We start from the raw sequence: 242,775 nt of genomic DNA, 5'->3' as shown, positions 1-242,775 counted from the left end.
TCGAAGTATTTTGTATGTTGCCTTTCTGAGGCTGCTGGTCGCTATTCTAGTTCTGAGATAAAACTTAATTCATTGTTCTTTTTCCTATTATTTAGCAAGAGGTCGAGGCTATTGCAACATGAAAACTTGTGCAAGAGTAATGTACTGTACAGTATATAGTTTTCTCACCTTGTGTACATGTGAGATCCAACTCTAATTGTACTTAAGGAATGACAGTACAGTACTACTGCTAACTAGTTGAAGGTTTGATTTTGGGTGCTTGCAGAAGGCCTGTTTATTGAGTATCCTGTTTTGATTAGACAGCATTGGCTGCTTAATAAGCATTTGTTTTGATTCGTTTGCAGGATGAGGACAGATAACATTGCATCAAAGCAAGGGTTGGCCCACACTTTCCAAAGCAACTGCTTCCTCTTTGCTGTAAAAAAAATCTGATCTTTTGGGGAAGCGAGCTGGTTGCTCATGTCAGTGTTGTAAAAAAGCAAAGGTCCTGACTTCCTTTGTCTCCTCAGCCTGGTCCTCGGACCCTTGTCGGCATAGAAGAGTCCATGAGAAGAGTGTCCTTGCAGAGTATTTTCTGCTTTTATTCTTAAAAGTCTTTATCTACAAAAACGACCCCCCCAATCAACACTAACATTGACTACTCTATATAAAAAGGTAAAGGGACCCCTGACCATTAGGTCCAGTCGTGACCGACTCTGGGGTTGTGCGCTCATCTCGCATTATTGGCCGAGGGAGCCGGCGTATAGCTTCCAGGTCATGTGGCCAGCATGACAAAGCCGCTTCTGGCAAACCAGAGCAGCACATGGAAACGCCGTTTACCTTCCCGCTGTAGCAGTTCCTATTTATCTACTTGCATTTTGACGTGCTTTCGAACTGCTAGGTTGGCAGGAGCTGGGACCAAGCAACGGGAGCTCACCCCGTCACAGGGATTCGAACCACCGACCTTCTGATCGGCAAGCCCTAGGCTCAGTGGTTTAAGCACAGCGCCACCTTTATCTGCAAAAAACGACCCCCCAACCAACACTAACATTGACCACTCTATATATACAGGTACAATTAGGTGAAAGGTTGCATGAGTCATTGTAGGCCGCTGACTCATGCTGACTTAGTTCTTTTAGCATTAAAGAAACAGCGGCCAATTTTTAGCCATGACAGCTCAACCCTAATTTGCACAGCCTGAGTTTGTAGGAATGTGATGGAATTCCTTCCCCCCCAAATAGCAACAGCCTAGAAGTGACAGTTGGCAAGTAGTGGTTCCCACTGATGTCCTCTGAGACAAGGGTGTGAGACTGAGCAACTGGAGGTTACTCAACCTATGCTGGAGGTAAATTTACTCTCACTAGGTAGAACATGCCAGGCAACAGCTCCTGCTATCTTTGGGACAAGGGAGTCGGGTTGAGCAGCTAAATACTACTTGGTTGTCTTATCTACAACAATACAATTAAAAAACAAACCCAATAAAAATGTGGAAAATAAGATGTATTTATCCCTTGGTGCAATAAAAATAACAAAAACGTTACTTCATTGTTCAGTTATTGTGAAACCAAGGAGTAAGTGGCAGGGGCGTACCCAGGATCAAAACTAGGGGGGGGGCAAGACATGGTCGTTCAGGGGCGGGGCCAAGGCACGGGAGGAGAGGGGCCACAAAGTGGGAATGTGGGCGGGGCTACAGGGCCAGCGGGCCCGACGACTCCGCGGCGGCTGCAGGCGCTAAATGAACCCCCGGGAAACGGGGCGGGGTGGGGGCGCCAGAGGGATCCATCACACCACGGTGCCAGGGTGCCAGGTATGCTTAACACGGCCCTGCTCTGAAAACACCGCTCCCATCCATTTACGGCTAGCCACCCCCCTGAAAAACCCCTTTGGGCCCTGCTTTCCCTCCTCCAGGTCCCCCCGAAGCCTTGCCAGTTCCCACCCTATATATCTGGGATGGGGAAGGAGCTCAGAGGTCTGCTAGTCCTGGGGGGCCATCCCCCCGTGGCCTGGGAGGATACTGGGGACCCCCCCGCCAAGCTGAGACCCTCAAAGAAGAAGAAGAAGGTGGGGTGGCGCAGGCGAGCGAGCCCCCCCCAGCTGCGACCCTACGGTGGCGACGGCAGCTCCCCCACCCTCAACGCCCCTCTCTCGGCAGGGGCAGCAAGGGAGAGTGACTGGGGGGGGTGCATTGCAAAAAAGGAAACAGCAGCCAATGCCCAGAGAGGGCAATGCATGCAGGGGGAGCGGAGAGCTGTGCCGTCCCCCAAGGCAGCTCCTTTCCTATTGTCGGGGGTGGGGGGCGGCGAGGAAGGGTCACTGCCGCTGGGCTACTCCTGCCGCCGGCAATCCGGCGCAAACACCCCCATGCAGCTTCCTTGCAGCAGCCACGACCACCGCCTTCGGGCGCCACCCCCCACTCCTCCTTTGCGGGCTTCTGCCCGCCAAGGCTGAACTGGCTCCTGTTGGTGCACTTCCTCTCCCGGCCCAGTAGGAGTCTCAGTAGCAACTCCTAACTCAGGGGGGCAGGGGGGTGTGGAGGGGGGAAGGAGGCGATTCCCAGCCCGCGGTGCCGACGATCGCAGTGCAGCCTACCGGGAGGCAGAGCGCGGCAGCGGCTGCAACCAATGCAAGGAACCGCGTCTCCTTCGCTTGCCAGCCCAGCAGAACTCTTAGGTAGGAGAGGTTGCCGCCCGGCAGGGCTTTCCATTGGGAGGCGCAAAGGCTTTAGTGGGTGGGAATTGGTGCAAATGTAGGCAGGGCGGGCTGAGAGGAGCCGCCGCCGAGGAGCCACGGCACCAGCAGCGTTTCCTCCCCCCTCCCCTCCCGTGTCAACAAGCGGGGCGCCTGCACAGGGTATTTGCTTCCCTAGTCGGGCCCACAGTTTGGCCTTCTGGGGGGCAGCTGCACCCCCCTGCCCCATGCTGGGTACACCCATGGTAAGTGGGTCTTTATGACTGCAGTCCCATACACATTTAGCTGAGAATGGGAATGAAAACTACCTATGGAGCTCAGTGGGACTTTAGTCGATGTATAGGATTGCACTGGAAGTCAGTGAAATTTGCACATTTCAGTTTTGCTAATTGCACCTCTGAATATATTTCTTAAATTTCATTTTAACTCTAATCTGTCAAACAGCAAGACTTCAGAACAACTCCAGTACGCAGCAGCAAAAAGATTGCAGGCAGAAGCTAAACTGTCACGTGAACGACAAAATCCTTTAATTTATGGTAAAGGACTAGAAGAGATGAGGAAAAAGAGTTCCAGGAAGCTGTACCATAGTAACATCACACAGTTTCTAAGTAGCCCAGTTCCAGAAACCTTTAGACAAGCAAATGCACACCAAAGGAGCATAAAATACTGCTGTTCCAATAATATGAGGTAACAAAGTTTGCTGCAATCGCTGGGGCAAATCACTGTTTTCCATTTTTGTGGCAAGGAAAGCTGTAACATGGCAAAAACATGGAGGAGAGCTGGCATAGCTGGGAACTCCCAAGCTTCCAATAGATTTTTTGGCTATGGTAAGTCAGCAGACTGTTCTGGATGAGATGTCAAATTTCCAGTAACTTTGAAGACATCGGCTGTTCTGCCTTTTCTAAAAATAAGAAGGTAAGAAATGCTGATTTTAGGGGAAATTGAAATACATATGCAATACATATTTTCATATCAAAATGAAGCTTTAAGTCCATTGATTTCACTGAGTGTATATATGACTATTGCAATTGCAGGGGGTTGGACTAGATGACCCTTGGGTTCCTTCCAACTCTTAAGATTCTATGACGAATGTTGAGCACCATCCTTGAATATGAAATATTGGTATTGTTTTATCATGTCAGCTCTGAATTTCCTACCATAATACCTCTGTTCCCCGTCCTGCAAATGCAAGGATGTGTAAAAGGAAAATGATAAATTATTAGGGAGGCAGAGAAGATTTATCCTGCTCTTAATGTTTAATGCACAGGCTCTGAGAGTTAAGATTTGTTCTGAAAGCATGAGAATTTAAATATGAAGCATTAAAACTGTTCCAGAAGCATAGTTCCTTCTCGACAGGTGAGGGCACGATACAGTTTTCCCCAACTTTATGAGGAATGCATGCTCATTATTTTAGAAACTGATGGAGCAAGCATGTTTAAGTGCACTTTTAATTCAGAAATACTTGTGTCTCAGTAAGAAATGTTTGGGCAAGAGACCCTACCCAAGGACATCTGGAAATGTTTTATGTGTTCTTGAGAATAGCAATAGGATAGGCATGGCCTGAGATAAATATTGAGTGAATGTCAATATGAATTTTAAGTAGCCCTTACGTTAGTGCCCTGAGTAGAGGCATGGACTTGGTCTTTGTCAGAATTTCTCCACCTTTGATTCCCCTCCGCATATGAAATAATAATAGTGATGTTTTCCTTATTCCACATGTGAACACAATAATGATGGTAAAGCAGTGAAGAAGTGCATTGGGAATTATGAAATGTAATAATACAATGAAAGCAATTATTCTTAAACTGTTCCGTGCCACCCTGAGCCCAGAGAGCAGTGTATACTGAAATTGCTGCCCGCTATCTTTCCCCCCTCTTGGTATCCACCCAAAAACCTATGGTTGAAGTTTATATAAAAAATGATCAGCTCAAGGACAAAAGCATCAATCTTTGAAGCTGAGAGATTAAAAGGAAAAAAGCACCGGCTCACAATAAGCTGCCGACAAAGGCAATGAATGAAGGAAAGTCTGGTCTATTGAAATCCACAGCCTTGGTTTAGACAGAAAAGGTAACAGCCATGATGAAGTTCCATCGCTGCAGTTAGCATCAAAATGCCTGGGTCACAGCTGACTGCTTTCGAAAGGTTTGCTCCCAGTAAGCATGGTACAAAGTCAGACCAGAATTGGCAAGAGACAGTCGCTTTGCCATTCTCTGCAGGCTTTCGGCTCAAGTACCTTTTTAATAACTTGGGTTTCACAAGTTAAAAATTGTAGCTGGAAGGTATGAGGTTTTGTGGGGGGTAGAAAGGGGCAAAAGGAAAACTTGGAAGCCTGATCAATCCAGCTCCGTAGACCAATGTGATGTGCCTGGACGTCTCTGTATTACCTCCCTGCCCAAAGATGCTGGCTTTCGCCTGTCTTGGGAGACAATGGAAGAGTGCGCCATCGGAGGTAAAGTCAAACCGTTGGAGAGTTACAGCGCCTGCAGAGACCAGTAAGAGAGACATGTTTTATTGCAGGTGGGGCAGATGCACTGGCGGAGGAAAGGTGGGCGGGGGGGGGGCACACCACTGTTGTAAAATTTTTTGAGGTCCTATATAAAAATTAAATGTATTTATCAATTACAAAAGGACTGGCCAGATTCCCCTGTGATCCAATCAAGTGAACATTAACAGGTAGCTGACAAACATAGGAAAAACAACGGACTTGGATTTCTGTCTTAGACCGCCCCTTTTCTGTGATGTATGATGTACCGGGGAGGGGTGGTGGTCCTGGGTTACACCCCTTCTGTGACGTATTATGATGCTTCTGTGGGGGTGGCTCTGATTGGAGAGAGGGAAATTTCAAAATGTTTATATAAGGGCAGGTAGGCTTTTGTTCTGGGTTCTTTTCCTTTGTCCTGCCATGAGGGGAGACCCTGTTGCAACAGTCAATAAAGATCAAGCTTCCTAGCTGCTTTGCTTCTCAATATTCTCTAGTTGGCTCTGTTATTTCCTCCTACCGATGGAGAACTCTGCAAGGGCTCTTATGTACCCCATAAGGGAATAAGGCAAGATTTTATTTATAACACCACCATCAGGGAGGGGGGGTACCATCACGGCCGCCCCCCCGATGGCGCCATGCCCCCGCCTGCTCTCCACCCCCGGTGTTGGAGCCTGCAGTTTCGCCACTGGGCAGATGAAGGCGTCGCTGCTATCGATGCACAACCGGACTGTACTGCAAGTTTGGTTACATGGAGTGGCATAGTTACACCAGGAACTACAGCCTTTGCAAGATGGACAGCAAGGTGAAAGAAAGGGGGTGCTGAACAGGCGGGGAATGGGGTTAGGGATGTACATACTTGCTCTGACCACCGGGATGCCAATTAGCACAAACGTGCATTAGCAGTGACAATTTCACTCTTCTTATTCCAGACAGTCGCACAATAGGATCAGAAGAGACATACCCTGTTTGGCTTGCACAGGATGTGGCTGGGATACCCTTGACAAGTCACCTCGTGCGCCAATTCAGAACTGCGTTGTTTTAGGATTGGGCTGGAATCCAGCAATATATATATATATATATATATATATATATATATATATGTAAAAATGTGGGTGGCTGTCCACGGGTCTGGACAGGGTGGGGGCAGTCACAGGGATGAGCCGGGGGGGGAGGAGGAGGGGGAAGAATACGTCATGGGTCGGAAAAGGATGGGGGCAGTCACAGGGATGAGCCACAGCAACGCGTGGCAGGGCCAGCTAGTTACCAAATAAAAGGTTGAAAGCAGGGCTATCCCTAGGCGAGGTGCAGGGCCTGGGTTAAATCACATCATCTCCCACCTGGCTCTCGACCCTCCTCTACATAATGCTGGCAATGCCCCCTCCCTCTGATCCCCCCTCCCAGCCCCAACTTTTTGTTGCTGCCTCTTGCTGCTGTTTTAGCAGGGGCAATGACCTCGAAGCCCTCCGCCTCTGCCTTGGAAGGGAGTCGTAGGAAGTTGCCTTCTACTGAGCAAGACCATTGGTCCAGCTAGCTCTGTATCGGCCATGCGGATCCAGCATTTCAAACAGGAGATGCTGAGGATTGAACCCAAAACCTCCAGTCTGTCAGGCAGATGCTCCTCCACTGAACCCTGCTGTGTGGGCAGGAGGAGCCAGGCAGCACGGTTGCCAGCTGTGGGCACCAGGTATAGGGTTGCCAAAGTTCAGGCTCCGGAGTGGTCACCCCTAGTCTGATAGAAAGTAAGGGCACAGTACTGGTCTTTGAATCAGAACCGAAAAATTCAAAATGGTCCCTCCTGCTGTCTTTTTGTTGTTGTTTAGTCGTGTCCGACTCTTCGTGACCCCATGGACCAGAGCACGCCAGGCACTCCTGTTCTTGCACTGCCTCCCACAGTTTGGTCAAACTCATGTTCGTAGCTTCGAGAACACTGTCCAACCATCTCGTCCTCTGTCGTCCCCTTCTCCTAGTGCCCTCAGTCTTTCCCAGCATCAGGGTCTTTTCCAGGGAGTCTTCTCTTCTCATGAGGTGGCCAAAGTATTGGAGCCTCAGCTTCAGGATGTGTCCTTCCAGGGAGCACTCAGGGCTGATTTCCTTCAGAATGGATAGGTTTGATCTTCTTGCAGTCCATGGGACTCTCAAGAGTCTCCTCCAGCACCATAATTCAAAAGCATCAATTCTTCGGCGACCAGCCTTCTTTATGGTCCAGCTCTCACTTCCATACATCACTACTGGGAAAACCATAGCTTTAACTATACGGACCTTTGTCGGCAAGGTGATGTCTCTGCTTTTTAAGATGCTGTCTAGGTTTGTCATTGCTTTTCTCCCAAGAAGCAGGCGTCTTTTAATTTCGTGACTGCTGTCACCATCTGCAGTGATCAAGGAGCCCAAGAAAGTAAAATCTCTCACTGCCAAGATGGACAGGTCATAGTGGAGAGTTTTGACTAAACGTGATCCACCTGGAGAAGGAACTGGCAAGCCACTCCAGTATCCCTGCCAAGAAAACTCCATGGACAAAGACAACCGGCTGTCTTATTAGTTACCCCTTTTCATGATACACCAAGATGAACACTGGAGACAGGAAAATGGTGCCTCATCTGAAACATAGCTGCCAAGTTATCCATTTTTTTAAGGGAAATTCCCTTATGCTGAATAGGCTTCCTCGTGAGAAAAGGGAAAACTTGGCAGCTATGATCTGAAATCTGTCATCCAAAGCAGCTTCATATTGTTATAGGATATAACTGTGGGCAGTGCTATTTTTCTAGAAAATGAGGTGTCGTGTCGGCCCAGAGCTCACCACAAACTTCTCTTAAAATGACAATTGTGCCCACCTGAGAGGTGCTGGGACTGAGCTCTGGCTGAAAGAAAGGCCCTGCCTGTGGGTCTCTTCCTATGATCCTGTATCTGTGAAGGTAGAATGTATAAGAGGGAACCTCTTTAAAACATTTTTAAAAGGCTGGCTCAGACATTGTGCTTTACAAGATTTACACTTAAAAGAATACTTGCATAGTGTTTATATAGGATAGTCATGTGCTGTATACTTTACGGGGCAGGTTATTTCTGATTTTCCTACCTTAGCTACCAACTCGCCTCAGCTGAAATTAAAATTAGTCTTTGTGTTGACATAGTGCTGAGAACAGTCCTTCATAAGGAGGTAAGGGCTTAAAATTCAATAACATCATGACTTACTGTAAATGTTTTTTAAGTGAACCCTACTGCCTGTGTTCTTCTTCATTTGTTAGAATGTTTGAAGAAAAAAATGTGTGTCGTTATAAGTGCTAGGAAGCTTGGAAGCTGGCAAAGAGATATTAAAAGCAATAACTGAACTCTGGTTGATGTCGAGTTCCCTTATGACAAGATTATTGAGTGACAGAAAAGCTGAACACTGGCAGATTTCCTCCTCTGTATTTTCTTTATCAATTTTTTGTGTGTTCCCTTACAGCACACCTCAATTAATGTTTACTCTGGAGTTAGTTCTACTATCTTCACTGGGCCAACTTTACGTAGGACTATGCACATGCATTTGGGAATAAGCCCCATAGAATTCAGTGACAATTACTTCTGAGTGAACATGCATAGGATTGTGCTGCAAGTCTTATAAAGCTCTGGCAATTCTTTTATCTTCATTTCTAAGTGTAATCTGTTTGAGCTGCTGCACTTCGTTTTCTTAGCAATGCCACTTGCTTTTCTTCTTATCCCTTATACACCTCCAAAGGTTTTCCACATAAGCTGAGGTTTGCATTATAAAATACAGGCATAGAATGGAATGATGCAATGCTTTCTCTGCTATGTTTATTTTTTTGTTTGACTATATTTTGTCTTATTACCTTGCTCCATGATCATCTGAGTGTGGGTGTTTTAAAATAAATTAAGGAAGATAAACGTCTTCCTCATGAAGTCAGGACCATTTGTCATAAGGTCTATGAGGGAGATAACATTTTGTTTGACAGGTTTTAAAATGTCGAAATTTACATTACAAGTTTGATATCCGTTTCAGAACAGCAGTTACAAAAAGGGCCACTTGGTGGAGCTAGATTGTTTTCCAAACTGAGTGTATTTTCACAGCAGCCGGCTTAAGAAATCAATGGCAAAACCAACAGACTTGCTGTAAAGACTTTCACAGAAGATCTCAAAGGCACTGTTCAGAAGTAAACCGGTGGCAGGAGTGCCAGGCTGTTCTTTCCCTTGCCGTGTGACGTTCTTCCTGAGAGCCAAGGTGCAATCTTCTAGTGGTCAATACCCCGATCACACTCTGATTGCATCCATGAGCTGCTGGGATTTGTGTGTTGCGTTTGGAGTTGTGTGTGTTTTGTTTTTATGCATTTGCAGCGTGCCTTAAGTCATCTTGAGGATCTTTTAATGGAAAAGTCATGTATAAATAAAATAAATAATGTACACCCCCCCAAAAAAAAATTACTTAGAAAGGAGAATTTAAATAGATGTTTTGGGGAAAAAATGGGAGTTTAACGCATTTCTAATTGCCTTTCTTCACTTCCCACCACTAGCTAGGCAGAACTCCTTCTCCAGTCCACTGGTAGGAAAGCTACAGAGAGTGCTTCTGTGTCAGTATGATGGATGGTGAGCGTTTTCTGCCTGGACCTCCTACCTGGCACATTATCACCTGCTTTGCTATAGTCTCATGTAGGTTGCAGCAGGGAGCTGAGATTGCTACTCATCATCTACACATGCCCTTAGCCACTCTATGACACCTGCTTAACCCTAATGCCAAGCATAATTATAGTAAGCAATAACAATTACCCTACCTAACACCCAATTTTGAAGTCTGTGGTCTGAAGGTGTAGGATACAGCAGCTCAGCAGGTCTGAATCTGGTTAGTGTCTGGATGGCGTACACTTGAGAAACCACCGAAGAAAGCAAGGGTATAAATAAATAACTTATTTTTGCAACAGCTTCTCTTTCATTAGGAGCCAGATCCACCATACGAGGGCTACTTACTTAATAAGGTTTCAGAGCAGGTATCCACATATAGGGCTTACTGGGGAGGACCATCCAGACATGATATGGAGTGGTTCGGATGTTATGGCAGGGTGAAGACCCCTTTAAATCCTCGTTTTTTCCTTTTTATTTCTCAATTTAAAACTCTTCAAGCGATAACATTTCTGTAACAAAAACTCAGGATCGTATTATCCAGTGTTATTTTTCTGGAAAAAGAGGTGCTGGAAGTCACTGTGAACACCTCCCTTGTTCTCTTACAATGGCATTGGCGCCCACCGGAAAGGTGCCGGAACTGAGTCCTGGTAAGTTTCAGCTGAAAAAAAGCCCTGGTCGTATCCAACACAGCCCATGAACTTTCACCTGCACAACAGGACTTCTCCTGTGCTCCCCCAAATCTGCTTTGGAGATTTGGGGCAAGCAACCCCAAAAACAGACCGGGCGGGCGGGACATGTGAGGAGAGACAGAGGTAGTGTGAAGGTGGAAGCCCTTCTGCTAACTGGACCACTCATGATCTAGCTTTTCATATTTAAAATACACCAACTCAGCTCCTACGGTTCTTTTGCATGTTTTTGCCATTCATATTCTTTAGATTTCGGTTTAGCATTTTTGCTATATCTTTCCCCTCCCTGCTTCATGCCAGCTGAGCAGTTCTGACCACCTGGGTGACAGTAAGATTTGATTCTTGTCGGCTGGAAGGCTTTAAAATTGGGTTTCATTTATTCTGCTTCTACAGCGAAATGTTGCACGGCCACTGGAATATTAATACGTGTTTGTTCTATCTCTTTTATTTGGCACAAATTGAATCTTTTTTTAAAAAAACACAGCAGCACTTTGCTTTGATAATAGTACTCTAAGAGGAGTATTTGCAGGTCCTTATTTTATGTGACATTTTAATTGACTTCTGAGCCCAAGACATTGAGTTTTTGCTCTTCCTCTTCTCTTTTCTGCTGCCCTCCACAAGTTTTTCTCATATACAGATGTCATCTGTTTGTGGTTGCCTCTTTGTCCAGGTTAAAAGGCAGAGACAGTTAATCAGTCAGAAAATCCCTAGCCTATGTCTATTCGGTCAGCTCCAGATGTAGCTCAATTAAATTTGGCACCCGAGTGGTTCACAAGAGAACATCCATGCACACACTAATTAATAAAAAAACAAACCTATTTGGAAGAGTTTTAGGCTGCAGTCCTACGTATATTTACTTTGAACACACTTGGTCTTACTTCTGAGTAAACATACATAGGCTTGTACTGTTTTTAAAAAGTGTATCATCAAAAATTAATACTTTAGGTATCTTGCAGTTTTTGATAGGAGCATGTGAGCTTTGTGTAATAATTATTATGCATGACTGCAACAAAATGCTGCCGTATGAAGTGCTGCTCGTTGTGCCAGTCAGCTGTATATTTCCCCCATTTTCTGTTTTTTCTTCCAACATACTATCGACATTTTATGACCACTGAGCATATTCAGTCCTCCCCTGTTTTTTCCCTATAAGGTTTTTGTTTTCTGAAACACTCAGGGCTCCCTTGATGCTGAGATCTCTTTGAGGGGTTCTGTTCTGGCTACAAATCTGTCAGCACTCACCAGTTGGGTTTGTAATTAGACGGAAAGAAGATGCATGAATTTGGGTACATAAGTTCAGATTTGGCCGTCAAATAGAAGCTAGTGGATGACTTCTGAAACTTTTGTTGGGATGGGGGGGGGGTCGTAAGTGAAGATTTGGGCATCTTAACTGAACTAAGCATGCTGATGGTTTCACAATTATATCTCTTCCTTTTTTAAAAAATACACACCCAATTTATGTTTTAGCACATAATCAGGAGGGCAGGAAGCAATGCCAGCAAAAAGTAAAATATTGTAATGAAAAATTACAAATGTGGTCATGCACGCACTGCCAGAATTTCTCAAGAACATAAGACGAGCTTGCTGGATCAGGCCAGTGATCCATCTAGCACAGCATTTTGTTGTCCCAATGGCCAAGCAGCTGCTTATGGGAAGTGTCAGGGGCTGGCAGGATGCCGATGGGTGTGCACCAGGGGAAGCTGGTCTGGAGTCTGACTTGGGAGAGGGGAGCAGTGGTTTGTAAAGGTAAAGGACCCCTGGACGGTTAAGTCCAGTCAAAGGCAACTATGGGGTTGCGGCGCTCATCTCGCTTTCAGGTCGAGGGAGCTGGCGTTTGTCCACAGACAGCTTTCTGCTGCAACGGAACACCGTGACGGAAACCAGAGCGCATGGAAACACTGTTTACCTTCCCACCGCAGCGGTACCTATTTATCTACTTGCACTGGCGTGCTTTCGAACTGCTAGATAGGCAGAAGCAGGGACAGAGCAACGGGAGCTCTCCCCGTTGTGCGGATCCGAACCACCAACCTTCTGATCAGCAAGCCCAAGAGGCTCATTTGTTTAGACCACAGCGCCACCCAGGAGGCAGGAATCAGAGGCAGGGGAAGCTTCAGAGCTGGAGGGTGGAACACAGGATGGGTTGGAAGAAGAGAAGGAGGAAGAGGCAGGTTAGGCAAGTGAAGGGCCGGGTGCTTCCCCACCCTCTCCTGCAACACTGTCTCCCAGAACCAGGAGGGGGTTGAAAGGGGAAGAGCAGAGGATGTTTCCATGCGCAGTCTCCGGCTGCATGTGCACAGCCTGTCAAGGGAAGGTACATAAACTGGTGGAGGGAGAGTAGTTTCCTGTTGCTGCTACTGGATCACAGAGCTGGTAATGTGAACAAAGCCTAAGTCAGGGGGCTTGCCCCCATAATTATCCTTCTGCCCATGCATGTTCTATGTATGTGTGATTTTCACCTGAAAAGTGCAACCACTTTGCAGGGTTGCTGTACACAAACTCTAGCCAATACATTTTCAGATTAAATTCCTGTTTCAATAGGAATGGCAGAGATGCAGAATCGTTTCTTCCTTAGCAAATAGGCATACAAACCTAATGTGGCTATGAAGATCCTGTTCTTTTTGAGCGGTCTGGCAACAGTAAGGTGTTTTCTGCAAGGAAAAAGTGCCGGTGATCATTTGCAGAATTATCCATGTTGCACACAGACTTAAGTCCAATCACTGTATTGACCGATTTCAAAAGTACTTGGAAGTCTAACTGCCTCAGACAAAGAGAGGAATGTAAAGATGAAAGTACATATCTGTGATGAACAAAGAAAATGTGAAATGAAAATGAGAGCAGCAGACATCACAGCAATGGATGTCCTTTTCTCCTATAGCACTTTTTAACAATTACCCTGTAGTTAATAGTTCTTGAGATTCTACCAGTCAAATAACTGCTTATCTATAAAAGCCTGAAGATGGAGATTTAACTGCCAAGATCATTAGCTTTCATATCGTTGCTTTCCAGATTAGATTTAGAGGCATTGACCATCAAGTCTCAGGAGGTCATGAGTAGATGAGAGTACTTTCAACTCGAAACACCGCTACAATTAATTTACTCCTGCAAATCTGTAAGCTAGCTCCAAAGGCCAATAAAGTGTTTCAAGCAACCGTAAGAACATTAGTTAGTCTTAATGAGAACATTATTGACTGCCAACACACCGAGGAATACGTTAAGGCTTTGATTTTGCAACAACCCTTTGCTTGCAAAGATATTGAAAATAGGGCAGGTAATGCAAGAGGCCAGTCCTAACAACCCATACTTGACTTGCTCGGAGACCTCAGAATCAAAGCCTGTACTAGAATTGCACCATCAGTCGGTGAATGAGCTTCGCGTCTAATGCTTTAACCCAAGCAGTTTGAAATTGTTCCAGTCGAGGTCAGTTAGCTCAGCCTGATAGGCAATTAAGACTGCGACTTGCATACTCTGATGGGGTCTGATTCCTAACCAGACTCAAATAGGTCTCAGCTTTCAGTGAGCAAAAGATGGTGAAACGTGACTTCTCAGTGGAATGAACTTTTGCTATATCTCTGCATGGTCCTGGCTCTTGGACCCAGCCATGATGGATATGAAATATTCTACAGCTGAAGAGCTAGTTCATAGAATCACAGAACTGTAGAGATGGAAGGTACCCCAAGGGTCATCTAGTCCAATTCCCTGCAATGCAGAAATCTCAGCTAAAGCATCCATTACAGATGACCATTCAACCTCTGCTTAAAAACCTCCAAGGAAGGAGAGCCCACCACCTCCTTGAGGTTCCACTGTTAAACAGCTCTTACCATCAGAAGGTTTTTCCTGATATTTAGTTGGAATCTCCTTCCTTGCAACTTGAAGTAGTTGTTGACCATAATCTTACCAGGGACAAGACCCAAAGGGACATATTAAGTTACGGCAAGCAGACACATGCAGGTAGAGGTAGAAGGACAAACAGAAAGCGTGTTTTTGAATTCTCTGGTGCTCCCAAGGATAGAGGGTCTCCATGCTTAGCATCTAACAAGCCATTAATGCTAGCTAAATGTCCTTAGTTACTACCAACTATGGCATACAGTATTGGAATGTTTCACCTATTTTTCCATTTTGGAAGTCGCTTTCTCCTGATCTTAATTTCCTTTAGAGGTGTGCAAGCATAGTGCTTGTTTCAAGATTCCATTCATCTTCATCCAAATTCGCTGAACCATCAGTGAAAAGTCCAAGTATAGTAATTCAAAGGGGAGTTATAATGAGCTATGGCCATCTAAAGCCTCCTTCTTACTCACGTGCATTCCCCACACTTTAACACCTAGCTTTTTTTTTGCTGAAGCAAAAGAAGGTCAATGTTTCATACCATTAACATTGTGCTTGTTTAGTCCAGGAGTGGAAAAGATAGATAGATGATAGATAGATAGATAGATAGATAGATAGATAGATAGATAGATAGACAGACAGATAGACAGATATAGTGTTGTGAGTTTTGAAGGATATGCTTATACGCCTGAGTTCGTTCCAATTTCTGGATCCAGCAAGGATTCAAATTGCTGGAATAGCCAGGCCAGCTTCTTGATATTGCCCCCCAAAGTATGGGTCATTAAGATCCCACAAAGGAAGTGGATCTGTGCCCTAGTTCAACTGTCAAAGACTTAATGAGTTGAGTTATGTGAGCTAGAAGCAAGATTTCAGGCTGGGCGGCTGGGAGACAGAACCACCCTCTTGGGGTGTCAATGCTGTGAACACCTCCATCGTAGACTCAGGCTATGTATGTGTAAATAAATCATATATCATAAAAACACCACTGCCTCTACTGTCCTTCATTCCAAAGGAATCACAAATCCTGGGTAAGACAATCTATCTGTGTGCAACAATATATCTCCAAATCTATATCAATATGCTATGTAAACCCCCTGTTTTTGCCTGGATGGAGGTTAGCCTACTGTACAAAGGTTCATTAGTATACTCACTTTTGTTTCTTGCTTTTACTGACATTTCAAAGTATCTCTCTGAAAGCTGCCTATGAGGAAATGCATTCTTTGAGCTGACAACTTCCCGACCCCAGTCTAGTCAGTGACTGGAAAGAAAGGTAAACCCAAAGAAAATAAATACTGAGATGAATGAAATGCTACGAAACAAAACGCTAACTACTAACCCTCTCCCCAATTTTATTTATTTCATTTCATTTCCTAGGATTTATTTCTATTAATCCTCAAAACCTCTAAGTAGTTTACTATTTACTTTATTGTTGGTTCCTGCTTGTGACAAAGGTAGCAGCAGAGTTTGTGTCGAGGGGCTGTTCCTGGTGACTGCCATTTGTTTTGTTTTCAGACCCAGATATTACATCATTACATGGCTTTGTGGGGGGCAAATGGTGCCTTCAACAGAAAATAAAGAACCATGCTCCCCACTGGTGTCTGTAATCTGCCCTGCCCCATAATAACCTGGAATGACAATGCTCAGGCCGCATTCCACAAAAAAGCAGCTACGAATGACAAAGTGTCAGACTTCAGGGAATTGTCTTCCTCACCCCCTTTGGCAGTAGATAAGCAGAACAAAGGAAGAGGAGTCTTCTTACCAGTTAGAAACTTTAATGATCACAGTGAGGGAATAAAGAATCCAATTCCTAGGAATGGTGGTGCTCCCAATTAAGGATTCCACCCACTTCCACCCTAGTCACCCACGTAACTACCACATCTTTTAACCTGAACTTGTAACCAGTGTGTTGTCTGTGCTGCCACCTTAGCCACTCTACTTGACCTTGGGCTGAGCGGGTGAATGCTTTCCAGAAACAGTGAATCTGTTAATTCTCTCTCTCCCAGTTCTTCTCCTAGCTGTTCCCCATCTAGTACCTCCCAGCTTCTGCCTTCTGAACTATGTTCTTCTGCAAACCACTGTTCCAAATCTATACTGTTCTCCTACTCCTGGGAAGATTCAGGATCTGGATCAGGAGCGGGGGGAGGCTTCCACCATTCCTCTCAGTGCAGACCTCCTCAGCACGGTCCCTGACACAAAGGCTTGCCTTATTGAATTTTAAATTCTGGATGTACATATTTTAATGTTTGGTTGTGTAGTTTAATTATGAATGATTCCATTTTAATATTTTGCAGTTGGTTGTTATACTTTGTAAACCACTTAGAAGCTCATGGTATTAAGTGGTATATAATTATGCTGGTACTACTACTACTACTACTACTACTAATGATAATGGCTGACCAACCTTAATTAAAAGTGTGTCCCTTTCAAACAACTGGCCATTTAGCAGGAGGGAATTGTGTGTATGAGAAAGCCACTTGGAACATAATGAATGCATGGTTTTCGGTTTACAAGCTTACAGAAGTGACTTTTATTCGTGGCTTTATGGCTACTGAGCATAGGCCTCGGGCAAAAGCAGAAATGTTCAGTCCAGCAGCATTTGCCAAAGAAAGTTCTCTATCGCTAAAATGGATCAGGTTGAATGGAATAAAAATTTCTCTCTCATGATGATGGCCAGTAGTGTTTGGATTCTAATGCAGCTTGAACTGCATACACAAATGAACAGTAATAGAGGATTCTAGTTGAAAATTAATAGACTGTCAAGTACTTTTTTATGCATGATGAACTGTAATTGCAAGGGAAGGCCCAAAGCTAACAGAAAAAATGTACCCTAAGAAGAAGATTTATACCGTTGTTATTTAGTTGGTCATTCAGCTGTCTTCTCAAAAGCTGAAGAAGCCGAGGTGAAAATGTGTTTGGTATGGCAATGCCACTAAACTCACCACAATTCTAGCAAACTGAAAATGGCAGGTATATTACATTTGAACAAGGCAAGTGAAACTTAAGAGGGCATGTTTTTTTCAACAGAATTCAGCCGTGTGGCAGTACATGACAACGGCGCAGGACTAAATCCACGCTCTCAGACACTTGTTTTCTTCCTACAATACATCCTTCAAGTGTACAGTCCTCTACAGAAGATAAAAAATTATATACCACTATTCATAAAAATGACACAGTAGTTTGCAACATGCATACATATATAGCATAAAGACGACATAAAATTTTGAATTCAGAGACTGCTAGGGCTGGGCGATAACTAGTTTTCAACATTGTGATATATCACAAGCTAAACATCACGACATACCAATATATCACGATGTCTGAAATAAGGATGGAACTATGTAGAGGCAAACAGAAGGGCTGAGCGGTATCCGGTTTTCAACGTTATGATATATCACCAACTAAAGATTGTGATATACTGATGTCTGAAATCAGGATGTACAGTGGTACCTCGGTTTATGAACACAATTGGTTCCAGAAGTCTGTTCATAAACTGAACCGAACTTTCCCATTGAAAGTAATGGAAAGTGCATTAATCCGTTCCAGACGGTCCATGGAGTACTTAACCTGAAGCGTACTTAACCTGAAGCGTACTTAACCTGAAGCGAACTTTCCCATTGAAAGTAATGTAAAGTGGATTAATCCGTTCCAGACGGGTCCGCGGAGTACTCAACCTGAAGCATGGGTGTAATTGGTTCCGGAAGTCTGTTCATAAACTGAAGCGTTCATAAACTGAAGCGAACTTTCCCATTGAAAGTAATGGAAAGTGCATTAATCCGTTCCAGACGGTCCATGGAGTACTTAACCTGAAGCGTACTTAACCTGAAGCGAACTTTCCCATTGAAAGTAATGTAAAGTGGATTAATCCATTCCAGACGGGTCCGCGGAGTACTCAACCTGAAGCATGGGTGTAATTGGTTCCGGAAGTCTGTTCATAAACTGAAGCGTTCATAAACTGAAGTGAACTTTCCCCTTGAAAGTAATGGAAAGTGAATTAATCCATTCCAGATGGGCCCGCGGCGTTCGTAAACCGAAAATTCATAAACCGAGGTGTTCATAAACCGAGGTTCCACTGTAGAGGCATTGGCTGGCTTTACAGTTTATCCCACATCGTGATTTTTGCATAGCACACACACACACATACACACACCAAATCATGATTCGCAATATTTAGCCAGGTCAAAAATGGTGAAACCGATATCGTGATATGGACTTCAAACTGATTTTGGCCGATATATCAATGTATCACCCAGCCCTAGACACCACCAATCATGGTATTTTCTTAATTGCTTGGCAACATAGGAAAGTTTGCAGCAAACATTTAAAGGTTACAGCAGAAGGTTCCCACTGAATCTCTGTTGGGAGAGGATTGGACCAATGACACTAAAGGTTTCATGTCCCTGTCAGATGAGCCTTACCAACTCAGGGAGATGACCAGTGATGCTGCTGCTGATTATTTCATTGATCAAGCTTGGGATGTAAAAGTTCAGGTGGTCCCTAACACACACCCTGGATCTAACTTGCTCAAAGCTTTGTAATCTCTCCAGGGCTTTCATTAAAAACCCTCCAAAAACTTTCAAGTTCCTAGACCTCATGGCTGTAGAAATGAATTTGAAAAGTGACTAAAGCTTTATGATGTTTCAAAATTGCATAAAGTAGGTGACACATTAGTAGTCTGGGCATCTCCCTCCCTCCCTCCCTCCTACCATTAATGTTCCATGCCTCAACAATCTGTCGCCTTGCCCATTTGACTCTAATTTTCCCATGCTCTTTTTCTTGTCATTCTCTTCTTGTTACTTTGTTCCTCGCAAAAGTAAAAAATCCTTATGCAAAACAAAGTGTATGCATAATAACTTGCTTCATTTCCATTATACTGATAGTATAATTTGAGCTGACACGACAAATTTAGAGGAGGAAAGATAATGCCTAACTAGAGCAAAGAACTCTACAAAGAGCCCTAGGAGTATGGCTAAGAAGCTTCCATGTGCAGGCAGGCAGCTTTGTTGAGCTTTCCTTCTGATTATAGGTCTTTAGACTACATCAGATGTTTCGGGAGTGATTTTCAGGGATGTGCAATGGGAAGAGCAGCCAGGAAAATCCATGTGCATCCTACCCCCTTTTTATACGCTTGAGAACTTCAGGTTCCAAAGTCTGAATTAACAAACCTTTCAGCTTGACGGCATTAAAAAAGAAAAGAAATGCAGGGATATTTAAGGAATAGTAAAATACCTTATCAAGCTCACATTATAAAATACATGAGTAACATAACAAATACAGTCGTACCTTGGATCCCAAACACCTTGTGAGTCGAAAGCCGCAAACCTGGAAGTGAGTGTTCCGGTTTGCAAACGTTCTTTGGAACATAGCTCCCAAGTCTCCCGTATTCCCTGGGAAATCCCTGTTTCCTCATTTTTTTTTGTTTTTCCTCAGTTTATTCTGGCGCAGCAGCCATTTTGGAACTGGGTGGAGCATGCTCAGAAGCAACTTTTGATGCTGCTCTGCCCAGTTCCAAAATGGCTGCAGTGCGACTTCTGGCGCAGCGGCCATTTTGGAACTGGGCAAAGCAGCATCAAAAGTTGCTTCTGAGCATGCTCCGCCCAGTTCCAAAATGGCGGCAGCGTTACTTCCGGTCTGCTACTTCCGCCCGGTCCCTTATTTCTCCGACAGCAACTTGGCAGGTATGTCTTTGGAACCTGGACGTCCGACATGGTTTCCGCAGCTTCTGATTGCCTGTAGGAGCTTCCTGCAGCCAATCAGAAGCCATGCCTTGGTTTCTAAACATTTTGGAAGTCGAACGGACTTCTGGAACAGATTCCGTTCGACTTCCAAGGTAGCACTGTAGTCAAAACGAGTACTGGATTAAATTACTGATTTTTTTGTGATGTGCGTCATTGCTCATTTTAAAACAATTTTTTGTTCCAAGAATCTACAAAGGGAAATGCTTCTAGAAGTCATTCCTTTTTGGACCTGGAAGTCAACTTACTTTGAACTCCTTGTCGAAAGAGAACTGTTTGGAAATGGCAATGCAATGGCATTTAACGCCTCTGGAATTAGACAAGGACTATAAAGTTGGTAACTTGCTGCTGCTACTCTGCCCAAAGCAGAGCTGGTGTCTTCCACAATGTGGCGGACATATTACAGAGCTCAAGCATTTTGGAAAATGATTGTCCAACCAATATAATCATTAACTTAGGTTTCTTTTTAAAAATAATAATAAATTTATTGAATGAAAAATAGATAGCACAAGCCATACCACAGCTCCATAGAAAACAAGATATAAGCAGAGTGGGGAGGGGGACCCAGGTGAGCAAGGTAACTCAGATCTCTACTATCACAAATGTCCAGCACACCCATGGTCCCAAAGGGTAAATAATCACCACCTTTTTTTCTTGTTTAACCAAAAAGGTCCCTCCAGAAATGTCTGTGGATAATTCAGTGTATGTTCTCTGCTCCTTAAACGTTGAATAAACCAGTACTAGCTTGCAATATTATTATTATTATTATTATTATTATTATTATTTATTAGTCGTCATCATCTGAGTGTTCCTTTAATATTTTCAACTGTTTAGCTAACCTTTTGCTAATGTCAATGTATCAATGGATCATCTTGTTTGTCTTAACTTTATACAAGATTTAGTTCCCCCAAAGAACTACAACGTAGCATTAAATGCACTGGTTGTTAGACAGCTGTTAGGTTGTCCAACACATTTCCTACTTCTTAGGTCCTGCATCAGGGAGTTTTAAATAAAGAAGTTCAGGGTTGTTGTTGTTGTTTTTTGTCATACTGTTTCTACTTTCCTTCTACTGACAGTTTCCTTTCTAGTTTGCTTAGAGTTTCCCCTTTTTGCTAATGTTATCACCTAACCTGAATTCAACCAGTTTGTTAACCAAAAATAAATGTGGAATAGTTTGCTGAAATTGAGATAATTCCTGCAATCCATGAACTAGTAACAAGAAAGAAAGAAAGAAAGAAAGAAAGAAAGAAAGAAAGAAAGAAAGAAAGAAGATTAGTTTTATTCATGCTCTGACTTCTACTAATCACTGCATAGTTATCAATATGCTTACAAATTGGCTGTGTTTATAATCTATTCTCGTATCTTCCCTGGTATTGAACTCAGATGGATTGTTTGCACATTTCCTGGATCTTCTTCTCCAACCACCCTCATCATACACACAAGCACTTTCCTCCCTGAAGACTGGAACAACATTTGTCTGCCCCAAGCAGCTGTAGTACCCCCCAAAGCCTGCCTCACAATGTTGTGAGCACATGTAGACTTTTTAAAAATATACAAATACCTAGGTACATATAGTTAATTGCTTCGAAGAAAGTAGGTCTAGGATGCCATATTATATGACATCTCATAGCTGTTAAAAGTTTGTATGGTGGAAATAATATTTTACTATGCCTGAACCCAGGTAATTCTAAAGTAGAGTTGATTTAGAGGAGTCTGAATGATTTATTGATGAGCACCAAATCTTTTTCCTGCCCATATCCCTCTAAATTTATTCCATTGTATTTCTGTATTCTCCACTATGGTTATAAACCATGTTTGTGGTGTTATGACTATGGAAACTAGCTATGTAAGTTTTTTTTTTCTCCTGGCACCCCAACTTGCAAGTTGTTGTCGTTGTTTGTTCTAGGTAAAAACAAAAACAAAGCAACATTGCAATTAATAGCCTTTTCAAGTTAAAATGTCAAAATGTCCTAATGTTTTGTGGGTATAATGTAATGCATCTCTATTTATAAAATGTTAGTAATGTTTCCATCTAATAAATTCACTGCAGATCCACGGATGGAAATTATTATTTTGTTTCAGAATGTCATGGTTATTATTCTTTTACAGCCCAAGGCTACTTGAGGGGGGGAAACTGCACAGGGCTTTAATATGTCTTTGCAGTTATCTGTTTATTCACTTACATTGAATATTGCTAGACATGTGAATAAAACGATTCATACCAAAGTTAAAGATATTAGGGCTCAAATCCTATACAGTTGTACCTTGGTTGTCAAATGCCTTGGTACTTGGACGTTTTGCCACAAACCCAGAAGTGAGTGAGTCCCGAATGCCGCAAACCCAGAAGTGAGTGTTCCAGTTTGTGACAAACGTCCCACACGGCTTCCGCTTGAGTGCAGGAAGCTCCTGCAGCCAATCGGAAGCCGCGCCTTGGTTTTTGAACCGTTCCGGGAGTCAAATGGACTCCTGGAACAGATTAAGTTTGACAACCAAGGTACCACTGTGCACACTTACCTGGGTAAAAGGTAAAGGGGCCCCTGACCATCAGGTCCAGTCGTGTCCGACTGGGGTTGCGTGCTCATCTCACTGTATAGGCCGAGGGAGCCGGTGTTTGTCCACAGACAGCTTTCCGGGTCATGTGGCCAGCATGACTAAACCACTTCTGGCGAACCAGAGCAGCGCACGGAAATGCCATTTACCTTCCCACCGGAGTGGTACCTATTTATCTACTTGCACTTTGATGTGCTTTCGAACTGCTAGGTGAGCCGGAGCTGGGACTGAACAACGGGAGCTCACCCCGTCGTGGGGATTCAAACCGCCGACCTTCTGATCAGCAAGCCCTAGGCTCTGTGGTTTAGACCATAGCACCACCCGTGCCCGAAATACAGGCCTGGGGAATGTGTATGGGGGTCCTGAGCTGCTCAGATGACACCCCCTCTCGGCCTCCCTTATGTGGTTCAAACAAAAGCAGAGTAATACATTTGGCACCAGCTTGGCTGCAAGAGTTGCCGGAAGGAGGTGTACAAGGAACCATCCCAGGAGCTCCACTCCCTGAACCTTTTCTTCTCCCAAAGATACCCGGCAAGGCAGCAGAGGTTTAGGATCAAAGTTTTCCTTCTAGATGGGCTACCTTCTCAGGTTGACAAGTCCCACCTGCCCCTCACTTGCCTCTACAGCAAGTGTAGAAACCGCCTTCTTGTCTGTTGGAACCAGTGCTTTTTTGGGGGGAGGAATGCAGGAGTACGCATACCCCTAAACATTTTGTGAATCTAACAGGAAAAGAAAAGAAAATTAGTTTGTTTTTTAGTATGGTGAATCGTCAGTTCTGTTGCTATACCTGATGGCAGCCTCATTTCCTGTCACGGTGTTTCCTGAGTTTCAGACGGAATAAGAGTACCCCTAAACATTTTTTTAAAGAAAAAAAGCACCGCTTGGACCCACTATTGGTCTTGCCCACTTAATCTGCTGGAGCCTGTCTTCTCATGCAGGGGGAGTCCCTAACTCAGAAATTCACGCTAAAATGCTGGTGAAGTTTTCATTATGGTTTTTTTTTATTTTATTTTTTTAAAAAAACGTGGAAATGGCGAGAACTGAATCTATTATCGAAGAAAGTGAGACTGAGAGAAACTGAAATGGTCAGATTCACTCATTCCTATTTCAAATTGTATTTGTGTTTGTGTGTGTGTGTGTGTGTGTGTGTGTGTGTCCAATTGCAGCAACACCAGCAGGAGGAGCAAGGATTTGACTGGGGTTGGACTGGGTTTTGTTTAATTTATTTAACAAAACCTATATACCACTTTACTCTAAATAAACCTCTAAGCAGCTTGCAGAGAATACACAATACATATTGAACTTGTCTATAAAAACCAGTGTTAGAACAAGTTTATGAAAAAGAGCAAGATGGCTAAAAGTAAACCAACAGTTTTAAAAGTGTGCAGATTAATTGCAGGTTAAAATGTTGTTTAGTCGTTTAGTCGTGTCTGACTCTTCGTGACCCCATGGACCATAGCACGCCAGGCACTCCTGTCTTGCACTGCCTCCCACAGTTTGGTCAAACTCATGTTCGTAGCTTCAAGAACACTGTCCAACCATCTCGTCCTCTGTCGTCCCCTTCTCCTAGTGCCCTCAATCTTTCCCAACATCAGGGTTTTTTCCAGGGGTTTTCCAGGGGTTTTCCAACATCAGGGTCTTTTCCAGGGGTTTTCCAGGTTAAAATATACATCAACTTTACATGTCCTGGCAGACAAAAATAATCATAGAATCGTAGAGTTGGAAGGGACCCAAGGGTCATCTAGTCCAACCCCCTGCAATGCAGGAATGTCAGCTAAAGCATCTTACTGCCAGAAAGTTCTTCCTGACGTTTAGTCGGAATCTCCTTCCTTGTAACTTGAAGCCATTAGTTTGAGTCCTACCTTCCAGAGCCGGAGGAAAGCAAGCTTGCTCCATCTTTCATGTGGCAGCGGTTAAGATATTTGAAGGTGGCTATCATACCAGTCTCCTCTTTTCCAGGCTAAACATACCCAATTCCCCCAACCATTCCTCACAAGGCTTGGTTTCCAGATACAGGGGAAGCACCTGCCTAATGTCAATGGGCAAATAGCTCCAGTGTAGAAGCTGCTGCCTTTTAGTCTGCTTCCTTCCATGTGCAAAATGAGCATTGTGTTCCATTTGTCTTAGCCGCTTTGCTACGCTGCTTGCAGTTGAAAGCTTGGGATCTTTACATGTAGAGTATGTGGGGGGGGGGGGGGAGATTGTATAGAAGCAGTTCTGCGGGCAATATGAGCACCTACTGCTTTGCCTAACTCCTTCTTCAGTAGTTTCCTCTTTGATAGAACCTGGCTGTTCTTGGATCAAGCTGCTGTGAGAGACAGTTTTTGTAGATAAGAGCACCGATGAACTGGCAGGCATTCTTGACTGCTTCACAGAGGAAATGTGAAGCAATAGCTGCTGAACTGAAAGGCAATGTGGAAATAAGGTTAAAACTTCACAGTGGGTTTGAAAAGCCTAATCAGATTTCTCCTACCAGCCTGAGTGAGAAAAACTGCAAAGACACACACGTTCAGCACAGTGATTATTGATGGTGCTGCATGGAGATGATTATGTGAGTTCCTTACTGAAGCAAACAGACAAATTTGTTTTGATTTTTCCACTCCTTTTACTTTCCAGGAAAGGAACTGAAGTATGAACCAGACTCCTAATTAGGCAAAGGAGATTGTTTCACATTTTTATATACATTCGCACCTTGGATCCCAAACGCCTTGCGAGTTGAACATTTTGACTCCCAAACGCCGCAAACCTGGAAGTGAGTGTTCCGGTTTGCAAACGCTCTTTGGAACCCGAACATCTGACGCAGCTTCTGTGGCTTCCGATTGGCTGCAGGAGCTTCCTGCAGCCAATTGGAAGCCGCGCCTTGGTTCCCAAATGTTTTGGGAAGGCGAACGGACTTCCGGAACAGATTCTGTTCGACTTCTGAGGTGCCACTGTGTTTGGACTTGAACGAATGATAAGAAAAAAGGGGTGAACCTTCTACCCTTGTTCAAAATAATCCAACAGTGTGATCCTGTATATGTAAACTAAGAAGCAAGTCCCACCAAATTCAACGTGTCCCACCTGAATGTTAACGCATGAAAAAAAGAGAGGAAAGGATACGATGTATCATCCGTTAGGAAGCTATTTATAAAGAATGTCCTGGTGTGCTTCAAGACAAGCAAACAAAGGTAAGATTTTCGGATAGGCAGGAACCTGGAGCTTGAGTAAAATTGATGAGGTGTGCATGCAGGTCAGGGGTAAAAATGATATTTCTTCATGCAAGGCACAAACTTACCTAAATCATCACCACATGTTATACTGGTGGCCATGCATATAATATATCTATATCTATATCTATATCTCTATCTCTATCTCTATCTCTATCTCTATCTATCTATCTATCTATCTATCTATCTATCTACACATACATACAGTGGTGACTTGACTTACAAATTTAATCCGTTCCTAAGGCACTTTCGCCGGTTGAAAAATTCGTAAGCCGAACCTTTGGATGGAGGAAAGTGTTGCAGAAGCTATAGAAGTAATGGAGAAATTTGGTCAATTGGCAGGATTCAAATTAAATAGACAAAAAACCAAGGTTATGGCAATGAATATGACGAAAGAAGAAAAACAGGAATTACAGTTAAAACATGGACTCGACGTGGCTAAAAAGGTAAAATATTTGGGAATATGGATGACAGCAAAGAATATTAATCTTTACAGTGATAATTACGAACAAGTATGGAAGGAAATAAAGAAAGACCTGGAAAGATGGACTAATATGAAAATGTCATTCTTAGGAAGAATTGCAACAATAAAGATGAATGTATTACCTAAGATGTTATTCCTATTTCAAACTATACCTGTGGTTAAAGGTACGAGGCAATTCCAAGAGTGGCAAAAGATTTTATCAAGATTTGTCTGGCAGGGGAGAAAACCTAGAATAAAACATAAGATTTTGGTAGATAAGAAAGAAAGAGGTGGATTCGCCCTGCCAGACTTGAGACTTTATTATGAAGCGTCCTGTATCTGTTGGATAAAAGAATGGATAACTCTAGAGAATACGGACTTGTTAGATTTGGAAGGTTTTAACAATAGATTTGGATGGCATGCATATTTATGTTATGACAAAAAGAAATCACATACCGGGTTTACGAATCATGTGATAAGAAGATCTCTGTACGAGGTGTGGGAAAGAAATAAAAGGCTGTTAGAGACTAAAACACCCTGGTGGGTCTCACCAGCAGAGGTATTAACAGTTAAGAAAGTAAATATGGAAAAGAGGCGGGCCACGTATGAGGAAATCTTGACGAAAACTGAAAAAGGATGGAGTTTAAAACCTTTTGAGGACATTAAAGGAGTGTTAACAGGATGGATAGAATACCATCAAATAAATGATGTGCTTAAAGAAGATAGAAAAATAGGTTTTGAGGATAAAAGATCCAAATTTCAAATAGAAGTGCTAGAAGGCAAAACAAAGCTTTTGGCAAAGATGTATGATCTGTTGTTGGAGTGGTATACAAAAGATGAGTTGACAAAAGAAGTGATGATTAAATGGGCAAAAGATTTGGGGCATAATATTGAATATGATGCGTGGTTGAAATTATGGAATCAAACTTTAAGATTTACAGCATGTACTGCCTTGAAAGAAAATGTATATAAGATGATGTACAGATGGTATTTAACTCCAGTTAAGTTAGCTAAAATGTATAGAATGGGTGATAAAAGTTGCTGGAAATGTAAAGAGAAAGATGGTGAATTTTATCATATGTGGTGGACATGCGAAAAAGTTAAAAGATTTTGGGAAAGTTTATATAATGAATTGAAAAAGATGTTTAGATATACCTTTCCAAAAAAACCAGAAGCATTTTTGTTAGGAATAATAGGAGGAGAGATTAGAAAAGAAGATCAAACACTGTTTATGTATGCAACAACCGCGGCTAGGACTTTGTTAGCCCAAAAATGGAAATTACAGGAATTACCTACAATTGTGGAGTGGCAGATAAAAATGATGGACTATGCTGAACATGCTAGATTGACATGCAAGATTCGTGACCAGGGGGAGACAAGGTTTCAAAAGGACTGGAGTAAATATGTGGACTATATGGAGAAAAACTGTAGATCATTAAAAACTCTCGCAGGACTAAAATAAACCTTACGAATTGACCAATATGTTAAAAAAGGAACTGCAAAAAAAAGGAATTAACAAGAAACCCGCATGAAGGGAGGGGGGGAAGTCATAGCTCGGCGGAGCAAGGTAAAAGATGTGAATATAAGATTTTGTATAAAAGATTGGTTTTGTTAATTTGTTGAATTTGGAAAATTGGAATAAAATGTATTTTAAAAAAAAAAAGAAAAATTCGTAAGCCGAAAAGCGCCATTGGTAACGCGATTTCCCATAGGAATGCATTGGAAATGGAAAAATTCGTAAGTCGAAAAAATCCTATCTAAAACTGCCGCGGTTTCCGTTCGGATGTCGAGAAATTTGTAAGCGTGTGGCCATTTGCCCCATTTGTAAGTAAAAAAATTCAGTTGTCAAGTTGTTCGTAAGTCGAGGTACCACTGTATAAAGACCAAACAAAGTCGCTGTCAGGATAGAGCCAAGACAGTTATCAAGTGTGAACCAATAGCTGGGAGCCTAGAGGCGGATGAAGTGGGGAGAACATCCATTGAAATCAATGGGCCACATATTGGCTGATCTCATTGAATTCATTGAAGTCCTGATTCCAACTCAGTGTCTGGTACCACAATCTCATTTTCTATGCCGTCTGGAAATATGATCTGATGTCATATTCTAAATCATTGAAGAGTTTTGTGATGTTGGGGCCAGGGGTGCGAACTTGAATAAAATATTGTGGGCCCCCAAGTAAGCCCTGTCCTGCATAACTGATCAGAAGAAGAAGAAGAAGAAGAAGAAGAAGAAGAAGAAGAAGAAGAAGAAGAAGAAGAAGAAGAAGAAGAGTAGTTTGGATTTGATATCCCGCTTTATCACTACCCAAAGGAGTCTCAAAGCGGCTAACATTCTCCTTTCCCTTCGTCCCCCACAACAGACACTCTGTAAGGTGAGTGGGGCTGAGAGACTTCAGAGAAGTGTGACTAGCCCAAGGTCACCCAGCAGCTGCATGTGGAGGAGCGGAGACGTGAACCCGGTTCCCCAGATTACGAGTCTACCGCTCTGAACCACTACACACACACTGCAGAGCATGCAATGTCCATCAGCTTTTGGGGGGTGCCCCCCTCAGATATTTTATTGTGGGGGCTGAAGGGACCTTGGCCCCTAGGAGTTCATTCCTATGGTTGGGGCACAGAACAGCCCATCTATCTTGGACTAAAACAAATATTAAGAAGGATTTAATTTGCTGTCAGCTGCACCGTAAAATATGATTTGTAAGGCAGAGTTAAATGTCAACCACTACCATCTTTTATTCAAATCAGTGAGCCAAGCAAAGGATGGATTAATAGAACAAAGATTAAGAGTGATCGTAATTCCACCGGTTATGAACGCCTAATCCGTTAAGATACGTACAAGAGGAAACCTGCAGTTAGGAAGCATATATTTGTTCTGCTGAGCTGTTACAATGCAAATAATTAATCAACACATACTTAATGTTTACACTCCATTAAGTGTAGCAAAAGTCAGTGCTTTTGTTTCATGGCGACCCTGACATATCACTTGGTTGAAGTGTAAACGTCCCTCTCTATAGAGCTCTTTCGTTTTTCCCCTTTTCTAATTCTGAGCTGAATTTCAAGTGAATAAATTAGTAAATTTATCATTTTCCCTCTAATGGTGTCATATGGACAGTTTGATGAAATAGCTCATTATGGTCAATGAAGTGAATTATGAGTTCCATCAGCACATTTTCATTAAAGAGGGCTACTGGAATTAGTTTGCTGTTATCAAGGACCATGGGATACAAAAATAAAATTAAGCACACTATTAGCAGATAAATTTAAAGAATGTCCCAACAGGGTTAGAGTGCCATCCACTAAACTGTACAGCTATTCTAGTCTCTGTTAAATGAATGGAGGCAGCAGAGGAAGAGTTCCTGGCAGAAAACAACTGCCACAAAGAAACACAAAAGAGCTATTGTGTGATGAAATGAATTGGGGGGCCTCGCTATTAATAGATTAGCGAAAAGCGATTGGATCTAGTTCAGATATCCAAGACATGTGAGTATGCTTACATGCTACACACTTCTCTTGCAACCCAATCGGACTATCAAAAGCAGTTGCTTCTTCACAGTGATCCTCAGACTTTGGAAATCAGAAACGAATCATGCACATAGTGGTGCCTCGCTTAACGAATGCCCTGCTTAACGAAATTTCCGCTTAACGAAAGGATTTTTCGAGCGGAGGTTGCCTCGCTAGACGAATTTGTTTTATGAAAAATTCGTCTAGCGAATCGCGGTTTCCCATAGGAATGCATTGAAATTCAATTAATGCGTTCCTATGGGCAAAAAAAAAAATTCAAAAAAAATTCAATGCATTTCTATGGGATACGCTAGACGAATTTTTCGTTATAAGAAAAGACCCGTGGAACGAATTACATTTGTCTAGCGAGGCACCACTGTATATCTATTTCAACACCTTCGTTGCTAAGACTCCAGTGCTATCATTAAATCCTGCACAGTGTATATTATTTTTGTTACACCATCTAGGTCCATGGGCATTAAAAGAGAACAGGTATGGTAGATCCCTACTTCAAGGTGCTTACAACCTGGAGGAAATAGAGGGAAACAGCAGAGTAAGGAGAAAATGGAGGTTTAAAATACAGTGGTGCCTCGACGTACGAATTTAATCTGTTCTGAAGGCACCTTCGTAGGTCGAAAAATTCGTAAGTTGAAAAGCGCCATTGGAAACGCGATTTCCCATAGGAATGCATTGGAAACGGAAAAAATCTGTAAGTCGAAGCAACCCCATCTAAAAATTCGTAAGTCAAAAAATCCCTATCTATAACCGCCGCGGTTTCCGTTCAGATGTCGAGAAATTCGTAAGCATGCGGCCATTTGCCCCATTCGTAAGTCGAAAAATTCGGTTGTCGAGTTGTTCGTAAGTCGAGGTACCACTGTAATAGAAATATAGAGCTGGAAGGGACCACAAGTGTCATCTAGTCCACCCCCTGCAATGCAGGAATCTTTTGCCTTGGGACTCGAACTCATGGCCCTGAGATTAAGAGTCTCATGCCCTACCGGCTGAGCCATCCCACCTTGGGGATTGATAGCCAGGGGAAAAATATGTGACTCTTTCAATTGTATGCATATTAGCTTAGATATAATAAGATATAGGAATGAGTCAGATGAGGAAGACAGATGCAAATCACAGTTGCCTGTTGGATATAGTGGGCAAGAGTGTTCACCTTGGGCTAGGAATACTAGGTTTTGAATGCTGGCTCACCCACACACCACACTCTCAGCTTCACCCTACTGTTGTGAAGTAGCTCTGAGAGGTAGGATAAGGCTGAGAGGAATTCCTCGTCCAAGGTGCATACTCTGACCACCATATCCTGCAGATAATTGTAGTTTGCATCTATCTTAGTATTTATTTTTTCAGAATACTGATATCCCACTTCAGAGCCACGAGAGGCTGCCAAAGAGGCTAACGAAACAAACAAACAGCTTCAAGTAAAAATTACATTCAAGCCTGAGGAACAGAAATAAGGTGTCCCTTTGGTGGTGTCTCCTATCTTTATCCTAGTCGCCTCCTAGCACCACACCAGGCAAGAAAATGGAGGCCAGTCTTGCCTTGCTAGTAGTTGCTAGGCAACAGCTCCAACTGAGGACCTCCAAGGCCGGGAAGTGAGGCTGAACAACTAGGATTTTCTCAGCTCGTGGTGAAGACGTGCCTTTCTTTGCTAGTAGTTGCCAGGTTGCAGCTCCAACAGAGGACCTCTGAGGCAAGGGAGTGGGGCTGAGCCGCTAGAACTTGCTCCTTCCGTGATGGAGGCAAGTCTTCCCTTGCGGGTGGTTGCTAGGCAACAGCTCCCACTGATGTCCTCTGTACATCTTGGCTCCTTAGAGGGAGGGCGGGGTACCAGCAAGATAATATCTGGCAGCTCTATGATCCCACATTGGAGTGAGGGATATTTTTCAGATTGAGGGCCACATTCAGTTCCAGGTTTCCCGTATGGCCTCCACTTGCCAGCGGTGTCTGGAGACTGGGGTAAAACAGGCAGAAGAACAAATGCAAAATATTCCATTTCACAGTATGCTAGTTTTCCGCTTGTTGTCTTTGTCCATGGAGTTTTCTTGGCAGGGATACTGGAGGGCACTAGGAGAAGGGGACGACAGAGGACGAGATGGTTGGACAGTGTTCTCGAAGCTACGAACATGAGTTTGACCAAACTGTGGGAGGCAGTGCAAGACAGGAGTGCCTGGCGTGCTATGGTCCATGGGGTCACGAAGAGTCGGACACGACTAAACGACTAAACAACAACAACAACAAAGTTTTCCGCTTGGCCCGCACTTTCTAGGCAGGGCCGGATTAAGACCTTTAGAGGCCCTAAGCACTTAAAAGAGTCTTGTGCCCCAGTGGAATCAAAATATAGACAATGATAAACCGTAAAATAAAATGTTATTTTTTTGAAATGAAACGAAAGATGGAAAACAATGTTCCTTTTTCTGCATTTGCATAAATGATGTTTCTTTTTGATCGGTTGCACCATATCGCCCATGGTAAATCCGGCAATGGGGAATTTCTGTGGTGCCCCCCCTTTCCCTTGATGCCCCAAGCGCGTGCTTGTTATGCTTAATGGTTAACCCACCCCTGTTTCTAGGCAGGCGTCTGAGTGGTTTCCCCCTTGCCCCACTCCTTCCCCAGGGAAAACACGCTCCTTAGCTCTCTAAATCCATGCAAATGTTAATCCGGAGAAGCTCCGATTGAGCGCCAAAGAGTGTTTTTTTTCCAAGGGGAAGGCAGCAGGAGGAGAGGAAGTGCGGCTCAGCCCTTTGCTGAAGGAAACGTTCTCCCACCAGGGCTATTCCCTCCCTTCTTGTAACACAACTTCCTTTAATCGCTTTCCAGTGCAGAGCCAGCTACTAATTAATCGCTGTTAATTATCGCTGTGATGCTGGATCAGTAAATATGTTATGTGTGCAATGGGTAAAGCAGTCACATTTATCACCAGGGTTACTGAGGGTTACTGACCAACGACTCTGTGGGGGTTTCTTTGTTGCGGGGATTTATTATTATTTTTTTCCAGTGCCCCCCCCCAAAAAAATTGTTTAGGGGTACTCTCACTTTCTTACTCATATTAAAATACTCCCCCTCAATGAGGCCAAACTTAGATTCACAAAATATTTATCATGCACTCCTTTCTTCCCGCCCCCCTCAGGAAGAGTTACCAGCCACAAGTGTTTACTGCTGTGTGGAAATGCTGCTGTATATGAAATAGTCAAGACAGAAATGAAAAGCACAGGTTCTGTTTTATTTTGGATCCGGCCATGGTAGATTTTACAGTCATGAGCTGTTTGTGGTAAACTTGTTAATGGTCATTCCCCACAGTTTTTTTATTTTTATTATTCTCTTTCTTCCTTTTATTGGGACGAAGGGGGCTCCTGAACACTAGTTCTCATTAGAGCTGTCGTAATGTGGAAGCCGGGTTACCAGGAGCTCGATGGAACTAAATTCACTGCAGCCTAATAACTGTGCTTCAGTTTTAACGCGGATAGAATTTCAGCCGGAGGTAAAACAGCCTTATGTTCAATTTCCGTGTGCCATTCCGCCTGCCTCTTTTATCGCGTGCATGTCCGTGGCGCAGAACTATCAAGGAATGTCACAGGATTTTGCATTGCTGACAGCGTCGTTATTAGATTATTCCTATTCCATTATAGAACTGTCTTCGTAGGAAATTCAAAGCTTTTCTAAATCTGTAATCTAAAATAAAGTTAGGCAGCCTTATCTTCAGGGTGTTCTGCTTTTGCCAGCTCTTTTCGAAGTCAATGAAGCTTCTGAGAGAGAAAATGCCTGGATTTTTTTTAAAAAAAACTTTTTATTTCTTTAAAAAATAAATAAATCTGAAGGTTGATTGGGTATTTGGAAGGTAATCTTGGTTTGCTCAGATCATCCATAAGATATTACTGCTGATGGCCAAATCTCACTGAACAAATCACATGCCGGAGTAATTAACCACAATCTATTCTTGCTTTCTATTCCATGTGGGTTTCTTGCAAAACAAAAACCCAACAGCACTGCGATTCTCTAAGCAAATTATGTGGAAGTATGTTCTGTTGAAATTAATTGTGCGCATCTTTGCAGGACCAGGGATTTTGTTACTTGAGGTCAGTGCCGGATTACCAAATTGGCCAAGTAGCCACTGACCTATGGGCCCCATGCTTTTCAAGGGCCCCGTGACAACAGATTGAAATTAATATTGATTTGATCTTGAAAGAAAAGTACAATCAAGTTTTCTTAGTTTTAGGAGATCATTTGTGAGGGCATCCCAGATATTTTGACTGCCAAGGAGGCTCCACAGTGTTTAATTCAGCACTGCCTGAGGTGGAGAATAACAACAACAACAACATCATATTATTATTATTATTATTATTATTATTATTATTATTATTATTATTATTACCCCACCCATCTGGCCAGATCCCCCCAGCCACTCTGGACAGCTCCCAACAGAATATTAAAAACACAACAAAACATCAAACATTAAAAACTTCCCTACAAACAGGGCTGTCTTCAGATGTCTTCTAAAAGTCAAATAGTTGTTTATTTCCTTGACATCTGATGGGAGGGCGTTCCACAAGGCGGGTGCCACTACCAAGAAGGCCCTCTGCCTGGTTCCCTGTAGCCTCACTTCTCACAGGGAGGCCCTCGGAGCAGGGGCGTATGAAGGCTAACTGACACCCGGGATGGGGCAAACCGCCGGCTGCGCATGTGTGGTGCCGCTACATACGAAGCATGCACCATATGTAGCGACGCCGCGCATGTGCCGTGCATAGCAATTTGCCACCAGTGCCACTCAAGCACTGTATGGACAGTGGCGGGATCCTCTGCTTGCGGCTGCAGCCGTGAACGGAGGATCCTTCACATGTGGCTGCGACGGTGCGATGGCTGCTCGTGCCACCGCGCCCAGGGACAGAGGGACGAGCACCCCACAGGGTGACTTCTTGTCACACACACCCCCCGCAGACAGGGCACCTGGGGCACACCGCCCTCTCGGCCCCCCTTGCGACGCCACTGCTCGGAGCTGGACCTCAGTGTCCGGGCTGAACAATGGGGGTGGGATGGGAGAAGCAAATGCCTACCCGCCCTGTCCCCCAAGCCAAGGTGCACAGTAAGCAAGGTCACTCAAGTTATTTGGGCACCTAGTACAGAATATCCCACGAGCACCTGTAACCATTCACCTGTAACCTGCAGTAACTGTTCAACAAATAATAAATTAAATGACTAATAGTTTGCTGCCCTTCTATGATAGCACAGATCAATTGCCTGTGGTGACTGCCTCACCCCATCAAATCCTTGCAAACTGAGGAGTCACCTATGGCAAGTAGAGATTGCTTCTAGGCACCCATCTGCGGAAACACGACAATATTATGACAGTTGCACTTTCTCTTGGGAGAATAGAGAGGAAGGAAGGCAGAGAATAAATCATGGAGAGCAAAGCATAGGTGCCAACTCTATAGGGCTGAGGCATTTTCAGCCCCCCCCCATGTCTGTTGGGATGGGGTTGAGCCCACTCCCCAATATTGAGGGGGTGGAGGTTATTGAGCCCTTCCTTGCCCGCCCATCCGCCTGCGCCTTCCCTCCCCACTCCCTCCTACCTTTGTCTGCAGTCCTTGTGAGATGCCATGCGGCTTGGTGCGCGGCCTGGCACAGCCTGGCGGGAGGTCGACCTGGGCTGTGGAGCATTGGAAGACACCACACAGCCATTTGGGAGGTCTGCGGCAGTCACGTGACCTTGCAATGCATGTGACGTCACGTGTGCGCATCACACTTGCGACACCATACACACGTGACACACACACACACACACACACACTCCTTAATGTTGGGCGCAACTCAGTGGCTCTGCAGCAAGGCAATGTCCTGCTGTGTTTTTCTGGCCCAGAAGATGCAACAGGATTCCTTGGTGCCAGAAATATGTTCTTGCTGCCTTCTGGCAGAGAATAGACTTCCAAACTAGACTGGTTTGGTCTTATGTTGTCTGCTCCTGGATTGAGTATTGCACTGTACTCGATGAATGACTATGACGCAATGAGGCAACCCAGATGCAGGCGTCATTTTGGTTTGTACTGGAACATCTGTGTGTGCAAGTTTCACATACCCCAAACATGTATATGAGAATTCAATACCCGAATTTTAGCAGCTATAGTATCGTTCAGCCTGGACACTGAGATCCAGCACTGAGGGCCTTCTGGAGGTTCCCTCACTGCGAGAAACAAAGCTACAGGGAACTAGGCAGAGGGCCTTCTCGGTAGTGGCCCCTGCCCTGTGGAACGCCCTCCCATCAGAGGTCAGAGAGATAAACAACTACCTGACATTTAGAAAATACCTAAGGGCAGCCCTGTTTAGGGAAGTTTTTAGTCTGTGATATTTTAATGTATTTTGATGTGTGTTGGAAGCCACCCAAAGTGGCGGGGGAGACCCAGCCAGATAGGTGGGGTATAAATAATAAATTATTATTATTATTATTATTATTATTATTATTATTATTATGTATTAAGGATGCACAAAATCTATTGATAGAAGCCACTTTCAGCATGACCGTACATATAAACAGAGACCCAATAAAAGAGAAATATTTCCCTTAACCTTAGTGTTGCAGAAGATTTGGGCATATCAGGAAGTATACTTGCTCTAGAATACAGAGAGAGTGTCATGTGAGGAATCAATATTAATAAGATTGTTGTGTGTAGATAATTACAGTGATTGAACGTGGTGTGGAGAAGCATTATTCAATTTAGCTGTCAGTAGCCTCCTCAGAGAGGGACGCAGGTGGTGCTGTGGTTTAAACCACAGAGCCTAGGGCTCACCGATCAGAAGGTCGGCAGTTCGAATCCCCACGATGGGGTGAGCTCCTGTTGCTCGGTCCCTGCTCCTGCTAACCTAGCAGTTCGAAAGCATGTGAAAGTGCAAGTAGATAAATAGATACCGCTCCGGTGGGAAGGTAAACGGCGTTTCTGTGCGCTGCTCTGGTTCGCCAGAAGTGGCTTAGTCATGCTGGCCACATGACCTGGAAGCTGTACGGCGGCTCCCTCGGCCAGTAAAGCGAGATGAGCACCGCAACCCCAGAGTTGTCCGCGACTAGACCTAACGGCCAGGGGTCCCTTTACCTTTAGCCTCCTCAGAAGTTTATTTTTTATACTCTGCAAAAGTTTGATACAGGGATATAAGAGACATCCCCATAAACTTTCCATAGAGGCATCATTGCTTTAACCTCTATTTAAGAGAACTCCAGTTGTTAGACAGATCTTCCTGCTAGCACATCACAAGTGTGACAAGTGACTTTGGCCTCCTGCCACTCACGTCAATTCATATTAGGCAACTTGGGCGACAGACGTGAGCGATATAAAATGTCAAACAAAATACTTGATGGAATGTAACATTTTCTGTTGAAATTCAGTTACAGAAGCTGCAGTTTAAGGACAACATGGAGGATTTTTCTCAAGGTGACCAGGAAAGATTTCTTTCTCAGTAGTTAGCGAGCAAGAATTTTACCACAGATTACATAGGAGCTGGTAATTTGCTCAGGGTTTTTTGATTCCATAAAACAAGTGGTGATTAAGTATATTCACCACCAACCAGGACTTTGTTATAAAGGTCTGAAGCAGTGTTCTGTGATCCCAAAGAATTACTGTGGCAAGGTCTGGAACTCCAATGGTCATATACATTTATATACATATGTACATATGTACCTGTCCACCTTGCTGTTGGGCACATTTTTCCAGCCCAGATTGTAAAATATTTGTGGTCCATGGCTTGTCTGAGTTATTCACCACAAGCCTCTCTCTCTCTCTCTCTTTCCTACACCTGTCCCTGTGATGCTCAACTGGAGATGCTGAGTGTGGTACCTTCTACCTGTCTCCAGATGTTGGGTCATAACCTCTTCTGAATAATGTTGTCATGTTTAGTCATAGATGGGGGACCTGTGGCCCTCGAGATGACCTTGGACTACAATTCAAATCGACAACAGCATTAAAATACCTATTTATGAAAGAAGTTATAAATGTTTATACGTAGATCAATTCAAAATTGATGCAGTCCAGTCTCCTCTCCTCCTGTTTCCTATTAACTACCAATACCTTGGGGACAAGGCAACATTGCTTTTGCCTTACTTTTATTGGTTGAATGTATTCTGAAGCCAGGTCTTCTGTGACCTCATAAACCATTACAGACCCTCCAAGTTTCCTTATTTTCTAGGGACAGTCCTGGATTTACAATAGTCATCTTGGTTTCAGATTTGAACCCGGAATGTCCCGCTTTTCCTTAGGACGTCCCTACTTCCATTGGGAGAAATGTTGGAGGGTATGGTAGGACGTCTTTCTTTTCACCGGAGGGTATGGTGTTATGTGGTCCCCGAGCCAAGGAGATAAGTAACTATACAACCTTTAGGAGACATCTGAAGGCAGCCCTGTATAGGGAAGTTTTAAAATGTTTAATGCTTCATTAAGCTTTTTATATATGTTGGAAGCTGCCCAGAGTGGCTGGGGCAACCCAGTCAGATGGGCGGGATATAAATAATAAAATTACTATCATTATTATTATGGAATTGGACACCCCTATTTTCATTGGAGGAAGGTTGGTGGGTATGTGTCTTTGAGCTGTGGTGTAAGGAAAGGTACTATGGACATTATGTTGCAGATTATTAATCATAACAACAGTAAAATAAAAAAGGATTCCTTCCCCTGTAGTAGAAGATTTATTTGTTCCTGGGCACTGCTAGTAAAGATGAAAATAGCTTCTTTTCCTACTCCAATAATATCCCACTTTATAAGCCTTTCTGCAGGTCAGGATTTGTAGATCCTAGCCTGCTGTTCATACAGGATTTATACATTGCTGACAAGAAGTATGAAAATATCATACATATTTCTCCCTTTTTTATTATTTCTTAAATGTAATCCTAGCCGTAACATGACGGCTGCAGCCATCAGGATATAAAGCAGTATATGAATGACACATTCCAACTCTGGGAAGATTGATTGCAGATTTTCAGTTGCGTGACCCGAGCGCTCGCCTTACATATTTTATTTAGGTTGTTACACTTGCCGGCTCAGCCGGGGTTGGCAAAGTACTGGAGCACACGATGCCATATTTGCTTTTAAAACCTTGCCTCTGCTAGCAGGGGAAGGAGAATGAAAAGGCAAAGTGGAAATAGTGACAGCCGGAATAGCACAAAAGAAAACAGAGCGAGACCGAGGAGCTGGCACTCCCCCATTCCCAAAGATATGACGGAATTATGGATACTTACCTAAAACGGAGTGATTTCCTGGAACTGTGCTTTTGTGTGTTTGTGTAGGTGTGTGTCCCATCTATTTACTTTTCTGCCCACCCCATTTTGCCTGAGGCACACTCCGTTCCTTCTGAGTTATTAGAGTGAAATAGGAAAAGAAATTCATGACGATATTTGTCACTGGTCTATGACCTGGATATTTGAAGCCAGAAATAATAGTGTCACAGTCAATGCCATCCTATAATCCCAGAGGCGAACAGGCATGAGGATGATTGTGTCCACTATGTTAAGTAGTTTTGATTCATGGCAAGCTCTTCTTTGCTGCATGTGCAATTATCTCATTAAGGGTGATTAGCATCCGCAGGGCGGTAAGGTTAGGCAACCCCAAAAGCAACAGAGGGAACTGTCCTATAGGGAGCCAGATCCTTCACCCATCTAGCTGACTGGCAGCAACACTTTGGGCTTTCTTTTTCTGTCCTACCTGGAGATTGAACCCAGGCTCTTTCTACATACATGCAAAGCAAATGCTGTACCACTTAGTGATTGGAATGTGGCAGCTCTGTCATTGATCTGGGACATCACTGAGTTCAAACATTCACCAGGGGTAGCTCTACGATAACTGGGTGGATGAATGCTGCAAACCATCTATCTATCACCTACCTACCTACCTACCTACCTATCACCTATCTATCTATCCTCATCTATCCAGTGTTTGTTTTCTGCAGGGACGCAGGGGTACACATACCCCTAAACATTTTGTGAATCTAATGCAGGCATCCCCAAACTTCGGCCCTCCAGAGGTTTTGGACTACAATTCCCATCTTCCCTGACCACTGGTTCTGTTAGCTAGGGATCATGGGAGTTGTAGGCCAAAACATCTGGAGGGCCGCAGTTTGGAGATGCCTGATCTAATGGGAGTAGAAACTTAAAATGTTAACATTTTTAGTTTCTTCTCTAGCACGGTGAATCAAGTACCTTTCAGAAAAGCAGATTCCACCATCTCTTGTGTCTCTTTTAAACACAATCAAGAACATCCCAATTTCAAAAAGTGAGTCTGAACGTGGCTTCTTTCAGATGAATTTAATACTGACTCCAACAAGAGCTTCGTGGCATTTAAACACTGTACAGTAGCCAACTTAATGTTTATAAAATTGGTAGGCCCTCCTTTGAGTTCGTTTAAGCCTTCAGTGTGTGTAAATTCGTGGTTTTTGAAAGGACGACATTTGGCGACGGACACCAACAGCGAGCAGAGGAATCGTGAAGATGTTAGTGCACACAACCTCATGCCAATGTGGAAGTTACTGTGAGCTGTCAGCTGTGTAATATGAGGTAATGCATCTTCTTTTTGTACTTTTGTCCATTTGCTGTATTTAATTTTCCTGATTTGAACTATAAAATGGTGGTTTTCTTGAGTCAAAATGAGAGTACAGTGGTACCTCTGTTTAAGAACAGCCCTGTTTACAAACTATTTGGTTTACGAACTCCACCAAACAGGAAATAGTGTTCCGGTTAGTGAACTTTACCTCAGTCTACGAATGGAAGTTGAACGGTGGAAGGACACCGGCGGCAGGAGACCTCATTAGGGAAAGCGCGCCTTGGTTTAAGAACGACTTTGGTTTAAGAACGGACTTCCGGAACCGATTAAGTTCATAAACCGAGGTACCACTGTACCCGTAAACATTTTTTAAAGAAAAAAAGCACAGTATCTATCTGTCTATCCACTCTTTCTTTCTTTCTTTCTTTCTTTCTTTCTTTCTCTCTTTCTCTCTTTCTCTCTTTCTCTCTTTCTCTCTTTCTCTCTCTATCTATCTATCTATCTATCTATCTATCTATCATCTATCTACACACACACACACACACACACACACACACACACACACACACACTGCACAATGTGCTCGCCCAAGCCCACATCCCCAGCGTGTTCGCACTCCTGTCTCAGTGACATCTACACTGGCTTGGTCACAGAATGGAAGATGGAAGAATCCCCAAGGACATGCTCTATGGGGAGCTGGCTTCAGGCTTCAGGCAGACCAACACTGCATTACAAAGATGTCTGCAAATGTGACATGAAGGCTGGAGGCATCAACCCCGCCATGTGGGAATCCCTTGCAGATGATTGCAGTACCTGGAGACAGTCAGGCTGTGCATCCATAGCAGTGAACAGTGGAAGAATGACCCCTGGGAGGAGCACAGGGAGAAGAAACGGCATGGTGCATCTGCAGCAGCACAACTGGATGCCTTCATCTGGCCCAGCTGCAACAAAACATGACTTTCCCATATTGGCCTGTATAGCCACAGCAGGCGCTGTAAGTCTCCAATGGTTTGACTTCACCCCCACCCATTGTCTCTCCGAGGCAGATGGATGCCAACCAACAATAAAACAGGGTTCAAATTTAACTGGGCCTACATTTTGTTGAGCTCTCTCATTCAGAGGACCCGGTCCATATTGGAGGTGATCTACTTTGTGGAGAGGAAGGACTTGTTTTGTTCCCCTATCATGCCATTACGGCACCATCAGTCTTGGAAGAACAGGGGCATGCACAAGCCCTACACGTATGTAAAAGGGGACAGTGGGGAAGAGCTGTAGCTCAGTGGTAGAAATCCTGCCTGAGATTCTGAAGAGCTGTTGTCAGTCTTATTGCACTAGCTGGACTAATGGTCCAGATCCGTGTGGTCCTAGCTATTTACTCCTTGTTTTTTTTTAAGTGGAAAATCTGTTCCAGAACGCAGGGTAGAAAACAATGTTTGCTAATGATAGCCAGCCCTATCATTAGGCAGAGTGTGGTAGTTGCTTCAGGCAGCAGATGCATACCTGCCAAGTCCTGGATTGCAAAATCCGGGACCGGCAGCCACGTGACACCGGAAGTTGCATAGACACAAAATCCGGTGTCGCTTTGCCCATCTATGGGCACCGAAAATGGCCGGCGCCCGCAACCGAAGTCACGTCTACGCATGTCCGGAAGTGCGTAGACGCAACTTCCGGTGTCGCTTTGCCCATCTATGGGCACCGAAAATGGCCGGTGCCGACACCGGAAGTCATGTCTATGCACTTCCGGACATGCGTAGACGCGACTTCCAGCGCCGGCCATTTTCAGTGCCCATAGATGGGCAAAGCAGAAAAAAATGGCTGCCGGCGGGAGCGGAATAAGGGAGAATAACGGGAGACGAACTGATACGGGGGACTGCCGGGAAACGGAAAAAAGGGGGTTTCCCGGGGAAAATGGGGTGCTTGGCAGCTATGAGCAGATGCTGATGTGCAGAGTGGATTGAGCTGTGTACCACCTGCAGCCACTAAGTTAGTCTGCTGCCTCTGGTGAAGTGGAGGACTCTGTCCCATTGCTAGTGTTGAAGTAGGATGAAGTAGTGTTGAAGTAGGATTCAACAGCTCACCTAGTCAGCTTTTGTACCTGGAATGGAGGAGAAGCACCGTCTTGGCCTTCAGCGAATGTGGCTAAATGTCTTGTCCTGTTGCTAACCTAGTATTAGCTTTCTTAATAAAGAAAGTGTCCTATTTATAGTCAAGAACAAGCCTCTCATTTGGGGGCTGCTGCTGTTTCCAGTAACAAATTCAGCTCCGCAGAATGCTAAGTTGGTATTCACCGTGCCAATCCTTTTCCATTCAGGCCAGCCTTGGCAGTGATTCATATCACAAATCAGTTAAGAAATATGACGAGGCAACCCAGAGGGAGGACAAATGAGCTCAGCATTGCAAATGAGCCCTTGCCCAGTGCCATATTTCCCTTCCTTAGGGATGTTCAGCTTAAATGTAAACTGAATTCTTCCTGATCCTTAGCAGGGCTGGAGGCAAAGAGGATGGGGCTAAAGTGGGCAAGACAAAAATAAAATTCTTACCTTTGATACAAATAACAGAGCGTTTTCCTTTCTTTGGTCTTCCCCTTCCCTTTCACCCACCCTTATCTTCCACACACGACCTCTTTTTAGTGTAATAGCTGCAGCCTCTTTTTTCCTTTGTAAGCCTCGGCTGCCTCTACTGTTGTGGATACCAATTTCGGCTGCCTTTCTGAGTTGTCACCTGTCAATCTGGCATGAAGATGGTTAACTTTGGCCTGAGTGAACTTTGAAAATGGTGCTTCACAGCAGCAGGTTATCCCGAACACAGCCACTATTCTTAGTGCATACCTTCTGAGGGCAGGATATTTCTCTACAGACATGCACAGTTTATAGAATTCCAGTACGACGATTGTTATAGGTACTAGAATTTAGTTAAGGCTTGCGTGTTAAAGCTGTGTATCAGACCACCAAGTGTTTGAATGTCATCATAGAATCGTAGAGTTGGAAGGGACCCTGAAAGCCATCTAGTCCAACCCCTTGTGATGCAGGAATCCTTCCCACAGCCCTCTCTCGTGGGCTTGAACCACCACCACCTTTTGGGTTAACAGCCAGCTGCACCACCCAATTCTGCTACAGGCTCCCTGTGTATTAAGGTACGCTTTTAATCTTCTGGAATTAGCCTGTGTGAGAAGGTGATTAAGCTAGGCAAACTTCCTAGACTGTGTATTAGACACCTCACTTATCCCTTGGAATCAACATGTGTTAGAAGCTAATTAATTCGGATAATTTCCTTTTGAGGTGTTAGCCCTGGGGTTGAGCCATTTAGGCAACACAAAGGATCAAAGGCTAATCTCAATTGCAAATGAGTGGGTTTCCTTCCTCCCTCAATTGAAGAATTTAGTTTAAATACAATGCTAGTGTTTCGGGGGACAGCTTTTGGGATTTTATTACAAATAGAGGCCTTCTAACGACTCTCAGTGCCCTGAAAAAACTACGACTCCCAGAATTCTTTGGGGGAGAGCCATGACCGTTTAAAGTGGCATCATAGCTTTAAAGATATTGTGTGAATGTGACCTGTGTTTCCTGCTCCCCTCCCCTGTCGGCTCACTGTTTCCTTGTAGTTCTATCAGCTCAAGCTGAATTTATTGAGGCACATCTTCTACTTCAAAACTTAAAGATTTCTCAAAGAGGTCTGGTTGCTGTTCCTGTACTTTTAAGGCTACACACACAGTTAAGAGCACGGGAACTAGGGAAGTAAATCCCCCCCCTTGAGATGCTCCCTGGCTTAGTAATGAATTGATTTCTTACACCCTGCCTTTAATTTCGCCGTGGTATCAGTAAATGCCAAGAAGACAAAGTGGTTGCATCTAGGACAAGGGACAACAGATAAAGCACTGAAATGGAGCAGTCATGAAGTGGTGGAACAAATAAAAACCTTACATATATTTCAGACGTTTGATCAGTGGCAGTGGTCCCAAGAAAGGATGAATTTAAGAAGAGATGTGCCACATTCAGCTCTGCTGCATGGAGAATAGATTTAAATGGGTTGTCTGATAAAAACTTTGCCTGGTACTGAAGTGGAAATGGATCAAACTAATGCATTGCCATTAGTCTTATGAACATCATTTTTATCTAGGAACCACGACCCACTGCACTGAATGCAAACTACAACGATTGGATGGTTTGAGCATATCACACTATCCTAGCCCGACTGCATTGGCTGCCGATTAGCTCCGGGCCCAATTCAAAGTGCTGGTTTTGACCTATGAAGCCTTAAATGGCTCAGGTCCACAATATGTCAAGGACTGCCTCTCCTCATATAAACTGTCCTGGACTCTGTGTTCATCACCTGAGGCCATTCTTCGTGTGCCTCCGCCATGTGAAGTCCAGAGCATGGGCGTACCCAGCGCGGGGCAGGGGGGGAGCTGCCCCCCTAGAAGCAGGGCCGGTGCAGCCGTGGGCGAGAGCGGCGCTGCCGGCGGGGCTGGTGGACAGAGGCTGAGGCCACTGTGCCACGCCCTCCCTCCAGCTCCCCGTCACGCCCTCCGGCAAGGCCAAGTGCGGCGGGGAACCAGAGAGCATGGCGGGAAGCTGGAGGGCGCGGCGCGGCACAGCAGGCGGGAACGCCGAACTCACGCTCCACTGGGCTGTGCTCTGCCTCAGCCTCTGCCCAGCAGCCCCGCCGGCAGCGGCGCTCTCGCCCACGGCTGCGTGCTCCGCCGGGGTCCTGGCCATAGTGCACCAGGGGCAGCCCGGCGGGCCAGAGTGAGCGCCCTGGCTGCGTGCTGTCAGCGGAGCCCCGGCACCTCTGACTGCAAAAAGCTTGAGGCGTCTAGGTGAGACTGGAGTCAGTTTCATCTGGGCTCCGTAGCCCCGCCCACGTTCCCACTTTGTGGCCCCTCCCCTTCCGTGCCTTGGCCCCCCTTGCCCCCCCATTTTGATCCTAGGTACGCCCCCGGTCCAGAGGATAGCAACACAAGAATCATAAATAAATGAGAATAAAAATGTGCACCCCACCACCAAGACCATTCCATTGTAACTATCCAACCTCCCAAAATTTCAACACCTCTTGCAGTGCTTTGACCCCTTTCCGTTTTAACAGTACAAATTCTACAAACCCCTTCCATATCTCCTCAGGATCATTTCTCCTGCATATTCCCTGTCTTACCTCAATGGCAGGTGTTAATTTATCATTTATAGCTCTATCCCACACCTCTTTATACCAGTCTTCCATTTTATATTCTGCTCGCCCCTTCCACTTCCTTACATCACTCATTTTCAATAGATTGCAGCCAGAGCTATGGGTATATATGCTTTTGGATTTGTTTATTGGTTTTTTGCATGTGTGTGTGTGTGTGTGTGTGTGTGTGTGTGTGTGTGTATGCACATTTGAATTTCATGAAAGCTCTAAAGCAAGTCTGTAACTCTGATTAGTGCCTTAACAACACCCCAAATTTCTCATCTGTATATAGGCAAGTTTGGAAGTGCTCCTCTCAGTGTTCCAACTAATAAGTCAGGTTTACTTCTAGGGACATTCCATCCTAGGCCCTTGAAGCAGGCATAGTCCTCATTGGGAACTTTTGCCCCATTAGTTATTTCTCCCCAGATATGTTTCTGTACTTTTGGAAACTTTGAGTCCCTCTCTCCAAGCATTGGCCCACATAAGGATAGGCACTTGGGAAAAGGTTTCACTGTTTTATCTACACACACACACACACACACACACACACACACACACACACACTGCACAGTGCAGCAGCAAAATACTGCATAATTTCATGTTTGTTCAGGAGACGGAACCGTATAACTCAATACACCATGGCTGAGGTATATAGCACATAATGCCTAAGAACAATCAATATGAGGTATTCAAGGAAAGAAGCTCTTCTGAAATGCATCAAGCTCTCTGTTCCAGTGACCCCTTTGAGGCATCGCCTTTAAAAAAGATAGAGCTCTGCTTTTCTGACTCATTGGCCACTGTCTTATCCGCTAGATTAAGTAGATTTCTTTCCTTAGCAAATGCTCTCACCTTGCGTAAAACTATATTACCCTTTTGAGACTTTGGAGCGGAGTTTGTCTCCGTGTCCAAATAGTTTAGAGATTTTCTAATCTTAGTGGCTCTCATCAGCGGAAGGTCAGCAGGAGTGCCATTTTTCATAGTCAGGCGAGCTTAAAAGCTTGGCACTAGTTCATGCATAACAATGGTGACAATTTACATTTATATAGCACTTTTCATCCCCGAGGATCTGAACATGCTCTCTAAGCCATACCTTGAAATAACTTAATCTCTGAACAAAGCCAAATCACCACTCGGACAACTCATTTTGTAGGGCACAAAGGCGGCTTTATATTAACAAAGTAGAGAACACTTCCACAGAATGTAGAATAGCTTCACCTCCCCGGACCCTGTGTCATGATGTGTCAAGTTCCTGTTAAAGGCAAGGAGGCCAGTAAAAACAAGGCAACCTTGTGATTCGGTTGCTGGCCCATTCAGATCAACCATTCCTAGATATAGCCGTTAATCTAATTGTTAACCAGGTTTTTGACCTTTGATTGGGTCCTGGTATATATATATATAATAGGAAGATGTTTCTTTCTCTCATGCTGGACACAGAAGCTTGCTGCAGAACGACTTCCAGCTACTTCAAGATCATAGGCTAGGTAAAAGCCAGCCTCAGACTTTTCAGCTACTTCCTTACTTGACTGTTGAGCTGCTACAAGGCCATAGGTTGGGTGCTTCTTCTGTCTCTGCTCTGTCATCCATCACAACAACAACAACAACAACAACAACAACAACAACAACAACAAATTTATAACCTGCCCATCTGGCTGGGCCTCCTCAGCTACTCTGGGCGACTTCCAACAAAATATTAAAAATACAATAAAACACCAAACATTAAAAACCTCCCTAAACAGGGCTGCCTTCAGATGTCTCCTAAAAGTCAGATAGTTGTTTATTTCCTTGACATCTGATGGGAGGGCATTCCACAGGATGGACACCACTACCGAGAAGGCCCTGACCTGATTAGTAAATAGATCTGATTAGTAAATAGAGAGCTTAATCATCCATATTTATTTCCTTGAGAAAAACAGGATTCCTGTAGTTCAGCCTTTGCCATATGTTTTGGGCTACAATTCCCATTAGCCCCAGTTAGCAGAACTGGGGACAAGGTTGGTGAGGGTTGCTGTAGCCCATTCCTGAAAAACATCTGGACCAACCTAGGGCACAGATGGGGGACCTGTGGTTCTCTGGATGTTGTTGGACTCCCAGCTCCCATCAGCTTCAGATAGTGGTCAAGGATGATGGCAGTTGTAGTTCAACAACATATGGAGGGCCCCATATTGTCCATCTGACCTGGGAGTTGTCCTCATATAGTTAGGCCAAGAACCAACCTTGGGGGCGGGTCTTCAACATGTGGCTTTGCTTCAGTTGAATTTACACAAGAAATATTCCTGAACTGCCATGTGTTGATGGCAAAAAGATTTGTTGGTGCTAGCATATATCACTCTGTTTCAGTCCACCCATGGAAATCAGGGTGTGATTACTCAGTACGCGTATTCACAGTCTATCATCAATATGCCTTTTCATTACATCCCATGAAATTGTTAGATTGTCTTTTGATAAGAACAAATGTGGAAAGCAGTGTTGAGAAATGGGATCTAATTTTAAAGAGCATTCTGGCTGTACACGGAATTGCTAATACTCTTAAACCACAATATGAAGCATAAAGTTCGTCTAAAAACATAATTTGTTTCATGCCACAACTGAGATGATAGATGCCTCTGATAAAAGCCTATTACTTTTTACTCTTAACTGAGCAGTATAGTAATGACAGATCAAGAATACGTCGGTCGTTTTAACAGCTGGTTATTCTGCGGACCTTTCCCTCTTCTTATTTGTGAATTACTTATCGCATAGCAGAAGAGTCATTTATACTGGCGAATTGTTTAGCTCATTCTCCTTACAGATGCAAACACATTTTGTAACTTATTTGTTTCGTCTTGCATTCAAAACGGTTCCGCAAAGGTCTTCAGTGTCAGTATTTCACCGCTATGACCCGCTCAAAAGTGAAGATGGTTGTTTTGATCTCTAGGTGGCCCATCCATAAGTTGTACAGATTCTGCTCTCCGATTAAATGACTGAAAAAGATGGTTGGGAGGTTGTCAAAATAGATGTTACTAGAGCAAGCAGATTTGATTAGTACAGCCAATGCCCTTATGTTAGAGTCTACATATTCTCTATCCTTTCAGCGTTATAAACCTTAGAGCAGGGGTAAGGAACTTGTGTTCTTCCATATGTTGGTGGACTACAACTCCTATCGCCCCTGATACTTGGGAGCTGGAGTCCAACAACATATGAAGGAGGTAGGTACCGGTACCCCATAGCTGTCGTAGAGTGAGTACCAACAGTTCCTTGTACTGCTCTGGCTTCTCCAATATTGCTGTAGGTCTCCCTATCCCTGCCTAGCATCCTACAATGGACAGATAGGCACAGCCCTCCCAAGATAGCCGCTGTATGTAGTCCACCCATAATCAGTTCCAGAACCTCACAGTTCAGTTGGTTAGGATAGGCAGGGGTGGCCAACTCTCAAGAGACTGCAATCTACTTTCAGAATTAAAAAACTGGGCCATGATCTACCCCCATTTTTTGGGGGGTTCAGCTTTTTTTAGGTAGGAGGAAAGCCCCGTTTTGGGAGGGAAACTTTTTTTGGGGTACTGTAGTTCCATTTTTTGGGGGGGGGTTTAAAGGCAAGGGACAAAGGGATGAAGTCACTCACAAATAGATCACTATGGATCAAAACAGCAGCACAGAGAAAGCTCCGTCTTCCCTTCCAGAGATCATAGAACAATGGAGGGTGGGGCGAGGGGGCGGGGCAGGACTCAGTTTTAGCAGCGCTAAGGAAAGGGAGCTAGAGATCAACTGCAATCTACCAAAACCTAGCGGGGATCTACCAGTAGATCACGATTGACCTGTTGGACATCCCTGGACTAGAGCAGGCACCCCCAAACTTCGGCCCTCCAGATGTTTTGGACTACAATTCCCATCATCCCTGACCACTGGTCTTGTTAGATAGGGATCATGGGAGTTGTAGGCCAAAACATCTGGAGGGCCACAGTTTGGGGATGCCTGGACTAGAGCATGGTGCTGATGATGCCAAGGTTGAGGTTTGATCCCTGTATGGGACAGCTGCATATTCCTGCATTGCAGGGGGTTGGACTTGATGATTCTCAGGGTCCCTTCCAACTCCGCAATTCTATGATTCTAAGTCAGGCATCCCCAAACTGCGGCCCTCCAGATGTTTTGGGCTACAACTCCCATGATCCCTAGTTCAGGGAAGATGGGAATTGTAGTCTAAAACACCTGGAGGGCCGAAGTTTGGGGATGCCTGTTCTAAGTGTTTAGGGTAACCAGTCTGGTCATCTGGAGGTGATTCAAATTGAACAGCCAAAGGGCTGGTTGTCACTGGATCTATGGAGTGGGAAAGTAAAGTAAGGCAGGCACTGACCAGGCAACCAAGTATGCAACAATCAGGAAAAAGAAGACACCTTCTATCATATGTGGTGGACATATAAGGTAGTAAAGTGATTTTGGGGAAATGATATATAATGAACTGGAAAAAAATGCTTAAAATAACTTTCTAAAAAGACTGAAGCCTTTCTTTTAGGAATTTTAGGTGTCGAAATCCCAGTGGAGCAGAAAAGACTATTTATGTATGTGACCACAGCTGCCCGGATGTTATTGGCCCAGAGATGGAAAGAAGATAAAGTCCCGACCAGAGAAGAATGGCAGATGAAGTTGATGGATTATGCCATGGCAAAAATGACCGGAAGAATCAGAAATAAGGAAAAGCAAAACTTTAATAAAGAATGGGGAAAATTTACAATTTATCTTAAAAACCATTGCAAAGAGTTAAAATAGTAGGGTTAGAATAACACTTGTAGTTTAATTGTGAATTTTGGATATAATGGCGATGTAAAAAGATTTGGATTACTGTATTATAAAAGATGCAGGAGGAAATGATTAATAATAGGACTCACAAAGGGAGGAGAGAAGTCCAGGAGGTTCTTTGGAATCCTCTCTGTATGTTGTATGTGGGATATGGGGTTGTAAAAATGTAATTTGAAAAACCAAATAAATAAAATAAAATAAAGTACTCAACAATCAATCTGTGAACTGAGACAGGCAGCTTTATTACTGTTAGCAGCTTTACTGTTAGCAGCTTTATTATCATGAAAAAAGCAATTTATTAAATTTTCAAATAAACACATTAGACAATAACAAAACATTCAACAACAAACACAACAACACACAATAAACACAAATTTTCCTCCTTTTAACATCTATTCCACTATCTCAAATTCACTGTGCTCTGCTGAGCTTTGACTTCCCTCCCTCCCCTCATTCGGTTTTCTTATCCACTCCTGTCTCGCAGTTCCTTTACTCCCTCTACTTAAAATCATTTCGTAGGATTTATTTCAGTCCTGCAAGTGTCTTTAAACTTCTACAGTTCCTTTCCATATAGTCCACAAATTTACTCCAGTCTTTTTGGAACCTTGCCTCTCCCTTGTTTCGGATCCTGCTAGTCAGCCTTGCTAGTTCCGCATAGTCCGTCATTTTCGTCTACCACTCTTCAATCGTCGGTAACTCCTGAGTTTTCCATTTTTGGGCTTTATTATCAATGATAATTTCTTTAGTGCCATTTGTGTACATGGTGCTTCCCAGTGACCAGGTGCAATGGATCATTACCCAAAGGAGCTTAGAATGTAAAACCATCACAAGAGGAAATGGAGACACAAGGAAAGAATCGTGTGATAATTCTAATTATCTTTTCCTAAATTATAGGAATATACAGGGGTGGGGGTGGCGACCCAAAGTTTTTTTTTCTGGAAGGAGTGAGTTTTCTGGTGAGATTAATTGGTAATATGTGACATGGACTCATGGGTGTAGTCCAGGGGGCAGTTTCAGGCCTAAGGAGCAGCTTGGGGAAACGGATTGAGACAGTGGTAGAGCTTGATGGCTGATGGTTACAGCAAAGGACACTTTAGGAAATAATTGGAGAGAGATAAGAAGGCTGCCAGGTCATGGATGCTTTTCAAGGTGATGGCAAGAAGCTTGTGCAAGCATCCAGGAAATGGACCGGAAATCAATAAAGGGATTTAGGGCTGGAAGTGACATGGTCAGAGCAACAAGGGGAGTGAATAATTTTGGTACCGTAGCAGTGTTGGGTGGATATGAATGGGTGAAGCTGAGTTTACAGAGTACTGGAGAAAATAAGATTACAGTAGTCAAGGCATCATCTGACCAGAACCTTTTGCTGAAGGGACAGACTCCCACGTCAGGCATGCTGTCACAGTTGTGCAGAAACAAAGTTGCTAGACTAGAAGTCCGAGATCTGCTGGTGTTGGCAAAAGGATCTGAAAAGACAGATTATTTTTTTGGAAGGTACAGATTATCAGCAGGAAAGCCAGCTCCTGCTGAACAACTTCTTCTTCTTCTTCTTCTTCTTCTTCTTCTTCTTCTTCTTCTTCTTCTTCTTCTTCTTCTTCTTCTTCTTCTTCTTCTTCTTCTCCACTCTTAAAGGCATAGGAATCCCATGCCCCTTCGGTCATCACTAAACGGGGCTGATGAAATCCCAGTGCGCATCAGGCAGAGCCTTAGTAGGGTTACTTTGGAGATGTTACTTGAAGAAGTAAGGATTCTTTAAATCAAAGTGTGTGTGTGTGATTTGCTGCCTGCTTAAGTCATAATTTTGCTGTCTGAAGCAACGTTTCTAGATTCTGTCCCTTTCATTTCATGTAAGGAACCAATCTTTACTTCTTTTGTGCGAGAACTTCTTGTGGGCATAAGGCTAGGGGCAAATACATATTCATAACGAACACATGTCATAACTCTAGCGAAAGATCCTAAACCTCTTGGTAGTGATAAGATAAGATATCTTTATTGTCATTGTCCCCTTGCGGGAACAACGAAATTACTCGGTTGCTACATCCACTCAGATAAAGCATTCCGCATAATCCAAAATTACAAAACCTAATTAAAAACAGTAAATATAATACAAATAACAAGTAAAATAAGATGACTTCAAAGTCCAGGCTTTCCATTTAAGGCCAAAATCGCTCTAGAGAAGAAACTGTTCCTGAGACGGCTCGTTCTTGCCTGCATAGTTCTATATCTCCGTCCCGATGGCAGGAGCTGAAAGAAATGGTGACCAGGGTGCGTTGGATCTCTTGATATGTCTAGTGCTTTTCTATGGCACCTGGTGGTATAGATTTGTTCTAAGGTGGAGAGTGTGTATTAAGGTGGACCTGCACATGGGTTGCATTATAGCCCTAGGAACAATCTGAGCTTCTTGGTGGAATTCTCCACAGCAATAGTCTTTCACAGACCCTGCAATACAGATCTTCAAGCGTAATAATTGAGCCAGCACAGTTGGAGAACACTTCCTCAACCTTTGTTTCCATCACTGCATGTCCCAAAACATGCAATTTGGACATCCTGGATTAACAAGCATAGCTGCAAATAGGGAGACCTTTTCCCCCCTCTTCAATTGGCCTGCTTACATCCCTTAGACACCGCCATGCCTGCTCCATGAATTAAGCCAGTCCTTGAAGCCTTTCCTATTTTCTCCATTGCTTAATTCCCTTTCTTAGCAAAGCAGCTTAGTGAAATATATTTCAAGGTCAACCTTCTTCCCCCCTAAGGTTTGCTCAGTAGCAGCGCATGTCTCGTCTGGGGACTCTGCTCTGATTAATTTGACTGTTGCTTTTCTTTGCTGCTTGAGCTGATTCCAAATTTGTTCTATTCTCTGAAAATTATATCCAGGGCAATATTCACGGGGTGGGGGGGGGAGAGAAAGGGGAGGGGAGGCACAAGCTGATTAGCTGACTGGCTAGCAAGACAGTGTTTTTTCCCCCAGCTATTGAGACAAATTTTATATAACAAAATCTATAGCTGATTTGGTATGAAGTTGTGCAGGGTCACTTTGCCATTTATCACTTGGCATGCAATTTTCAAATAAGTAACTTTGGGCACAGATGAGGCAGTAGCAGCATCTCACCAGTAGGTGGCTGTAAGCTCACGAGAAGAGAATGCCTTGGGCAGGAAAATGCTACGCAGAGAGCATCCTAAGCATCAATCAGGTTGCAGCTGCTGAGTGAGTAGGTCAAAAAGCCTTGTGCTTGCTCAGCTGTACTGCAGTTCTTTGCCTCCTCATTGCCACCTTGTATTCCCAATCATTTGGTTGTGTGCATTCGCGTTCATTAACACACAAGGGCAAGGCGCTATTTTTAAAGCTCCTTCACAATGCACCGGTGGCTGTCTCATCTTCAGAGTTTTTCTGGAGGTTTGGGTACCAGCATTGTTAACGTTCTTGTTTCCATACCATACTGTCTTACCTCCTTTTGCCGTCCCTGTCCTCTTGCCGACATCCTCGGGCGACATCTGCGTTAGACAATTCGTTCTCTCCTTTTCAAACCAGCTAATGTACATTCCCATTAGTCCTTTCAGCAGTTTTGTGATAATAATTCCAGGCAAATGTGCAGTGTGCAATTCACAAAAGGACTGTTGGTGCAATTCATAAAAGGGCAGTTTAAGGGGCTTTAAGTTTGCATATTGATCAGAATTAAGGGGAGGGGGAAATAATAACCCCTAAAGTTGTATTTTGCTGCAAAGCAATTACAGGCTTCATTTGTTCCAGAATTTAAAAAAATACAAACTGAAGAAAAAGCAAAGACAGATAAAGTCCCAGGGTGTGTGTGTGTGTGTGTGTGTGTGTGTGTGTGTGTGTGTGTGTGATAAATCTGCTCACTTAGGTAAAATTGCCAATGCAATATCAGCTCTTGCATGAGTACATTTGTGAGAGGCAGCCCCCCAAATCAAACCTTCTTGAAGATCATGAAGGAAGCAGATAGCTGAAGAGAATAAAGCCAGTTAAATGCCAGGGGGATTTTTTTTGGGGAGAAATATTTGAGGGTTAACTGTGAGGAACCTTGCAGGCAAAGAGGAAATGTAAGACAGTAACACATTCCTCCCACAAGTAGGGAGTGAGGCAAATGTTGTTTTTCTTTTTACAAAGGTGGAATACAAATATTTTTATTAATAAAAAAAGTGTGGTGAACTGGATGTGCCTCAGGAGGGCGTTTCAGGTTTCAAGGGCATGGGGAGGTCTCATGTTGCTTGAGCAGAAAACTCACCACAAGCCTGGATATATTCAAGAGTAAATTAGGTACAGCAGGAACCACAGTATATCACGAGAAGAGCATTCGTTGTGACTTCTTATTTGTACCTCATAGTCCCTTAATGTCATGATTACATGCCAATCACCTTTTTGGCAAGCTCACCAAGCTCAAAGTTTAATTGCTCGCAAGCCAGCCACTCTGTAGAATCAGTGAGTTACGGGTGCTCCTGAGAGATACCCACCTGTGTTTTCATACACAAGGTATCAGAGGCGCCAACTTGTGAGGGGAGAGATTGGGGAGACCAATGTTGCAGGTTAGGACGTCAGAGGAGCCAGGAATGTGCTGGAAACAGGGGTGCCAGCTTGAATAAAATATTGGGGGGGCGGGCCCAGGTAAGCCCTGTCCCACATAATTGACCACATGACACAACACATACACACCATTTGAATGGCAATGGCCATCAACTTTGGGGGGCCCTCTGGTCTCCTCAAATATTTTATGGGGTGGGGCCTTAGGAGTTGTCTCCTATGGGTGGCAGTGTGACTTCAATGGCTGGCAGCTCCTCCTCTTCCTCCTCCTCCTGCTGCCACTGGCCGGGCGCAGCTTCACCAATCCTTCTCCTCTGTGGCAGGAGGAGGAGAAGGAGCCGGCCACTGAAGCCACACCATGCTCAGCTCTACGCTTGGCCTGGATTTTTGGGAACATTAGGGGGGCTGTCCCCTAAATATGGGGGGGTGAGTTAGGACCCCAGGAGCTGGCGCCCCTGCAAGATATGAAGGATGGCTACTGATCTATATGATACCTGACTATTGTCTTCTCGGTGGCTCATAGGGTGATCACTTATGCATCACACCTACCCCATAAAAAAAGCAAATGCATCACTAGAAAAGAAGACAAAAGATATTTGCATATAGAGGGACGCGGGTGGCGCTGTGGTCTAAACCACTGAGCCTCTTGGGCTTGCCAGTTAGAAGGTTGCCAGTTCGAATCCCCATGGTGGGGTGAGCTCCCATTGCTCTGTCCCAGCTCCTGCCAACCTAGCAGTTCGAAAGCACACCAGTGCTAGTAGATAAATAGGTACCTTTGCGTTGGGAAGGTAAACGGCGTTTCCGTGTGCTCTGGCTTCCATCACAGTGTTCTGTTGAGAAGTGGTTTAGGCATGCTGGCCACATGACCCGGAAAGCTGTCTGTGGACAAACGCCGGCTCCCTCGGCCTGAAAGCAAGATGAGTTCCGCAACCCCATAGTCGTCTTTGACTGGACTGAACCATCCAGGGGTCCTTTACCTTTTACGTGTAGAGGCAAAGTTAAAAATGCAAGACCTATACTGTAAGGATGTTCAAAACAACAGAGGTGAACTTCTTGGAAATTCTACCACCCTTAGAAGCTTTGGATGGCGGCAGCCCAGGAGAGGGCATTTTCTGTGGCTACTCCCAAGTTATGGGGAGTACATTTGGTATGCTTGTTATGCAGCTTCTGTTGTGTGCTAAAGACACACCTCTTTACCCTGACCTTAGCCTAATGCAGTACAGTTATGAAAAATACCCTCCTGAGAGATGGTTGTAGCTACGGGATTCTGATACCGAATCTGAAAAATTTGATGCCACTATGTTTGACGGATTACGAGTCGCTCAGACTATTGTGTGTAGGATGAACACTGTGAGTTGCTTGCAGCTCACTGCAGTTCTAATCTAGCACTCCATGTGCCAGGAATAAGATAGGAATCACTCTTTGCACCCCTGCTGCAGCTACAAGATTAACCTATAAACACAATCTGCAGCACTGTTAAGAAAATGTTGGCCTTTCATACTGTGCCACCAGAAAACGCTCCCCAACCATCCTGGGCTTTACTCAAATGAAGCCGTCATCCTGCCCCCATTTGTTTCTTTCACCAAGAGTTTTATAGAGTCAAAGAAATTGGTTGATAAACCAGCATAAGCATATGTCTTTAAAAATGCATGCCTCCCCTTTGTCAAATCGATTTGAGAATTCTGTTTGTAGTTAACTCTCAAGAGATGCTTATTACAAACTCCTGCAATCCTATAAATGCTTGTTGAAAACTGAAAACTCTCCAGCTAGTTTTCAGCTGTAGGACCGGATTGATGGAGTTGATGGACAATGCACAGGAATAACGATAATAAATGCGTGCGCACTTCTTTAATTTACTCTCAGAAGCACTTTTTGTGTGGGAGTAATCCCTCACCGCTGTGTTTCAGACCACAAACACTTATTCTTCAGATGCATCTTAGCCTTGATAACAATGAACTCTGAGCCAAATATATCCACCACCAGTTTCACCGGGCTATTCGTCCCCAACAAAAGTGGGAAGAATAATTAGGTAAGCTCACATTTAAACACTAAACCCAACCAAATTTCTCTTCCATCTCTACATTGATCCTGAGAGTGACATTCTGAAACCTGGACCACCCCCCCCTCCAGTCTCAGTTGCTTCTTAGCACAATTGCTTGATGATTAATGAAAGATACCACCCAGAGGTTTCATTGTATTCTCTTTCCTTGCTGTTGCACTTCTTCCAGATCGGAAGTATTGCACTGGAAAGATGTTTGGGGGGGGGGCATCAGGAAGAGCATAAAGGCAAATGTCCTGGAAAAACTGGGACATCCTCCCCCCCCCCCCGGTGAGAACATGACGGCTATTTGGGCCGCTGTGATCTCACACAATTCCATGCTGAGATTTCGTCCTCCCAAAAAATGGCCACAATCTCGCATGGCACCCCAAAACGTGTGTTTTTGGACACTGTGAGGGCCTGCCCTCCAAAAGCGTGTTTTTGGGGCTTTGGGATCCATGTGGGTCATGTGACTTGCACTGAAGCACGGTTGGGAAGACACACCTCCTGGTTTGGGGACTCAACAATATAAAAGCAAGAAAACAGACTTGGTTATGTCATAGAGTTCAGGTCTAAGAAATAGTATTTAAAAAAAAGACTTCTCCAGGTTATGTGAGGCTGACAACCACAAGATCATTTGCCAAAACTGTTTTCTCTGATGAACTAGCAGCTGTCCCTTCAAACTGTTTAGGTTTCAAACTTCCTGATTCTGCACTGCCTTCCTGTTATTGTTGGTTGACAGACGATTCGCTACTAAATGCTTTTTGCAATCCAGTTACTGTATGGTAAGGAAATGACAAACCTTCTCTGCAGACTGAAGCCTTTTTTTTAAAAAAAAACCATGGAAGCTTCTTATTGGCTATATCCCAGAATTCACCACCACCACATATACGTCTAAAAAACGCTATGCAATCCACACATAGTTGAAAATAAACAAACACATTTTAAAAGGGTCTTTGCTGTAGAATTTACACACCAAAGCTGGAGATGTTGCCTCAGGAATGAAACAATCAAGTGAAAACTACTTTCCTTTCAAGCTACTCTCTGTGTATCAAAAGGCTTGTCTTGTCCTCTTGCTGTTCGAGCTGTACATAAAGACATTTTACTGGCAGGATTTTCATTTTAACAGGTGTATAAAAGTTTATATAAATAAAGAGAAGAGAGCAAGAGCCATATTTTTTTTCTCTTTTTCTTATCATCTTGTAGATAGAAGCTTAGATATGGACAGGATGAGTGTCAGCCTATGAGTTTCACCCTATGGGCCAGGCTCAAACCAAAGAAGCAAATGAAATTGTACAACAAAGATCATTTGTCTAATGCTTGTTTGCAAGTTAAACATTTTTCTTCCTGTTCAGCGGGTGCTGCTCTGGTCTTTTGATGGTTGCTGTTGAAGAGCCGGGAAGGAATTTCTCTGCATTGGCAGGTTTGCCTTCCCCGGAGCAATTCGTCACAACTTTGGCGGTTTTAGGCCTTGGGCGGAATCCTTTAGTCCAGACATCCCCAAACTGCGGCCCTCCAGATGTTTTGGCCTACAACTCCCATGATCCCTAGCTAACAGGACCGGTGGTCGGGGAAGATTGGAATTGTAGTCCAAAACATCTGGAGGGCCGAAGTTTGGGGATGCTTGCTTTAGTCTATCTTCCCTAAATGAGGTGGCGGCGGGGTGGCGGCGATTCCAAGGTCCTCTCTTAAAGGGGTTTGTGAAAAGGGAGTCACTGGCCATACACTGCAGTTTGTCAGTGAACTCCCCTGTGTTGCATGAATATGGGGTGGGCTGCCTGCGTACACAAGCATCTTGCAGCACACCCTCCCATATCCCATTCGCCCTGAGGAGCCCCAGTTCCCCGGCTGGGGGCTGGGAGGGATACATACCCAATGCCCAAGCCAAGGTCTTTCTACATCTGAAAGATTTAATAAAGTTGTGGCCAATTTTAATTCCATAACATGTTGTCCCGAGTCATTATTCCTTCTGGTGGTCTCTCGGGGCTGGGGGGTCTCCGCCTGGGCACACAAAAGCCATCATTTCACTTCCTCCGCATCCTTCAAGAAGTGGTTGTGCTGAGTTAAGTAATGTATATTCCCTATGCATGAAGTACATTCTGGTTCTTTGTTTACATAAAGGGTATTTATTACTAAAGACAGAATAACTCGGATAATTGCCTCCTCAAAAATGCAGCTTTTCATGTTCTGAGTAGTGTCAAATCCATGAATTTTTATGGTGCCAGATGCAAACCACATTGACTCAGAAGTCATTGCAAACTCATTAAGTTTGCTGCAAAGAGCTCATATCCTTCTTGTATGAACACGCATTTGTATTTGGGAGTCATTTGTACCAAGGATAGATACATGTGCAAGCAAGCTGTATCAACTGTATTACCATTATGCGATGCATAATAGGCTATTAGAACATGGCCATTAAAGGATGCAGGAAATCTTTAATAGGACTGGAAGCATGCTAAGACACATCATTCTTAGAGGCAGCCATTAAAAAAAGAGCGTAAGTTATGCCATAGTGAAAGAAAGATACACACACAACTCTTCTCTCAAATATTAACTTTTCACTCACTGACATGCGCTTCCTCACCCTCAGTAAACAAACCTTCATTGACATGTCTGTGGGTTCACTTTTATCTCTCTGCACCACAGGTTATCCACCCGTGTCCTAGATCATGTCACCTTTTGTCTCTCTCATGATACTTCTGTCTGGTTTGGTGGCCACATTCACATGTTCATATCAACATGTGTGTGAGACAGACAGAAGACAGACAGACAGAGATGTCCCCACTCCTGATCTCTTAAGTTCAGTCCAAAGCATCTATGCAGATACAAGCTATATGTGGAAAGTTGTTCTCTGGGTGACTGGGAATCCTGCAAACAGACACATCCTTTTTTTTTGTAAACAATTTTTATTAAATTTTCCGCCCCCCCCCCAAAAAAATTACATTATAACAAATATCATAATTCATCAATCCCAAATTATCCCTTCCCTCCCATCCTCCCGAGACTTCCCTCAACCTACTTCTCTAGTTTATTTTTAACATAGTATCAATTCCTACATATTTTCTTTCCATTCATTTTTCTTTCCATTCATTTTTTATATTTAATCTTCTAATTTATATAAATTTTGTTACTTGTAAATGTTTATTCAAAACCTGCTAATGAGTCCAATTCTTTCCACTGTTTCTGTAGATAAGCCGAAAAAAGGTTTCCAGTCTTCTTTAAATGATTTCTTGTCCTTATTTCGTTGTCTATCAGTTAGTTTTGCCATTTCAGCATATTCTGTAAGTTTTTCTCGCCATTCTTCTTTAGTTGATATATAATCGCTTTTCCATCTTTATGCCAATAACATCCTTGCCGTCTTTGTAGCATACATAAAGAGTCTATGTTTTACCTTTGGCAAATCTTGACCTAAAATTCCTAACAAAAAGTCTTCTGGGGTTTTAACAAAGGTTATCTTAAACATTTTTTTCATTTCATTATATATCATTTCCCAATGATTTAAACTGTTTTACAATTCCACCATAAATGATAGAAAGTGCCTTCTTTCTCTTTACACTTCCAACGCTTATTGGAGCTGCAGACAGCCACATCCTTAATAACATGTATTGAACCGCAAGCTGAGTCCAAACCTGCCACTCAACATCTAGAGCAGTGTTTCTCAACCAGTGTGCCTCCAGATGTTTTGGGACCACAACTCCCATCATTCCTGACCACTGGTCTTGCTAGCTAGGGATGATGGGAGTCGTAGTCCCAAAACATCTGGAGGCACACTGGTTGAGAAACACTGATCTAGAGGATGAGGGTACATGAATAGAGTTAGAAATTTGCTTTTTTGGGGGGTGGGGAAGGTTCTGATGTACACATGCAATCCTTCCACCCGCAAGCTGTTCCTAAGTCACATCAATGGAGGAAACGGCCCCCTTTCCACATGTCCCCCCCCAACTGAAGTAAATGAAAGCTACTTTGCTCTGAATACCAGTTGCTGAGGAACATCAGCAGAAGATGGCCTTCATGTCCTCTTGGGGGCTTCCCCTAGGTATCTTGGTTGGCCACTGAGGATAATAGGATCCTTTACTGGCTGGATCTTTGGTCTCACTCTGCAGGGCTTTTCCTATGGTCACACACTGCTGCTCATTATCCAAGAACGACCAGCAAATTCTGGGCCTATGCAAACCAACATTTCTGCTAATGGCAATAGTAGGATAAGAAAAGTGATTGCAAAGAGGACCAAGTATAGGAACCAGCTGGGATTGGAAACAACCATGCATGGCCATGAGAAGGTAAAAGGGGAACCTGCAACAAAACGTTGCAACACCTAACGCCACTAAAACTGTCAAAAATCTACCCAGGGGTCAGTAATTTATGTTGGAGATGCAATAAGGAAATTGGCTCATTTATCCACATATGGTGGAACTGCAGCGTAATCAAGGGATTCTGGGAAATGTTATACAAAGAATTAAAAAAAATATTGAAATATTCCATCAAGAAAAGTCCGGAAATGTTCCTTTTGGGAATGTTATCAGAGGATGTCAAACCTAAGGATAGGTGCATAATAAGCCATGCAGTAGCAGCCGCTAGGCTGCTAGTTGCAAAAAACGGGAAAACCTCGGTAATTCCTAGCAGAGAAGACTGGCAAATCAAGGTATTACAATATTATAGATTAGCAACAAGATATGAAGAACTCAAAGGAACAGACTCAGAAATAATTATAAAAACATGGAAACCATTTATTAATTATATAAAAGATAAAGTGGAGAACCCAAACCTGATCTCAGATACTTAAAGGCTCTATCATAGGTATAAGTATAATTGTAAATGTCTCATATATATATATGTCATCGATAGTTTTGTGCAACATGATTGGTAGTGTGTAATATCTTACAAGGAATCTAGGGAGGAGCCTAGTACGGGATGGGAAGTCATGAGGGAGGAGGGGTAGGGAGGGGGGAAGATGGGAGGGCAGGGGAGGGGAAAAGAATAAATACACGACAATGTATTGTTGATGTATATTTTTATTTTAATTATTTGTATATTTTTGAAACCAATAAAGACTTGTTTTAATTTAAAAAAACAAAAACAAAACGTTGCAACATATTTCATACCTTCTAGTATGTGGCTAGCCAGTGTGGTGCTGTCCAGATTTTGCTGGACTTCTGCTTCCGTAAGACATGATGATTGGCCATGTGGGGAAGGGGTGATGGGAGTTTGAGTCCGATGAGGGCACCACGTTGACTTCTCCTGTTTTTGTAGAAGTTGGTCAGCCAGCCATGTCCTGCTCCAACATGACATTCCTCCACCACTCCATTTCCTTTTCCAATCAGCATTCCATGGGTACTGAACACACTTCGGCGAGTGACAGAACATCCATTGCTTTGCAAAAGCACCCTGTGCAATGAAGTTAGTTTCTTGCTGCTGCTCAATAATATCTGTATTGTCTATCTCTATCATCTCCTGAAAATCTTATCTGTCAGCATAGCTTTATTCTGAGTTCAGCTTCGGGGGACTGCTGTAAAAATTGATCTCTTCACTCCTGCAATGTCCATTCTAAGGAACTGTTGCCCTTCCCAAATGTGTGAGAAGAAAGGAAGCAAAACGTTTTGCAAATGTATGAGCCATGCGCCCAGCTTCGCTTGCATCGTTTATAAGATGAGATTTTTCCCCCAATAGATTCAGAACAGGTACCATAATTCTTAGCATGTGGGCAGTGTTCTTGTTCAAGGGGGCCATCCCAACTCCTCAAATACCAGCAAAAAGGCATGGCTGAGTCATGGAGCTCTGTGTTCCCCACCTCAAGCTTGCTTCTGGGATCTTTTATATCTTTTGTGTGTGGCCTTCACCCTGAGCCAGTTAGCTGATTCTATCACTTACGTCTCCCAAGAAGCACAAACTGAGATTTGTGTCCCTTTGAATCTTTCAACAGTGGTGGCTCTTGGCATCTCAAATGTGTGACACCAGAATCCACCAACTACCCCGCTTCTTGCCTTCCATTCAACACCATCGGCGCCCCCGAGGTTCTGCACCCGGTGTGACCAACATGGTCGTGCTCCCCTAAATCTGACTCTGCTTCCACTGGCCTTTCAAGCGCAACTTCTGAAGAAATGCATTAACCCTTGTTTCCTTTGGTGTTAGACTGTAGCTCTCATCCTCCTAGACCACTGGCCATGCTGGCTGGAGTTGGTGGGAGCTGGAGCCTGACAACATATGTAGAGGTGCAGGATCCCCATCCCTGTATTGCAACAATAGCTCCACAGGTGTGATGGTCACTGAAGGCCCTTTGCTGAATGCCCCTTGCCTTCACAGGTGAAGTTGGCTATGGCTGGGTTGGTGGCCTTTTCATAGTACAGCCCTACACTAGTGGCCAAAATTGTGGAAACCTTATGGAGAAAGTGTATTTCCGAGGTTTGATGGCTCATAACATCACTTTTCTTTTCTTTTTTTTAAGTGATACCACGAAATATCATTGTAAAGATAATTTAATGACTGCTGTTGTAATAAATAATCCTTCATAAAAGTTATTGCATTACATTCTTCATTATCTTTCAATTGATATATAATTTTATGGTATTACACCAAAAAAAGTGGTGCTATGAGCCATCATTTTGCCAAAACAAGATGACACCTGATTGGCTCTCTAAACACTCCTTTTTCTTGTTATTTGGCTATAACTTTTGATAGAATACAGATAATTGAACAAACTTTGTTGCATTGCATTCTTCATTAAATTTTCCTTCCATTGATATATAATTTTATGGTATTACTCAAAAAGAAAGTGATGTTATGAGCCATCAAACCTCAGAAATACACTTTTCCCAAAAGGTTCCCACAATTTTGGCCGCTAGTGTCCTTTGGAAACCTCCTCCAGAAAAGTTCCCTTGTCACCTTCATTACTAATTTTTCATCACCAGGTCGAGACTTAGTCCTTAGCCTGAGTGTTAAATGAACAGTGGTTGTAATTATAGCTTCCGAGAAGTTTTTTTAAAGAGTGTTTTATATGCTGTTTAATTGAGTGCTTTATTATTCTTACTGCCTGGTGCTGTTTATTTTTCGGTTATGCTGCAATTTGATTTTGCTTTATAGCCTTTTTTAATACCGTATTTCTGAAAACCACTAAGGTCTTGTAAAATAAATAATAAAAACAGCAAAAACATTGCAAGTAGCAACACTACTGATGCTAAAATAGTTTTTTAAAATAATAATAATAATAATAATAATGATAATGATAATAATAATAATAATAATAATAATAATGTATAGCTGCCTTTGTGCACATTTAAAAAGAAAGAGGGCTATAAATCCTCAAAACAATGAAAAAAGAGGCTTAAATATATAGGCTAAAAGCCAAGAAAACTGTGCCATAAATATTGAAATAGTTGAGAATGTTAAACGTAGTTTGCGTTCCTGTTCTCATTTGAAGATAAAGTTGGGGAGGTCAAAAGGCTGTTGTGCAAGGATGTCAAAAGGTGACATTCAATCTACATTTCCTACTTCAGTTTTGCAGATCTACCGTTACATCACGACAGGCTGTAAAAAAAGACAGATTACTTGTTTTCAGGCAGGAGATGCAACTCACACGAATATTTCCCCACTGGTAAAGGTCACCTTTAATGAAGAAATTCCATTAGGAAAAAAAATGTAAGTTTCAAGCTTGGCCAAATTCAAACTTCACACTTCCCACATACACTCTGCTATGCAATGAGGCATGTATTCCAAATCTACTTTCCTAGTTTTAAAACATTGTGCAGATAACAACTGGCAGCGCAATCCTAACCATGTCTACTCAGAGGCCCCCTTGAATTCAACCAGGCTCACTTCCAGGAAAGTAGGGTTAGGATTGCTGCTTTAGAAACTAAAACCCTGTTGAACAGCCTGTTTACTGTTTGGAGCACAGAGCAGCTGAACCCTATACAGTGGTACCTTGGTTCTCAAATGCCTTGGTACTCAAACAACTTGGAACCCAAATACTGCAAACCCGGAAATAAGTGTTCTGGTTTTCAAACCTTTTTTGGAAGCCAAACGTGCTCCGTTTTGAGTGTTACGCTTCCAGTTTGAGTGCCACACTTGCGTTTTGAGTGTTATAAGAGATAAGATAAGATCTTTATTGTCATTGTCCCCTTGCGGGAACAACGAAATTACTCGGTTGCTACATCCACTCAGATAAAGCATTCCGCATAATCCAAAATTACAAAACCTAATTAAAAACAGTAAATATAATACAAAATAACAAGTAAAATAAGATGACTTCAAAGTCCAGGCTTTCCATTTAAGGTCAAAATCGCTCTAGAGAAGAAACTGTTCCTGAGACGGCTCGTTCTTGCCTGCATAGTTCTATATCTCCGTCCCGATGGCAGGAGCTCAAAGAAATGGTGACCAGGGTGCGTTGGATCTCTTGATATGTCTAGTGCTTTTCTATGGCACCTGGTGGTATAGATTTGTTCTAAGGTGGAGAGTGAGCAGCCAATAATGCTCTCTGCTGTTTTAATAATTCTACACAGCCCTGCTCTGTCCTGAGAAGTACAGCTTCCATACCACACACATAAACCGTACGTGAGCACGCTCTGTATGGCACAGTGATAGAAAGCAAGCAGCAGCTTTTGTGGAAGATGGTTTTTCCTTAAAATTCTCAAAAAATACAGTCTCTGCTGCGCCTTCTTCACAAGCCCCCTTGTATTAACACTACAGGACAGATCCTCCTGTAACTCAATGCCTAGAAATCTAAACGTTGTTACCCTCTCCACACAAATTCTGTCAATCAAAAGTGGCTGGAGCTCGTTATGCTGAAGTTTGTCTGCTTTTGCTATTTATTTTGTGTTTTTGAGGCTCTTTTTGTTTTTTGTTTTGTGACTGTGTGGAACCCAGTTCAGCTACTGATTGATTGTGTGACTGCAGTACATTGTTTATTGCTATCATTTTATTGATCAATGGTCTCATTAGATAGTAAAAGTCATGTTAATTTGCTGTTTTAGGGGTTGTTTTTAAGAGTCTGGAACGGATCAATCCATTTTGCATTACTTTCTATGGGAAAGCATGCCTCGGTTTTGGAACGGACTTCCGGAATGGATTAAGTTTGAGAACCAAGGTACCACTCTATTTCAGATGCCATCTCTAAAACAATGAAGAAAAGAAGAAGAGTTTGGATTTGACACCCTGCTTTATCACTATCTGAAGGAGTCTCAAAGCGGCTAACATTCTCCTTTCCCTTCCTCCCCCACAACAGACACCCTGTGAGGTGGGTGGGGCTGAGAGACTTCAGAGAAGTGTGACTAGCCCAAGGTCACCCAGCAGCTGCATGTGGAGGAGCGGAGACGTGAACCCGGTTCCCCAGATTACGAGTCTACCGTTCTTAACCACTACACCACACTGGCTCTCCAGTGCAAAGTTTCATGATGAAACAGGATTGGGGGACCTTTTGCTATTTTACAATTGACTTCCGCTTCCTATTCAGGCTGAAGCTTTTTTTTAATACAGTTGAGATTGATTTATGGATTTTACATATATATATGAGACCATATGCAGTGCTCCAATTTAGAAAGTTTGGACATGTTTCTCTCCCCCTTCCTCTTTGTGGAATGACTAAACAAGAGTGCCTAAATCCTTCAAAAACGCTGAGGGAAACTATCACAATTTCCATATTTCTAATGGATATGAGATCTTTCAAATGCATGTAGAAAATAAATGTGTCAGGTTGAGGGCTAGGTTAGAACCCTTCTCCTGACAACTAGTTTTCAAGACAGAGTCTTTTTTTTGCTTATATTGGGAAACATTTAACCACACAAACCTTTGGCTGCTGGGTCATGGCCCAGTTCATTCAATCCAGCGATGTCCTCACAGCCAGCAACAGAATTCCTCTTAAAAATAGCTACATTCATGTATGCTGTTTTCAGTTCCTGATGATATCCCTGTGATAATTTCGTCGCTTTGACAGAGCCGCTGCAATTTGCCTAGTATTGACTTGGAGCCGAAGGCCCCGTGGTGCAAATGGAAGGCAATTCTGTTTTTTGTAAAGGATCTTTTAAAGCAAAAGCCTTGTTTCTCAAGGTGCGACAGCAAGGCCCATCATCACCTCCCTTCTAATAGCAAACTCAGGTGGTGCGCACTAATAGAAATGGAGACAAATCAATGGAGGTATCAGCATGCTTGAGGGAATCCTGAGGTTAGCAGAAGTGCTAGATAAATAGATAAACCAAGAGGGCAAAAGAAATCTCCCAGAACAAGCCAATGAGGGCTGAACATGGTCAGTAGCGATGGACTGTTGACTGTCAGCTGGAAAAGAAAATGGAAAAATGGTGGTTGAATGGGCTCTTGGAGCAGGATGTGGCTGAATGGCACCCTCCCACTAGACAGCGAGAGAGCACACTGCAGCATTTTGTTGCAGGTCCTGCACATTCCTTCTAGGAGCAAACTTGGGTGATTGAGTGTCTGTTGGTTTGGAGGCAAACCAATCTTCCTGGATGCACTCCCATGCAAGTCATGTGACCCGCACAATATCATATCATGGAGTCCAAAATTGAGTATTTGGGGCAAAACGCACGAGATCACGACCTCGCACGAGATCACAAAGCCCCAAAATGCTTTGAGCATGGCGCCCCAAAAGAGGATGCCCCTATTTAATTGAATTGAATTTTAATTGAATTTAATTGCTTGATAGCTTTTAGTAAGTATTACGCTTCAGGTGGAGGGGAGTCGGGTTTTGTGTTGCGGCGTGGTTGCTGTTGACGCTCTGCCTGCACTATGTAAGGATTTTTAGTGGACAAATGTGCCATTTTCACACACTCTATGTAGCTATAAAGGTTTGGAGCTGGCGACCACACCTGACCACCACCACCCCAAAAAAGGCCTGGAGAGTTGTGGCTTCTGTTGTGACCCTGATGCCCTGCAGCATTGTGTTGCTGCTGGATCTTCAATGCAGTTTGGTGAGCTGGGCATGGAACTGCTGCTGCTGCTGCTGAAGAACCTGTACAGTTCAGAGGGCAGTCACAGGGTCGGTTCCAACAGAAAGCCAGCAGCAAAGTATTCAGGTCACTATAATAACAATAATATAATAATTTATTTTTTATACCCTGCCCATCTGGCTGGGTTTCCCCAGCCACTCTGGCATAGCTGCCAAGTCTCCCGTATTCCCCGGGAAACCCCCGTTTTTCCAGCCGTTTCTCGCTGGCAAAAACCCCTGTAACCCCTGCAAATCCCCCAGATTCTTACCGGCCTGGGGAGGCTCCTTCTGCGCATATCTGGAGTCTCTGGACATGCGCAGAAGCGATTTCTGGCATGGTGGCCATTTTGGAAATGGGCAGAGCATGCGTAGAAGTGACTTCCGGTGCTGCTCTGCCCAGTTGCAAAATGGCCGCAGCGCGACTTCCGGTTCCGTGCAGCTGCCGATCCCAGATTTTTCAGTCCGGAAGTTGGCACCTATGCACTCTGGGCGGCTTCCAACAAACGATTGAAAATACATTAAAACACCAGCCATTAAAAGCTTCCCTAAACAGGGCCAACACAGCCCAAAGGCCCTGTTTTTGTGGTGGTGGTGGTGGCAATGGGAAATGGTCTCTTCAAGTTTCTTCAAGTGAAGTTAATAAGTATGGGCAAAGGAACTCAATCCCAAATGCTAAAATGGAATTTCATTAATTAACTTAAGCTATAATTAGTTTGATCTAATCTCTCCGAACGTTTTCAGTCGGCAAGAGTATACCGAGAGATTAGCATTGTAGAAACACCTGTGCCCGCAGAGAGGTCATCATCTCAATCAATACTAACTCTGCTCAAACAGATACCTAATCTAAAAGAAGGTCATCTGCCTCCAAGTACTTAAAAAGATCAGCTATTGATTGCCTAAAGGTTGGTCTTAGATTCTCTTCTTAACCATATACATTTAGCTAATTCACTTGCGCCTGGCTTTGGGCTAAGCTTCAGCAACCCTATGCAGTTGAGTTATTAAACAGCAATCACGTGGCAGAATTGTCACCAACGGCAGCACCAGGGAGGGGATGAGGGGGCAAGTGCTGTCCTCCCCAGTTGCTGGAGTTGATGGAAAAGAAAGACTTTTTTCCACATACAAATTATAACTGAATCACAAAGTGGAAATGAAAACAAGGCTTCAATCCTAAGCATGCTTACTTCGCGCCACTGAAATCAATGGCACTCCTGTTGCAGAAAATACGTTTAGGAAAGGGGTAGTAACATATTTGCTTCTCTTTTAGAAACCTAGCATGTGTCACACAATCCCCTCCCCAAAAGTACTTTACCCCTTCTGTACCCCCTTTTTATTTTTTTGTTTTTCCTGCCACTAACTGTCTTCCCAGGAGTACAGAATCTATGCAGCAGAGTCTCAAGTAATGATAAGAAGTCACACTTCTTGCAAGGGCATTGCTGGGCTTCCAGAAGGTCATATTCCTCTATGCCAGCCATCCCCAAACTTCGGCCCTCCAGATGTTTTGGACTATCCCATCTTCCCTGACCACTGGTCCTGTTAGCTAGGGATCCTGGGAGTTGTAGGCCAAAACATCTGGAGGGCTGCAGTTTGGGGATGCCTGCTCTATGCCAACCTTCCATGGTACGGTGGGAGGAAGGAACAGTTTAGTCTTGATTGCTACCTCTATATCTATTTAGAGCAGGTGTGAAGAACTTTTGGCCTTCCAGATGTTGCTGAACTACAATTTTAGACATTAACCATGTTTGCTGAGGCAGAAGGGAGTTGTAGTTCTGGAAGGCCAAAGGTCCCCCACATCTGGAGGGCACCAAGCTGAAGAAGGCTGTTCTGCACAAATTATTACCATTTTGGTTATTTGCTGATTAATTGCAAATGGTGACTTCTAAGTAGTTCACAAGTATAAAACTGATCTCAAAAAAATCTAAACACACATAATTCAACTACACAACAAAGCACTTCTATAAAATATTGAAATAAACATTCACAATGGAAATATAAGTCCATTAAAGCAGCAGAACCAAAACAGTTAAAACAGCAATTAAAACAATTAAAACAGGAGAATCAGGAGATCATACATTCCTTTTTCAGACGTATCCAGCCACTCTATACAGGCCCTAAGCTAAAGGCAAGATATTGCTCATTCCAGTGGGATGATATATAAGGCACTCATTACTAAATAAATTTGCCTTTTTAAGAAAAGAAAAGAAAATCCTTAATTAAGCTTACTTGAGTTTGGACAGGTAACTAGCATTTTTATGTGTACAAATGACTGCATTTTAAAGCCTCAACATTCTGCTTCTAGGATGATTGTTCATTCAATTTGGAATCATAGACTTTGTAACTGCCAGTTGTTAAAGGAGGAAGCTTTGCGGGTTTGGGATAAAGGACATAGGACCTGTAATTGTACCTAGGTTTGTAATCTTGTAACACGGGGTACCTGTAACACACAGGGTGGAGTCCTCTTGCATGGAAGGCCAGTCATAGTTTCTTCCAGATTATTCCATTCCACTCCTTCCAACAATTAGCCTGCATTCCCTGGCCACTTAGCATGCTTAGTCCTTATTGGCTTATCTGGGGTCTTCCCCCCAAATACCCGCCCCCCCCTACTTCTGCAAATATTGGGATTTTTCTGATCTGATACCTCCTCCTTTCTCAGTAGACCTGTTTCAGCTACGTAGCTGTTATAACTCAGCACCCCAGTTCATTATTGGTATATGATATGTGAAGTGTGACCATCACAGATGAACTATTATGGAATGGATTTTCTGTCAACTTTCAGAACAACAGTTTTAAGGAAAAACTACTCTGCTCTTAAGTGTTATTGAGTATGTGTCCCTGATTATAAAGCAAAGTCTGGGAAGGGTAACCAATACAGACTGCAGCAATCCTTTCCATATTACAAGTAAAAGAAAACAGGGGCGTGTTCCTTGGAGACTATACATATTGACAGGAGAATGTGCACAATGGCTGGAGAATGAACGGAATTCTGTTTTGAAGGCCTTTTGGGGATTTTGCATATTGAATGGGAAACCTGCCCAATTCCCTCTTCATTGATTCTCCATGAGGGCTGACTAATGTGAACAATGGCTAGTTATAATGTGTATTAACCACTCAAATTTTACACATCACTTGGAAAGACAGGCAAACTAATATCAGTGTACTGGAAGAAGCAAAGATCACCAGTGTTGAAACAATGATTCCTCAATATCAACTTTGTTGGACTGGTCATGTTGTGCGGATGCCTGATGATCGTCTTCCAAAGCAGCTACTCCATTCCGAAGTTTAAAATGGAAAGCGTAATGCTGGACGTCAACAAAAGAGGTTTAAAGACTGTCTCAAGGCAAATCTTTAAAAATGTAGTATAAACACTGACAACTGGGAAACGCTGGCCTGCGAGCGCTCCAGTTGGAGAAAGCCTTTACCAAAGGTGTCATGGGCTTTGAAGAAACTCGATCTCAGGACACGAGGGAGAAACGTGCTAAGAGGAAGGCACGCTTGGCAAATCCACACCGTGATCAACTCCCGCCTGGAAACCAATGTCCCCACTGTGGAAGGACATGTAGATCCAGAATTGGCCTCCACAGCCACTTACGGACCCATTGTTAAAATCATGTTTATGGAAGACAATCTTACTCAGCTACAAGTGATTGCCAAAGAAGAAGAGAAAAAGAAGATTATGCGTATTAACCACTCAATTTACAGTACCCAAAAGTGGTTGGTGCATCACTGTGATGTACTGGAAGGGAGAAGGGGAGGAGTGAGGTGGCAGCGACCTTGATACTATGCAAACGAACCAGTACAAATTATGGATTGGCTCCACCAGTGTGTTTGCGCTGCGCAGACTTTACAATTGCCTCACCTCTCACCCTCTCTTTCCTCGTATGCCACAGAGGCATGGGTGACAAGAGGTCAAATAGGTGCCATCACCTTGCCCTGCTGACCACTGCTGGCACCACACACACACACACACACTCGGCATATGTGTTCAATATATTGTGCTTTCATGGACTGATTCTGAGAGATACTGAGCACTCTCGAGTTCCCCAGACTCACCTGGATGTGAGAACAGTCATGAGAAGGTTGCTGCTCAAATGGAGGACCCATTACTATCAGTTTGCTAACTGTCTGCAACTTGATGACAGTAACATTCTTTAGTTGTTGAAGGAGAAATAAAGACAGAAATAACTCCTTGGCTGAATTGTTTTGTACGAGCTGTTGAATCACTGAGTGATATTCCTGTAGATCAGGCACCCCCAAACTTCGGCCCTCCAGATGTTTTGGACTACAATTCCCATCTTCCCCAACCACTGGTCCTGTTAGCTAGGGATCATGGGAGTTGTAGGATGCCTGCTGTAGATAGTAACGGAACAGCGTTTCAGCCTAGTACGCAAAAGATGAATAAATCCTCTGCATGTGGCAACATATGGATTCCCTCCAGCAATGGGGACCATACCTGAAAATAAAAGGGGTTCCGGACCTGACATCTGATTTGTTATGTTGACATCTGAGCTGCTTCCTGAGGAGACCAGCAAGTTTGATTGAGAATCAGCAAAAAAATAAAAAAGAGGGGGGATACTTTGATTTGTTAAGTGACTCAAAATATGTCTTAAAGAGATAACAACCAGAGCCTAGAGGATGGGATAAAATATTAGTTCTGGTTATGTACAAGTTGTAGTGGGGTTGCAAGAGCACTAGGCATTACACTTTGAAGAGAAGACCTCATTCTCTCTCTACTTAACTCTGCATTCTGGTGAAGAATAGACAAGATAAACAAGCTGTGACTCAGGGGTGAGGAACCTTCCCTCCTGAGCTAAAGTTTCCTTGTATCAAGAAATGATCTTGGTGAGCAGGAAGAGAATGGGTCCTTGATAAGTTCTGATGATCTCAGGTCATCTTCAGTTTTAAGGGAGCATGCTACGGTATATCTTGGAGAGCTGCTACTAGTCTACTAGGCTAGATGGACCAAGGTATAAATATGCCTTGGTATAAATATGCCTTAGTAATGGTCGGATTTCTCCCCTCTAGCTTGCAGAAACTGTGGCATTAAGAATAAAGAGTTCATTTCAGGGGTCCAGTGCTACTGGGAACTCTCTTACTGGTGTAGATCGGGCATTTTTATCCAGCAGGTAAGTTTGGGTTTTGTCTGGGTGTTTTGGAACTGCACTTTTTAAAAAATAGAATGCTTTAAGTTTGCAAATTAAACATTTCTGAAAAAGAGACGAAATTCTTGCTATTAGATTCAAGATATGCAACCAACTGGTTTCACTGAATTGCCAAGAAACTTTGAATTTCAAAAGTAGGTTTTTGATAGTTTTTTTTTAAAAGAAAGGAGTTTTATCACTGGATAGTCAGAAACATCTGTATGGCTTATGGCTACTTTAGATTGTATCTGCTAAAGTCAATATAATGCTTCTGAGTTGGCTGTTTCTGGGCTCAAGTCCCTTGAGAGATACTTGGGGCTTCTTTTCAGAGCTAATAATACAGACCTCACGATTACCTGGCACAGTCCCATATCTCACAGGTCAAGGTTTTGATTTGCCAGCTAAAGCTACAAACCTAAGAGCTCGAAATGCATTCAAAGGATTCACTTTCCCCCAAACCCCTTTGCTCTTCTCCTGCTGTGTCTCTTTGCAAAGCTTGCAAGCGTCTTCAGCTGGATTCAGCAGAACGATGCAGTGGCAATGAATGGACTGAGGCTGCAATCCTAGAGACACTCGCTTACATCTGGGTAAGCCGCTTCAAACTCAGTGGCCTTACTGCTGAGTAATATTGCACTGTAAATTGCATTGGAATTGCAGGAAAGCTTTTGTTATTTTTTTTAGATGTGCTTCTGACATGGGCACATATCATCAGTGGAACTGAAATGCTTCTAAAACCGAGACAACACGGGTTCTAAAACAATCCATACATTTATTTATTTAAAATGTTCCTACCCCACCTTTTCTCATACCGCTCAGAGTGGCTTATGAAAGTGGTGAAATAGTACGATGGAACAAACAAGGATAAAAGCCAGTAATAAAACACTTTCGAAGCAGCTGCAATAAGAAGCATCATGGAATCATGGAAGGAACCCTGAGGATCATTTAGTTCAAACCTCCAGCAATGCAGGCCCCCCTCTGCCCCCCCCTGCACCATTGACCTGTGCCCTCAGAAGGTTTCTCACCCCCTGGGTTACTGAGCCTGGATAGCTCAGTTGGTTGGGGCGTGGTGCTGATAATGCCAAGGGCTCAGGTTTGATCCCCGTAAGGGACAGCTGCATATCCCTGCATTGCAGGGGGTTGGACTAGATCAGGCTTCCTCAACCTCAGCCTTTCAGATGTTTTTTGGCCTACAACTCCCATGCTCCCTAGCTAGCAGGACCAGTGGACCAGGGATGATGGGAATTGTAGTCTCAAAACATCTGGAGGGCCGAGGTTGAAGAAGCCTGTACTAGATCGTCCTCAGGGTCCCTTCCAAGTCTACAATTCTATGACTACCTGAATGTGTGGACTCCTGGAGGAGCATTTACAGCTCTTTTGCTCCAAACTCAGCACTGTAAAAGGTTCTCCACCCCTTCTATAAACCAATGTAGGATCTTTGATGCCAGATCTTTCCGAACGCCAGACATATAGAATTCCTCAAATGATGCTTCCCCATTTGCTGTTAAATCTCCTTGTACCTATTTCCTTTCTGTCCCCATAAAACCCAGAAAATATGCTAGGCATTATTTCGTTTTCTTTTCTTAAAAAAAAAAAGACTTAGAAACCCCAGCCAGATAGTTTGCAAACCCAAATCACACACACACCCCGCATCATTTAAAAACCATTGTTCCCACTTTAAAGCGGCAGAGGTCTGGCAGTGCTCAGGCACATTGTATCACTTTGCACAATAATAGGGGGAGAAAGCCAAAGGAATTACCCATAATTTGTTTCTCCAGCCAGACAAGTCAAGCTAAGTTATGATGAGAATGATGTGGCACTCTTGATCACCTCCCATTTTACAGCAGATGTGATTGTTTTTATTGAGTCTATAACGCTTTTAACGGCGCTGTTGTGCTGATCATAGTTCTTGTCTCAGCAGAACAATATTGCCACAGTCAAGTCAATTCAGACTGCGGGAAGGATGGGAGGGAGGGGAGAACACAGGACAAAAAAACTGAGAAGCTTCACAAGTGACAAGATGAGAGAGAGCGAAATTTGCAAAGGAGATTCTGTTTACCATACCAAAATCATGAAACGGAGCAAGTGGGGGGGGTGAAGCTGGAAAAGCACTTGCTGGTCAGAACCTCTATGAATTATTCAGGGTATGTTTTTTGGTAAAAAAAGGAGAGCAACGACAGGAGAATACTCCGACATTTCAAGCAGACAGCAGCCTATCATTTAAGCTGATCTGTTTGTTATTCAAAATTGTGGCTAGATGAAAGACATGGAAACTCAGCTGGAGAAAGGAAGCTGGGCGGGAGAATGGAAGGATGGATAAATGTTCATTGAGCAGGATGTTTTGTTTTGTTTTTTTAAAAAAACCCAATGTCCCCCTTCAGCAAAAAACAACAACATGTGATGGCTCAATGGCTCAAACTGGTGAGGGGAAACAGGTGTTCGCATGTCATCCCCACCCACAGTGCAGTGGCGTAGCATGGGCTGCCCGTCCTGGGCAAGTGTTGTGCTCCTCTGGTGGACTGAGCAGTTGGGGTGGAGGTATGTACAAGCGGGCGAGTGTGCGGAGCCCACAAGGCACATGGGCGCTGGCACTGCTGCTATTGGTGACTGTGGTAGCATGCCTTCTCGGCTTGGCAACTCCGCTGTCTCCCGGCTCCGCCACCCCGGAGGTGTGTTCCCAGGCAACCACCCCTCTGCCCCGCCCACTATGCCACTGCCACAGTGGGCCCCCTGTGCTGTGACATCATCAATGTACCGTCATACCTCGGTTTAAGTACGCCTCGGTTTGAGTATTTTCAGTTTAAGTACTCCGTGGACCTGTCTGGAATGGATTAATCCACTTTCCATTACTTTCAATGGGAAAGTTCGCTTCAGGTTAAGTACGCTTCAGGTTAAGTACGGACTTCCGGAACCAATTACACTCATACTTCGGGTTAAGTATGCTTCAGGTTGAGAACTCTGCGGACCCGTCTGGAACGGATTAATCCACTTTCCATTACTTTCAATGGGAAAGTTCGCTTCAGGTTAAGTACGCTTCAGGTTGAGAACTCTGCGGACCCATCTGGAACGGATTAATCCACTTTCCATTACTTTCAATGGGAAAGTTCGCTTCAGGTTAAGCACGCTTCAGTTTAAGTGCTCCGTGGACCATCTGGAACGGATTAATCCACTTTCCATTACTTTCAATGGGAAAGTTCGCTTCAGGTTAAGTACGCTTCAGTTTAAGTACTTCATGGACCGTCTGGAACGGATTAATCCACATTCCATTACTTTCAATGGGAAAGTTCGCTTCAGGTTAAGTACGCTTCAGTTTAAGTACTCCACGGACCGTCTGGAACGGATTAATCCACATTCCATTACTTACAATGGGAAAGCTCGCTTCAGGTTAAGTACGCTTCAGGTTAAGTACAGCCTTCCGGAACCAACTGTGTTTGTAAACCGAGGTACCCCTGTATAAGTACACCAAAGAGCCCTGCCGGGTCAAGCCAAAGACTGATCAGAGGCTCACGTTTGGCTCTCAGAGAGGCCAACCAAATGCCTATGGGGACCCCGCAAGCAGGACATGACTGTAATAGTCCTCTCCTGTTGATGAGCCCCAACAACTGGTGTTCAAAGGCATTCTGCCTCTGACAGTGGAGGCAGAACAGGGTCACCATGGTTCATAGCCTTATCATCCATGAATTTGTCCAATCCTCAACTGCTGGCCTTCCCATGTTATCCAGTACATTCTGGAGGGAGTGTCTAAATGTCCTAAGCTGAACATGCTTATATCGAGCAGCCACAGGTGAATGATGTCTGTGCGGGGTAGACCTTAGAAATAAACATAGGAGATTGGTACTGGGTTGAATTAGGCCACAACTTTATTGATTACAGATATGGGCCAAGGCACTGGGCATGTATCCGGCATCAGGCAGCCCACATGCTGGCTGAGGGGAGCCCAGCTGAGTCTCCAGCTGGTTTTGGACCACAACTCCCATCCTCTCTAGCTAGCAGGGCCAGTGGTTGGGGATGATGGGAATTGTAGTCCAAAAACAGTTGGAAACCGAAACCCAAGTTTGGAGAACCCTGGTTTTAGGGGGGTTTGTTGCAGGGGTGATTGCTGTTTCCGCTGTTAATTTTTCGTATCTTTCTTTTATATCTTACGATTTTTGTGGAAATTGATCAGTTTTGTTGTGTACTTGTCGATGTCTTGTTTCATTGTCTGTGACTACTTTTGTGGTGCTTGTGTATTGTTTTTATATGTTGTAAGCCGCCTTGGGCAGTTTTAACTTTGGAAAGACGGCATATTAAAATATAATATACAATTGTAAGTCCTGTAGGTACTGTGTTTCTTTTGGTATTGGCAGATATGTCCTTTAAAATCTGTGTTTTAATTCACATTGAGACTGCTCCATTGAAATGTGCACAATGGCTGCACTAGATTTATTTGGTGTGCTTATAATAACTATATGTGGAATATAAAAAAAGAAGCCAAATTGAACTCTTCCCTTTGTCCTTGGTAGCTGTCAGGGTGGAAGATAAAGATATAGTGGAGCTCTCTAAAATAAATGGAAGATAACCAGTACTTTGGCCAGCATTTTCTTCCCTGACAAAAATAGGTTTGGATGTCCATCACTATATCTGTACGAACAGTAAGTGAAAAATGACCGCTGCGTAACGACAGTGCTGGTTTCTAAGCTAGAAAGTGCACTTGCCTTTTTTTGCAGACTTTTCTTCAAAACAAAGTTCTAAGTCATTGCATTTGGCATCATATTTCGTGGAACATCTTGAATTACGGTGGCATATGGTCTGATAGGGACCCAGGTGGCGCTGTGGTTAAACCACAGAGCCTAGGGCTTGCTGGTCGGCGGTTCGAATCCCTGTGACGGGGTGAGCTCCCGTTGCTTGGTCCCAGCTCCTGCCAACCTAGCAGTTCGAAAGCATGTCAAAATGCAAGTAGATAAATAGGAACCGCTACAGCGGGAAGGTAAACGGCGTTTCCATGTGCTGCTCTGGTTTGCCAGAAGCGGCTTTGTCATGCTGGCCACATGACCTGGAAGCTGTACGCCGGCTCCCTCGGCCAATAATGCGAGATGAGCGCGCAACCCCAGAGTCGGTCACGACTGGACCTAATGGTCAGGGGTCCCTTTACCTTTACCTTTATGGTCTGATAAAAGTTGTTGCAGAAGCAATGTGTTGAGGATTTTAGGTTCTTCCTGGCAAACTAGGGCCCTCATGCTGACATACTCTCATACAGCTGCAGTTGCATATTGGATATTGTCCTTCTCTCCTTCCAAATGATTGGTCATTTCAGTAAACTCTACCAGTACTGATCAGTTCTTACGTGTGCAGTGATACCTGGAATTTGTCTCTCTCTCTCAGTTGGTTAAATGGTCTATCTATGCTACCACTTCAGCCAGAATATTGTATGCACAGAAATGGAAAGAGGTTCTGAAATATACTCGGAGTCGAGAGTGAATTTCATGCTCTTTATTCGGCTTGTAGTAACAATAGAAGAAGAAGAGAAAAATGGCTCTTTCCCCCAAAACATCTACTTATATACATTATTTACGCAATGGGCCTTGCGCGATTGGCTACTTCAGGGCTGCACCTGTGGACCAATCAGGTTGCAGATTGACTTCTGCCAGCAGCCTGATTGGCTGTTCCTGCAGGCCAATCAGGTTGTTGATTGACTTCTGCCAGCAGCCTGATTGGCTGTTCCTGCAGGCCAATCAGGTTGCTGATTCACTTCCACCTGGAGCTGGATTGTATGGCTCCTGCGGATCAATCAGCAGTACATAACAGGTTCTGAAAAAGTGGGCTTTAAAAATATTGCACCATACGGAGATGACGAAATTGACGACAAAAATAAGAGACCAAAAGGACAAAATGTTTGTGGACGCATTATCTGTGACGCATTATCTGAGAAAATATCATAGTCAAATGAAATCGCAGGCAAAGGAATGGGAATGATAAAGGAATGTAATGTAGGATATATGTTATGGAAGCAAGTATTATATTTAAGCGTTGTTGATAAAAGGATTTGAACAGAAACATTGTGGAAGTCAAAATGCTAAAGGAATGTTGTATGAAAACTGAATTGAATTTGTTAAATTGTATGAAAATCAATAAAAATTCACGACAAAGGAAGTCTCTCCCTGAATTGGGTGGCAACACTGCTCAAACAGACTGTACTAAGCATATATTGTGGGCAGTGTGCACGCAGATCAAGATCACTACATGTACATCCCCTCCCAGCTTCACCTTGCAGCCCCATTTAATATGTGGCAGAACATAGATCCACAAGGACAACGATGCACTTTCCATGTGCAGACTTCCTTTGCTGATTTGGCTTAGTTGCAACTGAATAAGATCAACACAGCAAGCATCTCTCTTGGGTTGTGGAGAACACAATCCTCTGATGTGCTCTTCCAGTGTACCTGATCAGTGCTAAATAAACTGACATCAGGAGAGCCAACTTGCCCCCCCTCTGACCGCGGGTGCCCAGGGCCATGGGTGCCATGCAGCACTGTCTCACCAGAGCGGTGCATGCTCTGGTTATCTTGGACTACTGCAATGCGCTCTACATGGGGCTACCTTTGAAGGTGACCCGGAAACTGCAATTAATCCAGAATGCGGCCATTGCAAGCAGCTAGACTGGTGACTGGGAGTGGCCGCCAAGACCACATAACACCAGTCCTGAGAGATCTACATTAGTTCCCAGTATGTTTCCGAGCACAATTCAAAGTGTTGGTGTTGAAGCCCTAAATGGCCTCAGTCCTGTATACCTGAAGGAGCGTCTCCACCCCCATCATTCACAAAATTCACAAAACGTTTAGGGGTATGCGTCCCCCTGTGTCCCCACAGAAAAAAGCACCGGTATTACTCTAAAACAAAGTGGTGTTATGTGCCATCAAACCTTGGAAATACATTTTTTCCCAGAAGGTTCCACAATTTTGGCCACTGGTGTGTACACTGGAGGGCTGTACTAAGAGCCACCCTCTCCCAATTTTTAATATGAGATAATAATGATTTTCTGGGTGTGCACATACAAATAAATATGAATAAATAAATAAACCCAGCCAGATGGGCAGGGTAGAAATTTCTTCTTCTTCTTCTTCCTCTTCTTCTTCCTCTTCTTCTTCCTCTTCTTCTTCTTCTTCTGCCACTTCTTTGGCTGCCGTTTCATCGCAGCCGCCACAGAATGAATTTCTCTGTTGGCTTCCGCGGGAAAGCCCAGCAAACATGTAAACCCAGTGACCCCTTCTTAGGTTGCCGTCTTTATATACTTACTGACCTGGGAGTTAAGCCCTGTTGAACTCAAGGCAACTTACTGCCAAGTAGGAAAAACAGACTGGAGGGAGGCCCTGGCACATCAAAACTCAATGCCTGCTCAGCTGCTTGCTTGCTTGCTCGTCAGGCCCAGGTGCCGCAGGCTTTGGATGGTGCGTGCAAGCCCTCCTCTCCTCCTCCCCCCCCCCAGCACGGAAGCTACGGCCCTGCTGGGGCGACAGCGCGCATGCCCACAGAGAGGGCTCTGAATATGTGTCATAGGTTCACCACCACTGATCTAGAATGTGACCCATTTGAATGATCCTTTGAATGGTGAACACCTCAGTCTGCACCAGGGCGAAGCTAATTCTGGATATACATGATCTCTCCCCACTCTTTACTAAAACACCTATGGTTTCCCAATATGTTATAGTTTAGAAACAGAAAGCGTATAAAGCATAATTATTCTGTATTAAGTGGGTTTGAGTATGTGGTCCTGTTTAAGGGTTAGATCATTGTCCAGCCTAATTCAACACTAACTGCAAGAATCCTAGCATTTAATAGGTGGTCTTCTACAGATTGGACAGTGGTCCACCCATAGAGATCATAAACGTCCTTCTGCCTGTCCTTCATCTACTGGCCTTCGTGACTTCTTAGCATATTGTGTAAGCACATCTCCATTTTCTTTCTCATCATATCTAGTCCTAACAGTGCTGTCCTGGTACTAAACTTTCCCCAGGAGAACCAGCATGGCTTATGCAAATATGCCCTGACCTTTGCTAACACGATATTTAACAAAAAGAACCTTGTAGCTTATTTTTCTTATCTTCCACCTTCTTCTTTCTTCTTCTTTCTCTTCTTCTTCTTCTTCTTCTTCTTCTTCTTCTTCTTCTTCTTCTTCTTCTTCTTCTTCTTCTTCTTCTTCTTCTTCTTCTTCTTCTTCTTCTTCTTCTTCAGATTATTTGCAAATGGCATTTGTTTACTCCGTGTGTTAACAGAAGCATTTCAATGTAGCGCTGAAAAGACATTATCTGTTTCATCAATATACTTCCCGCTCTCTGAGGGATGAGGTTAATAAATGCTTTGGCTATTAATAAAATTCTTCTCTTACATCGCAGAGTGGTTTTCCAATGGCGATGTGAAGTCTATGGGCAGCCCAAAAGGCCACACATAAACCCAAGCAGAGCCAACAACTGGCAGGCTTCCACATACCTATCCTGCCCTTAAAGGGAAGGGAAAGGCCCCCTGGGTAAATATTAGATGTCTGGTTTCTGATGCTTGGGAATCATTTCCTTGCCGAGTAACTATAGGCAGCTGGTTGAAGCCTCATGCTCTTTTCTCAGTTCATCTGGAAAATTGGATGAAAAGCAAGACTTCACCAAATACCAGATGCTGCATCTGAATAACATTTTCCTTGATAAGATGAATTTTAAGAAAAATGCTCATCCGTAAAAACGAAGAAAGAAGAAAAAGAAGAAGCCTATATACGAATACCAGACCCACCACAAAAGAAAAGTGAATTTGAGGGCAGCAGACAGACTTCACTTATGTTCTTAATCAGTCACATTTATGAAAATGGCTCCTGCAATCTCCTTGCTGAGTTTCAGCTCCCGACTTGTGCTGTGACAGATCCCTTTTCAGTAAGATGTTTTAACATTTTGCACATCATGTTACGCCCTGCCCCCTGCTCAAATCAATGTTTGTGAAATGTTTTCAGCTTCTTCGATGGAAACATGCTTCATATGTGCAAGCAGTATTGATTTTTATTTTTCTTCTGCTTCTGATTAACCTTAACCATGGGTGTATGTGTGCAAATAGGATTGTAAAGATTTTCCTGAGTTTCTTTTGTTGAAATGATTACCCATACATTGGAACATCTAGTTAAAATTTTAACAAATTGAAAAATTAATACCAGCTTTTTTTCTTTTCGCAAATATAACAGAAGAGAAATTTAAAGAGCTATTTAAAAAAACACGGCCAGCTGACATTGGCAATAAGAATACCAAACCCTCCAAGTGTCCCTGTTTTTCAGGGACAGTCCTGGATTTACAGAAGCTGTCCTGGAATGTCCTGCTTTTCCTTAAGATGTCCCTATTTTCATTGGAGAAATGTTGGAGGGTATGGAGTTAAATGACCCCCCAAGCCAAGGAGATAAGTAACTGTACAACCTTTAGAAGACTTGTGAAGGCAGCCCTGTATAGGGAAGTTTTTTTAATGCCAGATGGGTGGAATAATAATAATAATAATAATACTAATAATAATTTATACCCCTCCCATCTGGCTGGGTTTCCCCAGCCACTCTGGGAGTCTTCCAACAAAATATTAAAATACAATAATTAATCAAATATTAAAAGCTTCCCTAAACAGGGCTGCCTTCCGATGTCTTCTAAAAGTCCGATAGTTGTTTATTTCTTTGACATCTGATGGGAGGGCGTTCCATTAATAATAATAATGGAATAGGGTGTCCCATTTTCATTGGAGAATTGTTGGAGGGTATGCAATGTTTCATCAATCCTAACATAAATATATAAATTAATATACACGGTCCATACTGGAATCTAAATGAGATGGATAATTCTAAGCCATGTGTTCAAATGTAAAAAGGACGGTGTTCTTAAAGCAGAAGTATCATAGGTATCATTCCTGTACTATACTGCATTGGGCTTCAACTGGAGAATTGCATGTCTGGCCAGTGGTGTAGCATGGATTGCCAGCGTCCAGGGTCACTTGGAGGGGTGTTTGCATCTGTGTCACCCAGGAGATTGCAGCCACAGAGTTAGGAAAAGAAGAGCCGTTCTGTTATCTGGAGAGAGCTCACTTCCTCGTTTGCATGGAGAAGCCATTTTCAATGGACCGAACAGAAGCATGCACTTGTATTGAGTCAGACACACTATGCCCCTTTGTCTGACTGCTCCCCTTGTAAATCCCATTCAAAATGCGCCCGGCATACAGAAAACGAGCACCTAGAACTCTCTTTCCGTTGAAAAGACAATTGAGAATCGCATATTGGAAATGCAAAAGGCAAGCCATATTTTGTTCACAGAGACTGACACAGACGGCTTTTTGAATAGGCGAGGGCAAACACTTGCGATAAGTAATCAAACATTCGCCATCATCAAAACCGTTATTTGGCAGCTTGCTCCCGGAGAACACCCACCTCCCTCTCTGCCATCTGTCATTGTGCTGCTCGCATTGTGTCATGCTTAAATCCCAGATCTGATGGCAAAACGAAGCAGTGACAGTATTGATAACACTCACTATATCCAGCACATTAGTGGAGAGCCTAGGATATCAACTGTGAAGTCACAGATGGGGACCTTAAGGCAGAAATGAACATCTAAGCTACAAATCTTTAAACAATTGTTAAAAGGGGGGCTAGTCTCATCACCTATCTTTTTTGCATTTTTTAAAAAAGAAGGAAAAAAGAAGGTGCAATGTAGCTGAAATGTAGACATTAACATATGTATAGTTTTTCTTTTCCAAGGTTGCAGGCAGGAGTTTTTCACATCCTTACATGGAGACACCAGGGATTGAAAGCCAACAACAGCAGGCAGGAAAGAGCCTTGCCATGTACCTGGCCTCCCCTTAATGGTGTTGCTGTGTGTGGTTGGAAGGGAGAGAGAGGGGAAGGCACTCCTGCCACTGCACCCACACCATACTGACCTCTTCACCACCTCGTTCCTCTCCCTCCTGATAAGTGCAGTGACACCACTGATGGGATATTGCAGATATTAGCATTAATACTGCTAATAATAATAACAACGCAGTTTGAAGTGACTGGATGCATGAAAACTGCCCCCTTTTTGGAAATGAAGCATTGTCCAGACCCCTTAGATCACGGGTGTCAAACACAAGGCCCGGGGGCCAAATCCGGCCCGCCAGACCTCGTCACGTGGCCCGCCGAGCGCCCCAGCCAACAGGACCCAACAGCGGGACCTTGCTGCTGAAGCGCCGCGCCGACAAACAGCTAGGGCTGGGGGGGGGGGTAGAAAGGTGGCCGGAGCAGCGCCGCACGGAGAGTCCCGAGCCTCTGCGACGCAGCAGTGCTCTGTAGCACTTTGAATCCTCCTCCTGCCATGGCTCAGCGCCTGGAAACGGCTGCTGCTGCTGCTGAAGCACAGACAAAGCACCCAGCAGCGCCGCGTGGAGGAGGAGGAGGATTCAAAGTGCTACAGAGCACTGCTGCGTCCCAGAGGCTCGGGACTCTCCGCACGGCGCTGCCGGGCACCGACCCGGCAAGCCGCCGCCGCCTCCTCCTCCTCTTGCCTCACCTCCTCCTCCTCCTGCCGCAGCTCAGCCTCACGAACGTGCAACTCTGAGGCTTTACGCACTTCTCCTAAAACGGACACCCGCTGCCTCACGCTGCACGGGAAATACTTTTTGCCCCTGGGTCCCTTCACACTCTTTTCTGGCACTCTTTCTTCCTCTCTCGTTCTTATTCTTTCTTTCCCTCTCCTTCCTTCCTTCTTTATCTCTGTCTTCTCTCCCTCTTTCTTTTTCTTTCCTTCTTTATTCCTTCTTTCCTACTCTTCTTTCTCTCACCTCTTTCCTTCCTCTCTCCCTCCTGCTCCCTCTTTTCTCTTCCTTCCTTCCTTCCTTCCTTCCTTCCTTCCTTCCTTCCTTCCTTCCTTTCTTCTATCCTTCCCATCTTTCTTCCTCTCCCTCATTCTTATTCTTTCTTTCCCTCTACTTCCTTCCTTCTTTCTCCCTTTCCGTCTTCGCTCCCTCTTTCTTTTTCTTTCCTTCTTTATTCCCTTCCTTATTTCCTACTCTTCTTTCTCTCCCCTCTTTCCTTCCTTCCTCTCTCCCTTCCACTCCCTCTTTTCTTCCTTCCTTCCTTCCTTCCTTCCTTCCTTCCTCCCTCCCTCCCTCCCTCCCCTCCCCTCCCCTCCCCTCCCCCTCCCTCTCCTCAGAAATATAGGATGCTGCTTTATACTTCTGGCCCTTAAACCCTGGAACCAGGAGAGCAGCTCCAGTGAGTCAACCTCAGCCAGTCCCTTTGGTGAAGGGTGGTGGCTCACTGGCAGAACATCTGTCCTGCATGCAGAAGGACCCCAGCATCTCCAGGTACTAGTAGCTCTGCAAAGGTCCTGCATGAAACCCTAGCGAACCTCCACCACCCAGTGCAGTTACCAAAAATCATTTTTCAATAAATTGTACATTAATTGTACATTTGAATATCTACTTGCCATTATTCTGACTATGTTTCTGCTTTCAGAGCTAGTTATTACTTACATTATTACAAAAACCAGTAATAATTGAATGCAGTGACAACAATTTGTGATAATAAAGAGTGGACACATAGTCCTACAGATACAACCGGCCCTTTGAGGGTGACCAAACTGCTGATGCGGCCCCCGATGAATTTGAGTTTGACACCCCTGCCTTAGATATTGTTCAAAAGGTTTACTCGCAGAACTTTCTTCAAAAGCATAACAAAATCATCAAAGATACACCCAAAATATCTAGACAACGTCTTCTGCTGTCCAGCACAGGGTCAGCGTCTTAGAAATAAAATAAGCTTAGAATAAGAGCTGAAAAACATAGCACGCTCTCCCCCCGGGCTCCATTTAGCCTGCATTCCATCCCCAAGGCTGTGTGCTCCTGGAGAGCCATTTACACGTGCTTACTCCACAGAGCCTGGGAACAAAGACTCAAAGGCAATCCTTTCAAAGTGGAGAATTTCAACCAAATACCTTTGCCACTTGATCTAAGGTTAAACACTCACGTGTTAGCTAGCAGAAAACAGCAATAGTTAATTATCAACTCAGAGCTCAGAGTCCTATTCTTGGCTTCAGTATAGTCCCATGGAAAATGCCTCATGAATACACATGTAGCCATTCACCATTTCAGTCTCAAGTAAATCAATTATACTCAACATGGGAAACCATATGTGCAGTGCCACCTCTTCTCACTAGTACTCCTTGTGCAAAGCTACCACAGAGCAATAGGGTTTCTTCTGATGTGACCTTTGTAGCAGAGTATCAACTGCAATGCAATTTCCTCTTTCCCCATGAAAGAAATGTCAGACGCTCCAGCTTGTATAGCACCATTTCTATGCAGTTAAGCTGCAGAACATGCATCCAGGAATTCAGAGACACAGTGCAGAGTTAGTTATGCTGCATCAATCTCCCCAACTAGGAAACTATATATTATAGAGTAAGGCAGAGGTTTTCAACCTTTTTGAGTCCACGGCTCCCTTAACTAACTACGTTCTTTCTGTGGCACCCCTGTGGGGCTCAGGAGCCCAGTTATGTCAGCCTTTGCCTGCAGAGCTGGCAGCCTCTCACCTTTTTTTGAACACCCTCCCTTGTGGAGTGTTGCCTCAGCCTCCTCTCCTCTCCCCTCTCCTTGGGAGTCCTCCGGGCAGCCACTCCTGCTGCCCCTGGTCTCTGGCTTTCCCCTCCCTGCCCCAAAGAGAGCTGCCTCCCAGAGGCACCATTCACCTGTGGATCTTAAAGCCAGGGATTCTGCAATAAACAGGTACGCAAGTCTTTGGGAGGCAGAGACACAATAGCGTATCAGAGGAGGGAGGGAAGGGAAGGGGGGACAGAGGCGAGTGTTGCCTGCGGCACCCCTGACCATCATTCAAGGCACCCCAGGGTGCCACTGAACACTGGTTGAAAACCACTGGCATACGGAGTTTCAGAATTTCTGGCAATTTGCCTTAGTGGATGGTGGCAGTGGTAGTGGATAATAAGTATAGTTGGTTTTGGATTTGGTTGGCCTTTTACTCTTTGTTTCCCTTTGATATTCTGTTTGTAATCATTTCATTTGAGTGACCCAGAGTGTATTTGGAATGTTTTCCCACTTGAACTCCCTTTTCCTTGTTTTTTGTAAAAGCCATAAACTTTGATACTCGTGAACCTTGGTCAAGGTTTGTCGAAAGGGTTACTGAACCCAGGAGACATCTGGGCGTAATTACAATCAGGTTCACCCAGTTCTTCTGAAAAAGGATTGGGGTGGTAATTGGCTTCTTGTCTCTGCAGACCTGAGCTAGCTGAAAAACCTATAAAGCCATGACTTTGAGATTGAAAGCTCTGGTGATTCTTATGAAAAAAACCCGAAAGCCCAACAGTTTAATTTGATGGTATAAAAATATAAATAAGAAGCCAGCTTCAGTATATACAGTAATTAAAGAAAAGCTCCCACATTCCTGAATTTCAGTATTGACCTATCCCTTCCTTGTTCATGTATTATGCTTAAACAGGAATCATAGAATATCAGAGTTGGAAGGGATCCCAAGGGTCATCTAGTCCAATGCCCTGCAATGCTGGAATCTCAGCTAAAGCGTCCATGACAGACGGTCATCCAACCTCTGCTTAAAAAACCTCCAAGGAAGGAGAGCCTACAACCTTCTGAGGGAGACTGTCCCACTTATGAACAGCTCTTACTGTCAGAAAGTTCTTCCTAATGTTCAGTCGTAATCTCCTTTCTTGTAACTTGAAGCCATTGATTTGAGTCCAACCCTCCAGAGCAGGTGAAAACAAACTTGTTCCCTCTTCCATGTGACAGCCCTTGATATAGTTGAAGATGGCTATCCTATCTCCTCTCAGTCTCCTCTTTTCCAGGCTAAACATACCCAGCTCCTGCAACCATTCTTCATAAGGCTTGGCTTCCAGACCCTTGATCTTCTTGGTTGCCCTCCTCTGCCTACGTTCCAGCTTGTCAGCATCCTTCAGAAACTGTGGTGCCAGAAATTGGACACAGTATTCCAGCTGTGGTCTGACCAAGACAGAATAGAGTACAGGGGTACCTAGGTTTAAGAACAGTCTGGTTTAAGAACGATTCAGTTTACAAACTCTGCAAAACCGGAAATAGTATCCCGGTTTGAGAACTTTGCCTCAGTCTAAGAACAGAATCCAAATGGTGGAAGGGCACTGGCGGCGGGAGGCCTCATTAGGGAAAGTTAGGGGAAGGTTTAAGAAGGGTTTTGGTTTAAGAACGGACTTCCGGAACAGATTAAGTTCATAAACCGAGGTACCACTGTACTATCATCATAACATGAGTAGGGATATATGGAAACTCTCGTCTTGTGGGTTGCTGAAGAACTGCTTTGGGTGATGAATCTGAAGTTAGGTGTATGATGATGATGTTGGGTTAGAAAGCTGATTAATATTAGCAACAGTGAAATGGTCAAATGGGTAAATGGGACTTATGGGAGATGGTAGCCCATAAGTTGTAGAAGTCTCAGTGCTAAAGATACATCACCTTACGCTGGCTTTTGACACTTGAGATGTATACTGTGTGTGTGTGTGTGTGTGTGTGTGTGTGTGTGTGTGTGTGTGTGTATGGATTCACCTTATTTTTGCAACTTTGTTTTAAACTTTTTAATATTGAGCTTTAATATGAAAGTTGTGTTTTAATTGTTGTAACCTGCCCCGAGACCTGACAGTAAAGGGCAGCAAATAAATTGTAATATAGTGATGATGATAGTAATTGGCCGTTTTATTTCTAATCCCTTCCCTAACGATCCCCAACACAGAATTCACATTTTTCGCAACTTCTTGCTCTTCAGCCAGTCAGTTGTCTATTTACTTTGGATTTTTTTTGTATGATCCAAAGGAGCAGAAGTATAGCTGGGAATGAAATTCGTGGGATCTCCACTGAAAACACTGTAGAGATTTTTTTTCTTCCCATTTCCCATTCAATGGCTGTCTGGTGTCATAATGGCGGAGCTTTCACTTTCCTGTAGGAAATTGGCCCTTGCTCTGTTTCTGTTTTCCTCCCCCAGGCAACCCATCCCCAACCACTATCCTCAGCTTTGCAAACATGAAAATCATGGTGCATCATGTCAACTAATGCACATCATACTGGCGTTTCCCTCATACTGAATAATCCATAAGTCACCATCGTTACTCAGCTTTGTGAATTGCATCATACTATGTCTTAGGAGAATAATCCTTCTTGAAGAGGATGTGGGCAAATCGGGTTTTTATGTCAAATAGAAACTTAAATGTCTCCCAGGGTCAGGGCTCATCTATCTCTCTTTTCATGCTCTCCACAGAGAGAAGTGGATTCTTTTTTTTAAAGGAACAGTCAGAAAGTATGTTTAGATTTCCAAAGCTATGGATCAGCACCCAGGGACCAGAAAAGTCGAGAGATAGACGCAGTCTTCCGGCAACGATCAGCTGTGTGGTTATCTTTAGTCTTTCTTATCCTAGTAGGAATTCCCACTTGTTTTTATCCTGTATATATTAAATTAACTGGTTATTTCCAGCGTGCTGTAGAGAATCTCTTTTTATGGTTGGTTTCCCTTTTCTTCTTTAAGGACTTACTGCAGAGAGTGCCCATGTATTTTTCTTTTGTGATTATAACGGTTCAAAATCTCGTTCCCTGTCTGTCAGTGAAGCTGAACAAGGAAAAGCTTGATTATCTTTTCTTTCTTCCTCAAGATATTCTGGCCTTCCTGATCCCAAAGTTGGTTAACAGCATTGCCCTGCTCTCTTTTGAGTCTGGAAACCTTAAAGAGAAACCAGCAGACCCTTTGCTTGGAAATTAAGTCCTGTCCTCTATTGAGTCTGGGAACCCTAGGTAGGCTAGCAGATGTTGTGCCAAAAAGCATCTGTAAGAAAATGCTTAAAAGATTTGCAGTATTATCAATAACCTATGCTTTTCCTAACAAGGACCAAAAGTAGATTTTAAATTCCAAACTAGATAAATCCATCTCGTCCCAGGTTGTACTGAGCCAGGGTTAATTAAACAATACCCTGGCTCTTCACCTGCAGACATTTAAAGTCCTGGCTGGGGTGGGGGGGAACTGTGCTGAGCTTGTTCTTTTTTTTTTTTTAAGAGATAAGACATTTTCATTAGCTTCCACTTGAAAACGACATTGAAGCTTTAAAGCTTTTAAGCGTTTAAAATATGCAACTCTGATTATAGTGGGTGTTTCTTTTTTAAAAAAAGTTGCTGGTAAAATTAAATAGGTCCTGTTTTTCTGATAAGGAAAAGAAAGCATTGATTGAACATGGAGTCAGCAATGGAGAATCACAAGAGTGCAGTTAAAACCCCAGAAAACATAAGCCAGGGTCTAGAGAACCTTGAATTGGGATCCTGACATGCAGACCTTGGTGAATGCTGGACAGTAGAACCTGGGTGTCCAAGCTGGGTTCACAAACTCAAGGCTCACTTAGCAAGGAGGGAAGGCTCACTTAGCAAGGAGGGAAGATTTTCTCCCAGTCTTTGGGTGGGGATCCACGAAATATAGCTGTTTACATGTCAGGGGGTGGAGTGGGGGTGGAGGGATGCTTCTCTTATAAATGTATTGGTTTTGAAATACTTTTAATGCATTGTTGATTGCTCATTGGGGTGCTTCCAGGCAAACTGTTTATTGAGCATTCATCCTGATCTCTCTCCCCCCCCCCCCCGGGAAGTTAGACAGTATTGACTATTTAATGGCCATTCACGCTGCCTTGTTTGTGGGGAGGCTGGATGTTGTAATGCCAAAGTTGGTGCTATTCCACACTCTCCCGCGCATTTCCCTGACAATTTCCTTATTGCAAAAAGATTTGGGAAGTGGGTTTGTTGCGCAGTACCTCCCAATCATCTCTAATTGTGCAACTTGAATTTGGCAGGATGTAACTGAATCACACCCCAAAATTGACAAAAGTCTGGAAGCTCATTTCATCCGCTAGTCTTTATCAATGTGTAGTTTAAAACATGCACAAAACTTTCTCATTTTTTTTTAAAATGAAGGGTGATATGAAAATGTTTTCAATGAATAAGTCTGGTTGGTCTTTGTAGGAAGGAAAGCGGTGGACTAGGCAGGTTTTGGGTCTGTTTCCTCCCTGACATTGTTAATCGATCCTTTGTCTAATCTTGCCAGCGTGGCAAAGGTGGGATTGCTGATGTATTTTCTTTGTGTGTGCATAAATTCACTGCAATGCTGGGAAAAATGTGCCCTGGGCTGGCTCCCTATAAACCGAGCATTGTCAAAACAACTTGCCTTTAAAATGTTTGTGTGTGTGTGTGTGTGGGGGGGGGTTATACAGGCATTATTTTATATCAGCTTTACTATTTTACCCAGACAGGGTCCTTGTTTGATGGCTGAAAAGTTCCATTTCAGAGCTTCTGACCTAAGCTGCACCTGCATTTGAAGCAGTTTTATACTACTTTAAACAGTCATGGCTTCTACCACAGAACCCTGGGAAGTGTCGTGAGAGTTGTTAGCACCATTAGCTGTCACCCTCACAGAGCTAAAATTCCCAGAATTCCCTAGGAAGAGCGATTCACTGTTAAACCACTCGGAGAATTGTTACTCTGTGAGGGGAAGATTTTAAAAATAAAATAAAAAAGAGATAATATGTCACTAGGGGATGCAGTTATTTTACAGTTGATACAAACCAAAATTTACAAAGTGCTTAATGAGTTTTTCGACTGAGATTGCTCCCACAGATTCCCTATGAGGTAGGCCACAAGCTGTACGCCGGCTCCCTCGGTCAATAATGCGAGATGAGCGCCGCAACCCCAGAGTCGGTCACGACTGGACCTAATGGTCAGGGGTCCCTTTACCTTTTTAACAGTGTTCAGAGACACTTGCTAAAGTCCACGTCGAATCAGCTGCTCTCATAGGTGTCTGTCTGGCATGCTCATGAAATAAGTTCATTGAGACTTTGGCAGTATATAGCTGTACAGAGAAGAATGCAGAAGGAAAATTTATGGAGCTAGGTACTGTATGAGGCAAAAAAGAAATATGTTGTACGATAGAATAAAGGAGAAGAAGGCTTTATTACTACCGTCACTGTGGATTATCAAGTATTTTGTTGACTGTACAATATGTTGTATATCAGGAAGAACATTGCACTGCAAAATTCTGGGCATTTCTTTCGCAGCCTGTCCATGTCACTGACCTCATAAATTCACTAAACCACTTTCTGACATCAATGCTTAGGATGGATAGATTGTGAATCTTTCAGCGTATGTGGAATGTTGACTAGAACTTTTTGTTTTTATTTGTTCCTATCTTATGCATTTTTTTGTGCTTTTATGTTCCGAACTGCCATGTGATCCTCAGATCTAGGGTGACATAGAAATTTAATAAATAAAAATATTTCTTTTCCAGGACTATATTTGCCTGCATGTTCGTGGAAATGAATGGTTTAAACCACAGTTAGAAGTTATATGTGAGCCAGGATGATTTTTCAGATCCAGTTCTCCCCATATTTTCTGCTTTGTGGGTGTAATGATGCTGAACTGAGGGGACAAAGTCACTTTGCCCCCCAATAAAGTATCTGAGGGGGCCTGGCCCCCCTAAAGTTGATTGGCATTGCCATTCAAATGGTGTGTGCACACTACATATTGTGATCAATTATGTGGGGTGGGGTTTATGTGCCCCCCCCAATATTTTATTCAAGTTGGCACCCCTGACGTTGACTTACTTTACAGGGTTACTCTAAGGATTATGACAACAACATAATGTGAAGTACTGTGTAAATTCTGTTGCTATTAAAATGCGTAGCAAATTGCCAGCAGAAGATATAGATTCACTCTGAGTCAATCACACATTATTTGAATTACCTGAAGAATCTACACAATTCTGATTAAGTGTGTAAACGCTTGTAATTGGTCTGTAGATTGTGTAAGACAATGCAATTTGACTTGACTCTGAAGTGCTCTGTAAAAGAGGATGATGTGTTCATTTTCGCTCATACACGGACAGATCACTGGTTCCAGACCAAGCTTTGATATAGTTATATTTGGGCTTTGCGTTAGCCAAATACAGGACGGTTTGAAACAAATTTATATTCCAAGTGAATCTCAGTGGTCCACTTGATGGGTATTTTTGTCGTCAAAGAGCTGGAGCTGGAGCAAATCGCAATCTTTATGCACTGACACTGAATGGAACAGTGTCAACTTACGGTAAGGCTTTTTCAACCTGAAGACCATATTATCTCATGTAAAACCTTTCAGGGTTTGTATGCCAACGATGGATAGAGACAGAGGCAGAAAAGTGTATGGAGCAACAGATATGATTCTTACCTTTGTAGGATGGGCTACATTCCAGCCAAGCCAAAAATGAGAGGTTTTTCTACACACACCATTCCAGCCAAGAAAAGCTACCTGAGAATGGCTGGTGAGGGGCACACATTGGAGAGAGTTTCAATGGCAAGACAGAAAGACCTGGAGGATCACATTTGGCTCTCGGGTCTGAGGTTCCCTATCTCTGGCTTAGGGTCATGTTGTGTTGGGGCAATGTTCATCAAGTCCAAGGTTTGCTATGACCCAAAGTTGCCATGAAAGAACAGGTCAAATCAGAGTACAGGAGTACGGCACATGCTTTCCATCCATTCTCTCTGCTGATAGGTAGTCAGACTCCCTAAAACCATAAAGTATTATCGTTTATCATTAGCATTATATGGAAGAAATACCTTGTGCATTAATCTAGGGAGTTTCTTTGACACTCTCCTGAAATTTGTTACTGTTAGTATTCCATCAATATTGCAGTATTCAATAAAGCAGCTAGAGGGAATAATGGAAACAGATTGCCATAATTATCTGAATGGCAATATTGCAAGCCAATTTCTAAACTTTAATGTTATATCAGTTTTTATTAGGGTATAAAAAAATCCTGAATGTCCTCCGGTGAATGGACTAGACCATTGAGCCCACACCGACTGCAGAAAAAACACACACTCTCAAACTGAATTGCATAACTGCTTCTGGGAGTACCCATTTCTTTTCTGTGACTGACGTGTGATCAGCGTTAATAAAATGACAATTATCTGTGTTCTTTCAGCATCCAAAATTATGAATCGGTTCTCAAAACCCGCTTTTGATGTGATTATCCTGACCTTTAGATCTTCATTTGCAATGGGGACAGAATAGTTGAATGGAATGGTCTTTCTCCCAAAGGGCAATTATCATCTGGAGCAGGCATCCCCAAACTGCGGCCCTCCAGATGTTTTGGCCTACAACTCCCATGATCCCTAGCTAACAGGACCAGTGGTCAGGGAAGATGGGAATTGTAGGCCAAAACATCTGGAGGGCCGAAGTTTGGGGATGTCTGATCTGGAGGAAAGGGGATGGTTGGAATCAGTCCCCCGGTTCTGATCATGTGGAGGTTACACACACAGGTATAAATGCTAGATTCTACCTCTCGGGGACCTGTGAGCACATTTGCAAACTGGAGGATATCTCCTGGGTACCATGCTCATACTGCAACCTATGACATTGACTACAGAATTGTTATGAACGGAGGTGAGACCCCCCCTAAACCCAATAAATTAATGAATATCAGAAACTAGCTGCTAATATTTGGGAAACCGAGGGGCTGCAACTGTTCTCCTGAAGTGGGCCAAAGGAAATTCCTGGGCTTAGCCAATTCCCAAGAGACTGTGATCTACTCACAGAGTTAAACTGGCAGTGATCTACCTCCCTTTTTGGGGTTCAGGTCAAGGTTGTTGAGCTTTTTTTTTTAGGGAAGAGGGGGGCATTTTGGGGGAGCCAAACTTAACTTTTTGAGCTTGTTTGGGGGGGGGGGGCGCAGCTGATCTACCAGTGATTTACCACAAACTTCCAGTGTTGGACGTGCCTGGCTATACAAACTAGCCAGGCTGGGCTGGTTGAATATGGGCCATCATTAAACAATGACCAGGCCATATTCAAGAAGGTGCTCAGGTCTGTGCAAAACAGAGGTGTGTGTGTGTGTGTGTGTGTGTGTGTGTGTAGAGAGAGAGAGAGAGAGAGAGAGAGAGAGAGAGAGAGAGAGAGAGAGAGAGAGAGAGAGAGAGAGGCGTGACAGGGAAACAAGTGTCATTTTTACAGGAGGCTTGGGTTTTTGGTGAAAGGTGTTCTGGGAAGGAGAAGGGGGACAAAGCATAACTCCCTGTGGTGCTGGGCTGGAGGCCGCTGGACTACAAGATCTGGAGCCATGGCAGGACTATTGCTTTGGAACAAAGTTTGCTGAAGCTAAGAGAGGGGCAATGAGAGATACTCTAGTCTTGGGGTATAATGTTCTGCAGCCCCTCCACTGCAGACTTCCAGGTGTTAATATGTGTTAATAAACCATATTTCTTAAAGACCCTAGCCTCCACTGTGCCTCGATTTCCCTGACGGAAACACAACCCTGGGTAAGTGTGTGTGTGTGTGTGTGTGTGTGTGTGTGTGTTTGTTTATGCTTTCTAGATTTATACATTTCACTAATTTTACAAATATTTTAACATTTTAAAACTTGACTTCCTCCCCCCCCTCTTTCTGTGGTTCCTTAAATTTATTTTTAATATATTCTGCTTATCCAAATGAACTTAATTTGCTCATTTATTCATCTACTTTAAATATATACTCTTATAAAACTGCAGGTTATTACAATAATCCTGCCAATGTTCTTATCTGTTTGTAATTTATCTGTAAACATTCAATAAACCATTTCCATTCTTTTATATAAAAAAGTTTGTTTTCTTGATTTCTTCTTCTTCCAATAAGTTTCGCCATTTCTGCATATTCCATAAGTTTTTGTATGTATTCTTCCTTTGCTGGGACTTCTGCTTCTTTCTATTTTGGGGCGAGTAACATTCTTGCTGCTGTAATAGCATACATGAATAAGTTTCTATACAGTTTAGGTAGTTCTGTCCCTATATTTCTTTTGAGCATGTAACGGTATAATGATTCTTTCAAGTGGGAGTGGCTGGTAGGAACTCCCTCTCTTTTTAGGAAGCCCTGGTCCAGAGTGTGAGCCTTATATAGACCACTCCCACTGGCTTCGAGTAACCAATCAGTAAGGGTATGTATTGGATTCAGCAATTTATGAAATAAACTCACAGTTATTGCACATATGTAGGAATCCACACCCAATGCGTGGTCATCTAGAGCCAGAGTTGTGCCGATGTTTTTTTTTTGGGGGGGGGAGGGCGCAGTGATCAGCACCTCTGTCTGTTTCCTAGGACTCAGCTATACAGCTGCAAATAAAACGTTTTAAGTGTGTTGTAAAGTGCAATATACAAGTGTGAGCTATGGCCGATTCAGTTATTTTTCAAAACGTTTTGCGTGTTCAGACCTTTAAACCTCCCCCTTAAATAAATTCACACAAGACTCATAATTTTGGTTTGGTTTAGGCCACAACTTTATTGATTACAGCAAGTGAATGGTTGCATAGGCTCTGATTCGACTAGCTCCCTGCCATGCAGGTAGTGCTGACCCAGGGTTCCAGCATAGGTCAGCAAGGGTGAACACCTGGATAGGCAGAAAACCGGGGACATGCTATGTCCGACCACCCAGGTGTCCCCCTGGACTCAGGCACGGGCACAACCCCCTCTCAGGGGTTGACCAAACCATTGAGTCCCTGGACTCCTTTAACGTAATACCCTTCACATAGGGATGGCGAGAGTGTTCTCCCATCACCAACACCTGAACCATAGCCTATCTGCAACTTTACAAGTTGTGACGATTTGCTATGTGACAGGCGAAACCCAAATGGCACCAGCCAATCCGCCAAGTGGGAAAAATTCCTGCCGTGCCCCTGTCCCAACAACAGACGACACACGACGGCATAGCAAGGTCAAGCGCAAAAGCCCTAAAAATAGGGAGAGGTGGGTGGGTGTTCCGATGCACGCACCAAAAGAAGCAGCTCTGAGTCACGTGCATGGGCATATATAGGTCCCTCGATCCGTTTAACTCACGTCCCATTGGCCTGATTGAACCCAGCATCAAGGGACCTACCAATAGGGTGTTGTGGCTGTCCAATCATACGCACTCACAACACAAGTGTTTGGTTTCCATGTCTCACCTCAACACATGCCCTCTTTAAGGGAGGACACGATTTTTTAAAAAAGCAATTTCACAGCGTTTTTTAATATGTGTGTAGATTCCACCCTAGTCATCACAGGGGACCTTCTCCATGCAAATAGCACATAAAGGTAAAGGGACCCCTGACCATTAGGTCCAGTCGTGACTGACTCTGGGGTTGCAGCGCTCATCTCGCGTTATTGGCCGAGGGAGCCGGCGTACAGCTTCCAGGTCATGTGGCCAGCATGACAAAGCCACTTCTGGTGAACCAGAGCAGTGCACAGAAATGCAATTTACCTTCCCGCTGGAGCGGTACCTATTTATCTACTTGCACTTTGACATGCTTTCGAACTGCTAGGTTGGTAGGAGCTGGGACCTTCTGATCAGTAAGCCCTAGGCTCTGTTTAACCCACAGCGCCACCCGCATAAAGGGAGCTTATTTTATACTATTAAGGCTTTTAATAAAAAAAGAAAGCTAGGAATCTAGCTCCCCCTATACTGTCCTTAGAAACCATTGCCCCTTCCTTTTGCCTCCTCTCTTGTGCTCATCAGAAACCAAAGGGGAAGTTTATAAGGAATTTCACCCCCTGTTTTATTAAAGTGATTGTCAGATATCGCTGAGTTTCAGAGGCCAAACCACTTCTGCTTGCTGACATTTACTTTTCTCTTTCAAAAGGACACATTGACAATTATAATAAGTTTGGATTCTATATACACACAAATAGACGCCTGCTTTCATAATCGCGCACAAATTAAAAACACATTGGTTGTGTGGATAGTGCGATCTAATGAATACTCGACAAGAAATGCTTGCCAGGGCCCTGCTCTAGCTTTCCACTGCACTCGTGTTGTTTCTGTCAGACTACAGTTCAAATATTTAAATGCAAAACAGGGAAAGAGAATGAAAACAGAGCAAACAAGAATTTCAATGAGCTCCCCATTTAACCTCCACTTGTCTCTCACTGTTTGCGCATCTGCTGCATCTGGATCTCTCCTGCCGAATACAGTCTAATTAAACATTACGTTTCAAATTTCACTTTCCCAGGTAGCATCTAGAGGGACTTTTCGTGGGATCACATAACAGTTGTGTTAACCCAGATAAATGCTATTAAAGTAACAAATGGATTTGGATTTAGGACAGGGTACAAAAATCTAATCATGTAATAGAAATCAGTGTAGCTGAGTAGGAATGAGGAACCTCTGGGGCTCCAGATCCTATCAGCCTCGGCTAGCATAGCCCAATGGTCAGTGTCAGGGACCAGGCTGAGGAGTACTGCTCTGATGAGGACTGGTGGGAGCCTCCCCCTCCCCCTGCTCCTGACCAGGATCCTGAAGCTGCCCAGGAACACTGGAGCAGTATAGATTTGGAACAGTGGTTTGCAGAGGGGCACAGTTCTGAAGACAAAAGTTGGGACAAACTGGGGAGTGAACAGCAAAGTGAAGAACTGGAAGAGGGAGAGCTAACAGACTCTCTCTCGCTGGAAATCCCTGTTTCCATGCGTCCTGCAACAGAACCCCAGTGTAAATGGTCCCCACAGAGGAGCTGCAGAAAGAATGTGGTTGCTTAAGGGAGCCATGGAACAGGAACAAGACTGTTGTGTACCACAAGCAGAGAACAGGTACACTGAGTAATGCTGCCACAAGTCCAATATTTGCAGATGACTCAACCTCAATTATAGGGGGAGAAGTGGGGGGAAATCTGCCTCATTGTGAGGTCCAACCATGGGATGATTTGGAGTAAAGAAGAGCCTCACTCGGGCAGAATCGAATGGCATCAGATTCCGTGCAGCTATGGTGGGAAGTGAAGTGGAAAAGCAAAAGGTCTAATGTATAATCTTATTTTTTGTGGGATTTTGTTTAAGATACAGCTTGCACGAGAAGGTTTTTTCTCCTCAAGTAGTTTTTACTATTGCAGTTACCATGTAGGAAGCTCGTGAGTTTTTCCTATGTAGAAATGTTTTGTGGGGGGAGATGTGGAAGGTGAAAATCCAGTCAACCACTGTTCATCTTGAAACCTAAAGATAAAAATAAAATAAATCTATAGGTATGTGCACAAAATGTATAATTTTATTGTCTGTATTGTTTTCTGCTGATAAAGTAAATGAAGGATAGTGGGGGAAATAAATAAGCTAAGAAGCGTCCATTTCTATTCAAGGACAAAAAGTTAACAAAGATAAAACTATGGTGATAAGTTTGAAACAGACCATCAATGGCATCTTAGTCAAGTTATATGTGGTACAGTTTGATAAGGATGTTGGATTTTGTTTAAAAGATGGTAATCTGTTCTGAATCAGAATTTGTACGGAAAGTGTCATTACGTATATACCGTCGTGTACTCATTAGTGACTCATCTCACTTCCTGACTGTCCTCTGAGCCTTCCATGATTGTCTAATTGGTAGAAAATACTGTCCCTCCCAACCCATGGAATGGGAGAAATTTCTGCAGGTGTCTTTAACTCAGATGATTCCTTCAGCATTTGTTGTTTGGTGATAAACAGCCAGGCTTTAGAAAGAGTATAACTGATGCTTCCCCATTGAAATCAGTGGGTTAAACATGCCAATCTCTTTCAAATTGTGGCACAAGTTTTACTAGCCGCCAATCTATGTGCCTCATAAAGGTGAACATATTGGGTTGCCTTGCACTGAAGCAAACCATTAGTTCATCAATTCTAACACTGAGAGGTAGCAACTGAGATCTGTTTAGCTAGAGATGTTAGGAAACAAACCTAGGGCCTTCTCCGTGTGAAGGAGATGCTTTGCTTTGAAGACCCTAAGGCAGGAACGGAAGCTTTTGGCCCTGAAATGTTGATAGACTGTGAGTCATGTTACCTATGACTGTTGGGCATCCTGGCTGGCGCTAGTGGAAACTGGAGTCCAACAATATGTGGATGACCCACACCTGCCATAAGGCACCTCTGCCAGTCCCATCTTTTCCACATGGCTCAATGCATGTTCATGACTTTGAATGAATGGTGTGGAGTTCTTGGAGGAGTTTGAATTTAAAGTCAGCTAATAGCTCAGATTTGCACATTTGCTGCATGGGTCAGTACATGTTCCGGCTGACACCTATGTCGTCACCTGCGATCCTGTGTGAATACCGTGAGCCGACCTGCTGCTGCTGGTGCTGTTGGTGCTGTTGTTCAGATGTCATGCAAAAAGTATTCGTTATCCTATATACTTTCCAGTGCATTTTCCCATCGCTCTCCTTACCACAAAAAGTCCACAGGGGGACGGGGGACGGACGGACACAGGTTTGTTGCACAAAAGTGCCAATCCACTTTAACTGTGCAACCTAAATTTGCCATGACTAAGTACCACCTGCAAAACAGTCTGGAAATGCTCAGTGATTGAGGCAGCAGCTTGAAATCAGGGGCACAGTAGTCGGCTGGTTTAATGAGACTGAAATTGGAACCAGAGCCGTCTTTCCCATAGGGCTTAGTGGTGCATTGCACCAGGGCGCTGGCCTCTCAGGGGTGTCCCAGCAAGTGGGGGAGCTGTGCAGCTTTGCCGGCAGCCTCCCCTTTCCCTGCACGCCCGCCAGCTGCGCCCCGCCAACCACAAGGCTGGTGGGCATGAAGCTTCCCTCCCAAGCCTTCCAAGCCTCTGCGGGGATCGCTCTCCCGCAGCGGCATGGGGGAGAGTTGCAACCCCCCCGCAGATGGCTGGCAGTGCGCAGCTACAGCCACCCCAACACCATCCGTAGTATTTGGGGGGCGCTGGGCGGTTATTTGCACCCCGGCGCCACATCTGCTAAAGACGGCCCTGATTGGAACATTGCATAGTAGGATACATTTCTCTCTCTGTCCTCTCCCAGGACATGTTTCTACAGGAATACCCAAGGTACAGCAGTTTGGGCCTTGACAATTAACTTGGCTTGTGCCGATTTGCTGCTCTGTAATTCAAGCCTGCAGAAGGCATTTTAAGGAACCCGCGCGACTTTTGGACCTTTCCACCTTGGATCCATGCCATGAACCTTTATTTACTGTGGAGCATGAGCTTTAGATTTATCAGCATCACTGAATCCAATCAGTTCCAGATGCTGCCTGATTAGGTGTTCTTCCTGCATATGATTTCATCATCTTTCATTTAGTCTCTCGGACGGTGTTATCTGAGCCAGCAAATGCTCAGTGTTCTGTGGACTTTGCAGCGATTACAGACCTAAGCTGAATTCCCCTGCCCTGGATCTGGGCATGGATGAGACCCACACAGCCACTTAGGGCATTGCCCATGGAGAAATGAGCCAGAACAGGCTGGGTGTATTATTATTATTATTATTATTATTATTATTATTATTATTATTATTATTATTTCATTTTTGTTAATGCCAAAAACTATCACACTTTTCCACAATAAACTTTGGACTGTCAACGTTTCTCCATATCTTGTCCAAGTTTATGTATGCAAAGGGTTCCAATTTCCCCCCCGGTTGCACAGTATATTTCCTGAGTTATTGTACTTGGTACTGCATGCAATCCCTGAGCTCCCCTGACCAATTTTCCCTATCAGGCAATGTCCCATGTGCCTTGTGTAATTATTAGATTCAAACCTTTTCCCATTCATGGGATCTAATAACCCTGACTTCCTAGCCTTCATAGGCAAAGATACCCAAAGGAAAATGCTATCTACAAAACTGTCCAATTGAAGAAGAGAGGTTTTCAGGGGAGGAATCTTAGAATTGTAAGTTGGAAGGGACCCCTAGGGCCATCTAGTCCAACCCCCCTGCAACACAGGAATCCTGCCCACAGCTGTCTCTGGGTGGGCTCGAACCACCAACCTTCTGGTTAACAGCCAGATGCACTGACCTGTGGCGCCACATGATGGGAAGAGCTGGTTGGAAATCACCCACCTGGGGAAAACACTATCCCACATGGCTCCAACCCTCTTGTGGGTACGGGAATGCAAATTTTAGCCTGGTAGCTTTCCACAGACTTATCCACTCGTTCCATGCCTAGAAAGCATGGGTCCAAGGGGTTTTCTGCTTGTTCCATGCTCTCTAGGCATGGGACAGAGTGGTTTTTCATTTGCTCACCACTTTCCACAGGAAAACATGCTCTTTGGTGCTGAATTGGAGCAATTGTGAATCCGTGGAACACCTGATGGACGTTTGCTCTGATTCAGAGGTAAAGATTGGGTTTGCCTGGGAGAAAGAGGTAAGAAATCAAGTTTCTAGTCCCCTATATTTTTGAAGGCAGGGCTCTTCTCGCATACCAACACTGGACTTCTGTCACTAGCTCCTTGATGGCAGAGAACGCTCTGAGAGCTTTGGCCCAGCTCCAGCCTGCTCCCTGTCTCGCTCTTATCAGCCGGCCGGCCAAGGTTGCCAGAGAGGGGAGAATGCTGCTGCTCTAATCGGGGAGAGGTGAGAGCAAAAGCTGGAGAAAAGGCTTGGCAGGAGGACGTTCTGTGGGTTTGTTTAAAGCCTGGATAAGACATTCCCTGTGCCTAACCCCAGCAAGATCCCCCTTCGTTACTACCTCATTTTATGGTGAGCTGGCGTGCCGAACAGAGTTGTTGGAGCTGCGAGACTGCGACCTGCCAGTAAGCAAGTCTATGCGGAGGTGAGGAGGAGAAGCTGCGGTGGTTGCAGCAAAGTTTGCTCCCTTTCTCTGAGCCCCCGTCACCCCCCTGGTTTTTTTTTTTAATGAACTTATTTTAAATTTAAATTTTAATAAACTCATTTTAAATTTGGGTCGATCATGGGCTGCAGCAAGCGTTTGAGGGAGAAGGAAGAGCCTTTGCCCCTCCCTAAGCCAAAGTTAAAGAGAACAGACCTGCAAAGGGGCAAAGGAGGGAGTGGCCAGGCAAATTCTCAGGCTGAAGTAGAAACCTACAACCGCTTTCTCCCTCTGGAAGACCTTGAAACATCCCATACCCTGAAGGCACAGTGCTCTTTCTCTCAATCAAGAGTCCAAATGAGTACACCAAAAATCAAGCAGACCCTTTTGGCCGAGGAAGCAATGCCAGACCCAGCGGAATGCCTCAGAAGTGAGCAGTTGCATTTGATTATCAGGACTCTTCATTGTATTTTTTAAAAAATGGATGCAATATCCTTACAAGTATCTAACCTCATGCAGAAAGTTGGGAACCCTGAACCCAATCCATTACAAAGTCTACCCTATGAAAGAAAGCCTCCAGTTGACCAACCCCCCAAAGTTGAAAACAGGAGGAAGCATAAATATTGTTCAAATAACCAATTAAATAAACAAGTGTTAGTCCTGCATCCAAAGAAAATCTGCCTTTCAATTTGGAATGGAACAAGAAAATGGCTAAATTTAGAAGGGGCAAAGGATTGTTTAAGCAAAATTTTAAAGATCAAGCACCAACAAATTGACCTACATGCGGTGCTTCCTCTCTTACAGCGAGATGGCCTCCTTAAAGTGATACTAGCCTTTCATTCCTCAGAGATTCCTTTTGAAATAGTGCGTCGGAAAAAGACTTTAGCTACAATTAACATCATCCCTACGAGGGTGTTTGTGGACAACACGATTAAACCTCTATTATGCAGAGTTGCCGGAAATACTCCTCCAAGAGCAGAATGCCCTATCATATCAAGAAATGAGATTGACACCCAATCTTCCCAGTCAAATCTACCCCCTCTCCGAACATCTGAGGGGCCTGATCCTGATAATCTGCAAACATCCCTGGATGAAAATGCGCTTATCATCTCCTTTGGTGACCTCCCGCTGAAAGAGCAAGCAGAAACAATACAGAGACTTGATATGCTCAAATCACAATTTCTGCAAGTACATAATAAAATTAAGAACCAAAATAATCTGGTTGCAACGTGTCTGTTGGAAACAGATGACCTCCTTCAATTTAGCCCAATACCTAAATCTATGGTTGCTCGGCAAGCTCCAGTGATGCAGGCGATGCCTGAAATGAACACTGTCCTGCGAGAGGCTTCTCCACCACCCTTACAAATAAATCTTGACCCACTTTCTCTGGAGATCCCAGTGATGGAGGATGTCCCTACCCACCGACATGATCCAAATTATCCTTATTCTTCTATGCCGGATCTTGAACCTTCTTCTACATCAGATAAAATAACATCTAACCTACAAATGAACATTCAAAGGAGCTCTCTTTCAATATCTGGCCCACCAAGGGGAACTCGGTCACCCCAACAAACACGGGATGATCCTACTACTATATTACAAGACTTTAGGGAGGATTTGATTGAAGATCCGATGGGCCATATAAATAAAATTATCCAACCTCCAAAGGAAATTCCAGTTAGTGGTACTACCTCTGCTGACCCTTTCTTCACTCCCCTGAGTAATGCCCCTTTACATCTATCAACTTTTTCTGAAAAGCTGATTATTCCAGGCCAAGGAGTTACCTCTAGTGGAACGAACGTACCAACCTCGCAGCTAAATCATCCCAACAAATCTATTCTGCTAGGATGTTCTGCTCGGTCGCTACCCTCCCAAAGAAAAATTACAGATTTTTGGGGGGCTGAAATTCCCCTCAACTCAGAGCCCCTTCCCCACCTGAATTGACTATCAAATAACCAACCTAAATACCCCCCTATGCTATTTTTATGTTGGAACATCGCAGGATGGAGAGGGAAGAAATTCGATCCTGACTTCTTGAAATTTATAAACTCATTTCAGATAATCCTCCTACAAGAAACCTGGGAAGAGGAGGCGATTGAGATAAATGGTTACGATCTTATTTCACTTCCAGCATGCCCCTCTCCCAAAGGTGGACGTTCTAGAGGGGGCCTGACGATAGCCATCTCCCTCAAACTACAGGCAAAACTCACGCTTGTAAAATCATTTCCTCCCTACGCTATCACAGGCTTGATTTCAGGAGGAAAATTTGAGTTACTGATTACAAATGTTTACTTCCCCCCTGGGGGCCAACTGTCAGATCTCCATCTTAAATGGGAAACCCTCGAGGATCATTTATCTTCCTGTTACACCAAGTACCCGAACGTCCCCTCAGTATTGGGTGGTGACTTTAATGCTCGTACAGGTGCAAATTGGGAGGCTCTAACCAAGGACAAGTGGTGGGTTCCCTCTGGCCACCAAAACCTGGACATATTTCCCCTTGCACAGAGACTATCGAAAGATGATAGAGTGAACAAAGCGGGTGTTCTTCTGTATCAACTAATAATCCGTCTAAACCTAATTATTTTAAATGGTAATTGTCCCCCTGATATTCCTGGCGAATTCACCCATTTGAGTACAATCTCAAACAGTGTTCTCGATTACTTAATAGTCTCTAGGGATTTATTCTCAAATTTTCTTTATTTTAAAATAGAAAATGTTCAGCTAAGCAACCACCTCCCCTTGGTTGCCAAACTCTCCTTGGATTGGCAGCCGGTTGAGACTATGCATCCCACACATTTGGGAATAAATGCTGTCGCCCAAGTGAGAGGAATAAAATGGTCCGTAGTCCAGGCCCAAAAATATATGGAATTCTTCCAAAAAGAAATAGTTCAAATTGATATCGTTCCCACGTTAGACTCATCTGAATATAACAATACTTTGAATTTATTTTCCTCATTCATGGAAGATTTTACGTCCTTTTTTACAGTACCAGCACATCGGGTAAATCGGATTCATTTTAAGGCTGGTGCTCCTTGGTTTAATCTACAATGTAAGCAGGCTAGATCTTACCTTTGTGCCATTTATAATGATTACAAGTCATCTGGTGCTTTAGTATTGCCTCCGAATTATCAGCAAGCAAAAACTGCATATAAGCAGGTACAGAAAATTGCCAAATATGAGTGGCAAAAAAATCGATGGCAGGCGCTAATTGCTGCCTCCCGATCTCAAAGTTCACGGGAATTCTGGCATCTGGTTAATAGAAGATCAAAGAAGTACCCTTTGACAGTTATCCCTGCCCCGGTTTGGGAATTATTTCTAAAGAAATATTTTTCGTTGACAGAACCTTCTACTCATTCTTCTGATGATTTAATCAAGCACCTACCCATCTGGCCAAATACTGAACCGGATGAAATTTTAGACTTAATCTCCAAACTAAAAACTGGTAAAGCCCCCGGGCCCGATCTGGTCCCAGCGGAGGCCATAAAACTTCACCCTGCCTGGTGGGCAAAAATTCTTGCTGTTATTTTCGATGCTATAAATGCCACTGGTCTCGTACCAAAAACGTGGAAGGATGCCATCATAGTCCCAATCTATAAAAAAGGTTCCCCAGACGATCCGGGGAACTACAGAAATATCAGTCTTTTGTCAATTATTGGGAAAATATATGCACGTTTTCTTTTAACCAGACTTGTTCAATGGTCCGATGAAAACCAGCTGATTGGCCCTGAACAAGCTGGATTTAGACCAAATCATTCAACTACGGACCATGCAATAGTTCTGTATCATTTAGCTCGGAAATATTCATTCCCAACGCGAGGCCAGCTTTGTGCGGCCTTCATAGATCTAAAGGCCGCGTTTGATAGTATACCTAGAAGGTTATTATGGGAAAAACTGGCACGCTGGGGCATAGATGGAAGGCTACTGTGGCTGATGATTCAACTCCATGAAGGGTCGGCTGCCAGGGTGAGGATCACTCCTGCTGGTGACCTTACAAATCCTGTATCTATCAATAGAGGAGTCAGACAGGGGTGTATTTTAGCCCCTTTCCTGTTTAATTTATTTATCAGTGACATGAGGGCACCCTTAGCCGAATCCCAACTAGTCATCCACGCCCCCCGCCTGGCAAATTATAGATGTCCATTGCTGTTATACGCGGATGATGCCGTGATTCTCTCTTTCTCGAGAGTCGGACTTAGGAGGGCCCTTAAAATTTTTGCTTCATATTGTAAATCAAATTTCCTTACTATAAATCAAGCCAAATCAAAGGTTTTAATTTTTTCAAGTAGTCGGAAAACCTATAAGTGGGAACTGGAGGGGAAACCCATTGAACAGGTTCACAAATTTCAATATCTGGGTGTCTACTTCCAGTACAACATGGGCTGGAAGGCACATATCGCATATACCCTAAATAAGGCCAAAGCTCTTTCGTTCGCACTGTTGCGCTTTTTCTTTTCTGACGGAGCTCTTCATGTCCCATCAGCCTTAAAGGTATATAATGCTAAAGTGATCGCAACAATGGCCTATGCTGCCCCGTTATGGGGGGCCTCTGTAAACCTGATGTCCTTGGAGATAGTCCAAAATCAATTTCTGAGACGTCTATTAAAACTGCCCCAGTGTGTGAGCAATTCAGCCATTCGCTTAGAATTAAAAATCCCTTCTCTAGAAAACGCCCTATGGAGGCGTATTTTTTGTTATTGGTTGTCCTTGCGACACAGACTTTCAAAACTCTATCTTATCCAATGTCTCTGGCGAGACAAATTCGCTAGCCCATGGGCAGAGAAGATACATACAAAAATCGTGTCCTATGGACTGTCTCCATCGGACCTATTGAAACTAGATCTCGCCTCGGCCAAAAGAACACTTACGCAAAAACTAGATGAGTTTGATCTCCAACAAAATGTCATAATGGGAAGTGGTACATGCTCACCGCTGAATCTTGGTATACGGCTTACACCGCAGATTCCATCTTATTTGTCATCTTTATCTGTTGCGGCCCACAGATTTGCTTTTACTAAAGCAAGATTTAACGTTTTTCCATCCAACGTTATGGGCAATAGGTTTACTAAAGGACAAATTTCAGCATTATGTGCATGTGATAACAAAACTATAGAATCTCTCCATCATATATTATTCTGTTGTCCCTTGCACACGGACTCCCGGACCAGATTTCTACTTCCCTTAATAACAGAAAGTTTGACTGAGAACTTGGAGTCTCAGTTAACATATCTGCTACAAGACAGCGACCCTAGCAGAACACTGCTAGTAGCAAGATATTTGGTTACAGTTCTCTCATACAAAAGGAAAAATGGTTTACTTCATGATTACTGAAAATCTGTTCTATTACCCGATTTATAGCGGAAACTTGTCGAAACAAACGTACTGTTCCATCTATTTTATCCAAGGAATTATTGCAAATTATATCTGTTTATATGTATTGAATTTTTAAGTCCTTTTTAAACTTTATTTACTCTTGCTTTATTTTATCCTGTCTTGCCCAGTGTTTTTGTACATTGTGTTGCATAAGATTATATTGTGGGCCTTTGGCCGTAATAAAGATTTCATTCATTCCTTGATGGCAGATGTTCGCATGTGGGAGCTGCAAAACGATATCAAGAAGTTGCCTTCTACTAAGTGAGAGGAAGTGGTCCATCTAGTACAGTATTGTCAACTCTCATTAGTGGCAGCTGCCCAGGAGCTCTCAGCTGAGGATGTTTAACAGGAGAAGTCAAGAGTTAAAACAGAGCCTGTGTTTTGTCTTTGATTCAGAGCTCCTTCCCTTCCCCCAGGTTGAATGATGCTATGGATGCCACATACCCAGACCTACTGCAACTTCTGCTTTCATGTCATGATAGAAAACAGCATCTTGTATATATTGCATATTCTATTTATGACTGGGCATATAACGATTTTTATTTTGGCACCCAGCTTTTCTTTTTCATGATACATTGGATTTTGCCCTTTTTTTCTTTTTCTTTTTAAAAAACCCTTGCATATAAACAAATAATACAAAAAAGACTATAACGAACTATATCTTTATAAAGGTTTGAAAAAAGGCTTATCAATAAATGATACTATTGCTGCGAAAAGCATGCAGAGCAAATGCATTTTCTGCTAGCTATACATTAAAATCTTGCAAGGGCAAGGGAAATTGAAACTGTCTTTCTAATGGATCATAAATCTTAGAAATGATGTGAATTCATGGATTAGAAAGCACTTGGTGATTTATCTCCAGTTTTAGAAGAATGAACATTCCCATTGCAAATGAAATTACAGCATTTTCATATTCAGCATTCATTGTGAGAATAATATTCTTCATAAGAATCATACGGTGTGATTTTATTTATTTATTTTTTACCCTTTAAACAGGCACCCCCAAACTTCAGCCCTCCAGATGTTTTGGACTACAATTCCCATCTTCCCCGACCACTGGTCCTGTTAGCTAGGGATCATGGGAGTTGTAGCCAAAACATCTGGAGGGCCGCAGTTTGGGGATGCCTGCTTTAAAAGATTCCCAGAACTTCTAAGCAAAAAGGAATTTCCATCTTCCCATAGCAATTCAGGGAGGGACCAGCTGCATAAACACACCTTTTTTTCATTGGCCCCACCTTCCCCAAAATGACCTGGTCATGCCTCAGACCCCCAGCAAGGGGCTGAGGGGGAAATACACGCCCAATGCCTATGCCAAGGTTTACCTCCTTCTGAATTCAATAACGTTGTGGTCATTTTAATCCCAAATATGTTGTTGTGTCATACTCATTTATCTGAGGCCTGGCTCCTGGGCACACAAAGGGAGAGGTTGTTTCTCAAGCTGCATCATTTTAGCCCCAAGCACCAGATGCAGACAGTCTCTTTGAACAAAAATGGGGGACCTGTGCTCCAAACTTACATTGGACTACAACTCATAATCTCTGACCCTGGCCATGCTCACTGAGACTGATAGGAGTTATAAGTCTAGAAGATTTGGAGGACCACACAAGTAGTATATGTTACTACAGAAAATTGTTGATGCAAAACAAGGCAATCCTACACCTCCAGAGACTGATGAAGTTAAGATGATCATACTTCAACCCTGTCATCTAATTGGCCTCAAGAAGAGATTGACTGGAGATCATGTGAGCATTGTAAGAGCAGAAAACATAGTAGCTGAAGTTTGTGGAATAAATGGCTAAATTATGCCTGGATGTGGCAAAAGGCTGCAGGGAAATTATTGTTCAGGTGAGTCAGATTTGAACTAATAGTATTTTCTTCATTCCATAATGCTTTCTCTCTCTCGTGTGCCCAGGTTTAGAGAGTTCAAACCACTTTCATCTTCATAATGACCAACTGGCATGAGAAAAAGTGTGATCAATCAAGAAATTGCAAAATGTACCTTTCAGACAAATTTCCCAGGGCTCCTAAGGACCCAAAAAGGACAGACTCTCTGGCAGGCTTTTCAGAGCTGCAGGATCTTTTTGTATCTATGTTGCCCACGTGTAGGTTGAGTCACCTTTGAAAATTGTTGGAGAAATTTCAGGGAGTAACTTTCACTTGACCTTTGTAGCTGCTAGGTAGGGATAAGAGCCCATGCTGCAAAGAGCCAGATAACAATCCTAACCGCTGGTCAAGATCTTCTGGGCTTGATGAATCAGCACCACCACAGTCCAAGCAGTCTAGGTGGAAATATGTATTATTTCACTCACTTCCAACTGTCCTAACCCAGCCCTTTGGTGTTGCAGGTGTGTGTGTGTCCTTCCTGCTCATTTTGCTGAGTGGTGCTTTGGAGTTTTGCGCCAAAGTTGTAACTTGATGGCACCACTGACCATAAATCATTTTCCCACTCATCCAGCTGGGCAGGCCGGGTCGTCCTCTTATATACCTGCTGGGATTGACAAGGCCTCTGACCCTCACCTGAATCTCATAGCTCTCCTGATGAGTGCTTTGGTCTGTAGCCACAGTGTGAAAATAAGGGATGAGATTGCCCACCAGATACCAGGCACTCTACTATTCAAATTAGGCTCCATTGTTTTTATTCCAATCCTCTTCTCAATTAAGTAATCAATTTTAATCTAGAATTTAAATTCTCAAAACTTTCTTATTTGCTAATTCGAGCAAGTATGGTAAACTACTGCTCTCACTTCATTACAAACAGTATTCCTACCTGCAACACACTTGAGCAAACCTGCTCCTCTTCCTTTCACAGATATTTTGTTGCCATTTGCAACTGTAGCTGCCTTTGATTAGTTATCATTTAACTCTTGGGGGAAATAATTAGCATCACATGCCATGTGCATGGAAGTTACCAAACCAATTAACCAACTAGACGGATTACTGTTAATAGCACCAGTTTTCCTATAACTTGATATTGTTGAATAGTTTGGTGAACTGAAAAAGCATTTTTAGTTTGCTTTCTGTTGCCACCCTAGAACTTTTCTTTATTACTGGTAGTACCACTTTGTTTTATATGATTCCTTGCAAATGAAGGAAAACAACTTTTTTGCTTGTATATGTTGATAATATAATTTTGGTTACTGAGGACAAACAAGATTGTACAAAAACAAGATTGGGCGCAGGCCTGGCCAGGACATAGGTGTCCTGACTGTGACAAAGGTGACCTGTGTGCTTGCTTGCTTGCTTAACAGCTGTTGGGAACTTCAAGGTCCCTGCTCTCCCTTCTTATGGTCTTTGTAGTGGACCTGGAGACTCCAATAGAGAACATTCCATGTCAAGAAGGAGGGCAAGTAGGCACTCTATCAAATGACAGGGCAGGAACTACACGGAGCAGGGCCTTTTCACTGGTGGTGATCATTGTATGCCTTGCTCTTCCCAGACCTACTCTCTTTTGGCCTGTATTTTGGAGCTTTATAATTTAGAAAGACTTTGGAAGACCTGATTGATAAGTCTTATCAGTCGCTGACGTATGAGCAGATTTTATTTGCTGCTATTCTGGGCTTCTGGTGCACCAGGGTTTACACCAGTGTAATAGAGTTGGCCAGGATGCCAGAAGGGATACAATTTATGAGCCTTCTCCATTATCTGCACAGCAGGGGGTGTTCAGTCAACAGTGCAAAGGCTGAGCTGAAGCATTCCCTGCTGGTTGCCTGCTTTCAGCAATAGGGGTCGCTGTTTGGTAGTACCCAATTGGTTAGCTGTCAGATTCTAGAGCTCCCTATTGGTGGCTCTTAGATAATTCGCAAAATACAGAGTCCATTCATAAAACACAGTGTTTATTCATAAAGCAGTAACATAAATCACCATAGCTACATATTGGGTGTATATTTCAGCGGTTGAGTGTACAGGTTTATACACCTGAATAAAAGGTGGCTGGGCTCATTGTCTCGGGGTTTGGGGGGGAAGGTGACAAAACTGATTCCCAATAAGTGCCCCCCTTATTTCCATAACAAGTCCTAGAGTCTGTACTCTGAATAGTGACACTAGAGACCTAGAAGTTGCAGGGCTTGTCAGTCCAACCCCTGCACAGTCTCATCAGGGCTGACCTTAAGGCAATTGGAGCAATTTGGCCAAATTGGGCCCCGCGTGCTGCTCCTAAGCCCCCCCCCCCCCGCATCAGGGCAATCTAGATGGATTTTATTTATATCTATAAGATTTTGCAGACTTTGGCTGTGAACTGGGGCCCTACAAAAAAAAAAGCAAGTTGTGCCCCACTGCTTCAAATTGGGCCCCACTGGCTAGCCCTGAGTCTCATAGTTGCTAGGCCTGAGTTGCCCTGCCCTTGCATGCCATGCCCTCTTGGGTTTACAATTTTGGGAGAGGGGAGACTGCAGAACTGGGGAGCGGGCAGGCTGGCGAGGCCCCCTAGATTTAGAGGCCCTAGGTTTCAGCCTACTTAGCCTATACATAAATCCGGCACTGGGTGGCGCTTTCTGTCATTGGCTAACTGCTGTTAGTCTCCTTACCTTCTGCCCCACCAGCCATCATTGCATGCAACTTCATTTAATCTTTGGAAAGTGAAAGAAAGGCTACTTCATTTGAACTCCCAGGCCATTGGTGGTCTCAGGAAATAACGACAATGTCCATATTTTACATCTTGTTAACTGAATTTAAAAAGTTGTGTTTGCACTGGGTCATCTAGAAGGCCAGATCTTCGAAACAGGCCTGACCCCATACTTGTGGCTCATCATCAATGAAATCCCCTTGGGCTCTAAATAAGTCAACAGTTTCCTCGCAACCTTTTAGGCATAATTCAGAGAAACAAGTCAATTTTCAATGGAAGAAAAAGGCAATTTGGATATCTGAGTAAAGTACTTTTTTTAAAAAAAAGAAATGGAAATGGCTCTCCAGTCATGAATATTTCCCCACCAAATATTATTGGATGAGGCTTTTATAGGAGAAAATGTAGTGTTATTAAATATTATTGAACTGCATGGATGCCTGGAAGAAGAAAGAAATCCATTTCATTCTAAGCAAAAAGACAAAACCTGGATTTAGCTGAATAGATTTGGAAAAGCTGTGCAGGTAAGGATACATATTTTTCAAATGCAAAGAAAATACCATTAAAGCAATATGAATGTTATTATATCCTAATTTCTTTCAATTCCCAAAGCACTTTATCTTATTGAAATAAGGAGCATGTAATTTGCATATTTCTTTTTGAAATGCCCCGGAGCTGCTGTTCTCCATTGAAAAGCTGCCAGTTTTACTTCTGTGTAAGCAGCATAGCTGCCAAGTTATCCCTTTTTTTAAAGGGATTTTCCCTTATGCTGAATAGGCTTCCTCGCGAGAAAAGGGAAAACTTGGCAGCTATGGTAAGCAGAGACAGAGCCATTTAATGTGGATAATCTTTGTCCTCTTGTATACGGAAGTGAAATGATGCTTTCGGGAACCAAGAGAAATGAGTTTGTGTTTGGGGCAGTTAGAAAGAGGTCAATATCAATAAATGCATAACTCTTGAAGTTTTACTAACGTGTCTGTTCCGAGGCCTTTGAAATTAAGAAACAGTTGAATATCTGTAGCAAGTAGCTTTTGCATATTTCTTTTTAGCAGATGCAATTCTTTTCACTGTATTATTTGCATGCTATTTGTGAAAATGTAGATAGGGGTGGAATAAGTTATTGCAAAGGCATTGCATTTGTCCTCTTTCAGGGACTGTAGGTATAAAGCTATTAAAAGTCCCTATCCTAGCAGTTCTACTAAGTTTGGCCTTCTGTTTACTTTGGTGTCACTTTTCCCTGGTGGCAACTCTCTGCTTCAGCCACTTAACTATCTGAGAGAGAAAAGTACAGAAATTAGTCTGGAGACAGGCCAATCAAAATTAGTGGTGTAACATTGGTGTGAGCTTTCTCCTCCAGCATTTCCCAGTGCAGCCCACTGATTCACCAGTAACCAACTTGCATCCACACACATTTCATTTCTGCAGTGTACTCAAAAGGGCTACAGCCAAGCTTTCAAATGAACCCCGCAGAAATTGGGAATGTTTCTTTTTTATAACATGGCAAAAGGTGTTGGAAGTGCAACAGTGAAGATCATCTGGTGTGCAGCTCACAGGTTAATTCTGTTAGTGTTAAAATCAACTAGCCAAGAGGGTGATGTTGTTGCTTCACAGTTTGGTAGAGTGACATGATCTCTACTGAGGTTGGTGTGTTCTGATTGGCTGCGTTGTTCTGAGGGAGTTTTTCCTGTGATTGAATTTCTCTCTGCTATGAACAAGGCCTGAACTGAGAAAGGCAAAACCTCTCTGTTCTTTTCTCCTCATAATATACACTCATTTTGTTCAGTTTTCCTCACTAAAGTGGTATCAGGAGCTCTCTGGACTGCGTGTTACATTATTTAAGTGACTTTGCTAACAAAAGGGCCATACCACTGTATTTCCTCCATTTTCCTTTATTAAAGAGACTTATGCTAATTATTATTATTATTTGTTTTGGTAAGCTTTTGATACAAAAACCATTTCAAATTAAAATGGTGGATGGCTGAATAAAATTGTGCCCAGTGTATACAAATTCATTTAATTGTCTTGGCTCCTTGTGGTAACCTGTTTGTGCTTCTATTGACTTCTGAAATAATAAAATACATTATTTTACAAACTCCAAAAGCCTTCAAGACACAATAATGAATGGATCATTGACTACACCACAAGTCAATAGGCTATTACAATTTCCCTTAATACAGCACTTTTGAGGAATTTTAGTTTGAAAGATTACGCTTATAAAACAACCATCATAAGTCTTCTAAAGTATAATCAACTGAATTTGCTTTCCTCCATAAGATCTTTCCCTGGACCTCTGACCTTCCTGGTCCTTCCATCTCTCCCAATGCATTTGGGTGATCAGCTCCGATTTACCATAGGATGGCTTTAAAAGGGGGCTTAGACAGATTCATGGAGGATAAGGTGATCAAAGGCTAGTAGCTGAGGAATGTGAGTGGGAGAATGCTATTGTGTCCATGTCCTGCTTGGAGGCTTCCCATAGGTATCTGGCTGCTTACTGTAAGAACAGGATGCTGGACTAGGTGGGCCTTTATCCTGATCCAGCAGGGTCCTTAAATTCTTTTGATTCTGATGTCACAGGCAACCTAAAAAAAACTAAGGTCATCACAGCCAATCCAGTGCTCATTGACCAGGTAGATGAGTTCCTTGAAGTACTGCCTCTGTCTCTCCCTACATTTGGGTCTCAAGAGAAGGCTGGATTGAAGCCAGTGTTAAAGTTATAAGTTTAATGTACTTACAGTGTGAGCTTGAATGCATTGTATTTGGAATGCTGTAAAGAGTAGCAAACAGTTTCACTCTGGCAAAAGCGTCAGGGAAGGCTCATAGGCTTCCATTGCAATGAGTTAAGCTACCTGATGACTCATCAGCAGAAAAATGAGCTGCAGAGCTCTCACAGCATAGAATCATAGAATCATAGAGTTGGAAGAGACCACAAGGGCCATCCAGTCCAACCCCCTGCCAAGCAGGAAACACCATCAAAGCATTCCTGACAGATGGCTGTCAAGCCTCTGCTTAAAGACCTCCAAAGAAGGAGACTCCACCACACTCCTTGGCAGCAAATTCCACTGCCGAACAGCTGTTTCAGCAGGAAGCTGAAACTTGAGAATCCAGTGTCTGTTTGTTGGAGATGGCAGGTGGTAGCAGCAGCGGTTGCAGAGAAGGTCTGCAATGATGAACAAGAGATGGGACCAGAGAGAGGAAAGTTTACTGAAATGCATAAAGGATTGGAACCCATTGCTTGTTTGCAATGAGTTACTTCGTTATTTTGCAACATTTATCTTACTGTAACTAGTATTTAAGGCTGTTCTGCAGTAAAGCTTTGAAATACATTCTTGTGGTAGAGAGCATAGGAGCCAATTTCCTTCAGCACCACTGACCCAAATCCAAATTAAGACTGCAGCCCTGGAAGAATGCCCCATTTACTTCAATAATACTTCTGACTAGACACACTTAGGATTGAGCTGTTAGATCCTTGCAGTTGCCTCTAACCAATGAAAAAGACATTGGGAAATTTGATCACAGATTTTGCTAAGAGGGGATTCGAACCCTGGTCTCCAAGGTCATAGACCAACACTCTAACTACTACTCCAGGATGGCTATAGTTGAATTTTCAGTGAATTTCCTTTGCCTTCTCTAGAAGTTGAACATTCTTTTTTTTTTAATGAAAAATATATATTGGAAAAACAGATTGAAGGTGACCAGGGCCCAGCTAACATAACCATTGATTCTCATTATATTCTTAAGGAAATTATTTGGGGGGGATTATAGTTGTTCCTCTGTGCCAGAGTCAATTTAGGCTGGAATTCTACAGCCACTTACCTAGGAGCAGGGATATCAGAGAATTCTCAGAAAATGGGAATAGAAATAGGCGACATTTCATGCCTGGAACAGAAATCTATTCAGTTTCAGTCTCCAAACAATATGTAATAGATAATTTTTTTCCCTTTCTGTTTGCTTTGTGTTTCCGTTGCACTGAAATGAATGAGATGGAATATCTTAATGACAACATAGTTTATGTAGTTTTTAGAGGTATGCAAACTGCAGCAGAATAGAAACAGTTCTGCATGTGACGAATAAATGGTGGAATAGAAAAGACAGGCTTCTTACATCTCTGCCTGGGATTAAGTCCCATTAATTCACTGAGATTTACATGTCTAGGATTGGATTGTGGCTTAGGTAATTTCAGTGTTCATGAGTCTTTTGCAAATACAGTGGTACCTCTACTTACGAATTTAATGCGTTCTGAATGCACATTCATAAGTCGAAAAAAAATTGTAAGTCGAATCCCATAGGAATGCATTGGGAGGAAAAATTCGTATGTCGAAGCAACCCTAACTAAAAATTCGTAAGTAGAAAAAATCCTATCAAAACCGCATCCAAGATGGCGGACGGAGCTCCATTCGTAAGTAGAAATGTTCGTAAGTAGAGTTATTTGTAAGTAGAGGTACCACTGTATAGGTTTTTGTGTGTGTTTTAAAATGGACTAGAGGTCTTGAATTGCAGCAAAAATATTTCATGTTGGTTAACGGCTCATAGGTATCACATAGCTGCTGTTACCAAAGGATCATACATGACAAAAAAAACTGTAGTAAAACAGTATTAACAATGCCAAGGTGTATGTCCAAAAGCAAGGCAGTGCTTGTAATAAATAGACTTTGAAGCCTTAACCTGATCCCTTTTGATCTAGGTCTTATGATAGTCTTTAGATACGTGATTGCAACTATTTCCTCCCACAAAAATCTCAGCCCTTTTTATAAGAGCAAAGGAAAACAGTCACCAGCTGTGCTGCCAATATTTTATTTTTAGCCATTTTGAAAATCACTGCAAAGCCTCATTTACGATACTGTGTTCAAATCTAATTAATCCCCGCCCAGCGTATTTCAACTGGGATTTTTGGATTTTGTTTTATGAATGAATTTACTCTCAGAAGAACACACACACACACACACACACACACACACACACACACACACACAGAGAGAGCGGACTTTACACGTACCATGTATGCCCACAATACCATTTAAGAAGCTGCTTCCAGAAAGACAAGCTTTGCAGAGAAAGTCAGAAATAGCCATCCATTCTCTATGTCGCACAACAGGTACCTGATTTTCCTTGTTACAAGAAATTGTTCCTGGAATTTTGGTCCAGCTTCAAAAACACATCATCACCAATTTATTCTGGTCCATTAGGGTGAATGAGCAATCTCAGCCTGCCCTCTGGCAGCCCCCCCCTTTCTTACAAGCAGTCAGGGTACATTTCTGCCCCTTTAAGACTTGTGTAAAAATGTAATTTCATCAGCTGTAGCTTGAGAAGAGAACCTTTTACACAGCCATTAATGTACAGGAGCCCTGCCTTTTATTTTGTACCTGACTACCCTAATATCAAAGGCCATTGGGTCCCAGTACGTTTCTGAGTACAATTCAAAGTGTTGATGCTGACCTTTAAAGCCCTAAAGCATCTACAATCCCATCATTTAGCCTGGACACTGAGGTCCAGCTCCGAGGGCCTTCTGGCAGTTCCCTCACTATGAGAAGTGAAGCTACAGGGAACCAGGCAGAGGGCCTTCTCGGTAGTGGCACCCACCCTGTGGAACACCCTCCCATAAGATGTCAAGGAGATGAGTAACATCTTAGAAGAAGACATCTTAAGGCAGCCCTGTATAGGGAAGCTTTTTAATGTGTAATGTTTTATTACGTTTTTATATACAGTATGTTGGAAGCCGCCCAGAGTGGCTGGGGCAACCCAGTCAGATGGGCGGGGTACAAATATAACAATGACAATAATTGCTAATACTTGCTATGAGTGGATGGGTGCATTTCCATTGGGACAGAAATGCAGGTTGTGGAAAAGTTTAGCAATTTCCCTCCCGGCAGTGATCCTGATAATTAGTTATAGAGACCTGCCTGCCCCCTGCATATGTCACCAATTGTGGCATAGGTGCAATAGTGTCAATTGGATTATACCATGGGTAGGCAAACTAAGGCCTGGGGGCTGGATCTGGCCCAATCGCCTTCTAAATCTGGCCCACGGATGGTCTGGGAATCAGCGTGTTTTTACATGATTAGAACGTGTCCTTTTATTTAAAATGCATCTCTGGGTTATTTCTGGGGCCTGCCTGGTGTTTTTACATGAGTAGAATTTGTGTTTTTATTTAAAGTGCATCTCTGGGTTATTTGTGGGGCATAGGAATTCGTTCATTCCCCCCCTTCAAAATATAGTCTGGCCCCCCACAAGGTCTGAGGGACAGTGGACCGGCCCCCTGCTGAAAAGGTTTGCTGACCCCTGGATTACACACACACACACACACACACACACACACACACATTACGCCATCACTAATTGCAGCATAGAGGACTTTCCATTGGGGTTGTGGCTGATAAGGGAAGGTTTAAAATGACCCTCCCTGAATGCGGTGCTGATCAAAAAATTCCACACTCAATATTGCTGTTGTTGTTGTTGTTGTTGTTGTTGTTGTTGTTGCTGCTGTTGTTGTTGTTGTTGTTACTATTATTTAAATCCCCTATTGTGGCTCTAAGCTGCACAATTGTCATCACCTGCAGCCCAGGCCTCAGTGCACTTAAAGGTAACAGCATCACCTCTAGGCGAGTATCTAGCCAACTAACTCCAAGCTGCTCCTATTTAACAAGTCATCTGGAAAGTTTATTACGCCTATGGAAATTACTCTCAAATTGCCTTCTGCCACACCGCGTACATGACAATGAAGGAAAGAGTTCATCAGCTGCCTTTGTCAAATGCGTTCTTTTTCCAAACCTGGGAGGCCTTGGGAGCTAATGCAGTTTTCCTTGATTTGCTGCCGGTGTCATTCTTACTCTATGTGATTGATATGTCTGCCTGCACCCATTAGCAGCCCGACACTGATACTAATAAACAGCTTAAAGACACCAAATGATTTCAGAAGGTCCTGGGCAAGCGGAAGGAGCATTGCAGGGAGCGGGTGCGAGGAAGGTCTGCGTCTAAAGCGGCAGTGTCCTGTTTTATAATCTCCTGGTGAAGGTGACACAGTCTTGGCATTTTCCTCCATTTTCATTTCTGGCACACTCCGAGGCAGGCTTTGCACTTGAGGTTATATTGTGGAAAGCCGAAGAAAGTAACCAATTAAGCAAATGGTGTAAAACTAAGTGTTCTCCCCATTAGGCGAATCTAATTACAACATCTGGAAGTCAATTAGGTGATTGCACAGCTCTGGACAGGTCCAGGCCGAAGGGTTGAGGGCAATCTCTCTGTCTCTAGGATGGCTTTCCTGGGAGTTGTGCTACAGAGGAACTGAAGAAGAGACTATTTCCTTCCCTCTGCTTTGCCCTCAGACTTGGTAAAGGAAAGGAATGAATCAACACCATTATCAAACGAAACAGGAGGAGGCAGGAAGTGGCAATCTATAATTCAACACTCGGGGCTCTGTGGTAGTGAAAGATTATAAAAAGTTCTCTATTCCAGCCTTACGTTTTAGATGGTTCGATGACACAGGCTTTTGAGGAAGGGAAGGAAATATGAGGTGAGATCATTGGTGGCTGGGAGTAGCTTTCATTGCCTGACTGTTTTACTGAAGCCTTTCGTTCTGCACATGTAGATTGCTAAGTCATTTCTCTAGTTCTCACTGCCTTTTCACTTATGTGGAAAAGGCATTTAAAACGTCCTGGGCTTGCATTGACCAGATTCATTATGTACTTAGACTATGGGCTGTGCACATATTTCTCCAGAGAATCCTATGAATATCCCCCCCCCTCCATTTAGCCGGTCAAGTCTGTTCATAATACAGTGCGCCTCTTAAGATCTGTAGCCTTCTTACTTACACTTGTTTATGAAACCTACGGAGAGGGAGGAAATGTCTTTTGGAACGGGTCTTTGCAATTTCAGGGCTTGGGTGGGTCGTGTAGTACCCTATGGGCTTGGGAAGGGTACTCACTTTAACAGATCCACCCTAATACCAGGAGGCATGAAAATTGCAATAGTTGTGTGTATTGGTGAACAACGGATCAACAACTTGGTATATAGCTGCTACGACATGCTGCATAAAGGTAAAGGGCCCCCTGACCATTAGGTCCAGTTGCGGACGACTCTGGGGTTGTGGCGCTCATCTCGCTTTACTGGCCGAGGGAGCCGGCATTTGTCCGCAGAAAGCTTCCTGGTCATGTGGACTAAGCCGCTTCTGGCAAACCAGAGCAGCGCACGGAGATGCCATTTACCTTCCCGCCGGAGTGGTACCTATTTATCTACTTGCACTTTGACGTGCTTTCGAACTGCTAGGTGGGCAGGAGCAGGGACCAAGCAACGGGAGCTTACCCCATCGTGGGGATTCAAACCGCCGACCTTATGATCGGCAAGCCCTAGGCTCAGTGGTTTAACCACAGCGCCACCTGCATCCCACTAGGACTTGCTGCATAACCCTCCAACATTTCTCTGATGAAATGAGGGGTGTCCTATATAATAATAATAATAATAATAATAATAATAATAATAATAATAATTTATACCCCACCCATCTGACTGGGTTGGCCCAGCCACTCTGAGCGGCTTCCGACACATATAAAAACCATAATAAAACATGAAACATTTAAAAACTTCCCATACAAGGCTGCCTTCAGATGTCTTCTAAAAGTTGTATAGTTACTTAACTCCGTGGCTTGGGGGGGGGGGGTCACATACCCTACAATGAACAAAAAGGGCATCCTAAGGAAAAGCAGGACATTCCGGGATCAAATCAGAAGCACTCAGCAGTAAATCCGGGACTATCTCTGGAAAATAGGGGCACTTGGAGGGTTTGAAAGGTTCTATCTCTTATTGAACTGTGGAGGAGAGTTTCTATTACAGACCAGGCATAGCTCTTAAAGAGACAGACCACAACCACTACTTCGGGTCCTCTGCTCATTGCCCTGCCCCCTTCCCTGCTTCTTATTTCCTTCCTCATTCAAGGGACTTCTGGAACTTCTGGCCTTAAGTTTAATTACACCACCATTGAAACAATTGCCTCCAATGTTCTAATACCAATTCTTTCTGGTACTTCTGATAGTAATGATGTGGTTTTGTGAACTTTTCTTTTTCAGCTTTAAAACATATGGGAAGGAATTTGTTTTGCTGGGATGATTTCCTTTCCTTTCCAGGAGACTTCCAAGGTGTAATTGTGAAACTGCTCATTTTTCCAGATGGGTGCTCAAATGTTTTCTGCTTCACCTTTATATAAAGATCATTTATGCTAAGCAGCCAATTATTGTTGGTTTGTTGGATGGCTTAATTTAGGTTTTATTTCATGATGCTACCTACCTCCTTTTGAAATCTTGGCATTAAAGTATTATAAGAAATTTGCGTAAGCATTTGGTGTGTCTACTCTGTCAATTATAAATGTACTAGTTATCTGATTTCATGGGCAATGAAAGGGATTCCATAAGTCAGCAAGGCATATAATTAAACTGCACAATTGCCTATACACATTTCTAGATATTGGTGCCAGCGTAACCAATTAGGCAGCGAATTATTCTCAGAATACCAAATTAAAATGTATGACTTTGATTTGACGAAGTACTGCTTATATATGTAAAAAATCAGCTTTCAAAACACAAACTTGTACCACTTATGATGCAAAACACTTCACACATTATAATTTGCCTACGGGGAGATCACACACAGATTTGAGTAGGAAAATATAAATTTGCTATAATGTGTGAAGTGCAGGGTATCTTTTTGCCCTGCAAATATATGAATCGAGCAGCCACCACCTGCTATAGCATGCAGACGTCCATAAAATACCTCTTTAAAGTGCTATATACATGTGAAGAATTACTGTTATTACTTCACACTTTATTGTAAACACGTCTTTTTCCTACATAGAAATGGTCTAGGTGTATGAAAATGGTAAGGCACAAGGCAGCCCCTAGATCAGCCTTTGCCAAATGATGCCCTCCTGATGGTTTCAACTTCCTATCAACTCCAGTTGGGGGGCATTAGGCTGGCAAAGGCGTCATTAGATTGATGAACCTATGCTTGTTTGCTCTGGCACTAACAAGACTAGAATTGTTGAGGAAATAATAATAATAATAATAATAATAATAATAATAATAATTTTATATTTATACCCCGCCCTCCCCAGTCAAAAACCGGGCTCAGGGCGGCTCACACCAACAGAATTACAATAAAACATAAAAACAATTAATTAAAATACAGATTAAAATACAGTATTAAAATTTAAAGTGCAGCCTCATTTCAAGTAGTCCATAAATCCAAGCCACGAGGGAGGAAAACACAGGGGTCAAGCTGAGTCTAACCCAAAGGCCAGGTGGAACAGCTCTGTCTTGCAGGCCCTGCGGAAAGATGACAAATCCCGCAGGGCCCTGGTCTCCTGGGAAAGAGCGTTCCACCAAGTTGGGGACAGTACTGAAAAGGCCCTGGCTCTAGTAGAGGCCAATCTAGCCATCTTATGGCTTGGGATCTCCAGAATATTGTTGTTTGTGGACCTTAAGGTCCTCCGCGGGGCATACCAGGAGAGGCGGTCCCGTAGGTACAAGGGTCCCAAGCCGCATAGGGCTTTAAAGGTCAAAACCAGCACCTGGTTGCACCATGCACCATGGGCGTAGCCAGGATTTTTTTGTGGGGGAGGGCAGCCAAAGTTGTTCATGTATGCCCATGAAATGCACACAAGAGTTCTCTCAAGGATGATTTGGGGCAAGAGGTAGGTAAATTCCCCATAATCATTAAGTTCATGTACAATTATTGTTCTTTTAGAAGAGACATTAACTTAATAATAAGCCACATGTTTTGCATGCAAAAAAGGTCTAGTTTGGTACCCAGAGCAAAAGAAAACTTGCTCCATCTTCAATGTGTTAGCCCTTGAGTTATTTAAAGATGGCTAACATGACTTCTCAGTCTTGTCTTCTTTAGGCTAAACATACCCAACTCCCTCAGCCATTCCTCATAAGGCTTGGTTTATTTAAAAGATAGTATTTGTAAAGGTAAAGGCCCCTTAGACACTCAAGTCTAGTCAAATTGGACTATGGGGTGCGGCGCTCATTTCGCTTTCAGGCCAAGGGAACCAGTGTTTGTCCACAGACAGCTTTCCAGGTCACGTGGTCAGCATGACTAAACTGCTTCTGATGCAACGGGATACTGTGACGGAAGCCAGAGTGCACGGAAACGCCGTTTACCCTCCCACTGCAGTGGTACCTAGCTGTCTACTTGCCTTGGTGTGCTTTCGAACTGCTAGGTTGGCAGAAGCTGGGACAGAGCAATGGGAGCTCATCCTGTCGTGGGGATTCGAACCACCGACCTTCTGATCAGCAAGCCCAAGAGGCTCAGTGGTTTAGACCACAGTGCCACCTGCTCCCTATACTAGTTTGTATCAAGCATTAAGCCACAATGTTAAAAGGTCAGTTTGTTAGAGTCTTATCCTACCCTCCTTCTGAGGAATTGGAGGCAATCTTCTTGAGATCGTCACATATTTATTTATTCCCCCAGCAATTCTGTGTGATAAACTAGCCTGAGGCACAATGACTTACTTGTCCAAGAACGTTCAAAGAACTTCATAGCTGAGCATAGATTTGAACCTGGGCTTCCAACATCTAAACCCCATACTATGCCCCCACTCTCCTTCTTGTGCAAATAAAAAAGTGCTTGCTTTTGTTACCTTTGGGTGTGTGTGTGTTTGTTTAAAGATGTTCAAGGGAGGAAATGACAGAGGATTAGAAATGATTCATGGCATGGAGAAAGTGTACGGAGAAACTTTCTCTTACAATACTAGAACTTGGCGCTGATCAATGAAATTGATTGGCAATACACTTCGACAAAAGAAAGTACTACTTGCACAACACATAATTAACTTAATGTATTTCGATAACACGAAAACATAGTGGTGGCCACCGGCTTGGGGATGTGCCCAAGTAGCGGTAGAGGAATACAGGTTTTGCATATGAGAGATGATTTGTGATTCAGTCCCGGGGAAGGGCTAGGAAACACTCCCGTCTGAAACCTGGGGAGCCAGTTCCAATCAATGTACACCAGTGGAAGCCAAGATGATGGCCTGCATATGTTGTGGGCTACAAATTCCATAAGCCCCAGCCACCATGCCCAATGATCATGAATGATGGGAGTTGTAGTTCACAATGTCTGTAGGGCACTATGTTAGCCATGCCTGATGCAAATAATAGTCATCTAGAGTGACCATCTGACAGCATGAGGGAGTTTCTTGATGGCTTAAATGTTGAGGAGATGAATGTTAATTGATTTAATTCGCACATAAATGAAAAATGCATGTGTATTAATGAAGGTTTAACATGGGAAATGGCTAAAAATGTATTCCTAACATTGGGGTTTTTCCACAATAGTTTTCTAAATGGACTGTGAGTGCTTGCTGAGTTGATAATTAACTAACTGATTGTTGTTCTCTGGTAGCTAACATGTGAGTGTTGTAACCTTAGATCGTGTGATGAAAGTATTGAGTTGCAAATTTGCCATCTTGAAAGGGTGGTGTCTGTTAATGTCTCTGAACCCTATAGGGAGAACCATGCATGTAAATGGCTCTCCAAAAGCTGCATAGCCTAAGGCCAATGGAGGCTGGAATGGGAGTTTGGATTTTTGGAATCTTTTATTTCTAAGAAGATGCTGAGCCTGTGCTGGACAGCACAAGACATTGTATGAATATTTTGGTTGTATCTTAGATGCTTATGTTCTGGGTTTTTTTTTTTTTTGAAAAGTTCTGCTAGTAAAACTTTGAATGATATTTTTATGGGCTTGGACAATGATTTCTTCCAAAAGAAATTAGTTCTAATGCTTCCAGTCACAACAATTAATTCATGGAGGAGGATATGGGACATCCATGCTTAGAGATGGTACACCACTCTAAGCTGGGTTGAGCTATTGCCTTCACACATGACTGGTAGGCTTCCTGGAGGCATCTAGGTGGGCTTTGGGGGAAACATGATGCTTGGCAAGATTAAATTTTGGATGGATCTAGAAGGGCTCTTATGTGCCTACCTATCTTTCCCCCTTACCACCATTGCTTTTTTTCAAGTAATGTTCCAAACTGATAAGGCTCAAAATTGCCTCACATGAAGCACCTCTTGTTGCTTTGACTCTGGAATGAATTCTTCTAGCAAGGGCTCAAGCTGGGGATCTGCTTAGGCTTTTCACATGCATAAAAACGAACCTTCTGGTGAACTTATTTCCACCTGCAGGTTTATCTGAAAAGCAGTTCATTCCTCACGAAACACAGCATCGATCCCTTCCATTGAGACTGCACGCCCTCTGAATGGCGTTTCATCTGAATGAATGTTTCAGCTGACTTTCTGTTCATTTAAAACCTTGTGTGAATCTAACACATTGTTTAACTCTCGAGAAATGGCCTTCGTTTGGCTTGCACAAAAAGCATATTAATTGTGGGACTGCAATCTGCTTACATATCAATTGCAAGGTGACCTTCCGCTGTTCCCATTCAGCATGCTATCAAAATAGTCAGCGGAGATCTTTAAAAGAAACTGGGAAGCTTTGCCTCAAGAAACGAAACAAAAAGCCTCCTCCTTGGTTATCCCTGTAGAGCTAAAAGCATCTCCTGCCAGCTTCATCAGTGCCTAGTGTGTAATGTTATAGGAGTCTTTAAGAACTGCACCATCATTTTAGCTCATACCTTTATTCCTCATAGACCAGTGTTAGAATGATGTTTATGCCGAACCTGTGCAAACCAGTGTTGGGATATAACAAATTCTAATAGCCTGCTCCACCTTTCTCACCAGAATTCATTTCCTCAGAAAAGGAAAGCCATAAATCCAGGGGGAATTTCAGAAAATTGGCCAAAGCTCAACAACTTTACTTTAAAAAGCTCAACAACTTTCTTTGGCTGATCTTCCAAAAAAAAAAGCTGAAAAAGTTTCCCAAAAAAAGTGTCCAGATTTTTACTTCTTGAAATATGGCAACACTATTGTTAAACCACTCTGAGAATTGGTAGCTCTGTGAGGGAAAATGGGCGTTGTGTCTTCTAATAACTCTCAGAACCGACAGTCCCCAGGATGTTTTGGGGGGGAGCCATGACTACTTAAAGTGGTATAAGGTAAAGGGACCCCTGACCATTAGATCCAGTCATGACCGACTCTGGGGTTGCGCGCTCATCTCGCATTATTGGCCGAGGGAGCCGGCGTATAGCTTCCAGGTCATGTGGCCAGCATGACAAAGCCACTTCTGGCAAGCCAGAGCAGCACATGGAAATGCCGTTTACCTTCCCGCTTTATCTACTTGCATTTTGACGTGCTTTCGAACTGCTAGGTTGGCAGGAGCTGGGACTGAGCAACGGGAGCTCACCCCGTCACAGGGATTCAAACCGCTGACCTTCTGATCAGCAAGCCCTAGGCTCTGTGGTTTAACCCACAGCGCCACCTGGGTCCCCTGATAAAGTGGTATAATACCTCTTTAAATGCACAGTGCAGATGAGGCCCATGGCGAACTCAGAATCCTACCAGAAGGAAGTCAGGAGGCAAAGTGCTTATAAATTATTATTAGATAATTATTAGACATCACTAGATAAACATTTGTGTATTACTTGTAAAGCGAAGTATGGGCTGCACTGAATTCTGGTGTCTGGTTGAATGGCAGGCCCTTTTAAATCCACCATATGGCTGCAACCAACTAACCCTGAGATGTGTGGTGCCACAAGTCAGTCGAGCACAATCTGTTACGATGCAAAACAGACAGCTGGAACTCTGCCAGCATAATAGCACAGAAACCTCTGCTCCATGTATGCTGGATAGACATTATGGTTTTTTTACCCCCTCAAGAGGATAATTATCTCATCACCTGCCAGTCCTTTCGGGGACTGCACATAGAGTACTTGTTCTATGATCTAAAACCTTATCTGGACTATACATTTAAAGCAGCATCCTCCTATTTTAAACAGTCGTTGCTTTCAACGCAGAATTCTGGGGGCTGTGTTTTGTTAAGGGTCCTGAGCAGGAGTGCCAGCTTGAATAAAATATGGGGGGGGGCAGGTAAGCCCTGCCCCACATAATCAATCACATGATGGGGTGCACTCACACCATTTGAATGGCAATGCCTATCAACTTGAGGGGCCTAGGAGTTGTCTCCTATGGTGCAGAGAGCTGTTAGGAGGTCCCAATTTTGCTCACAATGGCACAGTTCCTGGAGTGTTTAACAATCCCTCTTCCCAGGGAACTCTGGGAATTGTAGTTCTGTGAGGGGAATGGAGTCTCCTAACAACTCCCAGCACCCTTAACAAACTATATTTCCCAGGATTCTTTAGTAGAACCCATAACTATTTAAAGTGATATAATGCTGCTTTAAATGTATGGTACAGTAAAGGTAAAGGTAAAGGGACCCCTGACCATTAGGTCCAGTTGTGACCGACTCTGGGGTTGCGCGCTCATCTCGCGTTATTGGCCGAGGGAGCCGGCGTACAGCTTCCAGGTCATGTGGCCAGCATGACAAAGCCGCTTCTGGCAAACCAGAGCAGCACATGGAAACGCCATTTACCTTCCCGCTATAGCGGTTCCTATTTATCTACTTGCATTTTGATGTGCTTTCGAACTGCTAGGTTGGCAGGAGCTGGGACCAAGCAACGGGAGCTCACCCCGTCACAGGGATTCGAACCGCCGACCTTCTGATCAGCAAGCCCTAGGCTCAGTGGTTTAACCACAGCGCCACCTGGTACAGATACGGCCTTAAACTTGTTTGTGTTAAGCCACATCGAGCCCAAACTAGTAGCTAGTGATAACAACACTCAAGTTAAATGCGAAATTACATTTAAGAGCACCCTTGGTGCTGAAATAGCATAAAATTTTGTTTTAGGGCTCTAGAGTAGAAGGGTGGAGATATCTCTAAGGTCAGGCAAAAACAGGGCTTCCAGCCTTACAGTAGCCCAGCGATGTCAAAATCTGTATTCTCAGGGAGCACTGTATTATGCAGTCAATGTCGAGGTACCAGAAGGGTTATTTTGCCACACAATCATACTGCTAAGGCTAAAAAGTTGTTGCCCCAGACAGTTGTTGGTTTTACAGATAGGGTGGCCAGGGGAACAGGGCTCCTGTATTCAGAGTTACAGAGGTAACTTGTATATCAAATGGCACCTGATGAAATTTGCTTTTCTGCACTTGATACACAAGTCACCTCTGCTCAAAGTTGTGCTGACTGAACTTCTCTTTCAATGAGACTATTAAAAACCCTGTTCTGTTTTCCCTCTGGTCACCCTAATCCCTGTGAGTTGGCTCTTGTTGTTCTTTAGTTATTCCTTACCCTTTTTTCTTGCTGGGGCTCGAGGCAGCTTACAGATAAAAACAAGAATTGTTAAAAAGCAATTAAACATCGGTAGAATTAAAACTACATGCCTATATAAAATCTGTTTTAAACATACAAATAATTACAGCAGAAACAGCATGGCACCAACCCTTTCATTAAAATCAGTCAATTCCCCCAAGCCCATTGGATCAATAAGGTCTTCACCTGTCAGCTGAAGGACAACAAGGAGGGAGCCTGTCTAGTGTCCCCGAGGATGGAGTTCCAGAGTTGGCTGACACCCAACAGCAGTCGATATCTTTTAATGATGCACATAATAGGCACAGGTTTCCCAACAAATCCAGAATGCAAAGATCAGTTCTAGGATTTAAGACTTTAGGCAACAACCCTCAAACCATTTACTACAACACAGCCCCGTGTTGTTGTTTCAAAAGAGCAATGGGATGTCATTTATTGTGTACACTTTGGCCCTGATCTACAGAACAGTATGCTGTAATCCTAAATATGTCTACAGAGATTCAAGCCCCACTGAATTGTGCACAGGATTCCAGTCCCACTGAAATCACAAGGACAGGGCCGGCTCTACATAGCCCCCCGGTGGCGCAGTGCACCACGGCGGGGGGCTGTTAAGGAAACCAATTGCGCCCTGCTAGGGCGGGACGGGCGGCGGAGCGATCTCCGCCCCTCAGCACCAGGGCGCGCGATCTGCTCAAGACGGCCCTGCACAAGGATGTGTCAAAGAAAGTAATACCATAAAAGCAGAAAAGTGTTTTGGCATGTGATATTTGTGCTCAATACCTGTGCTCTATTCCTAGTCTTTCTTTTACATATATATTTGGGTGTGTGTGTGTGTGTGTGTGTGTGTGTGTGTGTGTGTGTGTGTAACTGGTATATAAACTGTTTCTAAAGTTTTTATTTTAAAGAAAAAAGTCGCTGGGAACAAAGTTAATCCTTACACACTTGCTCTATTGTGTTTAACGGCACTCTAGATGGGAGTCTTCCTTGGGTAAATCATGTTCCTGTTTTTGGCTACTCACCATGAAAACTATAATAGGAAATAATTGAGAAAATCCAGCAGCTGGCAAATTCATTTAGGGTCGACATTGGGTTTTCATAAACCACATAAACTGTTTACCAGAGACTTCAGCTACTGGCAAACTTCACATCAGGTTGGCATTGCTCTGTAGAAATAATATTTCTACCTAAGCAACTGGTGCTCCCTCAGCAGAACTCTGTTCCAGAAGTTCATTGTCTTTGATTGTGGCCAGAGTCTTCCTTTAAAGGATGGTAGGTCCAATACTGATAGTCTTCTCTGAGTGGCATAAATACAGAAAATAGTTAATAATCTAGTCACTAGCTGGTCTAGAATATCAGAGAAGTGATGAAAGTCTGTGTTGTGGATTCTTACAATGAACTAACAGCCTTTATCTGGCATGGCTGCAGAATTCTAAGAAACCAAAAACATCAGGGCAGTTTTGAAATCGGTGGTTAAAATGAGTGCAGCTTTGAAAGGTTGAGTCCACCATCTTGATTCAAAATGGAGTCCACCTGTATCTAAAGCCCACTCCTTGATCTTGGGTATAAGCGACCCTGAGGGGAAGCCTTAGTGTGAGTTTGGATAAACACAACTGCTCACCTTGTGTATGGTGGTCAGGAAAAGGGCAAAAGAGTGTTTATAGAAATAGCTGACTGCACTCTCAGTGTAGTTCATGCCATTGTTTGTTGGGCCTAATACAGGAATGGTTTCATTTCAATATCAGCCATGGAATTATGATTCATCAGGAGACTTTCAGGATTAACCAATACTGTGTGTGTCACAGTATCGTATGATTTAACACATGTGAAAAGGGGATACTATCGCTGCATGATTTTGAACGTACACCAAAATGAACAACTAAGCCATCTTCAGGAGAAGAAAAGGCTAAGGAATAAATCCTACACAAATCTTGAGTGGAGTCCCTAAGATGGGTAGATGGCGCCTTGTATTCCTCCTTCCAGCAACTCCTGCAGCCAAGCTGATGTCAATCGCAGTGTCCTTCTTTTCTTTGGTGGACATCAGTGAGGCTGAGAGGGCGGTCTTGTAGTCTAGGCCAGTGTTTCCCAACCTTGTGCCTCCAGCTGTTTTCGGACTACAATTCCCATCGTTCCTGACCACTGGTCTTGCTAGCTAGGGATGATGGGAGTTGTAGTCCAAAAACAGCTGGAGGCACAAGGTTGGGAAACACTGGTCTAGGCAGCCCAGGACCTGGGTCTTGGCTATCTAGCTGACATCCAGATGTGACATGTGTATCTTTGACCCGTGTTGCGTTTCTTTCAACTGCTTAACAGAACTAACCTTCTGGAACTTGCAGGATAAGTGTTGCCTAAGGAAATTCCCCTACCAAAAGTGCTAACTAACTTTTGACAGTATCTTGTGAACAAGAAGAATCACTTTTCAGCTGAAGAAATTCAGGTGTGAAGTGTCAATCGGATTCTCTCCAAAGAAACATTATGGTGGCAGGAATGGTTAATAACAATGGTTAAAATAGACTCATAAAGTGATCATTCCACTTACTCATGCTAGTTTTCTCCTCGTAGTGTATTTTCAGAGTGCTCATTTATTTCTCCCTTGATTGCATGCTTTGTTTTCGCCCAGATTGAATTTCCTTCTGCTGGGGTTCCTAAAATAGTATCATTGAGATTATACTCCAGACGGCATGAATCTGAGGCTAAAGCAAGATGTAATGATGCCAGCCCCAGTTGTTTAAATTAAATCTGGTTCTGAGATAATCAGATATAAAATTATTTTAAAAGCAAGAGAGATATGGGGAGGGTGCTGAACTCTGCCCCACCTCACTCTATGGCTTATTGCCCACAGTAGATATGTGCGCAACCTTTTTTTTAGTTTCATAAATCCATCCATTTTTTGTTTAAAATTAACATAATGTGCTTCACTGTTTATTTATTCATTGAAACATCAGCTTTATTATTGAATTGATAAATTCACATTCATTTCATCTTCCAGAGGTGTGGCTTTGTTAGGCTGTGCACACCCTAAACATTCAAAGCATGTGAGTTCCCCCAAAGAATCCTGGGATCTGTGAGCTGTGAGGGGTAAACAAAGAGCTACAGATTTAACACATTTATTACGAAAGCTTCTACCCCAACAAATTCATTAGGCTTTAAGGTACTACAGGACTCTTTGCTGCATCTATTTTATTACTCACATCCTGATTGTTTCCTTTAATTATTGCTGCTGCTGCAGCAGAGTTGATTTTTGCAGAATGCCAAGATGCAAATTGAGAAATAATGACTAGAATTGAAATTGAAATATTATACCTCTCACTGCAGAGGCGACGGCTGTGTCCAGGTGAACTGTGCACCTGTTCGGTCTGCTGTTTAAGTACATTACTAAATGCTTATAGCCAAGGCTCCTGCCCACACTCTTTATTTTAAAGGAGGATTTGGACCAGAGACCCGTTCAAATCTGCTCTCTGGAGCAGGCATAGGCAACCTTGGCTCTCCAGATGTTTTGGAACTACAACTCCCATGATCCCTGACCACTGGCCCTGTTAGCTAGGGATCATGGGAGTTGTAGTTCCAAAACATCTGGAGAGCCAAGGTTGCCTATGCCTGGTCTGGAGTCACAAGAGGAGGACCTTCATCTTCCATCCCTGGATGCTAGGCTTCAAGCCCACCCACTGCTGCTGCTTCTCCTCTTCTGCCTGGGGCTGCCAAACCATGCTAGGTTCTGACACAACAGGGACCCATGACAGAGGAGGAGGAAGTTGAGAGGTAGAGCCATCCCTGGAGTGGTTGTACATAAGAAGTGAGGCAGGTGGAGAACAGACTGAAGGTAGTGCAGGAGTGTCCCAAATATTATGCTAGCTGGGCTTTTCTTTAGATGCCGTTTCACCCATGAAATATGCTGTCTGGAGGACCTGTGGATGTCAATAGCTGGGGGGGACCTGATAAGGAAGTAGGATCAAAGGCCTCTGGGAAATGATATATAATGAATTGAAAAAAATGTTTAAAACAACTTTTGCAAAAAAAATAAATCAGAAGCTTTTCTATTAGGAACTGTAGGTACCGACATCCCAATGGAGCAGAAAAGACTTTTTATGTATGTGACAATAGCTGCACGGAGGCTACTAGCCCAGAGATGGAAAGAAAGAGAGGAATGGTGAACAAAGCTGTTGGACTATGAAGAAAATGGCAAAACTGACCGGACAGCTCAGGAACCAGGAAGACAAAAACTTTAAGGAAGAATGGGGAAAAATTTACAATCTATTTAGGTGACCACTGTAAGCAGAAAACATCAGCAGGATTCTAATAACACTTGTAGGTCACAAATACCATGGACAATATGGACAGATACAAAATATAGATTATGAAATAATATGCAGTTGAAAATGGAGGACAAGAAAAGTCTCTTTGTATGGCACATCTGAATTATGCAGATCCATGGTATGTGTCTATAGTACCTGCACAAGTAGAACAGGAGACTCTGTTTCCTTACATTGAAGTTGTAACCCTTTATCAATGTCCTGTGAGCTGCTGTTGGCAATGTCCCCCCCCCACCACCTTTCAGCAAAATTGTTGCTGATTTCCATCTCTCAGTAAAAATACGGCATGTTCCTATTTAGTGCTTAAAGGAGTCTGTCTCAAATGAGTTGCAGTGCGATTTTCCTGAAATATCTTTGGAACCACTCCCAAATTTGATGGCACCTAAAAATAAACTGCAGACCTTTCTAAAAGTAGTGACAGGGTTTTGCTCCCCCCCCCGCCCTCCCTTCAGCAGAAACTACTGCCACTGCATTCAAATTCCATGAAATATGATGATGTACATCAAGGAGAAACTTTGGCCCAGGACATTTAATGGTCTCAAGGCAGTGCTCCCAAGGAATGGCAATGAGTGGTCCTCGAGTCAGTCAGTTACACAGTATGGTTTAAACTGGCATAAATCAGAATTCTTTAGTCAACCTGTTCTTGGATTACGATGCATTGGTTTTTGTTATCTGAAAAGAGCAGACTCTGCTTTTTCACATTGTGTTTGATGTTTCCCATCTTTTAAAAAACGTGCATGTAATATGTTGGGTTCAGATACCTGCAGAGGCTATGTCTTTTAAAGGATTTAATTTGTATTCATTCCCTACAATTATTCTGCCGTAAGCTCCCCATGCAAGTCACTGTTCTCGATTGCATTCACCTTTAGTGGTTCACTGAGCAAGATGATAGGAAATCACACATCAGGCTAGTCATTCAAGGCACAACTGCCTGCCTACCATTTAATCAAGATTCAGCCCCTTTCTGGCTTCATAATTTAACATGGGGCGCTAAAGAATATTTTTAGTTTTGGATTGCTGAACCAGCAAATCTAGCTGTTTTCAAAGTGTGGGGAGGAGGAGAGCCTTGATCATTATCATAGACAATAACGCAATATGCTAGTATGGTTATTGGGCCCATATACCTCATGCTGAATCGACCACTGCAGCATTTAAGTTCATTATGAACTCTAGGAAGTGACATCTTCCCCACCGCTGTTACTTTTTAATAAGTAGCAAATATCTCTTACGTTTATTAGAAAGGCGAATGTTCCTTTTTTCCATTTTCCATTTTTTTATTTACTGCTGGTGGAAAGCAAATGATACAGATAATTTGGCATATATAAGATATGCATTGCTATTTGCTTGCTTTCTAATTACTGTGAAAGATTCTCTTGCCATGGCTGTGCCTAAAACGATACCTGATGGGAGTCAGGGGCTTTGACAAAGGAATATTTATATTTCTTAAGGACTTGTGCGAGTATCTTGAACGATCAGTTCACCTGTAGGGAGAGCACAAGGACCAGTAGGTGTATGTGTGAGAAATAGGAGTTTGCTATTGAACGGGCACAGAGGGATGGTCTGAGAGCTGTGAATTAGTGGAAAGTGAAGCAATTTTGCCTCTTTTTTTTCTAGGCCCTGCATGATACTTTGAAGTCCTGATGATTCCGAGGAGTGCCCCATCACCCCATCACTTGCCAAATTTGGGGTAGGGGGGATCCCTCTGGCCGGATGTGGTTCCCCAGAACATCTCCAGTGTTTTGAGATGAATCTCAAAATAGATTCTGCATGTAGCCTTTCACCTCCACTTGCTTTGTTTTGGGATTTCTATATAAAGCAAATATTACATAACTATGATCTCCCTTTAGAAATTTGTCGTCTGTGTGGAGGTAGGAAGGATGGAGTTTGAGGATGTAGAATCAGGTGGGCATGTCTGCAAAGGCATAATGCATTCTTCTTCTTCTTCTTCTTCTTCTTCTTCTTCTTCTTCTTCTTCTTCTTCTTCTTCTTCTTCTTCTTCTTCTTCTTCTTCTTCTTCTTCTTCTGCGATCACTCGTAGCCGAGTTAGATTGTCTTCCATAATCATGGTTTTAAAAGTGTGTCTGTAAGTGACTGTGGAGGCCAATTCATTGCCATGATCCTACACTTTGTCGAAGGGAAACTCCCCTCCGGAGTAGAAATCATATATCAAACAGATAGAAACCTCTTTAATCTGAGCAGGCTGAAAGCAAAGAGTAGTAACTTCCATCATAGAGCTTCAGTATGCTTATGACTATGTAGTGTGTGCACACTCAGAGGATGACCTCCAAACCATCTTAAATATATTCACAGAAAATATTCTCAAAAGCTTACGAAAAGCTTCGCCTATCGCTCAACATCCAAAAAAACCAAAGTGCTGCACCAACAAGCACCAAACAACCACTCTGCAGTGCCACAAACACAAATTAATGGTGTAATGTTTGAAAATGTCAGTCACTTCTACCTGGGCAGCTATCTTTCCACAAGGGCAGACATTGATGCCGAAATCCAGCATCGCCTGAGCTCTGTGAGTGCATCTTTGTCCCGACTGAAGTGCAGAGTGTTTGAGGACCGGGACATTCACAAACCAGGCATTAGGTTAGTAGGGTGTAGGACATAGAAGCCATGTTATCTCCATCCAGACAGGGCCACAGCTAGGCTAACCGCTGAAGCTGGTGCTAAATAACAATGTCAGACTCAAGCTGTGTCGCTGATCTTAAAGTGTGTGTGTGTGTGTGTGTGTGTGTGTGTGTGACACCATCCAGAGCAGGGTGCAGGCTAAAGAATTCAGTTATTTGCAGCTGTGCATGTTCTCCCTTTCTGGTGCTGGAGCGCATACCTCTCCTCTCCTCTCCTCTCCTCTCCTCTCCTCTCCTCTCCTCTCCTCTCCCCTTCTTTGTTTTTAAAAGATCAGATCTTCCATTTACACCTCCTTTCTCCCCACTTTTAGTATATAAAAGTTGGAAGATAGCTTAACGGGTACTGGGTTAGTTCTGGTGCATGCTAGCAGTAGGCAGAATTGATTACTTTTAAATAACACCGGAAAAGCTCATGGGTGACTTTGTAGCTCTGTTCTGATCTCGCCACTGCATATTCTTCCAACAGAAGTTGTTGCTTTCAGGGTGTTTTTTTTAAAACATAGGCAGGCAATCCAAAGATGTTTTAGTAGTCACACACATTTGCTCATAATCTCTTGTTACTCCCGGACCACTGTGCACTTGCACTGATACGGCAGATAATATTGACCTTAATGTAGTTTATCTCCGGGATTTGCAAATGTTTCCATAAGCTTTTTCCATCTCTTTCATCCAGCTTTGATCAATGCATTGACCGTATAAACACACAAAGCAGAAACGTGCTAAAAAGGATTGCCGCCTTTTGGCGCTTCCACATACAGATTTTTCTAAGTCTTGGATTTATTAATTTAGTTCAGACACACTAGCCAGAGGCCATCTATGCACAGTGTGCCTTGTATAAAAAGGACTGTATAAAAAGGAGTACGACTATTGGCTTGGGATGCATGCAAGATTCTTTGGGACATGGGCCACCAACCCTGTGGGCAATGAGCTGGAGAGCATGGGATCCTGGGATGACTGGTCATCCTGCTACCTTTAATCAATACTGTGCTGATGATACCCTGGGATCCTTTGCTCAGGATCCCATGCTCTCCAGCTCATTGCTCAGGTGGCCTTAATGGCCTGGAGTGCCTTCCATCACCTTCGGCTGGTGGCCCAGCTACGCCCCTATCTGGACAGTAATAGCCTAACTACTGTTGTCTATGCTCTGGTAACCTCAAGGTTAGATTACTGCAATGTGTTATACACAGGGCTGCCTCTGAAGACAGTTCGGAAGGTGCAGAATTCAGCGGCCAGGTTGCTCACTGGAGCAAGACGGTTTGAGCATATTACACCAATCCTGGTCCAACTGCACTGGCTACCAATTAGTTTCTGGGCCCAATTCAAAGGGCTGGTTTTGGCCTATAAAGCCTTAAATGGCTCAGGACCGCAATACCTCAAGGACTGCCTCTTTCCATATGAACCTACCCAGACCCTGAGATCATCTTCTGAGGCCCTTCCTCATGTGCCTCCTCCTCGAGAGGTCCGGAGGGTGGCAACATGAGAACAGACCTTCTCTGCAGTGGTTCCCTGTCTGTGGAATGCTCTCCCCAGGGAAGTTCGCCTGGCGCCTTCATTATACATCTTTAGGCGCCAGGTGAAACGTTCCTTTTTAACCAGGCCTTTGGTTGATTTGATTGACATCCTATGCCCTTTAAAAATTTGAAGGTTTTTTTGGGGTGGTGGTGGTGGCTATTGGGTTGTTTTTTTAAAAAAAAAATCAGGTATTTTGTGGTTTTATATCTTGATTTTATTTTGTGAACCGCCCTGAGTCCCCTGGGTATAGGGCGGTATATAAATCAAACAAACAAACAAACAAACAAACAAACAAAATTTTGGGTGGTGCAGGTGGTTCCCCCACAGAGGGCCAAAGGAGCACAAAATTGAGAAGATCCAACCATTTGTGGGCTCCAAATTTTGGGCTTGCACAGGGTGCCATATGATGAAAGATTAGCAAAATCTGTTTCTGAGAATGTCTCAGGTAAGTTCCACCCTCAATTGTGTGGGTAGGAAAGTCCCACCCCCTACCTGGCCAACTCCCCTGGCAATGCCTCCCCCACTGGGATTGGTTGACTGTCCAAGGTTGGGCGGGAACCTCCAGGTATCTAGCCTTGGGGAGGCAATGCCAGACAATACTGCTAGGAGTCGTGTAGGATCAGGGGTGTTGCACGCGACCACGCAAAATACGCTCCCCCCCATTTGATGTGGGGAGTGGTCATTCTTCTTGATATGTGTTTGTGAAACTGTGTCTGTGTGCTTGTTAAACCTCATTTGTTCTGATTAAATTGCAAGTCCAGCTAGTTGGCAAAACTTCCAAGGACCAGCTGAGAAGTGAGCGGGAAGTTTTGCAGGCACTTCCAGATCAAAGTTCTGGTACCTGATTTAAAAGTCTTAACATTTCTGCACAAATTCATAATAATAGATTTTTAAAACTAAAACATCCATCCTTGCACGGCAACTTTCAAGGAAATCGATGCAGTTAAAGCATAAAACAACTTACTCTTTTGCCCATGATTAATATAAACAATGTCTGTAGATCAGGCATGAAAGGTTATCTTTATTTTTCCTGTTTCTAATGTCTTTAAAGCTTTTAGGCGTATCAAGGAAAATGGGAAGCTGGAACAATAGTGGCTCCAATATTGTGGGGAATTATGCATATGGGGAAATGATTGTGGCAGCACTGAAAGATCTGAAGCTTGAACAGCTTGTGGGATATAGGATAGTCGAGAAAAAAGATAAGATTAAAAGGGGGAAGGGAAGGCAGGCTTCAAATGTTTAAAAAAAGGGAAGAAAATTTGTTTCCCTATTGCAGTTGAAAATAAGATTGATATTTAATACACTAAACAAAGATACATTAGATACAAAAATGCATTAGGTGCAAAAGTCAGTTGAGTAGTGGACCATCTGACATTCTGAGCTTGGAAGGCTTTTAAGGAGAATTGAAGAAGCTGAACGATGTTTTGTTTAGGTTTCCTGTTCAGGAACAAAGGGTCTGATGGCCTAGATCAGGCATCCCCAAACTTCGGCCCTCCAGATGTTTTGGACTACAATTCCCATCATCCCTGACCTCTGGTCCTGTTAGCTAGGGATCATGGGAGTTGTAGGCCAAAACACCCGGAGGGCTGCAGTTTGGGGATGCCTGGCCTAGATGGAACATCCAGTCAATATACTCCTCCATACTCAATTTAACACTTATCTGCTATACCAGAAATGGAGCAGGGGAACAATTTAGGCACCTAAAAACTGCATGGTCACCTTTGGTCTTGCAGCCACTGACAACAGTGCCATGGCTCATACTAAACACCAGATTTATGGATCTGCTGTTAAATGGATGAGCTTTTTATTTATTTTTTTGCAAATATTGCAAAAAGAAAGAAATTTAAAAAACAAAAATAACTCATCAATCCTGACTTCAACTTATTAATATATGCAGTTCGTATGGCCAAGTAGATGTCCAAACAGGATGGACAAATATAAGATATGTATGTTCAAGTGCATAAAAGGGCAGTAAGATCTTCAGACTACTGAACATAGCTGTCAAGTTATCCCTTTTTTAAGGGAAATTCCCTTATGCTGAATAGGCTTCCTCATGAGAAAAGGGAAAACTTGGCAGCTATGCTACTGAATAGTGGATGATGGAAGTATTGCTGCTTATCTTTCTGCTCCTGAAGTCTCTTTGAAACCATTAAGAGTCACAGGTTGCACTTTCACTGTCCATCTGTTAGTCTCCACATCTCAGGAAAAGTAGGAGAGGGGGAAATGTTCCAATTCTGTGGCTTAAGGCAGCATGCCTCTAAATACCAGTTGCTGGGAATCACAAGTGGGGACAATGCTGTTGGACACAAGTCCTGCTTGTGGGGTACCCAGAGGCATCTGCCTGGCCGCAGTGAGAACGGGATGTCAATCAAGATGGGCCTCTGGCTTGATCCAGCAGGCCTCTTCCTACATTCTTCAATGAAAGTTGACAGGAAACTCCTCGTAAAAGAAGAAGCAGAAGCACCAATTAAGCTTGTTTCCACAGCACGCAGGCTCATCTATGAAGAAATATAAAGAAATTAGCAGGCAAATAGCAATATATTTAGATCAGTAGCTGGTGCACAGCTCAGTTCCATGCCAAGCGTAGTCAGTATGGCCCTGTGCCAAATCTCGCTGGTATCAATGAAAACATTCTTGTTGATCTGCAAATTCAGTAGGCTTGCGATCTAACACATGGCCTAGCTGTGAAAATGATGAATATATCACCCACTGCAGACAAGGTGGTGTCTGCCTACATTTTGTTTAAATGATGGTCTGGATCCCCGAAAAAAGTGACAAGGCTATTTCTTTCTTTCTTTCTTTCTTTCTTTCTTTCTTTTCTTTTCTTTTCTTTTCTTTTCTTTTCTTTTCTTTTCTTTTTGCTTTGAATCATGGCAGTGCACCACATTAATATCTGGGCAGAATTTTTGAACACATTAATTCAGGAAACACTAGGGAAAGCAATAATTAGTGAGCAGGCTGATTTAGGAAGAAACGACCTCGTACAAGGGAAAGACAAGGAACCATACCTCTTGTTTCTTTTCTTTTTTTTTAACACAAATGTGGAAAGTAGGAGACATTTATTGGAGAGAATCAGTGAGGTGGAGGAAATTTTCAATCCTTCTACTAACCATTGAGTCTCTGTTTCCAATGTCATGCATGCAATATTTGAAACATACTTATTTTTCATACTTTAATATATTGGCTGCTTTTTATTAGTCCCTTTAATTTTTCTGTTTTCATTATGTGTATTTTATGTGCGGTATTATATACATATTTCTAAGACACTTTGGGAGAATAATAATAACAATTTATTATTTATACCCCGCCCATCTGGCCGGGTCTCCCCTACCACTCTGGGCGGCTTCCAACACACATTAAAATACATACAGAAGACTTTCTGAAAAGCCAAGTATAATAAATCCATAGAATAAAGCCTGCTATATTGTTATAGTTGGGGCGGCTAAGTCATATAAATTAATCAATGGTAGGGTTTTGGTTATCTGTAGTATTGAAGGGAAGATTGGAGGCCAGTGGGAAAATACAGGCTAAACTTGTGTATCGAGGCCCCATAACCACCCTGTTCTCTAATGTGCAAAGAGCGGACAGACTTCATTTCAAAGCCAGGGATAGAGACACAAAAGGTGTTGATGGTCCCAGTGGCGTAGCAAGGTCAGGTGGTAGCCGGTGCAGATAATTTCTTGTCACCCCCCCATACACTGTTGATTCCCCTCCCCCCCGCCCTGCAAAAATGGTTTGAGTTTATTTCACATTTTCTTACAAAGGAATGTGGATTCTGGGCCTCTGATAACAAGTAGGCGACTATGGAGAGATACTTAAATCTACAGGATGGATTGTGTTTTGGCTTGTGTTATTTTATTTATAGCATGCATGTCCAACTCCCAAGAGACTGCAATCTACTCCCACTATGGAAAAACTGGCAGTGATCTACCCATTGGATTGACCAAAGTTGTTGAGGTTTTTTTGGGGAGCCTAGAGTTGTTGAGATTTTTTTAGGGAGCTTTTTTGGGAGGGGAGGGGGAGATCGCGTGCCTTACAACAAGGAGTGGGGCCTCCGAGCAGGGCCGTCTTAAGCACCTCTGGCACCCTGGCGCTGTGGTGCGATGGCTCCCTCCGGCGCCCCCCTGCCCCGTTTCCCAGCGCGGCGGGCGGGCAGGCGCAGCGCAGTTGCCGGGGTTCTGCTGCGTGATGGGCGGGCTGGCTCAGCGCGCAGTGCTACTGCCGAGGGCGCTGCTGCGCGGAAGAGCGGGCAGCGGGCGGGCGCAGCTGCGATGCGCCCCCTGGCGGGCCAGTGCCATGGCACCCTGCACCAGCCAGCCTGGCCGTAGGGCTGGCCCTGCCTCCGAGGACTCTACCTGCCGCCCTGCAGTTGAGGGGGAGGTGGCGGGCGGACCATTTTGGCAGCGGGAAGCCTGTGCATGCCAAACCCACAGCGTCTCTTATACATGGTGAGTGCCATACAGAATTTTGTCACTCCCCTCAGAGGTGACACCCAGTGCGGACTGCCCCTACCGCCCACACCTTGCTCCGCCCCTGGATGGTCCGTCTAAGAGGAAACTTGGGCCTGAGCAGAAAGAAGGTTGTCAGGGTAAAAGGGTGTGAAGTGACAGGAAAAGAGAGTCTTTAGAGCAAGGTGTGCTGGGAAGAAGATGGGAGAACAAAGAGAGAGCCATCTTAGCCAGGCTGGCTGGGAGAGATGCCTTTGACTCCACTGCTGCACTGCTGTGGTGAGCGAGCCCTGCTTGAGATGACCATACTGTAATATCTAGACTACCTCCATGCAGACTGAAGGGGCTTACCTTCCAAGTCCCGGACTGCAGAATCCGGGCCCAGCAGCCGTGTGACACTGGAAGTTGCGTCGACGCAACTTCCGGTGTCGCTTTGCCCTTCTATGGGCACCAAAAATGGCCGCCGCTGGCTTCAAAAGTAGCTTCTACGCATGACCGGAAGTGCGTTGACGCAACTTCCGGTGTCGCCCTGCCCATCTATGGGCACAAAAAATGGCCACCGCCGACACCAGACCGCCGACACCAGAAGTCGCGTCTATGCACTTCCGGTCATGCGTAGATGCGACTTTTGAAGCCGGTGGCGGCCATTTTTGTGCCCATAGAAGGGCAAATCGGAAAGGAAAAAAATGGCCGCCGGCAGGAGACAATAACAGAGAAAAACAGGAGACGAAGTGATACGGGGGACCACCGAGAAAAAGTAAGTAACAACGGGGGTTTCCCGGGGAAAACGGGGTACTTGGCAGCTATGTGAAGGCATAAATCAGTGAATGAAGCATATTTATTAAAGCTACCACAGTCTCCACCACGTCTTCAATTCTCCAAAAGAGCACAAACCCAGGGCGAGTGCCTGGATCCCCCTGGAATCTTGCTACCGCTCGGCAGAGAGTGGGGGTGGCAGCCAACTTCTATAACACTACATTTTGGAAAACTCCATCCCCTGACTAAGAAGGTAAACCATAACGCTGCAGACTGAACAATGACCAGTCACAACAGGAGAGTTGGGGAAATGTATCTCTGCATGTATCTCTATACGGACAAAGGTCCGTATAGTTAAAGCTATGGTTTTCCCAGTAGTGATGTATGGAAGTGAGAGCTGGACCATAAAGAAGGCTGATCGCCGAAGAATTGATGCTTTTGAATTATGGTGCTGGAGGAGACTCTTGAGAGTCCCATGGACTGCAAGAAGATCAAACCTATCCATTCTGAACGAAATCAGCCCTGAGTGCTCACTGGAAGGACAGATCGTGAAGCTGAGGCTCCAATACTTTGGCCACCTCATGAGAAGAGAAGACTCCCTGGGAAAGACCCTGATGTTGGGAAAGATGGAGGGCACAAGGAGAAGGGGACGACAGAGAACGAGATGGTTGGACAGTGTTCTCGAAGCTACCAACATGAGTTTGACCAAACTGCGGGAGGCAGTGGAAGACAGGAGTGCCTGGCGTGCTCTGGTCCATGGGGTCACGAAGAGTCGGACACGACTAAATGACTAAACAACAACAACAACAACAATCTCTGCATTGACCTACTCCTGCACTGGGAAAGTACAAAATCATGAACACTGGTATTCACATGGTCACACATTTATGAGAGAAACATTTCCAGATACCAGTGAAAGGGAAGTTATGAGATACTGTTTACAAGGAAACAAAACACATTGATAGCCTACTTTTCCTAAGGAAAGCTGCAAAAGAATGATCTCCTTAGGGCTTTGTTAGCTAGTATCAAAAGCTGGGCTACGCCTCCATTGAATTCCCATCACCCTCCCAAAGGATCTCCAACTGACTGATCATGAGTTTCACTTCTTCTCTCAGTCTTAACTCTTTTAATGTATTCACCCAGGAGGTGTGTCGATTTCTGGGCCATTAAAAGCCCAAATGGCTCTTTTAGAGGTTTCTGTGTTCTATCATGGACTGTTAATGGGTCCCAATAGCTCATGCGGGTTTATACAAAAGGCAGGCTTTTTGTACATATATGACTGTCTTGGGTGCTGCTGGCCACGTTTCTAAGCTGCTAAAGAACCAGACCTGCAGAACTATTCCTGGCATCAAAGCATAATTACATATGTACTTATTTTCCAGACAAGTGATTCTTAAACTGCCTTGGGGCCACCGGCGATCCACGGCGCACTTCCAAGGAGTCCCCAAGGCTGCGCTGATAACAATAGATGAAAATGCTGAAATGCCAGTGTGTCTCTACCACATTCGAAAGAGACAGCCCACTTTTCAGCCTGAACGCCAACACTTTAAATGGACAGCAGCTGCCTCTTTGGCAATGCAAATGGCCATATTGCAAATCTTTAAAAGCATCCAGATGGAACTGTCATCATCCGGTTGCATTCCAGTGTTTTCCACATTGTTCTCCCATGTCTATTTCAGACCTGTTTTGTGCCGATTATTGGTAATAAAATGTAATTGGAACTCTAGCCTTTTTGACGTTTATAGGCAAAATGCCAGGGAAGCTTTAAAGATCTGCTGTGCCCTTAACTTGGTTCCTGGTGGTATGTCCCGCCTGTTTATTTCTTCCTGTTGGTTGCAGCTGTTGGAGTAGTGATGCATGCCCTATTTATGACTCTTCCAACAGCCTCTCTTAATTGTCCCAGTGTTGGTTTCTGTTGCTGCGGAAGACTTTTATTACTGATTCCCAATCATTTTCTCTCTCTTTTCATGCTTTTATAGAGAAATGAGTTGCTCTGAGTTTGCTGCCTGCACGCAGTGAAACCCACAGCACAGTTGTACATCGGAAGTAAAACAGAATCCGTTCCGGAAGTCCATTCGACTTCCAAAGCGCAGCTTCTGATTGGCTGCAGGAAGCTCCTGCAGCCAATCGGAAACCGTTGGACGTTTGGCTTCCGAAAGAATGTTCGGAAACTGGAACACTCACTTCCAGTTTTCAATCATTCAGGAGGCGAAGCATTCGACTCCCAAGGCATTTGGGAGCCAAGGTACGATTGTATAAATTACTGTAAGAGAAAACCAGTTGTTGAAGCCCTCCCCTGGAACAGAAACTGACATTGGGTCATGTAAGCAAAGCTATTCAAGGTCTTTGCATGTGGATCTGCTACCTGCGATCAACAGGAAGTAGTTTATTTATAAGTTTATTTTTTAAATGACCCCTCTCTTCAACTTCAACTCACTCCACCCTGCAAAAGGAACCCAGACCTTGGGGCTCGTAATCTAAAAAGACCCAACACAAATGAAAAAATGGTTTGGGAGGTAGGATTTTAATTTTGGGATTTATTTACTTGTTCTCATTGCATAAAGTTCCTCACCTCAGTAGGATTAGAAAAGCATTCTTCTTTTTTTGCCAAACTGCTATATATATATATATATATATATATATATATATATATATATATATATAATCTATCTATATATATCACAATGCATGATTCCTAAGCCCTTGTTCCCAAGATTTTTTCTTAAAAAAAGAAGAATACTCGATTTATACACTCCTTTGGTCCTTTGTAGTGCTAAGCGTATTGCAGCATAGGTAGGATGCCAGCTCCAGATATGGTTTCAATTCTGTGCTGTTGTTCTCTGCTGGGAACTTGTCCAATCAATACTCCTCTGAAAATAGCGCTGGCGTTTGGTGGACTGTCCATATGAGAACTCCCGTGGTTGTTAACATGCTTCCCTCCCAGGACGGGGAAACTGAACGCAATCCCATTAATTTCCTTGTGAGGCTGGACAAGGCTGAGGTGATCAGCCAGACATACAATGGAACATTCAATAGCCCCTTAAATAGATCTGCCTTTCCGCTTTCTTCCAATTAACTCTAGGTGCCTGGTGCTGGAGAAGAAACCAATATGTTCAGCAAATGCTCTCCTTTATCATCACTCAGGCTATTTTTAAGGTGCCTCAGGTTACTCGAACGACTGTCTTCGTTTTAAGAAGAGCAGGGTGAATGGACAGAGCAATCCTATGGAGGTTTGGGGTGGAGTTCCCTAGGAAAGAAGCATCACTGGTGTTTTATTTTTTAAATTTTTTTATTGGTTTTTGCAAATAATCACACTACGAAACATCATATCCTCTTATTTTATCTCTTTGGTTCAACTGAGCCTAACGACTTCCCTCCCTCCCGTCTAATGGTTTACAAAATTAAACTTTGCATCATTACATTTCACTTAGTTTCCTATCCTTGTTATATCATTTCCTAAAATATTAAATTACTTAACACGAATAGGTAGCAATTTCATCTTACAAGTCTTCAGATAAACCTGCTAGTGATGTTAATTGCTTACAGTTGTCTTTCAAATATAATATTAATTTATTCCAGTCTTTTTGCAATGCTTGGTTTCGCTGGTTCCGGATTCTTCCCGTCAGTTTTGCCAGTTCTGCAAAGTCCATCAATTTCATCTGCCACTCTTCATTTGTTGGTAGCTCATGTTGTTTCCATCCTTGGGCTAACAAAATTCTTGCCACGGTCGTTGCATATAAGAACAATTTTTTATCTTGTCTTGCTATCTCTTTACACACTATACCCAATAAAGAAGCTTCTGTTTTTTTTTAACAAAGGTGTTTTTAAACATTTTCTTTAACTCGTTATATGTCATTTCCCAGAAAGCTCTTACCTCTTTACATGTCCAGCACATATGGTAAAAAGTACCCTCTTTTTCCTTACATTTCCAACAGAAGCATCACTGTATTAAGCCCTGATAGACTTATGCCTGCCTGGGCTGGGGGTAGTTTTCTTGCTCCCTGTTTTTCCTACTTGGTCATTCTTGGTTTCAATGGAAGTGCCAATAGCTATTCCAGCTCTGTGGGTAGTGTAGTTTTCCTTCCTCTTGGGGCAGTGGAAATAAATCAAATGGGGCAGCACCCCACTCACCTCAGTCTTCCCTCAGCCAGCACCCACCTGCCTCCCTTCTTATTTACATCCAGTCCAGAGAATGGCACCACTCAGGAACTTCCCCCTCGGCCCAGTATACCTGAAGGAGCGTCTCCACCCCATCGTTCTGGTTACGGGTTGGTACTGACCTTTAAAGCCCTAAAAGGCCTCGGTCCTGTATACCTGAAGGAGCGTCTCCACCCCCATCGTTCTGCCCGGACACTGAGGTCCAGCTCTGAGGGCCTTCCGGTGGTTCCCTCCCTGCGAGAAGTGAAGTTGCAGGGAACCAAAGGCCTTCTTGGTAGTGGTGCCTGCCCTGTGGAACGCCCTCCCATCAGATGCCAAGGAAATAAAGAACTATCTGACTTTTAGAAGACATCTGAAGGCATCCCTGTTTAGGGAAGCTTTTAATGTTTGATGTTTTATCGTGTTTTCAATATTCTGTTGACTGAGATTCTGGGGACTGAACAGAACTTACAGTGGAACCTTGGGTTGTGGACATAATCCATGACGGAGGCATGTGTCCGCAACCCGCAGTGTTCGCATCCTGAAGCTCTGCGTCTGCGCTGGCACTGGTGCTATTTAGCGCTTCTGAGCATGCGCAAGCGGCGAAACCTGGAAGTAACCCATTCCGGTACTTCCGGGTTTCCTGCGGTCTGCTACCCGAAAACCCATAACCTGAAGTGTCTGTAACATGAGGTATGACTCTATTCCTAGGTAAATTGTGCTATGAATACTTAGAAATTCTAAATCGCAAACCTAGCTTATAGGATCATTTGAAGCAGTGCTCAAACCTAGGCTGGCCCAACACTATGTAGAATGAGGAACCCAGTTCTGAGTGTCATGACAGGGCAGCAAATACGGTAGTAATTTAGTGTTATTACAATTATATTCTTATTGTCGGGGCGGAGAGTGAGGCACATGTGGGCTTTTCTGCCTCAGGGGCCAACTTGGCTGGCCTTGAGTACTGGGGTGTGGGAGACATTTTCTGCTCTGTCTTTGGCAGCAAAACATTCTGGCTGGTCCTGATAACAGGAAGGCTGGTGGGCTTTTTGGTAGCCATCCTAGATACTGGTTTTTTGTTTGTTTTTCATAATCATGCTACAGGCAAGTTTTGACTAATATTGTGGGGAGTCAGGGGCTGGGCTTCTGTCTGTCCCTGAGGGCCCCTCTAGCTTCACCCCTATAATTTGAGCACTGGTGCAAAGACCTTTCGTGAAGCAAGAAATGAATCGTGTTTAGTTCATTAGCAGCAGGGAAATGGTTAATAATGATATTTTGGGAGCATAAGCGAGTGCCCTTAATGAAGCTTTGATGTAACAAAAATAGGGGATGTTGCATACGTAATGAGATCAGCACACCTCATTAAATTTAGAGTATATCTTATTAAGGAACTGAAGAAAGGAAAAGTTGTTTAAACATCCTGGAACATTGTTTAATGACTTGTATATTTTGCAAATGGTATAGGAAAAGCAAAAGATATAAAATAATTATACTGGGAGCAGAAATTTTCTAGGGTGTACATCACTTTGGTTTCCTTGGTAACGGGCATTCATTCAACCAGCATATTCCTATTAATTTTTGTAGTCGTGAACTGTAATGCATTTTCAAAAGCTTGTCATCATCTCCCTCCATCATCTCTTTTATCAGTATGATTCCTTATATACTTTTTGACGTTTTTGGCAGTTCTAACAGGGTTTGTGACACTTACATTCTAAATCCATATATCAAGATTTCTCAAAGAATGACTCAAGTTTTTCCACACATAATGGGTGGCTATTTCTGATTGTACAATAAGTGCTTGTGTCTTAACTGGGATTTTCTGACTGATGTTGTGGGTAATTAATATAGGCAAGATAAGCTTTGAAATAGTGAGTAACTAGTTCAAGGCAATAACGCTTATCGGGATTTAGAATCTAACCCTGCAGATCTTCCTTATCAGAATCAATGCACAAAAGATCACAATAAAAACAAGAACAGGAACAGAACAAACCAAACCAATAACATACTCTTGCAAACTGGCAGCTCACTGCCCCACACCAGGGGGAGAAATTATGGCTTGATTTATATTGGAATGTGTACCCATGTAATTCAGACTTCCCAAACCAATGTGAACCAAATCGTTTAGTCGTGTCTGACTCTTCGTGACTCCATGGACCAGAGCACGCCAGGCACTCCTGTCTTCCACTGCCTCCGGCAGTTTGGTCAGACTCATGTTGGTGGCTTCGAGAACACTGTCCAACCATCTTGTCCTCTGTCGTCCCCTTCTCCTTGTGCCCTCCATCTTTCCCAACATCAGGGTCTTTCCCAGGGAGTCTTCTCTTCTCATGAGGTGGCCAAAGTATTGGAGCATTAGCTTCAGGATCTGTCCTTCACAGCTATTCCTCTCAATCACAGCTATTCCTCTCAAATATGCACTTCTCTAGATTCTGTAATATAGTTCTCCCAACCAAACAATCTGTACAAAAATATGCATATTAGGGGAGGGTGTCCATTAAAATGCAAATATAAGTGAAAAGAATGCACAAAAATGCATTATCTTAAAGAGAAATTGCTTACAAAAATGTGTATATTAGACAAAATTGCAGACAAGTTTTTGTAATGACTTTTTAAAATTAAAAATTGGATACTGATGTGAAATCAGGAGTGCCAGCTTGGCTCTGCGACCGTGGGTGCCCGAGGCTGTGGGTGCCATGCAGTGTGCATGGCCCTGGCGCCGAAATTTGTGGGTGCCCAGCACCTGCATGGGGAATTTTGTGGGTGCTCGGGCACCCAGGGCCCCAGGGAGCCGGCACCTATGTGACAAATTCAGGGTAAGTCTAGGAAGAATGAGAGATTGAGAAAAAGTGAAGCTCAGTCTGACTTATTAAGTTTGTCTCTGTTCTGTTTAAGAGAGATAAAGAATTTCTTCATCAAATAGAGAGGCCTCAGCTGAGTGTGGGGAAAGATGAGTCATCTTCACCCAAATTATTCTTTATTCCAAGAGGTGTCTCCTGCTATTTCTTAGCCATTTTGGGCCACTAACCTGCAATTTCCCTGCCAATAAGTGTGGCTGGCTACTTGGCCACGTGGCCACTGTCTTTTACGTGACTTTAGAAAACGACAACATTCATTCTGGTCCCATTAACAGATAACCCTTTGGACCAAAAACTTCGTCTCCTTCATTCTAATTAGAGAATGACCTTATATAACAACGTCTCACCTTGAACAGAAGCCCAACCACGCTGCACTCCAACGCATTGTGAAAGTTGAGGAATTGTTCCTTTCACCTCCCCAGAGAGTTGACTCTTCGATGGAACTTGAAATGACTTTCGTTTGGTGGGGGCGTTTTTCTTTTCTTTTCATTGTGTGCCGCTTTCCTTGCAACTTTAATGCCGCCTCAGTTGCTGTCTTGCAGGAGGTTGTTGCTTTCCTGGAGATAAGGCTCAGGCATTTAGGCTGCCTCGCCAGATGTGCTGAGTTTAACTGTCATCTCTTCACTGCATTAGGCACTCACAGAAGCATAATTCTTCTTGTCACTAAGACAACAGTTGAGCTTCGGAACAGCTTGAACCGAACTAAATCTGCAAATAATGCACACTGAATGCTTAATTAAATAGAGCACATTTCGGAGGCAACTCGGCCAAAATGCTCAGCTAACAGCGATCAATTGGTTTGCAGCTTCCAAGGGAGAAAACAGCATTAACAGCAATTTGGTGGTCTAGATTATTTTATTTATTTATTCCCCCCCTCTCTTTCTTTTTTCTTTTTTAAAAACACAACAACCTTATTTCATCTGGCTCTAAAAAATGTAAAATTTACCCCCAGCAGATATACTGTACTGAGGAACGCCAAGCTGGCATTTTCTGTTACATTCATGCATTAAATGGATTTCTCAGATGTTACCATCTTTCAGATGCCAGTGGAAAGAGAAAAGGTTTTATTTTGCTTTTAAATAGCTGTATGAATTCAATCTAACTTGTTTGCAAATTGCTGCCAGTTTGGATGTGGTCGCACATTTTCAGTAATATGACATCATTGTGTTTTGGGTAGTGAAGCTCATCGAAGTAGATGTTTGAAAGAAAAGGTTTAATGCTTCAGACTCGAAGAAGATCCCTGTACAAAATGTGTGTAAAAGACTAGGAATTAGTTCCCACTTGCTTTTTCATTTCTTCCCTATCTAGTATCTGGTTTAAGAGTTTTATTTTGTTTATGCCTCCTAAGGGAAATATCCCATTCCTGCCCTTCTTAATCTCTCTCTTTCTCTCCTCTCCTCTTCCCCTCCCTTCCTCTCTTTCCATTATCCATGAGGCTGAATACAGTTCCAAGGTTATATTTTGTCCCAAGTCTGTGGAAGGTGAAAAAAGATTAAATTTTTGCTCAGTAATTTTGAAGAATATTGGATTTGATTTTTTTTTTTAAGTACCTTCGGCTAATGTAAGAGCTGAATATTTTTAGATTATTTTGCCTTCATTTATCTCATGCATGCTGTAATTAAATTTTTGGGCTTATGTGCTCACCATCGCTCATAACATACCGTAAAATAATATTATATCCATAGAGTAATCAGTTAAAAATACCATCAAATCGCCAACCAATAAACAGCTAATAAAAATAATGTATGTCTTGACTCAAGATGAGGCTAGTTTCTGGATAATTGCAGTACCACCCATTGGCTGTGACTCAGTGCGATATCAGTATCTGCATCCAGGCCTACAAGCCCAGAGCCAGCACCTGAAATGGTGGAGCAAATGTTGGGGCCCCGAGGTTCTAGAGGGTCCATCACAACTGAGACTCCCCACCTCCATTTTTTAAATAAAAAAACATGTCCAGCTGTATTTCAGGCCAGTGGCTTATCTAGTCCAGCTTCCCGTTCTCACTGTGGCCAGCGGTGGAGCATATGCCTGTGCTGCCCAAGGTGGCCGCACTCCTGAGGGGGCGGGGCACGAAAGGTGCCCTCCCAGGCGCAGGGTAGCCGCTCGGGTGCACAGCTGGGGGCAGAGCAGGCTGCCCATGGGGGTGAAGTGAGCCGCCAATAGTGGACATTTGGCGCGCCAAAACGAAGGGGGAAGGGGGAATGCCGCTGGCATATCATATCAGTTGTGAAAATTCCACTTGTAATGCCTCAATTTCTTTCTGCAATTGCAGACTTTTTGGATTTGCCCTCAATTTCTTCTCCTTTTCTTTTAGTTGATTTAATATGGCTTCTTTTCTGGCATTTTGTGCGAGAATGACAATATATTTGGATGGCATGCTTATTTATGGTATGATAAGGTCAAAGGTCATAAAGGTTTCAAAAATCATATAATCAGAAAGTCATTGTTCAATGTGTGGAATAGATATAAAGATTTATTATCAAGGAAAACACCCAAATGGATTTCACCTCTAGAGGCGAAGCTTCAAAAAAAGTTAAATATGGAAACCAGGTGGCCAAAATATAGAGATATTTTGATAGAAGAAGGAGGCCAGTTTAAGCTAAAAACATATGAGCAGTTAAAAAGCAATTTGGATGACTGGCTCCAATATCATCAGATAAATGAATTGTTTAAGATTGATAAGAAAAATGGTTTTTTATCAGAAAAATCCAAGTTGGAGACAGAATTATTAGAACCAAAGACAAAAAAATCTTTCCAGGATGTATAATTTGTTGTTAGAGTGGCATACGAAAGATGAACAAACAAAGAAAGTTATGATAGATTGGGCAAAAGATGTGGGACATAATATTATGATGGAGGACTGGGAAAGGTTATGGAAAAAGAATGTGAAATTTACTGCGTGTACTATTTTAAGAGAGAATATTATGAAAATGATGTACAGATGGTATTTGACACCAGTAAAGTTGGCTAAGATTTACCATAACCAAGATAACAAATGCTGGAAATGTAAGAAGGTGGAAGGGACATTTTATCATATGTGGTGGACCTGCCCATTAGTTAAGGAATTCTGGGGAAAGATTTATAATGAGTTGAAAAAAGTGTTGAAGAACACTTTTATTAAGAAACCAGAATCCTTTCTACTGGGCATAATAGGTCAAGAAATTCCTAAGAAAGATGTCAATCTATTTTTGTATGCCACAACTGCAGCTAGAATATTGATAGCAAAGAACTGGAAAACACAGAAGATACCAACGGTGGAAGAATGGCAAATGAAGATGTTGGACTATATGGAGCTTGCCAAGCTGACCGGGAGACTACATGACCAGGGAGAAGAGACGGTGGAAGAAGAATGGAAGAAGTTAGGATTTATTTTAAAAAGCATTGCAGAATTGAAGTAGGAACAGAATTATAAGTAATTGTGAAGTTGCAGGTTTGAAAAATAAGTGAAATTTATTTTGAATTAGGTGTGGAATGATATAATGAGATATAGATTAAGAAATAGAAGATGTAATTAGGTTAAGGAAATCAAGATTTAGAATTTGCCAAAAATGATTTGCAGTGAGCTGCTAGAAGAAGGACTCGAGGAAGTCCTATTTTAAAATGTGATAGATTATGGTTTAATGTTTGTCTTTATTTTTATTTTTAATATCTTTTTGTGTGTGTGTTGCTAAGAGAATTATGACGGGATAATTGTGGATAGATTTATGTATGCGAATTATTGTAAAATTTAATAAATATTTAAAAAACAAAGCAAAACATTTTTTTCAATTCATTATGAATTATTTCCCAATCCTTTTTTACCCTTTTACAAGTCCGCTACATATGATAAAAGGGGACTTTCCCTCTTCTATCCTAAACACATGAGGAGTCATAGATCAACCTTCTACTTACGAAGTTTTGGGTGTTATCACTGAAGTGTAGGTGGGTTCCCACAAGACAAGACACAATGATAACAGCAAGAACCTTCATTGAACTAACTGAACTGGACAACAGGGGCAAAGCAACTGCTTATATACATTTCTGAAGGCCTGGGCCACTCCCACTCCCGACGTGATTGGCTGTCTAAACTTCCAAGCTGCGAATCATGACTCAGAGTTTAAGGGCCAATGGCAGTGGTGAAAATCCTGAAATTTTCTGTGATTGGATATCATGCATTGAATCAGAACACAGGGGCTCAGAATCCTTAGTTCAGACTCAAGCTCAGGCAAACACAGACCACTGAATACATAAGAACCGCCTCTCATACCAAGTCACAGTTGTGGCTGCAAACCCTGTGCAGAGCCTTGTATGTATCTTTAGCTTTGCAGCAGAAGGACCTGTCATTGTCCTCGTGGTCTATGTAGAGGAGAGTAAGCTTCATATGCGGGAGGTTCATATAATGTGCTGAGCTTGGGTGGCGATGGGCTGGTGCGTAGCAGGATGCTAAGGGGCTCAGATTTGTGGCTGACATCTGAGACGATGGGAACTTTGCTTTCTGGCTGTGCTCTGGCTTCCTGTCCTGGATGCAGCCGCTGTTCTTCTTCCAGCAGCTGAGTCACAGCTGCACTGGTGGTATGCAGTTGTCGGCCATGGTGGTAGCAGTGCCTCAAGTCGAGGCGATGACCATGGTTTGCTCAAAATGGCCTTGACGGTTCCCAAGTTCCCAAATCCTGCTATAAACAACAGCAATGAAATCCAAGACATACTTCTTCATCTAAAAAAAAATCTGGGAAAATAATAATAATAGCCTAGTTCATGATAATTGGTCCATGGCTGAGGGACCACATGTTTAGTCGGCTGACTTAACTCAATGACAAAACTACCATTAACTTTCAGTGAAATTAATGGGGTCTGAAGTGAATAAGGAGTTCAACCTAAATTTATTAATTGTTGACTGGGAATAGTTTGTCCTAGCAAAAGTAATTACTCAATCTATAAATAGTTGCTGTTTCAGCCACCTGCATGACTCGCAGTCTATGGAAACTGAAATGCAAACTCTCACAGGTGTGGATTTGAGGAAAAATAAATAAATTTAAATAAATACAGTGTGGTTGACAATTCTGAACTGTCCTCAGAGGCAGCCCCACATAGAGAGAGTCGCAATTGCAACGTGACTTGTACTTGAACTATTTTTTTTTGTAGATGTACCCTATTTGTGCTTTTGTCCTGCAATGGGGCAACATTCCTATTTAAAGCAGTAAGTTAGATTAATTTAGGTTGGTATCAGGAGCCAGAGTCAAACATAGCTCAGTAAAAAACTGAAGAGGTAACAGAAGACCTATCAATTAAGGCAGGGGTGTCAAACTCAAATTCATCGGGGGCCGCATCAGCAGTTTGGTCACCCTCAAAGGGCTGGTTGTATCTGTAGGACTATGTGTCCACTCTTTATTATCATAAATTATTGTCACTGCATTAAATTGTTACTGTTTTTTGTAATAATGTAAGTAATAACTAGCTCTGAAAGCAGAAACATAGTCAGAATAATGGCAAGTAGATATTCAAATGTACAATTATTGTACAATTTATTGAAAAAATGATTTTTGGTAACTGCACTGGGTGGTGGAGGCTCGCTAGGGTTTCATGCAGGACCTTTGCAGAGCTACTAGTACCTGGAGATGCTGGGGTCCTTCTGCATGCAGGACAGATGTTCTGCCAGTGAGCCACCACCCTTCACCAAAGGGACTGGCTGAGGTTGACTCACTGGAGCTGCTCTCCTGGTTCCAGGGTTTAAGGGCCAGAAGTATAAAGCAGCTTCCTATGTTTCTGAGGAGAGGGAGGGGAGGGGAGGGGAGGGAGGAAGGAAGGAAGAAAAGAGGGAGTGGGAGGGAGAGAGGAAGGAAGGAAGGAAAGAGGGGAGAGAAAGAAGAGTAGGAAATAAGGAAGGGAATAAAGAAGGAAAGAAAAAGAAAGAGGGAGAGAAGACGGAAAGGGAGAAAGAAGGAAGGAAGTAGAGGGAAAGAAAGAATAAGAATGAGGGAGAGGAAGAAAGATGGGAAGGACGGAAGGAAGGAAGGAAGGAAGGAAGAAAGAAAAGAGGGAGCAGGAGGGAGAGAGGAAGGAAAGAGGTGAGAGAAAGAAGAGTAGGAAAGAAGGAATAAAGAAGGAAAGAAAAAGAAAGAAAGAGGGAGAGAAGACAGAGATAAAGAAGGAAGGAAGGAGAGGGAAAGAAAGAATAAGAATGAGAAGAAAGAAAGAAAGAAAGGGAAGGGGGGGTCACCGCCTTGATTCAGCGCCAGAAAAGAGCTGATTCAGCGCCAGAAAGGGACCCAGGAGCAAAAAGCATTTCCCCTGCAGCGTGAGGCAGCGGGTGTCTGTTTTAGGAGAAGTGCGTAAAGCCTCAGAGTTGCATGTTCGTGAGGCTGAGCCGCTGCTGAGCTCACATTCATGAGGCTGAGCTGCGGCAGGAGGAGGAGGTGAGGCAAGAGGAGGAGGAGGCGGCTTGCCGGGTCGGTGCCCGGCAGCGCCGTGCGGAGAGTCCCGAGCCTCTGGGACGCAGCAGTGCTCTGTAGCACTTTGAATCCTCCTCCTCCTCCACGCGGTGCTGCTGGGTGCTTTGTCTGTGCTTCAGCAGCAGCAGCAGCAGCAGCAGCAGCAGCAGCAACCATTTCCAGGCGCCGAGCCGTGGCAGGAGGAGGAGGATTCAAAGTGCTACAGAGCACTGCTGCGTCGCAGAGGCTCAGGACTCTCCGTGCGGCACTGCCGGGCGCTGACCCGGCAAGCTGCCTCCTCCTTCTCTTGCTGTGGCTTGGGGCGCTCCACGCAGCGCTGCTCCGGCCACCTTTCTACCCCCCCGCCGCCCCCAGCTGTTTGTCGGCGCTTTTTCGGCGCGGTGCTTCAGCAGCAAGGTCCCGCTGCTGGGTCCCGCTGGCTGGGGCGCTCGGCGGGCCACATGACGAGGTCTGGCGGGCCGGATTTGGCCCGCGGACCTTGTGTTTGACACCCGTGAATTAAGGTAACAGAGATAACAGAAGGCCTATTAATTCATGCTGTATACTAGGAATATTAGGTAAAGGTAAAGGGACCCCTGACCATTAGGTCCAGTTGTGACCGACTCTGGGGTTGCGCGTTCATCTCGCATTATTGGCCGAGGGAGCCGGCGTATAGCTTCCAGGTCATGTGGCCAGCATGACAAAGCCACTTCTGGCAAACCAGAGTAGCACATGGAAACGCCGTTTACCTTCCCGCTGTAGCGCCGTTTACCTTCCCGCTGTAGCGGTTCCTATTTATCTACTTGCATTTTGACGTGCCTTCGAACTGCTAGGTTGGCAGGAGCTGGGACCAAGCAACGGGAGCTCACCCCGTCACAGGGATTCGAACCACCAACCTTCTGATCAGCAAGCCCTAGACTCAGTGGTTTAACCACAGCACCACCTGGGTCCCTGAGAATATTAGGAACACACAAATATTTTCCCCAAATCAGAAAAAGTGAAAACCCTGGAGAAGACCCTGGTGCAGTTTTTTCAAAAATGTGCCACAACTTAAATTGTCAAAAGGAGAAATAGAAGATACATTTTGGGTGAATACCAAAATGTTAGGGAACATTCAAGGTGTGGGGAGGGTTACTGCTACTGTGTCCCAGGCATTTTTCATATGATGTTTCTGAAATTTGGCCAATTCTATATTGATAGGACAAATGCGTCTATCAATGTAAATTAGTTAATGTGTAGGGTATATTACCTCTTGCAGCCTTGTCAGATCTTTTCATGTGAATGCATGAGAAATAAAAAAGCATAGAAAAATACAGTTTTGCAATTACTAGTATGTAGTATGTGAATATCCAAAGTTAAAAGCAAACAAAACCTGAACTGCCAATAAAACAATTGTATAAAAGACGTGCCCCTAATTTTGATGACTATGTTATGGCTTGTTGTCCATAGATTCAGCATCTCTAAAGAAAAAGCGGTGTCAAATGCAGGAGTCTATCCTGCTTATCCTTAAAGAAGGGGTATCATTGTCCTTCTCTGTGCCAAAATCTAGTGGTATCCCATTAGCTGAAGGCTTCTGTGAGAAGAGCTTAGAGAGCTTCTGATTGCCTTATAGAACTTAACCAGCTTGATATAATAATAATACTGATATTTATCACCGTTGTCACAGGAAAGAGGAGAGGATAAAAGTGTGGAAGGAAAGGACAAGGTCTATAGCAGGGAAGGGATGGGCAACCTGTGGCCCTCCAGATATTATTGAACTACAATTCCCATCATCTCTTACCATGGGCCATGCCGGCTGAACCTGATGGGACGTATAGTGTAGGAACATCTGGAGGCTAGAGGGTTCCCACTTGCATTGTGTCGTTTATATGTGAAGCAAGCTATACTCCCCCACCCCCAAGTTTTGATCTTATCTATATTAGATTCCTTATTTACAGAAATTCAGTACAGCAGATGGGGAGAAGATGAAGGAATGCAGAAGACTGAATACCCTGGGGAAGAGTATTCTGGGTTTTTCTCTTTTTTTCCTTCTATTTTCTGCATTCCAGCAGCTATCTGAATCCACTACGAGGCAAAAAAAAAAGTGCCTTAGTATTGTTCTTGGACCTCCACAAGGGGATTGAGATACAAACCAATATTTTTAAACTTCTGGGAGACAAATGCAATTCATCCAGGTTCTCACCACTCCTTGTTAGCTGTGTTGGAAAATAAAGTTGGAAAAGGTTGTTGAATTATTGTCCAAGGGAACACATCCCAATGAACTTCAAGGAAGAACTCAAAAAGGGGAAAGCCAAACAAACGAACAAACACTTACCTGGCCATAGAGTTTCCACAAATGCATATTTTCCAACCAAAACAGGCGCTTGCTGTGGTAATCATCATTGAGAAGGTGGAACATGATGGAGGTTTGCTTGAATTACAGGGTTGTATGCATAGCTGCCAAGTTTTCCCTTTTCTCACGAGGAAGCCTATTCAGCATAAGGGAAAATCCCTGTAAAAAAGGGATAACTTGGCAGCTATGTGTATGTCCTGCATATTCCTGACTGATACAAGCCTGTGTAACGGATTAGCCCCAGGATGGAAGATTTATTACACCCTGGATTAGAAAGAGTTAATCCACCTCCAGTTTAACTGACAGCGCATCTTTAGGAGGCGGGACGGTGCCCAGTTTAAAAAGGAGGGAATAACCATTTTGGCAGTTGGAAGAGGGGGAGTGTGGTGACGAAGAGGGAAGAAGAAGGGTGTGGGGCCAGGATAGTGGTGGTTTGGGTTAGGTTTAGGATAACTTGAAGTTAAAGTCTGACAGAGTTAATGTATAACTGTAACTAAGCTTGTAAACTTATGCATCGTTAAGAAAAGAAAAACCTATGTTCTAAAGAAAATAAAATTCATCTTCTTTTTGTGCCAAAGAATATCGTCTTCGTTATTCCAGCAGCGTATTAAAACTCACAGAGGAGACTCAGAAAAGTGCAACACTTAGCTAAGGAAAAGGGGATAGTTTGTCTCCTAGAGTCACACAGGAAGGGCAGGATGGCGAAAACCTAGAGTGCCACAAGTTTGCCAGGGTGATACGGCAGACTGATACAGTGGGGATCTGAGTTGAGGGAGTCCCTTTTCTGTAGGCAAGAGGTTGTTCATTCAAATAGCCCTGAGTGTTTGTGAGATCAGGCCATGAAAGCTGGAATTAGACTCTCTTTACTGAGAAGCCCAGAAGTGAGGGGTTTATTTTAAGGCGTAAGGAATTGAGTGGGGATTGTTTTACCCCTGTACCCTTTCGTCTCATAATCTATCGGCAACGTCGGCGAGGGGGTTCGTCGCAGCCTGCATGTAGTAGCAGAGTGAAGGAGCCCTAAATGAATATATGGAAATTGAAAGATTCTTCTTTCTATACATACTCACATGCACAATTTTATTTGTATGTGATATTCCCACAGTTAAAATCATGCTCAAGACAGCTTACAACATGGGGGAAAACATAATCACAAATGGTTATCTTGTGGCTCTCCAGATGTTGTCAAACTACAACTCCCATCAGCCCCAGCCAGTATGGCCAGTCATAAGCCAGATGACTGGCCAATGGGAGCCATACTTCATAGTTGGAGGAGTTGGAGGAGACCCCATGGGTCATCTAGTCCAACCTCCTGCAATGGAGGATATAGGTGTCCCATACAGGGATCGAATCTAAAACCTTCACAGTATCAGAATCCCGCTCTAACCAGCTGAGCTATCCAGGCTCATTGGGAGGGCCATGGGTCCCCCACCCCTGCTCTAGATCATCAGAATTCTTCAGCAACCTTTCTTACCCATAGTGCTGCATTCCCTCATGGGTCACCAATGCTGTGAGATGGCAGGGCAAACCTTGAAGACGTTGTGATTCATTCACATCTGGACTTCATTCGAAACCTGGGCTTTGCCACTTGGGCAGGAATAATGAAACACAGCTGAAAATTCTGAAGTCTTAATAAAGATGGTTAGTCAAAGATTAAGAGGTTGAAATGTTTTTATATAATATTATTTCAATTGGCACAATAAACTATATTTTTTAAATTAAGTGGACGGGATGTGCGGCATTCTCTGCTTGGTTTGTTCTCCAGCAAATCCTTCAGTTTATTACACTTTATAGGCACAAATATTGCAGGAAACCAATGTTAACTTTGCCTTCAAAAGACAGGAATTGGGTGGCTAGGAAGACACAGGCCATCTGTCTTCAATGCTCTATTCTGCCAACATATTTTTGTGGCCTTGACTAAACTATTTAAGGCAGAACCCACAACCATTAGGGAAGTGTCCAGGCAGCTGTCTTCCATAGTGACAATATTGTTCAAAAGGAATTGAGTAAACTCCATTGCTGAAGAAATGCCAAGTCACTTGATGGTTTGCTTTTTTGTGTGCTGTGGTTGCTGTGATATCTCGGTTGATTCCACACCCATTAGTGTGTTTGGACCAGTGGCAACCAGCTACTAATCCTATTCATGTGTTGTTAGTGCAGAAGAAAGAGCAAAATGGGTGACCGTAACATACAAAAATGATGGGTGGGAAAATTTTGCCAAATTCCATTTCCCACCCTCTCCATGCATGTAAGAGTGTGCCTCCATCAGTTTGATTCCAGCAGCTCATGTTTCATCATAGACCTGATTTTTAGCCATTGATAATGGTTTTGGGAAACTTGGATAACTTGTGTGATGAACTGCTTCCTTAGAGTTTACTGTAATGTGCAATGTACCTAAGAGTTACATGACAGTTCTATCAGCCAATCACCCATTCCCACCACCCTTCTGAGTAATGCCCCTCCCCACCCTCTGACTATACATAAGGGTCTGGTGACTTCTGTTTCAGTGTATCTGAAGAAGTGTGCATGCACGCGAAAGCTCATACCAATGACAAACTTAGTTGGTCTCTAAGGTGCTGCTGGAAGGAATTTTTTTTATTTTTTTGTTTCGACTACGTCAGACCAACACGGCTACCTACCTGTAACTATGACAGTTCTAGATATGTTTTATTGTGTTAGTGGAGTTTTATTCAATATCACTCATATTTAAAGCATTAATTGACACAACAACAACAACAACAACAACAACAACAACAACAACAACATTTTATTTATACCATGCCCATCTGTCTGGGTTGCCCCAGCCACTCTGGGCAGCTTCCAACACATATAAAAGCATCATAGAACATCAGACATTAAAAGCAACAATCTGATCCAATATAAAAAGTCACAATAACTTTAAAATAAACAACTTATATCAAATAAAACAATATTCAACAATCCATTAGAATCCAATAGTAAACAGTAAAGTTAAACACCAGCAAATAATTATTCAACAGTTTACACTTATCAATTACAATAAAGAATTACTAATCCATAATCAATAAAAATAACAGCAAATCACAATGCACAAAATACCACAAAAACATACAAAAACCATATAAAAGGATCAAACTGAGAAACAAGGACACACAAATGATAATTTATTTATTGTTAAATATCCCTGAACTCCTCTCTTCCCAGCTGCTTCTGCTGCTTTCAAAGTGATGGTCTGGGAAAGGGTCCTAGGCAAGGCAGGTGTAAGAGCCATTGCTTGTTGAGCAACAGAGGACATGACTAACTTAAGTCCATTCAGCTCAATGAGTGTACTCTGAATAAAATTTAGTTGAATAACACCCTTTATATTTAGAATTTTAGCCTTGGAGGCTTATTTGATAGCTTAAGCCAGGCACCCCCAAATTGCGGCCCTCCAGATGTTTTGGCCTACAACTCCCATGATCCCTAGCTAACAGGACCAGTGGTCAGGGATGATGGGAATTGTAGTCCAAAACATCTGGAGGGCCGAAGTTTGGGGATGCTTAAGCCATGGGTAGGCAAACTAAGGCCCGGGGGCCAGATCCAGCCCAATCACCTTCTAAATCCAGCCCACAGATGGTCTGGGAATCAGCGTGTTTTTACATGAGTAGAATGTGTCCTTTTATTTAAAATGCACCTCTGAGTTATTTGTAGGGCCTGCCTGGTGTTTTTACATAAGTATAATGTGTGCCTTTATTATAAATGCATCTCTGGGTTATTTGTGGGGCATAGGAATTTTTTCATTCCCCCCCCCAAAAAAAATAGTCTGGGCCCCCACAAGGTCTGAGGGACCTGCTGAAAAAGTTTGCTGCCTTAAGCAAAGTAACTTTCATTCTGAATGATAAATTAACTTTAGGAATACTCAACCAGAGCATGTCTATTGTTCAAGCCAAGTCACATGTAACATGCCTATTCATTGGGAAATAATTGCTGGGATTTTTGTCATCACTTTGTTGCATTGTTATGCTGTAAAATGCTAATATTGTGCTGCCAATCAGTGCCCTCGACCTTGAAAAATTATAATATTGCATAAAACATGTTATGATTCCATGGAAGAAGTCCTCATAAGAGTGGTCTGTTGTTTTTTATATAAACTCTATAAAACTTCCCTCTTTATTTCTGTAAGCCATTTCCCATTCTCTTTATTTTGCTGGAAAGTTTTGAATTTATTTTAAAGTGCCACTAAAGTTCACAAGCAGTCACCCATTACAAAGTTGTCCTAAAAGCACTTCAAGCAACAACCATTCTCATAATTTCTCTTCTAAAGCGAGCGAGTCCTCAGCGTGGCATTATCCAATTAGACGAAGGTGGTTTTGTGAAGCAGAATAATCTTCATTAGAGACTAGCCTGAAATTAACCAGAGTCCTTTTACTTGCAGCCTACTTTAAATCTAGGTCTCCAAAAGTGAAAGAGAGGCAATTGCATTAACCTACATTTTATTAATCCCAATTAAGTCACCTTTCAAATGGTGCTGCACCCCCCCCCCCCGCTTTTATAGTGTTGGTCCATCTACAGTGACGTAAACTTTTTAAGGACTTCTGCATTCTAGCAAGGGCCTTAGCTTCAATTTGGGAAGCATTTCCAGATAAACCTTCCTTACTTTGTAGTGGCTCGCTTGTAAGATTGCCTTGAAAAAGGACGTTGTACCATGCAACAAGGGATAGCACAAACTTAAACTTACAAATTGTGGTATTGCTTGCTACTTCCCCACTTTTTGATTGCCTTGTGGAAAAAAATCTTGCAAGTGATCAGATTGATTCTTGATCACTTGCAATTGGCATGTTTTGATTCTTTAATAAATTTGTATACTGCCCTTCATCCAAAGATCACAGGGTGTTTGTTTCACAATCAGAACACAAAATGCATTTTTAAAAACCAAACCAGCTTCCTTATTTTATAGGTGGGGAAGTAACAGTGCAAGATCACAGGATGTGGTGCAGACCTTTTTCTTCTCCTCTACTTGCATAAATTGGAGCAGCAGCAGTTTACATTGGAGGAAGAACCTGCCAGCCTGGGCGCACCTTTAATTAACCATACGGGACCCTGATCAGCAATGCACAGTAGATTTCCTTCTTAATCCCTTTTGAAGATTGATGGCATTCAGCAGCTGACAAACCATGCTAAGCGCCTATTGTGTGAGGGTGCATGAAATTCTGTCATAATTTTAATTAGCCTTTGCATTTCTGAAATGGTTAGGGAACCACTTGAAATCCACAGATGCTTCAAAAGAGCTGTGGTTCGCTGAGCAGAGAGTACCTTGGCTGAACGACTGTGGAGCATGAGGCATGCAGGTGATCTCTGGAAGGTCACAATTGTTGAATGTGTTGGCGCTTCTTATTCACTGATCCCCCCCCTCTCTCTTTGCTGTCAAGCGCAGTCAAGGACAGGCTCATTGCCAAAGATGAAAGCAACAAGCCTGAGCTACAGGCTTCACGTTCTAGGAACATAATATCACATTTACATAGCACTGATATGGGTGATTCCCAGAGCTTCCTTATTGATTGGTTTCTCTCTCCTTCCACCCCATTTTAAAAATATAATTTTCCATATGTTGTGCATCTGTCCTCTGCGAGATCCAGCCAGGAGAATAACCATATGGAGACCTGGAAATCTCCTCTACAGTGATGCCAGGAGATATCTTTATGTTCATTCCAAATGGCATGAAGAACCATTTGTCAGTATTCCTCTCTCTAACCTCCCTCCCCAAGGTTTAAATATAGCGTATGATGTTGTGCAAAACACACACTCTCCTCGGCCAAACGCAAAAGATGTTTCCTATCACTAGAATTCAGATGAGCAGTGAATTCTCCTTTAAACTCCGAGACGCCTTTTGCTTGCTAACTTCCAGCATGGCTCCCCCTTAACCTCCCTTTTGAGTTAACAGCTAACATATTTCTTATGCACTCTCTTTCCTCCCTATGCTCAAGCTGTTTAGTTTTTACAACTGCTTAGGGCAATTTTTTTTTATCCATGAAAGGCCAATTCATATTACCAAGTGGTAATTACTTAGTCATAAATGTATCATTCTCGCACACTCCCACACACCATAGGTGATACTCTATTCACATAGTAAGTCTCTGTCTATCCAGGCCTGAGTTCCCTGTGATGGACTGCTTTTGTGATTTCCTTCATTACAGCACGAGGGGAGCTGCACTGGACACCCAGCCAATTCTTCTTCTCTTGGCTGGCTTAGGATCTGATCACACTACAGGAGCAGTGGTGTAAAGCCAGAACTTCATGTTATAGCAACTAGTGCTGTGCCAGAACCTGCCCTCCGGTTTCTTGTATCCTCACAAAAGAAGCTTCTGTTTTTCTGCCCCATTGACATACACTAGTGACCAAAATTGTGGAAACCTTTTGGGCAAAGTGTATTTCTGAGGTTTGATGACTCGTAACACCAGTTTTTTTGGAGTATTGCCATAAAATTATATATCGATGGAAAAGATAATTTAATGAAGAATGTAATGCAACAAAGTTTGGTCAATTATCTGTATTCTATCCAGAGTTATAGGCAAATAACCAGAAAAGGGAAGCACAACTTGCTTAGGTTGATGTGCAGTAGCTTTCTTTCATTTGAATGTAGCCAATGAGCAGGAGCGTTTAGAGAGCCAATCAGGTGTTATGAGCCATCCAACCTCGGAAATACACTTTCCCCCAAAAGGTTTCCACAATTTTGGCCACTAGTGTAGTGCATTAGAATGTCAGAGGGTTCAACATCAGTGGGTTACCTTATTGGTGTAGGATCGCTGAGGGCGATGTGTTCTCCATCCCTTTTACACCCACTTTCAGACTTTGGACACACCGTTTGACATGCAGCTCCTGCACACTATGTCACGGTCCGGTTGGCGGGCGGTTGAAGCCCTGGCTGAGGACATCAGGACCAGAGGCAAGATGGTGGTGTAGAAGCATGAACAGATGCAGGGCTGAGGGTCCAGCAGCAGGCAGTCGCAGGGTCAAGGAGCAAGGCAGAGGCGAAGGTCTGGGAGTCAAGGCGTTGGCAAGGCAAAGGTCCAAGGGTCGAGGATCAAGGCGTCGGCAAGGCGAGGGTCCAAGGAGCAAGGCATCGGCAAGGCAAGGGTCCATGGGTCGAGGATCAAGGCGTTGGCAAGGCAAGGGTCCAAGGAGCAAGAGGCCAGATGCAACCAGGCAGGGATAGCGTTGCTGTGGCAAAGAGCTGAAGGGAAATGCTGGGCTTTTATTCTTCCCAGTTCCTGCCACCAGGTGCAGTGAGGTATCAAGTGGCCTCACCTGAGTGACCACTCCTTGCCTCTCCAGCACAAGCTGAGGTCTCACCTGAGTGGCCACTCCTTGCTTCTCCAGCACAAGCTGAGGCAGGCCCCAGTCCTGCAAAGCAGTACAGGCCCCAGAGCCTGACTCCTGCCCATACTCCTGACACACTGTTGAACATGTGGAACCTTGGCTCCAAAAAGGTTAGTTGCTGCTGTGTTGGTCATTGCCTCATCTCTCTGCAGCCTCCCTGGTCCCCCAGCCCCTGCTTCCTGATCTGCCAAATCCCCATGGGAAAAGCACAGGAGGCTGGGGAGGCTGGCTGGGATCAATGTGCTTGCTGATTTTGTTTTCAAGGGAAGTTCTTCCTCTTACTTTCAAAACATTCTCTAAAAGCAAAATGGCTTCCTTTAAAAAATAACAACAATGACAAACAGCTGAAACCTCAACTGAGGTTGCAGTGGGCTTTTCAAGAAAAGCCGACACCCAGGTTGGCTGCAGAGCACAAGAGAGACGATTTGTAGAACGACGGAAAGGACATTAATAAGAACTCTAAAAAAAAATAAGGTAAGTACAAAAGAGCTCCTGTACTCATGAGTACTCTCATGTTTTCTCCCCTTGCAATTACTTTTCCCAATAGTTGCTGGAGGATGATAGCCAAAACAAGGTTTTTGTTTGTTTGTTTTTTGCAGTAGTAGTGACTCCATGGTTACCACCAAAATTGGCAGCCGTGTGCATTGAAATCCACACTTACACACTGCAGCATTTAAGAGAACTTACCTGTGCCTTAAGCTCAGTGTACAACACCTCCATCCCCATGGAAACCCAAGGCACACTCAAGCCACAAACCACAGCAGTGGCAGTCCGTGCTGAAAGGGGCAGGGTGAAAAGGGCACGATTTCCTGTGATTCCAGGATTCAGTGCATTGTTTTAGACAGAAGGAGAGAGGGAAATGATGACACGTGGTTGCCATTTTCTGCAAAGGCCGCATACTTAATGCAGTATGTGGTTCCAGCCTAAGTCAGTAGTGCTAAGCTTAAAGATCCAAATGGATGTGTTGCAGGATATTTGTGATCAGAGCTCTTAACTTCTTCTTTTACTGGGCTGTAATCTCTGAGTATGATTCAGTTGGATATCACCCCGTGTAATTTCTGATACTGGAAAATGGGCTTCAATTCAGGATCAGCCCTGTTGCTTTACATCACTGGTGACAACTGTCACTCACCATGCAAATAAGAACTATGGGAGAGCCAGTGTGGTGTAGTGGTTAAAAGCGGTAGACTCGTAATCTGGGGAACCGGGTTCGCGTCTCCACTCCTCCACATGCAGCTGCTGGGTGACCTTGGGCTAGTCACACTTCTCTGAAGTCTCTCAGCCCCACTCACCTCACAGAGTGTTTGTTGTGGGAGAGGAAGGGAAAGGAGAATGTTAGCCGCTTTGAGACTCCTTCGGGTAGTGATAAAGCAGGATATCAAATCCAAACTCCTCCTCCTCCTCCTCCTCCTCCTCCTCCTCCTCCTCATCCTCCTCCTCCTCCTCCTCCTCCTCCTCTTCTTCTTCTTCTTCTTCTTCTTCTTCTTCTTCTTCTTCTTCTTCTTCTAGCACTATTATTCTTCCTTTCCCATCCTCTTATGCCACTTTGCTCACACCCTTCTCATATTCCTGACATCTATAAAGAGCAGACTTAGGAATGTAGATCAAGCAAACCGTATTTCAAAGAAACTCACATTCAGTTTTAGATTCCTTTTAAAACCCATTCTCTGGAGGCTAATGGAAGTAAATTCAGCAATGGCATTAATCAAACAGAGGGCATGTGTGCTAGGGGGAATGGGAAAAGCCTGATGAGAGAAATCAATTTCTGAACCTGAAATGACAACATAAATGTTCGTTTTCTTCATTCAGCTTCTTTGATTAGGAGAAAATAGTTTGAAATGTCGGAAGAACATTACAAACCCAATTCCACTAGTTTCAGAAGATCACAGTTAAAGTGACACAAAGCAAGCAAAGCACTTCTAATTATGTCAGATTATAGCATCTATAATGTTGAACATGACCTCATTTTGTCTTGAGTAAGTTTCTGATTCCATCTGGGAGGGTAGGGGAACACTTACGTGTAGATCAGAACTGAACATTTGATTAAGGGGAAGGACGTGGGTTGAGGGGAACATATGGCAGATGCTGTCATATGGTAAGCCACTTGTGTCATTCACCACGTGATTGGGGCAGTTTTATCCATACCAATACAAAACATTGGGATAGACTTAGAGGCAGAGCAGTGGCTTTCCAGCATTTCAGACTCAGAGCCACTGCCAGTCAGGCTAGGTGATACTGAGTTAGAAGGATCCATAGTTTGATCTTGTGTAAGGCAGCTTCCTAAGTCCTTAACATTCCTGTATGGCACAGAGAAAACAATTCTAAGTGAACCTACTGAGGCAGGAGGAAGCCCCATGCCCACATGTAAACAGCTGCTATGTTGAGTGATTTACAGGGGCCTCAAGACAGAAGCCGTACCATGTAACCAACCCTCAGTCTAGTAGCAGCAACCACAGGATAGGTGGATATTAACAGCCTGCCACATATTGAGCAAGCTGCAATTTCATGGAACCATAGAATTGCAGAGTTGGAAGGGACCACGAGGGTTATGTAATTCAACCGCCTGCGATGCAGGAACCGTTTGCCCAACAAAGCCACAACCCTGAGATTAAGAGTCCCATGCTCCACTGACTGAGCTATCTCCAGGTTTTTCCTCCGCCTCAATTCCCCATCTAAAAGATTGGGGGAAATAATTATCCGCCTGACAAGCTTATCAGGAGACATGGAAGCACTTCATGCTCCCGAAGCAATGCAAAGGTAGCTAAAGTGATGCCCTCCATATATACTGGACCTCAGTTTCCACCATCCCTCACCACCGAATGTGCAAGCTGGGACGGAAGGGAGTTGTAATCCCAAACATTTGAAGGACATTGTGTTGCTATCCCTGCTCTAGAAATGAAAGTCTGAGCACTTAATAGGTCTCTTCAATAGCATTCTGCATCATACCTATCTCCTGTGCTCTGGCGCTTATGCTTTAGCTGTGATCTCAAACACATTCAGTCATCTCCCAAATGGTCAAATTGTATGTGTGGTACCTACTGTTCACCTCTGAAGTATTGCGGTATTTCTTATGACATAGTTTATTTTAATTGGTCTTCAGGATGCTCTTCATCGGACTTGAGAACCAATACCTGACACTGGAATACTCTTGCACACGAACACACAGATTATCGTTAATGAATGGCAAGTGTCTATAAACTACCATTTATTTATTTATGGCTGGCACAATACAATTGGCCCAATGCCGACTTGGCCCCTGCTTGGCATTTAGAAATAAAGATTGCCATTCACATATGATGATGCTTGCATGAATATTGTTTAAATTGTGGGTCCCTGCGTTTGAAGTGATCCTCTGCCGAGAAGCTTCCATGCTGGATTTTAAAACGTATTACCATTTCATGATGACAGGGTATTTGTGCCAAGCCGTATTTGCTCTTTTGTCTTGAATCTTCCTCTCTCATTATATTTCTTTATTCATTCTATGGAAAGGACACGACCAAGGGATTTGGCACAGTAATTTGATCCACTTCTCTGACTTGTTAGGAGAAACTTAATGGCACACACATTCATCCTGGCAGTGAAAAATGTTCTTCTAAGTCCCTGTTCAGAAGGGGAAGATCGACAGCTCCCTTTTGTGTGCAAACCTTTCTTCCTTATAGCTGCTGTCAGCACAAGCCAGGTGCTGACAGGCTTCCGGCCATAAATACCACAGCAAATATCAATTATTTTGACTAATTCTGAGAAGCCTTTGTTAATCCTTTCTGTCTTTTCAAACACCAGTGTGAACTGTCTCAGTTTTCTTTAAAGAAAAAAAATAAGAATGCAGCCCAATTTATGGGTTGGCTTATGACAATGGCACTTACATGGTATATTATCTCTCAGCTCTTCATCCTCTTTGAGGACAGTGTGAAGAATGAGAAAGAGCGTTGCCTTCCAAAGGTAATTTCAGTCCAGGAAAATGTTTCTGCTCCTTTTCATTGTCGGCATTATTCACCAGGTTTATACCTCTTGTGCTTAGCAAAGAGTAAAGCTTGGAGGGGTTTAAAGAAATTTCCTTTTCTGTTCTTAATGTATATTACCCAGAAGGAATCTTATTGAAATAAAAAGGTGCTGTTGGAAAGATTCAATGGGATAATTAAGCAACAGATTCCAATCAATGGTGAACTGGCATTTAAGTTTTGGCTTCGATCCTATTTCAGATACAAACACAGATTCTTTTTGCTAAGGCTCTGCTCTTGTATCTCTTAGCTTTAATCAGTCTGACCACTTCAGTACAGTGTGTCTGCATTTTTGGACTTGCACATTGGGGTGGAAATTGGATTCAGATTTGGATTTGAGATCCTTGGGCATGGTATAGAAGAGGGTTAAGCACATGCAAAAGCACAACAGCATAGGAGAAAAAGGAATGAAAAAGGAAACAGACAAGCGACTTCTAGTTAACCTTACACTAATGCAGTTCCTAAGTTAGTTTTAGCAACTGAGGTAGGCATTCAGTGTGTAGGCCTAAAGCCTGTGAAATTCTCTCCTAGCTGAGATTAGACAAGCACTCTCCTTGCTCAACTTCAAGTGCATAACTAAGATTTTCTTGTTTCAGTAGGCATTTTAAGGTAGTGTTTGGTTCTATGATAGAAATTTATTGTTCTATTGTCCCATCTAAGAATTGCAGTGTGGGGATTTGTGTGACAGGTGCAACAGAGGGAAATGCAGGTGTCCCATGTGCCAGGAATATGATGCTACTTTAGTAGCCATGTTTTGAGTTATTGCTTGCACCCTGGCATCTAACTATAATCCATGTTTTAGGCACCCTAAAATATTCTCTTATATAATACTCCTTATATCCAATACCTTCATACCAGGGAAATACATCTTCTTTCTTCTGAATCCCATTTTCTTCTATAAATGATATTGTTCATATTAGCACCTCAACTCTGCATGTGAAAAACAAATCCTCCTCCTCCTCCTCCTCCTCCTCCTCCTCCTCCTCCTCCTCCTCCTCCTCCTCCTTCTTCCTCTTCTTCTTCTTCTTCTTCTTCTTCTTCTTCTTCTTCTTCTTCTTCTTCTTCTTCTTCTTCTTCTTCTTCTTCTTCTTCTTCCTCTTCTTCTTCTTCTTCTTCTTCTTCTTCTTCTTCTTCTTCTTCTTCTTCTTCTTCTTCTTCTTCTTCTTCTTCTTCTTCTTCTTCTTCTTCTTCTTCTTCCAAGCCATCACATTCAGAAAGACTGTAGAATGAGACTTCACCAAGTAGAAGCATGAAAAGCAGATGAACAAGTAATTTGTACATCTCCCCCCCCTCTTTCAATTTAACACCCAAAATTTCCTAATGGAAGAGATTTCGAGATATTGATACCAGTAATTAAGAAAAGGAATATCCTGAACTCCATTCTGATTAAAGCTAATTCAGATTTTGCAGCTAATTCATAATTTTCTTCCTTGGGGCATTTGAATTCTGCTTCCTGTTTTGGTGCTTCTTTCATTGCACAAACAACTCTCTGGAATGGCGAGCCTGTGGTCTTCCAGCCCCAGTTAACTTGGCCAATGGTCAGGGATGATGAGAATTGTTGATCAACAGCAACTGGAGGGGCAAAGGATGCCCCCCCCCCGCTCTTGAACCTCCCTTACCAAGTATTGTAGTGTCTGCAATCAGAAAAATAATTACACCAGTAAATTGATACTTAAGCTATCTTGCTACCTTTGGATATCTATTACATTATGATGCTTTAGCAGTGCAACCCTTTCCCAGGATACAGTGCTCATACAGTTTCCCCAAAATACACAGAAAGCTCTTCAGACAGACAGTTGTATTTGCAAACGTTACAGTGAGCATGTGCACTAAGTCAGGCTATGGAATCTGTTGCCACAATGTCATCACCAGCCACATTTTGTGTCTGAAGAAGTTGTGGAAAGGGTTTAAGTGTGCATTGTATGTGGCTACAAATTATACATCTGACAGCATTTGCAAGGGAATAGCACCCATGGGAACCATGGGATTTCTGGTCTAGAAGGAAGTGGAAAATGCAGCAGTGGTACTCTCTGTGGTCAATTGGCTGTCAAATGTGGCTAGCTGACCAATGGCCATGATCAAAGAAACGTGAAGATCATTTCTCTGTGCCTTAGGGTAAGTTGGGTTAAGGGGAACATTTAAGCAGATGCAGGAGACAGGATTGCCGCATCAAGTGATATCTCTCCTGTTCCAGGCTGAAGAACACAAGGCATGATGGCCAATGTGGCAAGGTGCAGATTGGGCAGCTAAGGTTCAGCACCATGGAAAGCTCCCAGTGGGGCAAGCTACAGAACTGGATCAGGCAAGTGGGGCCTACATCAAAATGTTATAGGGTGGACTACCAGTGTTCAAGGCTCCAACCAGCCATACTTTCTTTTAATCTACTAAATTCCATTTCCCTTCCCACCAGGTTTTCTCTCGCCCTCCCAACAGTAAGCTAGCTTTTGTGGGCACTTAGCCTACTCATTTCCCATTAGCTGCATTTCTGAATTCTTGTGCTCTTGTGCATAGATGTTGCCGTTTTGGCTATAACTTCTGCAAGCATGGAGGATGAGGCTCTCAGTCGCTCCCTACTGTTGGAGATAAGTACCGTGTTTCTCATATTATAAGACACGTCTTATATTTATTTTTTCCTCAAAAAAACACTATGGCTTATTTTCAAGGGATGTCTTATTTTTTTCCTCCTCCTCCTGCCGCGGCCGGCATTGCTGCTGCTCCTATCACTATGTCTTATTTTCGGGGTATGGCTTATATTCCTTGAATGCTTAAAAATCCTGCTATGGCTTATTTTATGGGGATGCCTTAAAATATGAGAAACAGGGTATGCCTCTAAATATATGTTGCTGGGAATCACAAATGGGATGAGAATTCATGCCCTACTTGTGGGCCTGCTATGGGCATCTATTTGAACAGAATGCTGGACTAGACGGGTCTTGTTATGTTCTTAGCATGGGAAGAAATAGAGGAGCTGTTGATGGTCCCAGACCTACTGAGAAGCAGTGAGTGTTTCTCCAACACTGGCCTGTATCTGACTGATGCCTTAGGGTGAAGTACTGCCTCACTGAAGGAAGCCTACTTTAGAATTGCTTTTATTTTGCAAATGTGTTCTCTTGCACAGTTGGAATGCCTGCTGTAACCCCGGGCTTGGTAAGTGGGAGGAAGAGGGCTCTCGCTAGCTCCTGGTGCTCCTTCTCAGTTGAAGCATCTGCTGACCAAAAGTGGTCAGGTTCCTGGGCCATAGCAGTATCTAAAACAAGGATGGGGAATCTGTGGCTCTGCAGATGGTGTTGGACTATAACTCCCATCAACCCTGACCTTTGGCTATGCTGGCTAGGGCTGAAGGGAGTTGAAGTCCTGCAATATTTGGAAACCCAGAGGTCTTCCATCCCTGGTCTAAAGGTAGGAAGACAGCCGAAGAGAATGGCCAGGTGCAACACCAGAGCCTGCAGGAAGTGAATCCTTTGTAATTCCCCAACATCTCCCATGATGGCTGCATTAAAGATTTGCATTTCTGTGCTCTAATCCAGTGACATGCTCCTCACAGTAGTAATTACTGGCATAAGTAATTATAAAAGTATGCATTCTTTCTCTGTTTTTCGTCAACACCACCAGTGATTTATCAGTAAATCTTTGAAGCAGCAAGCAGACCTTTCTTATGCAAAATATTAAGTTTTAAAACGTAATGTTGCTTTATTGATGCACTTTTTATATAAAAACACCAGCAGCTTGAAGTAAACAAGTCTATCCCACAAATGGAGCAACAAGGAAGCCAGCCAGTTTGTCAATGTTTCTCCTTGAAGCACTTCCATCACGGCGCAATGCATGCACCATCTGAAGCTGCTCACATTTTTGCAAGCTAATGTGATTGAGTAGCGGTTAGAAGAACTCTCCCATAGAACAAACACTTGTCTTGTTTTAATTATACTGGCTGTTGTGCCAGCACTCGCCTTTTGTTTTTCTGAACAGTTGACTAAGAGGCTTTCGTGGGGAAAATATTGATCCTTACAATATGTGCTTCCAAAAATGAGCTAATGCAACTTGGTAGGCCTTGGCTGCCAACAGAAATCTGATGTAATATGTGGGTAAGAATTTGATTCTGTGAATATGCATATTTATTTATTTATTTATTTATTTATACATCAGCCCTTTTAATATTTAGTTCATAAACAGCACACAAAGACAGAAACACCTATCAGGTTTGTGTTGGTGTGTACAAAGGATTTGAAACCATGCCCCTCTGAATGTCCCAAGCCCCATCTCCAGCATTTTCAGGTACAGCATTGTCTGAAACCCTAGAGACCCACTGCCAGCCAGAAAACTGAGCTAGAATAGATGAGTTAGTTGGTCTGACTTGGTGTAACACAGCTTTCAATGGTTAATGCTGGGAAGTGAAAGACAAGGGAAAGTTCTACAGAGGAAGGGCAGAGAGATGAAGGAATGCCCAGTTTTGGAGGTTAGGTACCAATTTGCAAGCCATGGTTTTCAGGGAGCCAGTCTTCTGCGTGTTCTGAGAAGAAGAAGAAGAAGAAGAAGAAGAAGAAGAAGAAGAAGAAGAAGAAGAAGAGAAGAAGAGTTTGGATTTGGTATCCCACTTTATCACTACCCGAAGGAGTCTCAAAGCGGCTAACAATCTCCTTTTCCCTCCTCCCCCACAACAGACACTCTGCGAGGTGAGTGGGGCTGAGAGACTTCAAAGAAGTGTGACTAGCCCAAGGTCACCCAGCAGCTGCATGTGGAGGAGCAGAGACTCGAAGCCGGTTCCCCAGATTACAAGTCTACCGCTCTTAACCACTACACCACACTGGCTCTCTTCTGAGTCCATGTTCCAACAGAAGCTTGTCTTCAGTTGTAAATGGGAGTGTCAACGCAGTTATCTGAAATCAGAAGACTCCTTCTCAGTTTAATTTCAAAGCTGGGGAAAAAAAAGATTAATGGGAAATGTCACTGTGATGCATAACATGCTATGAATCCAATAATTTCATTTTAATCAGTTACACATTATTGGTAACAGTGAATCATAATTTCCCTCCTTGTTCAAGGACATCATGACCTTACGTAGCTGCATCTTTTTTTAGCCATTTGCTTCCATAATATTCCTCTCGGTTTAACGATAGTAATTTTAGTTCTCTAAAGAGACAATCTTATGAAACCAAAAGCAAATGAAATAAAATAAAATAAATCCAGGGAGATTCACACCAGCCAGGCAGAAGACTTGTGTGATTCCCAACGAAAGCACACAAGAATGTCGTTTGCCAAAGGTGGGCTCTCCTGCATTATACTCACAATATTTCAAAGAAAGCAATTTTATTTTTGACAGTTTAATATGAAGATTTAATTTGTCCTAGATATTTTTTTTTTAAAAAAACACACACACGCCACATCACAAAACTGATGAATAATGTTTGCAAACAGAAAGTTGGCACGACGCAATTAATTTTGCACAACACCATATTTGTTAATAGATTAAAAATATTACAGTTTGTTAATGCTTCCGTAACATCACAGAAGGCGCATGCATATGTACCTCTCAAAACCTCTGAAAACACCACTATTCAGAAACCCAGGGATCCTTCATAATAGGCCCCCTCGCAGCCACACACCCTTCTAAGATTATACAATGATCTTACTATTATTATACAATAATAATAATAATAATAATAATAATAGGATGCATATTTCCATGTGCTGCCTTTCAGCTAGATCTACTATTTTCTATGCACAAACATGGGCAAACAATTTGGACTGCCCCAATATATTCTTTTGGAGTGGCTTAAGTTGTGCTTACTTGAAGTGCCATTGTATGTAACAGAACTTGCACACTGTTTTCTTGAAACTGAAGCACCTTGTGTTTTCAGTGTTCAGTCCAGAACTCTTCCCCAGAGTTCTTTCCATGTGTCTTCTACAGAGTGACCCTGGGAGCCAACCCTTAGTGGCTGCTTCACCTCCTTTAACTCTGATTGGCTCCAATCAGCACAGACTTCTTCTCAGTGGCTCAAAAGCTCCCCTTTTGTGCCGATAGGCTCCCTGTTTCCAGCCACTCAATTGCTGCAGAAATAGCAACAGCGTTTTGACACCCCCCCCCCCATGGCCTCAGACTAAACCCTGGGACTAAACTCCATTGAACCCAATGGGAATTACACCTGAGTAGTCATGTATAGGCTTGCACTGTGGGATATTATCCTTATACAGAGCCAGGAAGAATAGCTCTTTGTCTCCCCTAGGTCCTGTATGGGGAGAGAGGTATGTGGAAGAAATGCAGGGAGCTTGAAACTTCAGTGCTGCTGTTGGGACCCAAGAGGATGGGAGTTTGAACATAGAACAAGCTTTTCCAAGCTTGGGTCTCCAGCTGTTTTTGGACTACAACCTCCATAGTCCCTAGCTAGCAGGACCAGTAGTCAGGGATGGTGGGAATTGTAGTCCAGAAGGAGCTGGAAACCCAAGTTTGGGAAGCCACAACCTTTTGCATGACTAGCATGTGCTCTACCAGTGAACTAAGTCCCTACTCTAGTCTATCAAGTGGAACCCATGCTGGCCTTTTGCCATAAAACAAATATAGACAAATACCACCAACAAGAGGAAAGTGTTTTCTCCGCTCACTGGAAAATAGAGTTTGCCACATGCAGAATTTGTCTTCAGCTTTGATAATCCACAGATGTTTGTGAACTTCAGATACGTACTGGCATGGCTGATATCAGAATATGGCTTCTGTGCTTTCACTGACACACACACACAAACCCCACCTCCTGCGCTCCCTTGCCAAATGCTTTTTTTTTGCTGACATGATTGCCCTTTTCCCTATAGTTTCCTTGGCAGGTAGACACTCTACTAATTTGAGCTACCCCTGGCCCCAGTGGGTAAAATAATAGGCCAAGTCATTGCAACAGGCTTTATATTGACTGCCAGACAAGTGCGAGTTTAAGTTGCCATCCATTTCCTAACCTTTTCAAACTGCCAGCATCTCTTACAACAGCCCTCTACTCAAAAGAACTAAATGGACAACACTGGCTTCCTGCCAGTTTTGTGCTTTATCGTTAAGTTTCTGACTGGAATCTCATTTTTTGTAACTGAATGTCCATTTTATTTCACTGATGAATTCATATATATTTTTTTTAAAAAACATTCCAGGCAATAACCTTTTAATCTCCACTCAATAATATTTTCTTAGGAATTTCTGCTTGTTCGATTTCTCTCTTTTGCTATTTATAACTCATTATATAACTCTCCTTTATCAGAAATGTGTGCCAATACTTAGTGGAAGGTGACCAAGTTTAACTTCTCTCTTCTCCGGGGGAGAAACAGAAGCCCAAAATAATCCTCAATGAGCTTGTGGCCAAATTAGGCTCAGTAGCAGAGTGTGTTCTTTACACGCTGAAGGTTCCAGATTCGAATCATGCAATCTCTACCTACCTCTGGGAAAGGCTTTTGCCTGAAACCACAAAGAGCCACCGGTTTCAAGCATCGGTTCATCCTCCTCTCTGAGCTCGGTGGTGGGAGTGCTGATGGGGGAAGTAGGGGCATTCCGGGATAAAATCAGAAGCCAGGATGGCTTTCATGATTCCAAGACTGTCCCTGGAAAATCGGGACACTTGGAGGATTTACACTCTGCAGTCTCTGATATTCTACTGGACTGTGTGTTGACTGTTTATAAAACATGCACAGTTCCAGCCCAAGACATTTAGCTACCTGAAGCCCACTTTCTCTGCCCCTCACACACTATGGTCCCCACACATTTAAAAAGTCTTGCTATGCCATTCAATCACTGATCCCTACATTCATCTATCCCCCTTCATAGTGGACAGTAGTGCTTCACCCTGCTGCACAGCAAAGCCAGCGTTGTAAACGTTGTAAAGCAAGTAAAATATTTCACACCTTTCCCCTTAATATGCTTTTATTTCCTTTTGGGTAGCTGGAGGATGAGAGATGAAACAAGGCCGGCTCTAATATTAGACATGGTAAGGCAGGTGCTTCGGACAGCTGATTCTGGGTATCTTGGAAGGGCAGCAAGGTAAGGAAATGAGGGGCAGGGCCACCTCTACCATTAGGCAGAGTGAAGTGGATACCTCAAGCAGCTGGTTTTTGTGTCATAAAGTGACAGCAGTTCTTTCTCATTCAATCTATTATTATTGCATTTTAACTGCCAGGGAGGAGGAAAGATGCCTGTTTCTGGTGCCAAGCCCGTACCATCACTTGTCCGTAGAAAAACCTCTTTGTTGCTTCCAATTAAAAGCCTCTGTCTGTGTGTGTTGGGCAGGAGTCAGAACCCCTCTCTGCACATGCTTAGAAGACCTTGCTAATTTTCTATTACATTACATGTCGCAGAGGCGACTCCTGGTGTTAAAAGTGAAGGAGTGAAGGCCAGAGGCCTACCTTGGAACACTGTGAGAGCCAGAGGAACTCCATTTTCAAAATCTCTTTATCTCTGATAGAAAGTAAATTAGACAGCACTTCTCTGTTTGTACCTTTCTCTGTAACCCATTGCAAAAGGAAGTTAGCTTAACCCCAAGATGTTCTGTTCCATCTGAAGAGGATGTAGCCCACCACAAAACCACAAGTTCTAAGTAGGGCAACCACAATTGTGCCCGTAAAATTCCAGATAGACACGTGTATGAAGGTACCAGGTACATAATGCCACCTAGTAGAGCTGGGCGGATGACTTTGCATCTTGGAGTGCTCTCTCTTGATTGGTTGATGAGATACTGCAATAAGGCGTACCTTCACTCTATAAAATCTCTCTGTACATGGACAAGGGTTGGGCAGAATGAGGAATGGTCTTTTTCCCTGCTGCTCCATATTGCTTTGTCCGACAAACCAATAAATCTGTTAAACTGCCTGATATTTCGTCTGGTCAATTTGGGAAGCCAATCATCCGTCTAACAAAAGCAGGTTGTAGGACGAATTACATGAAGCCATGAATACAGTGAGATCCTGAGCAGGAAAACCAGGAGCCCCTTTGAAGGGCACTTGCTCTATATGAATGGGAATGTGTCAGAATCTATCACTTCCATCTTATGTTTGACAGCTGCTTTAAAACTCTTCCTTTCCTTCCTTCTTAAACACCCCAGATTATTATTATTATTTTGGTTATTTAAAAGTTGTTTACAGTGCTCAGGTGCAAAAAATATTACAGGTCATCCAAGTGTAACTGTTTTCCAGTTTCTGATTTGATTCTGCAATGTCATGCTTTTCCTTAGGATAGCCTTATTTTCACTGAAGAAATGTTGGGGAGCCAAGGAGATAAATAACTATATAAACTTTAGAATACACCTGAAGGCAACCCTTTATAGGAAAGTTTTTACTGTAATGTATTGTTACATTTTTATATATGTTGGAAGCCACCCAGAGTGGCAATCCAGTCAGATGGGGGGGTATAAATGATGTTGTTGTTGTTGTTGTTGTTGAATAGGTCGTCCCAATTTTTATCAGGGAAATGTTGGAGGGTATGATATTATGGCCAGCTTCTGTGTCTCAGACAGCAGAAAGTCTTAACCAGGCCCTGATGGGGGGGGGGGAGTGTAGACAAGAAGGATGTCTAAAAAACGGGGTGTAAAAGCTTTTCCTTCACACTATTCTGTGTGCTGCTTTGGGTTAGATGAATAAAATACCATATGGTATTATTATTTTTCTGCCGGGGATGACGAAGTCCAGTGTTTGAGAGATTTTGTGAGGCAGCTGTGCTTCAAGCCTTTTAATTCTTTTACAGCTTGATTAATCAGACTTCCGAGAAGAGAACTCGTGTGGGGCAGTATATCTCAATTAATAACCGAATTAGAGATATCACAGAGAACAAGGGGAAATTACTAGAATTTTAATTTATGCTTGGTGGATACTCTTAAGCTTTCTAGATTCTGCTGGGAGGAAGATATCCCTGCTTAAACCTTTACAGCACCTAATAATGTTTCCGCTTGACAGAAATTAGCCACACATTCCCCCAGTTTACTGGAACTGTGAATTTCAGGCTAAACTTGCTGAGCACCCCGCAATAAAAACATCTGGGTGGCAGCTTTAATATTCGTAATATACAGTGTTCCCAACCGGCTGTGGTTCCAATCTCAGAGCAGTTTAAGAACATCATATGAGAGATCTCTCCTGTTTTTGGCAACATGTTCCCCACTGTTCCAAGGTCTGTTTCACAGAATTGGCTCAAGCTGCGTTTGTGCTGTGCTTGTGTCTGCAGCAAGGGTTAATCCCAGGTTAGGCCACCACTTATAATTAATATATAATTATAATTAATATAAGGCTGCATCCACACTATTCATTGAAAGCATTAGGACACCACTTTGACAGTCATGTCTTCCCCCTGGAGAATCCTGGGAAGACTGTCTCGCCAGAGTCTGCAGACTGTCTCGCCAGAGTGGTGCATGCTCTGGTTATCTCCCGCTTGGACTACTGCAATGCGTTCTATGTGGGGCTACCTTTGAAGGTGACCCAGAAACTACAACTAATACAGAATGCGGCAGCTAGACTGGTGACTGGGAGCGGCCGTCGAGACCACATAACACCGGTCTTGAAAGATCTACATTGGCTCCCAGTATGTTTCCAAGCACAGTTCAAAGTGTTGGTGCTGACCTTTAAAGCCCTAAATGGCCTCAGTCCAGTATACCTGAAGGAGTGTCTCCACCCTCATCATTCAGCCCGGACACTGAGATCCAGAGCCTTCTGGCGGTTCCCTCATTGCGAGAAGTGAGGTTATAGGGAACCAGACAGATGGCTTTCTCGGTAGTGGCACCTGCCCTGTGGAACGCCCTCCCAGCAGATGTCAAGGCAATAAGCAAATATTTTACTTTTAGAAGACAACTGAAGGTGGCCCTGTTTAGGGACGTTTTTAATGTTTGATGCTGTACTGTTTTTAATATTCGGTTGGAAGCTGCCCAGAGTGGCTGGGGAAACCCAGCCAGATGGGCGGGGTATAAATATATTATTATTATTATTATTATTATTATTATTATTATTATTATTTAAGAGTGCCGAGAGTTCTCAGGAGACCCATTTTCCCCCATACAAAACTACAATTCCCAGAGTTCCGTGGGAAAGAGGGGTGTAGTGTAGTGGTTAAGAGCGGCAGACTCGTAATCTGGGGAACCAGGTTCGCGTCTCCGCTCCTCCACATGCAGCTGCGGGGTGACCTTGGGCTAGTCTGAAGTCTCTCAGCCCCACTCACCTCACAGAGTGTTTGTTGTGGGGGAGGAGGGGAAAAGAGATTGTTAGCCGCTTTGAGACTCCTTCGGGTAGTGATAAAGCAGGATATCAAATCCAAACTCTTCTTCTTCTTCTTGATTGTTAAGCCAGTCTTAAGAAAGGGCAGCTCTGTGAGAGGGAAAGGGGTCTCCTAATGGTCCTCAGCACCCTTAACAAACTACAGTTCACAGACTTCCTTGGGGGAAGCCATGACTATTATACTTCTACCAATACATTCATTTTTATGGACACTTCCAGTATGGTCCCTTCCAACTCTATGATTCTGTATGCATTTTTTGCACATATTAGCTGGTTGGAGAACTTCAGAGAAGTGTAAATTTCAAAGAATGGCTGTGTATCAGTTCTCATGGTGTTTTGGAATGTGCAGATTAGATAAATTTGCTTTGGAAAGGGAACTGAATCGTATTTCTCCACATCCCTAGTCATAGATATATCTTTAGTAAGCTGTTTCTGATGACCACATCTGCTTTTTAGAAGGCTATTGCTATACAAAGCCTTAATGGGGCAAAATAAATAAATAAATAAATAAATAAATAAATAAATAAATAAAGGTGAGAGTCTTTTATCAACAAGGATGTGATCCAGTTTCTTTCATAGCTTAATCTGGGGGTGGGGTGGGGGGCAGAATCAAAGCAGCCTTTGAACCCACAGTTTGCTTGTAAAGGTCTCGTTTATTTTTCATCAAGGTGGGAAAGGACCAGACGGAGATCAACGATTCCCTCTAAAAGCTGCTTGAGATTCAATAAGCATGCTCTCAGATTCAAATAATAATAATAAATCTTTCGCTTAATAAGAATCTAGCATAAAACTTCCCCATAATTGATAATAGGCTATCATCTCCACTGCACCTGTGGAACTTCTCATGACTTTGTGAAGTCTTCTTCTTCTTTGGCGATCACTCGTAGCCGCGTAAAATTGTCGTCCATAAACATGGTCTTAACAGTGAGTTTGTAAGTGACTGTGGAGGCCAATTCTGGAGCCGCACGTCCTTCCACAGTGGATAGGTTTCCGGGTGGGAGTTGATCACGGTGAGGGTTTGCCAAGCGTGCCTTCCTCTTAGCACGTTTCTCCCTTGCGTCCTGAGTTTGAGTGTCTTCAAAACCGATGATACCTTTGGTAAAGGCTGTACTCCAATTGGGGTGCTCGCAGGCCAGTGTTTCCCAGTTGTCAGTGTTTAGTGCAAGTCACAGTATTATTTTAAATATGCTGGAACTATCCTTAAGAATAAACAAAAACAAACAAGCAAACAAACAAACAAATATTGTGAACAGTCCTGAGATATTTTGATGAAGGACAGTATACCAATCTAATAAAGAAACAACAAAGAGCAGGACAACAACAACAACAACAACAACAACAACAACAACAACAACAAAAACAATCTTGAAGGCCAAGATAACAACATTCTTCATCCTAGTGATTTCAGGATGAGTTATATCTTTCAAGTGCCAAAGAACTTATGCTAATAAATTTAATTGGCTGTGCAACCCAAATGACTCATGAGAGATACTGTTTTGCAAGGCATGTTGTCTTCCTTGGAAGCGAGTAAACATTCCTTTCTACCTGGTGATTTTTCCACCTAATTGATTGTCTTCCTTCTTGTAGAATCACACCTAAATGTTTGCCTTTTTCTCCCCTTGCTCATAACTGTTTGGCATTTTTCTTTCTCTGTTGGCATTTATATGATCTGATCCTGTGGTTTCATAGTTTAAGTTGACAAAGGGTTTCGCTAATCTGAAAGAGTAAACGGTAAATGGTTAATACAGACCGCATTGCTTTTTTTGATTGTACCTCTGTTAACAAATGGCACTGCATTACTACACGCAAAGTACCCATTTGTCAGCTCCAAACCAGTTTACAGCAGCTTCTTGATACAAAATTAATAGAAACAAGCCTACGAGGAATCACAGCACTTTAGATTTGCTTTCTCAGTAAAAGCCTCCTTCTCCCCCTGAAGCAATTGGAACAGATTGTGAATGAGTTGAGAGCACAATATATGCGAATCTTTGGTTTCATGTATTGGGCTTTATATATCTATATATCTATATATCTAAAGTTATTGCTTCAATTACTTCAAGTAGTAACCAAAATGTTCTATTTTCCTATATGTGTCTGGGGTTTGAGGCAGGTTCCGTTGGGGGGAGGTTGTTGCTATTTATTTTTTTGTATCTTTATTTTAGATTTTGTTGTTATTTATCTTGGAATTGTTCAGTTTGGTTTTGTATTTTTAATGCTTTAATTATTGCTTATGACTATTTCTTGTTATGTTGTGGTTATGTATTTTTTTCATGTTGTAAGCCTCCTTGAGCATGGTTTGAACTGTGGAAAGGCAACATACAAATAAAATTATGTATGTATGTATGCATGCATGCATGTATGGGCCATCATGCTTATTTGTATTTCAAAGGCTTTCATTTCACTTTTCCTTTCCACAACTTCCAAGCACAAAAGTGAGGAAGACACTTAAACTGGTGTTAAGGTGCCAGCAAGTAGGCACACTGAAGAGCAGCAGACGGGGTCGGACAAGCCAAGGTCAATAGACTGGTCAGAGTCAGTTGAAGTCAGGCAGTTACATAGGAGTCAAGAGTAGAGAAGGTCAGTTCAAGCCAGAAGTCTTACTTGGAGTCAAGAGTAGCCAAAGTCAGTCAAGCCAGAAGTCCAAAAGCCAAGGTCAGGGAAGCCAGATCAAGATCACAGGAACCAAAGACAAGATGAGCTAGGCAACTAGGCACTTCAGTACGACGTTGCAGACGCTGAGGAGTGGCCAGCCCGCCTCTCTCTTTATGAGCTGCAGCTGTTTCCAATCGCAGCCGGCGTTTCTCAGCTCTGCGTTCCTTTGCAGAGAAGGGAGGGGGGAAGGGGTCATCTGATAACCTGCCTGACTGGGGCCTGGTTCTGGATCGACTTGTTGCTGCAGTTCTGATCTTCCCTCCTCCCTGTCAAATTGCTCTTCTTCCGAGGAGTGCCTCCACCAGTCTTCCCCAGGTGTGAATTCCTCAGATTCCTCTGTGGGGGCTCATCAGGGGGGGGGGTCTAGCCACCACTCTTCCTCGTCATCTGTCTCAACCCTGACAACTGGTGAGTTATGCCACATCTAAGGAAAAGCTCTCGGTCTTCCCTATATTTTAAAGTTGTTTAAATGAATATTCTAAATTGTAAAACAGAAAATTTAATAAAAAATACATACACACAAAGATTCCAATTTCAAAACCATCCCCACCCCAATGCAGCTGCCCCACACTGAACTTTTAAAGCAGGGTCAGTTAGAAAGCCACCTTTTGTATGATGAAAAACTTAATATGGCTCCCAAGGTTCTAGAGCAGGCACCCCCAAACTGTGGCCCTCCAGATGTTTTGGCCTACAACTCCCAGGATCCCTAGCTAAGAGGACCAGTTGTCAGGGATGATGGGAATTGTAGTCCAAAACATCTGGGGGGCCGAAGTTTGGGGGTGTCTGTTCTAGAGGTTGAAAGCTTTATTACATCCATAAGAATTTCCCAAGAAAATGAATGAATTCCTAAATGTTGAAACCCACAAAATTGGTCAATTGCTCATCTATTGACCAGGCAACTGAGTACCAAGAACAGGGGTCCCCAGACTTACCGCGCGGCGGGCCGGAGGGTAGGGGAGTGCGCGCGCAGCGGGCCGGAGGGCGGGGGAGTGCGCGCCCGTGCGCATGCGCACACGCACACGGGCGGGAAAAAAATCGCCAAAAATCGCTTGTGCGCATGCGTATGGGCCTCCCCCGACCCGGAAGTGCACCAGAAATGACCTCTTCCGGGTCGGGAGAGGCCCATACGCATGTGCACAAAGGATTTTCGGCGATTTTTTGCCGATTTTTTAGATCGTCGCTGCGCCGTGCGCCGTGAGAACGGGCGGCGGCAGCGGGCGGCGGGGGTCGTCGCGGGCCGGATTGGAAGGCCGATTGGGCCGCATCCGGCCCGGGGGCCGTAGTTTGGGGACCCCTGACCAAGAAGGACTCAACTATCAGCAGGAGCAGCTCACCTGGTAAGGTGGAGACACAACATGTATCTCCTGACAGCAGTGTTGTTTGCTCCTTACGGGGAAAGTGAGGCAGTGGTGAAGTAGGGTCTGCACTGCTGCTGTCTCTGCCTCCTGAGAAGTGGCAGCAACTTTTCTGCTGTAAGGTTATTCTTCTAGCTCAGGTGAGTCACTTCTGGCTATCTGAGCCCACTGTGATATCAGGGTAGGTCTGTCAGTGCCAACAAGAGAGATGGATTCTAATGCCCATGAGCAATTTTAATAAAAAAAATTAATCACCATAGTTGTTGCAGATATGTCACTGACATTTGAATCTTACCCTATGGGAGCAAATTGGTTTACTACATTGGGAGTTTTCTGCTGCAAAACAGAGAGATGGAAATTGATATTTAGAAGGTGGAGTGCTAATCTTTTTAATCTTTTGTTTTTATTCCTTAATACAAAACAAAAAAGCAGTACTATGGTAATTGAACGCTAGGTGACACCTACACAAATTTATTTTCTTGGAGGTAAAATCCCAAAACATTAGTAGTAATGAACTATGAAATACCAAACAAAACAAACTAATGGTTGTTAAAACAATATTTAAAGTAGTTCTGGGATGACTTCTGTAATTAAAAAGCAAAGCAACACCCAAGACTGCACGGTCAAACTATGTGTTTGAATATTGCAAATGAAGATTGCTTTCTTACGATCTCTTAACAATTAAGGTACTGTTATACTTGTTGCTAACCCCCCCCCTAACTCCATCTTGTCCTTTTTTTTTTTTAATCCTCCACTCATATGTCGGATCCTGCTTGTGATTTCATATCACCAAAAAGGGCCCCCAATTTTTCCATAAACAGATCATCTTTTGGATCTCTTAGTTTTACAGTCAAGAATGGATTATGCTGAAATGATGCTATTGACTGTAAAACTAAGAAATCATTCTTATTTGGTTAGAATCTCTTCCTCTTTCCATTTATGTGCGTATAAGGTTCTGGCTGCGGTTGTTGCATACATTAAAAGACTAATCGGCTTCTTCAAAACATTTGTCCCAATTATCCCTAGCAAAAAGGCTTTGTTTTTTCGTGTTGTTGTTGTTGTTGTTGTTGTTGAATCACCAACAGAAGCATGTCACCTCTGATTTAGGGAAAAAAATGAGCCAGTAGTCCAGCAGTGGTTTACAATTTATTTACTTATTACATTTATATGATTTGTGTGATGGCAAAACAGAGGTGGTGGGGGAGAACATAGTTTATCTGATCCACTGATAACGGCAAACTATTGTTTGGGGTTAAAGAACAGGAAGTCTATTCCATATTAACTGCTGCCAAGTTTTCCCCTTTGATGCTAACTGCTACAAAATGCAAACACAATTAATAGAAGATTATTACATTCTGATCACATCACTTCATTCTATAAATAAAAGAGCAGGTTGCAATGAGCTGCTGTCTCTGCAGTGATCTATAATTTGAGCTGGCCAGGACGCCACTTCCTCACAATGAAAGCTGTAAATATTATGATGAGCGTTTGGGGTATTTAACAAAATAGAAGCACTATTGATAGAGCTTGTGCCTGGCCAAGGCACAAACAGCTTTAAATGACTAAGAGTTCTGGATACACATATCTATAATGTGGCAATATTATTTTTATTTCATAGTATGTAGTGATGCCACCTGGTCCTATAAGTTTTACGGGCAGCTTCATGTACAGAAATTATCAGGAAATATTTATTTTCATTTTTTTCCTGGGCTTTAAAAAATTCACACAGTTTTAGCTTTATGCTTTGCTTGTTTAATAAAACATATAAACAAACATATATTATTTTTATTTTATTTTATTTTTAAAGCGATTCTACCATTTCAGTATTCTTGAACTCCAATGTGGGTTTCATTTGGAAACAGAGGTTGGTTATAAACTAAGAAAACACATCAGTATCCTAAGAATTGATTTACATTGAGACCACTTTAGGAGCTGCAAAAAAACATGTTGAGAAAACTCCTCTGGTTGAGTAGCATGTTAGGAAAACTAATCTTTTCTTGGGAATAGAAGCCTCTGGAATGTGGGGGAAATCCACATGCAGCACAGTCTTTTCTAAAACTTTTTGCAAGCACATATCTTTATTAAAAAGCAGTGAAGATTAAAGGCAGAGCAAATAACTGTAAACAGTATTTGAACATGCCAACCATGAAAAAAATTGAACTACAGCAAATAAACCCCCAAACTTATGACAACCCTCCCAATATTCCCTTAGCCCTAGCATAATTAACCAGAGTTTAGAAGTCTCTGAAATTTTCTGAAAAGTTTTTAAGAAGGCCATATGCAAGTCATATAACTCCACTTCCTATCATTTCCCCCCTCTTGCAGTTGTCCTACTTAAGCATTGCTTAGATCTCTCTGTGCATTGTATCACGGTCTTCAGTGAAATCACTTCCGCAGGTCAAAATATGGGATTAAATGTATTATAAAAGTCTGGGAGTAGCCAACGTTGTGCACCCTAGACGCATAGCTGCCAAGTCTCCTGTATTCCCCGATAACCCCTGTATTTCCAGCTGTTTCCCGGTGGCAGCCCGGATTTTTAAAACCCCCGTAAATCCCCCGGATTCTTACCAGCCCGGGGAGGCTCCTTCTGCGCATGTCTGGAGTCTCTGGACATGCGCAGAAGTGATTTCTGGCGCGGCAGCCATTTTGGAAATGGGCAGAGCATGCATAGAAGTGACTTCCGGTGCTGCTCTGCCCAGTTCCAAAATCGCCGCAGCGTGACTTCCAGTGCTGATCCCGGATTTTTCAATCTGGGAGTTGGCACCTATGCCTAGATGCTGTTCAACCCTAATTCAGATGCCGTTGGAACGCAACTCCCATCAGTCACAACCATGATCAAGGTCTCCCTTGGGAGGTGGATGGCCATCTGTCCGGGATGCTTTAGTTGAGATTGCTTCATTGCAGGGCATTGAACTAGACCTTTGGGGTCCCTTCCAACTCTAAAATTCTATGATACTAAGTATGATGGGAGTTGTGGTCGAACCACATCTGGAGGCAACCAGATGTGGATGATAAGGCTGTCAATGGCACCTATTTTCTATCTCCACAGTTGCAAGCAGTATGTGTCACTGGAAACCTCAGGAGGGGAGAGTGCTGTTACATTCAGAACCTGACTGTGGGGTTCCCATAGTGTCGTGAGAATTGTGAGAATTGGCGGCTTGACTAGATGGGCCACTGGCCTGGTCTTCTTACATTGATCTTAGGTTTGTGCCAAAGTAGGCACTTCCCAAAATTAGAGGATGGGTGCCATTCCATGCATGAAGCTGATTGCACAAAGTCACATACCCTCCGACATTTCTCTGATGAAAATAGGAATCCCCTCTTCCATAATTGTAATAATAATAATAGTTATGATTATAATTTTATTATTTATACTCCGCCCATCTGATTGGGTTGCCCCAGCCACCCTGGGCAGCTTCCAACATATATAAAAACATAAAGCATTAAACATTTAAAAACCTCTATGGAGGGCTGCCTTCAGACGCCTTCTAAAGGTTGTATAGTTACTTACCTCCTTGGCTCGGGGGGTCACATAACTCCATACCCTCCAGCATTTCCCTGATGAAAATAGGGACGTCCTACCATACCCTTCAACATTTCTCTGATAAATATAGGGACATCTTAAGGGAAAGTGGGACATTTCGGAATCAAAGCAGAGGGCTTCTGTAAATCCAGGAGTGTCCCTGGAAAATAGGGACACTTGGAGGGTCTGAAGTCAGTGCTTTTACAGTGCTTGGGAAAGATGAGGCCATCCTGAGCCACTGTGGGCCATTTGCTTCAACGTGCCATATAATGATGCCAGACTTGCCAGATTGCACTACTTCTGTCAAGCATTTTGAAAGGCTGTTAAAGTGGACAACGAAATGGATGCAGGTTTTGCAGCAGCTGTGTTTAGTGAATCGTACCTCTAGCAATCACCCCATATTGCTAAGTGATAAAAAGGCCTAAGAGGAAGGCTGTGTATTTAGCAGAGGAAAAGGCACGTACCCAAATGCCCATTGAAAAGGGACATCTCTTTTTAAAGAGGAAGCAATGTGAAATTTAACACCCTGGCCTTTCGATTCAAGGAGCAAAATAACGCGGAGAAAATATGATGCTAATCTTCAAATAATGACTTCATTTGCTTCTCAGCTACGAGCCTCATTTTTGCAGTGTCTCTTGTTTCTTCCTTTCACAGTTATCTTGTGTTTATCTGTGAGGGCCTTTTGAGAACGGATTGATAAATAGAAGGTTCCAAATATAGAAATCTTCCAAGATCCAAATAAATTAATCCACTTTCTCATCAGAAATGTTGTTCTATTTTGTGCCCCACCCCCACCCCCCACCATCACACACACTCTCTCTCCTCCTGCGTAAGGTGCAGACTGGGCACACTTTTCCACACAGAGAAGATCCAAATAATTAAAGCACAGCAGTTGGTTGGGAACATTTGGCTGTGGTTGTAATCTGCGAAGCATGGTGCATAATGTTCAATTCAGCCAGGCCTGTCTGTAAGAATGCCATGCAATTATCTAGGTGGTGTTATTAAGAGATTATAGAAAATACATCTCAAGGCCTGGAAGAATAACAATTGGCCATGGAAAATATTAAAACGAAACTTACTCATATGCTGAAGCATTATTATATGATGGTACACAGGACTGTCCCGAAACATGTGTTGTTGGTTTTTTCCTGGCTATGGTGAAGTACAAGATGGTGCACGCCCATTTTCCATGTACCGAAGTCAACTAGAATGGCAGCTGAATCCTTGACCCTGGATTAATGAAATATAAATGAAATAAGTCAACGGTTAAGTACTGTTCTAATAATGTATTAGAAAGGAAACAAAGGATAAGCTAATTTGTTGTTGTTGTTTAGTCATTTAGTCATGTATGACCCCTCTTCGTGACCCCATGTACCAGAGCACGCCAGGCACTCCTGTCTTCTACTGCCTCCCGCAGTTTGGTCAGACTCATGTTGGTGGCTTCGAGAACACTGTCCAACCATCTCATTCTCTGTTGTCCCCTTCTCCTTCTGCCCTCAATCTTTCCCAGGGAGTCTTCTCTTCTCATGAGGTGGCCAAAGTATTGGAGCCTCAGCTTCACGATCTGTCCTTCCAGGGAGCACTCAGGGCTGATTTCCTTAAGAATGGATAGGTTTGATCTTCTAGCAGTCCATGGGACTCTCAAGAGTCTCCTCCAGCACCATAATTCAAAAGCATCAATTCTTCGGCGATCAGCCTTCTTTATGGTCCAGCTCTCACTTCCATACATCACTACTGGGAAAACCATAGCTTTAACTATACGGACCTTTGTCGGCAAGGTGATGTCTCTGCTTTTTAAGATGCTGTCTAGGTTTGTCATTGCTTTTCTCCCAAGAAGCAGGTGTCTTTTAATTTCGTGACTGCTGTCACCATCTGCAGTGATCATGGAACCCAAGAAAGTAAAATCTCTCACTGCCTCCATGTCTTCCCCTTCTATTTGCCAGGAGGTGATGGGACCAGTGGCCATGATCTTCGTTTTTTTTTATGTTAGCCTCAGACCATATTTTGAAGATCAACATAAAAAAAACTAATATAAGCTAATAATGTTAAGTATATTCACCATCAGAAGGAAAATACACATCGGGAAATGAGAGGAAGTCCAATTATGTGTTTTTTGTTTTTTAATCTATGTTAATAAATAGAGAAGAAAACAAGAGATAGTAGAAATATAAATTAAGTTTATTGTTTGTTAACAAATGGAGTTTTACTTGTATGTGGTTGTTGTTTTGTTTATAAGATTTATACTCATGTCTAGTTAAAGAAGATGTCTACTTTATTTGTTGTATAAGATTGTCAAAAAAGTATTAAAAAGGACAAAAAATAGAGAAAAGAATGGCAGCCGAATCTTACTTCAGTACTGGAAATTGCACAGCATCTCCCACCACAGCTGAGGACAGCTGGGTTTCCTCAGCCGCACTGGGCACCTTCCAACAAATTAAAACATCAAACACAGTAAAGCATCAGAGATGCAGAGAGATGAGAGCGTTTATGTTTTTTCCGCATGGAACTCTGCTCTAGAGGGTATGGAAGACTAGCATACACAAACACATTGAGTGAAGTTGGTTGGAAATGCAGAAAAGTCTTCACTTGGCACCAAATATTTGTCTGGGTCTGGCTTCCTCTCAGCTTAATTGGGCAGCAAGCAAACGTCCCAGTATTTTCAAACAGTTTATTATTTACAGCAATTAGTTTTCTGAGCAGTCACAGAGGCGGCTCTCTCACCACGATGTGGAAGCATCCGAATTATGTCTCCAAAAGCTACCCCCTTTCCTTCACCTCTTTACTTTACATCTTTCTTTAACCCTTGTTTATTATTATTATTATTATTATTATTAAGGATTTTCCTTGGTTTACAGAAATATGTGCAATGTCTTTCGTAGCATTTTTACAGATCAGTTTCATTTGTTGAGACATTGGGAAGGAAAGGGGGAAAAGAGATAGATGGGGAAAGGTGGATGGGGCTGGGTTCGGGTGACAATGTTTCTATTTTACTTAGTATATGTGGGGTTTTTGTCAGCATTGCTTGTGCAGGTTCTCTGTTGTTTGCTTGTGTTCCTTTGGTGGTGAGACCCCATATTTAACCCTTGTTAAGCAGTGGGCGCAAGCAGACTCGAGTGGATACGGTATGTAGTGTCTTCTCCCGAGGAATCCCCCTCCCTCTCTGTCGCAACCTGATACTCGCTATCAGCATCGGGGCCAACTCTGGTTCACTGCCCTGAGAAACTGTCTCTTCTCCTCTGACATGAGAAGTCGATGGGGTGATAAGGAGGGCTGGAGACAAACGGCTGTGTGTGAAAGCTGTCTTCCTCACTGCCAATCTAAAATCCCTGCTTTTGGTAGATCTCCAGTTCACTTCCACAAATATGTCACCAGACATTTCCAATGAGGCTATTCCATCATTGGGGTGCCACTACCGAAAAGGCTTTCTCCCTAATGTCTCTAGTCATTTGCTTCATTTTATGGGTGTACTCAAGAGTCAGGCCTCTGAGGAGGACTCTTTATTAATAGACAGCAACTACACTCAGGTGTATATTCAAAGGTCCCTTTAATACACATTTCATTTATTTTGTGACCTCTGATACAGGAAGAGAAAATTGTGCCACTTTAGCATCCAGACCCCCTTAACTGGATAAGTGTAAATGTATATTATGCTGCTGTCATGAAATGTTTTCCTTGGCTATAGCTCAGTTGGTAGAGCATGAGACTCTTAATCTCAGGGCCATGGGTTCTAGTCCCATGTTGGGCAAAAGATTCTTGCATTGAAAAGAGTTGAATTAGATGATCCTTGTGATCCCAGCTCTACAATTCTATGATACTTCAGTTAACTGGACTTACCTTTAGGCTTTGTTTAAAACAGCCCCACATTTCCACTGAGCACAGGAATTATGCAGATGAGTTTCCACCTTAGACTTCGGCGATTAAATCTGTTTTAAGAAATCCCTTAACTATCCTCCTTAGCAGTTCAAAGGGAGGGTTAATGGCGAAACAGGATGTTGTTGTTGTTTAGTCGTTTAGTCGTGTCCGACTCTTCGTGACCCCATGGACCATAGCACGCCAGGCACTCCTGTCTTGCACTGCCTCCCGCAGTTTGGTCAAACTCATGTTCGTAGCTTTGAGAACACTGTCCAACCATCTTGTCCTCTGTCGTCCCCTTCTCCTTGTGCCCTCCATCTTTCCCAGCATCAAGGTCTTTTCCAAGGATTCTTCTCTTCTCATGAGGTGGCCAAAGTATTGGAGCCTCAGCTTCACGATCTGTCCTTCCAGGGAGCACTCAGGGCTGATTTCCTTAAGAATGGATAGGTTTGATCTTCTAGCAGTCCATGGGACTCTCAAGAGTCTCCTCCAGCACCATAATTCAAAAGCATCAATTCTTCGGCGATCAGCCTTCTTTATGGTCCAGCTCTCACTTCCATATATCACTACTGGGAAAACCATAGCTTTAACTATACGGACCTTTGTCGGCAAAGTGATGTCTCTGCTTTTTAAGATGCTGTCTAGGTTTGTCATTGCTTTTCTCCCAAGAAGCAGGCGTCTTTTAATTTCGTGACTGCTGTCACCATCTGCAGTGATCAAGGAGCCCAAGAAAGTAAAATCTCTCACTGCCTCCATTTCTTCCCCTTCTATTTGCCAGGAGGTGATGGGACCAGTGGCCATGATCTTGGTTTTTTTGATGTTGAGCTTCAGACCATATTTTGCGCTCTCCTCTTTCACCCTCATTAAAAGGTTCTTTAATTCCTCCTCACTTTCTGCCATCAAGGTTGTGTCATCTGCATATCTGAGGTTGTTGATATTTCTTCCGGCAATCTTAATTCCGGCTTGGGATTCATCTAGTCCAGCCTTTCGCATGATGAATTCTGCATATAAGTTAAATAAGCAGGGAGACAATATACAACCTTGTCGTACTCCTTTCCCAATTTTGAACCAATCAGTTGTTCCATATCCAGTTCTAACTGTAGCTTCTTGTCCCACATAGAGATTTCTCAGGAGACAGATGAGGTGATCAGGCACTCCCATTTCTTTAAGAACTTGCCATAGTTTGCTGTGGTCGACACAGTCAAAGGCTTTTGCATAGTCAATGAAGCAGAAGTAGACGTTTTTCTGGAACTCTCTAGCTTTCTCCATAATCCAGCGCATGTTTGCTATTTGGTCTCTGGTTCCTCTGCCCTTTCGAAATCCAGCTTGCACTCCTGGGAGTTCTCGATCCACATACTGCCTAAGCCTGCCTTGTAGAATTTTAAGCATAACCTTGCTAGCGTGTGAAATGAGCGCAATTGTGCGGTAGTTGGAGCATTCTTTGGCACTGCCCTTCTTTGGAATTGGGATGTAGACTGATCTTCTCCAATCCTCTGGCCATTGCTGAGTTTTCCAAACTTGCTGGCATATTGGGTGTAGCACCTTAACAGCATCATCTTTTAAGATTTTAAATAGTTCAGCTGGAATATCATCACTTCCACTGGCCTTGTTATTAGCAGTGCTTTCTAAGGCCCATTTGACTTCACTCTCCAAGATGTCTGGCTCAAGGTCAGCAACCACACTACCTGGGGTGTACGAGACCTCCATATCTTTCTGGTATAATTCCTCTGTGTATTCTTGCCACCTCTTCTTGATGTCTTCTGCTTCTGTTAGGTCCTTACCACTTTTGTCCTTGATTATGGTAATCTTTGTACGAAATGCTCCTTTCATATCTCCAATTTTCTTGAACAGATCTCTGGTTTTCCCCATTCTATTGTTTTCCTCTATTTCTTTGCATTGCTCATTTAAGAAGACCCTCTTGTCTCTCCTTGCTGTTTTTTGGAAATCTGCATTCAGTTTCCTGTATCTTTCCCTATCTCCCTTGCATTTTGCTTGCCTCCTCTCCTCCGCTATTTGTAAGGCCTCGTTGGATAGCCATTTTGCTTTCTTGCATTTCCTTTTCCTTGGGATGGTTTTCGTTGCTGCCTCCTGTATAATGTTACGAGCCTCCATCCATAGTTCTTCAGGCACTCTGTCCACCAAATCTAAATCCTTAAACCTGTTCCTCACTTCCACTGTGTATTCATAAGGGATTTGATCCAGATTGTATCTTACTGGCCCAGTGGTTTTTCCTACTTTCTTCAGTTTAAGCTGGAATTTTGCTATAAGAAGCTGATGATCTGAGTTACAGTCAGCTCCAGGTCTTGTTTTTGCTGACTGTATAGAGCTTCTCCATCTTTGGCTGCAGAGAATATAATCAATCTGATTTCGATGCTGCCCATTTGGTGATATCCATGTGTAGAGTCTTCTCTTGTGTTGTTGGAAGAGAGTGTTTGTGATGACCAGCTTGTTCTCTTGACAGAACTCTATTAGCCTTTGCCCTGCTTCATTTTGAACTCCAAGGCCAAACTTTCCAGTTGTTCCTTTTATCTCTTGATTCCCTACTTTAGCATTCCAATCCCCTGTAATGAGAAGAACATCCTTCTTTGGTGTCATTTCTAGAAGGTGTTGTAGGTCTTCATAGAATTGGTCAATTTCACTTTCTTCAGCACCGGTAGTTGGTGCATAAACTTGGATTACTGTGATGTTAAAAGGTCTGCCTTGGATTCGTATCGAGATCATTCTGTCATTTTTGAGATTGCATCCCATTACAGCTTTTGCCACTCTTTTGTTGACTATGAGGGCCACTCCATTTCTACTACGGGATTCTTGCCCACAGTAGTAGATATGATAGTCACCCGAACTGAATTCACCCATTCCCTTCCATTTTAGTTCACTGATGCCCAGGATGTCGATATTTATTCTTGTCATCTCATTTTTGACCACATCCAGCTTACCTCCACTCATGGTTCTTACATTCCAGGTTCCTATGCAATATTTTTCTTTACAGCATCGGACTTTCCTTTCGCTTCCAGGCATATCCGCAACTGAGCGTCCTTTCGGCTTTGGCCCAGCCGCTTCATCAGCTCTGAATCTACTTGTACTTGTCCTCCGCTCTTCCTCAGTAGCATGTTGGACGCCTTCCGACCTGAGGGGCTCATCTTCCAGCGTCATAACTTTTATATGCCTGTTGTCTTTGTCCATGGAGTTTTCTTGGCAGGGATACTGGAGTGGCTTGCCAGTTCCTTCTCCAGGTGGATCACGTTTAGTCAAAACTCTCCACTATGACCTGTCCATCTTGGGTGGCCCTGCATGGCATAGCTCATAGCTTCTCTGAGTTATTCAAGCCCCTTCGCCACGACAAGGCATTGATCCATGAAGGGGAAACAGGATAGGAGATATAATTTCCATTTTGCTTCATATTTATTTTTAAAAGTAGCAGAAAAAGAATGAGGAAAGCAAGTAGGATGATACTGTTAATTAAAATGACAGAGAGCTAATACATTTTTGCAGCAAGAACTGAATGTTGCATTTCTAGATCATGTAAATCTTACCTTGACGGCTCTTAATCAAAAGGTTGCTTCAGCAGTAAAGGCTTGTTGAGAATGGTTAATTTCTCATGATGATCATAGCTTTATCTACTAAGATAATATAAAGCAATTATACTTGAGCTTGGTTTCCAAGAAGACTGGCCTCAGATGATGCTGAAAGAGAATGTCGTATTTCCCCTTTTCAGATTTTATCTGAGAGAGAGAGAGAGAGAGAGAGAGAGAGAGAGAGAGAGAGAGAAGACCTGGAGATTGACATCCTTGGTCTGCCTCAGAGATGGGGGGAACCTATGGTCCTCCAGATGTTTTGGGGATCCAATTCCCATCCACCCCAGCCAGCATGGCCAATAGTCAGCAATGATGCAGGTTGCAGTCCAACAACATCTGGAGGGCCACAGAGTCCGTCTCCCTGGTATACCCTGTGGTCCAGCCTTGATCATTTTGTCATGTATTGACTTTGGCTATCTAAAAAGATAGTGTGTGAGTAGACGTGAGAGGATACATCTGTTAAGTACACTAAAGTGGTACCTCTAGTTAGGAACTTAATTCATTCCGGAGGTCCGTTCTTAACCTGAAATTGTTCTTAACTAGAGGCGTGCTTTCTCTTGCTGCCACTGCGCCGCTAGCACACGATTTCCATTCTCTTCCTGGGGCAAAGTTCTCAACTCGAGGTAACTCTCCCAGGTTAATGGAGTTTGTAACCTGAAGCGTTTCTAACCTGAGGTGTTTGTAACTTGAGGTATCACTGTAATTTAATTCACTGAAATCATAAATACTTGTATGCATTGTTATGTGTTTAAATTTGATTCGTTGGTAACTGAATTCTAGAGTTCTCATGTGATTGGCTATCTTTGGCTACATGGGAGGTATCTGGTGAAGGGGAGACTCCATTTTATGTGATGCAAGATGACTGCGTTTTAGAATCCACTGTGAACACTGTCAAGTTCAACAGAGTGTTGGAGTGCTTCTTCTCTGCTTGAAGGAAAGAGAGCAAAGCTGCAGGCATAGCTGTCAAGTTTCCCCTTTTCTTGCGAGGAAGCCTATTCAACATAAGGGAATTTCCCTTTGAAAAAGGGAGAACTTGACAGCTATGAGAAGGTAAAAGTGTAAATCTCTCATAGGAGCTGCAAGACATGACCTAACTGAGATACAGAAGGCTTGAAGGCTGAACTCTGTAAAGAAAGGAAAATACAGTTGTTTGGAAGTTAGAACATGAGACTGTGAGCCCATGCTTGGAGAAGCATGTGGCTGTAAATATTATGTTTTAATGCATCTATAATTATAAGTTTATGCAAGTAAATATTTTGAATATTTAAATCTGGACATTGGTTTAATTTCCAAAGAAGGGTGACAGTCACAGAATGGGGCAGGTCGCCATCTTGTCCTTTGCCTGAGGCAACAAAATGTTTTAGGCTGGCATGATAGCATGATTACAGAGAGAAGCTTTAGACCAGGCATCCCCAAACTGCACCCCTCCAGATGTTTTGGCCTACAACTCCCATGATCCCTAGCTAACAGGACCAGTGGTCAGGGTTGATGGGAATTGTAGTCCAAAAATCTGGAGGGCCGAAGTTTGGGGATGCCTGCTTTAGACAGTAGGCCTTCCCTTACCTAACCCCCCCCCCCTTGCTGCTTGTCTCTTAGCCCAGACAAAAATCAGGAATGTGGATTGAGGAGAAAAGATGGTAGGCAGCTTTGAATTTTCCACTTTACACCCAGAGCTTCTTCACTGCTAATCCTGCCTTCCCAGCCTTGATTTGTGCAGGACAAAGCAGCAGCTGGGTTTTAAAGATAAAGGTTTAAGGTGGAATATGTTGTTTCACCCAAACTTCATCGTAATTCAAGCACCTTTTGTTTATTTTTAGACCTGTCTACTAGGCCTATCTTGAATGTTAGGGTTATTCTGGCAGAACATTACCGTTTTGCCTTTAAAAATGTGTTTCACTCCCCCCCCCCATTACCTGGCCTATGCCTTAAGGCAAAAAGCTTTTCTATAAATATATGGAAATATATGGAAATACATATTAGAGATGAGCAAAATGGCCAAGCTCCATTTGCTAAACATTCTGGAATCCAGTTGGTTCTGCTCTAGTTAAACTCTTGCTAGAACATCAGAATGGAAAAAAAATTCTGAACAGGCACAATTCTCAATTTTCAAAAACATTGGGAGTCGGAGGACAATTATGCCATTTTAGCACACCACCATTTCAGAACCGGTTTGAGTAAAGGAGGAAATGAAAATATTCTATGAACAGAATATGGGGTGGGCAATTTCAGAAGAGCTTCTCTTACAAGGAGATGGTTCAATTAAAAAATTGTGCCACTGCAATTTTTGTGCCCCATTGTGCAATTTTCCACATTAAAGAAAGGGAAAAGTCAGGGGGGAAAAGAGGGGTATTCTACTTTAAGCTCTTTCGGCCATTTCCTGAGGAAAATCCCCCAAAATGTTCCTCTGGAATATAAGCCAAACAACTTAAAAAAGATGATTGAATGGACCATGTTCCAATCTGAAACTATGCAAGAAATGCAAAACTGCAAGATCTGGGACAGAATGAGCCGGAAGCGGCTTCTGTAAGCCCCCCTAACAAATAGCTGTCTTACTGATTTTAGCAGTTTCCCCTCCCTCCAATTGATTGCAAGTTTCTGAAAAAAAAAATAGCTCTTCTCTTGAGCCAGCATTAACAACTGGTCATGAAATGTTGTTGTTGTTTTTAATGCATAAAACCTGCTTCTGTTTAGAACAGGAAATCTGTGTTTATGTTTTCTTCATAGGAAGGAAGCCTATGGCGGTGGATTGTTGGGGTTTGTTATTTTAAAGATTTTGTTGTTATTTATCACCCTCCCCCCCCCACTCCCACTGACCACCTATTTCAGCAGGTTCTTTGCAGAGTAGAAAAGGAATAAGCAGCACATAGCGTTCTGTTACACTAGGATCTCACCCATCTATTTAACAAGACTCATGTCGTGATGAATCATTCGGACTTTATTAGCCAACACTGAATTAGCCTTTTCACACTGACGCATTTCACAGTGCTATTTTATGGGCTGTTACTGCCACCATGTAAACTACTGACTATGGGATGTCGTAGTAGATTTGGGCAGGCTGGCAGTTCTCGGCGACTTGTAAAAGAGACATCTGCAGCAGTAAAGCAGATCTGAGATTTTTAAAATGTCACAGGAGGCTGTAGTGACTCTCGGCCGAACTGGGACTGCAAAAGCAGGAACGGAAAGCAAGGGAAACTGACTTCAAGAAGTTTGATGCATTTTTAAATACACTGTTATTGAATGGCCGACTTGAAGTTAGGACAATGGGAGTTGAGACCAACTTTTATTAGGACCCAAGGAGGCGGGATGTAGAATAGAATGCCTAGGGTTGCCATATTCCGGGATAAAAAACCCGGACACCCCCCATACACCATCGGGGCACCCCCCACCATCCCGTCCCTCCCTTGCTCGCCCCTCCCTGCTGCTAATCCTTCTTTCCTTGCCTACCTGCTCCCTCCTTCTTCCCTCCCCTCTCTTCCCTTTGCTGTCTTCAGCCTCCTGCTCACACTGGGAGGCAGAGCGACTCTGGGAAGGTCACACAAGGCCAGGTGACCGCCAGGAGTGGTGCGAGGCCTCACACAGCCCCAGAGAAGCCACACATAGTCTGGCAGCTGCTGGGAACAGCGCAAGGTCTAGCGTGCCCCAAGAAATCCGCGCAACAACTGACCTAGCGCAACCCTGGGCAGGCCACTCCAGGCCACCCGATGTGCGCTTCCTGTTCAGGGGCACAGTGCCTTCTGAGCATGCATGTTCCCCACAAAAAACAAAAACAAAAAACAACCTGGACATTTAATGCAAATTGCAAAAATCCTCCCGGATAGGGATGCTAGCCCCACAAAACAGGACATAAAGCTCGGACATATGGCAACCCTAAGAATGCCCCTATTTTTAATCTGAGGTATGTTGGAGGGTTGTGTAGGTTACCGCGATCTTCTCAAGACAGAGCTACAATTCCAAATAAGCTTCAGGAAAATGAATGATCCAGGATATCATAGGGGAGGGGTCAGGGAATCAAACTAATGAGCACAAACTGTGCATGAGCTACTTTGGCGCTTTCAGTGTCTTGATTAGTCAGTCTCTTTGATGGTAGGATTGGGGTTTTAGTGCCTAGGACTTTGGCACTGTGCTTCCAAATGACTTTTTGCAATTGCATCTAAGGCTTTTAATATTGCGCATGCTGAGACTCAACTGCAATTTTATGCCATCTGCATGAGTAATCGAGCAAAGGAGGGCAGCGATCAGCTGTGCCGTGCCAGCGACTTTGAGGAATACGTCAGCAGATATCCTTGGTGTTTCTTTTGCTGCTAGCATTTTACATTGTTTGTAGTATTCGTGTGAAATCGGTTTCTGCCATTGATTGGCTATTATGCAAATACTATTAAATATTTTGGAAGAAATGTATTAGGGAAAAAGTCTTTACGCTGCAGCATCACGTATCCAAATGGTCTTGGAGGATGCTTAAAATCTGCAGATTAAAATAATACCAGTTCCCAGGATTTCGTCACAGTCTGGCTCTACACTTAGACACAACAATGGCAGGGTTACTCAGTTACTCCATTTTGCTGAGACGTGGTGGTGAGGGAGGGAGCTGTGTCATGGGAAAGGCCACGTTTTCACATGTTTTGAGGATGTGAGAGTCGAGGCTCCAGAAGACTAGGGTTGCCATATTTCAAAGAGTAATTTTGGGAAGACATTGTTGACCTTTTTTTTTTTAAGGAAACCACCAAAATTGTTGAGCTTTTTAAAGGAAAACCCCAAAAACAAAACTGCCAAAGAAAAACTTGTGATTTTTCGATTGACTTGCTTAAGATCCTGGACAAAGCACCACCTTTCAGAAATTCCCCCTGGACATGAATTCCACCTTTGAAATCCCAGTAATGTCCAGGAAAATCTGGAAAAATGGCACCCTGCTCCATAATCAAGCCTTCCAGGAAAGTTGCTGTGAAGTTTCATGGAAGTGGATACACAGACAACAGACATTTCATGAGGACACATTACATTAAGCACACATTTTTAAAGTGTGCTCTGATCTGGCCACCCTCTTTCTTCACAAAAAGCAGACCTGGGAATCCAATTTGTGATGGGACAGCAGCATTTTCTGCCATTTTCCCAGGAAAATCTGCTGAAGAGGCTATTCTTAATGTGGTGTGTGTGTGTGTGTGTGTGTGTGTGTATTGGGTTCTTTTTGTTTTTATTTTGATTATGTGTTTTGTGTTTTTATATCGTGATTTTATGCTGTAACCACCCTGAGACCTGCAGGTATGGGGTGGTTTACTATTACTACTACTACTAATATTCCCCACCACCACCCTGGAAAATGTGCATCAGGCACGTTGCCAAACAAGATAATAATCCTGCATACAGTTAGCTACATATACATTGCACACACAACTCTGTGCATATTGGCAGATTGCCAATTGATAGATAATACTGGGTTTATTTATATCTCTAGGTATAAATATGAGCCTTCCTTCTCTCCTCCCTTCCTTTCCTTCAGATGCTGGGCTCCTTTGCTCTGCATTGAGCTCCAAAAAACTGGTAGAGAGGGAAGCCTATTAGTGGATGTAAGTTAGGTTGATAGAATTGGGCCCCCAGCACTTAACCACGAGCTAGCGAGACCAACTTGCAGAAGTTGGCACTTCAGCCTTAACAGTTGTACTTAGCCACTTTTTAATAACTGTTTTGACACTATCCCCCAGGAGACTCTGCAATCTTGCAAGCACTAGTGGCCCATAAAAACATACTAGGCTATAAAAAGACTCGGGAGAATTCACGTTCAAAAGACTAAACAGAGCAGACAGTGTGTTAAGCCTCCCATATTTCAGGAAAATAACACTGCATTTTCCAGTATGACTCCGGCCCAAATTGCAAGCACATGTTTTAATCCCTTGGCACATACCACTGCCAGATTAAGCAGTAGAGAAATGTGCACACTTATCTGGAACGATTTTCAAATCCAGAAGTTTAGTCCGTTCTCTCAAATCTCAGAAATGAATAGGAACATAATTTGTGGAGGGTGTGTGTGTTCTTTTTAGCCATAGGTATATACACAGTGTATATAGGTGTATTCAAGTATTAAGGTATATTCAAGTATTAAAGTATTATATCACTGTTTTATGTGTAAGGTGCATGTCAGTCTGGCTTCAGTTTCCGACAACTTCCTCTCACCTTGTATGATTTCATACTAATAAACATGAACGATGCATGAAAATGAAGCCAGTTTTGACCACAAGAAATAGGGAACCTATAAGAGCTGGGTTTTAATGGCCTCTTTAAATTCACCACCCTACCCATGGACAAAAATATTGATGTGTAGCTGAACAGCCCTATTTTCACCAGAGTCTTCTTATTTGGTGATCACTCATAGCTGAGTAAGATTATCTTCCATAAACATGGTGTTAACAGTGAGTCCATAAGTGACTGTGGAGGCCAATTCTGGATCCACACGTCCTTCCATAGTGGGGACATTGCTTTCTGGGTGGGAGTTGATCACGGTGTGGATTTGCCAAGCATTCCTTCCTCTTAGCATGTTTCTCCCTTGCGTCCTGAGTTCGAGTGTCTTCAAAGCCCATTACACCTTTGTTAAAGGCTATTCTCCAGTTGGAGTGCTCGCAGGCCAGCGTTTCCCAATTGTTGGTGTTTATACTACATTTTTTAAAATTTGCCTTGAGACAGTCTTTAAAACTCTTTGCTGACCACCATCATTACGCTTTCCATTTTTAAGTTCGGAATAGAGTAGTTGCTTTGGCATCTGCACAACTTGACCAGTTCAACAAAGTTGATGTTGAAGAACCGTTGCTTCAACACTAGTGATCTTTGCTTCTTCCAGTACACTGGCATTAGTTCGCCTGTCTTCCCAAGTGATGTGTAAAAATTTTTGGAGGCACTGTTGATGGAATCTTTCATCAGAGTAATGTTGGGATGTCCTTATTTGCGTGTTTAGACATTTAAACCTCCCCCTATAAATAAATTCAGACAAGACTCAAATTTTGGTCTGGTTTTTGGCAGAATTTAGGCTACAACTTTATTGATTACATCAGGTGAGGCTTTTATCCTTCTGGTGCCTTATTCTCTCAATTCCAGCAGTCTAGGATCCCAGTGCCAGCCAGTCCCAGGGGTAGACCCAGGAGTATGGGCACCATGATGCAGTGGGCTTTCCAGACCGGATTGCCCCGCTTGCAGTTTGCACCACCAGGGCATGGGAGTTCAGGGGCTCAACTTGCACAGCATGTTGGGGGTGGTGGATCTTCTTCCCGGCCTAGTTCCTCACATGCTTCTGTCTCTGCTTCTGCTTCCCTGCAGGTATGATCTGCTCCTTCAAGGGAGGTGTTCAGTATCCAATCTTCAGAGCAGCGGCCTAGGGAGCCACTCCGGCACCCAGAGCAGCAAACCTAACCACCTCCATCACTCTGCCCGGACACTGAGGTCCAGCACCGAGGGCCTTCTGGCGGTTCCCTCGTTGCGAGAAGCCAAGTTGCAGGGAACTAGGCAAAGGGCCTTCTCGGTGGTGGCGCCCGCCCTGTGGAACACCCTCCCAACAGATGTCAAAGAGGAAAACAACTACCAGACTTTTAGAAGACATCTGAAGGCAGCCCTGTTCAGGGAGGCTTTTAATGTTTAATAGATTATTGTGTTTTATTCTTCTGTTGGAAGCCGCCCAGAGTGGCTGGGGAGACCCGGCCAGATGGGCGGCGTATAAATAACAAATTATTATTATTATTATTATTATTATTATTATTATTATGCGCACCTGGGGGCGGGCCGTTGCAACGTAGCGACGCTGCGCATGCAAGCTACCGAGCGGGTTGCCGTCGCTGCAGCACCATGATCCTCTGCTCGCCGCAAGCAGAGGATCCCGGTACCTCCGTACGGCAAACCGTGAGCAAGCTGCGGAGCAAGGGTTTTTTACCAAGTGGTGGGGCTCAGCGGCTTGGGAGTCACGGGGGGCGCCGAGTGTCACCCCCTCCAGGGTGGCACCCGGGGTAGACCGCCCCCAACGCACCCCCTTGCTCTGCCCCTGCTTCAGAGGAGGATCTTCCAGTGCCTGGAGTCCCTTCCTCAGGGAGAAAACAGAGAAAATAAAGGGAATAAAGGAAACAGATCACCGTAAACGTCGAAGGTAGATCACTCTCTCTTTCGACATGTTCCTGGTGTTCTGATGCACTGACCAAAAGAGGAAGCTCTGAGTCACGTGCATGGGCATATATTGATCTGTTTGGCTAGCATCCCATTGGCCTGATTCAACCCAGCATCAAGGGAGCTACCAATAGGGTGTTGTGGCTATCCAATCGTACCCACCCACAACACAGGGTTTGGTTGCCAGGTCACACCGCAACATGTGTCCTCTTTGAGGGAGGACACGATTTTCAAATGTGAGGCAGTATGGCAGGACACCCCTGTTTTCATCAGAGAAATGTTGGACGGTATGGGTGAACCGTTTTAACCATATTTATCTCAGGGAAGGAAAAATTCTCTAGCAGCAAGGCTGCCTATTAGTTGTAGTAATAGCAAAGCTTCCTTCTTTTTCCCTCAGTTTTTTTTTTTGTGTGTGTGTGTGGTTGCTGCTGCAAGGGATAATAATAGCAATTGGGTTGTAAGCCTAGACACCATGTTGCATTATGTGAAGTGTAGATATTCGACATTATTATTTAAATTCAGGATTCTTCTTTTACAGGAAAACCACCCTGAAGGATTAAAAACAAATAAACCCAGAAAAAGTAATGTCGTATGTCAAGACAAGGCAGTCAGAGTTGTTATTAGTCACTGAGGGAAGAGCAAAATATCTGTTTTGAACAGCATCCTTTATAGCCTGAAAGGCGGAAGTCCAAAAGGAACTATGCTAGGAGTCCCATCCATTTCAATGGGGCTTACTCCTGAACATGTAGAGGAATGCACTGTAAATAATGTTGCTTTTCCATCAAGGTCACTATATCTATATATTCCAACAAAACCTAATTAATGTTGAATATTTCCCTAATACATGCAGAATGTGTGTTATTCTTAGAGCCCTTTCCCCATGCTTTTGTCATAATTTCCTTTATGGCTTTTATTTATCATCTCAGCAGACACCATCCAGGCACTGTAAATCTCAGTTCAAACGAATCAAATTATAGCGTTGTTAAATTGTGTCATTCATCTTCAGTGTTAGAGGCCCTTCTACATAAAGAGATTCAAATTTAACATGCTTTTCTTCCTTCCTTTCTGAAATAATGTGTAATGATTCACACAGACTAGATACAGATAATAAATTTAAAGTTAATGAAACTGTGGTACCAGTGAGTCTGCCAACTCAGTATTAAACATTAATATTAAGATCACATGCATGTACAGAAAGGGGGGGGGAGGGAAATGTTATCTCTACATGACAAATCATAAGCGTCACTAGGGAGGCATTGATTTTGCCTGGAATTTGCCACTGTGGCCATATATATATTTCCTAGGAAGCTATGGCTGTTTCATATAAGACATAGAACGCAGCTAGACTGGTAAAGAAAAAGCGACTTATATGCGTTGTATATGCGATATATCATTGTGCCACCAGATGGCGATGTGGAGTCCCGTTTTTCTCCACCTGTTTTCCCTGTTTAAATTTGCAACGCTTTAAACTAAAATGCTTCTTTGCATTCGATTCTCACTTGAAGGTGTCCTTGTGGGTCGGCTGGAGGCGCCATCTGAAGAAAGTTTTAGATCGTTATGCTGGTTCACCCATGTGAATGCAATGTAACATTTGGTCGCTACTACCACCGCCACCGTGAGGCCTCGCAGGCTGCCGCTATTGCCGCCACTGCTACTGCCACTGCCTCCCATCGCTGCTGTGAGCCCTTCCAGGCCACAATTGCTGCTGCCACCACTTTTATCACTGCCGCAAGGCCTCACAGGTTGTCACCGCTACTGCCGCCAGCTCCTGTCACCACTGCGAGGCCTCGCAAGTCACCACTGTTTGTTCCACCATACTTTGGATTGTCCTGAATACCACCATTTGGTAGCCAAGAACAAAGCTAAAACTCCTGTTGGACTTTGGCATTTTGGCTTGCCTGCTGATGAAACTGAGTGTGTGGTGATTGATAATATTGTCATTTATCCATTCTAGACCCCTAAGTAGCGCTCTGGTCTAAACCACAGAGGCTAGGGTTTGCCGATCAGAAGGTTGGTGGTTCGAATCCCCGCGACGGGGGTGAGCTCCCGTTGTTAGGTCCCTGCTCCTGCCCACCTTGCAGTTTGAAAGTATGTCAAAGTGCAAGTAGATAAATAGGTACCGCTCCGGCGGGAAGGTAAACGGCATTTCCGTGCGCTGCTCTGGTTCACCAGAAGTGGCTTAGTCATGTTGGCCACATGACCCGGAAGCTGTCTGCAGACAAATGTCAGCTCCTTTGACCTATAGAGTGAGATGAGCACCGTAACCCCAGAGTTGTTCGCGACTGGACCTAACGGTCAGGGGTACCTTTACCTTTACCTTTAAGTAGTAGCATTTGTCAGGATATTGTCCTGTTCGCCTCTGTATTGTTCCATCCTTATTTCAAACATTGTGGTAGATTGCAACATTTAGCTGGTGATATTGTGAGGTTTAGCTGCTGATAACATTGCAGTGTTTAGCCCTTGCACACATTGTGATTCGCGATATATTGCCAGCTCAAATACTATGAAACAATTAATCATGATGTTAACTTCAAACCGGTTTTGGACAATATATATTGCCCAGCCCTAACTATAACCAAAAAAAGTTGTGGCCATTTCCACCCCATTGCTCCTGTACAACATGCCATTCTTCTTACATAGGCAACTTTAAGTGTTGGCCCTGTGAAGGAGTTTTTTAATTCCAAAATGTGTTTGGCAAGATAAAATATTTTGGCACTTTCCCAGCATCCTACTGATGGTTCCTCGCCTCATGCCCCCCCCTGACTTTGATGCTGTCCCCTGAATATGCTGAACACAGACGTTCTGTGTCACCGCCATAGCTAATGACGTTGGAGAATTCCACATTTTGTTAATTTGTATAAATGAAAGAAGGAACATTAATAAATGGAAGGAAATTGGAAGAACTACACTAAGCTAATCTTTGCAGATTTATTCTCTGTGTGTCTTTGCCATCTGACTTCACGTGGGTGCTGAGTGAAAACTGGGCTTTTATCACCTCATTCCTGTTTAGTCACAATGGCATCTGTTCTCCAGAAAGACATACAGTCCTTTTGTGTCACAGTTTGAGGGACTGGAAGCGTAAGAACTGACACCTTTTGGAAGTGAATCACTGTCCAGGCTGCTTGCTTCTTGTAGTTTCCTGTTCTTCCAGGCTTCTGCAGCACCACATCAGTTTCCTGTGCATCAGCTAAGCTATTATCACACAAGGAGAGAATTGATGCACAGGGCTAAAATATTGTGGCCACGATTTCAATGGATTTGGTCTAAGATGAAAAAGTTAAAAAGGCAACTGCAATATTGTCTCCCTCCCCCTCAAGATTTAGTTTAAAGCGCTCCTGAACGGGTACACAAGACTCTTAGCAAACACGTTCTTGCCAGCCACTTTGAGGTGCAACTCGGCTCTTGCCATTTCTCATGCTGCGTCTGAAAGTGCAAATTTGATAGATTCACCTTTAAATGCAAACTGATTCAGATGTCTCCCCCATCTCTAGCTAAGGGCTCATGTGCATTGGAAAGTAATGGCCAATTTCAGGTTCCTGCTGTATTTAAATGGAACAAAACAGATACTTCCAAGGAAATCTGGATGGATACAGGGCAAGCTGTTAGCTGCATTTTCCTTTATACATAGTCTGGTTTCCTTCTCTGTCAATTTTGGAGAATTAGCCTCAGAGCAAAACTAGGCAGCAGCTAGTAGTCATTAGTATGCTCTATGATCTTCCATTTATACGGTTACTTCTGACCCAATTTTTTTCTCCAGCCCATGAGGTTGATCCCAGCACACATTCTTTACAACATTATGGTTTTTTTTAAATGTCTAGTTGTTATGCTTCCCAATTTGATGGTATTAGCCTAGTTCTGTAGCCAAGGTATCTAACAGAAAATATTCATTAGCAAAAATTCAAATCCAGTGGAAGAGCTTCTTGTGGCTCATTCCACGTGAACATTATTTTATTTATAGTTTCCAATTTAGTCGCTCATTTCCCATGTGGTACCCTGTAAAATACTTTGCCTAGTTGTCTGTGATGAAGCCTGCAGTCTTGCAGTCACTTGTGTGGGTATAAGCAGTGCTACTTTTTAAGAAAAGAAAGCGTGGGTACTTCATACGCTTGAGTACACCCCCCAAAAAAGCACTGGGTGTAAGCCTCATCTCACTCAGTAGCACTTAATTTGTATAAATGAAAGAAGGAACATTAATAAATGGAAGGAAATTGGAAGAACTACACTAAGCTAATCTTTGCAGATTTATTCTCTGTGTGTCTTTGCCATCTGACTTCACGTGGGTGCTGAGTGAAAACTGGGCTTTTATCACCTCATTCCTGTTTAGTCACAATGGCATCTGTTCTCCAGAAAGACATACAGTCCTTTTGTGTCCTGGATCCACTCCAGAGCCCTGGACGCTCGACAAAGTGCCACTCTGCGCATGCGCAATGTAGTGCTTCTGCACGTGCAGGAGCGGCAAACTCAGAAGTAACCCGTTCCGGTACTTCCGGGTTTTCCACGGATGTTGGACGATATGAACCCTAAACGGGGCGGACTCAAAACGAGGTACATGGAAAAAGTTGTTGGATTACATCCTTTAACATTGAAGATAATTTAAAAACAAAAATTAATTGGAATAGCATTGATGGAATCAGCTGCTTTTACAGAAGCTTTAGAATTCAAGTTCAAATAACTTTTAGAAATCAAAACATGACAAAGCAACATTTACACCAAGCGGGAAGATAAAAAAATCTACAGGCTATTGACACAATGAGCAGGATGAATTTAGAAGAGATTGTTGTCCTCCAGTTCTGGAGGGCAAACAGGCGCCTTCGCTCTTAACCAAGATAATCTAATCATGCAAATATCATTGTCAGCCCATATAAATGTATTGGCACTACAATAAAATGTCAGAAAGGGCTGAGCTCAGCTTTTGAAGGAAGGCCTAAAGATAATGCATGCTTCTAAATGAAATGCAAGTTCAATAATTTATTGTAACTACTGATCTTGCTCATCCCATCTAAATATTCTTAATACAGTATTTTATTTATTTTTATAAAGAGACCCACAAATTTAAAATGCACTTAATGCTATATAATAATGGTCCTGGCATGATCCAAAAATGTTTCAGGGACTTATAACAAAGACCATATTTATAAATATGGAAACAGATTTGTATAGGCACATTTTGGTCTAATGAAGAACAGCTCATAAATGGTGTCAGATCTGTAGCTTTATATTTATATTTATATATTTTATTTTATTTTTTTGCAACCAGCCTGAAACTGTATAAACAAGTAGGCTCTAATACACAGTCAGTGGAATATGGTTATGTGAATGAGTTGGTGTGAATCTTCTGTCATGTGACAAAGGTATTCGAGAGCAGAAGCAGTAAAGGAGTCTAGAAAAGTTGTGAAATGCTGAAAAGCTGCAGAATCATTTAGCATGCTGAATCACTGTGACTCATCCTGAGGATGACTCATTCTCTGTACAGTCATACCTCGGTTTAAGTATGCTTCGGTTCGAGTACTTTCAGTTTAAGTACTCCGCGGACCCGTCTGGAACGGATTTATCCACTTTCCATTACTTTCAATGGGAAAGTTCGCTTCAGGTTAAGTACGCTTCAGGTTAAGTACGGACTTCCAGAACCAATGACACTCATACTTTGGGTTAAGTACGCTTTAGGTTGAGTACTCCACGGACCCGTCTGGAACGGATTAATCCACTTTCCATTACTTTCAATGGGAAAGTTCGCTTCCGGTTAAGTACGCTTCCGGTTAAGTACAGACTTCTGGAACCAATTGTGTACTTAAACCGAGGTACCATTGTAGAAGTATTGTATCTGCTTGCAGGCAGACTCAGTCAGTGTCTATGTGTGTCTGTGTCTCACTGTGTGTGGTGGAGCCTATGCTCTATGAAGCCTGTGCTCAATGGAAACTATGTATGCTCTGAAGCTAGTTTAATATTCTTTTACTGAAGAAGACTATGCATCATTAATTTACACTGTGTGTCATTTTCAGTTAAGGCTAGGAAAATATCGCTGTCTGAAACCCTGGTGAGCTGCTTGCCAGTGGGATGGGCCAGTTGCCTGACTTGCTAAGAGTCAGACGTCTATGTTCACTAGCTTCCACTCAGAGATGGTTATATTGCTGTTTGACTTACAGCACAGAAAGTATTGGTAAAGTTTTATGGCAGCACTTTCTCTACTCTGATGATTTAATTTAGATCTCAGCGTAAGGTCATTTCTTAAATGCATTCATTATTATCCGGAACCAACGGACTTGCGGCTACAAATGACGGGCAGCACCTCTTCAAATCCACCAGTTCCCTTCACTTTAACTGGATTCCCATGAAAATGATGCATTACGTGATGACAAAGGGAAATAAAATATGCCAATAATCCCACGATGGTGAATGCTAGTCGCGGCCTTCCTTTTCTCAGGAGTTGTGGTATTGTCCGTTAGCAATCTGAAGACTACAGCCAAAGTGATTGACTGCAACTATCAATATCTTCTCCCATGCCTCATTTAGTGTAGCTATTCAAGACGATCGTGAATCTGGAGGGAACGTTTGCTTAGCAGGAAATGACAAACTATTCTTTCTTATTTTTAAGGGCTTCTCTGCTGTTTTCACTGCTAAGGACAGTAAACTTTCCCAAACTTTCCCTAGTTTTAATTCAGCATATATCAAGGCAGGCGGTGTGGTTGGTCTGTTTGCACAGTGAGCTTCAGGTCCCTAATGTGATATATTGAACATAAATAAGACCCCATGCAAATTCTATTAAAATCCAATAATGGAAAATAAACTGCAGACATCTGCTGTTCACCGTAGCATTGTCTAAGTGTTTCCCCTTGTCTGCAGCAAAACTTGCTTATGTTGCCTGAATAAGTGCCAGCCCAACATTTCGGCATTTGATCTGTTAGATAACCTGGTAAACAGCAGATAAAATTAGAAGGTGAAGGAATCACAGGATATGGATTAACTGGCTGTGTTTCTCATTCAAAGAAAAATTGCTGATCAGTTATCTTGCTTTTAAATCCAATTAGAATAGAATGTTTTTTCTCCATTCACTTAAGTATTCACCTTCACGTTTCAAAATGGATGACATAGCAGTCCAAGGAGTGTTATTCTCTAGGATGAAGAAGATACTGGATGGCTCTCACAGATAAGTATGTACATTACTCTCCAGCCCAAGCCTTTGATTTCTATTAGTTAAGCCTGCTTCACAGACACTTCTTTCTAGAAACCGCAGTTCCAGGTTCTGAACCTCACCTCTGGAGATTTAAAAACAGTGTGAGGCTGTTTGCTGTATAGTACAAAAGCCGTTGCAGCTATTTAGCAAAAAGTTACAAAGTTTCTTACCTAGGAAAATACCTCTCTCATTTTCAAACCATCTACAAAACATTGGGGGATTAATTAAGTTATTTAATTTTTAACCACTCTGACACAGCAATGGCTGCCATTGTGGGGAAACCATTACAGAGGTCCTTCTGAAATTTGGGGAGACTCATCTCCTCAGAAAGACCTGCCATGCTTGCAAATTTCATCCACTTTTGCCAAAAGAGGGTGGGGGGAAGTGTTTTTAAATTCCTCAGCAATGAAGGGAAAGGGGGAAAATGGAGTGTTGCTTATTTGTGGAGCAGATTTTGATGTATCCCAAGCTGAACCAGGCAACCAGTGATTTGGACTGAGGCAGGCTTCCTTTCAAAGAACCAAACTGAGAACTGACTTGAATATTATGGTCAGTACACAACTGTGGTAAAATTAAAACCAGATTGCAGAGAGCTTCAAAAGGACCATGGTGGATGAATGGGTAACATGATGCACATTGGGTTAAAGAAGCCTAACGATGTATACACTATTAGGAGTACTGTATGAGCTTGTTGCAGATATTAATATTCACAGTTTGAGGGACTGGAAGCGTAAGAACTGACACCTTTTGGAAGTGAATCACTGTCCAGGCTGCTTGCTTCTTGTAGTTTCCTGTTCTTCCAGGCTTCTGCAGCACCACATCAGTTTCCTGTGCATCAGCTAAGCTATTATCACACAAGGAGAGAATTGATGCACAGGGCTAAAATATTGTGGCCACGATTTCAATGGATTTGGTCTAAGATGAAAAAGTTAAAAAGGCAACTGCAATATTGTCTCCCTCCCCCTCAAGATTTAGTTTAAAGCGCTCCTGAACGGGTACACAAGACTCTTAGCAAACACGTTCTTGCCAGCCACTTTGAGGTGCAACTCGGCTCTTGCCATTTCTCATGCTGCGTCTGAAAGTGCAAATTTGATAGATTCACCTTTAAATGCAAACTGATTCAGATGTCTCCCCCATCTCTAGCTAAGGGCTCATGTGCATTGGAAAGTAATGGCCAATTTCAGGTTCCTGCTGTATTTAAATGGAACAAAACAGATACTTCCAAGGAAATCTGGATGGATACAGGGCAAGCTGTTAGCTGCATTTTCCTTTATACATAGTCTGGTTTCCTTCTCTGTCAATTTTGGAGAATTAGCCTCAGAGCAAAACTAGGCAGCAGCTAGTAGTCATTAGTATGCTCTATGATCTTCCATTTATACGGTTACTTCTGACCCAATTTTTTTCTCCAGCCCATGAGGTTGATCCCAGCACACATTCTTTACAACATTATGGTTTTTTTTAAATGTCTAGTTGTTATGCTTCCCAATTTGATGGTATTAGCCTAGTTCTGTAGCCAAGGTATCTAACAGAAAATATTCATTAGCAAAAATTCAAATCCAGTGGAAGAGCTTCTTGTGGCTCATTCCACGTGAACATTATTTTATTTATAGTTTCCAATTTAGTCGCTCATTTCCCATGTGGTACCCTGTAAAATACTTTGCCTAGTTGTCTGTGATGAAGCCTGCAGTCTTGCAGTCACTTGTGTGGGTATAAGCAGTGCTACTTTTTAAGAAAAGAAAGCGTGGGTACTTCATACGCTTGAGTACACCCCCAAAAAAAGCACTGGGTGTAAGCCTCATCTCACTCAGTAGCACTTAATTCTGAACAGACGTGTATAAGATTGCACTGTAACAGTTCCCCTTAGTTCAATGGGGTTTACACTCAAGTAAATGCACACAAGACAGGAAAAACCTGTGTCTGAGTTTTACAACTTAAAGCGCAACTGACCTTTATGCACAATTTTTAAATCCTTTACCTTGGTTCTCAAACTTAATCCATTCCGGAAGTCCGCTCCGAAACCAAAGTGTTCCAAAACCAAGGTGCGCTTTCCCATAGAAAGTAATGCAAAATGGCTTAATCTGTTCCAGACTTTTAAAAACAACCCCAAAAACAGCAATGTAACATGAATTTTACTATCTACCGAGGCCATCGATCCATAAAATGAACGCAATAAACAATGTACTGCAGTCACACAATCAATCAATCAGTAGCTGAACTGGGTTCCACACAGTCACAAAAAAAAGAAAAGAGCCACAAAAACAGAAACGCAAAATAAATAGCAAAAACAGGCAGACCTCAGTGTAACACTCAAAATGGAAGTGTGGCACTCAAAACGGAGCACGTTCAGCTTCCAAAAAGGGTTGCAAACTGGAACACTTGCTTCCGTGTTTGCAGTGTTTGGGTTCCAAGTTGTTTGAGTACCCATGCGTTTGAGAACCATGGTACCACTGTATATAGAAAACAGTATGTCATGCAAAATGCTAGGCTTGAATCTTTCCTTAGTAGAATAGGGCTTTTTACCATGACAGGAAACAACACTTTTACAGAAAGAATACATGATTATAGCTTAGTCGTGGCTGAGAGCTGCTAGGGTGCATATGCTACCTAGAGGTGTGGTTTGACAGGAATCTGTGTTGGCGGATCAGTTGTCTGCCAAATGTGTTTTTCAACTTACAGGGGTCCTTCTCTAAAGGACCACGAATCACCCCAGTTAACACCTCACAGATAGCCTACTCATCTGTCTGCATCATATTTGGGTATAGAATGGCCTCCTCCTCTCTTGCCTTCAAAAGTGACACTCCATGCTATGGCGGCTAATAATTGCTGCAAGCTAGGGGACATCTGGAGATGTGTTCCCAAATGAAAGTTTCCAAAGGAAATCTCTCTATTGCATCCCCTTCAGATTTTTTTGTTTTCTAGGGGATGAAAGGAAGTGGAACCAAGTCCAGAAGTTTCCCTTGATGCGAAGCTGTGATTCATTAATGACTCACCCATTTACAAAATTCAAAGTGACTTTGGGCAGCAGATTTTTCGAAAAGGATGTGATTAGTATAGCATCTTGTTTAGCAGTCATTAAGACGGGAACTATTCTGGTAGTTGCTACTTGCACCAGTGAAATGAATGAGGGCCAGCTGAAATTGTTTCTTTCTGTCTAACGCAAAGGAATAATGATTTTGTCGCTAAGGAAGAATACTAGAAATGTATGTTATCATCCTGACTTTGCCATAGATTTCCCATGGGATGCTAAGCAGCACATTTGAGCTCCCTGCCTTTGCTTATTCATTCATCAAGTGAAAATGTAAGCTGGGCATCTGGTCAAGATCAAATATTTAGCTAGACATATACTGTGTATAACTACTCAATTTGCATACATTGGATTATTACGGTTATATATATATATATATTAAAGGAAGGCTGCAATACTATAACTACTGTCCTGACAGTAAGCCCCATTGGGACTCACTTTAAAGGCAGTGTGCCTAGCTTTGCGTTGTGAATAGCGGTTCTAAATATAAGAGATCTGGAAAACAGATAGATTTCACCGGGCTCAGTGTGATGATTATACTTGGGAAGTTTGACATTGGTCTGTTATACCTCTCACCACCCACAAGATGACAATGTGTTAGACGCTTGTTTTCATATGATAAAAACCAGTAGCTCGCCTTGTTTCATCTGCCTGTACAAATGATATCTCTATTAGAGTTAGGGGTTTGGTCTTGGTGCAGTCGTGGTGCAGTAAGGAACAGAAATATAAACAGGACTGGCAGCTCTCTGCTCTGCTGTCATGCTAGATCAGTTGCTCAATCTTCCACTCACTTTGTGTCCGTCACCAGAAGCATTTCCCCCATGTCAGTATCTGCTTCGTGATATTATTTCTAAAGGTCTTTCTCAATCTAAGCTGGGCTCATGTCGCATCTTTGCGATATTTGCCTAGCATTGGTTTTAGAAGACAATTGTCTTAAACAACTGCAACATGTATTTCCCTCGGAAGTTCCAAATGGCAGACTGAGAGGCATCCCCTGCCAGAATAGGCTTTGTTTCTGTTCCCAGGACGTCGATTGTATGAAGCAGATCCTACTGCATTGTGGGAAATACGAGCAAGCAAGAGTCCAACTGATCAAACCCTTACTGGCAAATTTGCCGGGAAAATCCGAAGCCTCCCATATTAAATATCTTTTGGAAGACGGGTCAAATGATATTACACTGGCCTGTGGCAAAGTTTCTTTCGGAGGTTATAAGAAACAAAGATCATTATGCCCAAGATAAAACAAAATGACTGCATTGGTTTCTTCCATCTGTCTGTCTGGTCATTTTAACTGTATCTAGTTTTGAAATGGTTTTGTGGGTCTTTGGACCGCAATAAAGTTTTGAATTGAAATTGAATATGTAAGCCAGACACCTTTTTACTATATCTTCTTCTTCAGCGGTGGCAAACATTGCAGGGCATGAACTGGAGCAGAAAGCCAGAGGGCGTGGGCTTTAAAACGACCCATAAGCGGGAGTGGAGATTATGCACCTAGCTGATGTAGAGAACTCATCGTTCAGTAAGCTGGATAAGAATTGGATGGCATTGCTGCATGAAGAATAGATCAGTAGTAGGAATCTCTTGGCTCCATCTAGATGCAGCTAAAGCCCTAAATTTTTAGCGTTCTGCTCATGTGTACAAATGAGAGGCGATGAGTGCACTAACATTCACCCCATGCCACTATTCTCCTTGCCCGTCAACTCTTGGAATGTGAAGTCTTAAGCAGAGAGCCTTGTTTACTTGTGGAGGTCCCTCACGTGATTTAGAAACCTGCAAAGTCAGGATTTAAAATGGTATGAGAGTCTCCGTGAGTAGAGGGAGCTCTCTGCTTTGCACTTCACCCATCACAATTCGCAGGGTGACGGACTCCGTGAGGCAGGGGGAGGGGAGCTTAGTGTGCTCATCACAGCTCACCTTGCTCTCATGTAGGATTGGGTCAGGAATGAACCAGCTCCAAGTGAATGTTTGCAGCCAACTGCATAAAGCAGCCAGGAACAGGGAGGCTTTGATGTCAGGCAGGCAGGGGAGAGCCAGCAGCTGCAGAATTCAGCTCTTCCTAACCTTGAAAGGCATGCTGATAAGGCCGTAGCTGAGAGTAGGCTAGAACATAGTCAAAGCTCTCTGGAAACTCAAATAGGCGCGAATAAACACAGAGAGAGTCTCTCGGAAAAGGAAGAGTAGGGAGATGATCCAATAAGTCCTCGGAGTTCAGCGAATGGGTGGGTTGCTAGACAGGAAGTAAAACAAGACATAAGCTGCGAAAGGTCAATATATTCTGTAGACATAGGAAGCAGTCTTCAGAAGGGCCATCTTGAGTGATAATGCCGGCGGCTGCGTTAGAACTGTCCGGAGCTATCTGTTTGTTTTTGCAATAAATCCTACTTTTTAAATTAACTACGCTTACTGTGTTATCAAGCTGGGAACCTGGACTCCTGATAGATTGACAAATGAGCAGAAGGCCCATCTAAAAACTTAAGTCTACTGCCATATAGGGACTAAATCATATAATGTCCATTATCCACACACCTGTACACATTTACTTGGTAGTAAGTGGTTTTTACTTCCAGAAAGACCTATGTCAGATTTCACAGTAAGTTCTCTTGCCTATGAGCTGTGCTTTTGAGGAAAGATAATATACAGTGGTGCCTCGCAAGATGAAAGTAATTTGCTCCGCAAGTCGCTTCGTCTAGTGAGATTTTCGTCTTGTGAAGCGCGGTTTGCCGCGGCAAAAGAAACAAACAAAAAAACCGTCAAAAAACTTCGTCTTGCGAAGCGCGGCCACAGAAAACTTCATCTTGCGAAGCACCGAAAACATCGCAAAACGCTTTCGCCTTGCGAGTTTTTCGTTGCACGAGGCATTCGTCTTGCGAGGTACCACTGTATTAGAGAAATATCAGAGAGCGACTGATAGTCCCAACAGGATGGAAAAGACGCTGCCCTGAACATGCCGAAGCAGTGGAGTCCAATTGACACAGGACAAATTATTTCACTTCTGTTCTATTTTATATGCAACCATTGGAATAATTAATTATGAATAGATTAATAGAACACATAAAATCATCAGTAATAGGTAAGTTCATAAGTTAACATAATACATAATTACTTCTTCTGTTTAAATATGATCTACACAGAATACTTGTATCTTTGTAATAAAAATGCTGTTGTTAACTCTTATGTTATGGAAAGTTGGGGGTGTCTGGGTATAGGGAGGTATATAATATTCAATCAATCAATCATTCAATAAAATATTAATGATTGGGCTTTGAATAAATAAGGAATTAACTCCTGGGCAATATTACAGCCCTTACTTTTGAAGTCAGTGAAATACTCATTAGTGATTATAAACGTGGCAGGTTTGAAATGCTTTCCAGCAGCGAGACATATTTGCTCATCAAATGTCCTTAAAAGACTTGGCATCAAATCCATGCCATGAATCTGACTGTGTGAAGCAGCAGGCTGCACATGTCATGAGGGAAAGTGACTCATACCAAACAGAATTTGCTCTCCTGACATAGCAACTCACAACTCCATCACTGATTGGAGGAAGGAACTGTGCTAACAGAGGCATATTAGAATATTTCCTCCTTTTGCTTTATCCTTGCTGCAGTTTGATATCCAACTTGGCATATACGTACCTGGAAGTCTGTAAGAGGAGGGGCTGATCTATTCCCTCTAGTTTAAGGAAATTTTGTGCACAGATTTTTCCTCTATGTGCACAGAAGTTTCCAACTTTTGGAGTGGTGCATTCTTTGCTAATGCTGAACTCAGTATGCTCTTCTTGGGAGACTCTAATTTGGGACAAATATAAGTTGTTTCCAGCTGCAGATGATATGTGCTATAGAACCAGATATAGGACCTTTTTGGTTGTGGCCTCTATAAATTGACACAACCTCCCTAGATGGGCACAATGTGTCCCCATCAATTTTCAGTTTTAGGTAAGCAGCAAAAATCACTCTATATTTCCACGAGCCACTGCTTTTTAGGTTGCATTTTTGACTGCTCTCAATTTATATTTTAGATTGTTGTTTTAAGCATTGGTCAGCTGCTCTGATCCCATTATTGGGGGAGGGGGAGGGGAGGAATGATAATGTGATGCAAACAAATGTCCATGGAGAGAGCCCATAAGCCACATAGTCTTATTAGGAACTGGCAGCTTAAAATAGGCAAGCAAATTTTCTGAAATGTTGATTTAGCCGTGTTGGAATGGGTATAACAGTGATCACTTTTAAATGGTGGGTTTTTTATTATGGGTAATAAAACACTTACATGCTACAGAAACGACACATAAGGTTTTCAAATGGCTGAAACTGTTGAGCTTAATGGGTACTGGAGGCATGATAAAATCACAATTTTCTTCAGTTTACAGCTCTTGCCATTTATTTTTTCAGGAGCTGTACATTGGAATAATCTTATACTGACAGCTCTGCATCCCTACAAGCTGGCTTGATATCACAACCCAAGACAGGTAATAACTAAACAGAAAACTGCAACAAGAAGGCTCATAGAGGGAACATGGGCTGAATATAATAGACCAAAAAGCACTTTTCAGGCCTTCAGCCTGATCGCTCAAGGGTTTATTGCTTCTGGAGAGGCACACCCCTATATCCAATGTCCATTGCATGCTGGGTTTGCCCCTCCACCCAACTCTTCATGTGTTTAGTGCAAACATGGGAGGACTGGAGCTTACTCAAAGAGCATCTGCTTTGCATATGGAATGTCCCAAGTCACCAGCATCTCTAAGTAGGACTGGGAATGTCCCCATTAGAAATTCTGGACAACCACTGCCAGTCAGTGCTGACAGTATTGGGATATATGTGTGAAGCATAATTGTTTAATTCACACTGAAACTGAGAAACTGTGTGCATTCTTGAAAGGGTTTAACTGGAAGATTCCATTGAAGAAGAGCTCTCTCTAAGCACCTAGATGAGTTGATAATTAGCTATTGTTCTCTGCTAGCTCTGACGGTGGTGTTTAACCTTAGATCAGGTGATTAAGGTCTTGAACAGCAAATCACCATTTTGAAAGGAAGTTGCCTTTAGTTCTTTTGTTCACAGGTTCTGTGGGATGTGTAAACGAGCCTCTCCAGAGAGTGAATACAACTCCAGGCAAAATGGAGGTTGTAGAAAGAGAGACGTTTGCTTCTAGGTCTGTTTGGAATGATCTTTTCTTTCCTATAAGATGCTGAGCCTCAGCTGGTCATGCACAATATATTGTATGGAATTATTTGGATGTATATTTGATATTTTTTATTCTGTTTTGAAGAAAGTTCTGCAAGTTAAGCTTGAATCAAGCTTATGAGTCTGGACAATGCTTCATTCCAAAAGGAGTCAATCTGCACAGTATTAAGGATGGACCAGTGATCTGACTCAGTATAAAGTAGCTTCCTCTGTCGCTAAATGACTGAAGCAGGGTTCTAACTGTGCAGTTAGAGGCCTCCACATGATCAGGAACCCTGTCTTATCAGGCTTCCTGTTCTCTACAAGGCTTCTAACTGCATTTAGCTAACAGTAGTTAGGACGCCCCTTAAGACCTTTCAAAGGCTGTGGGGTGGAGGGGGCATGCCTAGTGTGGGGTGGGAGATGTTGGGAGACACACCCTTGTGTGATGGGGATGTGATAATATTAAACAGGAACCACAGTATGCAAAAATGCCAGGTGCATACCTGCCAAGTTTCAGCCTGAGAAATAAGGGACCGGACCGGAAGTAGCAGACCGGAAGTAGCGCTGCCGCCAACTGGGCGGAGCATGCTCAGAAGTGACTTTTGATGCTGCTGTGCCCAGTTCCAAAATGGCCGTCGCACCAGAAGTCGTGCTGCAGCCATTTTGGAACTGGGCAGAGCAGCATCAAAAGTCGCTTCTGAGCATGCTCCGCCCAGTTCCAAAATGGCCGCCGCACCAGAATAAGCCGGGGGGAAACAAAAAAAAAATCCGTTTTTTCGGCTGGGGACAGCTGGAAAAACGGGGGTTTCCCGGGGAATACGGGAGACTTGGCAGCTATGGCCAGGTGTGCATTTGCTTAGGAATGGTAGAAGAGCCTTGCTGGATCAGGACCGTGGCCCATGTAGTCCATTCTCACAGTGGTGGACCAGGTGTTCATGGGAAGCCTATAAGCAGGTCCTGAGTGCAACAGCTTTCTCCTCCTTTGTATTTCCCAGCCGCTGGTATTCAGAAGCAATCCAATTCCAACAGTGGAGGGAGAACATAGCGGCAGTGTCTAGCAGGCAGGGCTCCATTTATGTTCTTATAAGAATTATAAGGCACTGTGTTCATTGAAACTGGTTCAGAAATAATGAATACATTCGAGGTGATTGTTTTGGTGTGCGAATACATCTGAGGAATTTGACAGATGAATGGTTTGTAATGTCAAAACTGAATAAAATGAATAGGAATGTTTTCTTCGCTAGTATATGTAGAATGTGACCGTTATACTTGAGTAAAAATAAAATAAAAAATGCTCTCACCCCCCTCTCCCACATTTTCAAACCAATGTTATGACGGATGGACGGCCAAACATACAAATAAAACTCATCAAGTGATAAAGATGATGAGTGATGATTGCCGACTGCTCTGTAATTAAGGAGATCACAGGAGATTGCTAAAACTAGTGCATTACCAACTGGCGAATTAATATTATACGCTGAAACATGCCGCATGGGAAGAGTTGGCTATGCTAATATTGTATTAAAGCGATTGCCAGTGGCAAATATTTCACTGGAGAGAATTCAAAACAAAGCTTCAACTCCAGGCAAAATGGCTTAATGCAGTTACCGAACAGAAATCATTAAAAGACGAGAAAAAGAAAAACCTATTTTGCAGGCTGCTTATGAAACAATATCATGGCCGTTTGTACACTGTTTTTCGTTCTGTTCAATCCCTCATTCTGATTTTGTTTTGCCTGTGGATGGGGTGAGCATTCAAAGAACTCCCCACTTAAATTACAGTGAAGAGATCAAGCTCAGCAGAAGGATGAGTTATTCTGTCTTTTTTTGGTTTCTCCTTTTCCCAAACGTTAGTTCAGTTCTCCACACCCCCACAGCAGTTTTCATTTGAAAAGAGCCCCCATGAAACTTCATCCACTGTTTTCAAATAGCTCGGCCCTAAGCTGTGTAGGGCTTTATAGATCTTAATCAGCACTTTGAATTGTGAGCAGAAACAAACTTGTGCAGCTGTTCTAATAAGGAAGTTAGTTGTATGCTCCCTATAACCAGCCCTAGTGAGTGACTGGGCTGCATCTCTTTGAGCCAGATGAAGTTTCCGAGCACTTTTCAAAGGCAGCCCCACAAAGAGCCACGTTGGGCCTGAGATGTATATGATGCACAGCTGCTGTTCAACACTGATAATAGAAAAGATGCAAAGATGCTTTTGTGGAATGAATGCACACAAAAAAACTGTGTCTGTTTTTATCAAAAGGAATCAGTCCCGCAGCCTTGGAATTAGCTAGAATTTGAAGAAAGTGGAGTTCAGTTCTATGGAAATATTTGTTTGCCGGCCTGACAAGATTCATACACCCAGTGCTTTTTCACTTTAAAAATGTTTAGGGATAGTCATTTTGACTCAAGAGAATCACCATTTTATAGTTCAAATCGGGGGAAATAAATACAGTAAATGGACAGAGATTCACAAAAAAATTAGGCCTATGCGTACCCCTGTATACCTCCACTTAATTAGCAAAAAATGTGTATTACATTTAACAATTACTAGTAATATCAAACATTTAAAAATGAATTAATATAAAATCTATTAAAAGGCAAACAAAATAAGCTAGTCTAAAACAAATATACACAATAAAATTATACTTTAAAATCTTGTGTTAAAATTATATGTCTGCGTAGAATTGCCTAAACAAAAAAGTTTTCGAGGTGCTGGAAACAATAGTGAAATCATTGTATATTCTGAATATTGTCTGAAGAAGCTGTGTTCTGGGTTTTTTTCTTTTCTGAATGCTACACATTAGCAGAAAAACATAATCTATAATCTCTCTCATCTAAGCCTCCCTCTAGGGATGGCTCTCTGTAACTGTCAACCTTCAGAAATACCTTTGTAAGACTAATATATATATATATATGACCATTATCATTTTCATAAATAAAAACAAAAGGATGCAGAAAACAAAGCATAATGAAAAATAAGGCAAGAGTTGTTGTTGTTTTTAAAAAATGTCTTTATCAGTGAGATTGAAATATTATGTTCTAGTGTTGTTATTGCAGGTTGACTTGTGGGTCTGGTTCAGACTGAAAGACAATTCTGGGCTGCATCAATAGGAGTATAGCATCTAGATCAAGGGAAGTAATAGTACCACTGTATTCTGCTCTGGTCAGACCCCACCTGGAGTACTGTGTCCAGTTCTGGGCACCACAGTTCAAGAAGGATACTGACAAGCTGGAACGTGTCCAGAAGAGGACAACCAAAATGGTCGAAGGCCTGGAAACGATGGCTTTTGAGGAACGGTTTAGGGCGCTGGGTTGTTTAGCCTGGAGAAGAGAAGGTTAAGGGGTGATATGATAGCCATGTTCAAATATATAAAAGGATGTCATATAGAGGAGGGAGAAAGATTGTTTTCTGCTGCTCCAGAGAAGCGGACACGGAGCAATGGATTCAAACTACAAGAAATAAGATTCCACTTGAACATTAGGAAGAACTTCCTGACAGTAAGAGCTGTTCGGCAGTGGAATTTGCTACCAAGGAGTGTGGTGGAGTCTCCTTCTTTGGAGGTCTTTAAGCAGAGGCTTGACAGGCATATGTCAAGAATGCTTTGATGGTGTTTCCTGCTTGGCAGGGGGTTGGGCTGTTTGGCCCTCGTGGTCTCTTCCAACTCTATGATTCTATGATTCTATATGATTCTACAAGTTGCACAATTATCACCACTACCAACTTACTGTCTAAGATGGGGACCAAAGTACAGTCGTACCTCCACTTATGTATCCCTCTGGATATGTAAACTTCAGGGTGCGAACGCGGCAAACTCGGAAGTATTTTTCTGGGTTTCGCTGTGCGCGCATGCGCAGTAGCAGTCCTCCAGTTGCAAATTCTTCAGGATTTGCCCGGACCTCTGGAACGGATCCCGTTCGCAACCGGAGGTACCACTGTACTGAACATGTCGTTCATAAGCCTATTTAAGAAGAATTTGGCGATATTAGTAAGCAGCTTCTGTGTTGTTGTTTTCTTGCTGTTGCTGTTTTTATTTCTTTGTTGTTGTTGCTGTTGTCGCTATCAAAGCTATATAGTGGTTATATGCCAAGATGGCTTTTCAGCCGTTTACAACTGTAAAATCAATGCTAAAATCCTCACTGTTTGTGAGTTAAGATACACAATAACAATTCCATTGGAATATAAACATCCTTAATTAAAATATACAATAGAACAGTTCAAAAGCATGGCAATTAAAGCAGTTTTTTTAAAAAGAAAATCGCGAAAACAGTTTAGAAGACTTGTGTGATGCTAGACTGTGGGGAACTCAAGTAATTGAACCAGCAATCTGATGTGAACTCAGCAGGGCTTATTTCTGATTAGATGTGTGTAGGATTGCTTTGTGAGGCCCTCAAAAAAAAAAAAACACTGGATTAATAAAATACATCACCCTCTACCCTTCCTTTCCATTTTTGTAACTTACATAGTATTAGAGCTAAATCATTAGCCCTCATCATGTGACTCATGTAAAGAGGGGAAGTGACTAGAGAGAGGCTTGCCCAATCATCACGGAGTGTAACTTCTCTCTGGTCCTGCCCCCTGTCCACACATGCCCCGTGTGAAGCCTTTTCATGTTTCCTGGTTTTCCCAGATTCTCAAATCCTGGCTCCAGGATCTGGAGAAGCCTCTTGCAAAGAGGCGAATGCGCAGAACTAAAAAACTTCACATCAGACAGCTCTGCACAGTGGGAACAGGGCTGGGCGGAGATCGAGCTGCATGTGGATGAACCTCGAGACTCTTTCCGCTTCAACTCTGTGTCTCTGATTCCAATCTGAATTCCAGGGAAGCATTGATGCTATCCATCAGATGCAGCCAAAATTCTTGCCAAGTAGAGGCCCCTTCATACATTACTCATGAGCAAATCTGGCACTGAGAAAACCTCAGCCAATTATGCCTCCCCAACGACTATAGCCGTAAATGATTCACATATTGCTTGTCATATTCACATTCAAAACATCTTATGCAAACAGGCCTGCAATAAACAATTGATCATTCCAGGGCTCGCATACCTTCAAGAAGCCATGTTTCATGCCAAGCTACACACAATGATAATTGCATGAAGGTAATTGATGTGCTTTATATATCTATATAAACTGTGAGGAGAGGAGTTGGTTGTTAAACCACTCTGGGTATTGTAGCTCTTCGAAGGGACAAATTTTCAAACATATTGAAGAACATAAGAAGAATCCTGCTGGATCAAAGCAGTGGTCCGTCTATTCCAGCATCCTGTTCTCACACCGGACAATCAGATTGTTCAGGAAGCCCATAGGTTGGGCTCTGGCGCCACCTACTGTTGGTCCTCCCTGCATTCTACCTCACCAGTCTTGAATGACACCTGCCACCACAGGGGGTAGGCAGGAAGGCTTAGCGTCAGTCCCAGCAAGAATGCAATTAATGTCATTCATTTGCCCCAGCCATTCTGGGCAGCGTCCAACACATATAAAAATATAATAAAACAGTACACTATACAGGGCTGCCTTCGGATGTCTTCTAAAGGTTATGTAGTTACTCATCTCCTTGACATCTGATGGGAGGGCATCTACGGGGTGGGGGCCACTACCAAGAAGGCCCTCTAATTAATATCGTGTACTCTGCTTGCCCTGTGAACGCTCACAGGTGCACATTTATGGCTGAAGCAGCTTTGCCGAAGAATTTTCTGGTGAGCAAGAAGAGAAGCGATGTGCAAGAACATTTTTCTTTTTCTTTTGGGTAACTGACAACAAGGAGAATGTGGGGTAATTGGCGTTGTAAGCGAATCCCTTTTATCGTAATTTCCCCAAGCCTTGAGCATTGGAGAGTCAGTCCAGGCACTTGCTGACAAGCTGTTCTCCAGTTTATTAGGGTTCCTTCCCAAGAGGGTCGGATTCAATTATGTGATTCGGAAATTTCCCAAGAGAGCTTCAGTGTTATACCAGCAGGGTTAACATTCAGCTTTTCTTCTTCAGGTTACAAATGTCTTGCTTTTTCCAAACTTTTAATCTGCCCTAACACATTTAATCTGCCCTAACACATTTAAATGTACTAGACGGAAATGACATTTCAACTATTCTGATGGTTTTACCTGCTCATCTCATCCTTAGAGAACAAGATATCTAAAACTCCATTTCAGCTTCTTCTTTTTGTACAATTCACTTTTAACATTTTGTGTGAATGGCTTTATATGTATAACTCTCAGATGAGCCTATAAACCTGTAAGTAGCTGCTGCAAGAATCTTGCAGTTAACAGATCTTGTTGGGCTCAACTCCTGTATGTTTGTAGACACACAATAGGCACAATTTAACCAAATGAGTACAGTCATACCTCGGTTTAAGTATGCTTCAGTTTGAGTACTTTCAGTTTAAGTACTCCGTGGACCCGTATGGAACGGATTAATCCACTTTCCATTACTTTCAATGGGAAAGTTCGCTTCAGGTTAAGTATGCTTCAGGTTAAGTACGGACTTCCAGACCCAATTAAACTCATACTTCGGGTTAAGTACACTTCAGGTTGAGTACTCCACGGACCCGTATGGAACGGATTAATCCACTTTCCATTACTTTCAATGGGAAAGTTCACTTCAGGTTAAAAGTACAGACTTCCGGAAGCAATTGTGTACTTATACCGAGTTACCACTGTACTCATTAATGGTTCCTTGTCATCCTGGCAAAAAAGTGACAAGTGGGATGCAGTAGGGTTCTGTCCTGGGGCCATTGTTGTTCAACGTCTTTATAAATGACCTGGATGAAGGAATTGAGGGGATGCTCATCAAATTTGCAGACACTAAACTGGGAGGGGTAGCTAATGCCGCAGAAGACAGAATTGTGATTCAAAATAACCTTAACAGATTGGAGAACTGAGCCCAAACTATCAAAATGGCAAGTGTAAGGTTCTGCACCTAGACAGGAAGAACCAGCTGCACAAAGATAAGATGGTGGACACCTGGCTTACTAGTAGGACATTTGAAAAGGATCTAGGAGTCTTAGTAGACCACAAGCTTAACAAGAATCAACGTGCAGCAGGAAAAAAGCCTAATGCTTTTCTAGACTGCATCAACAGAAGTATAGGGTCCAGATCAAGAGAAATCATAGTACCACTCTATCTTTAACCATCTCACCCCTTGCTTTTCCTGTGGGACCAATCGTAAACAGTCGTAAATTCTTCCTGTAAGACCAAATGCAGCCATAAACAGTCCGGCCCCTCCCACCCTCTCACTATATGTGGGGATCTGGTGACTTCTGTTTCAGTGTATCTGAAGAAGTGTGCATGCACACGAAAGCTTCATACGAATGACAAACGTAGTTGGTCTCTAAGGTGCTACTGGAAGGAATTTTTATTTTTATTTTGTGTTCACCGCAGTTTAAGAAGAATATTGATAAGCTGGAACGTGTGCAAAGGAGGAGACCAAAATGATCAGGCATCTGGAAACCAAGCCTTATGAGGAATGGTTGAAGGAGCTGGGTATGTTTAGTTGGAAAAGAGGAGACTGAGAGGAGATAGGATGATAGCCACCTTCAAATATCTCAAGTGCTGTCACATGGAAGATGGAGCAAGCTTGTTTTCTCCCTGCTCTGGATGGCTTCAAGTTATGAGAAAGGAAATTCATCAGGAAGAACCTTTTGACAACAAGAGCAGTTAGAGACAGTGGAATGGTCTTCCTTAGGAGGTTGTGGACTGTCCTTCGTTGATTTTAAAGCAGAGGTTGGGGGGGGCATGTGTTTTGGATGCTTTAGCTGAGATTCCTGCATTGCAGTGGGTTGGACTAGATGATCCATGGGGTCCCTTCCAACTCTACAATTCTGTGATTCTGTGAAATGTAAGCACTACTACATCCCATTGATTTCAATGGAGAGAGTCAAGTACATGCATAAATCTCTCAGCAGAAATCAATAGAGCAAGCCTCATTTACCTTTGCTTGGATCATGCTCAGTAATTGCTTTTGCAGACTTTTCTAATGGTGCTCATGCACAGGTACCAAAATAAGATAGCTGGAGGAATGATTGCAGGGAAGGACACACACAATGTCCCCTCTCCTGCCCCTATATCAATCTCTGCCCTCTGGTATATTCCATCAAAGCAGTGGAACAGCAATAAATATCCAAAACTAGGATGCGGTGGGGTGTAGAAGCTGATGTGCCAAATGTGCACACAGAATAATTGGGTCTTTACGACCTGTTTGTGATATGACTCCACCCCACCCCACCCCACTCTGGAAGCACCCTAAAATTACAAATGCATTTCCAGAAAATCATTTGGATAGCTAGAAATGCACACATATGTTACCATACTTTTTTTTACCAGTGTTATACAATGGGCACAAGGGACCCAGGTGGCTCTGTGGGTTAAACCCAGGTGGCACTGTGGGTTAAACCATAGAGTCTAGGGCTTGCTGATCAGAAGCTCGGCGGTTCGAATCCCTGCAACAGGGTGAGCTCCCGTTGCTTGGTCCCAGCTCCTGCCCACCTAGCAGTTCGAAAGCACATCAAAGTGCAAGTAGATAAATAGGGATCGCTCCAGCGGGAAGGTAAACGGCGTTTCCGTGCGCTGCTCTGGTTTGCCAGAAGCAGCTTTGTCATGCTGGCCACATGACCCGGAAGCTGTCTGCGGACAAACGCCGGCTCCCTCGGCCTATAGAGCGAGATGAGCGTTGCAACCCCAGAGTCGAACATGACTGGACCTGATAGTCATGGGCCCCTTTACCTTTACCTTTACAATGGGCACAGTGGCGGTTTGGGGGAGATTTGGGGAAGCAAATAGGCTAGATTAAATGTTTCCTACCCAGGCTCCCTAAGCAAGTCAATGGCCTCCTCACTTCAGCTGGATCTAGGAACACCTGCTTTAGCTAAGGTTTCTGTCTTGATTCTCAACCAGTGACACTTTTGCTCATTTTCCAGACTGTGCTTTTTATCGGAATGACATGCTCTCAGCAGCTGGCATGTTTAATGACATCACCAGGATGTTTAATGACATCACCAGATTCCCCTAGGTCTCAGGTTTGGGGTCCTGAAATCTCTGGGTTTGGGATGCTCCTGACTTTAGTTGTTTGAGGGGTGGGAAATGTTTAACATTGTTCCTATTTTACTTTGCTTCCTTAAAGTCTGTTTGGTTTTTCTTAAAATTTAGTTAATTATATTTTTATCCTGCTCTTCCATTCAGGAGCTCAGGGTGGCTGAACAAAGTTTGCCCCATCACCGCCCAACCAATAACTTGGTAGGTTGTTTGTATGTTAGGCTTAAAGAGAAAAACCAGCCCAAGGTCACCCAGTCAGCTTCATGGCTGAGTGGGGGTTAGATAAATCTCCTCTAAATAGATTTCCTTCTGAATACCTACGGTATCTAAATACCTATCATCAATCAGTTAGTCAAGAAAGTAAATGAAGCAGGCCTTGATTAAAAGATAGGCATGAGAGTTAGGACAACTCCTGCACACTGGATGTAAGGAAGCTGACATTATGCTGGTAGATGCAGAAGCAGGAGAGTATAATGGTTAGAGTGTTGGACTTAAAGCAGAAAGACCTAAATTCAGATCAGGTAACTCTGAATGGGACACAGGTGGCGCTGTGGTCTAAACCACAGAGCCTAGGGCTTGCTGATCAGAAGGTCATCGGTTCGAATCCCTGCAACAGGGTGAGCTCCCGTTGTTTGGTCCCAGCTCCTGCCCACCTAGCAGTTCGAAAGCACATCAAAATGCAAGTAAATAAATAGGTACCGCTCCAGCGGGAAGTAAACGGTGTTTCCGTGCGCTGCTCTGGTTTCGCCAGAAGCGACTTAGTCATTCTGGCCACATGACCAGGAAGCTGTCTGCGGACAAACACCGGCTCCCTCGGCCTACAGAGCGAGATGAGCGCCGCACCCCCAGAGTTGTCCGCAACTGGACCTAATGGTCAGGGGTACCTTTACCTTTACCTTTAACTCCTGGAAAGTCATTCTTTCAGCTTTGTCTATGTTTGAGGGTTTGCATGATGCTTAAACAACAACAACAAACAAACCCATGTACACCAGCCGTACCTACTAAAAAAATGCAATAAACAGAAATTTCTGACTAACAAGGAGGCATTGGGCATTAGAATTTACATTTCAAAGTTACAGAGTCTGTTCACAAGGGACTCCTGCTTTACTGTGTATAATGAAGCCTTTGTTTTTCTTTGTCTGCCTCCAAGCCATCTTTTTTGTTTACCTTTACAGATAATGTGCACTGAAGGCATTCTTGGCAAAGTCCTGGGTGCTCTCCTAGATGCAGCTCCACTCATCTCAATGAAATCCCATTTTAATAGGCCTTCAGGGGGGATTAAGAATGAGGCATCCCTTTGCAGGACTGTGTTTTGTTCCAGGGTCAATTCTTCTTTCCATAGTATTGCTTCTCACTGCCAGGTCAAATGATCCATTATTGACCTTTAGGAGATGGCTTAGGAGTATTTCATTATGCACCAAAAGATAATAATATGCCAAATAATAGCATTATGCTTAGTGTCCCTTTGCAGATGATAATCCCTTGTGTAACCTAGCTCATATAAACAGTTCTAGCAGAAATGTACATAAGGCTAGGTATGCATGAATATGAATTTGGGCAGAAACATTGTGTAGGTCTTAGAATAAAACAAACTCAAATGATGCAGAATTGTGTTGCTGCTCAGCAAAGGTTAGTGAAGTAGAAAATAAACAAGGATTCAGCATTATTCCTTCTCTTCTGTGTGAGCTGATTCCGGTTTTGAAAAGTGGAGTGTTGATGTGTATCTTGTCCTTGCTATGTATACTATTTCATACATGCCTTCCTCCAAAATGTGAAATAGATAAAATCAGCTGTTATTATTTAAGGATATATATCAAGAACATTTGGGCTTCCAATTTTAAGAATCTTCTCCAGGAAATACTATTCCACAGTTCAATAGCTTTTATTAACAGAAATCCTGCAATATCTCTGTGGTTTGTGATTTCTGTGTGGTTCCTTTCAGAAGAATATAATAATAGACATAGCTGTAGAGGTATAGATACAAGATAGAAATCAAGGTTGGTGGGTTTTGGTGTGTGTGTGGGGGGGGGGTTGGATAGACAGCATGGACACTGGGGAATGAGGAAGCATATGAATGTTTCTATGGAAATCAGGCTACCTGCCTAATCCCTTGCTTATGTAAAGGTAAAGGACTCTTGGACGGTTAAGTCCAGTCAAAGGTGACTATGGGGTGCGGCGCTGATCTCACTTTCAGGCAAAGGGAGCCACCGTTTGTCCACAGACAGCTTTCCGAGTCATGTGGCCAGCATGACTAAACTGCTTCTGGCGCAACGGGACACCATGACGGAAACCAGAGCACATTGGAACACTGTTTACCTTCCCACTGCAGCAGTACCTATTTATCTACTTGCACTGGCATGCTTTCAAACTGCTAGGTTGGTAGGAGCTGAGGTTGGTAGGACAGAGCAATGGGAGCTCACCCCGTCGCAGGGATTCAAACCACCGACCTTCTGATCGGCAAGCCCAAGAGGCTCAGTGGTTTAGACCACAGCTCCACCCACGTCCCTCCCCTTGCTTATGTATGTATAAAATGCAGGCGTTTTGTTCAAGCACAAAGCAGGTTATAGTGTATACCACTTAAAACAGCAACTCAAACCCTAGAATATAACAAAACCTATATGAAAACAAAATGGTAATAGCATCCACTAACTTCCAATTGATTCAGATCAGCTCGTAGCCGTTAAGCACGACCAAAGCCCATCTGCACAGAAACTTTGTGCAACCATTCCTAAAAACAGCCCAAAGAGTGCTTGCTTACAGAATTCCCGAGGACCCCACTCTCTGCACATCCCCTTAGTCACTGCGAGCTATTTGCCTTCAATCTATATAACAAAGAAGATATGTTTCACAGCAGTTAAGGTAATTTCCAGAGGTCCTAATGGTTCAACCACTTCAGTAGATCCAACTCTTCCAACCACAGTGTTGGAAGGACCCCCCCCCCAAAAAAGGTCACCCAACCAACACCTCCAGGCAGTGGAAGACAGGAGTGCCTGGCGTGCTCTGGTCCATGGGGGGTCACGAAGAGTCGGACACGACTAACCGACTAAACGAAACGAAACAAAAGTATATAAGAACATAAGAAGATTCTTGTTACGGCATACCAAGGGTCTGTCTGGCCTTCAGTGATGGCGACTGAACATGAAGGCAATAGCGTTGGCCCACTGTTCATCCTCAAGAGGTATACTGTTTTTGAATATAAGGGTTTTATTTGATTATTTTGGTGAACGGTTGCATCCTCCACAAATTTGTCTAAATGTACACTCTGCGTGGCTCCCAACAGAATATTAAAAACACAATAAAACATCAAACATTAAAAACTTTCCTATATTGGGCTGCCTTCAGATGTCTTTCTAAAAGTCAGAGAGTTGTATATTTCCTTGACATTTGGTGGGAGGGCGTTCCACAGGGCAGGAGCCACTACTGAGAAGGCCCTCTGCCTGATTCCCTGTAACTTCACTTCTCACAGTGAGGGAACCGCCAGAAGGCCCTCAGAGCTGGACCTCAGTGTCCCGGCTGAACGATGGGGGTGAAGACGCTAATTAAAAACCTGCTAATGTGGAGGCAGCTGAAAGAGGGAGGCTTCAGGTATTTCTGTGAATAAGTCTTTTCTTTCAACTTTCCTGAAGCTACTGTGAACCCGAAATTCCCCTTCTACAAACTACACTTCCGTCCTCATTCCTGAACCAGGAATCTGGGAAGGAAACCAGGACAAAACAGACTAAAGCAGGCATCCCCAAACTGCGGCCCTCCAGATGTTTTGGCCTACAACTCCCATGAGCTCTAGCTAAGAGGACCAGTAGTCAAGGATGATGGGAATTGTACTCCAAAACATCTGGAGGGCCTAAGTTTGGGGATGCCTGGACTAAAGCATCTTAACTTCACGACTGAGCACACAATGTGCTTTTATGTGCAAAAGGCCTCCAGCTCAATCCCTGGCATCTCCAGGTAGACTTGAAAAATACTCCTATCTGAACCTCTAGAGGACAACTTTCAGTCAGTGAGGGCAAGACTGAGTTCAGCAGACAATAGCCAGTTGTTCAGCTTCAAATGTTCCTAAAAGAAGAAGATGCCAATTTAAAGCTTGTGTCAGAAAAGAAGCAAGACTGTTAGAATGACCTGATCTGAATGGTTTACAGTCCTCTGACTGATATCTGCAGCCACATCCGCACTATACCTTTAAAATACTATGATCCCACTTTAACAGTCATGGCTTCCCCCAAAGAATCCTGGGAACTGTAGTTTGTTAAGGGTGCTGAGGGTTGTTAGGAGACCCCTTTTCCCTAAGCCCAACCAGAGTTGTGAGGAATAACGAATCTTACAGAACACCTGTCAGAATTCAAACTAAGGGTGTGAGTTCAGGATCGTTACTATCATTTTTATTTTTTTATTATTTGTGGAACTGTGTCATAATTTCCCACTGTTTTAAGTATCAAATAGTTATGTACAGTACTAGGACATTTTGAAATCAGCTGGACTTCAGGAATCTCTGTGTTGTTTTAATTTTTTTGCACTGCAGGCAAGATCTGCATTTGTACTTCAGGTTATTATCTCAAACGTATGAATGACTTGCAGATTTCATTGGACAGATTCCACTGGCTTAATGCCTAGGCCGAAGCTTTCTGTTTTGAAGTAACGAGACAAATTTCCCAAAGTTCTTCTGTTAAATTACATCTCCTCTAAATAGACTGGCTTCTGCATGCCAAGACATCACTGCACTTCGGCTACCAACATCAGTTCTTTCTTTCTTTCTTTCTTTCTTTCTTTCTTTCTTTCTTTCTTTCTTTCTTTCTTTCTTTCTTTCTTTCTTTCTTTCTTGCAGATTAATCAAATAGGAGGGAACAATGTGTAAGCTCTCTAGAGATTCAAATTGGTGGGTGAGAATTCTGAATAGCACCTTGACCCCTTTATTCATAGCGATGCTTTGAAAGTGCAGGAACGCTAATGTGTAAATGGTGTCCCCATGATTTCAAGTTATCTCCACCCCACTCTTATTTTCTAGCTAAAGGCCTGCTCTTTTTGTCAGGTGCATGAAAAAACAGGGTGGAGACATACTGAGGAATGCGCTTTATATGATGTCATACTATTTGTCTGGAAAAAAGAGAGGAGGGAACTCCAGTTACTTAAAGAAAGATTCATTTCAAGCCTGATGGACTTCGTATCCATCTTGGACCACTGTTACCTAGTCAGACCGTTTATCCCTGGCTTAGGAGACATTGATAACTGGCTTTCAATAGGCATAAATGGATGATGGATTGATGTTCGAAGCCTAAAAGGATGTTATAAAGAAATTATTTCTGAAACATCAAGGGGAAAAATGTCCCAAATCGCAGCAAGATTAAAAATCCAACCCTTGTCCTTCCTCATACTAGATTAACCTGCAGAGAACAAATGAGAGGTTTATTACGTGGCATGTTCCTATGTAAGTATTAATGATTAAATCTGTGGGTTAGATGAAAAAATATCGAGAGAGAGAGAGAGAGAGAGAGAGAGAGAGAGAGAGAGAGAGAGAGAGAGAGATTTGTTTAAGTTGGTTTCCATTTTGTTATATGTGACCTTTATAGGACTGTTGGAGCTCAACTGGAAAGGGTGAAATCTGCCCTGAAATAAATTCATGAGTACAGAATAGACTTTACACAACTATCTGCTTAAAATCATTGATTTATTTATGTTTTCTTAGCTTTTTTTTAAAAAAAATCTTTCATGACTTCCCACATAGGCAATGCTTTTTTAAAAATAATTTTTTATTAAAGTTTTCAAATATACATCTCCACCATTAAATATTGATCATTGTAATAATACATTCATCGACTTCCCTTCTTCCCCTTCCATGGTTCTTTTTCTTTTCACATAATATCTCCCTAGTTATCTCCCGCTTGGACTACTGCAATGCGCTCTACGTGGGGCTACCTTTGAAAGTGACCCGGAAACTGCAATTAATCCAGAATGCAGCAGCTAGACTGGTGACTGGGAGCGGCCGCCGAGACCACATAACACAGGTCCTAAGAGACCTACATTGGCTCCCAGTACGTTTCCGAGCACAATTCAAAGTGTTGGTGCTGACCTTTAAAGCCCTAAACGGCCTCGGTCCAGTATACCTGAAGGAGCGTCTCCACCCCCATTGTTCAGCCCGGACACTGAGGTCCAGCTCCGAGGGCCTTCTGGTGGTTCCCTCACTGCGAGAAGCAAAGCTACAGGGAACCAGGCAGAGGGCCTTCTTGGTAGTGGCGCCCGCCCTGTGGAACGCCCTTCCATCGGAGATCAGGGAGATGAACAACTACCTGACATTTAGAAAACACCTAAAGGCAGCCCTGTTTAGGGAAGTTTTTAATCTGTGATATTTTGATGTATTCTTATATTTGTTGGAAGCCGCCCAGAGTGGCCGGGGAAACCCAGCCAGATGGGCGGGGTATAAATAAATAAAATAATAATAATAATAATAATAATAATAATAATAATAATAATATCTGCATACTCTGATACAACCATTTAATTTAATCCCCCCCAAATCATATTTCTTTATTGTACATTATACGATTGAATTTACCTTAATCCTGTTTTCACTTGTTCACGGTTATTTTCCAAATCTTCCACACACACAAATCCACGCGTCTTTATATACTTGCTCTCTTATTCCATTGGTCAGGCCTGCTAACCCTTCATATTCTTTCATTTTAAGTTGTTATTCCTCCTTCTTAGGTAGCTCTCGGATCCTCCATTTTTGGGCTAACAAAGTCCGAGCTGCTGTAGTTGCATACATTTTTTTTTTTTTTTAAAAACCCCTAAAACCCATATGGGCATTGTTGGCAGATGGAAAGTCTTCAAAATGGTGCTTAAAGACATCAATACAATACAAATCTTTATTGCGGTCATAGACCAGCATTTAAAATCTAAAATGGGTTTAGGAAGCTAAAAGGTATTAAAACACAAGGTGAATCTAAAAGTCTATAATGATTTAAAAGAATAAGGGTCAGGAACATTGGGTGGGTGTGGAAGAGCACAAAATGTTGATAGATAAAGGCTTCAACTATCATTTACGGAGCACTCTGATATGTTCATTAAAACTGATTTGTGGCACAGCTCATCAAATATCACAGTATATCAGCTGCTGTCTCCAGAAGTGGCCTGTCCTGTTTTTCTCCCGGAGGCATCCCGGAGGCAGGCAAAACAGGAAGGTGGAGTGCTGAATGCTGTGTGCCACCCACCTGCGCTTGCCCTCCCTGCCTCCACCTCAGCCTTGCTTATAGGGGTTCTGCGGCTGTGGGTTCTGGTGAGCCCCTTTGAGAGCTGACTCACCAATATCTTGGGAAGGTTGTGTCGGGCCTCTGCACAATCTAGCAGGCGTCTTGCAAGATCTCGGGCCCTTATGAGATTTTGCTGCAGCCACATCTCCTTTTTTCTCCAGCCCATGAAGGTGCCCCTTGGATTCTGCCGCCTGAGGCAGCTGCCTCTGTCTAATTCATGGCCGGCCGGGTTCCACTAAATAATTCTCCTATGTGATGTGAAAATTCTGGCACTCTTTTTCCTGGAACGATCGACACCTTAGCCTGTGTTTCCTGGGTTGTTTGAATATGGTGACTCAGTGACTTTATCAGAAACTTTAAAGAAATAGACAAACTGTAGACCTAGGTTTTTAAATCATCTTTGGCTTTACTTTTATTTTATTTTTCAGAGAACAAATTCCCTCCCGAAACAAAGAACAGTCTGCTCTAGTACCTAGTAAATAAGCATAGCATGACAGCTCTGGTTTAAGCTTTGTCAGAATGCAGCTAGGAGAAAGAAGGTGGTTGAGTGCTAAATCAATACTGCTTTTGCCTAGCCAGTAATCATAAGACAGAGTGAAGCATTAGATATCCTTTTCAGGGCCAGGCAGAATAAATGCCGCACACCGTCTACTCTTGAGTCAGCACTTAAGGCGCATACAGAATGATGACATAAGGTTCTAAAAAACATTGACATCCCCCGACCCTAGTTAATTTGCTACATCTTGGTTTATTTAAATGGTTAGGATTAGAATTTGGTAAGGTAGAAATTAGGTCAGTGTACAAATGAAAGGCGAAGTGGGAGCTGTGCCCAAGTATGGATGGGCAAATCTGTCAATTTTTTCTTTTAGTTTCTCATTTTTCCCAATCTTAATTTTGGTTCTCTGGATCTCCACATCAGTTTACTTTTTTTAAAAAAAAGTGCTCATGAAAATTCACCAGCATTTTAGCGAGAATTTCTGCAAACGCACCTGTTTACATGCAATTTTGCATAACATACACATTTTTGCATAGCATTTCCCCCTAATGCAATGCATTTCTGTATGTTATTCTGTATGGACCATAAAGAAGGCTGATTGCCGAAGAATTGATGCTTTTGGGTTATGGTGCTGGAGGAGACTCTTGAGAGTCCCATGGACTGCAAGAAGATCAAACCTCTCCATTCTGAAGGAAATCAGCCCTGAGTGCTCACTGGAAGGACAGATCCTGAGGCTGAGGCTCCAATACTTTAGCCACCTCATGAGAAGAGAAGACTCCCTGGAAAAGGCCCTGATGTTGGGAAAGATTGAGGGCACTAGGAGAAGGGGACAACAGAGGACAAGATGGTTGGACAGTGTTCTCAAAGCTACCCGGTACCAACATGAGTTTGACCAAACTGCGGGAGGCAGTGGAAGACAGGAGTGCCTGGCGTGCTCTGGTCCATGGGGTCACAAAGAGTCGGACACGACTAAATGACTAAACAACAAAACATGTTATTTTCACTAATGTATACATTTTATGCACTTTCCTCTTGTATATGCATTTTGGTACACAATATACACAATACTTGGCTGGAAAACTGTGATGGGAAATTCAGTGAAGTGCAAAATTCAAATGATGGCTGTGTTTTAGTTTGCCTGTTGTTTCGGAAAGCGTGAAATAGGTAAGTTAGTGTTTAAATATGAACTAATTTGAAATTTGCCTGCACCCCTATGCCTGAGTAGCATTATTATCAAACACGTTTTCACAAAGCTTTTATTAAATTCAGGCCATCCACCCAAGTTCTCCAATGGCTGACAGGCAATACTGTATTTCCTGATTGCTTTGTGTAAGTCCTTTTGGCAATGCATTCACATTTTTAATGTTATTAAGGACCACAAAGGGCAGCATCTTGTTGTGTGTTTCCAGGAGCCGCTCTGCTTTCAGCCAGAACTCAGGATACATATTTTGAGATAACAGGCAGAACACACCAATGTGAGAAATAAAAGGTTTGGAGCACAATACATAGTGGGTTTTTTGCTTGTTTGTTTTTACTTTATCTAGCATACGGTGCAGAAAACAGCAGTGAAATAGAGCTCATCCCAATTGTGTCTGGGAACACCTTTTCATGTCTTCCCAGTAGTTTCAGTGTGTTAAAGCAATGTTATAGCAACATCATTTTCTTTAACAATTCCCCCAAAATACATTTCCAAAAGGCAGCTTTCGGAAATGGAAAAATGGATAGTCGAAAGCTGGGCAAAAGGAAGAAAAGCATGAATTGTTTTGTGTGTTTTCCCCCCAGCAGTCAATACATGTTTTACTAGGATGGCTGAGTCAAAAGTTCTCAGAAGCCATTTCTGTCAGAAAATGCCTTAAGATTTTTCACTTTTCTCACCCCTCCCCTCCCCAGCAAAAGAGGCTATTTTACAGTGTATCTGAATATTCTACCTTATTCGTGTGTGATGGCAGCAGCAGCATTTATTACTCTGGAATCCGGGACATTGTCGAAAATGCAAAATAGTGGCCAGGTTGGATTCATTTATTTGTATCTAGTCATTGGACCATCACAAAACAAACGTTTCTCAAGGTAACCTTAATAACAGTTCTCTCAGACCCAAATACAGTGGTACCTTGCAAGACGAATGCCCTGCAAAACGAATTTTTTGCAAGATGAATGCGCTTTGCGATCTGATGGTGACTCGCAAGATGAATTCGTTTTGCGAAAAATTCATCTTGCGAACCGCGGTTTCCCATAGGAATGCATTGAAATTTAATTAATGGGGAAAAAATGGGGAAAATTATTAATTTCAATGCATTCCTATGGGAAACCGCGATTCGCAAGATGAATTTTTCGCAAAACGAATTGACTTGTGGAACAAATTAGATTCGTCTTGCGAGGCACCAATGTAAAATAACAGAGAATACTTTAAAAAAATGCAGTCCAATTTTCCCTGACAAATCACAACATGTCCTTTTCAAGAGTTTTGCTCCCCTTTTAACAAACATTAACATGAAATTAATTTACACGAATCTGAATGAAATTATATAAAATCTAAATGGATGAGAACACGAAACAGTCCCGAATCTCCCTGACAAGTCACAGAATTCTCTCTGCAGAAATGCCCTGTCTTAACAGTTACTGCAGATACAAAATGTGTCATTGTGTTTATCTTGTCTACCCAATATATAGAGCACAGACTCATTGCCGGATCACTACTTAAAAATTGTCAGGATGCCAACCAGTAGCTTGATGGCATGGTGGGGCGGCAACAGTCATCTGATCTCTGGTAGGTTGCATCGCTGCTCTGCTTACCAGATCCCTGAAGTATCATCTCCCTCCATTCTGTATACACCATTTATAGAAGACACTTTTACCGAAAACTATAAACACACTGCTGACTCATCTAGGTATTGATTAAGTTCAAGAAGGATGCTGAGAACATCTTCCATTCAAACACCATTTTGGGGTTAAGTCCACATCAAACTACTGCACTAAACCATATATTAAATGTAAGCACAAGTAAACACATATCAGACACATTTACTGTTATGCCCTTTAATTGTTATCATACTTCCATAATTTCCTTTTAAATAGGTGTAGCTTTGAAGGTTGGGTTTTGTTTTTTTGTTTTTAAGAAAAGAGAACTCCCCCCCCTCAAACTACTTTCTTGCCTATAAAATCCAACAGTAATCTGCATCCTTTGAAATCTGTTTCAACCATTAAATTGTGGTATTTATATGAAGCTATAGGGAATCCCACCTTAATCCCGTGGAAATTTTGGTTTAGCGGGCTAGCTTGCTTTTCCTCCTGTGTCCCTGAGAAGATGTGTTAAGAGAAATTCTGGTATCTGTAAAACACACATGCATTGAATTCTCATTACTTGCAGCATTCTCACAGTCAATTTTAATGACTCTAATTATTTTGCAGCTTGTTGTACTTATAAGTTATATCCTTGTAATGCTGGCTTCTATCCAGCAGCATGGGTGTGTGTGTGTGTGTGTGTGTGTGTGTGTGTGTGTAAGCTGAAAATACTCTGCATGTTGCACTCCAAGGGGGAAAGAATGACAGCAGCTTCTCTCTTGGTCTCGCCACCCTTTCCACTTCTCTGCCCCATTGATTAGTAGGTTCATGGCCTAACGTTGAACCTCATGGGAGATATGTTAGAGTACCTTCAGTCGGTCAGTGGCACATTAAAAGCCGAAACACATTATTGGCTCCTAACAGATTCTTCTGCTTGACAGTAAGGGATCAGCTTGAATCCAGTGACAGAACCCTTAATGGAGGCTTAAAGCCTTACTTTGGGGGGGGGGGGCTTGCAATGTGAGAAAAAAAGCAATTGCTTTCACACCGAAGATAAAGAAAAGCATTTTGCTATCATTGGTGCTGCAGTGTGGAGGGTGTGCCATCGAAGAATTTTAGTTGGCATTACCCTTAAGAGCAGAGAACAAAATGCACTTTCTTTCCAGAGGACTTTGATGTTGTAAATGACTCGCAGCTAACAAAAGAGTCATTGATCTCTCTCATGAAATATCTCGGGGCCCTGACTGCATATCTTTACAAATCTTATTTTAGTCATTCTTGTAATTAATAAAATGGGGGGGGGGAGTGAGCAACCTACACCCATCAAGAGAAAAGCTCATTTATTCGTTCATTTATTCTAGAAGCTTGGGCAAGATTGGGCAATTTGGGGACTTAGATACCATCGCTGTGCAAAGTTGTAACAAATGATCTTCCATTTACATCACATGGGCTTGCTCTGGTTTGCTAAGGAAAAACTGGTGCCCAAATACTATAAATCACTTTCTTTTCTTCTTCTTGCCAGCCAAATTTCCACATCTGCAAACTTTCAAAATCTTAATTTGCACACCGTGAATGTAGCTCAGTGACCCAGTGTAAAAATAACGATTAATTTAACAAGATTCATATACCGCTTGATTGTAAACAGGTATTAAATTTTAAATTACAATTGTAATAAAAGTTAAAAGCAAGCATTCAAACATTCAAAATACATTTAAAATCAACAATTGAGCTAAAATCATGTCAACGCTTACCTGTCCTGATGGACTTGCCTGAACGAAAATGTTTTTAGCACTACAGCCGAAGCAAGTGTCAGCACACTGTCCATAGACACAGGTGGCACTGTGTTCTAAACCACTGAGCCTCTTGGAATTGCTAATCAGAAGGTTGGCAGTTCGAATCCCGGCGATGGAGTGAGCTGCCTTTGCTCTGTCCCAGCTCCTGCCAACCTAGCAGTTCGAAAGCACGCCAGTGCAAACAGATAAATAGGTACCTTTGCGGCGGGAAGGTAAACAGCATTTCCATGCGCTCTGGTTTCCGTCACAGTGTCCTGTTGCTGGCCACATGAGCTGGAAAGCTGTCTGTGGTCAAACGGCAGCTCCCTCGGCCTGAAAGCGAGATGAGCACCGCAACCCCGTAGTCACCTTTGAATGGACTTAACCATCCAGGGGTCCTTTATCTTTACCTTTACCATATGCAGGGAGTTCCGGGGTTTGTGTGTGTGCTGCTGTGTCAAAATACCAATTTCTTACAAATGCAACAATGTCAGTTCTGCAGACTGTAGTGGTAATGCGAAGCTGATGTTCTACTGCTGAGCTAATGGCCCTTCTGACCTGGGAGACCAGCGTTGAAATCCCCATTCAACCAGGAAGCTCAGACCTTTCCTTTCAGCTTAACCTGCCTGAAAGGGTTGCTGTGAGGAGTAAGATGAGGAGGAAGGATGAAAAATGCAAGCAGCCTTGAACTGCCCGGAGGAAAAACTGATCTGCTATTGCCATGGCAGCAATGGATACAACCTTTGGAATTAAAAGCCTTCTGAGTACAAAAGAACATTTTACATCTAGCCCCTCGGATGGAGGGAACTCTAAAGTGTGTTCTGAAGCCCTCTCCCTCCGCCTCACCTCTCCCCACCCCCTAGCGCGGGCAGTGGGCGCTGTGCCACTTGTCACCGCTCCAGGTACCAAAGCCCCCAGCTCCGCCGCTGCTGGGAGCCAATATAGATCATTTAGGACTGGTGCTATACGGCCCCGGCAACTCCTCCTGCTTGAGCTCATGGTGGTAAACTTTGCAAAAGCCATGATCAGGAGCCACAACCGCCGACTACTGCTTTTAATTCCATTAATTCCAAAGGTTTTCCTCCTCATCTTACTTCTCACCCGCATTGTTGCAGGTGCTACAGTGTACAATAGCAGCAGCAGCACGGCAGCACACACACACACACACACACACACACACACACACACACACTGGAACTTCCTGCATATGGTAACAAAGCTTATATAGCAGTGATGGGCAACCTTTTGAGATTGGTGTGTCAAAATTTGCCAAAAAACTGAGCATAACTCAGGTGGTGTGTCACTTCGAGAAAAAAACCATAATTCTGTGATATTTATAGTTTAAATAACAAAAATGTATAATTGTAATATATAACTGTATTTAATAAATCAAAAACTAATTATTTAACCAAACCAAACCAAAAATCCCTTATTTATCGCAAAGTGCCCAGAGTTGTTGAGTTTTTTTTGGGGGGGGGGGCTGCTGACCAAAGTTTTGGAGGTTTTTTGGGGGGTGCAAAAGTTGCTTTGCTTTTTTGGGGGGGATGCCCCAAAGCTGCTGCGTTTTTTGGGGGGGAGGAAGGGAACAGAAATAAATGACGAATAATACCTTCGCTGGAACTAACACGCAGCACTGACATAGTCTGCCAAAGCACCAAAAAAACCAGCACAGAACGGGTTAAAAAAACGAACGCTGTTACACCCAATCATAGTCTGCCAAAGCGCCAGAAAAAACAGCACAGAAAGGGTTAAAAAACCAATCTCTGGCTACCAGCAACAACAACAAAAAAGAGATCTGGGTTTTAACAGCGGAGACAAGCTCTAGCGGAGACAAGCTGTAGGAGGAGCGGGAGAACAAATGGGGGGGAACAACAACAGCGCGAATGGGCCGTTGGGGTGTGTGCCAGCAGTGAGGGCTCTGCGTGTCACATCTGACACGCATGTCATAGGTTCGCCATCACTGTTATATAGTAACTCAAACACAGCTCACAGAGAGTCATAAAACATCAAAACATTTAACAAGATTCATATACTGCTTGATTGCCAGCAGAGGCTTAGCAAGGGGGCATAGGCGGCGCTGTGCCCCAGGTTCTACTCTGGGGGGTGACACTCAGCGCCCCCACCCCCGCAAGCGAGCAGCCAGCCGCCGCCCGGTAAAAGCCTCGCTCGGCGGCTGGCTGCTCGCTCACTTGCTCGGCGCGCACTTTGCTTCTTCCTGCTCGGGCTGAGGTGAGGGGTGGACCAGCCACTCCCTGGCCCGCCCCTTGCCCAGGAACAAGCAAAGTGCGAGCCAAGCCGGTGAGCGAGCAAGCTACAGAGCGAGGCTTGCTCGCAGCTTGCTGGTACCGTCGCTCTAGGGCCGGCATCCCCATACAGCACTAGGCTCAGGCGGTTTGCCGGCGGCTCCGCTGCGTATGGCACATGCATCGTGCATGCTGCGTGGTGACGCCCTGCCCCCAGGTGCACGCCCCCGGTTGCGCCCCGGTTGCCGGAATGCCTTCATCCGCCCCTGGCTGCCAGATGCCCATGTGTGTCTGAAGGCTCTGAGGGAGACGTTGCCCAAAAGTAGAGGAAACAGGTCTCTTTATCCCTTGGAT

At 43.2% G+C, this 242,775-nt stretch overlaps 1 long non-coding RNA gene across 1 annotated transcript; it reads left to right on the top strand.

The window, feature by feature from the left end:
* The first annotated feature begins 98,469 nt into the window (after window positions 1-98,469).
* LOC148684218 (uncharacterized) lies at window positions 98,470-221,823 on the top strand. The gene is made up of 3 exons (XR_015946313.1): window positions 98,470-98,589; window positions 218,105-218,181; window positions 218,771-221,823. It is a non-coding gene; the product is annotated as an uncharacterized LOC148684218 (long non-coding RNA).
* The last annotated feature ends 20,952 nt before the right edge of the window (window positions 221,824-242,775 follow it).

The sequence above is a fragment of the Zootoca vivipara genome, chromosome 11 (genome assembly GCF_965207765.1).
Source record: "Zootoca vivipara chromosome 11, rZooViv2.hap1.1, whole genome shotgun sequence".
Classification (NCBI taxonomy): Eukaryota; Metazoa; Chordata; class Lepidosauria; order Squamata; family Lacertidae; genus Zootoca; species Zootoca vivipara.
This window is presented reverse-complemented; position numbering and strand designations above follow the sequence as displayed.